The following is a 252,442-nucleotide window of genomic DNA, read 5'->3' on the forward strand; positions in this document are numbered from 1 at the left end:
CCAGAACTAACCAAATCATCAATCTGGGACCTTTTTTCCCGAACATTACCATGTGTGGGTCGGGAGTCACTCTCTACAGCCCCAGAACTACCCAAATCATCAAATTGGGACCTTCTTTCCCGGACATTGCCATTTGTTGGTCGGGAGTTACTTTCTCTATCCCCAGAACTACCCAAATCATCAAATTGGGACCTTCTTTCCCGGACATTACCATTTGTTGTTTGGAAGTTACTTTCTCTCTCCCCACATCTACCATAATTGTCAAAGTGGGGCCCTCTATCTAAATCGTCCAATCTACCCTGGGCATCACTTATACAAGTACTTTCTCCACTACCCCTTAACATACCCGAAATCGGGTTCTGAAGTTTACTCTGAAGTATTTCCCCATGAACACTGCTTAAGTTATTAGGTTCATAATTCATAACCCCAATACTTTCTCTACTATCCCTTAACGTACCCGAAATCGGGTTCTGAATTTTACTTTGAGGTATTTGCTCATGTACACTGCTCTAATTATTAGGTTCATTATTCCTTACCCCATCCATGAAACCAGCATTTGGTACACATTGGTACCCTGGCTGATAACCCATGTAACCTGGGCACATGCCATTTATTCCCAGACCTTGTTGTATTTGTGGGTGCATCATGTATGGATTCATGGGATATGGATACATCCAAGGCGGCATCATAGTCGGAAATGAACCCATTGGATATGGATTGGGTGGTTGAAATGGAAGATGGGATTGGTACGCACATGTTGGTTGCATTGATGGATACACTAGTGGTAATGTACCAACAAGAGGAACTGAATATGCCATGAGTCCCTTGATGCGTTTCCTACAGTTTAATTATTAGAACTTTGTGGCTTTGAACTGTTGTGCCTCCCTTACTTTTTCAATTGCTTCATTCATAGTTCTCTTAATTTAATACAACCCTAAACATCTCCCCTTTTTCACCAAATTAAACCTTATCCTAAAATTCTTAGTTGTATTTAAACCTTTGGCAATTTTCATTTCATCTCGTTACTTTCCAAATTACTTGGAATCTTTATTATAGATACGCTTGTAACCAATAGCACACTTAAATCAGATGCTGTTTTAAAGGTGAAAATCCAATTTCTTGGAATAAATTCTTATTCCCAAAAGCAGATAAAGTACCTTTATTAGTTTTCATTAATAAAGTTCCAAAATATTGGAAATATTAATGATTGCACAAGTTAACACCCTTTTATGATTTATTTTTCTCAAAGAATACAACATAATTCAATTTGACTACTTATATTTATTATCGTTATAAAATCACAATTTCAAAATACCTACGTGTTTCCTAAGAACGTAGGAACAATACACTTCTTCTTGAAAAAAATTCTTTTATGGTTAAACTGGCAATTTATTATATTCATCCATTAGGACTATTACCAAATAATTGGTATAAATAACTAGCACTCTGTAAAACTCTTTCTCCCCAGCTTGCAATATTTGTCTACAGAATACATATACCAAAGTCTTGGTAATTCAATCTTTAATCTATATTTATATCACAAAATTATCAATAATTTAGAATAGCTCTTCCAAACACTTATATAGACAATTATTATATCCGACACTTGTTGTTGTTGTTTTTACACATTAGAATTAAGTGACAATTGTTATATATCCAATAGTTGGATTCTTTGACACAGAGTAGTACACCCTAGTTAATAGGTGACAATTATTATATCAGACTCTTGTTGTCGTTGTTTTGACACAGTAGTATTTAGTGAAAATTATTATATCCAATAGTTGGATTCTTTAACATTGTAGTATTCACCGACAATTATTTCTAATTTGTCAGACATCCAATATCCAACAATTTGGATGTGATGTTTAGTTTAACTTTAACTTACTTCACCGTCAAAAGTCAGCAACTGGCGCCCTCAGGTATAGGAGAGCTGAACATTCCCCAACTTATGGCGATGAACACGCCACTTCCGGTCAATGAAACGTCACTTCCGGTTAACGTCGGAATGTAATATGCATGAAATACGCACTAATTCTACAAGACATGCACAAAAAATATGTCAGTAAACAATTTTTAGTGCAAACAAAATAGATGAAATAGAAATATTCAACGGAAAATCTCCCGGCTAATTTCAAAATTTCAAATTTCAAATTATGATACAAAAAGGCCAATAATTGGTCTATTTCAATTGCATGTTATACACAATTCAATGATTCAATGTAATCTCAGCATTACACTGAACATTTATTGCAATATTACAATTGAAAATAAAACGGAAGCCTGTTCCGATAAATTTCAAAGTGAAAGTGAAAGTATCAGATTCAGAATATTAAATCCTGAAATAACGGACCAAAATATCAAAAGTTGGTCCAAATCAATTGCAATTCATAAATATAACATACATCCAATGTATTCTCAACATGTCATTGAGAAATAATTGCAATATAATGATTTGAAAATCTTGAAACACAAATTTTCAAGATGGCTGCCAACCACAAAATTGAGACTTTTTGGCAACAATTTAAACGCAGGTAAAATGTACCAGTTTAAGTCGCAGCGCCATTATTGTGTTCCCGACATAATAACTAATATCCATACAAACATACCTGATAAAGATGAGCACTAGCGTCGAATCTACGTATAGGATGATGATGGATATAAGATGATCGTCAGAAGTAATAAGTCCGTCAGGTCTCAGTCGTGGTCAGTCAAAGTCTGTCTGTTTCTGGTTCCCCACATCAGCTTCTATTAGACTGGTTATCATAATTGAATAATGTGACTGGTTCCCAGATCACAACAATATGGGTGAATATTTGATTATGTTCCTTTCTGTGTTTAGGAAGAAACCGCAAATAAACATTAAATAATCTATAATTGTGTTAGTTATTATTGAAAGTACATACAATAAGGTTATTCTCATTTGTTAGGCACAACGTGGAATGAAAGGTACTCATGTGGTTTACACAGTTGTCGATGCCCCCAAAATTTTAGATATTAACACCGTTACGGACAATAGCACATAAAACGTTTCAATAAGTCATAATTTTCAAATGAATCAAAATTACTCTTCAACAAACCTATAAATATCATAAGTATCATAACAGTACAACAAGGAAGGACAACAACTAATTGCAGTTGAGATCTTTAAGATTTTTACGTAACGGTGTTAACTTTTGTTTTTCGGAAAAAATAATACAGTTGCACATTCTCTAGAGAACTTATATGACTGATGAGAAAATTGATTACTTGCAGAAATGTTTGTTTGCATACAATCAAACTCAATAGGCTTAAGTTTTGTCCGTTTTTGTCTCTTTGTTAATAAATAAATTCAATGAAATGAGATGTAACGGTGTTGATGTGAGCATAACGGTGTTGTCATCACCTTTCTACCAAGATAAGACCTGGTCATCATCATTGTTATAGTTGTATCGTTAATGCTAGTATAAACAATAAACATATATCTGTATTCATCGTAAAGTTTTGCACGACCGACTAGATATGCCTTTTGGCGAAAATTGTACATGGATGTACCTCCTGGCATAACAAATTGACACTTTTTACTTTGTTTTTTTTAATAAACATAGTTATTAACTTTATTAACACACAAACTCAAACGAAAACTACAGAACAATAAAAAACTTGTTTACATGTTTATAACAGTTTAAGGCTTACAAAATTGCAATACATACATGTTTTCTATAGTACATATATTATGCGCATATAACTTGTGTTAAAACATTTAAATTTAAACAAAACTTGTAAAAATGTCTTAAAGCTTTTGAACAACAAGCAAACATATCATAAAACCACTGAATGATATCTGAATATTTTATAGATTTGTAATATTGTACTTTGCCGTTTACAAATCCAATTTCTTGCAAACCTTGTCCCAGACATTAAGAGGGAGCTGCATGTGACGACTAGTAACACTCTCCATTCCTTCAAACTCTGTCATAACATCATGAAAGTCGTACTTAAATATGTCATCCCTTGCAGGCCAAAATTAACGATAATTGCCAATGCTATTCATGACTTTTACCTCCACCGACTCATGGTCTACATCTTGAACAATAACCGGGTATGGCAAGCCATCATATTCAACAACCACCCATTTTCCAACAGCCTCGACAGAGAATTCTTACTCAGCCGAAGTCCCTAAAGTGTCTGATACGTCATTTGTTGATATATGATCAGCTGATTCTGTCCTAATACATGATGTGCTTGATCCGCCAATAGCGCTATTCGAAGAAATAGCTGATCCTAAAATGACACCTTGTTCGTTGCTATAAGATTTGACCAAAACGACCTTCCTAAAGATCACACATTCGCATAATTTCGATGCATTACAAAAACATGAAAGGTCTCTTACATGCATTCACTTTCGTTACTACAGATGACCTGATGAATAAGCATTGTGCCTTTGACAGGAATTGTTACAACGTTTGAAATTTCTTCGTCAATCTTTGTTATCATATCACTTGTGATATAAAAGAGTTTTACAGCAATGTTGGACTCATTTGTATACTTGAAAAGTTCAGCAGCATCTGAAATATCATTGCCATATGCGACATGTTTGTCCGCTGTACGCTTGATTAGACCACCAACACCATCTGGTGCACCTTTGCCATGGCCTTCCTCTGTGAAATTCCATGTAACTGTCTTAAAACCATACTTTTCAACACATTTTTGTTTCATTAGGTAGAAATTGTTTCTTGACCGATACTGAGTGGTAGGTCCATCAGAAACAAAATTAACTGTGTCAATATCTGGGTAATCAACTTTTATTTCTTGTAAAATTGGATGTAGATGAGCCCATATACTGGCTGGACCATGTCTGGTCTTATCGGAAATGCTGCAAAATGATGTCGGTTGTCTCTCCTTCAAATATAGTACACCTGTGTGTAATGATGCTTGGTTACGCGAAGCCCCAAAATGCATTCCCTGGACTTCGGTACTCATCGAAGTTCGATATGAACAATACATTCCGTGTCAGTTAAAGTGTCTTTTAAATTTTTAAGCTGTTCATGCTGATGTGTTATATTGTACACATGTCGACAGTACTTGCTTTTAAGAACTTCATTCATTTCGTCAACCAGAACTATAAGGTATAGTGGACCTTTTCTTTAATTGTAATTTGAACATTTTGAGTTTTATCTTTAATTATTCTCTGTTCATGTCAATTCTGCCAAAAATACACCCACACTTGTTTTCCATCTTCATATTTATTAGTTTTCTAGCCTTTTATTTTTACAGTGGCAATATTCCCTGTACATACATTCCTCTTTCATTTCGCTACAACACAGACTTTAAAACGCTTCTTTTAAAGTCTTACATTTCAAAACGCCATGCTGTTTCAATCGGGAAAATTTAAACTCAACATTTGCATATATTTTGCAGGTACATGTATCTCGTTTTTCACAAGTAGGGTCGGCAACCCAAAACGGGCTCAATTTGCAAAACATTGCATAAGAGACTTTCATTTCGTCATTTTGTGACAAAAACTGTTTGTGCAACGATTTAATGCTGTTTGTGAGAACTCTCTTTTGTTTCTTTATTTTGTTTTTTTTGTTTTCGTATCCTTCTTTCCTGGCATCATTCTGCTGTTAATATCTTCTTCTAGAAACATTCTAACCCTTTCCTTTACTTTATCACTTACTGAATTTCTGTATTTTCGCCGACGAAAGCGATTTTTATTTTGTTTCATACAGTGATATTGCATTCGTTTTTGTGTTATACCTAACAGTTCATTTGCGGTACCCATGAGGCTATACTTTTTTAGTATTTCTTTGCTTACAACACTTGAAAGCACTCTCTTTTCCTCTGCATTTAGTATTTTCTTGTTCTTCATCTTCCTTCTAATTTGTTCTGCAACAACACAATGCAATAGCAACTGTTTTTTCAGCTTCCCAAGTAACTTGCTCTCTTTAAAGATAACTCTAATATTATATTGTTTATTTTGCTCAGTTATCTTTTCATTCTTCTTATTGAGTCTTTCATATCGTTTTCGGTATTTGTCTGCTTCTCTTGTTTTCTTCATTAACTCTTCTTCTAGCTTCTTTATCTTTTTATAAGCCTTTGCCCGATCTCGTTTAACTTTCTTTCGTCCATGTTTTGCCTCCGGTGTGATTTGCACTTCTTCTACTGAATGAGTAGGACTAGTAGGTGGGGAAATGATCACTGACGCATTTCTAATAAATTCGTCTCTATGGCGTTTGTTTTCTCTCCTTTCTTTGATTCCCTTTCTCCATTGCTTTCGTTTTACTCTTTGGGCTCGTTCATTTGTGTCTCCTATTAATGGCGGCAGTTTGTTCTCCTCCCTTCCCTTCTTCCATCGTAGTTTCTCTTTTTGTAGGTAGTCAGCATGTCTTTCTTGGTCTTGTTTGATTTTATTTCTATACCGTCGCATTCGTTCTTTCGCTGTTAATGCCATTTTTATGTATGTGTTGAAATAACAAATTGATCATATTAGTTAGTAATTGTTCAAATGCACTCCAGGTTCACATTTTGGACAGTGGATACCATTTTCTTGTAGGTCAGCTAGGTGTGTATCATTTAAATCCTCGTCCGGAAAAGTTGGATGGATATAAAGCAAATGGAAATATCGCTCACAATCCTCAAACTTGCACCGAACATGCATCTCACCATTGGGTAGTGTTAATAGATACAGTCCGGCATTTATTATTTGCTGAAGAATGTGAATAAGAGTGATAAAGTTGGGCTTAAGATCACATATGTGGCATTTATAACTTTGGATGTTTGTCTCATAAGTGCTCTCAATATCGCTGTCACCAGAATGACTCATGCTGAATATATCTGAAATAAAATAAAACGAACCACATTTAGACGAACAATATCACTCAAGACTGAACTTTCGAATAAAAGTGTGCATAAACATTTAAATGGTTAAAGAAGTAATAGTATTGAATTGTCAACACCGTTACGAAACAGGCAACACCGTTACAAAATTATCGTAACGGTGTCGAACGTAACGGTGCCGACAATGATACATTGCACCATGAAGAGACAGCATGTTATTGACGCGAAAACATATGACTTAATCGAAATGGAATTATAATCATGTCTTTAAATGTATTTCATGATAACATATGAATATCTTACTAATGTGCAGAGAAAACATATGAACGGTGTAGCCATATAATAAAGATAACTTTAATATTTTACTAACTATTGTGACATTTCTGCAGTTTGATGAAATATCGCTACATCGCAGATGGTAAAGGTCAAAAGGAAGTTTATTGCGCGGCAAAATTCGAATTCACCGGGCTCTTCACTGGTACCGATACAACGGCTAGAGGCCGTAACGGTGTTGACAAATAAAAGTATGGACACTTTTTGAAATAAATATAAATAATTTATTATAGATAATTTAAAGAGCTACAATGTTGTATAACAAAATAAATATAAGCATTGTTTGTTTTTTACATTGACTTTACAATTTAAGGTAGTTATAAGTTGCACATTAGGAATGGTAGGATCTACATCGTTGTTCAGGACATAGCACCGTTACGCAAATTGGAGGGAGGTACACACTTCATACTTTGATAAATTCACGAAGGTGTTTATTTAACACCAAATGAATATTTCTCAGTGTTTGTTTATGAATGTAAGTTGACCTGAATAGGGAAAAAAACAAAAACAAATAAAATGAATAATGTTTTGATGGCCCGGACACGGAAAAGAACGTAATCAAATATTCACCCATATATACTATATAAAAAAACTAGGTATGTTTTTCAATGATTGTTAGGTACCTCCTTGGAATAGTCAGTAAAATGTAATTTTACTGGGGCTTTAAACCAGTTTAAACCCACTCTTATCCCAACAATCCTGAATAAAGTAAAAACGTCAAAGGTAAATCTTATCAAAGTATGCATGAACTGAGGAAACTTGATAATAAAACAAATAATAATAATAATAATAATAATAATAATAATCTAAGTAAACCCAAAGTACATGTACATCAACGATATGGGTTCCCAACTCTATATGCAGACAGAGGAATACAATTTAGAGTACCTAATGCAATAACTTTTCAAACTAAAGACTACCGTTCTCAGTCTCTGTAAAACTTGAAATTATGACAAGTCATAAATATGCATAACAATTGTCCAAGTTAGACAAATAGTTTCACTGTCAGTGTGGTGCATTTTTTAACCTCAGGCATATCATCAAACTAGAGATACTTGAATGAAATTCTGTACACAGTTACATTATGCACATGATCAGCAATGCATCTTACCCTGGCATTAATGTTTCTTGAGTTATGCTGCTCTATTTTACTGAAAAAACACCGGCATTAGCATTATCTTGTTTGTATGTACTTTGTTGTATTTCACCTGTTTAAATGTTTACCATTAAATCAAATAGATATTAAACATTTGCACTTATCAAACATTAAATTATCATCATCATCATCATCATCATCATCATCATCATCATCATCATCATCATCATCATCATCATCATCATCATCATCATCTTTAAAAAAAGAAACACATTTAAACAAAAACACCACATTACATATAGATACACACATAACAAACATTTTTTTCCAATGTGGCCATCTGGAAAAAAACACTTGAACACAAGAATCAAGCTATATGAACCAATCATTAATTAGAAATGAAACACTTATGCACGCATGCCAACACACACACACACACACACACACACAAATGCACATACAAAACCACACGCACACACTCAAGGAATACTCAAGGTTTTGAGCAGTTGTATCCAGGATTGTCCACTGTTAGTTTTTTCTCAGATTTTGTTGAATTTATCTCAAACACTAATCTGCCTTGGATCATCTCATATGTATGTGTAAAATTAAAATAAGTGAGTTATGATTGAATTAATTGTGTCCTTTTCTTTGGTTTGATTGAAGATTTTATATCGTGCAAAATAGGGTTGTGTTTCGGCTGTACATACGCTCTGAATCTGTCAAAGAATGTACTGAGCTTTTTTGCATCTGATTCAGAAATGCCTTTCCACTTACAATGAATGAAATCTTTATGAAAATGCAGAATTGAAACTAGCTAGATCTGTCTATCAATATAAAGTAAGTGTTTGGTAATAATTTATAGAAATTAAAGTCAACGTTGAGAAACAATCAAGTTATAAAATAACTGTATTAATAAAGTATGAATAATTCAGATCAAAATCCATGTCACTATTTCAAGAGTCGGGTTGTTTATTGTTAAACAACAGTTTAAGATACATGAATCTTTTAACAGAAATGTTTTATACAATTGTTGATATACCTGGAATAAAAATATGTCAAATATGTATTTTGGGTTTTTTTACAAAAAATACTGATTTTAAGTTCATGCTACAAATTCCATAAAATTTATAAACCTGATGACATAATGAGTAAAATATATTGAATTATATCATACATATATGTAAAACTGTAAACTCAAATGAAAGGCTTGGTTCACATGGCATAATTACAAAATAAGTTGAGATGAAGAAATCACTAGGGGATTATATGTACCGTATAAATAATTTTGGAAATAACAAGTAACGTTTATTAGTTCATATTTGATCATGCCTTATTTGACTAATTTCTGTTAGATTTATTTACAAAGACCACACGTATACTCAGCATTGGCTAGCCTAACGTCAGATGGCGCATTAATGCGATATTTGTGGTACTATTTGTTGTAGTCGTTGCATTGAACCATATTGTTAAAACACCCTGGAAGAGTTTGCAAAACTAATGCAATAATTTATAAGACTTATCGATTTCATGTTTTCCGAAGACTAATTGTTTTATCTGCCAATGGGAATACGGCATTTTCAAAACATTAGACTTGATGAGATTGCAACTTGTTGGAATCAAATATAAATGGGAAACGTACCATTTTACGAACACAGTAACATGTTATAAAAACAATGGCATATAGTCCACAGCTGATTATATTATTTTGTTTCATTACGTCCGGAATTAATACATTTATTTCATTTTTATTTCTCCCATAAATTTGTGACAATTGAATTTGAAATCCTTCACGCCTAAAATTTCTACACATCTGACTTTGAGTTGTACGCCTTCTTGTATTCTGGTATAGGCATACCAATGGCCATCATAACAGCTAATATATGGTTACAACGAGATGTAGAGGGACAATTATAAGATTCTTTTGGAAATAACATTACAGAGTACTTAGCGGCCATTTGTGTCTCATGTTAGCAAATTACTGCAAGTTTACCCTTGGTAATATCAATAATTTGTGTAGTGGGACATGCGTGTTTTGGAAACTGAACGGTTTCGATAGCATAGCTCCTTATATTTAACAAGTCTATTTAATTTTGAATTGATACCTTCAGCCCCGCCCGTTGTTAGTTATAGCAGAATATGGATTGTAGTTATCATTTTTTTCAAGAACCCATCGGCCAGCCTTTGTGTGTATTGTTTCGTACATGTTTGTCTCGAAGTAATCTACCATTGCTTGACTCCATGTTTTCATTTCTGCATACTTTTATTCCAATTGTTCGATACTATCACAATGTAATAAAGTTCTTATATTATTGTCAAACAACTTTTATCATCATCAAGTTCTGTTATGATTGCTTAACCAAAATTTAAGATCTCTCAAAATGTGATTCCTGGACGGCCCATTTCCCCGGACCTGGGGGGGGGGGGGGGTGGAGGTAGGGGCGTTTTTACAATTGACTGGTGCATAACATCTGCTGATGGTTGCGGTGGTGGGACCGTTCCTTGAACAATGTTACAACGATTCTTAGACCAAAAACAGCAATAGTAGTACATAGCCTTCTTACCGACACTGATGGTACCATGTCCAACACGATATCCAGGTCCATGCAGTCTTTGATTTTGTATCCTGGATAGCAGAGAGTCCCAACATTTACAATGTACTGGTGTAAATACTTAACTTGACTGAGCCCGAACACTAGAGTCATGGTTATTCAAAAAACAACCACAAAACAAACTATATATAAAAACACAAGTGATCAATAAGGAAACACAATACTAAGATTAGATTATCTTTTTTTTACAAAAATTGTTAGCAAATAAAACTTATTTGAAACTAGTTATGTCCGTTTGTAACAAAGTTTGAGAGCACAGTGATCGTAACTTTACTGAAACATTACATTGCAACTGAGTCCTTTCTTGAATAATTGAGTGGTGAAAATTAATTAAATTACAATCAAAGTTGTCAAAAGATAATCTTTATAATAACAACTTTTCTCATTGACGCGATTTTTTTTCAAGGCATTTATCAACTTTCAGTTTACTTACATGAAGAAAAAACAATAATCAAATATAAATTTAATGTTTAATTATTATTCAAATACTATTGGTTTGTAACGAAAACATGCATGCATGCAAATCATAACACGTTAAACAAAACAACAAAAAACTACATTTATTGGGTGTTTTGGTAACTAAATGGTTTTGGGTCTTTCTTGTCATAGCTCCTTATATTCATTCAGTTTTTTTAATTTTGCATGGTTACTATGAGCTCCGTTTTAAGTTATACCAAAATATGGATTGTAATTATCAATTTTTTCAATAAAGTTCTTATGTTATTGTCAAACACATTTTTTATCGTCACCAAAATATGATTCCAGCATATAAAAACATGTGCCGAAGATAAAACAATTTTCAATGCATTGATAATTCCTGTTTGTCTGTCTGTAATACAAACATTTCCTGTATGCAATTTCAGTATTTTAGATTCAATTTTATCTAATGTGTCCATGGCATTCATGAAATTTATGTTAATGTACCTTAAAACAATGGAGAAGGACGTTGCTGCCTCTACGGTGTACGTAGCGTTTGACATTTCTGTTTCTTCTCTAGTCCGGGTCTCGTCTTAGGCCATCTACTCTATAAGCTTGTTGACAATGCTAGACATATCTAGTGACGCCAGTCTCATCGACGTCTCCATGGTCCTGGAGTTGGCTTGCACATTTATATTAGTGCATTGGTCTCACGACTACGAGAACTGTTTGAGGCATTTTGACACTCTCCTGTATGTGTCTTAGCTAATGCTAGTCTCACATACTTTAAGCTGCCAAACCAAACGAGACTCGCATTCAAGAGCCTGCTGATGTTGCGCACTTCTTTATTACACTTGATACATTTATTGTTGCCCATGTTTGACAGAATGACAAGTCAAGTCAGTGAGAATATATACACAGCATGGCGTGTTTACTACATTTCGCGAACCTGTGAGCTGCTCATGCCATATACCAAATGGTGTATCACAGTATTTACGTCCTTTAATTGAACATTTAAAATTGATTAACAAATATGTGAAGAACCGTCGGCAATTATTTGAATTACTAACGGTGTTAATATGATTTCATATTTGGTTTTGCTTATAAATGCAAAAGTTGGTTTAACGTGTTTTTCTTTAAATCTATTTCAAACAAGTAATTTAAATTTAAATCAAAATGGTATGCATCAATTGGTTAATTATGAATACGGTTCAAATTATTCATCTATTTTATAAAGTAACACACAAAATACTTTTTCATTTAATTCCAAGTTTATTTTGTTTTACACTTAATAAAACATTAAAACAATTACCAATAAACCAACATTTTTCAGAACCACAGGAACTTTACACAACTTGAACCTTTCGTGTGTTCAGAACCAGCATGCTAAATTTTGTATTTATATCTACCGTTGTATGGTTTCAAACATTTCCGGACACATTCATCATATTTCGTGTTCGCTTAATTTCCTTTAAATTTCGAAACACAACTCTATCAAAAACATATATAACTATATATATATATATATATCTGGTACGATCTCTCCAGCGGAATGGTACGAAGTCACCTGTACGATATTGAAGTGTTACGAAGCCTCTGTAATTTATTTTAGGATCACACCTAACCTCGGACAAACACGAATAAAGGCACTACATATTATGACACAAATTATCTTATGGCGAACACAAACAAATACATGGATAAAGCTAAAAGAGTATGTTTGCCTATGTTTTGGTCTGACCGAACCAGTGTACTTTCCTATACTGGTCGCTTCTTGTTACCAGATATTATTGGGAAATTGTTGTTTTGTCAGTATTTGGTCAATTACAAGCTATTATATATTGCAGCTTTTTTAAAATCTAAATACCACGAAAATCTGGTTCATGGTGAAAATATAGGTGCGGTCGCACAGGTTTTTTTTTTGGTTTTTTTTTTCAAAGAATAGGTGCGATAAATCCAATGAACGAAACATCAATTTTTGTGTTGCCAGAGTCATGCTACTGTCCAGCTTTCTCAGTCCTCCTGACTGCCTATAACTTATTGTATTCACCAATTCTAAAATGAGTCTTCTTTGCAGGATCTGAGCGTCTTGGTGTAGGTAATGGTCTGTGTCTCTCTTCTACAGTACTGATCTGTCTTCTTCAGTTGTTCTGTAATCTTTTGGTACCTCGTCAAATTCTTTTCCTCCAATAGCTTTAGCAGTTGTCGGTTGGCCTCTGTGTATCTCTACCTGTTAGAACTACAGTAGATAAGACATCTACGGTGTTTTCATAAAGGTATAGGACCTTCCAAGATATCCATGTCATATTCTTTCTAGTGTATCATCTGATAGTTCAGAGTTAAAACTTGATAACATCATTTGCACTTATAAAACTTACCACCTCATCTACGGCATCGCCTCTGTTACTAGATACGCTATCATTTTCATGACTGACATAAGTCTGAGGCTCATAGGCTTCACCATGTCAGTATCCAATGTGGATGCATCACTCATTTCAACTTCTGTTTCCACATCCTTCACTTCATTCAACTCACCATCTTCATGCTTAGGCTCTATCAAGAGTAATTGATTTCTATCCAAGGTTCTTTCCTATTCAGAGCCCTCCGCACTTACTTTTAAAACATTAATATCCCTTCTTGATTGGTCTTTTACAATGTATGTTACTTGTTCAAATCAGTCAGCAACCTTATGCTTTACGTGAAATGCCATCTTTTTCACAACTTTGTCGTATACTTCTATCCTTACAGGCTTAGTTTGTTTGGTTGTTGTATTTCTTCTACTTTTCTTTAGACTTTCTTGTTTGTTGTTCGACAATCTCATGTGTCTTTACAATCCTTACTTGAAGATTTTTCAAGTATTTTTCTACTGTCTTGTTGACTGGCTTTTCTCAAAATTTTGGCCAACATTGTGCAAAGACTTAACGACCAATGCTTGCAAGTTTGGACATGGTCAATAAGAATCTTATAAACTTAGCCTATTCAGAATTTGGAACAATGATTATAGTCATTCACAATATTTAATTAATGTAAAAATAAGAAAGTTTTGAAATGTTACCTTAGTTGTTCCGCCCACAATGTAGAAATATTTATGCAAAAAGCTACAGAAACAAGCTCAGTAGCAAAAAGTTTAAACATAGACCCAGTTTAGTGGCACTGGGTAAACGCAAAAGACATAGAACATAAAATCACAAACAAGAAATATAGAAGAACATGAAGTTGAATCTGGCAGATATTATAATATTCCTTATGAAAATAGAAATGGTAAAACATACAGATTAGAAATTGAAACTGAGTACAATTTTATAATGAGACGTATTACTATTAATGATCTTGGGATCCAGTATCTTCCCAATAAGATTTATATTAATCCGAACATGTACCAATTTTATACCTTACTTAACAGGTTTTGACTGTTTGGTCGTTGAACCATTCACCTGTAATTGTCTTATTTGTATATGTTTGTCCATAACGATTGTTTTGATCAAATAAATTATTTAAATTTGTTGACTGGCTCTTCTCTAGCCTTTTAAACATGCCGTCAATATGTAATCTTGGTTCCTTCGAGAGAGCAGCAGCTCACACGATGACACTCGAGTGGCTTCGTGGGGTGTAGAGGTATACGAGTAGACAAGATTGCTTGCATATTTCGTTCCTCCAGGGTTCCAAGCATTCCGAGCAGAGTACGGTTCAACCGTTCTGGTCCCGAATTGCCACGTGGGTGGCATAGTGTCGTATGGCACTTTTTCATTCCTGCGACTTAGCTCTGATACCAACTCGCTTTCAAAGTTAGCTCTTAAGTCTGAGTGCAATTTTGTCGGCCTTCAATAGTGACCTAAACATTGTATTCTCCCACCTCGGGTAATATAAGTAGATCCAAAAATTTAGCCATGCTTGAAATCCTTATCTTGCTTATGGGCAAAAAAAACAAGCACACGTATGGAACTTCTTTTTATTGTTATCACGTATTAACCTCCCTTATTGAAGACCGTCTTCTGTAGCATCATGGGAACCTTGTCGTGTGGCAATATTTAAAATCCAAATTAATTATTTCTCGCTTCAAATGGTACCAAAAAGATTTTCACGCTGCTTTCAAGAAATAATGCTAAAGTCTCCTCACAACTATTTACATAATCTGATTCACTGCGCGCATATCCATGACAACAACGAATTTTCACATATCTATACGCAAATTACTTGCACTACGCACAAAAGCGTTCCAGTGAAAAAACGTTTTAACTTTATTTTGTTTAACTGAGGTGGGAGAAAAAGCATCTACCATAGCCTCTCGTGTAAGGTAGGTTCATCTTAACCCTCGCGCAGGGGGTTCCGCAAAATACGCTACTCTCGGGTTGTGATGAACCTACATATATCTTACACACTCGGCCATGGAAGATACTCGGCTTGATTTCCCTTCAAAAAAACGTATCCATCTTGTAATATAAGTGTTATACTGGAGTTTTGTCCCTTGTATCCAAATGTTAAGAATGAGGTCTTAAGCTTTTGCAATCAATGAATTTTGTCCAGGTTGTTTCCTCATAATCTTTCCTCGTAATAACATTTTCCCCATTACTGGTTGACAGTACAAACGGTGCTATTTCATGTTGTGTTCATTTTATTTGATATTCGTTGTACGATGTAATGTAAAAATATATGCAAAAAGCTACAAAAACATGCTCAGTAGCAAAAAGTTTTAACATAAACCCGGTTTATTGGCAATGGGCAAACGCCAAAGACATAGAACACAAATTCACAAACAAGAAACATCGAACAGCACAAAACTCTACAAACAGCACAGTGCATAAATACTATATTATATATATATATATAATTGGTATGTTTATCAAGAAATGTTAGGTACCGCCTTGGAATGGTCAGTAAAATGTAAATTTACTGGGGGTTTAAACCAGTTTATGTGCACAAACCTCACTCTTATCCCAACAATTCTTACTAAAGATAAAACGCAAAAGGTAAATCTTATCAAAGTATGCATTAACTTGAGGAAACTTATCAATAAAACAAATAATAATAAAAAACGAAAAGGTAAAACCCAAGCACTTCAATGATTAGAGATCCCAACTCTATCTGCAGACGGAGGGAAACAATTCAGAGCACCTAATGTAAATACTTTTCAAAGATACGATTCAGTCATCGTTAGAAACCAAAAACATCACACACAGTCTGCCTTATAAAATAAAAGGTTTAAAACTGTGTGATCATAGAGTTTCATTATAAAAAGCATCATTGTATTAAAACTGGGAACAAATAAAGAAAAACATTATTAAAAATAAAAGCGACTTGTATATGCTATTCTCTCCTTCCAAATGATTTGTAAACGTAAAATATTTCAAGAAAATTAAGTCACAGCCAAAACACTCGGAGTCAGTCAACACGTGTCCGCCAAAAACGGTTTTAAAGATAACATGAATTAGCAAATTCTTCATAAAAATCAAAGCACTGAAAGTTTAGTTATGAAAGGATGCTATATTCAACCCAATATTTTGTTTCAGGTATTCATCTTCAAAAACAAGAAGGCAAGTGCTCTTCAAAATATTGCCTTTATATCCACGGTTTAAGTAAAATTCAAGTAATTCATTAAGTCTATCTGCCCAACTACCTGTTGGAAACATTTTAATTTTCTTTAAAACATCACCATAAAAATCGGGATGAGCAATAATATCAGCAATGAGCGATTTAAGACTACTATTGTACTTTAATATGAGATTATAATGACCATTAACAAATTTTGAGAAAGTTTTCCTTAATTTAAAATATCGGAAACTCTGTTTAAGAAGTTTTTGCGTCATAAGTTTACTGCGAGAGCTGATTTTTTTTTACATCTGTACATATTCTAGCAAATCGTATTAACTGTGCAATAAAAACACCATATGATGGTGAAATAGGAACATGCAAACCAAAAACTACCGATCACAGTCTCTGTAAAACTGGAAATTATGACAACATTAAATGTAAGTGCGGGGCGACTTTTTACAGCTTCCACACGGCACTCACAAAACTGCTTTGAATGTTTGCCATCGTAATTGTATATTCTTTCTTGTATTGCATTATATGTAATGTGTGTACATGTCATTGTGTATTATGTGTTATTTTGTTAAGGAGACATGATCTATCAGTCACATTATTTAGGCCACTCACAGTGTTTTATATAATGCTCTATGTGTATCATTATTTCCATTGTATGTGTTTAGATTACGATGTTTATGTATAAAATGTATCTTGCAAAAAAACAAGGCTTCAGAACCTTTTTATTGAGGAATTCTATATAACAACCTTGATTATAAAACGATCATACGTGGCACCCAACGTGGAAACAGAAATTAATTGAATTACTAAGGTAACATAAGGCAATAGTTTTCAACTGGGGAACTGACAATGGCATTTGCAATATTATAAAACACAACATTTATTTGTTCACTGATATTCATTTAAACAGAGACATCATCGCATACCACCATCCATGATCGAAGAGATAACCATATCGAAAAAGTAACTGGTGTCAGACCTTTGATGTCTCCATATACATCCAACGGTGTACTTGTTCGCAAAAAGGAGGTGAAGCTTCAACGATGTGTTGACGATATACAAATAAACAGCATCACCATCAAGGACTCCTTCGCTCTTCCTCGAAATAAAGAAACGTATGACAGTCTTCATGGCGCCAAGATTTTCACGAGTCTGGACATGAAATCTGGATACCATCAAGTCGAGGAAAAGCACAAAGAGCGTTCTGCGATTACTGTAGGGATTATACGCTTCTTTGAATACTGAAAATGCAATTTGGATTGACCAATAGCCCCGCTGTCTACCAGAATTATATGCAGGAAATGCTGGAAGATCTAAATGTCAGTATTGGCCCGATTTTTAGCTCACCAGAGCACGAAGTGCTTTAGGTGAACTATTGTGCTCGGTCTTTGTCCGTCCGTCAGTCAGTCAGTCAGTCCGTCCGTCCATATGAGAAGATAATTGACTTGAACTACGCGAGTACGAATCGACGAACAATCTGTTAAGTACATTCATTGCATGTTGACAATACCATAAGTCAACACTCGTTCTATGAAAATGAAAATCTAAGAAGCAATTAAAGACATGGGTAAACCTCTTTCTAAGAAGGATATGAAAAAGAACATCAGAAGAGCGCAGTGAGAAAACTGTCATTGACCAGAGGTTACCCATGGACTTCAAGCACGGGCACCATGCAAAAGCAAGACAGATTAAGATATGAATATTATCTAAGAAGGAACATGAGAACTACGAAGAAATTGAACCGTTAGAGATATCCGAGTTGTTCCGAAAAGAGATTTCGATTGGTATTCATGACTTGTCCGGACATCTAGCGCAAGAGTGCGTCTGATGAGAGCGCGCGGTATTACTGGCTTGATTTGACGTCGGATATTAATATTTATATGAAAAACTACAGAAACAAGCTCAGTAGCCAATAGTTCAAACATTATAAGTATCTATCATGTGTTTCCGGTACGGATCGAAAAATCCGACCCGAGGTCACGTGCGTAAGCCGGTAACGAGACTTGCCGAGTTACCGGCCACGCAGCGTGCCCGAGGGTCGGATTTTTCGATCCGGACCGGAATAAACATCATTGATATTTTTTCATGCATATCTAAATTTATCAATTTGTGCAAAAAAACGTTGAAAACGAACTTTTGAACAATTACACAAAAATAGCGTTTTTATACGAGTTTATCCTTATGTAGAGTGAATCGGACTATTTTGTTAGTGGTTTGCTCTCTACTAGAAAGTCTCGTGCACGAATTTATTGAAGCTCCTGGATTTTGAATGTTCTATAGCTCCTGACCACAGAAAAATATATTTACCACATTAACTATGACATAGTTTTAACATTATGTTCAACGTCAACTAAAACAATTCAAACTTCCAGTTAATACTATAATGAAAATTGCATAGTTTAGCTCTAACACAATATTGACAGATGTGATTCTGAGTAGATTTTTTTTATAAAATAAATTCCTTTTTTTATTTGTTTGTGACGAAAACAATTCATTTAATATTTCTACGATATTGGTGTGAAAACTCTTAGTCAGCATATCGAATTTGGTATGTTTTTGTGAATGAACATGTTTAAAAACCGACTCAAAACGGAACATTACGTTTTCGGAAATGATACACTGGTTATAGTAATGATGGGTCAACGGTATAAGGGTACTTTGGAACAAAAACAGTAGGGAGCATTTAACACTCAGAATCACTGGCCATATATAATGTAGATATAGCGTCGCTTGGGAAAAATGCTATGGTTCTATTTTACATTGCTTTCAATTGCATCAAACAACTTGTCATCTAGTTCCATACGTCTCTTTGTAACCGGTTGTGGCGCTGTGCTTATTACTGTAATGACTTTACCAATATGATACCAGCAAATATCTGGTAAAGGGGCCAGAAATATCTATTTCGCCGTATTCGGTGCATGACTTTTACACGTAGATCAGATTCATCGACATCCAGGACTTTTCCAGGATATGGAATACCGTCGTATAAGACCATGCAAAACTGACCAATCAGCGACTCATCAACATTATCGACTGGCAGTAACAAGGATTCCTAAGCCTGTTATTACAATGTTAAGAAACATTAATGTAACTGCTAGGCAGCAAACCCAATAACTTCTTATAAAGGCTTTGATTATAGTATTATGTTTAGTTATAAACAAGTGTTCATGTTATAATATGCAAAATCATTATGCTGATGAATTTAGTGTAATTATCACATAAAACAATATTTTACCTCTTGCGCATCACGTTTGACCTGAATTGCAACCCTTACCAGGTCAACTAGCTGAGGTGTTCACAAGTAAGGATCACTGAGACAGTTAAGTTTTAACCGTATTAATACTTAAATATTTTTTCCTTTATTTAAGCCCGTGTACAAAAAACAAATACCATTTGCACATTTAGTAATTTCCCTACATAATAGTTGTAGAAGCAGTATCAACACTATTGATATTATGTTAAATCCTGCATATTTTCATTTTTGTTTACCTGCGCATCGGTGAATGACAAAACCCTGGACAGCACTTCTCCTCTCCTTGACCATGACCTGCTCATAATTAAGAAAAAAAACAACACATAATTAATGTTATTCTTAATTTCATTTCATAACTATTCAAAAACATTGGTTACGTGTTCGTGTTCCACCAGTAATATTACTTTTAAAAAATGCATATATTTATAAAGTAAGTAAAATTGCCTGTAAGAAATCTTCAATAATTGCTCAGGATTCAGCGGTATATTTACAGAATATAAAACATATATATATAAAACAATTAACACACGAGCCCGGTAGTTTCCAACTACGTTTTCTAGGCCCATTCCTTCTGTTAAGGAAATGCATGTTCACTATCAATTGTCCCGGAGAATCGTTTGCTTTGGACTCGTAACCGCTTGTTTCTGATGTAGTTGACTTTTGACCTTTTGCTTCAGCTGTGCGCTTTATATAATTCCGATGACGTTGTACGTACCGTCTAGTCTTCTCACGTCTCTCGTGTTTATCCGTTCTTGAGAGATGACTCCCCAGTAGTGTGGTATTTTTTTTGTTTTTCTCTGCTTAGCTTTTGACAAGTACTCGTGATATTTTTCAGGATTAGTCATAATTCGTTTGCTGTATTCTCGCATCTTTTCGGCCGCAGACTTAACCACTCTTGTGACCTGAAAGATATTATAGTTAAACAATAGTCCTTCAAGATGTGCACGTGCATAAAACCTATAATGCGTCGTATTGAAAGGTTCGTTACTTTCTGACTAAACGTTAATTGTAGTTGATAAAAATACAAAGTGCTTGTATTTATTTGTAATATTTTTGCGCAAACAAATTATATAAAACTTGAGTATCATTTTTTATTCTCCATTATCATAATATATACATTTTACGCTAAGGGCAAATAAAAATAGGTGCGTTTCAGGTAACGCTGCCAAAAAAAAAAATAGGGTAGGTAGGTAGGAATATTTTTTATATTATTTTTTTTGATATATTGATTTCAGTAACTGTTGACTCGCACTATCACAAAAATAAAAGTCATCAATTTTCTGGTATATCAGCAGTTTTTAAACATGTTCCATGCTTCAAAGGAAACATGCTTTATTTGTCTGGTTAAATACTTTGACAATGATGGTTGGATTTCAACTAAGTTATGGTACACTACTCTGCTATTTTTAAAGACTTTCCAGAAACGGTTTTACTTTTCTTTATGCACCCTTTTGCTTTCAATCACCCTCTGTAGTATGCTAACCTTCCTGTAACATAATTACATGGAGAGTGGGGCAGCAAATTTACCATATAAGCCATCAGCCAAGGAAACCTTATTGCTGTCAAGAGGACCTTCAGGTTTGAAGAACAAGTAACATGCAGGTTTTATTGCCAAAATTGCACACTTAAGTCTGACATATCAATCCGAAAGTCAGTATCTGACACATTTGTATCTGACAAGAAAGTATAGTTCAAGAATTGAAATATACCTGTCACACAAGCACAAACTACCCGAAATTCACATTAGAGTTCGGACACTCTAAAAATTCGGACACCCATTATTATTTTCAAAAATCATTTATTTAGCGTACCTAATGTTCAGACACCCAAAGGACATCAATTATAACTTTTACAGTTCCTAAGTCTCACAGACAAAGATTATAGATCTTTATCCTTAAAACGTTTTTGCCTGTCTTGATTATCTTACCGTTTAATGCACCAGTCAGTTGTAACCACGCCCCCCCCCCCAGGTCCGGGGAATAGCCGGGACTTTGACTTTCGGTCCAGCCAACCCCGGGTAATGTTTTTGCCTGGCTTGATTACCTTACCGTTTAATGCACCAGTCAGCCAACGGGCCAAGGAACCCCTGCGGGGACGAACTGATGGTTAAACCCCGGTCAAATACCCCGCACCCCAGAGACTATATAAGGCCCAATCTCCGCTAAATTTGGCGCTATGTCAAAACCACCGCAGTCACCCGGACCTGCGGGGCCACCTGAAAAGTAAAAACACGGCCCTTTTTCCGGCTATCCCCGGTACACCCTCGGACCTGGGGGGGGGGGGGCGTGGTTACAATTGACTGGTGCATACCATCACTGTGACAAGTTAATTAGTTACTACCTATCCTAAACGATTTATTGCCTGTTGAAAAGGAATTGTGATATATTTAATGGAGGATTAAAGAAACAACAAGGGCAATCAAGGGATTCAGAAAACACAGACATGACATGTTTGTAAAACGATCCGCCAATAAACTTTGAAACTTGTACCACACTTTTAATATAGACTTTATGAAGCAATAATCGTACAGTAATACTCATTGAAACATCAATAGAACAATAAAAGTCAACACATTCAATGATACAGGTAACTATTTAATGTGATGAATTAAAGTTAGACAAATGCATACTTTAGTTACAATCGAAAACACCACCCAGACACATTAATCCTGCATAACAATTTCCATGCTCTCCATGAGATCCTCGTGGGTATAACTGTGAGTTATGTGACGTCACACAATGTGACTGTTTGATCTGAAGCCGATAGAAGGTGTTTATTCATTTCAATGCATGTATAAAATGGTGTTGAATGGAATTTTAATTAACTTGATGAAGGAGTAACACTTATAGGCGTTATAACTATTGATAACTACGGATAAATTAATAAGTGGTAAAATGCAGACATGAAGAAAAAAGGCAGGTTTAACATACATGTAGATAAAATGTTAAAAATGGTTATTTTCTATGAATTCGGACAGCGAAAAAAAATAAAAAATTTAGGTGTCCGAACTCTAAGGTGAATTACGGGGTAAATACAATCAGAAATCCAACTCTAATATTGTCAACTTTTCGTATTCATTTCGTAACAAATGCTTTTCGTACCCAAATCACTTTTTTTTCAGGGAAAAATAGGTTATGGTCGGCGGGAAAAAATAGGGTCGGTCGGGTAACCTGAAACGGACCTATTTTTTTTATTTGGCCTAATGGATAAGGAGTGAATATATAAATATGCATTTGCAACAACAAGCCGTTTGCTTCACTCCAGTAAACACGTACTTTTTAACAGGAATGAAGTTTATACCTTTGATTAAATGTACACATTAGAATAACTTAATACAACTTTTATCTAATTTTAGATATTTCTGATATGTTAATTCACAGAGTTTATATAAGGTTCGTTACTATTCTTTAACGAACCTTACACGATATATAACCGTACCAGTATATTTAAAGAAAATTAACCACAGTACACTAATAATCAACTGAGCAAGGGTAAAACACTTTCATGGTTCAACAATAAAAACGTATGAAAAGCAAAATGATATATGCTTTTATGACAGTAAAACAGGATATTAATATTTCTTGCACAACCACTCCTATTGTTAATCTAACACATGCACTAGTGTACATCATATAGCCTATGATAATAGTCGTTAATTTAAAGATAGGATACAGGCCAGATATGAATGCAGTTTGTATTTTCTGAATTTTTCAGAATTACCTTGTTAACATGTTGAAAAATAATCAGAAAGGTTCGTTACTAAAATTAACGAACCTTACAATTACTTTTGACGCCTTTGGTACGATTTCACATACTTGAAACATGGTATTATCAATATATCTTAGTTTATAACTGTTTTTGGCTTTTTGCCACATATAACAAATACCGTTATTCGTTAAAATATTTCAATGAAAAATATAACATTCTTAACTCGTGGTGCTTATTTTTTCGTCTTAATTTACTGTCAACACTGAAAAATGTTTCTTGTTATATGTTTATGACGCCAAATACTGCTAGGCGATGACGTCATATGTTCGCGTGAAAAGGCAATACATTATTTACAAAACGAACCTTACAAAGGCTAGTTCTCGGCTGTTATTTGAGCGAAAATTGAGAATGGTATGCTAATGTGTGCTAATTATTGTATCTTATTAGTATGTTTTTATGAAATAAGAAATGTATAAATGTCGTTTTTATATTTATAATAAAAACGATAACGAACCCTACATTCGTAAATAAACTTTTATGAAAATACGTATTCATGAACAAAAAACACGTTCTGACTTCGATTTATCTGGCGACGTGAGTGATTTACCTTTTTCAACTTGATAACTTGAGGATAAGAGTGAGGTTGTGTACGTATACTGGTTTAAAGCTGCACTCTCACAGATTGAACGTTTTGACAACTTTTTATTATTTTGTCTTGGAACGAGCAAATTTTTGCATGGAAACCAGTTATATAAGACTGCTGACAAAAATGAGATCGCAGATTTTTATATTTAAGTTAAAAAATTGATGTTTTATGTATTTTTCTTAAACCGTTAGTAACGGTTTAAGCCATAAAACATTAATTTTCGAACGCAATTATGAAAATATGCGATCTGATTTTTTGTCAGCAATCTTATATCATTGGTTTGCAGGTATTAACGCAAAAAAATGCTTTTTCCGAGACAACAAATAAATAAAGTTGTAAAAATGGTAAATCTGTGGGAGTGCAGCTTTAAAACCCCAGTAAATTTATTTTATTGACCGTTCCAAAGCGGTACCTAACAATCCTTGATAATTACACAAAGTTTTTATATAGTATATATATGCACTGTGCTGTTGTTCCGTGTTTCTTGTCTGTGATGTTTTGTTTTTGTGTTCTATGTCTTTTGCGTTTACCCTGTGCCATTAAAAGGGGTTTTTGTTTGAACTTTTGGCTACTGAGCTTGTTTCTGTAGCTTTTCATATAAATATTGAAATAGCTTTTATACGTTTTGTTTTCACTTGTAATTGCCTATTACAAATGCTAACGTTTGCGACATATTATTATTATTATTATTATTATTATTATTATTATTATTATTATTATTAATCTTTTTCATATCATTTCCGTTACACTACTACCATTACGCTTATACATGTAATCCCCCATAAGTTACGGTGATGAGACAAAATAAACACTAAAAAATCAGTTGTCACAAACTATACATACTTCTCAAGAAACAGATATCATATTGTTGTCTATTTTATTTATTGTATTAGTTTTGTTATAGTTCCATTATTTATTGTAAGTTTTACCCCTAATAGTTTGGGGGACATGGCATGTTTGTCCATATTATTGTCATCAACCAAATGTTATAACCTAAAAACAAAATAGTTAAACATCTGTTTAGGTTATATAAAAATCAAATGAACGTTTCCGTGCCGATAAATGACTCTCAACATACGCTAAAACACGAAATTCAAACAAGCATTGTAAAACCAAACACATTGCTATTGTAATGTGCGACGTCAACAAATCCAACAAATCCCTTCAGAGAAAAGCATGCTCGACCTTGTTCGCTGGTCTTTATATACAGTAAATTCTCAGTCCACACAGAGCCCGTATGGGAAACTCGTGGGTAAGGCAACTCCGATTCGGCAGTTGTCAACATCCCACCGCTGCCACCATTTGTATCGTGCGACGACAACAACGGCCAACAGATCCCTTCAGAGAAAAGCATGCTCGACCCTGAAGGGGTCCGCTGGTCTTTATATACAGTAAATTCTCAATCAACACAGAGCCCGGGCTTTGCAAATTTGCATTTTCAAATTCAAGTTTATGTGAATTTTGCGGGGAACACATCGAAACACAGGAGCGTAAATTCTGGGAATGTACAAAATCTGTGGTCTCGTTTAAAAAAAAAATGATCATACATGTAATTCAAACTCGATTAATTTAAACTTAAAAGCCATCAATTTTAGTCTGTCTGAACAATTGCAACATAAAACGATAATAAACTTTTTGATACTGCTAATCACACGAGATCAACTATTTCTAAATGTTTGGTTTATCACCATCTTCTAGAGTCACAGATTTTCTTTAAATGGAGCCAGTAATACTAGGCTCTATGTTCGCTGATGATCATATCTTTCCCATTTTAAGTAGCAGTTTTACTTATGTAAATCTAGTTTTGATTACTTTTGCTTTTCTGAACCCAAAAGTGACAAGTTTAATATCCTTCCCATTTTAGGTCCAGATTAAGGCACTGCCAAATAACTTGACCTGATATATCAGTTACCACTTCTTTTATAAAGAAAACATGTACAACACTGGTAAACAGGTGGTCAGCCGGATTCAAAAAGTTGACAAATTTGAAACGAGAAAATTTGGAAAATGACGTCATATACCTGGCATTGAGGGTTACGAAGGAATAATAATAAACAAATAAATAGCCAAAACAAAATATGTGTTATGCAGTAACCTTACAAAAGATGCATGTTCTGTTGACAATTTATTAATAAATTTGACAGTTTATTTCTATAGATGTTGATATTAGGGCAGTGGTTCAAGGCCTTTTAAGTGTTTTCTTTAGTGTATATATGACCTAAAAACTGTCATAATAGGAAAAGCCATTGTCGGTGACAATGGAAAATGTGACTTCATCCGCCATATAACCGTGATTATACAATTGTTTCACTTCATTTGTTAATTTACAATTTTTCGAACCAAAATATTAAATTGAGAAACATTGTAAGCTGTGGTATGGTAGGAACATGTTGAATAAATATAGTAGTTTTATAAATATACCTGGCGACATTCAAAAAAGCTACTCTAGCGAAATATTAAGCAACCTCAGTTTAATAGTCATCTTTAATATATTAGTTTTAGCTTAAGACTCCATTTTCATCAAAATCTCAAATATTTGCATGCGAGCAATATTTTGTATATAATTTTTTTTTATTTGTAAATGGCGATATACGTTCGAATTTGTATCAATTATTTGCTGTATCTAGTAGTGAAATAACATTGCGTAAAACGTAAATAATCCTTTGGCATGGCAGATATGAGTGACAAGTGAAAACAAACCTAATACCAACTGGCTTGACCTTCAACCAGCTTCAGCATATTTTAAATATTTACTTGAGGATATTTGACTGGTAAACAAACTTATTTTTATTTTAACCCCTGAACCGAACAAATAAAGAACAGTTTGCAAAAATTGACAGAAGCTTTGATTAAGCTCACTACAATCTATTAACCTAGGAGTCTTGTAACTTCAATATATTGTTTTGTGCCGGACTTTTGAATTCTGCTGGAAAAAAATCAATTTAATGCCTTCCACAGAGCACAGGTTGTTTTGAAGGACCCAATTCAATAGTTGCATGCTTAATACATAGAATCTGTGTAACATGTGAAGGTGCATTTTAAAGGGACTCGCTGATGTTTTTGTAAAATGCACTTTTTTGTATGGCGAATTAAAGTGTGGCAAATCATAAATAGTGTTAAATCTTTTATGCCGTTAATGCGAGCTTAGTGCGGCTGTCGAGGGCGCCAAAATAGGAGGTTGCGGGAGTTGTCGGGTCGGTGAGGAGATTGTTCCCGAAAATGGGAGCTTCACTGACTGAATAATGTAGATGAAGCTTGTTTAAAAATCAAGTCCTTTATTTTTGAAAGCAAACATATATATATATATATATATATATATATATATATATATATATATATATATATATATATATATATATATGAATAAAAACAAAGTACAAAAGATGTTACAAATACTTAAACTAATTTGGGGAAAATAGCATACAACTCGCTTTTAAAAATGCATGTGAAAGGTTTACTGGTAGACAACATTTCATATTACAATTAGTTTAATTTAATAATTGTTTGTTTAATAACTTTAATAAAATGAACTTTATAAATACTTGCAAACAAGTAAGATCTGTACATTTCTAAGTGAGTTCATATTTTTAGACAAATATTTGAATATCACAATTTCCACATAATTCAAACTTCTTATTACATGAAAATAACTTCTAAGTGTTTTAAAAATAAATTCACAAAATATCAAAACTATTATATTTAAAAGTACTTTGATAAAATAAATTGAGTTAAACACAAAAAGTTATATATAAAAATAATGACAACATACCTGAATAATGAAGATGAAGCTTGTTTAAAAATCAAGTCCTTTATGATTTTCAGGACACAGGCTTCATCTTAAATACTAAGTTTTTAACAATATGATACAAATCTCAGATTTGATAAGCATCATTAAATCATTAACTTGTTAGTTCAAAAATTATAAAATTGAAGCTGAGTAGCCTGAGGGATTGTGCTACTGTCTTGAAGAAAAATATATGATAGGTTGACATCAATTAATGTAATTAAAGGAAACCACTTAGCCTTAGGTGGCCAAATTATTAAACTTAAAAACAAGTTAAGAATCTAAAAAGATATTTATTAACTGCCAAAAATAGTATACAGGCTGCTGGCATTAATATGTTTACATGATTTATAGATATATGCAAAGTTTGAAAAGGAGTTTTTAATCATTATAGTTATTCTTAAGCTATATCTTAATAATTAATTCTGAGTTATTAAACAAAATATACATATTACCGAAATAAAATAAATATTTGTAATTTACAATTATCATTTTTACATAAATGTATATTTAATTTATGTAACAATAATGTGGGGCATAATATTAAAACTAAGATACTGACGGTTTGAACCCTTCAGCAAAGGTAATATATGCTCAAATATTGTCCTTGAAGTCCACGATTTTGAAAAGCGTTTTAACGCGATTCAACAAAAGCCTTTTGAAACGGCTTGAAGCTTAAGTTATACTAATGTTTATGTATGAGTCCCTGTGAGCTTGAGTATTTGCAAAAACGTCGGTGCCAAAACATGAGCGAGTCCCTTTGCAACATGTTGCAAAGAATGTTTTTAGATTGGTCCTCAAAACTAAATATAACGTGAACTATTGAAACTAATTGCCATCCAATCACATTTAAGGAGCGTGGAAGGCCCTAAAAGATACGATCGTTTTCCGATAGAATTGAAAATACAAATGGTAACATTTTCAGGTATTGAATGCCCATTTTGAAATATACTCAAGCTTAAAGTAGAATCAATATGTAGCTTATAATACAAGTAGTACCTTTAACAAAAACACAATACTACTACAACAACTCCTTTTACCTCTACTGCTCTTACCTCTAGTACTTCTACCACAACTCCTCATTCTATGTTCTTCTGTTGTTACATCCAACATCACTACTACAGCTCCTTCTACTTCTTTTTCTGCTACTACATCCAACATCACTACTACAGCTCATTCTACTTCTTCTGCTGCTACATCCAGCATTACTACCACAACTCCTTCTACTTCTTCTGCTGCTACATCCAGCATTACTACTACAGCTCATTCTACTTCTTCTTATGCTACTACATCCAACATCACTACTACAGCTCCTTCTACTTCTTCTTCTGCTACTACATCCAACATCACTACTACAGCTCCTTTTACTTCTTCTTCTGCTGCTACATCCAGCATCACTACTACAGCTCCTTCTACTTCTTCTTCTGCTACTACATCCAGCATTACTACTACAGCTCATTCTACGTCTTCTTCTGCTGCTACATCCAGCATTACTACTACAGCTCATTCTACTTCTTCTTCTGCTACATCCAGCATAACTACTACAGCTCATTCTACTTCTTCTGCTGCTACATCCAACATCACTACTACAGCTCATTCTACTTCTTCTTCTGCTACTACATCCAGCATCACTACTACAGCTCCTTCTACTTCTTCTTCTGCTACTACATCCAGCATCACTACTACAGCTCATTCTACGTCTTCTTCTGCTGCTACATCCAGCATTACTACTACAGCTCATTCTACTTCTTCTTATGCTACTACATCCAACATCACTACTACAGCTCCTTCTACTTCTTCTTCTGCTACTACATCCAGCATCACTACTACAGCTCCTTTTACTTCTTCTTCTGCTGCTACATCCAGCATCACTACTACAGCTCCTTCTACTTCTTCTTCTGCTACTACATCCAACATCACTACTACAGCTCCTTCTACTTCTTCTTCTGCTACTACATCCAACATCACTACTACAGCTCCTTCTACTTCTTCTTCTGCTGCTACTACATCCAACATCACTACTACAGCTCCTTCTACGTCTTCTTCTGCTACTACATCCAACATCACTACTACAGCTCATTCTACTTCTTCTTCTGCTACATCCAGCATAACTACTACAGCTCATTCTACGTCTTCTTCTGCTGCTACATCCAACATCACTACTACAGCTCATTCTACTTCTTCTTCTGCTACTACATCCAGCATCACTACTACAGCTCCTTCTACTTCTTCTTCTGCTACTACATCCAGCATCACTACTACAGCTCATTCTACGTCTTCTTCTGCTGCTACATCCAGCATTACTACTACAGCTCATTCTACTTCTTCTTATGCTACTACATCCAACATCACTACTACAGCTCCTTCTACTTCTTCTTCTGCTACTACATCCAGCATCACTACTACAGCTCCTTTTACTTCTTCTTCTGCTGCTACATCCAGCATCACTACTACAGCTCCTTCTACTTCTTCTTCTGCTACTACATCCAACATCACTACTACAGCTCCTTCTACTTCTTCTTCTGCTACTACATCCAACATCACTACTACAGCTCCTTCTACTTCTTCTTCTGCTGCTACTACATCCAACATCACTACTACAGCTCCTTCTACGTCTTCTTCTGCTACTACATCCAACATCACTACTACAGCTCATTCTACTTCTTCTTCTGCTGCTACATCCAGCATCACTACTACAGCTCCTTCTACTTCTTCTGCTGCTACATCCAGCATTACTACCACAACTCCTTCTACTTCTTCTGCTGTTACATCCAGCATTACTACCACAACTCCTTCTACTTCTTCTGCTGCTACATCCAGCATAACTACTACAGCTCCTTCTACGTCTTCTTCTGCTACTTCATCCAACATCACTACTACAGCTCATTCTACTTCTTCTTCTGCTACTACATCCAACATCACTACTACAGCTCCTTCTTCTTCTTCTGCTGCTACATCCAGCATTACTACCACAACTCCTTCTACTTCTTCTGCTACTACATCCAACATCACTACTACAGCTCATTCTACTTCTTCTGCTGCTACTACATCCAACATCACTACTACAGCTCATTCTACTTCTTCTGCTGCTACATCCAGCATTACTACCACAACTCCTTCTACTTCTTCTTCTGCTGCTACATCCAGCATCACTACTACAGCTCATTCTACTTCTTCTTCTGCTACTACATCCAACATCACTACTACAGCTCCTTCTACGTCTTCTTCTGCTGCTACATCCAGCATTACTACTACAGCTCATTCTACTTCTTCTTCTGCTACATCCAGCATTACTACCACAACTCCTTCTACTTCTTCTGCTGCTACATCCAGCATCACTACTACAGCTCATTCTACTTCTTCTTCTGCTACTACATCCAACATCACTACTACAGCTCCTTCTACGTCTTCTTCTGCTACTACATCCAACATCACTACTACAGCTCATTCTACTTCTTCTTCTGCTACTACATCCAACATCACTACTACAGCTCATTCTACTTCTTCTGCTGCTACTACATCCAGCATCACTACTACAGCTCATTCTATATCTTCTTCTGCTACTACATCCAGCATCACTACTACAGCTCATTCTACGTCTTCTTCTGCTGCTACATCCAACATCACTACTACAGCTCATTCTACTTCTTCTTCTGCTATTACATCCAGCATAACTACTACAGCTCATTCTACGTCTTCTTCTGCTGCTACATCCAACATCACTACTACAGCTCATTCTACTTCTTCTTCTGCTGCTACATCCAACATCACTACTACAGCTCATTCTACTTCTTCTGCTGCTACATCCAGCATAACTACTACAGCTCCTTCTACGTCTTCTTCTGCTACTACATCCAACATCACTACTACAGCTCATTCTACTTCTTCTTCTGCTACTACATCCAACATCACTACTACAGCTCCTTCTACGTCTTCTTCTGCTGCTACATCCAACATCACTACTACAGCTCATTCTACTTCTTCTTCTGCTACTACATCCAACATCACTACTACAGCTCATTCTACTTCTTCTGCTGCTACATCCAGCATAACTACTACAGCTCCTTCTACGTCTTCTTCTGCTACTACATCCAACATCACTACTACAGCTCATTCTACTTCTTCTTCTGCTACTACATCCAACATCACTACTACAGCTCCTTCTACTTTTTCTTCTGCTACTACATCCAACATCACTACTACAGCTCATTCTACTTCTTCTGCTGCTACTACATCCAACATCACTACTACAGCTCCTTCTACTTCTTCTTCTGCTACTACATCCAACATCACTACTACAGCTCATTCTACGTCTTCTTCTGCTGCTACATCCAACATCACTACTACAGCTCATTCTACTTCTTCTTCTGCTACTACATCCAACATCACTACTACAGCTCATTCTACTTCTTCTGCTGCTACATCCAGCATAACTACTACAGCTCCTTCTACGTCTTCTTCTGCTACTACATCCAACGTCACTACTACAGCTCATTCTACTTCTTCTTCTGCTACTACATCCAACATCACTACTACAGCTCCTTCTACTTCTTCTGCTGTTACATCCAGCATTACTACCACAACTCCTTCTACTTCTTCTGCTGCTACATCCAGCATAACTACTACAGCTCCTTCTACGTCTTCTTCTGCTACTACATCCAACATCACTACTACAGCTCATTCTACTTCTTCTTCTGCTACTACATCCAACATCACTACTACAGCTCATTCTACTTCTTCTGCTGCTACATCCAGCATAACTACTACAGCTCCTTCTACGTCTTCTTCTGCTACTACATCCAACATCACTACTACAGCTCATTCTACTTCTTCTTCTGCTACTACATCCAACATCACTACTACAGCTCATTCTACTTCTTCTGCTGCTACATCCAGCATTACTACCACAACTCCTTCTACTTCTTCTGCTGCTACATCCAGCATCACTACTACAGCTCATTCTACTTCTTCTTCTGCTACTACATCCAACATCACTACTACAGCTCCTTCTACGTCTTCTTCTGCTGCTACATCCAGCATTACTACTACAGCTCATTCTACTTCTTCTTCTGCTACATCCAGCATTACTACCACAACTCCTTCTACTTCTTCTGCTGCTACATCCAGCATCACTACTACAGCTCATTCTACGTCTTCTTCTGCTACTACATCCAACATCACTACTACAGCTCATTCTACTTCTTCTTCTGCTACTACATCCAACATCACTACTACAGCTCATTCTACTTCTTCTGCTGCTACATCCAGCATCACTACTACAGCTCATTCTACTTCTTCTTCTGCTACTACATCCAACATCACTACTACAGCTCATTCTACTTCTTCTGCTGCTACATCCAGCATAACTACTACAGCTCCTTCTACGTCTTCTTCTGCTGCTACATCCAACATCACTACTACAGCTCATTCTACTTCTTCTTCTGCTACTACATCCAACATCACTACTACAGCTCCTTCTACTTCTTCTGCTGCTACATCCAGCATAACTACTACAGCTCCTTCTACGTCTTCTTCTGCTACTACATCCAACATCACTACTACAGCTCCTTCTACGTCTTCTTCTGCTACTACATCCAACATCACTACTACAGCTCCTTCTACGTCTTCTTCTGCTGCTACATCCAACATCACTACTACAGCTCATTCTACTTCTTCTTCTGCTACTACATCCAACATCACTACTACAGCTCATTCTACTTCTTCTGCTGCTACATCCAACATAACTACTACAGCTCCTTCTACGTCTTCTTCTGCTACTACATCCAACATCACTACTACAGCTCATTCTACTTCTTCTTCTGCTACTACATCCAACATCACTACTACAGCTCCTTCTACTTCTTCTTCTGCTACTACATCCAACATCACTACTACAGCTCATTCTACTTCTTCTGCTGCTACTACATCCAACATCACTACTACAGCTCATTCTACTTCTTCTTCTGCTACTACATCCAACATCACTACTACAGCTCATTCTACTTCTTCTTCTGCTACTACATCCAACATCACTACTACAGCTCCTTCTACGTCTTCTTCTGCTACTACATCCAACATCACTACTACAGCTCCTTCTACTTCTTCTTCTGCTACTACATCCAACATCACTACTACAGCTCATTCTACTTCGTCTGCTGCTACATCCAGCATAACTACTACAGCTCCTTCTACGTCTTCTTCTGCTACTACATCCAACATCACTACTACAGCTCCTTCTACTTCTTCTTCTGCTACTACATCCAACATCACTACTACAGCTCATTCTACTTCTTCTGCTGCTACATCCAGCATAACTACTACAGCTCCTTCTACGTCTTCTTCTGCTACTACATCCAACATAACTACTACAGCTCATTCTACTTCTTCTTCTGCTACTACATCCAACATCACTACTACAGCTCCTTCTACTTCTTCTGCTGTTACATCCAGCATTACTACCACAACTCCTTCTACTTCTTCTGCTGCTACATCCAGCATAACTACTACAGCTCCTTCTACGTCTTCTTCTGCTACTACATCCAACATCACTACTACAGCTCATTCTACTTCTTCTTCTGCTACTACATCCAACATCACTACTACAGCTCATTCTACTTCGTCTGCTGCTACATCCAGCATAACTACTACAGCTCCTTCTACGTCTTCTTCTGCTGCTACATCCAGCATCACTACTACAGCTCCTTCTACTTCTTCTTCTGCTACTACATCCAACATCACTACTACAGCTCCTTCTACTTCTTCTGCTGTTACATCCAGCATTACTACCACAACTCCTTCTACTTCTTCTGCTACTACATCCAACATCACTACTACAGCTCATTCTACTTCTTCTTCTGCTACTACATCCAGCATCACTACTACAGCTCCTTCTACTTCTTCTGCTGTTACATCCAGCATTACTACCACAACTCCTTCTACTTCTTCTGCTACTACATCCAACATCACTACTACAGCTCCTTCTACTTCTTCTGCTGCTACATCCAGCATTACTACCACAACTCCTTCTACTTCTTCTGCTGCTACATCCAACATTACTACCACAACTCCTACTTCTTTTGCTGTTACCTCTAACATTACTACCTCAACTCCTACTTCTTCTGCTGTTACCTCTAACACTTCTACCTCAACTCCTACTTCTTCTGCTGCTACCTCTAACACTACTACATCAACGCCTTCAATGTTCTACTGCTGCTACCTCTAGTACTACAACCACAGCTCTTCAGCTTTTTCTGCTGCTACCTCTTACACTACAACCAATCCTCTTGCAACTTCTTCTCCTCATACCTCTTACACGTCTATGTTCTACTGCTGCTACCTTAAACACTATTACCACAACTTCTACTTCTTCTGCTGCTACCTGTAACATTACTGCCACAATACTTTTTCTGCTGCTACCTCTAACACTTTTACCACAACTCCTTCTACTTCTTCTGCTGCTAACTCCAACACTTATATATATATATATATTGCTGCTGATACCTTTAACACTTCTACCACAACTTCTACGTCTTCTGCTGCTACCTTTGACACTACTACCACAACTCCTTCTTCTGCTGCAACTCCACTACAACAACACCAACAACTAGGGCGCATTTAAATAGTACGCCAATGAACTTGTGTACGCCTTTGACATGTGAAGGTCTTTCGTTAGTTTGCACTTGAAATTTCTGGGGTGTTAGAAATAATTTGTGGGCTACATATTGCTAGAGTATTGAAGAAACAGTTTTAGGATTTGTGTTAATACCTTGTCCAAGTTATTTTGATTAAATATTTCACTATGTTTTATTTCACTTAAATACTACTGAATTGGCTTCAACAGCGGCGGTTCATAAATTTTACGTTGGGGGTCAAAGAGTCTGAGAACTGGAGACATGTCATTTCCAATGAGCCAAACAATTAATACCAAAGTTGAGGGGGGGGGGGGGGTGCGTATTACATCATTAAGAAGAAATGCATAAAAGTATCATTCTTAGACCATTTGTTTTATCTGTTGACCCATTTAACATGTAGAGATGTGGCCCGCGTCCAAACTATTTTTACGCCGACATGAGAGATAAGGCAATTAAAATGTAACCTTATGTAAATGGAAGCCAGGCCATAGGGCGGTCAACTTCGTATAAATGAAAACAAGACCACATCAAACATCAGACATAATAAAGCGGTCGCTTATAAAATAACCCAGTTTCTTGCCACCTTCCATACGTCTCTGCCTGTAATTTTGTCATAATAATGAAATTTAATTTTCGGAAATGCCCTATTCATTTCAAGATCCTTCATGAGATTAACCTACATCTTTTATCGAACATGCCATTCCTTGCTGGAACAAAAAGGACTTTCTGTGTTGAACTAACTGAAAATACACAATATGGTTACTGTGCCGTGCGTTAATATCCGTTTTTCTCAGATACCGGCTCATTTGTTTAACCTGTTGTATTAAGAAGCCATGATATATTATCGTCTTAATATTCTAAATTGCATCTTAAAAGCAAAGCCTATAGTGCATTATAAACTACACTTAGCATGTGTCGGATGTGACCGGGTGACACTGAGTTTGTCTTGTTGGATTCCAGGACTGGTCACATCACTAGAAATAGTTTCTCCCACCCAAGATAGCTAGATCCAAATATTTAGCCATGATGAAAATCCTTATCTTGCCCACGCCACGAGCAAAGATAAAAAGTACCCGTATTGGAAAAAATATTTTGCTTAACTACAGCCTACGCTCGGGTTGGGGTGAACCTATCTAACACTCTCGACCATGGAAGATACTTATATTTGTGCCCACGGGCAAAGATAAAATAGTATCCGTTTGTATAATCAAATATTGAAATACATTTTTACTATATTTTGCTTCACTGAGGTGGGAGAAAAACATCTACAATGGTCGCTCGTCACGGTAAGATAGGTTCATCCCAACCCTCGCGCAGGGTGTTCTTTGGAAACTCGGTACACCTCGTTTCCAAAAGAGGGTGGGGATGAATCTTTCTCCCACCTCAGATAAGTAGATCCAATAATTTAACCATGCTAGATATTCTTATCTTGCCCACGGGCGAAGATAAAATGCCCGTATGGAACTCCTTTTTAATAGTCACCAAATTGTAATTACCTCCCTTGTTGAAGACTGTCGTCAGTAGCACCAAGGAAATCTTGTCTTATTGTAATATTGAGAATGCTGATTAATTATTCCTCGCCTCAAATGTCACCATAAAACAGTTTTACACACCATTCAAGAAATAATGCTTCATTCTCCTTAGAACTATTTAAAAAGACCGATTTGACTATTAACATTAACTGGATCACTGCGCGCGTATCCATGACAACCACGTGCTATCGCATATCCATACGCAATTTTTTTCCCTAAGCACAAATGAGTTCCAGCAAAAAATATATTTTTAATTAATTTTGTTTAACTGAGGTGGGAGAAAAAGCATCTACCATAGCCGCTCGTGTAAGATAGTTTCATCCCGACCCACGCGCCGGGTGTTTTGCGGAAACTCGGTAAACCTCGTTTCCGCAAAACACCCTACGCTCGGGTTGGAATGAACCTATCTTACACTCTCGGCCATGGAAGATACTTATAATCTTACACGAGCGGCCTTGGAAGATACTTATAACCCGTATGCAGGGCTGGTATCTTGCTTCATTGTTGTCGTCTATCAGTGTGTCATTTGAGAGAATGACTGTCACCAGCTGTGAATTACTCATGTTTTCATAACTCATTATAAATAAGTAACGAATATACCTTCATATATTTATCTTCTTAGTCTAGACGCAATTTAACATCTATTGCTGTGTCAGAATCATAACGACGCAAGCTCGCTTTCTGACACATTCATTGTGTTCCGAGGAGTGATTTCCGCGTGTCGACTGAAATTTATGTGCTTTTAGACGACGGTGAAGGCAACATTGTCAGAACACTCGGACAAACATTATTCTGAATCAGTTGTTTCTTTCGTTGAGAACCAAATACTTGTGGCGGATACACTACAAAGTACATGGTCCCTCGCAAAGCGTAAACACAGGCAGTTTATATAATTTGTTTTCTGATATGTGTTTACTCTTGTATAAGAACTAATGGTGTTCATTTTACTCTCAACGGTTTAGTTTTGAAACAAGACATCGAAAACCATTGTAGAATTTTTAAAAAATGTTATTTATTAATAATTATATATTAGCCATGTTATCTATAATTAATAATTGCGGCGTGGTGGTACAATCGTCAATATTTCGACTTTGCGTGGCTTTGTTTGGCACTACAATGTATAATAAAGCATTTGCGCTTATATTCCATGCATGGTTTGCATCGTTATCAGTTGATTGGTGTTTGCGAATTGATTCGTATCATCTAATTTCACATTCACTTGTTTTGCCAATTTCATATATTATGTAAGTGTTCAAGGTCACATTAGAAACCATCGCCGGATACCCCCGATACACCCCTGTGCTATGCTTGGTTTTCTATAAAGTGGTGGTTGCCGACGATGATTAGAAAATGTGACTTTGCATGATCTATATATCTTGGGGGGGGGGGGGCGGCATTTGAGCAGCGGCTAACCATGAATACCACCATATCAATGATAACGAATACAGTAGTAGAAATCAACCGTGATTAAGTAAAAGATATGCCCTTTCTAATCGTGAATGTTTTCGCCCCTGCCACTGAATATAAAATAAGTTTTGAATTAAATTTTACTTTACCTCATTTAAGATTGTGTTGTCGTTATTTGTTGTTTTAGTTGTTGTTGTTTTTCTAGAAAATCTTCCAAGGGTTTGACTATCATGCCTGACAGCTACAATAGCATTGTTGTCGTCATGAAAAGATGACCACTAATTTAAGCATTTAATGACTTCTCCCATTAACATAAGTGAACTAACAATACCTTTGTCATCGTTTTATTTTTAAGTAATCAGGTCAACGGAAATGATCACATATGTTTGACAAACAAGCGTTGGCATCTACATGCAAAACTAATTTTTTATGATCCATTCAAAGAATTAGAAGTCAGTTGAAAAAAGCAATTTTGCATATTGAAAATAGTGTGTAATCTGTTAGCAGAAGCGCATCAGTATGGTAACTACCCGCGTACTTCTTTAGCGATTCAGCCATTAAGATCGGCATAAATTATTGATTTAAAAGTCGGGTGTCATACTGTCATTCCATTGGTTCCAAAATAATTTCAACCATCACCATTACATACAAAACATCCCTGGTATGTAGTTGACAGAGGTTGTGTTTTTTTTAAACAAATTAACGCTTAGCTAAAAGTGGCAAAGGGTGAATCGTGGTATCACGCGATCATTATCTCTCGATAGTATATATATATATTACTTGTCCATTATTGCTACTACATTCAAGAGTTCTGTCTTTGTGTATTTAGAGTGCACGATAACGGCCAAAAATGTAAACGAAAAAGTGATGAGTTTTTTGTTGGTCGTGATTTTAATAAATCACATTTAAGGTTTAGACCTTGAATGGCAATGCCACTTGTCTAACCTGACACCCTAGCTGCATGTCAACGCTTGTCATGATGAGTGGCCTTGTCGCTAAATACTCTAAACCAATCACGATATAAAATACTTTTAAGGGGTCAGGCAAGGGTCATGCGAACACTATAGCCGCATTGCTGCCAGTGAATATAAAATATGTTGTTTCATCAAAAAATTTAAAAATACTGACCAAATTTTTATTTCATAAATATATATTGTACAACAAAGAATGATAAAAGAAAAAAGGTTAATATATGTAAATGTATATATGGCACATGAATCGGAAAGATTATGGGTATCTACAGTGAACGAGCGAAGGGTGTTTTGCGGAAACGAGGTTTACCGAGTTTCCAAAGAACACCTTGCGCGAGAGTTCGACTGAACCTCTCTTAAACGAGCGGCCATGGTAGATGCTTTTTCTCTCACCTCAGTTAAGCAAAATATAGTAAACATGTATTATAATTTGATTTATACATACGGGTACCTTTTTATCTTTAACGGTGGGCAAAATTATAAGTATCTTGGCCGCGCGTGTAATTTAAGGATTTCCAGAATGGCCAAATATTTGGATCAATGAATCTGGGATGAGAGAAACCAATCTAACATAGTGTTTGACAAAGAGTCAGTTGATTGTATTCACACAGTATGTTTAGAAAGTGAGACGCTGATATGACAGAATTATGCAAGTTTAGGCGGATGAGTACGCTAAAGTCAGATGCGTATTGAAGATTGAACATAAGTCAACGTACACTGCATTTGATGCAGGTTAACACAACATTATATTTACATATAATACAATGGGCCGACTGTTCAGAACCTTGTTCAAGTTAACAACGTGATAAACGACATAATTGTCAACTTATATATCAACTATTTGACGATGTGCTCATATATATATATATAAATAAACATGTACAGCTGAAACTGTTGTCTTAAATCTTCAAAGTAGTACAGCGTGTCACAAGTTTATCCATTAAACTTCAAGAGCAGTGGCGATTTAAACGTTAACAACTTTGTTTACTTGAACAAAGCTTTGAACAATCAGCCCAGTATAGACAATATGCCATCGACTAAAACAGCAGAACTAAAGTGCGGCGTATGGAATTCCGAAACGCAAATTATTGTTCAACATAATGTAATACATACATTTATATCACAATAAAGTATATCGTAAACATTGAATTACCTATTATTATTTTTTCGTTTAAAATGACATGCTTAGGGGGAAATGCAAATTCAAGGTGTGTTCCTATCTAGAGACGTATTCCCTAATATTGCACAAACAAGGGGACTTCCACAGTTCATGTTCGACAGCTCATTAAACCATACACATACACAAAAATAAAAAGAACACAAACGCTAACAGGAAGTAAGATCTGAGATATTTTGGGATTGAGATAACGGGTTTATCAGCTGACACATCTGAGCAGAAGTTTTTAGGCAATATTCTGGTCTTCATTGGCGCCATGGCGCGATCCATCGACGTCATGATGGCGTCCCTTGCCCCGGGCCAGCTGCCGGGCCCCTTGATGCGGTACTGGGCGGGCAGGCACGGGCCGAACATGCAGCGGAGAGCGAGTGCCGGGTCCTCCCGGAACAGAGTCGCCATGTTCGGCCGCACTCCTACCTCCGCCGCCAGTTCGTCCATGTACTGGATCCAGAAGCACTAAAAAGACAGGACTGAATATTAGCGCCTTCTCCATGGTTTCAATATGGGTATCCACATAACAAATAACAACTATTTTGCACGTTACAAGTAAAACTGGAATGGCCGAAAATCTCTTAGTGATCAAATGGAGTCTTTAAACAACCGTCTTATATATCTGGGGTATTTGGAAACATAAGTTTCTTCGTTGACTTAAGGTTAAGTTCGGTAATTTGTGGTTACCATACCTGTAGGGTGTGACGCTGTGAGGAGATATAAGTTCCGGCCATCGCCTCGCGCTTGCCTTCGATATCCCGTGTCATGGTTTGCCGGTCTGGCAGCTTTCGCGATCCTGCAAAACAGTTTCAATCGTTGAATGTTATGTACTTCAATAACTTTCCTCTGCTCTTTTTCTGTTCAATCACAATCAACTGATGACATGGTAAACTCTATTTTAGTAGAAGTTTGTACTCCTTACCATTTATAACTTGCGTGAACCAGCGACACTGCATTTCTGAGATGGGCATAACTGCCCCTATCGGTTGGACGAGTCCAATCACAGCCAGTGTCGGGTGGGCGAGATTGGGCGGGTACATGTACTTATAGAGGGAAGTCTTGTTCTTCTCTATTCTTGTAATGGACTCATCGATGATCCCGATTTTATAATCATACCCGGTTGCAAATATAATTGCATCGATTTCCTAAAAAATGTATCAAATGAATGCTGTTATATGCGGGTATTTGTCCGTCACGATTACGGTATGTTTCAATTTGAAAACGATTATGCTTTAAATGAAATTCAAACACTTCATGAACATTTTCGTATGTATAAATGCTTGGGTCAGTATTTACCTCTTCGGTCCCGTCCTGGAAGCGGACGGTGCGCTCCGTAAAGTGATAAACGTTCGGCTTGACGCGCACAGCCCCCGTCATTATGCGATATGGCAGCTCGTCGTTAATAGTCGGGTGCGCCTGTAGAGCGCTGCAAAAACAAGGGCAAAAGTGAGGGTACATCGGAGGTTTGCAGACAAAAAATAAGTGTCTTTAAAGTTAGATAAGTGCGGATTGATTGTATAAGTTTTGTCGAGTAAGATAAGGAAACACTTTTTTTTTATTTTGATACACCTATGCAAGAAATAAAACACCGCATACCCATGGGCGGGTTTTAATCCGTACTGCTCATGGTTGAAGCGGAAGTTTGCCATTTTCTCGACACTCCACTGCAGGACGGACTGCGGAAGGGAGAAGAGGAAGCGGTTATTGGCCATGGCGTCCGCGGGGAGCCCCCAGAAGCCCATGCGACTGATAACCCATGCGCCGCGCCGCGTGGATAGGAACACCTCGTCAGCCACGTGACTTACGTCCACCGCGATGTCAACCGCCGAGTTCCCGATACCTGCAACATGGAACAGCCAACTGAAAAACTCTATCATAGAGTTAATGTGATGAAATTGACAGGAAACGTTTATGCCAACAGTCGTAAAATGTCTACTTGCGCATAACGTAATTGAAAAAAAAAGGTAAAATAATCGTTTATGTTAAGCGAGTTGATAGTTAACAACATTAAAGATGCACTCTTACTCCCAAATGTGTACCAAAATTAAAAAAAAATATTTTAATTTTCCGAAAAGGATGAATATATATCTAAAACAATGGTTCTAATGAAAGGATACCGTGTTTAATTTGAAAATGATGCAAAAACACGGTGTTTCTGCTTTAAGAGACAACAGTTGATCACTGTAAATGTTTTTGGACGCACCAGCCATTTAACATTTGTGTGTTTTTGGCTATTAAATACACGGTTACAATCTTGTTATCAGTTAAAATATTTTCCATAAATGCATTATTAAGTAAGAAGTTAAAGATTAATCAAAATTTATCTTTGTAATACATGTGTATGTATTGATATCAGATGAGTGTCACTACTATTTTCTAGCGGTTGTTTTTGCAGCTTATTTTTAGTGTCCGTTGTTTTGTCGCTAAATGTCGCATTTCATCAGTAAACACAGACTCTGATCAGAATGAGCATCAGTTATTTAAATTTGTGATCGTTCGGTTTAAGAAATATCTGCAACTTCCACCATCATCAACATTAAATGATTTAACGTCGAAGGTATTGCCTCCCCCCCCCCCATGCTGTAGCTGATAATTGATGAAATGGTGAATACGGCCAAATATATGTTTAAGTTCAATTGGGGCGATTGAAAGAAAATAAAACGTCAAAATCGGATTCTTAATTTACTTGATGTTTCTTGTCGCATTCGTGAGATTTTATGTACGTAAAATTAATAAACCGAAAATTTTAAAACGCCTCGATGGCCATTGCATGGCCCCCCACATAAAAAAGCAAACAGCAAGTAGATCTATATTAGACTACTGACACAAGTTTAGCACGAAGCCTTGGTAAAAAATAAACTGACAGAAAAATACTCTATGAAACTTTGTGATGCACTCGTCTGAATCGATCTATGTAAAATAAATGAACAGAAAATTTGAAAAATCCTCCATTGTCATTGGCCCACACAAAAAAAAGCAAACACCAAATGCAAGTGTTGTTTACACAGGTAATTGCCCTATCGAATGACCGACTTATGATATCAGTTATAATTACTTTTATTTTGTTATTATTATAAGTAGATGACCATATTAAAAAGTTTTCATTGTAAGTGTAATCACATTCTGACTTTGAATCGCCAAATGCTATCCTGGCTCTAACTACACAGAAAATACACTAAATAATTATGACAATAAATCACATGTATTTTAAATCAATCTAAACTATCATTCGCTCAAAGGACCAGCATTCTGCTTACCGACAACAAGGACCCGCTTGCCCGCGAACTGCTTGTTGTCCTTGTACCCATGCGAGTGAAGGGAGGTTCCCCGGAACTGGTCGAGACCCGTGAAACTTGGGGTGTGCGGGAACGTGTGGTGTCCCGTGCACACAAGCACGCCCGCGAAACGTGCCGTTTCCGCTTCGCCATGTTTCCGTCTGTAAGTTACGTCCCAACTCCCGTCAACGGCGTATTTGTCTGAAGGAGCTACATTTAAGACGGATGTGTCAAACCAAATGCTTTTAAAAAGTCCGAATTTTTCCGCGTACATCTTAAAATATTTCAGAACATATCTGTGTGGCATAAACATCGGGAAGCTCTCTGGCGGCGGGAAGTCACTGAACGCCATCATTTCTTTGCTGGTGTTTATCACGCAGTTCTTGTAGACGCTGCCCTTGCCCAGCTGTGAACTGTCTGAGAAGTTCCAGAGACCGCCCAAGTCCGACTCTCGCTCGAAGCAGACCGGCTCAAGACCATCTTCAATGCACTGCTTGATAGCCGCCAACCCGCTCCCGCCTGCGCCGATCACTGCGATTCTGGGTCTTGTTCCGGACATACTGTAGTGTGTCTCGCTTTAACTTCTTATAAAAAACTTTAAAGTCACAAAATTATGCACACCGTTTTAATTATTTAAAGTGCGATGAACTTGTCGTTTAAGATTTAGCCACCAGTTTGCGACAACGCTTTCTGGTCGTGGTGATTTATAAAGGGATGCGTGACCAGCGATTTATGGCTGACCGCTCCGGATTGGACAATGAAATAGTAAGCAGGTGCCTAAACATGAGCGAATATGATATAACGGCCCGCCGCGCCCAATAATCGCGCATCCTCATTGGTGTGTGCTGTATAAGCCCATGCCCAGAACAGAGTCACGTGACAACATTTACGGGTACGTAGGATAGATAAATGCGAAAATAATGTTATGTAAAATAGTGTACTTCAGTTGTACTTTTGCTGTCTGATATGCATTTGTCATTAATTAATCCTGAGGTTCGAATTTCAGATAATGTGGTTTTGTAAGTCCTTCTGACCCAGTTACGTCAAGGTCACCTACTGACACACTGCCACCCTTCCGTACTACTAAAAAGGAATACCGTAAAAAATCATAATATATTTGAAAATATAGAAATAATGATCCTTCTTTGTCGTTTTAGACTGCCTACGAAAATACGTGAACTCTGTATATATATATATATATATATGTGAAACAGGCAACTTAGATAATATGCTACTCATTTTTTGCTATGGATCACCTTTAAATATTTTTATTTAAAAATGTACAGCTGTGCTTAAGAAAAATATAAACTGCTTTTTTATTCTTGACCAAAGTAATTACAAGTAATTAATAAACACTTAATTTGTGAGACAAAATAATATTTTTTCCGAATGTATCTATTCAGTGAACTGAGGTCCAAAATGACACCAACATAAATTCAAACATGTTATAGAAGCCATTCAGTTTTTAAAAAAATCGTAAGTCAGGCATAGTCATGAACGAACATAAGATTAAGGAAGTTAAAGTTCCATGACTAACGGTAATTGTGCATTGCCTTTGCTTGATGTAATTAAACTTTAATGCGGCGAGGTTAACAAGGAGCAACCCAATAGTGATGTAGTTTTCCTAATAAGTGCATAACAGTTTCCCTACTTACTTCATTAATTAAAGCTTTGACGATTCTCATGAATACAGTATAGATGGTATTGCTTATAAAGTCATTAAATTGACTCGCTCATGTTTTTGGATCGAAAATAAGTTTTCCTTATAATGCATCTGAAAACACTTATTTATCAGTTTTTATCTAGGATATCGAAATTGCAGAAAAAAATACAGCTATAGCATAAAAACGTATTTTGGTTTTAGTGGGGTTCGAACCAACGTCGGTAAAGTCGAGAAAAAGTAGAAAACAACCAGCTAGTCCACACGGCTGCCGGGGCTTCGACAAGGTGGATACGTTAAGGATGTATTCATAACATCACGTGATAATGTCAATCAACCAATCACGCAACACCTCAGCGTTATTGCGAATGAATATTGTGGACTTTAAAGACAATATTTGATCAAATATCAAAATTTGCTGAAGGGTTCCAGTTTTTTTTTTGGTTTTACGTACACTCCTTATGATTTGCTATACATTATTTCGTATTTGAAAAAATGCATTTTACATACTATGAGCGAGTTTAAGTGTATACATTAACAACTTTGTATAGCATTTTAAACACGTATATTATGAAAAATCGTAAAATTATATATTTTCAAACAATCCCATTTTGGACTGTGCCTAAAATAACATATATTCAATGCACTGTGTTTGTTAGCCTCGCATTTTATTGAAGAGAATTGCTTGATATGCACTTGGGAAATTGTGAGAAAACATTCATTTTGTTATTTAGAAGTTGAGTTTACATGCTTGAACTAATTCAAGAACTGATTACAGAAATGTTAAATTCGTCGATGTTGTTATGCTTTGTACATGTTCACCATGCATTTTACTCATAAAACATTATCGCACTAAGGTCACTGACGCATATATAATAGTGCAAGAATGTAGATATGGTACAAAAAAAACACAAGCTTTTAGTGGATTTTCGGCTTAATTATAGCAACATCAAGACCATAACGAAATGGTTTCAACGAACAAAACACGGTGCAATCTACATGTTTGTATGAAAGTGCATCGGCCCATCTGCGTGACCATGACCCAATTACGGACCGTGGTCACCAGACGGTCGATGTCCGGCCTCAAAACTGGCCAATGTCCAGTCACACCGGCTGACCCCCACCTGCCGTAACTGGGCTGTAAAGTGCATCCGCCAGTCGTATTGAAGTGATACCTCTCTTGAACAATAAATACATTCACACAGGTCGCCTATTTATCATTTGGTCTAAAATCTTAATCTGTCTCTTTTTCTAAAATTTGAAATATGTTTTCGAGTGTTTTTTTTCATATAAAAGATAAAAACACGTCCACTACGACAAACACAAACCAACAGCATATAACGAGGAATCATATAATACATAATATATTATTCATTATTTACGTTTTCTTCGTATTGGTCAAGAAATATAGTTCGATCTGGAATGTGGTCAGTTAGCATGTCCGGAATGTGGTCAGTCTGACATGGCCTACAAGAACTAATGACATTAGTGACAGAATAGTTAATACTGGGTTATATAAGCAACATGAATGTTGGTACATATGTCTAGGGTTACCGTGACATGACATATTGGGCGAATTAACCAATCATATTGCAATATACGCGTGTATGAACTGACAAAAAGTGAGCGCAGCATTTAATGACGACTTGACATATGCCGACAATTGAGCATTAAGAACAAACTGACCTCTGAGTCAAATGAAATTACAAAACAAAGCTTACATAAAATAGTTGCCAACTCGGGCCAGACTTAACGGTGCAAGTCTTTAAAGGTAAACGCAGACAAAAATCCGGTCATCTCAACCCACTTTGAGCACGCATGATAATATAATGTCAACCAGACTGCTAGCCAAGCCTACACTCGGCCAATGCCCGGTGAGCGTCTATGACAAGTATACTAAATGTCAGGTAGGTGTTCTGTTAAATGCACTGGTGATTGTCCGGACAAATAATGCTACAGCTGCATGAACATAAGAACAAAACTTTTCATAGGATGGCGAGTGTGAAGCAGATACGTTCTTGACTTCAGCGCAACATTGCGCGATATTTGGGTCCGATAACAAGATATTGTCGCAATACTCCGTTTTGATACGTTTGAGAACATCGGGGTGCTTTTTCTAGACATAAAAAGAGTAAAAATATTTTTGGTGAATATCAATTGACCAATAAATTTACACAACAAAAGTGGCTATTGATACCAGCGACCCAATATCAAGGTAGGCACGTGTGTACATTTGTACTATTGTTCTGAAACCTGAACCTATGGTCTTATCTGCGCGTTGGCAAGTGCATGTTCTGCGGAAACCCGACACCTCTGACCCAGTGACAATGACAAAGAAAACTTTATTAGGACGGCAGAAAGATGTCTTATTTCTTTTTTTCTAAACGGCATGACCGCGTACAAAGAATGGCAGAGGAGTTTGACTGAGCCTTTTTAAATGTGCGTGAGTTTTGTGTTCAACAAATAATATCCGATTAAAAACCCATCCATAAAGCTACCATACGGATATCTTTACCTGGTGTATATATGGCAGGAACAATTGTCGCTCAACCTGCAAGGTCCTCAAGAAATCGCTCGAAAACGATGCGCAGACGACCCAAATTGGTGCAAGTAAATACCAGATATCAACTCGATTGAGGCCAACACTGACATAAACAGGTGGGGCCAACACTGACATAATCAGGGTGGGGCCAACACTGACATACATAGGGAGGAACCAACACTGACATAAACAAGGAGGGGCCAACACTGACATCAACAGGGAGGGACCAACGCTGACATAAACAGGGAGGGACCGACACTGACATAAACAGGGTGGGGCCTACACTGACATAATCAGGGTGGGGCCAACACCGACATAAACATGGTGGGGCCAACACTGACATGAACAGGGTGGGGCCAACACCGACATAATCAGGGTGGGACCAACGCTGACATAATCAGGGAGGGACCAACGCTTACATAAACAGGAAGGGACCAACGCTTACATAAACAGGGAAGAATCGACACTGACATAAACAAGGTGGGGACAACACTGACATAATCAGGGTGGGGCCAACACTGTCTATATCAGTGTTGGCCCCTCCTGTTTATAGCAGTGTTGACCAAACCCTTATTATGTCGGTGTTGACCAAACTTTGTTATGTCAGTGTTGGCCCCTCACTGCTTATGTCAGTGTTGGCCACAACGTGTTTATGTCATTGTTGGCCCTACTCTGTCTATGTTGGTGTTGACCACACCCTATTTATGTCAGTGTTGGTCCCACCCTGATTATGTCAGTGTTGGACCCAACCTGTAGATTTCAGTGTTGGGCCTTCCCTGTTTATGTCAGTGTTTGTCACTCCCTGTTTATGTTAGTGTTGGTCCCTCGCAGCTTATGCTTGTGATAGTCCCTCCCGGTTTATGTCAGTGTTGGCCACACACTGTAGATGTCAGTGTTGGTCCCTCCATAAACAGGGAGGGACCAACACTGTCATAAACAGGGTGTGGTCAACACTGACATTAACAGAAATGGGCCAACAATGACATAAACAGGTGGGGCCAACTCTGATACAAACAGGGTGGGGCTAACACTGGCAAACAGGTAGGGATCAACACTGACATAAACAGGGTGGGGTCAACACTGACATAAACAAGTGGGGCAAACTCTGATACAAACAGGGTGGGGCCAACACTGACATTAACAGGGTGGGGCCAACACTGACATAAACAAGTGGGGCAAACTCTGATACAAACAGGGTGGGGCCAACACTGACATTAACAGGGTGGGGCCAACACTGACATCAACAGGGTGGGGCCAACACTGACATCAACAGGTGGGGCCAACTCTGATACAAACAGGGTGGGGCTAACACTGGCAAACAGGTAGGGATCAACACTGACATTAACAGGGTGGGGCCAACACTGACATCAACAGGGTGGGGCCAACAATGACATAAACAGGTGGGGCCAACTCTGATACAAACAGGGTGGGGCTAACACTGGCAAACAGGTAGGGATCAACACTGACATAAACAGGGTGTGGTCAACACTGACATAAACAAGTGGGGCAAACTCTGATACAAATAGGGTGGGACCAACACTGACATTAACAGGGTGGGGCCAACACTGACATAAACAGGATGTGGTCAACACTGACATAAACAAGTGGGGCAAACTCTGATACAAACAGGGTGGGGCCAACACTGACATCAACAGGGTGGGGCCAACACTGACATAAACAAGTGGGGCCAACACTGACATTAACAGGGTGGGGCCAACACTGACATAAACAGGATGTGGTCAACACTGACATAAACAAGTGGGGCAAACTCTGATACAAACAGGGTGGGGCCAACACTGACATCAACAGGGTGGGGCCAACACTGACATAAACAAGTGGGGCCAACACTGACATCAACAGGGTGGGGCCAACACTGACATAAACAGGGTGGGGCCAACACTGACATAAACAGGGTGGGGCCAACACTGACATCAACAGGGTGGGGCCAACACTGACATACATAGGGAGGAACCAACACTGACATAAACAAGGAGGGGCCAACACTGACATCAACAGGGAGGGACCAACGCTGACATAAACAGGGAGGGACCGACACCGACATAAACAGGGTGGGGCCTACACTGACATAATCAGGGTGGGGCCAACACCGATACAAACAGGGTGGGGCCAACACTGACATTAACAGGGTGTGGTCAACACTGACATAAACAAGTGGGGCAAACTCTGATACAAACAGGGTGGGGCCAACACTGACATCAACAGGGTGGGGCCAACACTGACATAAACAAGTGGGGCCAACACTGACATCAACAGGGTGGGGCCAACACTGACATCAACAGGGTGGGGCCAACACTGACATAAACAGGGTGGGGCCAACACTGACATCAACAGGGTGGGGGCCAACACTGACATACATAGGGAGGAACCAACACTGACATAAACAAGGAGGGGCCAACACTGACATCAACAGGGAGGGACCAACGCTGACATGAACAGGGAGGGACCGACACCGACATAAACAGGGTGGGGCCTACACTGACATAATCAGGGTGGGGCCAACACCGACATAAACATGGTGGGGCCAACACTGACATGAACAGGGTGGGGCCAACACCGACATAATCAGGGTGGGACCAACGCTGACATAATCAGGGAGGGACCAACGCTTACATAAACAGGAAGGGACCAACGCTGACATAAACAGGGAAGGATCGACACTGACATAAACAAGGTGGGGCCAACACTGACATAATCAGGGTGGGGCCAACACTGTCTATGTTAGTGTTGGCCCCTCCTGTTTATAGCAGTGTTGACCAAACCCTTATTATGTCGGTGTTGACCAAACTTTGTTATGTCAGTGTTGGCCCCTCACTGCTTATGTCAGTGTTGGCCACAACGTGTTTATGTCATTGTTGGCCCTACTCTGTCTATGTTGGTGTTGACCACACCCTATTTATGTCAGTGTTGGTCCCACCCTGATTATGTCAGTGTTGGACCCAACCTGTAGATTTCAGTGTTGGGCCTTCCCTGTTTATGTCAGTGTTTGTCACTCCCTGTTTATGTTAGTGTTGGTCCCTCGCAGCTTATGCTTGTGATAGTCCCTCCCGGTTTATGTCAGTGTTGGCCACACACTGTAGATGTCAGTGTTGGTCCCTCCATAAACAGGGAGGGACCAACACTGTCATAAACAGGGTGTGGTCAACACTGACATTAACAGAGATGGGCCAACAATGACATAAACAGGTGGGGCCAACTCTGATACAAACAGGGTGGGGCTAACACTGGCAAACAGGTAGGGATCAACACTGACATAAACAGGGTGTGGTCAACACTGACATAAACAGGTGGGGCAAACTCTGATACAAACAGGGTGGGGCCAACACTGACATTAACAGGGAAGGACCAACACTGACATAAACAGGATTTGGTCAACACCGACATAAACAGAATGGGGCGAACACTGTCATAACAGGAAAGGACCAACACTGACATAAGAAGGATTTGGTCAACACCGACATAAACAGCGTGGGGCAAACACTGTCATAACAGGGTAGGGCCAACACTGACATAAATAGGGTGTGGCCAACACTTCATAAACAGGATGGGACCAACACTTTCATAAAGAGGTGGGATCAACACTGTCATAAAAAGAGCGGGGCCAACATTGACATACACAGGGTGGGACAACACTGACATACACAGGGTGTGACAACACTGACATATACAGGGTGGGACAACACTGACATTACAGGGTGGGACAACACTGACATACACAGGGTGGGACAATGCTGACATATACAGAGTGGGACACCGCTGACATACACATGGTGGGACAACGCTGACATACACAGGGTGGGGCCAACACTGACATACACAAGGTGGGACAACACTGACATATACAGGGTGGGACAACACTGACATACACAGGGTGGGACAACACTGACATACACAAAGTGGTGCCAACTCTGACATACACAGGGTGGGACAACACTGACATATACAGGGTGGATCAACATTGGCATAAACAGAAAGGGGCTAGCACTGCAATAAACAGGGATGGGCCAATACTGACATAAATAGGGAGGGGCCAACACTGACATAGACCAGGCGGGACAACACTGACATAAACAGGGAGGGGCTTAACATTGGCATAAACAGGGTGAGGTCAACCCTGACATAAACAGGGAGGGGCAAACACTGTTATAAACTGAGTGGGTTAAACACTGACATGTTTTTAACAGAATTTGTATAAGTTTGCTAGCCCATCCTATATACCACTTATGAATCATCTGTGGACAGCTGGCAACAATGCTTTCAACACATTTGGTAAAGGACCACCGGAAAAAAATGAACAGTGCTTTTAACCAAATATTTTTCACACATAAATTACCATAGAGACCATAAAAGAGTAAATATATTGATGATAGGCTAAGTTTTCGACCAAATTTTAGTGTAAAACCTGGCCATTTATATCTGAATAATAAGTTTAAAATAGTGAGGATTTTTTTAGTACATGTACAACTAAATAGGGAAAACTAGCTCCACTCTGTATGGCAGCCATGTGCTTTGGTGATCCATAACAGCTTGAACAATGGGCTCGATCATCATACAGTTGTGAACCAACTTGTTGAGCTAGTATTCCCAGTGTAGCCAAATTTGGTTTATTTTGGATAAATGCTGAAAAGAGACTGGTTAAAGTAAAACTTGTAAAATAGACAAATGAAGGACCATAACTCCAGAATTAATCATGTGTTCCGAGTGTTTTTCGAAAACAATCAAGATATTACACCCATAATCACTGTAGCCAAGTTTGGTTAGGATTGGATAGTTAAAATAACAGACAAAATGAATTTTATTAAATTTTAAAATTCAAGGGCAAGACCTTTGGAGTTAATAAAGCGGGCAGTCTGTTGATCAAACGCAGTCAAAATATTATGCCAATAAACATATAAGCCAAGTATGGTAAATATTTATTGTGCTGTAATGTCTACAGTCTATACACATTTAACATATAAACCATATTTACAAGGACTTCAAGTTTGAATTGACAATAATAAAAAATCTGGAAACCAACAAAAAGGCAATAATCTACAATCATTTTCATATTCCTGCTATCACAATTAACAACAGGTTGTCTGCATGATATAGTCATTTGAACACAGCTGGGAGAGGACCAATAATTGATCATTTCTGTGATGCATGGTTGAAATATTTATACAATGAACACCAACGGACAGCAAAAAATCATAAATTGCCCATATTGGTTCACGGTTAAAACTTAAACCAATCATCAATTCCAATGTAGTTATAACATGGTTACGCTTACCAACGTTATCAAACAAGTAAATAATTTAAGTCCTCTATCTTAAGAGACAAAGAGCGATTTGACTTCATAGTAATATATTTTATCAATTATTTAATAGGAAACACTAAGTTATCTGATTACCACATACAATGTATATAGTTTCATCTTAAATAAAGTCATTTTTTATGAGGGAGAGTAAATTGAAACTTCTAGCCTTGTTTAACAAATGTATATTGCCGTCCTACTGGCCCACTGAAACATTTTATTAATGCCTTTTGAATGATGTTGCTGTACCTGCAATTAACTGTCAACCTTCACTAGAAAATGGATCAGTATACCATCAACGTGCTGGTGTCCTGAAAACCTAGATCTAATGAAATCATGTTCATTGTCATGATTAATTACCCATTGTAAGTTTAGTTTATACAGCCGTCAGAATGAAATACACACCAGATCACAACCATTATGAAATCGTGCATGTGTGATTTACTGTTTATTTGAAGTTTATTTGGAGGTCATTATTAATACATGTAGATAAATTACTATATCACTTTGGTGGTTTCTTGTCATCTGAAATCATGCAAGCTGCTGTGAAATTGGAATTGCTTTTATTTTACACATGGAGGGCTTGGTTCTTTAATGGTGACTTGGTCGTGTCTTCCTCAGCATAGGGACCATTTACTTCACACAATCATTATGTTGGTCTTGTTCTTTCCACCAAACCCTGTTCAGGCCCACACCTATTGTATGGTCAACCAAAGTATTGAGACACGACCCAGAATAAACCAGGAAATCATTTCTATTCTAAAAGAATATTACAACACAATAAAGGTGATTTTCAAAAATATATATCAATGACATAAATATGATATGTAACCATTACAGTGTTTGAAAAGGACTGTTGGCAACATGAAAACTGGTTTTCACTTTTGCAATTGATGAATATTTCACTTGAATTAATACAAGACAACACAATATGATCCAAAAGTGGACAATGTGATAAGTAATTGCACATAACATATTACATACCTTTTATGTAATAGTTCAGGTATTTTGATAATAAATTATCCAAATGTGATTATTGTTCAACTGACACAGGCTATTCGGACATGGGGACAATGTTGGGAAAAACACTCATTAATTCACACATGTAAGAAGCACAACATCACAAATATTTTAAACAAGGAGCTGGTGTGCTATACCTTACCAAGAAAACTACTTCCAACTCTAAGGTACTTGGTGACTCAAAAAATACAATATGACAAAGTGACCTACAGACCCTACAGTTTTATATTTTCAGTCATTGCTGTAATTTATGGCAGTTGATTTTCAAAGTATAGCTAAGTACAAAATACAGCTGTAACAATACTTTGTGCACCAAAAGTACAGGTCTAGTTGTTTATTAACAACAAAAGCAGCTGTAACTGTATTTTCATATACATCTGTAGCTATAAATTAATAGTTGAAGCTATATTTTGGTCTCACTGTTACTGAGCCACTTTTTAAATTGGTTACATTGGTTACAATATTACAATAGAAATCTATTAAATATAGCTTAAGCCACCAGCTGTATACTTGTAGCAAATAATTGTTAGTTGTTGTTTCATTCAAAAGTATAGCTGCAGCTATGAAGAACAGGATTAGCAATACTTTCACTGCAAAAAATACACCTACAGCTGTATATTTACAACAGGCTCCTATTATAGCTATACATATGACTACAGCTGTATATTTACAACAGGCTCCTATTATAGCTATACATACAGCTATAAATAAAACAATAGAAACTGCTGGGAGATATCAGCAGCCAGGTTGGAAAATATGTTTCGAATTGCATGCAAACAACTAGCTAACATATGATCATACAGAAGGTTGAATGATGGATGACCATTGCCAATGTCCAAAAAACAAGTAGCTAACATATGATCATACAGAAGGTTAAATGATGGATGACCATTGCCGATATCACAAAAACAACTAGCTAACATATGATCATACAGGAGGATGAATGACGGATGACCATTGCCAATGTCCAAAAAAACAAGTAGCTAACATATGATCATACAGGAGGCTGAATGACGGATGACCATTGCCGATATCAAAAAAACAAGTAGCTAACATATGATCATACAGGAGGCTGAATGATGGATGACCATTGCTGATATCACAAAAAACAAGTAGCTAACATATGATTATACAGGAGGCTGAATGACGGATGACCATTGCCCATATCACAAAAACAAGTAGCTAACATATGATCATACAGGAGGCTGAATGATGGATGACCATTGCCCATATCACAAAAACAAGTAGCTAACATATGATCATACAGGAGGCTGAATGATGGATGACCATTGCTGATATCACAAAAACAAGTAGCTAACATATGATCATACAGGAGGATGAATGACGGATGACCATTGCCCATATCACAAAAACAAGTAGCTAACATATGATCATACAGGAGGCTGAATGATGGATGACCATTGCTGATATCACAAAAACAAGTAGCTAACATATGATCATACAGGAGGCTGAATGACGGATGACCATTGCCGATATCACAAAAACAACTAGCTAACATATGATCATACAGGAGGCTGAATGACGGATGACCATTGCTGATATCACAAAAACAAGTAGCTAACATATGATCATACAGGAGGCTGAATGACGGATGACCATTGCCGATATCAAAAAAACAAGTAGCTAACATATGATCATACAGGAGGCTGAATGACGGATGACCATTGCCAATATCACAAAAACAAGTAGCTAACATATGATCATACAGGAGGATGAATGACGGATGACCATTGCCAATGTCCAAAAAAACAAGTAGCTAACATATGATCATACAGGAGGCTGAATGACGGATGACCATTGCCGATATCACAAAAACAACTACCTAACATATGATCATACAGGAGGATGAATGACGGATGACCATTGCCAATATCACAAAAACAACTACCTAACATATGATCATACAGGAGGATGAATGACGGATGACCATTGCCAATGTCCAAAAAAACAAGTAGCTAACATATGATCATACAGGAGGCTGAATGACGGATGACCATTGCCAATATCACAAAAACAAGTAGCAGATAATCCAAAAAAACATGCAATTAATTCAAACTGAAAACAGTGTCTTATTTAAGGAACGTACGGGCCCCGATTTCTCGAAAAAAAAAATAAGCTTAACAGGCTTAAGAAGCTTATTTCAATTAGAAATTGAACTTTCATGAAAGGAAAATGGTTTATTGTGATAATTATAAATTTAATTCCTATCTAAAGTATAAAAGTTCTTAAAGAAGTTAATATTACGCAAATTATTGCAAAACAAAAATAATGAGCTAAGCTTAATCCTGTTGTTAAGGAACTTAAGAAGTTTCAAAAAATTGGGCCCTGGTCTCAAAAATGTTGAACAGTATAAAATACAATACTTATCCTTTTTTAAAGACATAAAATGATACAACAAATAATAAATCATAAAAACATTAGATCTGTTATGTAATTTCCATAATAAACTAATGTTTTAACAGTTTTTTTTCATCATTATTGTGGAAATCTATTATATCTACAAATACACATAACAGTATGAACAGAAAAAAATATTTCAAAATGTACTTTAAGTATATTTTCAAATATCATGTATGTATTGATTAATATAATTTTCTTGAAATCTCAGCCAAAAATCTGATTCTATTGATTTTCAATGAATTATTGTCATAAGCCTTTACAGCACTGTAGTCACTGTCTTTATTTATATATTGGAGATATTTGAAAATTTAGTTTCAAGAAAAATGTCTGAATGGAATGGATGTGATTTGTTTTTTGTACACACCATGTGTACTTGGTCCACTGGGCAGATGTACCAAAATACAGCTGTGAACATACTACAGTTGTACTTATCATATTTAATAACTACTAGTGGAATGAAGTAATTGTGCAGCCAAACACAATATGAAAAATAACGGCTTATTTATGGAAATTATTGTGAAAATTGGCCTATGTTTAGTGAGACTTACGCTGTGTATGAAACTGGTACTGATATGTTATAAGAGTTTGGTAAACACACTACAATACATACACCCAGTTTGTTCCCAGATATAGGTCATTGTCAACATAAATATCAGTAAAACCTGGTATTTATATATAAAGTCATGTAAATGTTCATGCACTACATATGGACTTTTAAGATGAAAACAACAATATATTATGCTATGTGGATATACTTTGTACCTTTTAACATTAAATCACAATAACAAATTTTTGGTTTAAATCTACAATTCAGCACCTTTAATAATTCGTGATTATATCACTTAAGAACAAAAAATATTACACCAAAGCATTAAACAACATAAAAGGAATGAGTGAGGAACTAGGCGGGTGAAACAACAAGTTTCAAAGGAGTATCACAGCGTCAAATTGTGTTGTCCACATGAAAATGAGTTGTCAGAATGTGGTCTCAGCCGGCTCGACTGTCATCCCTCATTTCCTAAAATAACATTAAACATAACAACAGGTAATCTAGCATTCCACCACACTGCCAAAATATACACACCGCCATTGACATATTTGTTTTTATCTGAAGCACATAGCTATATCGAAAAATAACTTTCAGTCTACTTTTTGGCAATGTTACTTGAAATAAGTTCAACTCAAAAAGAATTTTAAATGTTTATTTCTGAAGTGGTTATATTGAGGTTATAGGGATATATAGATATCACTAAGTTGATATAGGAGGTGCACTGTGGGACAGCATGAATGGCTAAGGACAAGGTCCACATGTAATTATTCCAACCTTTATGTCTAAAATCTACATAGAAAGCTTTGACTGGAATTAGTCATTATGCCTCTACAAAGTAATTGCAAAAAAATACAGATTTTGATGCTGAACTCTCCAATTTTGTGAGTACAAACCCACAAAATGTAATTTCAATTAGCTGGGACCCTTCTCTGACTACAATTAAGAGTTTTCAAAAGTGACGTTCTTAGGTGAATTAAAAAAAACAACATTTGTGATGCTTATGCTCCTGATGGACAGTGTTTTACCATGACAGAATGATCAGTTCAAGTTATCCCATTGAATTTACCACGTTGTGCTGGCGAACCAAAATGCAGCAAGTGAATAGGAAAAAAAGATGAAAAAGCATTTCAAAGCAAACGCCCACTTGTTACTTGATGCTTATTATGGGCGTGATAACATAGGGATTGCATTATTTTAAAATTACCATTGTGTTCATTGGAAAAGCCCTACAATAAAGGAGATTAAATATTCAGATTTACCAGCATGAATTTTCATCACTGGCTGAAGGAGTCCAATAGTTTTAAGCCTTCCTTTTGCTAAAATGTAATGGGTTGTTTAATGATTTTTATCATTACCGTATGATCAACCTTGATAAGATCTACAGTTCGTAACAACTGAGCATGGAACTCTGTCCACTTTACACAGTGTATGATATAACATAAAAGATAATTTAAGGGAAATAGAATGGAAGTAGCTAAAACAAAATACTGGCCATTAGAATCGGAGAAACATAATCATTTAATCACCAGAACTTATATGTTAGCAAATTACCTCATATGCATCATCACCAACCACTTCTAAATACTTCTTTTCCTTGTATAAAGCCCTTGATTTCAAAACGTACAGCACAACTATGTCACATATTATTGTAGCCTGAAATTAGATTAAAAAATAACAAGATATATTCAAGATCAATGAATTCATGAACTCATGCCATAATTCCTAATCTTGGGTCAAAATGTAAAGCAGAAATCCACAAAATGTAAAGCAGAAATCCACAAAAATAGAGAAAAAAATTACAGCTATAAATGTAGTTTTAAACACCAAAGTTTCATCAAACATACCACAGAGAGTAGCGCAAGACCACTGCCAATGTTCAACACAAGTGGGACAATGCTAAATTTCCCAGCACGTCCTTGCAAAGTTAATATAAACTTTATGCCATATGCTTTAAACAGAGTTCTGGTGTCTGTACCATTCTCATCCTTATAGTATCTTGAAAACCTGGAAATATAAGAGCATTTACATAAACATGTAACATGTTCAAACAATGTGGACTAACATAACATAACATGTATCATTTTCAAAAAATGTATACTAACATAACTTAAACATGTATCATTTTCAAACAATGTATACTAACATAACTTAAACATGAATTTGAAGATATAACAGTTTAAAACAATTTGTTCAACTTAACTTTAACATGTAACGTTTGCAAACAATGTGGACTAACTAAAACAGGTAACATTTAAAAACTATTTATAACATCTTCGAACAACATAGACTAACTAAACTAACATGTAATGTGGACTTACTCAACTTAAACATACAGCGTTTAAAACAATGTGTTCTGGATCAAACATGTAGCGTTTTCAAACAATATAAAAAATGTTCAAACAATGTCCACTCATTACACTCGTACATGGAACATTTGCGAACAATGTCCACTCATTACACTTGTACATGTTACATTTTCAAAAAATGTCCACTCAATACACTCGTACATGGAACATTTGCGAACAATGTCCACTCATCACACTCGTACATGGAACATTTGCGACCAATGTCCACTCATCACACTCGTACATGGAACATTTGCGAACAATGTCCACTCATCACACTCGTACATGGAACATTTGCGAACAATGTCCACTCTTCACACTCGTACATGGAACATTTGCGAACAATGTCCACTCATCACACTCGTACATGGAACATTTGAGAACAATGTCCACTCATCACACTCGTACATGGAACATTTTAGAACAATGTCCACTCATCACACTCGTACATGGAACATTTTAGAACAATGTCCACTCATCACACTCGTACATGGAACATTTGAGAACAATGTCCACTCATCACACTCGTACATGGAACATTTGAGAACAATGTCCACTCATCACACTCGTACATGGAACATTTGAGAACAATGTCCACTCATCACACTCTTACATGGAACATTTGAGAACAATGTCCACTCATCACACTCGTACATGGAACATTTGAGAACAATGTCCACTCATCACACTCGTACATGGAACATTTGAGAACAATGTCCACTCATCACACTCGTACATGGAACATTTGAGAACAATGTCCACTCATCACACTCGTACATGGAACATTTGAGAACAATGTCCACTCATCACACTCGTACATGGAACATTTGAGAACAATGTCCACTCATCACACTCGTACATGGAACATTTGAGAAAAATGTCCACTCATCACACTCGTACATGGAACATTTGAGAACAATGTCCACTCATCACACTCGTACATGGAACATTTGAGAACAATGTCCACTCATCACACTCGTACATGGAACATTTGCATCACACTCATACATGGAACATTTGCGAACAATGTCCACTCATCACCCTCGTACATGGAACATTTGCGAACAATGTCCACTCATCACACACTTACGCGAACAATGTCCACTCATAACACTCGTACATGTTACATTTGCGAACAATGTCCACTCATTACACTCGTACATGGAATATTTGCGAACAATGTCCACTCATTACACTCTTACATGGAACATTTTCGAACAATGTCCACTCATTACACTCGTACATGGAACATTTTCGAACAATGTCCACTCATTACACTCGTACATGGAACATTTTCGAACAATGTCCACTCATAACACTCGTACATGGAACATTTGCGAACAATGTCCACTCATTACACTCGTACATGGAACATTTTCGAACAATGTCCACTCATTACACTCGTACATGGAACATTTTCGAACAATATCCACTCATTACACTTGTACATGGAACATTTGCGAACAATGTCCACTCATAACACTCGTACATGTAAAATTTTCAAACAAAATAAAGTCCACTCATTACACTCGTACATGGAACATTTGCGAACAATGTCAACTCATTACACTCGTACATGTTACATTTGTGAACAATGTCCACTCATTACACTCATACATGGAACATTCAAACAATGTCCACTCATAACACTCGTACATGGAACATGCAAACAATGTCCACTCATTACACTCGTACATGTTACATTTGCGAACAATGTCCACTCATAACACTTGTACATGGAACATTCAAACAATGTCCACTTAACACACTTATGCATCAAAATTTGACAGTGGACATATTTGAAGTAGTATGCAAGTTTATTGTACATAATGCATTGATGACAATATGTGTTACTGTACCTGAAGTTATATCCAGGAGAAAGTACATCATTTTCTTCATCTAGCCTCCTAAAAGAGTACTCTGGTAGGCAATTTTCAGCACCGTGGTCTAAATTACAGTTCCAGGATATCAAGATTTGAATAACTCCTCCCTGTTGAAAACAATACATGCTCAGTAAATTGAAAAGGTTATACATGGAATCAAAAACATTATATTTTTCTTCATCAATAACATATTTACATTTTTATTCATTTAACGTTTAGTAATTTTGTATTGACTGTTGATTATCCTCTTTTACTTTTCAATATATAAATTATTCCATGGGAGCTATAGGGACAAGCCCAGTAGCCAACACAGGTCCTGTTTAGAGGCATAATGTGAAGGACTAACAGACACTTAACAGGAGAACTATATTCTGACTGGAGTAGGCTCTTTACAGAGGAAATAAAGGAATGATTTTCTGACGTAATGATTTATTGTAGGTTTCATACTTTGAAAACAACCCAATCATTATTCACAATAACTACACGACTGAACAAGTCAAAACTGATAAAAGAGAAGTTTGGTTTAAGTTACGTTATTATCTGACTAGTAAATAGGCAAATGTTTTCTTGCACTTAAAAAAAAAATAATTACATTACTTCCAATTCATATCACACTATTGATTGAACATTTCAAAAACAGCATTACCTTACTATGGCCTTATGGGGTAGTTTTCAAGGAATTTTTACTAAAATGTTATGAATCAGCGCTATAAGAAACGGACAATGTTAAATTAAAAAAACAAACAGATATGAACTTGTAACGTAAACAGTTTAAACAAACAAATACATGCAACGTTGCACAAGAACTTTTAAGTTTACCTTTTGAGCAATGTTTACAAATTGAGTACCAGCGTAAGTAGCTATATCTCCAAGAACAAATATAGGGCAGAACTTGTACTTATCATCTTCCAACTTAAACCTGCAGTTTCGTAACTCGTTTTGGTCATCAAATCCAACAATATTTCTCCTGAAAGATTGCATTTTGTATTTTTTGGTGGTTTGGTCTCTAAACATAATTATAGGAGTCATTCTTGCACCTAAAAGAAAACTTGCAATGAAACAATTACATTCCTTGTCCAGAGAGCCCTGAAACTACAGACAGTATTAATTTTTCAAAAGCTTGATGGACACAGTGCAAATAACATGCAGTTTTAGAGCAGAAACTTTGTATCATCTTTATTTGTACATTGTCCCCTAAGATACACTCAGTCAGCCATGGAGGGCAAATACCCGCTATGAACCTAATAAATAAGATTTCCTTATTTCCCCTGTAAAGCCTCATGTATCCTAAATGTGTTGGTACCTTTACAGCAATAGCATTGAAAGATTCAATATCTGCTCCAGAGACAATTGTTTTCAGCTGAAATATTGGGCACTGGGTATCAGTGTTGGGATCATATCTGCAGTTGGCCAGAGCACTCACGTCCCGGTTACTGGGTATATTTCTCCTGTAGTTGCCAATTCTTATTACAATGTTACACAATATGGGCATCATTCTTTGACATGAGCAACATTGGAACTGTATACAACAAACCAATAAAATGGGCATTCTAACAATTAAGCACTGGCATCTTTAAATGTTAGTTGGAATAAAGCAGCCATATTCTTTTCAACAACTACATGCACATGCACAAACATATCTTAGCAAACAAGAGATGTTTGTCAAACATTATGCCCCCCCTGAGCGCCATGTTGTCAGGATTATATGGACAATTGAATGAAATATGCATGGACCAAAATGACAGCTGATTTGTTGCCGTTAAGGCAGTTTTAAGATTATGACCATTAAAGTGTGAGGATAAAGTGTGTTATGACCATGACCTTTGATTCTATGAACTCAAAATCCAGAGTCATCAGCTGGTCACCAGAAACCTAAATGTCAAGTTTGAGGGCCATGGGTGCAGGCATTGTCAAGTTATCACTCAGACAACCTTTTATCATTCAAGGTCACTGTGACCTTGACATTTGGCCCAATGACCCGTAAAATCAATAGGGACCATCTTCTGGCCAGGCCCAACATCCAAGTCAAGTTTGAGGGCCATGGGTGCAGGCATTGTCGAGTTATCACTCGGATAACTTTTTACTATTCCAGGTCACTGTGACCTTGACCTTTGGCCCAATGACCCCTAAAATCAATAGGGACCATCTTCTGGCCAGGCCCAACCTCCAAGTCAAGTTTGAGGGACATGGGTGCAGGCATTGTCGAGTTATCACTCTGACAACCTTTTACCATTCCAGGACACTGTGACCTTGACCTTTAGCCCAATGACCCCCAAAAACCATAGGGGTTATCTCCTGGTCAGGCCAATTCTCCAAGTCAAGTTTGAGGGCCATGGGTGCAGGCATTGTCCAGTTATCACTCGGACAACCTTTTACCATTCAAGGTACATGTGACCTTGGCCTTTGGTCCAATGACCCCCAAAAACAATAGGGGTCATCTACTGGTCAGGCCCAACCTCCAAGTCAAGTTTGAGGGCCATGGGTGCAGGCATTGTCAAGTTATCACTTGGACAACCTTTTACCATTCAAGTTCACTGTGACCTTGACCTTTGGCCTGATGACCCCCCCAAAACATAAGGGGTCATGTACTGGTCAGGTCCAATCTCCAAGTCAAGTTTGAGGGCCATGGGTGCAGGCATTGTCAAGTTATCACACAGAAAACCTCTAACCATTCAAGGTGACTGTGACCTTGACCTTTGGCCAGATGACCCCAAAAAACAATAGGGGTCATGTACTGGTCAGGCCCAATCTCCAAGTCAAGTTTGAGGGCCATGAGTGCAGGCATTGTTGAGTTATCACTCGGACAAGCTTTAAAATTATTTTACCATTAAAGGTCACTGTGACCTTGACCTGATGACCCCCAAAATCAATAGGGGTCATCTACTGGTCTGGCCCAACCTTCATGTGAAGTTTGATGACCATACGTCCAGGAATTGTTGAGTTATCACTCGGACAAGCTTTGGTCTACCGACGGACGGACGGACCGACCGACCGACATGCCTGTGCAAAGCAATATACCCCTCTTCTTCGAAGGGGGGCATAAAAATCAAAACAGCTTTACGCAATCAATTAATTTAACAAAATATTACAGAAAATGGTAAAGTTTTACCTTTTTACACCAAACTTGGGAAATTCTATATTGTTTTTGATGAAGACTGTGAACTTTTCAGCTATAGCAAGAGCAGGTGGATTTGGCCTGTAAACAGAAAACATCATATTCATAGCATGACCTCTAGAGATGGGTGTATATCAAACAATGGGTCATATCATTGTATCACCCTTCTAGAGATAGAGACCTTGGAGTTGTAGTGTTATGCAAGTTATAAAATGGAAAATAATTTGAACCTATAACATCACAGTGATGATATGATGCATAGCGGATTCTTTCCGTCCACATTTTTCATTTATTGGTTCTATCCGGCAACGTTCAGTACATCTCAGCAATTTCTCGCATGTTTACTGTTATCTTTTTGAGTATAGGAAAATATCTCTATTTTTAAGAATGACCATATTATAATTGAATTTAAATCTATTTGTATTGAAGGGATGTCGTTTTACAATCGTGTCAAATTTACCAAAAAAGTGAAGAAATTTCACTTGAAAAACGTAGGCGATGAGCAGAAACAGTGCTTTCAGGACTTAAGTTATTTAGCATCTATGCTCCAAAAATAACACCTTGTTGCAACAATCAAAAACTAAACAAAAATATTTGTTTTCAGGCAATTGCAAAGAAGCATAATGTTATTATAGTTTACTTTAAATTGTATATGCAAACAATTCACATGACTTTATAACTCTCATGTAAATTAGGCAATTGGGTTTTTGCTTCATATTTATTTAAACAAGATGATCTAATCGCGTATCTCGAGAGTAACAAGTAATTAGTACATTTTGTTGTTCATGTAATTAAAATGTCTGTGTGTGCCTTAAGCGATAATAATCTCTGCGTTTGCTTGCACCATGGGTCATTATCGCAGCCGATGTTTTAACATATAAGAATTTATTATTTTGCACAAGGCGTGAACAAAATGTTTGTTTTCAGTTAGCAGACCTACCCTTAAAAGTTTGCAGCGACCCTAAAATTGTGTCAGCATCATGCATTTGGTCAGTTTAGCAGTAACAATGAATTATGAGATTCATCATAACAAATAATGTACATCAAAAATTGATTTCATGATGTCAATTTTGTTATTTTTTCTTTCTGGACTTCGAAGACGAACATACATTGGATAACTTAAAATGATATAAGACATCATTTATATTTTTACGCGATTCATGTCATTAATCTTGGATAGAATCAGGTGCGAGTGACAAAATATATCCGGTGTCCAAAGTTCTATACAACTACTCATAAAAGATAGAATCCGGATCTTCGCTGAACCGACAAGCGAGTACTTTATTTGCACTTTTTATCACAAAGAGTATATACGAAAGCAGTAAATTAAATAAAACCTACTTCGATACCTTCTTTGAAAAGATAAACGTAATTATCAGGATGTAAATAGCTGACAGTAGGAAAATATTAAGGTTTCCTTCGCTTGATATTTGCTGTCAGAATTATGATCGCTGTGTTATTTTCATTCGTTTAGATAAATACAAAGATAGGGGCCCTATCATATGGGGCTTTCATTTTTGTGTTTGTTTGTCGATAGTTAATGAAGTTATTCTTTAGGTATCAAATCACAAACATTATTTTCAACGATTTATATTTCGGCATTCCACTTTTTAATGTAAACATAAGGTATAGAATCCGTATCGATGCCAGATAGAACCTGCGAATGAAGAATGTGGATGGAAAGAATCTGCTTTGCATCATCACCGTGAACTTTATTAATTTGAGTATAAACATAATTATCTTACAATTGTTTTCTTCCGTCTTCTGTAGGACACCATGCAACCACCTCACACACCTTGGTGTTGTTGTAACGATCTGATTCTACACATGCACCAGTCATATAACCTGAGGATACATCAACAATTACACTTCAAAATCAATACATGTATGTTCAATTTGAGATACCAACTTTTATTCCAATTTGTTTAAGTCATTCTTGTATATTGTGGTACAAATAAACAAATCCACAATGTGACTACAAGTGCGCTGTTTTACAAGAAATATTACGAATGCAAAGTATTTTGATAGCCTTTTTTATGTTAATATTCATTTGAACTTTAATACAGTAAAAAAAAAAACAAGAGGCCCAAAATGGCCTATGCTCTACTGGCATGGCTTTTGTGGTCATATCAATCCAGAGCATGTATGTATGGGTAAAAGACAAGAGCCATATAGTTTATGTTTTGTGTTTGGGTTACCTGAAAACGCAGCACGTTCAACATCTGAGCCCAGAAAGTATTGTAAGCAGATTAGTTGCATGAACTATTTTAATATGTGCCAAGTAAAAGTCATCTGACAAAAAAAAATGCTTTCAAAACTGTATTCATTGTAAAAATTTCTGTAGTTTTAAAAGTTAAAAAAAAGCTGGTCAAAAGGCCAAAGTCAAGGGCTTGAACAAACATTCACAATCAATTATGCTGAGATGGATGCACGAACACACAAAAAGATTTTCAAACCTTTCCAGATTTATGTTTACCAAACCTGTGAACCCTGGGTGTGGCCAGTAATGACACCTGGTGCATAACTTAAACATTCACAACCAATTTTGTTAAGATGAATGTGCAAACTACAGAACTTAAAGCTAAAAAATGGCCTTTGGGCTTTCAACAAAAACAAGGCAGAGTAATTCACAAAATCAACTGCAGAAGCAAAAAGCAAATTGTCTCTCAAAATCCTAGACTTGCAAATTGTCTCCCTTAACTCTAGACTTGAATTTACATGTACATGTAAACTTGGCTAAAATTAGAATTCGCTCATGCAGACCTGGCTAAAAATAGAAAGCATTTCTTTAAAACTTTCATGGTCCATAATCTAGGCATTCATGGGTGGATCTTGCTGGTTTTCGAAAGGAACCAAGCTCTAATGGATATCTAGATACTGTACAAGTTTCATCGAGAAACAATAAAAACTGAAGACTGTATCGTGTTCACAACCAATTGTATACACAATAGCATTTTTTTATACTATCAAGGGCCATAATCTAGGCATGCATGGGTGGATCTGGCTGGTTTTCGAAAGGAACCCAGCTGTAATGGATATCTAGATACTGTACAAGTTTCATCGAGATACAATCAAAACTGAAGACTAGTAGTAGTAGTAGGTTTATTCGGTAAAAAGACATGCACATTACATGGCACGTTATAATGCAGACAAATTATAACATATCATTATCAATGCATAGACAATAGAAACCATGAAATGCACACACAATACCAAGGATGACACAAAAAAGAGAACAAGAGTGACACTCACAAAATACGCCCATCAATAATTTCTTGGATTCTAAACAACTTACTGTCACATTGGCCCTTTGAGAAGCAAGCTTTTCAAGAAGAATTTTGACCAATTCAAGGGCCATAATCCTGAAGAGCCTGGCTGGTTATAGAATTTTCATGACGTTTGGTGGAAATTGGATGAGAAATGTTCAAGTTAGAGAGCGGACAAAGCTAAAATGGCCAATTTTGACAAATTCAGGGGGCCATAACTCTGGAGTGCCTAAAGCGATTTGGCTGGTTATCGAACTTGACCTAGATATTTCACCAACAAACACTTTCATGAAGTTTGGTGGAAATTGGATGAGAAATGTTCAAGTTAGAGAGCGGACAACATTGTGGAGCCGACCGCCCGCCCGCCGCCCGCCCGCCATAGGTGTTCCCATAATACGGCCATCGTACCATGGGCGTATAAAATGATTTTCACTTATTTCCATAGTGGTCCTTGAAAAATTGGTGGCAGTAACCATAGAATAGTCATGTAGTTTAGCAAAATTGTTAAGTACAAGGATAAGAAATCTAGACAAGTTATAATCTTATATCACAGAGAATTAATTGCATAAATTATATCACAGAACTCATTAACATTATTACTCTGCATTCATAGCCTATTACACTGCATTCATGGCCTATGTATTGTAACAGAAGACTTGAGATCATAATGTATGGAATAAAAAAATGCCATTCAAAATGGCAATACTGTAAAGCAATATTAATATCACAATGAGATCTGATAAGATATAAGGTAATACGTGTGAATAAGAACCCTACATGCTAATAAAAATGAAATTATTATGATAGCTAAAAATAAAAATTTATTCTATTAATATCACAATGAGATATGATAAGATATAAAGAAATTTGTATGAATAAGAACCCTACATGCTAATAAAAATGAAATTATTATGATAGCTAAATATAAAAATTTAAAATGATCTTTAAGACTGTAATAGGTACTGTTTGATGGCAGACTTGAAATGGTTAGGTTTTGAAATATTCCTTATATTCTGAGGAAGACTATTCCACAAATTTATGCCATTATTTGTGAATGTCTTTGCCCCAAAACTGCCAACCTTAGGCTTGGAGAAACGACAAGTGTTAACAAAGGTAAAACTATCCACCTTGTACAGCAACCGTGCACATCACTTAGCGGTTTAAAATGTTCACCAAGATACTCAGGGGCAAGGCCATTCTTTATCTTATGGACATGACAAAGCATAATTTGCTCTACCCTTTTTGACACGGGTAGCCAACCTAAACTTAGAAATTGCTCTTGACCAACATGAGACATGTTATCCATCTTTAAAACAAACCTGATCATCTTATTTTGGGTAGTCTGGAGTTTATTTTTAAGTGACTGGGTAAGACCTGGATACCAAAAGGAACAAGCATAGTCATAGTGGCACTGTATAAGGGACATAACCAAGAGTTTTCTAGTGTGCATATTTAAGAATTTACTTTTTCTGTATAAGAACTTCAACCTGGAGTTTGCCTTACTAATAACTGACTTGGCTATGGACTCACCAGCCAGACTCTGATCTATTTTAGCACCAAGGTACTTGACAAAACTTGATGGAGTAATTGCCCCCCCCCCCCCCCCCCCCCCCATTACAAGACACATTAAGCTGGGGATTAGACTTAAGTTTGGGCTTTGAACCAAACAATACTGATTCTGTCTTGCCAAGGTGTAGGGACAGTTTGTTGTCCACTAGCCACTCAGGTTCCAGGTCACTTGAAAGAATGGATTGAATATCTGATATGCTTTTACCAGCTACTAAGATGCCCGTATCATCAGCATAGAGTAATATTTTATTGTTAACCACAGCGGCCATATCATTAACATAAATTAGAAATAGAAGAGGGCCAAGGATGGAACCCTGAGGGACACCACATGTGACAGTGGCCTCGGAGGACAATGTGCCAGATACGTCGACAATCTGATGGCGATCTGAGAGATAGGATTGAAACCATCTAACAGCGTCAGCATGGAGACCTATAGCCTCAAGTTTCATAAGTAAAATACCATGATTGACCGTATCGAAGGCCTTCTGAAGGTCAAGTAGAACCATTCCAACCATTTTACCTTCATCCATCTTAAAACGAATGTAATCAGATAAATGGGTAAGACATGTGTCTGTGGAGAAGCCACGCCTAAAACCGGATTGGTAGCTGTAGAGAAGTTGTTTATCATTTAAATAACCTTCTACCTGATCATATATGACCCTTTCAAATATCTTTGAAACAATACTTAAAACTGAAACAGGCCTGTAGTTCCCAACCTCAGTCTTGTCACTTTTCTTATAAAGGGGAATAACCCTGGCAGACTTGAGGTCATCAGGTACAGACCCCTGGATAATGGACAAGTTCACAACATGAGTGAGGGGACAGGATATGATAGAAGCACTATCCCTAACAAACCTAGCAGGAATGCCATCTAAACCTGTAGCCTTATTTGCACTCAGTTTATCTAAATGTTTTAAAACTTTATTTTCAGACACAATAGCAAATAAGAAGCTATTATGATTAACACCTTTATCAATATAATATTTGCTAACAAAACTTTTACCATACTTATTCAAGCTTATTGGACGTTTTTCAACAAGTTTAGAAGCAACTGTAGTATAAAATAAGTTAAACTTTTCAGCAACTGTAAGCTTATTAAAAGAAATATGTCCATCAATTTTAAGACCTATGCTACTTGATGAAGAGTTACATTTCTTAGTAGGAGAAGACTGTATCGTGTTCACAAGCAATTGTTTACCGACGCACGAACGCACGACCGCACGGATGCACATACTACGTACACATTACCATCGCATAAGCTCTTCTGGCCTTTGGCCAGTAGAGCTAAAAATCTAATCAGATTGTACAGCTATGAAACTCCCAGTTTTGGACATACATGTATTCTCAAAGCCCATCTTTTCATTAGGCTACTCTGTATTGGAATTGTGTAACTTCATTCTTATTAATATGCTCATTCAGTCACGTGGTGTTGAGATTTCAAGCTGATAGGACAGTGTGATTGTAAAACAACAACTACATGTACACTCCTGATTGCCCAACTGAAATGATCTACAACAGATGCCTTGCTTTCAAACATTTCAACTTGGGCAATTGGTCCTTATATCATGCATATGAACTTAACACAGATTTCTTAAGCGACACAGATGTGTTCAACTACTGAATCTAATACTGTTTATAGAATTAAGAACACATTCACATGGGAATGGATCACTACATAGCAGTAACTTTTTATATCATGAATGAAATAAGGCAGATCCTACCATCTCCAGTGAGAAGGGGTTCCCCAGGCAAACAGATACTGGCATCGAGTGTGCAGTTTGCCCCGGCCACCTTACCATCCTGAATCAAAGTTTGAAACGCATCAAAACATGATGAATGCAATGAGTTCAGTAATTAATCTTTCATATAAAATGTCTTGTTATGATTGTTTACACCTTTGTCATGTAATTCTATACCAGGTGTTTGTTATATAATAATGTGATTGTGCCTAAATAAACTATTTCAAAACAAGAGGAGTTTGCCCTATCACCATGCTACACAGACCAGTCAACACAACTAGGTAACAAGACCAGGCAACCCAGACCAAGTAACAAGACCAGGCAACACAGACCAAGTAACAAGACCAGGCAACACAGACCAAGTAACAAGACCAGGCAACACAGACAAGGAAACACACACCAGGCAATACAGACCAGGCAACACACACAAGGCAACACACACCAGGTAACAAGACCAGGCAACACAGACCAGGTAACACAGCCCAGGCAACACACACCAAGTAACAAGACACAACCCAGGCAACACAGCCAAAGCAAAACAGACTAGGTAACACAGGCCAGGTTATAAGTCCAGGCAACACAGCCCAGGCAACACAGACCAGGCAACACAGAGCAGGTAACACATACCAGGCAACAAAGACCAGGTAACAAAACAATGAAACACAGACCAGGTGACACATACCAGGTAACACAGACCAGGTGACACAGACCAAGCAACACAGACCTGGTAACACAGACTAAGTAACAAGACCAGGTAACAAAACCAGGCAACACAACCCAGGCAACACTGACCAAGTAACAAGACCAGGTAACACAGACCAGGCAACACAGCCCAGGCAACACTGACCAAGTAACAAGACCAGGTAACACAGACCAAGTTACACAGACCAAGTTACACTGACCAGGTAACACAGACAAAGTAACAAGATCAGGTAACACAGACCAGGCAACACAGACCAAGTAACAAAGACCAGGTAGCACAGACCAGGTAACACAGACCAGGCAACACAGACCAGGCAACACTGACCAAGTTATAAGACCAGGTAACAAAACCAGGCAAAACAGACCAGGCAACACTAACCAAGTAACAAGATCAGGTAACAAATCCAGGCAACACAGCCCAGGCAACACAGACAGACCATGCAACACAGACCATGCAACACAGACAGACCATGCAACACAGACAGACCATACAACACAGACAGACCATGCAACACAGACAGACCATACAACACAGACAGACCATGCAACACAGACAGACCATACAACACAGACAGACCATGCAACACAGACAGACCATACAACACAGACAGACCATACAACACCGACAGACCATACAATACAGACAGACCATGCAACACAGACAGACCATACAATACAGACAGACCATACAACACAGACAGACCATACAACACAGACAGACCATACAACACAGACAGACCATGCAACACAGACAGACCATGCAACACAGACAGACCATGCAACACAGACCAGGCAATACAGACCATGCAACACAGACAGACCATGCAACAAAGACAGACCATGCAACACAGACCAGGCAATACAGACCAGGCAACACATACAGACCATGCAACACAGGAAACTGTACCTCGTCACACACTCCCATTTGCTGTCCATCTGTTACTATGAGATTGGTTGTCACAAAAAACGCCAGGTTTTCCTGAAATGAACAAACACATACTTTCAATAACCAGCCCTGAAGACATAGTGTTGATGTCACATTGTCTAGAATTACACTGATTTTGAAGAAGCTTGCAAATAACGAGCAGCAGAACGAAATACTTGAACTGACTTTAAACTTAAAACAGTGACACCCTGGTATGGGTAATATTAGTGCCAAACTCAAATAAATGGCACAACAGACAGTGACAAGACTAAATTTGATGCAAGATATCTTGCACCAAATTTACTAATTATATATTCTTTGTCATAAATTAAATGAGGGTAAATATAAATTTCAATAAATTTCTAATTAGTGACTGAAATAAGCAGGGAGGACATGAATTGATATATATAACATATTAAACCAAGAGGGACTATGTTGTTAGAAACACGTTAAAGGTTAAATAAAACATGTATCCCCCACCAATTGCAGCTAATTAGTCATTTCGCAGTAAATGTCTGCGGGACAAGCTAAGAAGATATGTGGAAAATATTCCAAACATAAAATGATGATATCTAGGTGCGTAACTCATCAATTTTGAGTTTATAAAGGTCATTCCTTGCCCTTATATTGCTGCATTATGTCTTAAAGTGCATAATCGCCTGAAATGATTTGGTTATTTCAGTAATCCTAGCATTGCAGTAAACCACAGAATTGTACCCTGTATTTCTTATTGTTAACGTTTCCGACAGGTATGCTGGTACATATTTTTTCAAGCGCAGTGTTTTCCCTTGACAAAGGGAATTAACCACTGCATCTGACCAGCAACCAGTCTAAATGAAAAGGCAGTGAATCAGTTTGTAGATTATCATTTTAGCTGTCTGGCTAACATTTCTTTATTTACTAAAACTTGTAATATATAGATTTTGTAACTACACATATTCACAAAATTCAACATGGTTCCTTTACAACAAAGATGAAGAAGAGCTGAAAAAATTGGTAAAAGGAAAGTCATCACTTTGTTTACAATTTTAAAATTATTAGCCATTGACCTTTGTTCATTGAAAATTTTCTAAACATGTATTCCTATAGATGCTGCTTTTGGGCCGCGTCTGATAAAAGATATACTTGTGCAAAGTTAAGTTGCATAAAGAATTAATTTCAAAACAATATGTAAAGTACCAACTGACCTGGGGAGGAACAACATAATCATTCACGTCCCAAATGCGGCTACTGTTGCTAGAGGAAACATTCTTCGTTTCTGCCACTCCTTTAAGCTTAGTTGTTATTGCTCCCTGTACATTGTCAAACTCCTGATATCCCTTTTGAAATATTATGGCATACCTTCAAATGAATAAATAAAGTTCTTTATAGCAAATACTAATATGTGAATTATATATTGAAAATTGATTGTATATATATGAAATAATTATGTTATCCACTGTATTATTATTATAATTGTTGTTGCAATAGATTATGCCAATATACAGTATCTCCAGTGTTTTAAATATGAACTAAGTACTTGCAATGCTCCCTGGCATGACAGCAGGCCTTTTTCTGACCATTTTGGGAAAAAGATCCTAAACATTTTGGGGAAATAAAAATTATGTGTGCGAAATATGACATTTTCAGAAAAAATAATCACTTCACATAAAAAAATTGAGAAATTGTACAGTTATATCAACAAGCTGTTCTGTCTCATGCAAATGAGGATTTTATTAAAGTATTGGTTTCTTTTCTCTTTCAAAAGAACTGAAATGGCTGAATTATCAATCCGTTAGAGTGTAACTATCTATTGCAATAAATCATGACAGTTAATATTGCATACTAATCTCTGAATGTGATGAAAGACAACGAATTCTGAATTCAATAAACCCCAAAACCTTCATCACTTGAATGAATAATCACAGGTAATAAATTTGATTGGGATTTTTTTTTTCAGATTGGGAAAAATATCATATATTTCCTAGGGGAATGGGTCTGATAGTCAGACCCGTGGGTACTATAGAAAAAGGCCTGGACAGGAACATTTATGAGAAGAGAATACTGCCCATTTAAGAGATTCTGTATTCTGTGTACCACCCTCTAACGCAAAGATCAAAATAAGGTGAATCTCGCAAGTGTAAAACATCTGGGTCTACTTATATGCTTACATATTCTGGCTTTTGGGTTATAATCTTACTTATTATAATATGAACATATCAAGCATTCAGATTTGTTTAAAAAATCTTAATTTCAATGTCAGACAACATGTAAACTGATCCTAAGTACTCAGAATGCTCTTTAAATTGCGGATTTATATGTTTCTGGTTATTTGTTGAATTCCTGGGGCCTGGAGTTAACCAATTTGACCTAATAGGTGTCTGTGACATTCTAAATTCATCGTTTAGCCTTAAATTGCCTTTACTCACCCATCACAGCAACAGTTGAAGTTTAATCAGACAGTGACATAGGGGTTCCTGACATAGCACTACACTGTTACAGGATCCATTAATCAAATAATTTATGTAGTCACTAAAAGATATATAATAAATAAAAAAAATGGTACCCAATGATATATCCAATGATACAAAGCTGTAAAAATCTGTTGATGAAACCGACTTTTTTACTTTTTATATGGACTATTCTTGGCGTGTCATACTCGAAGAAAACACCTATCACTTTCCCTATGAATGCCACCATTTTGAACAATCACATGACTTTTCCGGGCCGGCTAGTCTTTTATACCCAACCCTTATCGTACACGTACTGTGCGGTACGGAATCGATACGGAGAAAATAATAGTGTTATCCGCAAAAACATATTTTTTACTTTTCATTCGAGGTACATGTAAATAATTATTTTATATCTAAAATGATATTTTAAGCAACAGAATTCTAAATCACACGAAAATAACCTGTTTTTAAAATGCGAAAATAATGTTGTGAAAAGCTAAAGCTGGCCTCTGGAAACGAAAGTGGATTTTTTTACTTAGATTTTCTGCCAAAATCTTGTGAGTTGCACATCCATGGTGTTAATTGAAATTGGATCTTTCTAGGATTTTGGATCTTTCTAGGATTTTTATTTTTATGGAAATAAATGTTTATATTTGTAGTCTACAAAATAAATTCATCATTTGTTTATTTGTATATTCTCATTATATTCATATTGTTATTGTGAACCTTAGCCACAATAATGCGCGTTTAGGGAACGTTTTTTAACATTTGGATATTTATTGTGTTCCCTATAACGAAGAGTCGCCAACACAAAAATTATCAAAGACTCTGAAGCGGCTGTTTATATGGACTATGTGAACCTATACTGTTATGAGTGCCCAAATTGAGTCAAATAACATATATTTCTCGTTCTGATGTTGTCCCTGCAAAGGTGGAATTTTGACCTTTATATTATTTTTTTCCTCCATTAATGAATCCACAGATCAACGATAAAAAGAATCAGTTATACCTTTCATGTTTGCGATGATGTTGTTTTGTGACCGTGCCCCATCGCCAACTACTATACAAGTTACAGCACTGCAGGATCTCTGGAGTCACAAACAGATGGAATGAGTCCTGGCTATGTAAACGCCAATAGAGAGTGCACCGCTTTGCAGACATACACAGCCTAGGCAACATCTTTTTTTTTTAATTTGAATTGTAAATATGCCTTATATGATATAAGGCTTTTACCGCTTTGATGGCGTCACTTGCCAGTGATGGTCTTATGCCCTAGGAAATTACATAGTGGAAGTAGAAGTGGGAAATAAGTAAGCAGGGGTTTTCTTAAGCGGACGCCCGCTTGCCCCCGCCGGGTTAAAATCGCCGCGGGCAAGTGATTTTTCAAAGCAGGTAGCCCGCCGGGCAAGTGAGCTTTCATTGTGAACGCTTTCTGGTAGTTTTCTTTTTATTTTTCTTTGGGTTAAAATATATTTCCTAACGAGTGAAAGATAAACTTATTTTGATTGTTATTGGAGTTTAGAAAGCCAATCAAACGAATTGTAACATATAGCGTTCGTCGGACATGGCAAGATGGCGGACGGAGATAAACAGGCCGAAACTGAACAATAGCTCAGATGAAAATAACAATGATGAAAACAACAATGATGCTAATAACAATGAGTCAGAGAAGAAAAGTAAATCAGTTGGTGGTGACTCTCCAATACCATGTTATACATGCCAAGGCAGGCAAACTGATGATAATAGTACTGAAGAAATAGTGATGGATGATGATGTATTACAGCAGTGACTGTGACTTTTATGAAGAAGAATCAACAGTGTGAAGAAAACTATTTGAAAAAAGAATTCAGTATGAAGACGGCCTAATATTAGCAAAAAAGGCATAATAATGAATTCCTCATGCTTTTAAACAGTGAGGCTATGGTGTAACTGTTGTTGGATGATGCTCGTTTGAAAATAAAATGTAGCAGTTAAAATCTTAATTTATTTTTTGTGTTTATTAATAAATATCATTGCCTTTAATACAGATTGACTAAAATGGTATACATAATTTTATAAACATTATCAAAGTTCGGGCAACCCAATTTCACAGGGGGCAAGTAGATGTTCAAATTGACTTGCCCCCGGGGCAAGTGAAAGTCAAATCGTTAGGAAAACCCCTGAGTAAGCCCTAGACAGCTTATCATTCCCCTCATTGTCTTGTAGGTTATGGTGGCCATGTCCCATTATTCACTATTATCAACATACTACTGTATATCGCTTAATAAATTTCAGAAGTATCAAAATGTTTAGATCTTTATTTGTCCAATCTTGTTTTGTTTTTTAATCTTTTACACTATATGCACATACAACTTTACTTATTCACTTGTAAAGTTATTCCAGTTGTTAACAACAGTTAAACAGTGGTGAACAGTTGTCGCATTTTATAAGTACTACATAGTGAATGTCATATTCATACTATATTGTGATAATTATATTTAACTTTCTCAACTTATAACTTTATGTTACTAAATTATGTAAAGTGACTGTGATACAACTAAGGCAATATTTATTTTAATGCAGAAAGACTAACTTTATATGTTTGTGCAATTTTGATTACAGCTATATTATTACTTAAATATGCAATGCCTCCCTATGCCAAGCCACCAAAACAAAGGACCACAATGGAAATAAGAGTTTTCTCTTTTTTGTGCCATCCTTGGTTCGGTGTGCCTGTCATGGCTATTGAAAATATCATGTATGTATAATGTTATTTACTATACATGTTGTTTATTTTAAATGTCCATGTATTTGCATTCCTTACTGAAATAAATCTATCTATCTATAACTACTCTGTGAGAAAATTTGTTATGTTTCATTGGTGATAACCATTTTGTGACCTACTCTTTGAAAACTAAAAATAAATGATATTTTCCAGCATACAAACAATGTACAGTATTAAACCTTTGAATTTTTTAAAATTTATTTACTAACACTTTGTTCTCAAGAGTGTTCTCAAGATCTGACAGAGATGTTTGTCCCTATTTTTCATATGAAAATGATACAGTTCTTTCTGCCAGAATGCTAAGAAACTTTCTCTTAAACTCTATAAATGTCTTCTTTATTCTAAAACTTCTATCCATAGCATAAGTTGTAAATTCTAGAACATTCCAGACAAATCTTGACAAAAACCTTAATTTTGACCATAACAAAACCTTAATGTTGACCATAACTCTTTCTTAGAATTGTCCGAGAAATGTGTACATGTGAATAAAAGCACATAGCTCTAGCTTAAGTAATTGTTGAGTTATGCTCCTCCTGCAACTGAAGAAAAAAGACATTCATTGACATTTACTCAACGGTACTCTTGTTTATGGGCTGCAGTGATTCTTATTGATGGCAAGAATTCCCTATTATTGTTACCTGCTTGAAGCTTTAAATATATTTTCTTTACACTTCAGTTATACAACATGGCAAATAATGAAGATAGAAATCCAAGAAGGACCATTTGGAATCTGCGAAGTAACATCAACAACATTCCTTCAAATATTGTTCGAAATCAGAATGTTCAACACCAAGTTGGACAGGTAGCTAAACTTGAATACATCAAAGTTGACAAGGAGTTAGATAAACTTTAAACAGTACTGTAAATAGACTTCTGAATTATAAATGTTGCATGCAAAGTTAAGAAAATGATTAGTAAGTCTCCAAGAAATTAAAAAATAATTAATTGGATAACATTTATGCGATGTATCTGTATTTGCCAGGTTGTGAGAGGGGTGATACCAGGAGTTAACCCACAGCCAGAGTACCACAGAAACCCATACCTGCAGCACCTGTACACCCAACATGATGTGGACGGGGGCAGACCCCAGGGCACAGACCAGCTTGATATGCTGGAAACCCAGCTGCAGGAGGTTATAGGTCAGCACACAAATACTCCAGGTACTTATTTATAAAAGATTGTGTTTAAACAACTACTAAAACTTGAACAGAGACTTACGAAAGCCTGGACCCAGGAACTTCATACTTGGTATGCAGATTGGTTATGACCAGTAGATGACCCCTAATCATTTTGAGATCAGTAGGTCAAAGGTCAAGGTGGCAGTAACCTTCTGGTGAAAAATTAGTATGTTGGCGATGAGCTTAATCTAAAAAATGGTTTCTGTTCAATAATTAAAGAACCAGGAACGTCATACTTAGTATGCTAGTTGGACATGAGTAGTAGATAACCCCTTTTAATTTTGAGGTCAGTAGGTCAAAGGTCAATGTCACAGTGAACTTCAGATGAAAAATGATTTGTTGGTCTGACTTGTCTGTATGTCACACTTCGTTTCCGCTTAAGATCGCTTGGACCGAGGATCTCCATACTTGGTATGTAGGGTGGTCATGACCAGTAAATGACCCCAATTTTGGTTCATCTCCAGTCGAAAAGTAAAAATTTCATGTCCATCATTGATTATTTGTCAGCTACAACATTGGGGGGAGACAAGTTTTAGTAATTGATTTGCACTATTATAGATGTAGGTAATCTCTTCAACTATTTCAGTTTTAATCAGAAATGAGTGTAACATAGTGTTCATATGAAAATATAATTTTTGTTAGGACATTGTTTAATATGAGCAGCTGATGAGGAGGCTGGGCCACACGGACACACACACAGCCAACAGGTGGTGCCACAGGATTGGAGCGTGCTCCTTGGCTCCTTCACATTCATCATCCTCCTCGCTCTCAGACTCCTAGCAGACCATGTCCTAGGTATGTATGTGCTGTGTGTGATATTACACTGCTAAAAACAGTGGTATAGGAAATTGAATCATAAGTTTTCATTTTAACCAGCTTACAGAGTATTTCTGTTCCCGTATTAACAATGCTATTTCTAAATACATGCCTTAATAAAAATTACAGAAGAACCTATTTACCATGCATTTAAGTGCCACTTTGACATGCACCACATAAGATGTTTGTCTTTAAACAACTCTTGAATTATCGCAAAGTCTCGTTGTATTCTGTAATGTTTGGAATAACGCAATACAAATGTTTCCATGACTTGAGCACATTCTTATTTCTTCTTATCTTTTATAATATTCTTAAAGCACTTCTTGATATTTGGTATGGACATCATGTGAAAAACTACAACTTGTATTGCAGGTATTTTGGTGTTCTTAGGCTTGTCGCTGGTTTTCCATTATGCCAATACAAGGATGATCGAAATAGTTCATATTACTTCACTTAGGGTAGGTATTGTTACTGCTGATGATGATGATGTTAACCCCAAGGGGTCATTACAAAAATGTTCCAATTTTGAGCCAGTGATAAAAATGAACCCGAAGTTGAGAAACAAATAAATGTCTTGGTATTTGTAATGTTAATAGGGATTTAAGATTATTGAAGTTCTGACTAAAATCCTTTATTGTAACATCACCCATCTCTTGTTTAGTTGATTTCTTTTTCATCCATGAACCAGAATCTTGCAGCTCAAACAACACAGTTCTTTTTGCTTAACCTTATTAATAAACTAAAATAAACTAACGCAATTTTAATTTTAGTAGTATGGGTGTAGAACTGTAAATTCATGTAAATTCAGGACAAGCAACATTCTAGAGGGGTTTACATGTCCGGCCTGTGGCTTGTTGTGTTTTTGACGTTCCAAATAGCTGTTATATACCTGTTCTTTTCCGAACAAGAGCTGCATAGAGTGTGAGTTCTTTTATAAAAATGAGAGTTTGTGAGTCTTGTTGTGATATTCTGTTGTCTTTAACTGTCTTCTACACAATTTGAGGATATATAAATAGCCTGTTATTTAACTAATGAAGTCTGAAACCTATAATTTTTATAACTATGCTTAAAAGAGCATGACATGAACATGCCATGGTGTTGTTGCAGGCTGTATTACAGGCTACCAGCCACATGGAAGGGAGATGTGTTTGACCTGTTCTGGGTGGCTGTGATCTCAGACTACACTGTACGTTTTGGTGCCATCATTCTGAAGGCCCTAGTTGCAGTCACCCCGACACTCTGCCTTCCACAGAAGAGAAAAGTAGGTGTGAAAAGGACTAGGTGAGAAAGGAAATGTGTTCGATGGAAAGATGAAACAAATTTTACCTGTTGATAAAACAAAAAATAATTTGGTATGTGCAATACATATGATTCTGACAGTTCAAGCTATAATCATCACTCTAAATTTTTGCACAATTTTCCTTTCGATAATAGTTTTTCATCATTTTAATGTTAAAATTGTATTGCAGGGAAAGTACTACATGATGATAGAGATGTTAACACAGCTGTACAGAACAACTTTACCGGTGCTTCCTTGGGTCCATTTTCTGTATGACCAACCAGTGTCAGGAAAACTTATATTTTTCGCCATTCTAGCAACTGCTTATGTTATAGTAAAAGTAAGTAAAATTCCAAAAGGTTTTCCTTGTACAGTCGAAACTCGTTATGTCGACTTTGTCGGGACCTAGGGAAAAAGTCGAGATAACAAACATTTGACACATCCAAATTACAAAAAAGTATCACCAATCCAAACACATTTGAGTTTGATATATGTCCGACTTCTGCAATTGAACGGTCTTGTTACAGTCGTGGAAACAGCAAACCTATTATTTAAAAGAACTCTTGTCTCACCAGTTACGTATTGAAACTGGGGGTTATGGAAATAACAGAATTGATCATCATGAACGTTATTGCACCATATGTAATAATGGTGACATTGAAGATGAGTTTCATTTTGTTTGTGTTTGTGATGTATATGTTGATTAACGGAGAATGTATTTGAGAAGATAATATGTTGTTAGGCCTAGTATGATGAAATTTATTGATCTTATGCAAGATACGAATTATTCCGAGCAGCTTAATTTGTGCAAATTTATTTCTAAAGCATTTGAACGTCATCATAACTTTGTAAATATTGTTTCATGATCTTTATTAAAGGTTTACATTTTGGCTTTTTTGCATACCATAATGTATCTTTAAAAGCTTTCATCATGAAAATTATTATATAAATTTTTACTAATTAGTTGTTAGTCCATCCTCACTGTGTAAGTGAAATGTTAGTGTAATGTAAAAGTATCTAATGTTTAAGTTTTATGTTCAAATATTGATTATCAGTTCTTTTCTCATGTATGAGATTTTAAACCTATCATGTTATCGTTGTATATATGTTTAATTGAATGTATTATATCTATCATGTAATGAGGAGCACTTTATGTTCAAGTTACTTAATAAATAAGTTGAATCTTGAATCTAGAATCCTAAATTGTGCGTTTCAATGTATAGCTTGATCAATAAAATACTCTTTAATCAAAAACATAAACAAATATCTTTAATTATTCACACTCATCAATTAACTTGCAATTATGACAGTTTGTTATTTTGACAAGCACGGAAAATTAGCGACATGCCACAAACCTTGGTGACAATTTTCGACCCTACAAATCGTTTTACAGTTCGACATAGGGAAAATGTGTGAAATTCGACCAATGGGACTGAAAAAGGAGGTCAACATAGCGAAAAAATCGCGATAGAAAAATCGACACAAGCAGATTTATTTTATATATAATTAGAAGGAATAAATTCGGGATCAGAGAAAATAGTCGACATAACCGGATAGTCGAGATATACGACGTCGACATAGCGAGTTTGGACTGTATTACCATTTAATTTCAAATCATATCATCCATTAGTATTAATGTTGAGTTTACATTTTAAGGACTCATCAGTATTAGGAATTTTATATATTTTATTTATAACGGGATGATGTTTTTGTAAATTTCAGATTTGGAATTTATGCCGAAACTTAGTAATATTAAAAAAGGCTTTCTTCACATTCTTAACAGATGTGGTAAGTGGTGAAATATTCTTGCAATGCATTTTGTTTTATTTTTTACCTAAATGAGAAATGTAAAGACATCTTTTTTAATAGTATTTGCTCCTTTTTTTGGCAATATGATATTGTGACTTGTAAAACTGTAGATTTCAGATATGAAAATTATAATTTCATTTTTAATATTATATAAATACAGTTTCCATTTCATTATTAAACAATTATAAAAAAAATAATTTCTGAAATAAAGATTGATCAATGATATGTAAATAGTCATGGCTCCCCTGCTTATTCAGCTGATAGAAATTTAATATACATAATTTCAATGTCAAGGCACATGTTATGAAATCTAATATTGTATTGCAGAAGTATGGCGTTGAGCCAAGTGTTGAGGAGGTGAAATCTCGCGGGGAAAACTGCCCAATCTGTCAGGACGACTACCAGGATCCCATCATGCTCCATTGTAAGGTAGGTGTGGGCGGGGATAACTGCCCAATTTGTCAGAACAACTACCATTGCCCTGTATGCTCCATTGTAAGGTAGGTGTGGGCGGGGATAACTGCCCAACCTGTCAGAACGTTTACCATTGCCCTGTCATGATCCAGTGTAAGGTAAGGGGGCGGCCGGGGATAACTGCCCAACCTGTCAGAACAACTACCATTGCCCTGTATGCTCCATTGTAAGGTAGGTGTGGCCGGGATAACTGCCCAACCTGTCAGAACAACTACCATTGCCCTGTATGCTCCATTGTAAGGTAGGTGTGGCCGGGATAACTGCCCAACCTGTCAGAACAACTACCATTGCCCTGTATGCTCCATTGTAAGGTAGGTGTGGCCGGGATAACTGCCCAACCTGTCAGAACAACTACCATTGCCCTGTATGCTCCATTGTAAGGTAGGTGTGGCCGGGATAACTGCCCAACCTGTCAGAACAACTACCATTGCCCTGTATGCTCCATTGTAAGGTAGGTGTGGCGGGGATAACTGCCCAACCTGTCAGAACAACTACCATTGCCCTGTATGCTCCATTGTAAGGTAGGTGTGGCCGGGATAACTGCCCAACCTGTCAGAACAACTACCATTGCCCTGTATGCTCCATTGTAAGGTAGGTGTGGCCGGGATAACTGCCCAACCTGTCAGAACAACTACCATTGCCCTGTATGCTCCATTGTAAGGTAGGTGTGGCCGGGATAACTGCCCAACCTGTCAGAACAACTACCATTGCCCTGTATGCTCCATTGTAAGGTAGGTGTGGGCGGGGATAACTGCCCAACCTGTCAGAACAACTACCATTGCCCTGTATGCTCCATTGTAAGGTAGGTGTGGCCGGGATAACTGCCCAACCTGTCAGAACAACTACCATTGCCCTGTATGCTCCATTGTAAGGTAGGTGTGGCCGGGATAACTGCCCAACCTGTCAGAACAACTACCATTGCCCTGTATGCTCCATTGTAAGGTAGGTGTGGCCGGGATAACTGCCCAACCTGTCAGAACAACTACCATTGCCCTGTATGCTCCATTGTAAGGTAGGTGTGGCCGGGATAACTGCCCAACCTGTCAGAACAACTACCATTGCCCTGTATGCTCCATTGTAAGGTAGGTGTGGCCGGGATAACTGCCCAACCTGTCAGAACAACTACCATTGCCCTGTATGCTCCATTGTAAGGTAGGTGTGGCGGGGATAACTGCCCAACCTGTCAGAACAACTACCATTGCCCTGTATGCTCCATTGTAAGGTAGGTGTGGCCGGGATAACTGCCCAACCTGTCAGAACAACTACCATTGCCCTGTATGCTCCATTGTAAGGTAGGTGTGGGCGGGGATAACTGCCCAATCTGTCAGAACAACTACCTTTGCCCTGTATGCTCCATTGTAAGGTAGGTGTGGCCGGGATAACTGCCCAATCTGTGAGGACAACTACCATTACTCTGTAAGCTCCAGTGTAAGGTAAGTGAAGTGGGGATAACTGCTCAATCTGTCAGACCAACTACCATTACCCTATCATGCTCCAGTGTATGGTAAGGGATAACTGCCCAACCTGTCAGAACAACTACCATTGCCCTGTATGCTCCATTGTAAGGTAGGTGTGGGCGGGGATAACTGCCCAATCTGTCAGGACAACTACCATTACCCTGTCATGCTCCAATGTAAGGTAGATGTGGGCGGAGATAACTGCCTAATCTGTCAGGACAACTACCATTACCCTGTCATGCTCCAATGTAAGTTAGATGTGGGCGGGGATAACTGCCTAATCTGTCAGGACAACTACCATTACCCTGTCATGCTCTAGTGTGAGGTAAGGGGGCGGCCGGGGATGACTGCCCAATCTGTCAGGACAATGACCATTACCCTGTCATGCTCCATTGTAAAGTGGATGTGGGCGGGGATAACTGCCCAATCTGTCAGGACAACAGTTACTACCATTACCCTGTCATGCTCAAGTGTAAGGCAAGGGGGCGGGCCGGGATAACTGCCCAATTTGTCAGACTAACTACCATTACCCTGTCACGCTCCAGTGTAAGGTAAGGGGGCGGGCAGGGATAATAGCCCAATCTGTCAGGACAACTACCATTGCCCTGTAAGCTCCAGTGTAAGGTAAGGGGGCGGGCAGGGATAACAGCCCAATCTGTCAGGACGACTTCCAGAATCCCATCATGCTCCAGTGTCAGGTAGATGTGGGCGGGGATAACTGCCAAATCTGTCAGGACAACTACAATTACCCTGTCATGCTCCAGTGTAAGGTAAGGGGGCGGCCGGGGATAACTGCCCAACCTGTCCGAACAACTACCATTACCCTGTCATGCTACAAGGTATGTGTGGGCTGGGATAACTGCCAAATCTGTCAGGACGACTTCCAGAATCCAATCATGCTCCAGTGTAAGGTAGGTGCGGGTAAGGATAACAGCTCCATCTGTGAGAACAACTACCATTACCCTGTCATGCTCCAGTATAAGGTAAGGGGGTGGGCAGGGATAACAGCCAAATCTGTCAGGACAACTACCATTACCCTGTCATGCTCCAGTATAAGGTAAGTGAAGTGGGGAGAACTGCTCAATCTGTGAGGACGACTTCCATTACCCTGTCATGCTCCAGTGTAAGGTAAGTTCTGAGGGGATAACTGCTCAATCTTTGAGGATAACTACCATTTCCCTGTCATGCTCCAGTGTAAGGTAAGTGAAGTGGGGATAACTGCTCAATCTGTGAGGACAACTACCATTACCCTGTCATGCTCCTGTGCAAGGTAAGGGAAAAGGCAGGGATAACTGCCCAATCTGTCAGCACGACTTTCATTACAATGTTATGCACCAGTGTAAGGTAAATGCAGTGAGAATAACCAGTCTGTCAGGACGACTACCATTGCCCTGTCATGCTAAAGTATAAGGTAGGTGTGGGCGGGGATAACTGCACCATCTGTCAGCACGACTTTCATTACCATGTCTGTCAGGACGACTACCATTACCCTGTCATGCTCCAGTATAAGGTATGTGTGGGCTGGGATAACTACCCTATCTGTCAGGAAGACTTCCATAACCCTGTCATGCTCCAGTGTACGGTAGATGCGGGCTGGGATAACTACCCTATCTGTCAGGACGACTACCAGTTCCTTTTAATACTCCAGTGTAAGGTAAGTGTACCAGTGTTAGATAGTTGTGGACAGGGATGACTGTCCTATCCGTCATGATGACTACCAAAACCCCATCATGCACAGATAGATGTGGGCCAGTATAACTGCCCCATTTGTCAGGATGACTACCAGAACCCCATCATGCTCAGATAGATGTGGGCCGGTATAACTGCCCCATTTGTCAGGATGACTACCAGAACCCAATCATGCTCAGGTGTAAGGTACGTGTGAGTGGGGATAACTGCCCAATCTGTAGGGCCGACCACTAGAACCCCATCATGCTCCAGTGTATGGTAGATGTGGGCGGGTATAACTGCTCAATTTGTCAGGATGACTACCAGAACCCCATCGTGCTCAGGTGTAAGGTATGTGTGAGTGGGGATAACCGCCCAATCTGTCAGGCTGACCTCTAGAACCCCACCATGCTCCAGTGTATGGTAGATGTGGGCGGGTATAACTGCTCCATTTGTCAGGATGACTACCAGAGCCCCACCATGCTCCAGTGTATGGTAGATGTGGGTGGGTATAACTGCCCCATTTGTCAGGATGACTACCAGAGCCCCACCATGCTCCAGTGTAAGGTAGATGTGGTCAGGTATAACTGCTCCATTTGTCAGGATGACTACCAGAGCCCCACCATGCTCCAGTGTATGGTAGATGTGGGTGGGTATAACTGCCCCATTTGTCAGGATGACTACCAGAACACCATCATGCTCAGGTGTAAGGTACGTGTGGGTAGGGATAACTGCCCAATATATCAGAATGATTACCAAAACCCTGACAGACTCCAGTGTAAGGTAGGTGGAGTCATTACATCAATTTTAGAACATCTGTTTTAATATGTGATCTTGATATACCAGATCATTTTACAACATGATTATGGGATCACCCATAGCAGTTGACCATGCAGTAAGGATAAGCATAATATCTTATACTGTTAGAAAGTGGGTCAAAAGATCATAGTCAAGGTCATCCCAATTGAATTTTGCTTGCAAAACTGTACCCATCATCTTAATTCCAATGCTGAAGATTAAAAAATAAGAATGTAGGTTAAAAGGTCATCCACGGAAAGACTGGTGTTTGCTTGCATTTTTCTTTTTGACAAACATGGTCATAATTTTGTTTATGTAGCTTCCAAAAATAGAAAGAGGGTTAAAAGGTCACTGTCTCATCCAATGACACTAATGAAATTATTTTTGTAAACTGTAGATGGCCTAAATTGCATTGCTGTAGCTTCAAAAATAAGAAAGAAAGAAGTTCGCATTAATGTCTTTCAAGGAAAGACTAATTTATTATACAGTATGATACAATACGGTATTGTATTGTATTGTACTATTTTATTGGCAACAGTACACCTGGCCCAAATTTTCATGATTTGGCTTTCTTTGATTATATGTTATACAATTGACCCTCTAGGCATAGTTTGAAGGAAATTGGAAGGTACCGCATACCAAAACAATCAGATTGGGCCACTATTGGGTATAATTCTATAGAATTTAGTAGAGACTACACACCAAATATCAAACCTCAATCCCCCGGTTTCGGACAAGATTTTTTTTTTTTTATGCCCCCACAAAGTGGCGGCATATAGGGTTGCCCTTGTCCGTACGTACGTACGTACGTACGTACGTACGTACGTCCCGAAGATTGTTTCCGATCTAATTCTTGAAAACCGTTTGTCCAATCCTCACCAAACTTTAAACACATGTTTGTGACCATAATATCTTGATCAAGTTCGATAGTCATGGAAATCGCTTTAGTCATTTAGGAGTTACGGCCCTTTTTTGCCAAAAATTCCCGAAGATTGTTTCCGATCTAATTCTTGAAAACCGTTTGTCCAATCCTCACCAAACTTTAAACACATGTTTGTGACCATAATATCTTGATCAAGTTCGATAGTCATGGAAACCGCTTTAGTCATTTAGGAGTTACGGCCCTTTTTTGCCAAAAATACTTCAAAAATATATGTTTCCAATCTAATTCTTGAAAAGTATGTGTCCAATCCTCACCAAACTTTACATACATGATTGTGACCATAATATCTTGATCAAGTTCGATAGCCATGGAAATCGCTTTTGTCATTTAGGAGTTACGGCCCTTTATTTGCAAAAAAAGACTTGAAAAATACGTCCCGAAGATTGTTTCCGATCTAATTCTTGAAAACTGTTTGTCCAATCCTCACCAAACTTTTAACACATGTTTGTGACCATAATATCTTGATCAAGTTCGATAGCCATGGAAATCGCTTTAATCATTTAGGAGTTAGGGCCCTCAGATTATCCTGAATAATCATTATGGCTTATTTTTTTGTCTGTTATGATTATATGTACAGCAAATATTGACACCAGGAGTATAATTTCAATATATTTTTAGTGAACCATATGTAATACTACAAACCAATTAGTAATGATGATCAATTATAATTGATAATTGATCAGAAAGGTCAACAATGGCATCTATCAATGAATGATCTTGTCCTAATTGATTATTGAAAATTTTCAAAAGCCCATTTCACTTTTTTTAAATAAGCATTATTTAATCCTTTTGTAACTGATCTTGCTCCAACACATCTAAATTACTTCTAATGTGGATGTATTTTAAATAGTGCTGTAGAGTATACATCTATATGCTGCATCTCAAGATACAGACAGTGCTGCTCTAATTCAAGGAGGACAAAGCAAAGTGGTAGTATAATACCGGTAAGGCAAATTTTCGCCACAAGTTAAATAAGCTTGATATTAATTCATGGTTCTGTTTCAACTTGTAAATGAGTTTCTGTATGAATTGTTTCAGCACATATTCTGTGAGAACTGTGTGTCTATCTGGTTTGACCGTGAGAAGACATGCCCGATGTGCCGCGCGGAGATACAGCACGAGAGCCCCGTGTGGCAGGATGGCTCAACCAGTGCTCACTTACAGTGGTACTGAACCACCCATCTCCAGCTTGTCTGTGTTATCTATATGTGTAGGGTATTATTACACTTAACGGGGACTTCAAATTATCATTGGGGAGAGGAGCTGTGGAGGTCTTTAGTATTTGTATAGAATTTGTATTTTTGGTTTACATGTATTTGTTTATGTTTCACTTAGAGTTGTGTTATATAATAAGAAAGTGTATGAAATGTTGTTGATTATTAAACTTTGATGTTGACAATGTTCAATATTACAATACAAGCATTATCTCACTTCTTTAGGGGCCCCATAATCAAAGTCACATAATCTTGAGAAAAACCATTAGTATACAGTGCAAGAAAATACATTCTACAACTTCAGAAAAACTTTCATTTATTTACAAATCGCTCAAATGTATCGATCCATTCAAGGAATTCAAGTTCTTTCTCATCATATAATATTGGCATGTGGTATAGCTGGTCTGTTTTCAGGTATAGTCATACTTGGTATTGTATAACTATCCAATGTTTCAGTGTTTGCTGGTGTGCGACTTTACAAAGCCAACCTAGACTATTAATTCAATACCATTATGTTCCATATATATGTAACACTATACCATTGTGTTATACATACAAAACACAATACCATTATGTTTCATACATACGAAACATGATACCATTATGTTTCATACATACGAAACACTATACCATTATGTTCCATACATCGTCCGTCCGTCCGGCTCTGTAACTTTCCCTTGTATGGACAGATTTTAAAATAACTTGCCACATGTGTTCCACATACCAAGGCGACGTCTGGCATGCAAGACTCGTGTCCCTACCTCAAAGGTCAAGGTCACACTTAGTCTTTATTCACAATGGAGTGCTGCATATAAGGACATAGAGTATAGGTTGTCGTGTCCGGGCTGTAACTTTCTCTTGTATGGACAGATTTTAAAATAACTTGCCACATGTGTACCACATACCAAGACGACGTGTCGCGTGCAAGACCCGTGTCCCTACCTCAAAGGTCAAGGTCACACTAAGTGTTTATTCACAATGGGGTGCTGCATATAAGGACATAGAGTATAGGTTGTCGTGTCCGGGCTGTAACTTTCTCTTGTATGGACAGATTTTAAAATAACTTGCCAAATGTGTTCCACATACCAAGACGACGTGTCGCGTGCAAAACCTGTGTCCCTACCTCAAAGGTCAAGGTCACACTTAGTGTTTATTCACAATGGAGTGCTGCATATAAGGACATAGAGTATAGGTTGTCGTGTCCGGGCTGTAACTTTCTCTTGTATGGACAGATTTTAAAATTACTTGCCACATGTGTTCCACATACCAAGACGAAGTGTCGCGTGCAAGACCTGTGTCCCTACCTCAAAGGTCAAGGTCACACTTAGTGTTTATTTACAATGGAGTGCTGCATATAAGGACATAAAAGTATAGGTTGTCGTGTCCGGGCTGTAACTTTCCCTTGTATTGACAGATTTTAAAATAACTTGCCACATGTGTTCCACATACCAAGACGACGTGTCGCGTGCAAGACCCGTGTCCCTACCTCAAAGGTCAAGGTCACACTTAGTGTTTATTCACAATGGAGTGCTGCATATAAGGACATAGAGTATAGGTTGTCGTGTCCGGGCTGTAACTTTCTCTTGTATGGACAGATTTTAAAATAACTGGCCACATGTGTTCCACATACCAAGACGACGTGTCGCGTGCAAGACCCGTGTCCCTGCCTCAAAGGTCAAGGTCACACATAGTGTTTATTCACAATGGAGTGCTGCATATAAGGACATAGAGTATATGTTGTCGTGTCCGGGCTGTAACTTTTCCTTGTATGGACAGATTTTAAAATAACTTGCCACATGTGTTCCACATACCAAGATGATGTGTCGCATGCAAGACCCGTGTCCCTACCTCAAAGGTCAAGGTCACACTTAGTGTTTATTCACAATGGAGTGCTGCATACAAGGACATAAAGTATAGGTTGTCGTGTCCAGGCTGTAACTTTCTCTTGTATGGACAGATTTTAAAATAACTTGCTACATGTGTTCCACATACCAAGACGACGTGTTGTGTGCAAGACCCATGTCCCTACCTCTAAGGTGAAAGATACACTAAATGTTTATTCAAGGGAATTCTGAATATAAGGACATAACAGTGTATGTTGTCAAGTATGGGTGGTATTTTTTTATGTTCAGAGGCAATTTAAAATAACTTGCCATATGTATTTGACACGTAAAGGCAAGATCAACTTTTCATGTACTGACCTTGTTCATAGGTCAATGTCACATTCAGGGGCATTCGTCACATACTGTGACAGCTCTTGTTATTTCTTTAATTTTATGGTTTATGAAAAGTAAATTATGCCATTTCAATAAAGCACAATCAAATATATAAATGTGCAAGGCTTTTAATAAAAATTGAAAATTAATAATCGTAAAAACGCAATTTTTAGAGGAACTTCTTGATGTCAACGCTGCTTGGCCGGTAACACGGCAAGCCTCATTACCAGCTTATGCGCATGCCCTCAGGTTGGATTTTTTTTATCTGTACCAGACACATGATGGATACTTATATTGTGCCCAATTATGTGAGTGTACCCAGTGGTTTGTAAAGTAATGAAATGGCCATCAAAGTTCTACAAGTAACATAATCTTGCCTTGTCCTTGATTGGTTTATAGAACATGAATATTTAGGCCCAAAAAGAGGTAATATTGTTTTCATTTATATTAATGATTTTATAGTGGATATACAAGTTTGTATAAATTTCAGTGTTGCTTGATTTCATACTGAACCATTTATAAAAAATATGTTTTCTGTTTTAGGAAACTAGTAATGCATTTACATTTTAAACTGTGGAACAGTCAATGCGGTGATATGATATATGTTCATGTATGTGGCTCTGTTTATATGATTTGTTAATTCTTAGACTATGGAATAATATGAGACATTGTTTGTTGATAAAGGCTTTACAGTGAATTTGTCCTAGTTTCTTGCCCGTTGACTATTTTTTTGTCTCTCGCAAAGCATTAAGCTACAGGGATCTCTTGTTCCCATGAAAGAAATAGGGATCTCTTGTTCCCATGGAAGATACAAGGATCTCTTGTTCCCATGGAAGATTCAGGGATCTCTTGTTCCCATGGAAGATACAGGGATCTCTTGTTCCCATGGAAGATACAGAGATCTCTTGTTCCCATGGAAGATACAGGGATATCTTCTCTCCATGGAAAATACAGGAATCTCTTCTTCCCTAGAAGGTTGCGGCATCTGACTTTCATTTTGATCAACAGCTTGTGAAAGGCCAGAAGAGCTTGTGCGCTGGCCTGTTGTACGTCGTCCGTACATCTGTAAACAATTGGTTGTTAACACAATACAGTCTTCAGTTTTGATTGTATCTTGATGAAACTTGTACAGTAGTAAGATATCCATGAGAGGTTGGTTCCTTTCGAAAACCAGTAAGAGTTTGAAGGGGTTAGTTGATTTTTAGCTCTATTGGCCAAAGGTTATTTTTAGCTATATTGGCCAAAGGCCAGAAGAGTTCATTTAATGGTGTAGGGTCTGTCATTCTTGCGACTGTCTGAGCATCATTGCTTGTTAATGTTTGTTCAAATTAGGCCCCTGGGTTCATTACTGGCCACGCCCCGGGTTCACAAGTTTGGTATACTTATATAGGGAAATGTTTGAAAATATTTTGTCTGAAACCCCTAGACCCAGACCCTTGATATTTGTATTAAGGCATCAGTTAGTGGTCCTCTATCAAGATTATTCAAATTGTGCATCTGTGGTCAAAACTGGCCCTGCCCAGGGGTCACAAGTTTCCTAGAGTTTTATATAAAAACAAACTTTCAAATTCTTCTTGTTTCAAACTACAAGGCTCATACCCTTGATAATTGGTGTGGAGCATCACATGATGGCCCTCTACCAAGGCAGTTGAAATTATGCCCCTGGGGCAAAAGCTTGCCCCAACCTTTTTGACCTACTTTCTTATTTTTAAAGCTACAGCAATGAAATTTGGACAATGTGAACAGTTTTGAAAACAAATACTTATATTGTGCTTGAAAACAAATACTTATATTGTGCTTGGTTGACCATGAATGTGACCTTTTGACCTACCTCTTATTTTTGACGCTACAGCAATTAAATTTGGACCATGTGTACAGTTCTGAAAACAAATATTTATTTTGGAGTTTGATGACCTTGTTTCTGACCTCTTGAACTACTTTTTGAAGCTACAGCAATACCATTTGGATCATGTTGCAAACAAGTATCAATGTTATCATAGATAACCTTGACTGTGACCTCTTGACCTATTTTCTTATTCTTTGAAGGTACAGCAATGAAATTAAGACCATGTAGTATAGTTCTGCAAACAAGTATCAATGTTATACAAGTATCCACGCAGTGAGTAGGGTATTCGCCACTCCTGCATTCAGGCAGTGAGTGGGGGATATTTGCCAGTCCCACTTCCTGACAGTGCGTGGGGGTATTAATCACCCCCGTGTCTAAGCAGTGAGTGGGGATATTTGCCACTCCCACGTCCAGGCAGTGAAAGGGGGTATTCTCCACTCCCTTGTCCAGGCAGTGAGTGGGGGTATTCGCCACTCCCACGTCCAGGCAGTGAGTGGGGGTATTCGCCACTCCCACGTCCAGGCAGTGAGTAGGGGTATTCGCCACTCCCACGTCCAGGCAGTGAGTAGGGGTATTCGCCACTCCCACGTCCAGGCAGTGAGTGGGGGTATTCGCCACTCCCGCATCCAGGCAGAGAGAGGTGGTATTCATCACTCCCTTGTCCAGGCAGTAAGTGGGGGTATTCATCACTGTGTCCAGGCAGGGAGAGGAGGTATTCATCACACCTTTGTACAGGCAGTGACCTGGGTATTTATCATTCCTGTGACACTGATAGCTCAAGTATCGTAACTAACATAATTGTGGTCAGATTTTGGGCCTTTGCAAACATTAATATTAAAATTCATCAAATAGGTACTTACTACTATTACCTTAAAAATGTGCCGAGAGGAAAATGGTGACTGGGTTATACTGCACCAGGTGGAATAACGAGAAATGCATTTTGCAGTATGTTTTACTTGCAGATTTATGGTGCATATAGAACAAAAACATGAACATTTAAATTTTGATGACTGACTAACAGGCCAACATTTATCATCAGTAGAGCTTTAAAAGAGAATAAAATGCAAGTAAAGAACACAGTGGAATTTTATTATACTGTCAAAATTGTATATAATAAAAGTAGCAAACATTTCATTTCTTGATTTCACCAATATCATCAATGTCATCTTCGTTGATCTAGAAAGAAAATACAGTTATAACACAATTTTCATCAAAAAGTAAACATTATAAAACACCACTTTAACATTATAACTAGAAGCGCTGCAATGCGACGAAACCAGGTTTTTGTTATGGGCAATCAGAAATTATAGCCAATTAATTTGTTGTATGAGCAAGTTCAATCTGCAGGTTCATATAAGCTATATTCACACTAAGATTCATCACTATCCATCAATTCTAACTAAGTTGTTGGGCAGAAAAACATTTTTCTATTTTTAGGAACAGTGACCTTGACCCCACCTCCCAAGCTAACTCTTCACATAAGCTACCTTCGCTCTAAGTTTCATCAATATCTACCAATGCTAACTAAAGTTATTGGGCAGAAACCATTTTTCTATTTTTAGTAACAGTGACCTTGACCCTACCCCCCCTCAAAAGAAATTCCAAGCTTGCTCTTCACATAAGCTACTAGTACCTACACACAAAATTTCGTCAATATCTATCAATCCTAACTAAAGTTATTGGGCAGAAACCATTTTTCTATTTTTAGTAACAGTGACCTTGACCTTAGCTCCACCCCCCTCAAAAGCAATCCCAAGCTTGCTCTGTACATAAGCTACCTACAAACCAAGTTTTATCAATACCTATCAATGCTAACTAAAGTTATTGGGCGGACACCATTTTTAAATTTTTAGTAACTGTGACCTTGACCTTAGCCCCACCCCCCTCAAAAGCAATCCCAAGCTAGCTCTTTACATAAGCTACCCATACACCAAGTTTAATCAATATCTATCAATGCTATCAAAAGTTATTTGGCAAAAAACATTTTTCTATTTCAAGTAACAGTGACAATGACCGTAGCCCCTCCCCACTCAAAAGCAATCCCAAGCTAGCAATCTTCACATGCTACCTACATACCAAGTTTCATCAATATCTGTCAATCCTAACTAAAGTTATTGGGCGGAAACCATTTTTCTATTTTTAGTTATAGTGACCTTGACCTTAGCCCCTCCCCACTCAAAAGCAATTCAAAGCTAGCCCTTCACATAAGCTACCTACACACTAAGTTTCATCAATATCTATCAATGCTAACTTATGTTATTGGGCAGAAACCATTTTTCTATTTTTAGTAACAGGCGACCTTGACCTTAGCCCCACCCCCCCCCCTCAAAAGCAATCCCAAGCTAGCTCTGTAAATAAGCTACCTACACACCAAGTTTCATCAATATCGGTCAATGCTAACTAAAGTTATTGGGCAGAAACCATTTTTTCTATTTTAAGTAACAGTGACCTTGACCATTTTTCTATTTTAAGTAATAGTGACCTTGACCTTAGCCCCTCCCCACTCAAAAGCAATCCCAAGCTAGCTCTTCACATAAGCAACTTACACACCAAGTTTCGTCAATATCTATCAATCCTAACTAAAGTTATTGGGCAGAAACCATTTTTCTATTTTTAGTAACAGGCAACCTTGACCTTAGCCCCACCCCCCTCAAAAGCAATCCCAAGCTAGCTCTTCACATAAGCTACCTATACACCAAGTTTCATCAATATCTGTCAATGCTTACTAAAGTTATTGGGCAGAAACCATTTTTCTATTTTAAGTAACAGTGACCTTGACCATTTTTTTATTTTAAGTAATAGTGACCTTGACCTTAGCCCCTCCCCACTCAAAAGCAATCCCAAGCTAGCTCTTCACATAAGTAACTTACACACCAAGTTTTGTCAATATTTATCAATGCTAACTCAAGTTATTGAGCAGAAACCATTTTTCTATTTTTAGTAACAGTGACCTTGACCTTAGCCCCACCCGCCTCAAAAGCAATCCCAAGCTAGCTCTTCCTATAAGCTACCTACACACCAAGTTTCATCAATATCTATCAATGCTAACAAAAGTTATTGAACAGAAACCAATGTTTGACGCCCGCCCGCCCAACGACAACCTCATTCTAATAACCCGGTTTTCGTTGGAAAACCTGGTTAATAAAATGTGATAACATGAACACCTAGCTTATTACAGTTTATAACATGACAGTGCTGATTGAAATAACCGTTTACCGAACAGTGACTGTTACAATCTGAGACTGAAATAACCATTTACCGAACAGTGACTGTTACAATCTGAGACTGCAATAACCATTTACCGAACAGTGACTGTTACAATCTGAGACTGATATAACCATTTACCGAACAGCGACTGTTGCAATCTGAGACTGAAATAACCATTTACCGAACAGTGACTATGTTACAATCTGAGACTGAAATAACCATTTACCGAACAGTGACTATGTTACAATCTGAGACTGAAATAACCATTTACCGAACAGTGACTATGTTACAATCTGAGACTGAAATAACCATTTACCGAACAGTGACTATGTTACAATCTGAGACTGAAATAACCGTTGACCGAACAGTGACTATGTTACAATCTAAGACTGGTACGTACAATTTTCCACTTTTCTGGAAGGATGTCAAAGAGGTCAAACTTCACGTCCCCTTGTATGACGATCTCATCTTCCCCCTGGATCGTTGATCCACAGGCAAACTTGTTTGCGAAGAATTTGCTCGCCTCCTTCAAGTCTATTTCTGTAAATTACAAGAGTTAACAGATATGTGAGTCAAACAAATGTGTAAAGAATATAAATTTTCACCATAATAAAAATAGATTTACTGATACATGTAATAATTACTGTGCCATTAACCTGTTACCTTTTATTTGTGTCAATTTTTATTTCAAAAGGAGGGTTGAGTTACATGAGAACAAGTTATTATCTAAAAATTTGAAACAAATTTGATACTTCTAAGTTAAGTTGTCACTAATGGCAACTAGGAGACTTGGACTGATGTTATAAGTACCAATAAAAGTGTTATAGTCTTAGTTTTAGAGTTCCATGACATAAAGACGAAAACTATAGGACTTTAACGCTCTTCAAGTTAAATGAAATTAAATTTAAACTTGATTTATTTTTCAACAATTGTGTAGAAAGTTATATGAACTTATGCCTAGAAACTCTCACTAGCATGATGTTGCGAGATAGTGTGGTCTTGTGTTGTGGGGAAAACCGGAGAAGACCCACTAATACGGCATGGTGACCAGCAACCAAACTCACATGCCCTCACCTTATACTTACCATATGAGGCCAGACCCATAACAATGGTCACAGTTTTCTTTTTGCCCCTTTTTGCTGTGCCCAGTTTGATACCGAGGGGCTCAGCCTTCTTCCTGGCCTTGACAGTGCCCTTACCACCTCGGGTCTGCCGCTTCTTCTTCTCTCCATCATCCACATCACCGCCGCTCTCACCCTCACCTGCCATATAAAGGGAATTCTTAGACAGTTGACATTATAAGTCTTGACATTTTTATTCAGAAAGAACCAAACTATCGTGAAAAACACAGGTTTTTGTATGAAAGGCACACTGAGAAAAACCATTCAATACCTAGCTTAATATACCCAGCGGAACAGTTCAGTATACACATGCATAAATAAGGATATCATTACAGCAGGAATTTGACTACCCCATTTAAAACATGTTTTATTTTTTTTATTACTGGTAGCTTGTAAATACAACAGACAAGCCATGGTTTCCGGTCCCCAGTCCTCTTCTATTTGTTCTTATTTCTAATTGTTAGTTATCTATTGCCATTAACAACATAATTATAATACTAAATATATAATACTAACAATGTCATAGCCCTATGAGTTAAAACATTCATGTTATGAAATCAAAGATGTTCATTATTACTGATTTGTACCTTTTTGCTGTAAAGATTGATAGAAATGATACCTCTCAGGACCATCAGCTTTTCAAACTGATCAGGAAGGTGCATTTCCAGCCATTTCTTGCACTTCTCATAGTTAGGGTAGAACTCACAATACTGAAATAAGTCAACTTTGTCTTATAATTTAATATTTTAACATGTGGCAAGCAGTTTTTCCAACAATTACAAAAAAGTAATATAATAATATTGCTAAATCAAATGTTGAGCCAGGCACAACTTCAACAAAAGGCAATTATTTGTTATATTTTCACAAATTTCTTTTAAAAATTTTTTTTACCTCAATCGGCATACTGCACTCTGAAAATAAAAAAAATAAAACATTACAGAGCTACATGAGTATTACTGTTTTCACACACAATGTAACAAGAAACAATTATCAATTATCAAATTGTCAATAGCTTAGCATGATGAGGCCAAAGTTATATATTTTCTCAGCATGGAATGTACCTTAAATATGCTTCAACCAGATTGCTTCACATGAACACAATTAAAATGTATTGTATCATCATTATAAAGATGTGTATGGACAGAAGGATTTTACCAAACAAATGTAAATATCTTGAAAAGTTTCTGTGTTATGACAAATAAAATATATGTATATATTTAGGTATAAAAAGGCACCAGTAGCACTATTTCCTTTACTTTTTATAATGTAAATAATCACTCTAAATCAGTCTGCAAAATCAATTCTAGAAAATGTCATTTAACAAGAGCTGTCGTAAAACAGCCCGCTCGACTAAGCCACTTTGTCTTAGATATGAATACAAAAATGATGTAAGCGGTGCCTGTCAAAAGCAATAAAAAAATCAAATTAAAGGTAAACAAGAACCGCGATGTGACAAAACCAGGTTTTTAATGTTTGGCAGTAAAGATTCCGTTTCAACTGCTTTCTTCTATTTTTTGTAACAGTGACCTAGGGGCCCCAAACACAATCCCATGGAAGTCCTACATAAACTCTTCCTACATATCAAGTTTGGTCACAGTATGTCAACAATAACTTAGGTTATTTAGTACCAAACAGTAATCTATTTATAGTAACAGTGACCTTTACCCTAGAGGGACAAAAGGCAATTCAATGAAATTGTCTCCATAAACTTGACTATATACCAAGTTAGGTCACACTATGTCAACCCTTACTTAAGTTATTCAGTACTAACCATTTTTCTATTTTCAGCAACAGTGACCTTGACCTTGATCATAACTCTCAGGGCCCAAAACACAATCTCATCAAAGATCTTTATAAACTCTTCATATATACCAAGTTTGGTCAACATATGTCAACCCTAACTTAAGCTATTCAATACCAACCATTTTTCTATTAATAGTAACTTTGACCTTGACCTTGATCCTAGGGGCCTCAATCCCATGAAAGATCTCCATTAACTCATCCTATATACCAAGTTTGGTCACTATATGTCAAACCTAGCTAAAATTATTCAATACATAAGGTGACTTTAACACTACCCTTCGGAACAATGATGCAAGTCATTCATATAACTTGTTTTCCCTTTGTGAAAATCTGGTTAAGAGTATAAAAATGTGCCTGTCAAAAGAAATAAAACAAGAGCTGTCACAGTATGTGACGAATGCCCCCGAATGTGACATTGACCTACGAACAAGGTCAGTACATGAAAAGTTGATCTTGCCTTTATGTGTCAAATACATATGGCAAGTTATTTTAAATTTCCTCTGAACATAAAAAAATACCACCCATACTTGACAACCTACACTGTTATGTCCTTATATTCAGAATTCCCTTGTGAATAAACACTTAGTGTATCTTTCACCTTAGAGGTAGGGACATGGGTCTTGCACAGGACACGTCGTCTTTGTATGCGGAACACATGTAGCAAGTTATTTTAAAATCTGTCCTTACAAGGGAAAGTTACAGCCCAGACACGACAACCTATACCCTTTGTCCTTGTATGCAGCACTCCATTGTGAATAAACACTAAGTGTGACCTTGACCTTTGAGGTAGGGACACGGGTCTTGCACGCGACACGTCGTCTTGGTATGTGGAACACATGTGGCAAGTTATTTTAAAATCTGTCCATACAAGGGAAAGTTACAGCCCGGACACGACAACCTATACTCTATGTCCTTATATGCAGCACTCCATTGTGAATAAACACTATGTGTGACCTTGACCTTTGAGGTAGGGACACGGGTCTTGCACGCGACACGTCGTCTTGTTATGTGGAACACATTTGGCAAGTTATTTTAAAATCTGTCCATACAAGGGCAAGTTACAGCCCGGACACGACAACCTTTACTCTATGTCCTTATATGCAGCACTCCATTATGAATAAACACTAAGTGTGACCTTGACCTTTGAGGTAGGGACACGGGTCTTGCACGCGACACGTCGTCTTGGTATGTGGAACACATGTGGCAAGTTATTTTAAAATCTGACCATTCAAGAGAAAGTTACAGCCCGGACACAACAACCTATGCTCTATGTCCTTATATGCAGCATTCCATTGCGAATAAACACTAAGTGTGACCTTGACCTTTAAGGTAGGGACACGGTTCTTGCACGCGACACGTCGTCTTGGTATGTGGAACACATGTGGCAAATTATTTTAAAATCTGTCCATACAAGGGAAAGTTACAGCCCGGACACGACAACCTATACTCTATGCTTATATGCAGCACTCTATGGTGAATAAACACTAAGTGTGACCTTGACCTTTAAGGTAGGGACAAGATTCTTGCACGCGACACGTCGTCTTGGTATGTGGTACACATGTGGCAAGTTATTTTAAAATCTGTCAATACAAGAGAAAGTTACAGCCCGGACACGACAACCTATACTCTATGTCCTTATATGCAGCACTCCATTGTGAATAAACACTAAGTGTGACCTTGACCTTTGAGGTAGGGACACGAGTCTTGCACGCCACACGTCGTCTTGGTATATGGAACACATGTGGCAAGTTATTTTAAAATCTGTCCATACAAGGGAAAGTTACAGAGCCGGACGGACGGACGGACGGTGCGATTTTAATATGCCCACCTTCGGGGGCATAAAAAAAAAAAAAAAAAGTCAACCAAGGGCCATAATTTGTATTTAGGGTTGAAATGGAGTTGTTTTTTTTTATTAAAATCCCAACTTGTCCTAAAATTTGAACCTGCCCTTAAACTCCTAAGTTCCTTAGTCAATCAGGGGCCATCATTGTATAACGGATATTATAGAGTTCTCTGACCTCATTGTATGATGGTTCTGAACAACTGTGTGAAAGTTAAGAAAATTGAATGAAGGATATTGGAGTTAAAAGTGAAAATCCAAACTTGCTCTAAAACTTTAACCTGACGCGGGGGGCGAGTGGTATAGCCCTCCTTATTCTTCGAATAGTCGAGCTAAAAACAAAAATTATGTAGTTTTCTCCTATCAATAACATGAATATGCCTAGGAGCTAATAAGTGTATACACTGAAGCTGTTGTACCTCCACAGTACTTGACCTTCACGGGATACTTGACACCAGCTACAGGGCCTGTGTACTCCAGAAACTGACGGTCAACAGCCGCTAGAGGAGCTGTAGCTTCTGCCATGATTCCTGCAACAAACGATCAGAAAATAACATTGGGATCTTTTGTGCATTAACATTATCATCATGCTCAGTGAGTGTTGCAATGCGAAAATATATAAAAGAAATTGACATGTAATTGGAAACACCATTCATGATTCATAAAGACTGGATCAATGTCTTGTAACAGTGGTTTTTAAGAAATGAAAACCACGCTATTCCCATATATAAACAAAGAACTAGCCACAATGATGGTCAATTTTTTTTAACCATAGACATTTTTAAGTTTCCCTGGCACCTTTCAAGTATAACTCTTGTGTCATTTTTTTATTATTTAATTATCATTTATGCTTAATCCATTTTAGATTCACAAACAGTCATTAAGTATTTTCCATTACACATTTAACAAGAGCTGTCACAGAGACAGCGCGCTCGACTATTCCGCCGCTTTTCAGTGTAAGGATTGAAAAGTTTTGGCGAAACATGCATGGATCACTGTTTGTTAGATTAGATTTCAATGCAATATATGATGTGCGGAGATATTAACATAAATATGGTTACATGCAATATTTTAACCAGAATTGTAATGTAAGTAATAATAAAGGGCCATTATTTGCAAAAAAACAGTTATCTAACTTGGTTATTCAATTAGGTTGGGTGGTTGAATACCATTGTATAAAGTCTCAATGCAATACATCAAGTAGTTGCTGAGATATTATCCTATGTGTGCTTACATGCAAGACCTTAACCAGAATTTCTAAGTCGCATAATAAAGGGGAAAAAATTATATAACATGAAAGATAGAGTTATCTTACTTGATTAAATAAGAAGGTTAAATGGTTGGGAGCCTGTGTGTAAAGTTTCAATGCAATACATGATGTATTCGCTGAGGTATTGACTTAAAAGTGGTTACATGCAAAACCTTAACCAGAATTTCTATTTCGAATAAAAAAGGGGCCATTCTTTTTAATTTAATGCAAACTAGAGTTATCTTACTTGATTATTTAAGTAGATTGGATGGTTGAGTACCATTTTATAAAGTCTCAATGCAATACATCAAGTAGTTGCTGAGATATTAACCTATGTGTGCTTACATGCAAAACCTTAACCAGAATTTGTAAGTCAAATAATAAAGGCCCATAATTTGCATTATATTCAAAAAAGTGTGACCTTATTTCATTAATTTAGTAGGTTATATAGTTGGGAATACATATCTAAAGTTTCAATGCAATACATGACATATTTGCTGAGATATTGACTTAAATGTGGTTACATGCAAAACCTTAACCAGAATTTCTAAGTCGAATAATAAAGGGCAATTATTTTGCATTAAATGCAAACTAGAGTTATCTTACTTGATTAATTTAGTAGGTTGGATGGTTGAGTACCATTGTATAAAGTCTCAATGCAATAACTCAAGTAGTTGCTGAGATATTAACCAATGTGTGCTTGCACGCAAAACCTTAACCAGAATTTTTAAGTCAAATAATAAAGGGCAATTATTTGCATTGAATGCTTACTAGAGTTATCTAACTTGGGTAATTAAGTAGGTTGGATGGTTTAGTACCATTGTATCAGGTCTCAATGCAATACCTCAAGCAATTGCTGAGATATTAACCTATGTGTACTTGCACGCAAAACCTTAACCAGAATTTCTAAGTCAAATAATAAAGGCCTTTTTTCTACATTTAATGCAAAGTAGAGTTATCTAACTTGGTTAATTAAGTAGGTTGGTTTGTTGAGTACCATTGTATAAAGTCTCAATGCAATACCTCAAGTAGATGCTGAGATATTAACTTGCACGCAAAACCTGAACCAAGGGGTGACGCCGACGCTTGGGTGAGTAGTATAGCTCTCCTTATTCTTTGAATAATCGAGCTAAAAACATGATTGTATCAACCTGAAGTCAATAATACAGTTTGAAATTGGACTCACATTTAATGCAAAATGCGGTGAAAAATAGTGAAATTTTAGTGCTGCAAGTGACTATTGCCCAAGCCGAGAATGAACTGTAATCTCTTGAACTCAGTAGTAGAACACTAAGTCTTGTCCAATTAACAGATACATTTCATAAATTTAGCTTTAAAAGGTGATGGTACATTTAATGTCAAGATAAATCAATAAAATAGTGCGAGTGTGCTTCGCCATATTCATTTTTCGTCATATATCCACTAGCCCAACACCCGAGTCTAAATATTTTGGTCTTGGGCTAGCAAAAATTCCTTGACAGTAACCTGATCGGTCGGGTGCTTTGACATTAAAAGTATTGACTAAACAATTGATACACAAAAATCTAAAAGTTTTGTCCGAAAAATTACTTTTGAAATACATGTCCATTATTTAACATCTACGAACAAAACAGTAACGTTATTACAGTTTGTACACATCATCAAGATAACTAAAACGCTATCCCAGGGAGTAGTCTAAAATTATAGACGTGTTATACGGGATTCTTCCAATCCCTAACGTCTAAACAGGTTTGTGCAAAAACCGGGGGTGTTTTGAAAAATATTGAAATTGTATTAAGTGATGTATTTTATGGTTTAAATTGATCATAAAGGTTTATATTCATATTTTTTATGTAAGTGAAAAGTTATTTTGCACAAAACAAGCATTTAATGCATTAAAACACATTATTTACCTTTCCAATAAAACGAAAGTTGACTGACACAGACAACAATTATGCCAAGTGGAACAACTCGACCCAATTGTAATAACTCGACCACCTCCCACAAGCTTCGAGATAGACCTAGTAAATACAATCGTAACAACTCGGCCATGGCCAAAATGTTCGGACTGTTTAAGAATTGTGCCCTGAAGCCTTGCAGGTGCCCTTCATGTATATATCGATATGTTTTGACAGCAAGAAATGAAAAAAACACGTCAAACTCATAATTATTCGTAGGATATGACATTTTTATGTATGGAACTGATATGAAATAACATAATCTGGTAATATTTCTTGTTTTTATGATATTTTCTAGATGTTAAACGCTTTAACCCAGAATCCCGATCGAAATAACTACTCACTTTTGATACTAAACAATTTGTACTTGAACAATTTGCCATATCAAAAAACGAAAAAAAATCCGTGTAGTCCAAATAATTGTATGTTTACGGATTTTTGTTTTGTTTTTTGATATGGCAAATCCTTTTAAACCCTTCTCAAAACGAAAACATTTCAACCCTAAGACTTTCAAACACTATTTCAGAGAAAATTCAACCCTTAACTGTTTTGACTTTTTAACCCCTTTATCAAAGACTTTTCAGCCCCTATTTGAAAAATTTTAATAGCCATATTGAAGACTTTTCAACCCCTATATACAAGACTTATCAAATCTATTATTTAATCTGCAAATACTATTAATAATATACTCCTCGATACAGAGACTATGCAAGGAACTTAATGAATGATTTGAGAACACCAATGATGTCAAAAAATACTTAAATATTCTTTACCGAGCATATCCGATTATTTTTATCCGAAATACCTTCCAAATTTAATTAGATAGATATACGTAGTTCATGGTATATTGGGGGTTTATCTTGTATATAATTCTAGTTGTGTCACGTATAAAGCAATAACTTTGGGGAAAATATGTAAAATTAATCTAAAATTAACATCTTACCCTGAAATTAAATCATCAATGTTTAACACGAAAACGCACCGGTAATGAAGGCTACATTCAACTATACAAAACGGGATCTGGTCATTTCGTAACCTTACATACATATGATTGTCGTTGTTGTTGTTTTTCGTTCGTGTGTGAGTTCAATGTTCATTATTGTGATCTGATAAATAAGAAACACAAATGTGCTCTAACTATTTAGTATGAACAACGCTCAGCGATGTAAACCAACAGACTGACCGAGAATACTCAGTGTGCAAGAAGATAAATATATAAAGTATAGTCTATTTCTAGAAGCTGCAACAATCCTCACCGCGTATGTCCAAACCGAACAAGTGATGTTGTATCTTTTCCATGTGTCCGCTTGCGCATCCGATCTTTGTGTCCGCTCAAATCGCTTAGTACATAAGTGGAAAATATAGAGAAACATGCAGCGGGAATACATATTATGTTCTATTGTTTCCGGTGTAATGGTCAATTAACCTGGTTTCACTATGTATAGAAATAATAACAACACGTGTTTGAATTGATATATGGGCATTTATCTCAGAATGCCGTATTTTAGTTATTTTTCCATACTGGACAGCTCATAAACCGCCAAAAGGATCGACCGCCATCTTATGAACAAATAAATTTATTGAACTAAAATGCAGGAAAAAACTTTGTCATACAGCGAAACATACGAAGACTGAACCCTTTGAATTGATTTTTGTTCAATTTTAACGTTTGATTAAGGCCTGCTTATGAAACATTTTCCGGTATCTGTGAAAGTAAAAACAATTGCGACTGTTAAAATAAAAGAACTTTCATGATACTTTGACATCACGTTCGTGGATGCATGATCAAAACAATGTAGAATATGATAGTTATATGCTTTATCATTGGTGGTTAAAAATAGCTATATATACAGGTTTAGGGAATTTTCCACACACAACGATGCGCTTTGAACTTTGAATCCGTGTCTGAACCCTCTGAGAAACGCAATGTTTATAATTCTTCGGCCGAATAAACTCCCCCCGAGGGCCTTAAATTTAAAAAGTTGTTGCCAATTGTGCTAAAATTTCTTCTGAAGCTCTGAACATTTAAGTAAGCTGAAAGAAAATATTGAGGAAGTGAATGACTTAATTTGACTATCTAAATACTCCTGAGTATAATATGGAACTCAACAAGTTATCTAAAGATATTACACAAAATGTTTTTTTTTGTCTCTCGATCTTTCATTATAGGTGTTGTAGTCAAAAGTTTTAGAAAGGTAGATTTAATAATATTGAAGGTGGTAACAGATTCTGTCACCTGTGTCCTACACATGCTTTAGGTGACGAATTCCATTATATATTTGAATGTTCACATTTTTGTATTGCTAGAAATAAGTATATGTCCCTCGTTTTTCCAAGGCCGAATAACATACATTTACAGCAACTTTTTCAAAACAATGACACTACTATCCTTCTTATATTGTCTATTTTTGTGAGAATTATAATGCAAGTTCTACTATAATCCCGCCTTCCCTTTCCATTGAAGTACGGTAAAATATAATTTCATAATGTAGATATAATGTTTCCTCAATTAACATATCATGACAATGTATTTGTGAATACATGTGTTCAAGTTTTGCTGCTACTTGTATGTTCATCATGCAAATTTATGTTTTTGCATTCTGTATTTTGTTTGTAAAACTGATGCCCACATGGGCCTAGTTTTTGAATAAAAACTGAAAACTGTGTGCGCTTTTTACATTTTGTTGTTGTTGTTGTTGTTGAGTTTATAAAGTTCTGCCCGCGCTCTATAATGGCTGCATTATGGCTTGACCCCGTCACATCCCCAAGTGTGACTTAAACATAATTTTGAAGACAAAGGTTTTTTTTATCCCCATTGGTTGATGGGATATTAGCCAAAGGAGTACTTTTGTACCCAAAATGCCACGAAACCTGCGATGAATGACATCTTTCACATTTTGGTTTAAGTTAGCCTTTTTAGGTAATAGGCGCAAGCTTTGCGGCACGCGTTCATTTGTCACGTGATAAGAAAAGAAAAATGGCAGACCAACGTAAGCTGTGTTCAAAATCTTAAAACTAAATCTAGTTGTTCTTTTATCGTATCTCTTACAGATAAAATACAATATAGTAAATCCACTGATGCCTCTTAATATTTTTCAGCAATAAGTAACGTAACTTGAGCTGCATTTCGCGGTCACATAACAATCGCCTGTGGCCGTCCTCGTGTGTTTTCTTCAAAATCATCCTTTCGCTGTTAAATGTAACCTTCTTACATGTCCCGAGTCTCATAGTGTTGCCTTTGAAAGGCTAAGTGAAGTTACTTATATTGAAATCTATCTTATATTGTCTCCAAATAGAAATAGAGTATTTAGTAGTTCTATTGTTGTCTTTAGCTACAATAATGAGCAATTCGGGATACATTTTTATTATTTTGACATGTCTTATGTATCCCTGTAATGCTACAACTCTCTACCATTTAACACTGGGCGAAAAAATATATAGTAATATTATGCATTGATGTTGAATAATAATGACAAAATTGTTCAGTATATACCCTTTTATTTTCACATAAATATATTCTGGGGCATGAATACCGTTTTATACATGAACACAACCTGTCTGTTTTACAGATATCGGAATATTTGATAATCAATCCACACATGTGTTTTATGATATCTGAACATCTTTTTTTTTTTGCATAATGACATAAATAAATATGTGTTTAATAGTAAGCAAAACTATTTTCGTAGAAATTTGAAAATATCACTGAGATTATTACAAAATTTTGGCCATGAGGATTCTCTTTGCAAGGACCATTTTCTACTTTTTGCTTGGATGGTGGACGTCTCGAGTCTGCCTTAGTTAAATAAAGCGTCAAAAGGCTCGTTGATGGCCATTTAGGTGGACTATTGTTATCTTATGCCTCTGTTGTGTTCGCAAATCCTTTCAGCTCTACCCAGTATGTACAGTTCTGGAATAGTGTCTGTATGGGAGTTTTATTTTGAATTCTTATTTAATGTGTCCAAAAGGTCTCCTTTGTTTTGAATCTGATCTATTTTTATTAAATTTTTTAAATGTGGATTCCTTTGAAAGGTCACAGGCATTCCGTCCAAATTGCCAGATTTTCTCATTTGGCAGTTTTTGTTTTCGACTGATTATCTGCCCCATTCATAGTCCCTAAATATTTACTTTACACACAAATTAGACTTGGTGTTGAATCATAAGAGATACATCTATATGGAATCACATGAGCCCCCTGTTTTATTGGGTTGTAAGTAGGTTAAAGGCTGCCTTATAAGAATATGTATGTTTTTATTTGTCTGTATTCTCTTCAACTTTAATAGGGTAAACAACTTTTTGTGGAGAAATATACAGGAAATTGTAATGGTAGTTGTACCCTGACACTGCAAAACCTGACAGACCTCAAAAACACTACACCATCAAAACCAAATAAATGATAGACATTATACCATCTATAAGATGTTGAAGTCATTAAATAGCAAGAACATTTATATTTTCAGAATATGCTGCACAATATCAGACAGGAGGACAGACTGGGTATGGGTTTTTCATTTATCAGGATTATTTATTGTACCATGATAAATAACATCAGGGCTATTTTAGGGTTAGCGAAGAAAGCCCCTGATCAATTTTTGAAATTTTCAGTGGCTTTGCTTTAAAATTGAGAAGAGAAAGTGTTGGCAACAAGTGTTATTATGCTTTACAAGTATAACGACAATGTCAATTTAGCAAGAGCATGCCAAAAAGCCTCGGTCTGAATACACATGTTTACTGTCTTGAGGGCTTGAATTGTCTACAGTGCCAGTAGATGCTAACAAATGCCCTATTTTAGTAAAAATTGGCAGGCGCATTCAATTTGAGAAAGAATAACCCTACTGTCATTGCCCTAAAAATTGATGAATTTTCAGGTATAATTATGCGGGTGCATATGGCTCATCCCAGGATACCTCCGCTTATAGTCAGCAACCAGGAGCAGCTGCTTACTCCACACAACAGGTAAGCAACAAAAAAAGCATTTATGAATAATTTAGAAAAACATGTTACATTTACTGAAGAACAACAGAAAACTTTGTTGTTGTTTTGTATTTAAATTGCATTTTTCTCTGCATTGTTAACATTCATGTTATTCTCTATTGAGATATGAGTCTCAATTGTTGTAAGCAAGAATAAACAGTTGCAAGTGATAAATGTCTAGTGAGAATTGTTTCTTGAATAGTCAACTTTGCATGTTTCAGGGAGGCAGTGGACAACAGGGAACTGGCTCAGGAAGTTATGGGAGTCAGGGAGTAGCCAGCTATGGCTCGTACGACCAGTCCTACCAACAGACGCAGCCGGGCCAGACATCACAGGCCTCCCAGCAATATGGACAACAGTCAGGTGATCTATCAACATCTTTATGACAGATGTGTAACAACACTTGTGTGTGTTTCCAAAGATTCTAGCTCTTATTCTATTTTGGATGCTGTTTTCATGGGGTGGCTCTTTCTTAATTTTCAGGACAAGGAAACCAGGCATATGGATCCTATGGTCAGCAACAATCGGGCCAACAAGGCTATGGTCAGCTTCAGGGCCAGGGTAGGTGTCAGTGTCATGTATAATTTCTCAGGCAATAGATGTGATGCAGTGCAAGTGGTAGAAGGTTCATTTGGCATGCTGTTAACTTTATATTTGTAAAATCAGTACTTACATGTAACTGTAAGTATTTGGATGCTTTAAGGTGTGTTGCTGTTGACCTGCTGGAATCTTTGAGCATTTGTAAATGTTTAAAATTCAATGTACATTGGTTAGGCCTAAAAAAAAAATACATTTGGTTCGGGTTACCCGACCCTACCTACGGAATAGGCGCCGACCCTAACGTTTTTATAGTCAGTTTGAAAAAAAAAATGAAAAACTAAAAAAAAAAAAAATATATATATATATATATATATATTTTTTTTTACTTATTTTTTTTGCTTTTCAATATGTAGTTTAAAACCTTAAATGCTTATACAGAAGATAACTTTAACACCATTCTCCAATGATGAAAATGACATTCTTATATAAAGCCTAATAAAAAAAAAAAAAAAAAAGCCTACCTACCCTACCTATTTTTGAAAAGGATGTAACCCTAACCAAACATATTTTTTTTAGGCCTTAGGGTTAATCTCAGGCAGATTCTTATTTCAGATACATATCATAAATACTACAGAGTTGACAGTATCAGATTTAAACAGACAGTATTAAGTGTTAAATTTACAGCATTACTCAACAGAATGGTGCCCTGGTGTGGTCAGACAACTGATTAATCCAGCTATATGAAGTGTATGTAACTGTGTTACGTACCAGGGATGAGAATCTTTTGAAGATTTCATGGCTGTCTGGACGATTTTTGAGATTATGTAAATTTGAAGCAAAGATATTCTAGGGAAATGGGGTACACTCATCAAAACTTATTATGGTAATGACAGTCAAAATTCCCTTGACATGGTGACTTTAAATCCCAAAGATGCTATTAAGATGAAAGAATGCGACAAAAGTGTGAAAAATTAACTTAGACATTGAGACTCTCAATTTGAGAGAATTAAGTAATTTCAACTTCACCAAACTTGTCAATTAAATTGTGTTTATTATACAAAGGCCTTCAGTCGATACACAATCATAAACATTCCAGTGCTTCAAAAAAATATCAGGGCGCTAAGGTAGAAAAGAGCAAATTGTATTGCACCGTAAAGAATAATTTCTCTTGAATTTGACAAAACATTTTTGAAATTGTGTTGATGTTTCAACAGCCAAATATGTTTAATTTGTATGTTATTTGATTTTTAGCTCGACTATTTGAAGAATATGGAGAGCTATACTACTCATCCAAGCGTCAGCGTCGGCGTCACACCTTGGTTAAGGTTTTGCATGCAAGCACACATAGGTTAATATCTCAGCAACTACTTGAGGTATTGCATTGTGACTTGATACAATGGTACTCAACCATCCAACCTACTTAATTAACCAAGTTAGATAACTCTAGGTTGCATTTAATGAAAAAAATAGGCCTTTATTATTGGACTTAGAAATTCTGGTTAAGGTTTTGCATGTAAGCACACATAGGTTAATATCTTAGCAACTACTTCAGGTATTGCATTGAGACTTGATACAATGGTACTCAACCATCCAACCTACTTAATTAACCAAGTTAGATAACTTTACTTTGCATTTAATGCAAATACTAGGCCTTTATTATTCGACTTAGAAATTCTGTTTAAGGTTTTGCGTGCAAGCACACATAGGTTAATATCTCAGCAACTACTTGAGGTATTGCATTGAGACTTGATACAATGGTACTCAACCATCCAACCTACTTAATTGAACAAGTTAGATAATTCTAATTTGCATTTTATTCAAATAATAGGCCTTTATTATTCGACTTAGAAATTCTGGTTAAATAAAATATATCATGTATTGCATTGAAACTTGAGATATGTTTTCCCAACTATATAACCTACTAAATTAATGATGTAAGGTAACACTTTTTTTGAATATAATGCAAATTATGGGCCTTTATTATTTGACTTAGAAATTCTGGTTAAGGTTTTGCATGTAAGCACACATAGGTTAATATCTTTCATCATCTTTAGCACATAGCAAAATGAAAATTAAAATAAGCAATAAGCACATATAAGTACTAGGAGGATGAAATAAAATTGAATTATAAGAACGAACAGTCAACCCCTTATTATCTTAGCCTTGTAATCTTACATTTTTTTTGAAGTAAATTACAATTTATCGCAATGTAAAGTTAAATCGTAAAGTTCCAAAAACCGAGCGTCCGAAAATTGGTGCAGTCCGAAAAATAGCCAAAAGTACCATTCTCGCTGTCTCTAAGTCCAGGAAAATTGTTTCCCCAAGAATCGACCCAGCGTCGTTTTCGTTTCTTTTCATAGCTGGTCTTTTTCACGGATGACATAGCCTGTTTTTTGTAACCTAGACGGAATTACTCGAGCTCTATCGGAAAATATTCGGCAGTCTTTGCCATCGTAGTTTTGAATGAAAATGTCAGAGGCGCTCAGTTTGACCCGATTTTTCGAGTCAACAACCAATGAGTGAATTAGTTTCGGTTTAATAAATACTCTCCAAGAAAGAGAGTACGGACTACTATGTTTTTAGCAGAAAAGTCGCCAATATGACAAAAAAAAATTACTGCCCAATCGGGCAGCTAGATTCTAAAAACTACTGCCCGCCTGCAAAAATTACTTGCCCCGGGCAATCTGGCAGTGGTTAATGTCGATCCCTGTGTTCCTTTTGATCTCATTAGGGCAAAAGAGGGCAGGATGCCCCATTTTAAAACTGCCTAGCTAAAACCCTAACAAATAAGTTTCAAACACTATTGTTGTTGAAGTTGGAGGCCCACAAAAAATGGTTAAAAAGATGTTTTGAGTATATTTAACCAAAATAATTCTGGTGAAAAACCTGAATCTTTGCATAATGTCAATGTTGCAAAACAAATATAAAATTTGGATACATTATTCCTCTAAAAAAATGTCTTTTGTAATGTATTTTAGTATGTAAATATTTAGTGATAGTTTTCTATTTTATTTACATCTTGATCTTCATATTTGTTGAGCCTTCAATCTATTTTTGTGCATAAGAAAACCAATCTAACATTTTGTCTTTCCCCAATGTACATAAAGCTGTCTCTATATTTTATGATCCCTATAAATAAAAGCAATTGCTATCCTAATATACAAGCAAATTGTAACATGATTAAGGGTATCCAGGATTTGGCGTATGAAGAAAACATGTTCTGTCTTTTAACAGTGTTTTAATGGAATAAATATATTTTGTCAAAGAGTGACTTTAAGGTAAGTGTTTGGCTTAACAACTAGTACTGATGCTTAATAACAACTAGCACTGATATGTTTGAATGTAATTTAGGCTCTTAAAAGGCTTCAAAACCAAGTTCTTCAGAGTGAAAAGCCTGCTAGGACACCCATCAAGGCACTGCCCTGGAACCGCCCAGCTGCATTAGCATAAATTTGAAGGTTTTTTTGCTTACAGCCATACTTACTTATGATGTTCTTTCAGGTGGATATGGCGGTCAGAGTGGAGGGTCAGGGGCCCAGAGCGGTTACGGCCAGAGTGGGGCTGGAGGGTATGGCCAGAGCAGCTACGATGGACAGAGTGGGGGCTATGGGGGCCAGGCTGCTGGTGGTGGTGGTGGTGCTGGTGGTGGAGGAGGAAGTGGAGGCGGCGGCGGATATGGGAGCCAGAGAGGAGGAGGTGGCTATGGTGGCGGGGGCGGCAGTGGTGGTGGTGGTGGTGGCTATGGAGGAGGCCGAGGTTAGTGAAGTCTTTCTTTGAATAATCATCACCTATACCATCTAGTAAAGGTCTCATTCAATAGTTCTACATTAAATCAAGTTTTGCCTTGATTAAGTTGAATAATTTGTTGTGGATTGGTGTGCATAATCAATGAATATTTTAAATCATATTTGAAATGTTACAGATAATAAAGATTAATTTAGTCTTGAGTGTCTGCTCATTGGATGTTTGGTCACTGTCGACCAGACTTTGGTAGAATGTTGATCAATTTTGAACTCCCCATTACAAGTGAAGAGGAGTCTTTAAGAAGCTTTGACTAACACATGCAGTTTTTCATGTTCAAACAGGTGGTCAAGATGGTGGTGGTGGTGGTGGCCGTGGAGGCGATGGGGGTGGATACGGAGGGTGAGATTTTATAGTTTCTCTGATCTCATAAAGATATACAATAACTAAGCTTCTATGGTGAACAAAATTGGTGGAATTTAATCCTTGTACATGGTTGTGAAATCATTGGTTCAAAATTTATCACAAAGTTAGTTTCCCATTACAAATGTATCACAAAATGTACTGCAAGGTTGAGAATTTTGGTAACAAGAATGTGCATCACAATTTGGTACAACTGAGTTTATGTTTGATTTACATGTATGTACAAATGTAATGCCAAATTTCTGGTCTTTCTTTATTCTAGCAGGTATATGACTTGGCGACATTAACAAGGTTGCTAATACAAGGGGTATTAAATAAAAATAATGTGTTACTAAGTTAACAAAAACTATTGACTCACTGGACTTAGGCTTAAACATAATAATCTTTACCGAGATAGTGTGTGGTTGTTGTTGTTGTTAATGTTGTTGCAAGGTATGAAAAGGTGAACAGTACTTGTGTACAAGTAAAAATGGTGTTCTTAAGATAGAAATTCATACGGTTGCGCACATCGTTCAAGGTTTTTGTATTATATTCAACAGCTTCTGGCAGATTGCCCACTGTAAACAAGGATGAAAGTTGGTAAAATATGATCATTATAAATACAAAATAGAAATTATCAAAGTTGAGTGTACAAGAACTTGAAATGAGTACAGAATAAGACAGTGTATTCATAGTGTACAATGGTAAAAAAACAAACTATTTGTACAAGATGAACAGCCTTACCCATGTTCTGGTCTTGTCATCCACTCATAAAGTAACAACATTCTTAAACTTCCAGACAAACATTTGTATTTTGCATGTACTTGTATGAAAGTGTTCATTGTGACAAAATAATATATGGTTGATCATGACTTTAGGTTGATCAATGCCCCAGTTAGAAAAAGAATTGTTTAAGGGCTTTAAAAACTTAAGAGCTGTAACCAACATGTTACAGTGTTTTTTTTGCATTTAGAAGTCAACATTTCCATTCTTCAAGTGTTCAAATATTTCTTGATTACATGGGATTATCATTTCAATATGTCGAGCACAGCTAAGGTTCCACCAAGCTTAGAAATAGTTTCATCAGAATCTGCTTGAATGACCTTTGTCATTTTGCTGAAATAATTGACATTTATTAACAGAATAAAGTGAGAGAAAAAATCAACAAAACTTGAATTCCCTTTGTGACCAGCACCGGATGTAAAATTCCAGTAAACTTGTAAAAACTGGTTTTCGGTAGCACTCATTACAGCAACAAAGAGTTCCTAGGATAAGTCTAATTTCACTTCTTTCACCGATAAATCCTCCGGGTTGCTTTTGCTTCACCGTCAGCCATTTTCATCTTCGTCACAATGACATCAGTTGTTTTCATCAGGCAATCATGCAATAATCAATAACAGCCCCCACGAGTGGAAAAGAGAAGCTATTTTGGCGAGAAGAATAATATAATAATATAATGAAATGTAGTATAGTTACATATATATGTATTATTAGTGGGTAATTTATGTTAAACCTGTCACAAAAGGTGAAGGAGACAAGAACACAATTTGTAAAACACTTAAATGAAAGGGTTTTAAATTCTAGATAATACTTCTATGGTTGAGGGTTAAGGAACCAATGTGTACACTACTGCTGCCACAAAAGCAGATCACTTAAAATGGTTTGGTTGAAAGACAACTTGAAATGGGCAATTGAGTTCTATTTTTAACCCTTTTGGCACCAAATGTATAAGTAAGAGTACTTGCCATACTATTTTTGGCCGTCACATGATTTCAATTATGGCGCCAAAATGGTTAAATGTTTAAAAAAATGTACATACAGGCGAGGACAATCCATTTGGTTGGGCTGTGGCCAATGGCCATCAAAATTTTGTGGCTACGCACTAAGGGTTGAAGTGAAATCCTTCAAGCTTATTGAACTGCTGTAAATTGAACAACATTACCCTGGCTCAACCGCAGTAGAGTTACTTTCATGGTGCAGTGCCATTCTAACCTATATCATCAATATGATTTACTTGTGAAAACAGGTAATAGTCCACTAAACAGGAGCACAATAACAGCAACAAATTAGTTGTGTCCATTTCAGTATGCCTGTTCCTCTTTTAGTATCAGTGTGAGTGAGACAAATATTTTATTATATTATTTTCAGCGGCTTATGGAATTGTCAGTGAAATCGAAATATTTATCATTGCTTCAGACCATATAAAACATCATTGATTTTTCATCATACACTTTTCCTGCTCTCATGTCCAAACCACATGGCTTGGACACAATTTGGTGAAAAATGTCAAATGTCGGCCAATAACACAGCTGGTTGGCAGGATCAATTATTACTGAAGGTCGGCCCATAACACAGCTGGTTGGCAGGATCAATTATCACTGAATGTTGGCTCATTACAAAGCTGGTTGACAGGATCTATTATCACTGAATGTTGGCCAATAACTCAGATGTTTGGCAGGATCAATTATCACTGAATGTTGACTCATTACAAAGCTGGTTGGCAGAATCAAATATCACTGAATGTTAGCCAATAACACAGCTGGTAGGCAGGATCAATTATCAACGAATGTCGGACAATCACCGAATGATTTTCATTGCAAAGCTGGTTGGCAGGATCAATTATCACCGAATGACGGCCAGTTACACAGCTGGTTGACAGAATCAATTATCTCTGAATGTCGGCCAATTACACAGCTGGTTGGCAGAATCAATTATCTCTGAATGTAGGCCAATAACACAGCTGGTTGGCAGGGTCAATTATCAACGAATTTCAGCCAATCACAGAAAGTTTTTCATTGCAAAGCTGGTTGGCAGCATCAATTATCACCGAATGTCGACCAATTACACAGCTGGTTGGCAGAATCAATTATCACTGAATGTAGGCCAATAACACAGCTGGTTGGCAGGATCAATTATCAACAAATGTCGGCCAATAAGACAGCTGGTTAGCAGGATCAATTATCACTGAATGTCGGCCAATAACACGCATGGTTGGCAGGATCAATTTACACTAAATGTTTGCCCATCACTAGGGGTTAAGAAATTGTCCAAGTCCAAGACAAGTGTGAAAAGTGATCCTGTGTTTGTAACTCTTTTTGGCTAAAAAAACCTAACATATTAATATTATCATTCAACAAAAATAATATTGAAAGGAAAAAAAAAGTGAAATAAAATGAGTAACAGCTCAACAAACAAAAGGTTTTAAATAAGGTAAAAGCAGTAATATGTTAATGTGACACATTGAGTGGTTTATGTCCAGTGAGTCTGTAGGTAGGGTACCGGACCGGTTGGTCTCTAAATACTAGGCAAGTGTTTTATTTTGTGGTGAAACCCACACTGGTGTTAACTTGTGGCTCTGGTCTTCAGGCAGTTTAAACTTTTTTTCCTTTTTTTCTTTTCTTTTTGCTTAAACATGAGACAATTAGAACTTGTTTTACATAGGAGTCCATTTCAATACTAACTTAACAAATTTAAAGTCTGAGTCATTAGCATGGAGTTAGCCTTTGAACATAAATTCAAAGTCATTCAAATGAGAAAATATATTCAAGGCAACACTCAACAATTTTTGATTTAATGTTTTTTTTAGAAACTGACAAGAAAGATAATTGTTGATTGATGCAAAATCCATTACAGTCTACCTTTACCAGTACAAGAACTAGGTGATTGACTCCCAAGCTAACAAAAAATCTGAAATTAAGCCTAAATTAAGGAGACTCCCATTGTGTTGAATGTGTCAGTTGGATTTGTTTTAACAAATTGAAACTTATCAGCAATCTAAGTTACTGACAATAAATACATTTATTATGGTTGTGAAACTCCACATAGCATCCAAAATATTATGTTCATGTTAACGATAACAGTAACTGGTGAATAACATTGTAGAATTACTAGTGGTAGGTTTAGACACATTAAGGCAAGATTTTACAATATTGTTGGTAAAGGGTTTACCTGATAGTACCAGAGCCACGTTGGGTAAAATAGTTGAACCATTGGTTTAGATGCTTTCATAACAATGGAAGCAAAGGGTTGAAAATTGTGGTATGAAAACTAGGTATAATTGACTTGAAGGAAGGGTTAAGCAACATGTTAGAAGTCCGATGTGAGATGAGCATCTTCTGGTGATGAAATGAATTGTTCTAACCCGGGGGATGATTCTGTGTACTCACATGAAACGCAGCCCCCTCCCACCCTGGCCTTAACTAGCGCTTAATTTGTCCTCTGCCATATTAAACTATGACATACTATTGATTTTAACTGTATAAATACAGTATTGCTGCCTCAGAACTAATGACAGATTTTGGCAATAAACATCAATGATCATCAAACTTCGCAAATTTAGAGAAACAAGACTGTTACATAATTATCTTGAGGTATTGCTTACATTTTTATGCCTTGACAAAATTCACTATCATATTGTAATACATCTATAATTGTAGACATTTTTCCTGATTTGATACAATAAGAGGGTGATTCCTAGTATTTGCAAGGAAACTGATGTAAGTGTTCGGTATTGAGTTATGTATGAAGGCCGGGTGGGAGTGTGGGCTGGAATCTCATGTCTGCTGTACATTCCAGTGGTGCTCGCGGAGGATTCAACAAATTCGGTGGTGGTAAGTCCCCTGATACCAGGGCGTAATTTGTACTGAATTTCTTTGTCCTGCTAAACGAACAGTTGTTACTTAATACTACTGAAGGTGTTCTATAATCAAAACTCAAAAATCTGTGTTTGTTTGTGCAAAGGTATTAAGGTATAGGAATACACTGAATATTGACCATTTATGTGGTTTTAAAAATGAGTATGGAAATGCATAATGCAGATTATTGTGAGGTTGTGTGTTATCCTTGCAATGGGTATCTTGGGTAAAAAGTAATCCTGTTTATCATAAGGCTAAAAGGTACAGATACTTCATTGCTGAACAAGCCCTTAGATATGGTATAAATCAAATGCTCTGTCACGAATTCTGACATCGTGGTAAGGAAATAAGCTTAAAGAGAAGAAAAAAGTTGTAAAATACAGTAATATGTGTAATTCATCGTTGCCCATAGTATGCAAATACTTAAAAAAAAAATAAAAAAATATTGACCATGTGTTTTTAGTTGATGTAGATGGTCTTAAAGGTTGCAAATAGTGAATGACAACTTTCTCTTAGTGAAAAACATTTTAGCAGATTACTCGAAGTGATTGATGATGGTATTGAAGGTATCATAGCTGAGATAAATTACACAAGAACATGCTCGCTATACAAAATAGTAGAAATTTAAACAGCTAATGCATTGAAATGTGTTATGTCTTTTAAAGACAAATCTAGGAATACGTTTCTCTATTTACCAAGATGTATGATATTAAGATGGTATAATTATCAAGTACTGTGTATATTTTATGGACAGTCTAATAATGTTACAACAAAATAAGTTGTCTTGATAAGTTTCTCTTAAAATACAATCTTGATGTAACTTTATTATTGTCTTCAGAATGCTCTTCTTTTCAAATTTGTGCATTAGAGTTTGTTATATTTTCATTACTTTGGGCTTGAAATTCTGTGGTGTGCCTTTAAATATTCATGTACATGCCAAAATACTTAGATTCTAATCTTCAACTTATGGGGATTATTGAATACGGCCTCAGGTCCATTGATCAACATAAAAAAAGTTCAAAATAACCAAGTGTAAAAGTAAGATGCATTCTGGTGACATGATGGAATGGTTTTTGTGGCATTAACATGTTGTGTGGTGTTGCAGGCGGTGGAGGGGGCGGTGGAGGTGGGGGTTGGGGCGGTGACAGGGAGCTACAGGAGACCCCAGACACGGTCTTTGTATCCGGCCTCTCACAGGACATTGTTGAGGAAGACCTCATAGCACTCTTTGGCAGTATTGGAATCATCAAGGTAAACAATATTGCTTGTTCAACTCCAAAACTTGCAGATTATTGACGATTTAAGTTATGAATAAGGCAATAATAGCAATTAGTTGTTGGCAGTGGAAACATCCGTTTTCTGTTACAAGTCTACAAAAGTCATGTCTACTATACAAGCTGCATTGCAGGACAGGACCACTCTTTGCTTTTTAGATTTTAGTTATATTACAAGAAAACTTCATAGTTAAATACATATGAACCGCATCACGCAATATTGGGCCTTCAGACATATATTTGCTATTATAATGTTTTATGGTTTTTTAATTAAATGATATTTCAGGAAGAAATTCTGAAAAATGCATATTGATATCACAAGATACGTGTTAATAAGTGAGACCATGTATGGCGCATTGTGAATTCTAAATTTGACTTCATTCATATGATGTCGTATGTAACAAAAGCACATTATTCAAATGACATGCAAAATTAATGTATCAATAGTACAACTAGCTTATAATTCCTTAACACAGAATCTTTATGGAACATAAAATCAGATAAAAATAATGAATCATTTTTGTATTTTTAATACCGGTACATTTGACCTTTACACAGACTATTAATGCAGTCAAAATATTTCGGTACAAAATCCATGATTGCTTTGGAAACATGAGTAAACAAATGGTCATAAATTGTCGAGAAAATGATGCACCAATGACAAGAAATTGGTTTGCGTAAGAAAATAATTATTTTTGACATTTTTTATTGATGATATTTCATTGCGGCTCAAAACAACAGTACTATGCAATGTTTAAATGAAAAAAAAGCCCCTTTCAGTGGCCACATACAATTTTACAACAGGTATTTTTGTAATACATGATTGTAAAGAGATGGATGGAAGATTTAGTGTAGCATAAACATTGCAGATTGACAAGAAGACCAATAAACCCAAGCTGTGGATCTACAAGGACAAGAACACCGGGCTGCCGAAGGGTGAGGCCACCGTCACCTACGACGACCCTGAGACTGCAAAGGCTGCAATCAACTGGTTCAATGGTAGGCATGGCTTAAAGCTTTTCACCTTAGTTTGTAAAAATATGTTGGTCAATTTGACAATATACTGTGTATAGTTCATAAGATTCCAAACTTTCTTTAAAAGCAACGATTTAATACTCAAGCAGTCTTTATGATTAGACTTTGAAGATGAACACTTCCAATTTCTTGTATTAGTGCTTATAAAACAAATTCTAACGTTATTTCCTAGACATGACATTTAACCATACCTGTGTCCAGGTACCATTTGGGTGTATCATCACTTCTGTAACAGCTCTAACTGGTACTTTCTGGTTTCAGGTACTAAAAACTGTTGTTCTACTATACTTAGTTCATTTTCAGATAAAGATTTCCAAGGGAACATAATCAAGGTACAGATTGCCCAGCGAAAGGTTAACACCCAGTTTAGTGGAGGTCGGGGCGGGGGTCGTGGAGCACCCAGGGGTGGCGGCGGTGGTGGCGGTGGACGTGGAGGTAAACCATTCATTGCATATACTGCAGCTATGGCATACATTATTTGATGCAGGAATAGTAACTACAAAGCGGTATATGTTTTTGGCACAAGAAATGAACTTATCCTTGACAAATTGAAATGGCAAAACAATTTCTTTTGTGTGAATGTTTCATAATTCAATATAAATATCTAATGCTCTAGAATTAAAGTGAGGTTTGCAACTGCAGTGATTGAACTGTCTGTTTTTTTCTACCCAGGTGGTGGTGGTGGTGATAGAGGTGCAGCCAGACAGGGAGATTGGATGTGCCCCAACGAGACATGCGGAAACAACAACTTTGGCTGGAGGAACGCCTGCAACCTCTGTAACACATCCAAACCTGGTAGTGACGGCGGAGATGATAGTGGAGATTTTGGTACGTCTATTTTGTCAGTATCCATATATAATATTTTATGAAAAAAATGTCAAATTCAGTGGTATAAAACAAAACCTTTATTCTTCATCAAGAATTAGATTTGACAAATAATTTGCCAAGCACTCTAGGTAGAGACTATCACTTATACTACATTGAAGTTGGAAATTATCATGGTTGACAGAGTAAGCATTATTTGGTCCCCGTGTGCACAGGTGGAGGTTACGGCGGTCGAGGAGGTAGAGGTGGGTTTGGAGGTCGAGGTGGCGGCGGACGTGGTGGAGGCGGTGGATACGGTGGAGACAGAGATAGGGGTGAGACTCTCCACACTCGACTATACTGTAGGAGTGTTAATACAGGAACATAGGAAAAGCTCATGTTGTATCATTCAATACAATCGTTGTACTGAACTTGCTGATCTGAGATTTTTTTGGGTCACAATTTGTGAAGTTATTGACTTATCTTGCCTGTCAAAACTTAGTATAACATGTATCATTTGCACTCAAATAGAATCCAAAGTCTGCAGTTTGATAGTGTTTATGACCATATTTGTGGTATTTCAGGTGGCCGGGGTGGTCGTGGAGGTGGAGGTGGTGGCCGCGGTGGAGGCGGTTACGGTGGTGGTGGTGGTGGTGGCCGTGGTGGTGGCGGATACGGTGGTGGCCGCGGTGGTGACAGGTAGATGCAAAATTATTTGTTAAAACATTTGTTATATATTTAAAATTTTAAGTCTTAACATTCAAGTTTATGATTTGTTATTCAATGATTCTTCGACAGATTTTGTTCAAGACCATTTTAGTGGATGCATATTAACATGAATTTTGTGTTGCAGGGGAGGTCGTGATGATAGACGATCAAGGCCATACTAGGCATAAATACAGTCATATTTCCACCCATCACAGTCAACATGGCTGCTCTACGAGCTCTCCACTCCTGCTCAAAGTGCCGACATCAGACAGTTTTAAACAGAAACCACTGTGCTTTTACTTAAACATAAACTTGGGTCATGATAGCCTAACAATCACTTTTACAGCAATGGACATATGTGTTATTTTTATTAAAACATGAACAATTTGTAAGCGATATATTTGTCATACAGAAAAGGTGTCAAGTCCTGATTAAGGATAGACTAAGTTAGCTTGTGTGTAGTATTCATTGGTTTTGCCAATGGAAATATCTGTCTGATATTTTGTAGCATTGTCTTTAAACATCATCCTTGTGTTTTGTCTCTCATTTGTTTCCATTTTAAATCATGTTTTCATGTAACATCCTCTTGTATACATTTTAGATGTTGTAAATATTTGGCGAATAAATCTTGTCAATTACTTGAGAATTTTACTACTTATCTGAATCAAGGCATGTCAACACTGCTGCACAAATATGCCTTAGTGATAGGCTCAAGTATATCATAGACATTCTTAAGATAATGTCTTGCTTAATTTTATAAATAAAATAATACCTAAAAAGCTTCGAACCAGAACTAGGTGCTTGCCCTTTCATGTTATTGTTTTTTGGCGATACTATAATGTTTTACTGCCCTTATGAGATGTGGTGTAAAGAATTAATTTTTCCCAATTATAACTGTACCGTCTGTTCATTCGTCTGTCTGGTTTTTAATGTCAAAGCTATAGCTTTGTCATGCGTGGAGCGATTTTGAAATTACTTGGCACGTGTTTAATACATAAAGACGATGTGTTGCATGAAGACCTACCTCCCTACCTAAAAAGTTAAAGGTCACACGAAAAGGTTTATCATTATAGAAAGCTGATTGTATGCATATACATTAAAGTTGGTCATGTCACGGCTGTAACTTTGTCATGCACAGAGAGACTTTAAAATAAATTGGCATACCCAATATGTATTCGGTATATAAAGATGTGTTATGTGCATGACCCATGCCTACCTCAAAGTTCAAGGTCACACTAGTCATGCTGCATTTATGCACAGGGTGTAGTTTGTTGTGCCATGGCTGAAACTTTGTCATGCAGTGAGGGATTTTAAAATAAATTGGCACATGTGTTTGGTACATAAAGACTAAGTGTTATGTGCAAGACCCAATACCCTACCTCAAAGGTCACACCTGGAGTTAAATCTTTATGGAAATTCTGAATGTTGCGTATATGCACACAATAGTATGTTTAGTGGTGTGCAGGCTGTAACTGTCGTGCAGAAAGGGATTTTAGAATTAATTGGCTCATGTGTTCAGTACTTAAAGATGATGTTTCAAGTGCAAGACCCACGTCCCTATATCGTATATTGGGCAACTGTGTTCAGGTATAATGGCTTTCTTGAATGTAGGTATTTTAGTAATAGCATAATAGCAGTATGATAGTGTTTATAATAGCTCTTGTTAATTAATATAATCTATCAACTTAGATAATAACCCATTATGTTTGATGAAGTTTTGGATCAACACAATGTATGTTTTAAGTGTTTATTTCCAAAATTTTAATACAAGCTTGTCTGTATTTCGGACACAAGGCCTTTTAGTTTCACTATTGATTGGTCTATAATCATTATAAACAGCTCCAGTCCGATACGGTGCATACTTATGCATTAATGAATATGATAAAAAGCAACGGATTTTTAACCATTTGGTTTAGAAATAACATCCTGATCGGTTGGCCTGTGTATCGATGAATAAGATGTAAGCAGTGTGAAGGGTGGCCAATGCAAGACACTGATTCCCTAGACAATACTGAATCCTATTTATTTCAAGAAGTCACTACATTTGATTTTAAGCAACCACTGTAACATCTACCTCAGGTAAGACTTTTTTGTTGAATAGAGTACTCTGTTGAAATGATTTTATTGGTAAATATTCTTAGCTTAAAAGGGAAATCTGGTGGTAAAGATTAATTACCAAACACCTTAGCTGGATCTTTGTTAAGGGGAGGTTAAAAAGTTTTGATTACTTGGTGTGAGCAACAGTGTGGCAGTGATAGTCTTACAAAGCATCATGTTCTGTACAACTATTCAGCAAATTGATGATGGGACTCTTGCTGGAACATGGGCCATGGAGTCCTAGAGAAGTCGCGGCTTGCAGATAGACGCTTTGTGTACAGTATCTGTAAATTGTTTTAATCTAACTGGGGTTGCTGAGCTGAAAGCTTTGTAGTGCTCCAAATTGCCAAATGTTTTGGGGTCATGTGTATATAGCTGAAATATTGCTTCAACCTCAACGAATTGTGTGAAGAACTGAAATTAAAGTCACCGACACAATTACACCTTTTAACACCAAGAGCATAGATCCAGCAACACACTTATGACAAATAGGTTATGAAGGTCAAGGTTGTAACTTTGTTCTGCAAAATGGAGTTTAGAATTAACTTGTAGCGTATCAATTCATAATCTTTACTAGCAATGGAACATTGTACAGTCACATGCAAATGAAATCAATCCAATGTAACCAAACGATGCAATACGACAGAACCAGGTTTTCATTGATTGACGGAAGAACTTCAGCCTTAACTGTGAGGTTCAGATTCAACTGTTTTTCTATTTAAGTGACATTGACCATGACAGTAGGGACTCCAAATTCAATTACATGAAAGGTTGCCAAAATGATCCCTGTCTTGGATGTTCTTGACCATGCATTATAGGACTTGCCATTAAGGTTCACTATGATGAGGCAGCGTGCCAGGCTTTAGGTCTCAAAGGTCCAAGGTAAGAGGTCAAAGGTTGAAATGATCCTTGTCTGGGCTGTTTCTTGACTGCATTATATAATTTCAAAAAAACTTGCCATGAAGGTTCAACATGATGAGGCGGCGTGTCATGCACAAGACCCGGGTCTGCACCTCAAAGATCAAGGCCATGCTTGGAGGTCAAATGGTGAAATGATCCTTGTATGGGCTGTATCTTAATCATACATTATAGGATTTCAAAAAAAACTTTGCATGAAGGTTCACCATGCTGAGGTGTAGAATCGCGGGTACATGTATTGTTCAATGCCTAAAAGAGCATAATGTCTGGGTCAAAGACTCATGTCGCCATTTTGCGTCTAGTCTATCTTAAGTAACAGGGACCTTGACCCTAGTGGCCCTGAGTACAATTCCCTAAAAGATCTCCATAAACTCTTCGTATATACCAAGTTTGGTCACAATATATCAATCCTAACTTCTATTTTTAGTAGCAGTGACCTTGACCCGAAGGCACCAAACGTTAGCCCATGTAAGTTCTCCATAATCTCTCACTTAATTTATTTCGTACCATGAGTTTGATGAATATTGATGTTCCTCATTCTAAAAACCAGGTTCACATTGTGAAAACCCTGGTTTATAACCTTTGATTTCTACACCCCCACTTCCAAAAATAGCCTGTATTTCGCAACATATTTTGACCTAGCCTCATGGAAACCCCCCCAGATATATGACAATTTTCAATACAAGAAATTGTGCACCTTGGAATTTATTAAACTCCCCCTAGTGAAGTGGGTATATAGGAATCAATCTTTTTGTTGTGGCCGTCCTGTTTTTGGCTGGTTCATATCTTTCTCATTCATGGTTTGAAAATATTTGGCAGAAGTGACCACCATAGCATGAGGATGCATCGGGCACAAGACCCGTGTCACTTCCTTCAAGGTCAAGATCACAGCAACCTTTCAAACCTTGTTGGTTTTGCTATATAAGCCTAACTGATAATAGTTCTTGTACCATCCACATCTTTCTCATTCATTGATGGATTTTAGATTAATTTGGCAGAAGTGACCAACATAGCATGATAATGTGTCAGGCACATCCCCCATTTCCCTTTGTTCAAGGTCAGATCACCAACAGTATTTGTTCAAGACTATTCATTCTTTGACAGAATATTGTTGATGATGGGAACTCGTGCCACTGGGGATTTGTTAAATTTCTTGTACCAAAAGTTAGACGATAGTTATAGATGTCGACTTAGTAAAAGATGGTCCTTAGCATCTCAAATCAAGAACTAGTAGATCACCAAGAGTATCTGTCCTAGGCTATTTAAACTTTGTCAGTATATTGTTTCACATGTGGCCTTGTGCATCTTTGTTATATTTGAGAAACTATGGCTTCATAATTATTGCTGTCAAATTGTTTGAAAGATTTGTCAAAATTATTTTCTGTTTCATGCCTCAAAAACTTTGATACAGCACTGAAAAAATGTTTAGCTTTATTACATCAAGCACCATGTATATATAAACATAAATACAAATATTCCTGTGACTAGCAAATTATAGTTCTAAAACCAAACCAGATCAGTCTGAGTATATGAGGTACAATTGTCAATGCTATTAAAAGTATATTTTAATATGTTTTAGGAATTGACTGTTAAAATTTGAATGGGTTGACTTCAGAAAACTTCACTACAAAAGCAAGTTATCTTATTACACAAAAACCAACATGGAACAGAATCAATTACGTGCATTTACCAATCCAAATTCAAGATGATTATTTATAGAGCGCACCTTGTGGAAAAATGTGTAATACATGTACCTATGTACAAACAATAAAGACAATCCCATGTGAGTATAATCTTGATGTTTGTAAAGAGCTTATACTAACGAAATCATTGTATAAAGATTGCTATAAACATGAACAATATAAACATCTACATATGTTCTCATATGCTAAGAGGTTTCAGTTGATGATTTAAAACCACTTTGCTGATTGTTACTAACTAAAGGTGTCAGGGTGAATAATTTTTCATATAGGAAATTGGTACATTGCAGAAGGTGGAAAGGAGATTCTTTTCATAGGCACTAAATTTGGCTGTAAAAATACTGCAAAAGTCTTAAATAAGTTTTACATATTAAAAACAGATTGTAAAATGTATGGACATAATGCAGTACAGCTAACACTCAGAAACTATACAACCCTCTACACTCAGCATTAACAAATATATATTTTAACAAATTTGTGAAGCAAAGGAATGTGTTTTTGAAGTCTTTTTTTCCTTATCTTCATGCAGACACCTCCATAGAACTGTTTCTGAAAAATAAAAATAAATGCAATTGAAATCAACCGAGGATCAAAATCATGTGCATTAATAGAGATAAAATTCATTTAATTACGACACCTGGTTCAAACTTGAATGTGATAAATACCACAGCACACCAAAATGTCGGAAATACTGCCCGAATGCAATCTTGAAACATGACTAACAGATTAGTCAGACAGACAGACTCATCCTTATCTTATGAATGCAACTTCTGCCATATTGTATTGAAATCCAACCATGATTGAAAAAGATATTGACCACACACAAACTATCATTAGTAAGGCTTTTTCAGGAAAACTCAATTTACTCAGTGGTTTAGGGTAAGGTTGCTTGAACCTTGATCTTAAAAGGAAGGGACACCAGTCTTGTGTGTGACCTCATCCTATTGTGGAGGCTTCTTGGAAATTTTTTTTAAAACCAAACCATGAATGAGAAAGAAATGGACCGGCCAAGAAACATACTAAGTTCAGATGGATGCTGTGACCTTGGCCTTAAAAGTAGGGACATGGGTTGTGTGGGCAACATGTCCTCATACTTTAATGGTCACTCTTGCCAAATGATATTAAAATCCAACATTAAATGACAAAAGATATGAACCTGAAACATAATATAATCAGTAAGGCTTATACAGCAAAATATACTTAGTTCAGAAGGTTGGTGTGACCTTCACCTCAAAAGGTAGGGACAACAGGTTGAAGGGCAACACATCCTCATACTTTGGTGGTCACTTCTGCCATATTATTTGAAAATCCCACCATCAATGAGAAAGATCTGGACTGGACACAAATAATTATCAATAAGGCTTACATAGCAAAACAAATGTTCAGAAGTTCATATAGGTTGCTGTGACATTGACTTTGAAGGCAGGGACATTGGTCTTCAGCGTGACACGTCCCCATACTATGGTGATCACTTCTGCCAAATAATTTTAAAATCCAACCATGAAGGAGAAAGATATGGACCGGACAAAAACTAGACAGATGGACAAAAACGGGAAGGAATGATGTGGACTATGGATGATAAACAATATAGTGCCCACTTCACTGTCAAGTAGGGTTATAAAAATCAGGTCCCAGTTTTAACAAGAGGGCCAAATGGCCCTGAATCGCTCACCTGTCATATATTGCACATTCTTCACTATAACACATATAGAGAAAACCCATCAGCCCCGGGGTGTGGCCAATTTTGACCCCAGGGCCATAATTTGAACAAACTTTGTAGAGGTCCACTAGACGATGAATCATGCCAAATATCTAAGCTCTAAGCCACGTAAGTTCAGAGGATATGATTTTTGAAGTTTTCACTATAAACATATAGAGAAAACCCATGACCCCCAAGGGGGCGGGGCCAATTTTGACCCCAAGGCCATAATTTGAACAATCTTTGTAGAGGTCCACTAGACGATGATCATGCCAAATATCTAAGCTCTAGTCCAAGTAAGTTCAGAGGAGAAGATTTTTGAAGTTTTAACTATAAACATATAGAGAATACCCTAACCCCGCAGGGCGGGGCCAATTTTGACCCCAAGGCCATAATTTGAACAATCTTTGTAGAGGTCCACTAGACGATGAATCATGCCAAATATCTAAGCTCTAAGCAACGTAAGCTCAGAGATTTTTTATTTTTTTTACTATAAACATATAGAGAAAACCCATGACCCCCCAGGGCGGGGCCAATTTTGACCCCAAGGCCATAATTTGAACAACATTTGTAGAGGTCCACTAGACGATGAATCATGCCAAATATCTAAGCTCTAGTCCAAGTTCAGAGGAGAAGATTTTTGAAGTTTTAACTATAAACATATAGAGAATACCCATGACCCCCCGGGGCGGGCCAATTTTGACCCCAGGGCCATAATTTGAACAAACTTTGTAGAGGTCCACTAGACGATGAATCATGCCAAATATCTTAGCTCTAGGCCAAGTAAGTTCAGAGGAGAAGATTTTTTAAGTTTTCACTATAAACATATAGAGAAAACCCATGACCCCCCGGGGCGGGGCCAATTTTGACCCAAGGGCCATAATTTGAACAATCTTGGTAGAGGACCATTTGGTGATCCTACCTACCATATATCAACGGCCTAAGCCTTGTGGTTTGGGAGAAGAAGTTTTTCCTTTAGGTTGCCATGGCAACCAGAGTTCTGCATGGAATTGAATTCTTTGAACAACTTTGATAGAAGACCACCCAAGGAACATTCCTATGAAGTTTTATTAATATTGGCACAGCGGTTAAGGAGGAGATGTCTTTTAAGTAAATTGTTGATGGACGACGCACGACGGACGCCGGACAAAAGGCGATCACAAAAGCTCACCTTGTCACAAAGTGACAGGTGAGCTAAAAATGCTGAATCTATACAGAATAATTCAAGATTAAATGGAAGGGATGTACAAATCTTAGTGGACAGCGAGAGTTTCGCTCTTATATGAAACTTCAATTCAATTAAATGTATCCAAATATATGACATAAAATTAAATTTAAATAACAACCATGAACTAAAGCCATAAATCTTATGTCTGGTTTAGAAAAGTATGAGGGGTTATTGCATTAGACTAGTGAACCAATGTGCTCCAAAGTGTAATTCATTTGAGTATCATACACTCCAGGCGCAAACTTCATACTCAAAGTGCCATTGTGAATATTACCAATTTTCCTTGACAATGTCTGGAACATAGTCTGGTTTCACAGCTTCAGTCAGCTCTCTTGCATACATGTCAAGCCGCTGAGTCATCTGAAAAACACAGATATACACTTTTTCATCACAATTCAGTGCCAGTACTTATAATTGTAAAGCAACAGATTTAATTAAGAAGTTGTAATAGGCAGAAACTAAAGAACGAATATATGACTGTTCCATCTGTGATTAACTTCTCATAACCTTAACTTATGACAATGGAAACAAGAGCTGTCACAGTATGTGATGAATGCCCCCGAATGTGACATTGACCTATGAACAAGGTCAGTACATGAAAAGTTGATCTTGCCTTTATTGTCAAATAAATATGGCAAGTTATTTTAAATTGCCACTGAGCCTTAAAAAAATACCACCCATACTTGACAACCTACACTCCTATGTCCTTATATTCAGCATTCCATTGTGAATAAACACTAAGTGTATCTTTCACCTTAGAGGTAGGGACATGGGTCTTGCACGCGACACGTCATCTTGGTATGTCAAACACATGTGGCAAGTTATTTTAAAATCTGTCCATACAAGAAAAAGTTACAGCCCGGACACAACAACCTATACTCTATGTCCTTTTATGCAGCATTCCATTGTGAATAAACACCTAAGTGTGACCTTGACCTTAGAGTTAGGGACACGGGTCTTGCACACGACACATCATCATGGTATGTCAAACACATGACAAAAGTACTTTTAAAATCTGTCCATACAAGAGAAAGTAACAGCCCGGACACGACAACCTATACTCTGTTTCCTTATATGCAGCATTCCATTGTGAACAAACATTAAGTGTGACCTTGTACTTAGAGGTAGGGACACGGGTCTTGCAAGCAACACATCGTCTTGGTATGTCCAACACATGTGGCAAGTCATTTTAAAATCTGTCCATACATAGGAAAGTTGCAGCCCGGACACGACAACCTATACTCTATGTCCTTATATGTAGCGTTCCATTGTGAATAGACACCTTAGTGTGACCTTGAACTTAGAGGTAGGGACACAGGTCTTGCACGCAACATGTTGTATTGGTATGTCCAACACATGTGGCAAGTCATTTTAAAATCTGTCCATACAAAGGAAAGTTGCAGCCCGGACACGACAACCTATACTCTATGTCCTTATATGCAGCATTCCATTGTGAATAGACACCTAAGTGTGACCTTGACCTTAGAGGTAGGGACACAGGTCTTGCACCTGACACGCTGTCTTGATATGTAGGTTAACATGTGGCAAGTTATTTTAAAATCCATCCATACAAGAGAAAGTTACAGCCCGGACACAACAACCTATACTCTATGTCCTTATATGCAGCATTCAATTGTTAATAAACACGAAGTGTGACCTTGACCTTAAAGGTAGGGACATGGGTCTTGCACGCGACACATCGTCTTGGTATGTCAAACACATGTGGCAAGTTAGGCCTAAAAAAAAAAATGTCCATTTCGGGTTACCCGACCCTACCTATAAAAATGCGCCGACCCTAACTATTTTTTTCCGTTTCTGAGCCAAAAAAATATTCGTTAGCGAATAGAGAGTTACGAAGAGCGGATAAATGTAGATTTTAATCGGAATTATTGTTTATATGATAAAACAAAGTCAGGCAATGACAGTTATGTAGGAAAGACTGCCATGTGCAAGAAAACACTCTGCACTTCAACAGATTTTGAAAAAAAAAAATCCCTACCTAGAAATTTTGGGAAGGTTACCCTAAACAATTTTCTTTTTTTGGCCTTATTTTAAAATCTGTCCATACAAGAGAAAGTTACAGCCTGGACACAACAACCTATACTCTATGTTCTTATATAATATTATGCAGCTTTCCATTGTGAATAAACAACTAAGTGTGAGCCTGACCTTAGAGATAGGGAAATGGGTCTTGCACGCGACACGTCGTCTTGGTATGTCAAACACATGTGGCAAGTTATTTTAAAATCTGTCCATAAAAGAAAAAGTGACAGACCGGACACGACAACCTATACTCTATGTCCTTATATGCAGCATTCCATTGTGAATAGACACCGAAGTGTGACCTTGACCTTAGAGACAGGGACACGGGTCTGGCACACGACACGTTTTCTTGGTATGTCGAACACATGTGGCAAGTTATTTTAAAATCTGTCCTTACAAGGGAAAGTCACGGCCCGAATACGACAACCTATATTCTGTGTCCTTCTATGCAGCATTCCTTTGTGAATAAACACGGAGTGTGACCTTGACCTTAGTGGTAGGGACACGGGTCATGCACGTGACACGTTGTCTTGGTATGTCAAATACATGTGGCAAGTTAATTTAAAATCTGTCCATACAAGAGAAAGTTACAGCCTGGACATGAGTTTTTGAACCAGACACACGGACGGACGGACTGACGGACGGACAGTGCGATTTTAATATGCCCACTTCCGACGGCATAAAAATGATGATTGAGTATTGATAATAATAGGATCAAAATTGATATATCTTAACGCTATATGAACTGAAGTCTTGACCTGCTCAACACCAGTACTGTAGTTCTAGACAGCTCAACAACTGTATGAATTACTTACCTGTTGACCCCACCAGTACTGTAGTCCTAGACAGCTCACCAACTGTATAAATTGCATAACTATTGACCACCTAAACCGTAGTTCTAACAAGCTCACCAACTGTATGGTTTGCCTACCTGTTGACCACCACCAGTACTGTATTCCTAACAAGCTCACCAACTGTATGAATTGCTTACCTGTTGACCACCACCAGTACTGTAGTACCAACCAGCTATCTAACTGTATGACTTGTTTACCTGTTCACCACCTGTACTGAAGTTTTTACCTGTTCGCAGCCTGTACTGAAGTTTTTACCTGCACACCACCTTATTCTGTCCTTATATGTACACCACAGTCATGTTCTTACCTGCACACCACCTGTCCTTATCTGCACACCACCTGTCCATAACTGCACACCACCTGTCCTTATCTGCACACAACCTGTACTTACCTGCACACCACCTGTTCTTACCTGCACACCACCTGTCCTTATCTGCACACCACCTGTCCTTACCTGCACACAAACTGTCCTTATCTGCACACAACCTGTCCTTATCTGCACACCACCTGTCCTTACCTGCACACCACCTGTCCTTATCTGCACACCACCTGTCCTTAACTACACACAAACTGTCCTTATCTGCACACCACCTGTCCTTATCTGCACACCACCTGTCCTTACCTGCACACCACCTGTCCTTACCTGCACACCACCTGTCCTTACCTGCACACCAACTGTCCTTCTCTGCAAACCACCTGTCCTTACCTGCACACCACCTGTCCTTACCTGCACACCACCTGTCCTTACCTGCAAACCACCTGTCCTTACCTGCACACCACCTGTCCTTACCTGCAAACCACCTGTTCTTACCTGCACACCACCTGTCCTTACCTGCAAACCACCTGTCCTTACCTGCAAACCACCTGTCCTTACCTGCACACCACCTGTCCTTACCTGCACACCACCTGTCCTTACCTGCACACCAACTGTCCTTATCTGCAAACCACCTGTCCTTATCTGCACACCACCTGTCCTTACCTGCACACCACCTGTCCTTACCTGCACACCACCTGTCCTTACCTGCACACCACCTGTCCTTACCTGCACACCACCTGTCCTTACCTGCACACCACCTGTCCTTACCTGCAAACCACCTGTCCTTATCTGCACACCACCTGTCCTTATCTGCACACCACCTGTCCTTACCTGCACACCACCTGTCCTTATCTGCAAACCAACTGTCCTTATCTGCACACAACCTGTCCTTACCTGCACACCACCTGTTCTTACCTGCACACCAACTGTCCTTATCTGCACACCAACTGTCCTTATCTGCACACAACCTGTCCTTTCCTTCACACCACCTGTTCTTACCTGCACACCAACTGTCCTTATCTGCACACCAACTGTCCTTACAAGCACACAACCTGTCCTTTCCTTCACACCACCTGTTCTTACCTGCACACCAACTGTCCTTATCTGCACACCACCTGTCCTTACCTGCACACCACCTGTTCTTTCCTTCACACCACCTGTTCTTACCTGCACACCAACTGTCCTTATCTGCACACCACCTGTCCTTACCTGCACACCACCTGTCCTTTCCTTCACACCACCTGTTCTTACCTGCACACCAACTGTCTTTATCTGCACACCACCTGTCCTTACCTGCACACCACCTGTCCTTACCTGCAAACCACCTGTCATTATCTGCACACCACCTGTCCTTTCCTTCACACCACCTGTCCTTACCTGCACACCACCTGTCCTTACCTGCACACCACCTGTCCTTACCTGCACACCACCTGTCCTTACCTGCACACCACCTGTCCTTACCTGCACACCACCTGTCCTTACCTGCAAACCACCTGTCCTTACCTGCACACCACCTGTCCTTACCTGCAAACCACCTGTCCTTACCTGCACACCACCTGTCCTTACCTGCACACCACCTGTACTTACCTGCACACCACCTGTCCTTACCTGCACACCACCTGTCCTTACCTGCACACCACCTGTCCTTACCTGCACACCACCTGTCCTTACCTGCACACCACCTGTCCTTACCTGCACACCACCTGTCCTTACCTGCACACCACCTGTCCTTACCTGCACACCACCTGTCCTTACCTGCAAACCACCTGTCCTTACCTGCACACCACCTGTCCTTACCTGCACACCACCTGTCCTTACCTGCAAACCACCTGTCCTTACCTGCACACCACCTGTACTTACCTGCACACCACCTGTCCTTACCTGCACACCACCTGTCCTTACCTGCAAACCACCTGTCATTATCTGCACACCACCTGTCCTTACCTGCACACCACCTGTCCTTACCTGCACACCACCTGTCATTATCTGCACACCAACTGTCCTTATCTGCACAACACCTGTTCTTACCTGCACATCACCTGTTTTTACCTGCACACTGCCTGTTCTTTTAGTAATGATTTGCTGACAGCCCAACAGAAGTAAAGTATCTAGGTACTTACCACCTGAAGAACTTGTACCAAAGCGCACACTTAAACAAAACATGTACTGAATGGCTTTCCTTCACAAATTGTTTTCTTAATTAAGTGCTTACTGTACTTACCCGGAAGCCCCAGCGATCCTTTATTTGGCGACAAAGGTTGAGGTCCATCTCTGCCACAATCAGGCCATCCCGGGTTCTAGACAAACCCTGAAACATATACACATGAAGTGATACACTACCATCACTGTCACCTTCGTTTTGCAATGAAATGGAGTGTGAAATGGAGAACATGTGTATTAAAATTTATTTAAATCTGTCCAAATCTTTCACAAGTAATTGGCTGGACACCTTATTATGGCAAATTCCAAATACTGAAATAGAAAAGGGGCCTTAACTCCATAAAAAAAGTTGTTTGTTATCTAAGTCGAACTTTACCTGTATTTTATGTTGTTAAACCTGTGTAATCAAAATTATTTAGAAGATCTATCTTTTAGTCAATTTTTAGCTCTACCAAAGGCCAGAAGATCTTATGTGATGGTAATGTGTATGTCATATGTACGTCCGTGCGTGCATCTGTAAACAATTGCTTGTGAACACGATACAGTCTTCAGTTTTGATTGTATCTTGATGAAACTTGAACAGTATTTAGATATCAAATTAGAGCTTGGTTCCTTTCGAAAACCAGCCAGATCCGCCCATGCATGCCTAGATTATGGGCCTTGAAAGTTTAAAAAAAATGCTATTTTTAGCTAAGTCTATTTTTAGCCAAGTCTACATGAGTGAAGTCTATTTTTAGCCAAGTTTACATGTACATGAGCGAAGTCTATTTTTAGCCAAGTTTACATGTAAAGTCAAGTCTAGGATTAAAGGGAGACAACTAGCTTTTTGGTTCTGCAGTTGTTTTTTATGAATTACTCTCCCTTGTTCTTGTTGAAAGGCCAAAGGCCATTTTTAGACTATCTGCGCATGCGTGCAGGTAGCCTTAAGACCGCGAATTCCGAAGAACTACTTCTATTCATGTCGTTTTAACCCATTTTTTTGTCTCCATGTGCTCTATGTTTAGCAGAATGACGACAAAATCATAAAAATAGATAAGTTGTATTGCGTTCCGAGTATGAGTTCTTGCTTGTTCGGCTACTAGTATTTCTGCGCTGTATTTCTGTATCCCGGCGTTTTATTTTTAGCAGGACATAACTATTTTTAGATTGTTATATTAACAAGATTAATGGGTCAAAATAATGGAGGCTCTGGTAGGCAGTTAACATACTGATATCCACTCTGAGTTTAGCCCAAGATGTATTACCGACTGCAAGTGTCCCATCGTCTGCATGGTTTGTTGTTATAACCTGGTGTGACCCTAAAGTACGCTTATTTGTAATGGTGAATTTTTTATATTACCGTTTTATGAGATAAGAATCAAAAATCATTGTCTGAAAGTCAAAATAGTTGTATCTCAAGTTTCGCGTTGCTAATGCTTCAAATACTATGATTTGCCTGCTATACAATTACAAAATACTATTCATTCTATGATTTTTAGGCGTATACTTTTCTATTAAGATGTTTTCATTTTTTTTGCGTAGTAGCTTCGTTCCGGTGTATTCTTGCCATTGTTTTGTACATAAGGCTTTCAATTTATTCTAACACACATGCCCTGATACGACATTGAGTCATTCATACGTTTGATGAAGCAAAGTAGTTCGGATTTAACCTGTAAAACATCTGAAGTATGCGAAGCCTTCATAACATCACTAGTATTATTTCTACACAGATATTTACGTAACACATAAATAACATATATTTATCAATAAAACTTGAAAAAGCACAATCATATTCCCATTCTTTAAACAGACAATTTCCGATAATCTAAAAATAGTTTCAACATCATAAACTGACAGATTTTCTAAAAATAGTTTCTACATACATTAACTGACCACATGTTTGTCCTCACCGCAGGAAAACGACCCATCTGATAAGCTCTGCATTTTGATAGGAATTATTTTTAAAGTTGCTCGTAAAAATAAAATCATTTTCCTTAAACAATTAAAACGTGTATGTTCATAAAACTTGCCTTACATATGATATCTAATCAAAGCACCGAAAACCCTTTAAAAGCGATTGAAAGGGGCATGCATTGTAACTTTAAATACATGGGGATACGTCGACCGAAGTGATACGCTGTGCATTTTGAATGGAATTATTGCTGAAGTTGTATGTAAAAAAATGATTTTCCTTAAACAAAACATGTATGTTCATAAAAGGAAATGATATTTTTCAATCGTATGATATTTAATCAAAGCAACTAAAAAACTTTAGAAACGATTGAAAGGGGTGTGCATTGTAACATTAAATACATGCGGAAGGGTTATTACGACGATTGATGTGACATTTACATAAACAAAATGACACAAGACGCCATATAATAGATACAGATATGTTTGTTTCCTCGCCCAGTGTGGTCACAAGTGCTCTTGACCCTCGGCACATTTTCACTTTTATCTATGTGCCCTTCACCCATTCCCATAGTTCAAATAAAATTTGCAACTCTCACATATTTGCCCGCAGATAGTCTTTCAGCGCTTCGCGCTTTGATTAGCTCTATTGGCCAAAGTGTCTGTCTTTGCGCATCCATCTTAACACAATTGGTTGTGAATGTTTGTTCAAATTATGCCCCTGGGGTCATTACTGGCCATGCCCCAGGGTTCACAGGTTTGGTATACTTAAATTGGGAAATGTTTGAAAATCTTTTTGTGTGTTCGCGCATCCATCTAAACACAACTGCTTGTGAATGTTTGTTCAAATTATGCCCCTGGGGTCATGACTGGCCATCCCACAGGTTTGGTATACTAAAATTGGGAATGTTTAAAGATATTTTTGTCTGAACCAGCTATGCAGACCCTTGCTATTTTAAATAAGGCATAATTTAGTGGTCTGCTACCATAGTTGTTCAAATTATGCCCCTGGGGTCAAAACTGGCACTGCCCCAGGGGTCACAAGTTTCCTAGAGACATATTTAAGAAATATTTTCAAAATCTTCTTGTTTCAAGCCACAAGGCTCATACCTTTGATATTTGTTGTGGAGCATCATATGATGACCGTCTAACAAAACAGTTGAAATTATGCCCCACGGCCAAAGCTGGCCCAACCCCTTTTAATCTACTTTTTTATTTTTAAAGCTACAGCAATGAAATTTTGACATGAGTACAGTTATGCAAACAAGCATCAATGTTGTCCTCGGATGACCTTGACTTTGACCTTTTGATCCAACTTTTTTATTTTTAAAGCTACAGAATTGAAATTTTGACCACGAGTACAGTTTGAAAGCAAATATTTTTTTCGTCAGATGACCTTTACTTGGCACATATTAAAATAGTTCATGCAACTAATCTGCTTACACTTTCTGTCCTCAGATGTTGAACGTGCAACATTTTCAGCTAACCCAAACACAAAACATGAACTATATGTTTGTTACCTATTACCCATACATACATGCTCTGGATTGAAAATGACCACAAGAGCAATTTAGTCAAATTAAGAAAAATTAAGCAGTGAAAAGTAAATGCAGTGTACACCCACTTAGCGATTGATATTTATTCCTGAATTTATGTTTAAAGTTCTTGTCATTTTGTGCATTTGACACTTTTATGACAAACAAATCAACCAGCAAGCTATCCTATATACACCAGTTAACTTGATGATAATGAGACAATCTATACAGTTACACCTTCATTATAAATGACCCATATGTTGGTCATTCAACCTTTAAGAGCGGTCAGTAAAACATTGATCAATAATAAAGTTAAACATCAAATGATTTTTGTTTGCCTTTACAATTATAACACTGATTTCCCCTATGCTGAACCAGATAGAGGACAACCACAATATAGCAATGGACTATCCTATACTTCCCTCCCTCTGATAATGGTAGCTCCTAGTCTGGCCTGGATGTTGGTTTCTATCAGTTCTGTATGGCTGTACTTGTGTTGTGACTGATGCACTTCACAAGTTTATTTGCCCTCCTAGAGGACATATGTTACACAAAGCCAAACAAAGTTAAACATTGAAGTGGCCATTTAATACTCTCAATTTATCACACTTAAAAAGTATACTGAATCATTCATAAAAATAATGTAAATAAACAAGTTACAGTACCCATTTAAAATAGTACATTAATTATGTAAATGTGTCTATCAAACTGTTAATTCTTTGTAAATCATTGCTTAAAATGTATGAAGTATTTCATTTTAATTACCACTGCTAAGTGTAACTGAACCTGAGCATACATGTACAGTTAAATGTTTTATATTCAATTGTGCACTAACGGCACTACGCACCCAAGATGATTTGAAATGCAGAAATATATTGAATATATGTTATAACCTTCCTTAGTTTCCCTCTTTAGTTGCTAAATGTAATCAGATTATAAATGCAATCCTGCACTGCACAATCATGTTTATTGATCAACAACTTGAACCAGACTTCCCCCCTGAGTAAGCTATAAACCTAGTTGTTGAATGTGGAGAGCACAGTTTCTAGCCTTGCTAGGAAGGAAAGCCACACTTATTCACCTATAATCATATATACTGACTTGCAGTCATACCAAAATACATCTATTCTGAACTGAGCTTGTCCTGAGTGTATTTGAAATGTATAAAGCAGCACTGTCTCACTCTGGAGCTAGCTTTTATAGCGGCGCTGTAGAGTCAGCCTGCAGAGCCAGGGGTATGGGTTCAATCCTCAACATAGCAATTTGTTACATTTGCAACTCAATGTGGGTAGATCCACTAATATCTTCTCTTCTTGTTTAACATATTGTCATCTGTGTTTCATGTTGTTCAGAATGCATGGTAATGATGGACAGATCCAGATAAAACCATAGTACAATTGAAGTTTTTTTTTCATTCTTAATTTTGAATACACGGTACAGTAGTGACAGTTTGAGAATTTCCAGGAATAAATTAAAAAATCAATTGATTTTGTGTTTAATTTTGTTGTTATGCCTAAATAAAAATTAATAGTTTCAAGTGGTTGAAGTTTATGGGTTTTTAAAAAAATAAATAATTCTGTTTGATGACCATAACTGATTGTCACCACCGTTGGTCACCCATCAACAATTACGTGATTAGAATATTATTCGATCATTGCACCATCCCTAATTTTCACATATGTTAATGTTTCTGTATCAGCACATATCATAATTGGACACAACAGATTTTCACATATGAATTAAATTTGTTCTTAAACTGAAATATGTCTTAAAAGACTTGTTTTTCCTTGAAATCATGTATTTATTTTATTTATTTCATGTTATTATAGAAGTATTTGTGTGATAACATGCTTCGTGATTATATTGCTACTAGTATCTGTATACTGTTAATTGAAACAAATGCTAGTTGACTGCAGTAATTGTATAAAACTTGGATTCTTGTTGGCAGGTTATCTTTAAATAACAACATTGATTAATGGCAATTATTGAGTGAGCATTGACCAATCCATAAAGTTTTTGGCTAACTTTGACCAAACCAAAGAGTTTACCAGTATTATATAACTGGCTGCAGAATAACATTGGACTTGTCCTGAAAGTGGGTAAGGCTGGGGAGGGAATGTCCAATATTGGGGATAGGCTGGAGTGGAAATAGGACCAGCTGCTCCCCCTGTCTCTAAACAGGCACATTGGAGTGATGGTGTTAGTCATGGTACAGTTGACTGGCTGAGAGCAACAACATAATTATTGGCTTGGGTTCACAGGGAAAATATTTGATTTTAACAGATACATTTAAAGAAGATGGATAATCCATTGAGCGTTGAATGTGCATAGAAAAAAACATGTATAAAAAAATAACAATACTTAAAAAATATTGCATATTAGACCACACCTAAGGAAACCGTTTGTCGTATTTACTACACCTATTTTTATTTTTTATAAGCAACCACTCTAATTTTTTTACCAAAATATTAATATATCTGCATATCTGTTCACTCTTAAATATCCCAAACTCCTACTTATACAAGCTATATTGCATAAAGTAACAATATGTCTCTGACTATAATTGAGTACTTTGATGAGGGTCTTACCATTATAATATACAAAGCAGGGATAATAATGTCAGCATTGTTTCACATCTTCATTCAATACATCTGTACAACAGAAAAACAACAGTTTCACTTCATACTGCTTCTGTTTTTGAACTGAATTATTTTGTCTGCTCTCTCCAATTTTGTCAGTCCAAAATCCTATGAACAAAAAATGAAATTTGTGCGGCCTTATGTTAATTTGAAATTAAATGTATATGGTAGCTATGCTTGCAAATATCATATACACTTGGTGGTTAGGTGTGTCAAATAATCCTTGCGCATTTATAAATTTGACATTTTAAAGGGAATGTTTTAATTACAGTGAGAAATATGTCAGACATATATATATTCATTTTTTGTAAAAAATAACAAGGGGTAAGAACTCAAATTCGGACTTAATTTGTTTATGGTGAGCTAGGTAGAACCTCATCGTATAACAAACATGCTGTAAATGTTGTAAGACAATGTGGAGATTGTTCTCAACTTGTAAAGGTAAACAAGGTGATAACAACATTATTGTTAACTTTTGAACATGAAATATACGATAATGAACTCACAAATTTAAATATAAACAACAGTTGTCTCAAATCTTGTTGGAAATACTAGAATCACAAGTGTATCCATTAAACTTCCACAGCAGTATAAATTTGAAAGCTAACAAATTTGTCTGCCTGAAAATATTGAATATTGAAACTATTTAAATTTGTTCGGAGACAGACATGGAGCCACTTAAAACATATTTAAAGAAGGACTTCTAGGATTTTTTTTAATTTAGTAAAAACTGGTAAAACATCCCACATTTGATAGTTTAATAGTTTAGAACCCTGCTGATTAGTGAATGAAGAATACCTCTGTCGGATCGAATTAAAGCTTATTAAGCTGGGTCGACAATATTTTTCAAGTATAGTGAATGTTTTTTTTTTATCATTTTTTTACATACAGTAAAAAATGGATCCAGTAGGGAAAACAATTTATTGTGTTAATATGGTGAGCATTTTTGTAAAATTAAACCATTTTAAAATTTCATTCAACAGTGAATTGACCACTAACATTGACCTTGAACCAACTTGTCTATCACAGGAGTAATGAGACTACACCCTACACTCAAACTTGACACAAGATGATATTTGCCAAGCCCGCTTGAGGTGAGCTCAAAATACTTGCCACAATGGTGATTCGTTGTGTGTGCATTCATCCCTGGATTAGTTTTAGTGTTAGTTAGTCCATCCATCTGATTCTGGCTTGTCCGGGCTTTAACTTGGCCATGCATATAGAGTTTTTATTATAACTTGGCATTAATGTTTGCCACCCACCACTTGGCTTGATATATTAGTCAACCCTGTCTCTACGTGGACAGGGATTTTGGGGACCAAGTGCGCATGGATCACTTATGTTCAAAACATACTTAAAAGAATGCCGTTAACTGTGCAAAAAACTGAACAAGCAAAATGAACCCTGCTGACGACATGTTCCACTAGGCTATCTCTATGTTCACTTCATTGTAATAACAACAACAAAGGACCATAACTGTGTCTGAGCAAAGCTTGTCGATGGCATGTAAGAGCTCAATATAAATCACTCATTTGAAGTTTCATCCAGATCCAGCCAGGGGTTTTGATGATGAAGCGTGCTGGCTAACAGTGATTAAAGAACCTTGAGAAATGCATGAATTTCAAAGACCTTTACCTTTATGAGGCTTAAATTTTGCTGAACAATTTTGTGAGGTTTCATAGAATAAATTGAATAAAGAACAGCCAAGTAATGGTTATGAAGAGCAGCACTACTTTGCTTTCATAGCAAATGTTGATATTAGCGCAACATTATTTCACTTATGGTCATATTTTTATTTTTTTTATAACAAGTAAACTTAAGTATGATCTTAGTCTCTACATCTTAATTTTCTAAGATAGCATTCTGTGACGGAGACTAGAAAACACAAATCATCATGTTTGTATTAAAAACTATTTCATTGTCAGAAATTAAGTGAACTGTTGTCATTTTTTTTAAATCTGAGTGTACTGTGTTTATGATAACTTAACATAATCAACGAAACATCTCAACAATAAAGGCTTAAAAAGAGTCTTAAAAATGATAGGTCACTACAAAATATACCCCAATATGGAAATGAAAGAAGTGTTTTAAACCCCTCAACATACAGTTATAACAATATGTCTGCATACATGCATGTAATGTAGACATTCCTAAAAATATTTGTTTCAAACATTAAAGAAGGAGATGGTGAAAACGTATACACTGAGGAGTAAACAGAATTTAACAGATTACTAAATTTGATATATCATATTTTAATATAAATGTTAAAAGTAATCACTAATTATTTCCGCAAATATGACCTTTTAACCTTGACACTGAGCAGGACAAGTTTGCATGTGTGCCTATGTTACAACTCTGGAATATTTACAGTGCTGAACATTTGTTCGAAACGATAGTAAAGGCCTTGCCTCTTGACAATGAACAAGAGAATGAACTCCTAATATGGTCGCAGAGATCAAGAGCAGAGTTAGAACAAGACTCTGACTGACCTTGGACCAATCTGAACGGAACAAGAGATGATGGGCACACATTAAGTAAGACAGACAGACTGCCAGGGGAACTTGGTTAACCAGGGTTGGGCAGACACAACTGATAGCATTTACCATACCGGCGTTCTGCTTCCATCTGGCGCTGCCACATAGCTAGAACCTAGAAACATAAGATTTTATTTTAGTTTGATTCATTGTACAACCTTACATGTGAAACTATGTACATGTATAACAAAACAATATTCTCAAACAGTATACTAACTTACTCTGAACATTTTCATCTAATGTTGCTAGTTCATCATTTTAATCGTAATCTTATTTTTTACTCACCATAGAAGTGTCCGAAGTCTTTATGGGCTGAAAATAAAGAGAATTAAGATGAAATGCTCCAAAATAATGTTACTACAATATTAAGAACAATTCTACAAAATAAAGTCATGCTAAAATAAGTCTTTACTAGAAACCTGTTTCAAGGGCTCAGAGCAATTGTTAGAAAGGTGGCGATTAATTGTTAGAAAGGTGGCGATTAATAACTACGGTAATAATGTAGAAATCAATTTAAGAAATGATCAATGCATCAAGAAATACGAGAAAATGAAAGACATAACATGTATGGCAACAAGACTGTCTTGGACTGAAGGAAATACATGTATCATTCTTTATTGATAACTTCACTGGAATTGTGAGGTGAGGTGCAGCTCATGTTCACTATTTGAATCCTCTCCAAACTTTATATCAGTTTAATTGTCCAAACATTACCGTTAAAGATGAAACAGGATAGATACCAATATGATGACAAGAAGCAGCTGGCCGATGTGTGAATCACAGCCTAATGACAAGATATAGCTGGCCAATGTGTGGATCACATCTAAATGACAAGACATGTCCGTTCTATGTGTGGACCACAGCTAAATGACAAGACATATCCAGCCTATGTGTTGATCACAGCTAAATGACAAGACATATCCAGCCTATGTGTTGATCATAGCTAAATGACAAGACATATCCAGCCAATGTGTTGATCACAGCTAAATGACAAGACATATATGGTCTATGTGTGGATCACAGCTAAATGACAAGACATACACGGCCTATGTGTGGATCACAGCTAAATGACAAGATATATCCAGCCTATGCGTTGATCACAGCTAAATGACAAGACATATATGGTCTATGTGTGGATCACAGCTTAATGACAAGACATACACGGCCTATGTGTGGATCACAGCTAAATGACAAGACATAGCCGGTGTATGTGTGGACCACAGCTAAATGACAAGACATATATGGTCTATGTGTGGATCACAGCTAAATGACAAGACATATCCAGCCTATGTGTGAATCACAGTTAAATGACAAGACATATACGGTCTATGTGTGGACCACAGGTAAATGACAAGACATATCCAGCCTATGTGTGGACCACAGCTAAATGACAAGACATATCCAGCCAATGTGTTGATCACAGCTAAATGACAAGACATATATGGTCTATGTGTGGATCACAGCTAAATGACAAGACATACACGGCCTATGTGTGGATCACAGCTAAATGACAAGATATATCCAGCCTATGCGTTGATCACAGCTAAATGACAAGACATATATGGTCTATGTGTGGATCACAGCTTAATGACAAGACATACACGGCCTATGTGTGGATCACAGCTAAATGACAAGACATAGCCGGTGTATGTGTGGACCACAGCTAAATGACAAGACATATATGGTCTATGTGTGGATCACAGCTAAATGACAAGACATATCCAGCCTATGTGTGAATCACAGTTAAATGACAAGACATATACGGTCTATGTGTGGATCACAGCTAAATGACAAGACATAGCCACTCTATGTGTGAGTAATAACTCAATGACAATACGTAGCTGGTTCATGTGTGGATCACAGCTAAATGACAAGACATAGCTAGTCTAAGTGTAAATAACAACTCAATGACAATACGTAGCTGGATCATGTGTGGATCACAGCTAAATGATTCGATGTAGATGGTCAATATGTAAATAACAACTCAATGACAATACGTAGCTGGTTCAAGTGTGGATCACAGCTAAATGACAAGACATAGCTAGTCTAAGTGTAAATAACAACTCAACAACAATATGTAGTTGGTTCATGTGTGGATCACAGCTAGATGACAAGACATAGCCACTCTATGTGTGAATAATAACTCAATGACAATACGTAGCTGGTTCATGTGTGGATCACAGCTAAATGACAAGACATAGCCACTCTATGTGTGAATAATAACTCAATGACAATACGTAGCTGGTTCATGTGTGGATCACAGCTAAATGACAAGACATAGCCAGTCTAAGTGTGAATAACAACTCAACAACAATAGGTAGTTGGTTCATGTGTAGATCACAGCTAAACATGATGTAAATACCAACAACATGTACAAATGTATTGTATCCTACCTGGTTTGCCATCAGCAGATGTGAACTCATTTTTAAACACCTCCTGAAGTTATAACATACACATGCATGACTATAATGTGAAATATAATTCATTAAATATACAAATTGTGTCTTAACTGAAATTTATTATCTTGTACATGTCTGAGAGTTACAATGCTTGTTTCAAATACTCTGAGCTCAGTTGGTAAAGCAGGTTTTCCTGGTTTGAAAAATTTAAACACAGTGATATTTGTTTTTATTTATTGTCCAAAGAAAGCCAATACATGAATCCCTTAAATACCTAGTAAACCATCTCTTATGACATACCGTTCCAACTCTGTTAATAGCACATGTGTAGTAGCTGTTGGCTATGGCCGCATTTCTTGCCTCGATTGGCCACATGGGTTCACTATACAACAGGAATTAGAGTGTATCATTTCTCATTTCTAACCAAGCACAAAGCACAAATCAGATATTGTGGGGTAAAAAATACAAAGTCTATTCAAAATCAGTCCTTAAATAAAACCATTTTATATTGATACAAAATTGTGCAATCAAAAATATTCAAAAGGGAGACTGCATGAAAGAAAGTGAGTAATTCTTGGAACATGCAATTTCAAGACCATGTATTGTGCAGTGAGTACCTTAGTGCTCCCACAGTTGCGGATGGGTTGAAGACAATTTCAGCCCCATTAACACCATACATCATCCAGTTGGGAGGATGGTGGCGACCATAGCAGATGTTAATCCCTATCCTTCCTGAAATATCACAGTCAAGAAGCTTAATATGGAGAAAACTGCGCTACAACTGGTGATGATAATTGTAATACTGTATTCACTATCACAACATAATAAACATTCCTAAAAACAGAAACTCTTTAACCCAGGATGTAAAATGGCACCAAATCTTGAAATGCGAATCCTGAAGACTAGCAAAAAAACTTTCAATAATGCCTTTAACAAACAAACTTCATTACGTGAGCTGAGTGCTTTGGAGTTTTATCTACATTTTTGTGAAGTATGAGGTATGCATACCATTAAATAGCTCTTTTTGAGCTCTTTATATCTGGGTTGTTCGCAATCGTGTATAGTGCTTAAATTTTGAGTAATATGCAGTGCATTTTCTTCTGTCTCCAAAATGTCAATTTTATTAAGTGCTTCTTTTCTTTCGTGCAATTTAACCAATGATGTATTAACATTTTAAAGTGCAATCCAGTGACATAAAAAGCAATTATTTCTGAAAAAAGACACGTATTTAATTTCTTTTTTTCCTTTTTTACAGTTTAAATAAAGCAAAAAAACCATTTACATTATTTAATAGAAAGAGAATAAATAGAGGATAATTGTTTGTTTCAGCGTAAGATTGCAATTTATTCCATCGAGTGAGCAAAAAAAGCTTCATTGCACGAGTAGGATAGCCACATGTGAAATATTTACTATTGATATTCACAAGGTGAAATAAATTGCATTTTTACACTAAAACCAAACTTTTTTCTTTAAATAATATGCCAAATCCTGAAAGATATAAAAATTATATCTAATTGTTTGCCCATGAAACATCATTTCTGAAATTACATCAATGAAATTGTGTCCCAGCCCTGTGCGAGTTGAAGTTTGATATGAACTTGAGAATGGGCAAAAAAATCAAAATTATGAAAAATATCAAATTAATATTTTCACACTTAAAAACAGTCAAATATCAATTTCATTTCACTGATAAATCTCTATAAACCACCGAAAAGCATATAATAAAAGTATATCATACAAAAAAAATTCTCCACCTAAAAAAATCAAAGAACTGACTTTTACTGTTGATAAAAATGAAGTGTTAATAATTCAATATAAAACAAAGATAACATTGTTCTCTAAAGTTTTTGAAGATACCCGATTTCTTTTTCATTTGGAGATGACAAATACCAAAATTCAAATATCTTCTAGTAATGATATTCAGTCAATAGGGCTTTAAGAATGTCCTAGATTTAATCTGTTTCTGTATCTTTCAAGTTCTGTAGGCTTTGATTACTACAAAAACACTTTTTGAAGAACCAATATTTTCAAAGTAGATTTCTGAAAAATGCAAAAAAGGAGTGAGAATAGAGCTCTAAGGCAACAATTAGCTTTATCAAAAGAAAAATAAAGTAAATTTTTGATACACTAATTACACTATTTAACATATTCTTTTATGAACAAAAAAATACAGAACCAGATGTTGACCTAGAGAACAAGAAGGGCAATCTTACCAAACTGTGTCTGGAAGACTCTGTGGCCCGTGTCACCCTCCATATAGTATGTCGACTGGAAATACAGGCAGTAACAATGTTAGCACTGATGCATTAAGTGTTACTTTGAAGTCTATATTAGGCTGCATTGACCAGTAAAACTGCCAAGAGTGACCTTGACCTTTGAGCAATGTAGCGCGCAAAAGAAAACTTCCTGACCTCTACACTGTGCATTCTAGGACAGGCAGATAGGTACATATTCATACTTATTACTATAGTCAATTGATGAAGCTCAATAGAATCTAATGCAATCATTTTCTTAGTCAAAATTCTCTTCATAAAATCATGATAAGATTACTAAGTGAGATGATGCCAGCTATTGCTGTATCTTGAAGTGTTGTAGTCATGTATTAACAAGAGGTATACCTCGTTAAAGTCACCGACTCTAGGAATGTGATTCTTCCTGGACTTCCCGAGATATGCTCCCGTGTTTGATATCACCACTGAAACAGTGAACCATCAAGTTGATCTTCAACAGAACAACATAATTTTTATATAAACAATTCAGAATGAAATACTTCATTTCAACTCAATAAGTCTTTCATAAAGGTAAATGATGAAATATCCAGAAACACAAATACATTCTACAAAATGTCTTGATGATTAAGTCTCCATTCACTCAGCTAGACAGAGCATCTACCTGCTGTGTTGGCCAAGACATCACCATGGTTCTCATCACGTTCCAGGATCGGAGATATGATCACCATGTTATACTTTTTGGCAAGCTGTTGGTCAGAAATATCAAACTTTAACCAAGATACTAACTAATTATTCTTCATGTCCTACAGGTGTTTTTGTCAGAATGGCTCTTATTTTACAATTATTGAACAATCTTAATACTTCAAACAGTAACTATTCAAGTGACATTACTTAAATTTCACTAAACAGATAGTGCAAGGATACACAAACATATCAAATTCAAAACTATTGTACACATAGATTGCCTAAAGCAGAGTACAATCTCATTTCCAACCCTAAGCGGGATAATTACATTCTATGATTCTTGCTCACCTCCTGCAGCAGTCTGGTGGTCGGGCCGTCCTCTGCAGACTCCGCAAACTGACACCAAGGGTGCTTCTCCCGTGTACAGAAGGCAAATGGCATTGCTAAACATCAACCACCCAGTTAATATGGTATCATATGCAATATTGAAATTATTATCAAGAACATTTTTACACAGAGCTAAACAGAATTGTGTACCATATTTACATATTTTGACGTTTATCAAAAAAAAAAGGTACCATAGACTTTTTGTCATATTATGGCCAACTTACTCCAGGCCTCCTGCATACACATGACATTTACTCCACATTTTGCTCCAGTAGAAATGATATCTGAGATTCTCTTGTGGAGAGATTCAATCTGCAAAGGAATATATATGCTACAACACTAAATCAGTATCATTACATGCAAGTTTTAATGTTCACAGTTTCTTAGTACATTAACACAGCGGTTAATATAACAGATACGTGCATGGGATTACAAATCAATGATTGCCTTCATATTTAGCTTACAATGATCACATTTTCCAGGGCTTTTTTGTCTGTTATATAACAGTTATTTTGCTATTATCCAAATGCTGAAAAGTTATATTGAATGCAAATATTCCCAATAAAACCTTTCAAAAATAATTGATAAAATTTGTCAAAACAAGATGATAATACAACATATTAATTGTTTTTGCAACTTAAAGATTATTGTACAATTTGAGTCTATTACCCCAAAGAATAATATCTACACTCAAAAAATCCCAATTTGACAGATATTGGTCATGTTTATAAAATAATAGAACAAAAACAGAAGCACAATGACAGCCCTACATCACTCACCGGAGTACACTGCCATTTTCGCTGAATCAGACATACTAGTATGTGCCAATAAATTGTTATAAGATTCTTCAAAACCTTTGACAAACATTCTTACCAAGTTTCACCAGGATCCTCTATTGCATAAAAAGTTTTTTTTAACATTTGTCCTTGTGACCTACCTGTACTGTTTAAAAGTTTTTATCGGATGACCCACATTCAAAATTACACAATAGTTTATCAACACAATAATTCTGACCAGAATTTGATGTTACAGATGAAAAAAACAGCCTCATTTTACTGTGAAAAAGGTCTACAGTGTACCGTAAATACACTTATTTTTGACGATGGATGCTGCCCGGCAACCTAGCATCAACAATAGCTCACCCTTAGCACTTTGTGCACAGGTAAAGTATGGGTGTACCTGCTGCGCTATGGGGGCGTCCGTCGGCAGAACTATTTTGTTCTGGATGAGGCCAACACGAACCACCCTCGGGGGCCTTGTCTCCTCTTCCAGGGCATCAAACTGATAGCCAACAAGCTCAAAGTCGCCAGAGTCAGCTTCAGCTAGGGCATCCCCTGCTAAATCCAGCTGCCTGAAAGTATGGGGGTTAAATCTAGTCTTGAACAAAATCTTGTAAAAAGAAATGTAATAAATTTCCTTTTTATTTCAGATTCATAATTACATGTTCAACTCAGAACTGGGAGCATTAGCAGTATCAATATTTTTTTAAACAAATTTGGGCCAAAATTCCATCTCCTAAACAAATAAAACATTTCAAAAAAGTAGAAATAATCATATAAATGCAGTCCTATTCTCTGAAAATTCTTCAAGTCCATGACCTTTTTTTTGTTTAAAATATACTATGGTAAATTATCAGTGATTTTTTTTGGTGCAATTTACTGCCTTCTAAAGGCTGTTTCCCCTAGCATAAAAGTGTTCATTTTTCCCAAATATTGATTATGTTTTCCCAAATAATGTCAGATCCTGTGAATGAATAAAGTTAAGCAATGAATTTATTAACAAATAAACAAAATCTTGACAAGAATAGCTCTTTTACAGCATATGCATAAAAAAGTAAAAACATGTATAATTGCTATTATTTTTGCTATTTAAGCATGATTTTGTATTTTTCCCAATAAAAATCCCAATTTGAAAGGAACAGGCGGTGAAAATGATTTTAAAAAAATCACTGATTACAGGCATTTTATCACTATTATCAAAACAGCTCTGGCCCCATTCACAAAAAGGCGAAAAACACTGAATGTAAATTAGAGAAAAAAATATGTCAAGAATATATTTAACTTCATACAGCTGTGTGTGCTTAAGAATAATGAGTTGCTTTACAAAAATGTACAGTATTATACATGGAAGATTTATGTATACATGTTTGAACTGTTTCTGTTATCAGTAAGGCTTTTCAAATACTAAAAGCATAATAAACACTGTGGAAGATTTACTCTTGATAAAAGTGTACAGAATAGAACAGTTGGTTTATAGGTCAATCACTCAAAGTAAAAGAAAATCTCTTCTTAAATAGGTGAACAGAAATTATCATTCAACATTGCATACATTTGAGCAAATAAGAATTTTGTCCACCATGTTTTATGATCTTGGATGTTTTGTACACCCTTTCAAAATGATGCGTGAGGTTTCGTCCACCTAGTCAAAAAGGACATGGGAGGTTTGTCCTCCAGCGGAGTGAGATATGATGGGTTCTGAGATCTGGGACCAATATTTACAGGGATAAGAAACAAGTGCAAATAATCAACAGACAGTACTTTCAAGAATGTCTTTACTGGTGTGTTCCTTGCAAAGATATCAATTTAATTAAATTTGATGAATATATTAAAAAAATAATATAACAGAAACATGACCAAACACTAACACCAAGTCTATGCAGCCAATTAGACATTGAAAAAACGGCACATAAAAACTAATATGCTTGAGTTTTATTAAAAAGATACTTTTATATACATGTAGATATATAAAAAATATATTTAAAAGTATTTTTTAAGAAAACTTGAGGATATTTATTGAATTTACTATCACTATCTAAAGTATATCAAAGTACTGAAAGGCCATATTTTAGTGTCTAAGCAATGTAACAAATGCCTGTGCATTGTATGGTATGGTATGGTACGGTACGGTACGGTCCGGTCTGGTCATGTCAGCTCGAGTCGGGGTCGTCATCAAGGATAACCCGTAAAAGTGCAAGCACTTATTTCCAACTGGGCCCTTGGTTTTTGCTGAAGGGACAGCACGCAGAAAAAAGAGTGGTGGGATAAAAGGAAATCTGGGTGCGATACCCTAGGTCTTTTTCAAATACACAGGGTCCATCTTTCCTGGGCTAAACCAGAACTGATTTCACCACTTTTCCAAGCACTACCCTTTCAATGCCAAGCGCCAGGCAAGGGGGCTTACTTGTGCCAACTTTTGATGTCATTCGGTATGACGCAGCCAGGGATCAAACCCATGACCTCCCGCTCTGTAGGCAGAGGCCTTAACCAATAAGCCATGGAGACGGTTAAATAATAGGCATGTGTTGAATATCAATTATACATACATGTATACAAGTAGATGTATGTTATGAACTTATATCAACAGTGTTTTTCGACAATGCAGTTTATGCCCTGTATATTGGTTCACAATTTAATACCCACCAATTTGTGCTAACTGTTATGCACCAGTCAATTGTAACCACACCCCCCCCTCACCCCCCGGGGAATAGTGGGGACTTTAACTTTCAGTTCAGCCAAGCCCGGGTGGGAAAAACTGCTGGTAAAATCCCCGCCAAATGCCCCTGCACCCCAGGGACCCTAGGTTAAGCCCATTCCCCGCTTTTTTGGCGCGAAGACTGAAACCACTGCATTCACCCGGCACTGCGGGGCCACCTTTAGAGTAAAAACACGGCCCATTTCCCTGGCTATCCCCGGTATTTCCCCGGACCTTGGGAGGGGGGAGCGTGGCCACAATTGACTGGTGCATCACTGGGTACGTTTAAAATTTAAGAAACATGCGTTCGTATTTGGCTTTTCCATATATACATGTGTGTACATGAAGTGCTTATTAAAATAATGTACATGCATCAGTCTTATCACACTGTAAATACTCGCACTACACTCACTGATTACAACTGTGACGAGTGCCAAATACAGAACCAAATATGATACTGGTACATGATTGTGTAAATGAGATATAGAGCTTCTACGGTTACTTAAACCTAAAAAGACATGACAACTCTACTGCCACTTACTTCAACTCTTTTCCATAGAGAATCCGTCTGACTTCCGCTAGTTCATTCTCTGGAAGATGTTTTTCAAGCGATTTTTCGACGCTCTGAAATTCGGCCGACATGATGTTCAATATGAAGATGGATGAGTCTACCTTTAAAGGCTACGAGGGTTGGTAGGGTGTTTAAAACAATAAAAAGAAATCATTTATAGTAATAAATTTGTGTGTTCACCATAAAATATACAAAATAACTTAAAATTAAAATTCAACAGTCGACAGAAAATTCTGAATATTTTACTTTTCTTTCCATTTCTGCTGTTTCTTAGTTGACTCTGCCTTTCAATAATGGATCCGGCCAGTTATGGCGGCTGCTTCAAAAACACGGAAGTGATGCTGAATGACGATTGTCAAGACCCAAAGGGTATCTAGATTGTCCATTTATTTTGTCTGAACAATCAAGTCACATAGATTTTGCACATACACATATTCAGTACCATGGTACCAGTACAGTAGGCGATTAGTTCTCAGACACTTTTAAGAGGTTCTTTCATCGTTTTGAAATTCGGAATATTCACCTATTGTTTATATATCATTATATGATTGTGACCTTATATAAAAAGGATATTTAACTTCAGCTATTCTTCTCTTGATTTTATGTAAAATTAAGCGTTAAGAATAATTTAACATGATTTTCTTTGCCACTTGTACCAGTTAAAGAAGGGGTCAAATTCTAGTTTGACAGGAGTAGTTTTGCGGGTGCCTCAAAAAATAGTCAGTATTAGCTCGAGTCACTTGAGAGTTGTCGCCTAATAATATAGGCCGTGGTTACAATTGACTGCTGCATAAATGTACACATATTATTAAATAAAAAAACAACAATGTTTTATTAACGCTTTAGATCTGCCTGATGACATATAATATTATGAGCATGTTCTCAAATCTCATTTAAGGCTCAAATTATCATAAAGTGAATGTAATCTTCATGTTCTGAAACATTACTTCCATGACAGCACTTCACTTTAGTGCTGTAAAATTCTTAAAAAAGGGTGCAAATAATGCTGTATTTGAATGTTTTCTATTGTCATAAACATGTACATGTACCTAAAGTTGTCTCAAAAAAAATTCCTGATGTTAACGTTACAGAAGATATAAACTGTCAAAACAGGACAATAGTGAACTAGAAAAAATGATTAAGACATGATCATATCCACAAGTATACAAATGGCTTTCACTCAAGTTCCTCCATTCATAAAGTAATTTCAGTTAAGAAACTAGTTGCACACACATCTTCTGATTGTGCCATTTACTCATAGTGAAAGAAATTGTGATAACGATGGAATCATTAAGAAAAACAATTTTACTTTCAAACAAAAGTACACTTAGATTGAATGCATTCCTCTTTGGAGGAAATCAAGATGAAGTTCATATCAAGATAACTTAAGGCTAGTACATAAGGCATTATCCTGTTATTAGCCAGGTTTTCAACAAAAACAGGTCATAGGAATGGTGTAAGTTGTTGGGCTGACAGGGTGGCATCAAACTAGGGGTTTCCAGCAAGTAACTTAAGTTTCATTCATCATAAGGACACCATACTTGGTGTATAGTTAGAACAGGTTGACAGCTGGCTTGGGATTGCTTTTGGGTCTACTCCATCAAAATGTCATGGTCACCATACTAAAACTAGAAAAAAAAATCCAGAGAACAAATACAGTTTCTTTCATCACATGGATACCAACCTCTGTGTATAAAAAGAACAAGTGGAGTGCATGCTTGGGACTGCTTTTGATTCTGTTCTGTCAAAGGTCAAGCTTACAACTACGGGTACTAAATATAGATATTGTGTTTGGTCAAGGTCACTGTTACTAAAAACAGAAAAATGGTTGGTACTGAAAAAGTTTAGTTAGAGTTGACATATTGTGACCAAACTTGGTATATAGGAAGAGTTTATTGGGACCTTTCATGAGATTGCATTTGGAGCCCATAGGGCCAAGGTCAAGGCCACTGTTACTTAAAAAGAAAATTGGTCAAAGCTGAATAACATAGGGTTACTAGTTAGGGTTGAAATATGGTGACCAAACTTGGTATGTAGGAAGACATTATTTTCTTCAGTCAATCATGAAAACCTGGTTTCGTTACTTTGTGGTGTTTCTTTTTTGTTATTTGAAACATGTTTGCATACTTAATTCACAGCACAGGTGGCAGTTATGTTGACCTAACCACCTTAATGACAAGGGCTTCTCTCTCCCCCTTCCCTTATTGGTTTGGAACAAATTCCAAATAATAGCCATATGTAATCTCATACATAAATGTTTTTGTTTTTTATTTGGAATTTGAGAAAGTTCAAGATCGTTGCGCATGTATAAGTTGTTGTTGATGTCACATTGCAGGAGCTGTTGTGGAGGCCGTGGTGGATGAGCTCCTCGAGGAGGTCGGTAGAACATACAAGGACAATGGGAAAAGTAATGTAGATCAAAAGATGATTCTTAGTTGTCACACTATATATTTTAAACTCAATAAATGTTAGAGAAAATTGAAAACCATCTGTTGAAAGTCAATACTAAGTAAATGTTTTCGTAAAACTCAAAATAAAATGAATGGTTTGATCAGATTTCATTTTAAACATATATATATATATATATAGTTTATAATGTCGGAAAACCACACTATTTTTATTGAAAAGTACAATAATGATTTTTGTAGGCATTTCATGTGTATGTGTAAAAATTCTTGTGAGCATTTGATGTGCATGTGTAATGAATCTTGTGAGTGTTTGATGTGCATGTGTAATGAAACTTGTGAGCATTTGATGTGCATGTGTAATGAATCTTGTGAGCATTTGATGTGCATGTGTAATGAATCTTGTGAGCATTTGATGTGCATGTGTAATGAGTCTTGTGAGCATTTGATGTGGATGTGTACTGAATCTTGTGAGCATTTGATGTGTATGTGTAATGAATCTTGTGCATATGATGTGCATGTGTAATGAGTCTTGTGAGCATTTGATGTGCATGTGTAATGAATCTTGTGAGCATTTGATGTGCATGTGTACTGAATCTTGTGAGCATTTGATGTGTATGTGTAATGAGTCTTGTGAGCATTTGATGTGCATGTGTACTGAATCTTGTGAGCATTTGATGTGCATGTGTAATGAGTCTTGTGAGCATTTGATGTGCATGTTTACTGAATCTTGTGAGCATTTGATGTGCATGTGTAATGAATCTTGGGAGCATTTGATGTGCATGTATTATGAGTCTTGTGAGCATTTGATGTGCATGTGTACTGAATCTTGTGAGCATTTGATGTGCATGTGTACTGAATCTTGTGAGTGTTTGATGTGCATGTGTAATAAATCTTGTGAGCATTTGATGTGTATGTGTAATGAATCTTGTAAGTGTTTGATGTGTATGTCTAAAAATATTGTGAGCATTTCATGTGCATGTGTAATGAATCTTGTGAGCATTTGATGTGCATGTGTACTGAATCTTGTGAGCATTTGATGTGTATGTGTAATGAATCTTGTGAGCATTTGATGTGTATGTGTAATGAATCTTGTGAGTGTTTGATGTGCATGTGTAATGAATCTTGTGAGCATTTGATGTGCATGTGTAATGAATCTTGTGAGCATTTGATGTGTATGTGTAATGAATCTTGTGAGCATTTGATGTGTATGTGTACTGAATCTTGTGAGCATTTGATGTGCATGTGTAATGAATCTTGTGAGTGTTTGATGTGTTTGTGTAATGAATCTTGTGAGCATTTGATGTGTATGTGTAATGAATCTTGTGAGCATTTGATGTGTATGTGTAATGAATCTTGTGAGCGTTTGATGTGCATGTGTAATGAATCTTGTGAGCATTTGATGTGCATATGTAATGAATCTTGTGAGTGTTTGATGTGTATGTGTACTGAATCTTGTGAGCTTTTGATGTGCATGTTTAATGAATCTTGTGAGCATTTGATGTGTATGTGTACTGAATCTTGTGAGAATTTGATGTGCATGTGTACTGAATCTTGTGAGCATTTGATGTGTATGTGTACTAAATCTTGTGAGCATTTGATGTGTATGTGTACTGAATCTTGTGAGCATTTGATGTGCATGTGTAATGAATCTTGCGAGCATTTGATGTGTATGTGTACTGAATCTTGTGAGCATTTGATGTGCATGTGTAATGAGTATTGTGAGCATTTGATGTGCATGTGTAATGAATCTTGGGAGCATTTGATGTGTATGTGTAATGAATCTTGCGAGTGTTTGATGTGTATGTGTAATGAATCTTGTGAGCATTTGATGTGTATGTGTAATGAATCTTGTGAGCGTTTGATGTGCATGTGTAATGAATCTTGTGAGCATTTGATGTGCATATGTAATGAATCTTGTGAGTGTTTGATGTGTATGTGTACTGAATCTTGTGAGCATTTGATGTGCATGTGTAATGAATCTTGCGAGCATTTGATCTGCATGTGTACTGAATCTTGTGAGCATTCGATGTGCATGTGTAATGAATCTTGTGAGTGTTTTATGTGTATGTGTAATGAATCTTGTGAGTGTTTTATGTGTATGTGTAATGAATCTTGTGATCATTTGATGTGTATGTGTTATGAGTCTTGGGAGTGTTTGATGTGCATGTGTAATGAATCTTGTGAGTGTTTGATGTGTATGTGTAATGCATCTTGTGAGCATTTGATGTGCATGTGTAAAATGAGTCTTGTGAGCATTTGATGTGCATGTGTAATGAGTCTTGTGAGCGTTTGATGAGGATGTGTAATGAGTGTTGTGAGCATTTGATGTGCATGTGTAATAAGTCTTGTGAGCATTTGATGTGCATGTGTAAGATGAGTCTTCTGAGCATTTGATGTGCATGTGTAATGAGTCTTGTGAGCATTTGATGTGCATGTGTAAAATGAGTCTTCTGAGCATTTGATGTGCATGTGTAATGAGTCTTGTGAGCATTTGATGTGCATGTGTAATGAATCTTGTGAGTGTTTGATGTGTATGTGTAATGCATCTTGTGAGCATTTGATGTGTATGTGTAATGAGTCTTGGGAGTGTTTGATGTGTATGTGTAATGAATCTTGTGAGCGTTTGATGTGCATGTGTAATAAATCTTGTGAACATTTGATGTGCATGTGTAATGAATCTTGTGAGCGTTTGAAGTGTTTTTGTAATGGGGAGCAGTTGATGTGCATGTGTAATGAGTCTTGTGAGCATTTGATGTGTATGTGTAATGAATCTTTTGAGCGTTTGAAGTGTTTTTGTAATGGGGAGCAGTTGATGTGCATGTTTAATAAGTCTTGTGAGCATTTGATGTGCATGTGTAATGAGTCTTGTGAGCATTTGATGTGCATGTGTTATGAGTCTTGTTAGCATTTGATGTGTATGTGTAATGAATCTTGTGAGCGTTTTAAGTGTTTTTGTAATGGGGAGCAGTTGATGTGCATGTGTAATGAGTCTTGTGAGCATTTGATGTGCATGTGTAATGAGTCTTGTGAGCATTTGATGTGCATGTGTTATGAGTCTTGTTAGCATTTGATGTGTATGTGTAATGAATCTTGTGAGCGTTTGATGTGTTTGTGTAATGGGGAGCAGTTGATGTGCATGTGTAATGAGTCTTGTGAGCATTTGATGTGCATGTGTAATGAGTCTTGTGAGCATTTGATGTGCATGTGTTATGAGTCTTGTTAGCATTTGATGTGTATGTGTAATGAATCTTGTGAGCATTTGATGTGTTTGTGAAATGGGGAGCAGTTGATGTGCATTTGTAATGAGTCTTGTGAGCATTTGATGTGCATGTGTTATGAGTATTGTGAGCATTTGATGTGCATGTGTAATGAGTCTTGTGAACATTTGATGTGCATGTGTTATGAGTCTTGTGAGCATTTGATTTGTATGTGTAATGAATCTTGTGAGCGTTTGATGTGTTTGTGTAATGGGGAGCAGTTGATGTGCATGTGTAATGAGTCTTGTGAGCATTTGATGTGCATGTGTAATGAGTCTTGTGAACATTTGATGTGCATGTGTAATGAGTCTTGTGAGCATTTGATGTGCATGTGTAATGAGCCTTGTGAGCAGTTGATGTGCATGTGTAATGAGTCTTCTAAGCATTTGATGTGCATGTGTAATGAGTCTTCTAAGCATTTGATGTGCATGTGTAATGAGTCTTGTGAGCATTTGATGTGAATGTGTAATGAGCCTTGTGAGCAGTTGATGTGCATGTGTAATGAGTCTTCTAAGCATTTGATGTGCATGTGTAATGAGTCTTGTGAGCATTTGATGTGCATGTGTAATGAGCCTTGTGAGCAGTTGATGTGCATGTGTAATGAGTCTTTTAAGCATTTGATGTGCATGTGTAATGAGTCTTGTGAGCATTTGATGTGCATGTGTAATGAGTCTTGTGAGCATTTGATGTGCATGTGTAAAATGAGTCTTCTGAGCATTTGATGTGCATGTGTAAAATGAGTATTCTGAGCATTTGATGTGCATGTGTAATGAGTCTTGTGAGCATTTGATGTGCATGTGTAATGAGTCTTGTGAGCATTTGATGTGCATGTGTAAAATGAGTCTTCTGAGCATTTGATGTGCATGTGTAAAATGAGTCTTGTGAGCATTTGATGTGCATGTGTAAAATGAGTCTTCTGAGCATTTGATGTGCATGTGTAAAATGAGTCTTGTGAGCATTTGATGTGCATGTGTAAAATGAGTCTTGAGAGCATTTGATGTGCATGTGTAATGAGTCTTGTGAGCATTTGATGTGCATGTGTAAAATGAGTCTTGTGAGCATTTGATGTGCATGTGTAATGAGTCTTGTGAGCGTTTGATGAGGATGTGTTATGAGTGTTGTGAGCATTTGATGTGCATGTGTAATAAGTCTTGTGAGCATTTGATGTGCATGTGTAAGATGAGTCTTCTGAGCATTTGATGTGCATGTGTAAAATGAGTCTTGTGAGCATTTGATGTGCATGTGTAATGAGTCTTGTGAGCGTTTGATGAGGATGTGTAATGAGTGTTGTGAGCATTTGATGTGCATGTGTAATAAGTCTTGTGAGCATTTGATGTGCATGTGTAAGATGAGTCTTCTGAGCATTTGATGTGCATGTGTAATGAGTCTTGTGAGCATTTGATGTGCATGTGTAAAATGAGTCTTCTGAGCATTTGATGTGCATGTGTAATGAGTCTTGTGAGCATTTGATGTGCATGTAAAATGAGTCTTGTGAGCATTTGATGTGCATGTGTAATGAGTCTTGTGAGCATTTGATGTGCATGTAAAATGAGTCTTCTGAGCATTTGATGTGCATGTGTAAAATGAGTCTTGTGAGCATTTGATGTGCATGTGTAATGAGTCTTGTGAGCATTTGATGTGCATGTGTAAAATGAGTCTTCTGAGCATTTGATGTGCATGTGTAAAATGAGCATTTGATGTGCATGTGTAAAATGAGTCTTCTGAGCATTTGATGTGCATGTGTAAAATGAGTCTTGTGAGCATTTGATGTGCATGTGTAAAATGAGTCTTGAGAGCATTTGATGTGCATGTGTAATGAGTCTTGTGAGCATTTGATGTGCATGTGTAAAATGAGTCTTGTGAGCATTTGATGTGCATGTGTAATGAGTCTTGTGAGCGTTTGATGAGGATGTGTAATGAGTGTTGTGAGCATTTGATGTGCATGTGTAATAAGTCTTGTGAGCATTTGATGTGCATGTGTAAGATGAGTCTTCTGAGCATTTGATGTGCATGTGTAATGAGTCTTGTGAGCATTTGATGTGCATGTGTAAAATGAGTCTTCTGAGCATTTGATGTGCATGTGTAATGAGTCTTGTGAGCATTTGATGTGCATGTAAAATGAGTCTTGTGAGCATTTGATGTGCATGTGTAATGAGTCTTGTGAGCATTTGATGTGCATGTAAAATGAGTCTTCTGAGCATTTGATGTGCATGTGTAAAATGAGTCTTGTGAGCATTTGATGTGCATGTGTTATGAGGCTTGTGAGCGTTTCATGTGTATATATGTATACAGATGTTTGTGTGACAACTGACATTTAGTTCTATTTGTTTCTTTTCAGTTCCAGATGAAGTTCTATCAGCGTAAGTAATATAGAATTTTTACAAAAAACACACCATTATTTCGTATAAAGATACAAGTCAAATAAAACTATTTTGAAATTCATTCACAAGCATGAAAGTTTGATAAAAACAAAATAAATTTTAAAAATTAAAACAAACAACAAAGAAAATTAGAAATAAAAATGTTTAGCTTGAATCCCTGGATGGCGAGATGAATATGTGACCACCCAACCACTGAGTTATTTAAAATTCAATATGTAATGACTAATGGGTGTTTTGTAACAAGATAAACACAATTCATGATTTCATCAGAATATCTCCACATTGCAGCAAAATGTGTCAACATTCAAATGTTAATGCTTATGTTTATTTTACTGGTTAAACGAACATACTTCAGAACACTTCTTCTTATCAGGTAGAAGGTGTCTGGTAATAAGAAGTGTTCAATAGCTCTAATGCAAACAGTTACTATGTTTGTTTCTGAATTATATTCTCTTGCAATGTACAGTCAACATGGCTCAACTCATAGCACATATCCGGCGATGACATTTGTATGAAATGTTGTTGATAGCCCACATATAAAGCAAACAGTGCTGTTGTTAAGAAGTTGTTTCCCATCTGCAGGTTGAACAATGTGTTCCAGTCAAGCCTGCTACCAGCCCTGGAGCTGGTGGACAGTCATAACGTCACCAAAGTTACCTGCCCCGCTGGCCGAGCCCTCTACCAGGTTGGGTACACATGTCTGGTTCAACTTAAATTTTGTAGTTGTAGTTTTATCATTTTGTGAGTTAATGTCAAAGCTGTCATAATTATAAAGATTTATCTTTCAACTGCAAAATTTATTTATATGTGTGCCTTAAACGTAATGCATTTTGCATGAGAGGTGTGAGCTGCAACAATGATTATGGTGTCAGCTTCACCTTGTAATAACAATAAAAGTATTATTTGTAATAATAACATCTTTATCTTCAGATGGTTACACATCAAGACATATAACAATACAACTTAAGGCATATTCAATGCAAAACACATATTATAACTGTTCATAAATCTACATGTATACTAAAGTTAGTGAAAAACAACATACCAGTATTTTTTATAAAAGATCCCTTTTTAGCTCACCTGAACACAAAGTGCTCAAGGTGAGCTATTGTGATCGATCTATGTCCAGCTTCTGTCGTCCATCGTCCGGCATCAACAATTGGTTATAATCATCATCTTCTCCTAAACCGCTAGGACAATTTTAATGAAACTTCAAAGTTCAAAGGAGTGATCCTTGGTTGGTGCTTTTTCAAAATTGTTCAAAGAAATGAATTCCATTCAGAACTCTGGTTGCCATGGCAACCTACAGGAAAAACTACAAAAAAAAATTGGCAAATACTATGAGTCCTAGTGCTTAAATATTTGGTGTGTAACATTGTCTATTGGTTATCTACCATGTTTATTCAAATTATGACCTTGGAGAAAAATTGGCCTCACCCCGTGGGTTAAAATGTTCATTATAAATACATTTTGTTAAAATCTGATAGTTATGTAAAGTTTACTCTTGAAGCAAGGGCAGCAAGTTTTGCTATATGGTCTCCCTTTTTGTTGGAGATTGCACTACTTTCTATTTTAGTAACAAGGGAATAGATTTTAAATTTTATTAAGTCTTCAAAATATTTTTAAGGTAATTATTGTACATGTAGATTATTGTAAACTTCATGTAGATTATTCTAAGCTACAATCTTATCTTTTGTGTGGATAGTGAATAAGCCTTATATAAAGAATATTTTGATTGTACACATGTGAAGAAGGGTGATGTTGTCCTAGATGGAAGAAGAGATTATAAGTATCTTCCATGGCCGAGAGTGTAAGATAGGTTCAAGGGATGAATCTTTCTTACACGAGCGGCTATGGTAGATGCTTTTTCTCCCACTTCAGTTAAACAAAATTAAGTAAAAATGTATTTTTTTGCCGGAACTCTTTTGTGGTTAGTGAAAATAATTGCGTACGGATATGCAATAATTCGTGGTTGTCATGGATATTCGCGCAGTGATTCAGAGTATGTAAATGGTCTGATCGGTCTTTAAATAGTTCTAAGAAGAGTGAAGCATTATTTCTTGAAAGGTGCGTGAAAACTGTTTTCTGGTGACATTTGAAGCGAGAAATAATTAACTCGCGTTCTAAATATTGCCACCAGACAAGGTTTCCATGATGCGCTACAGACGACAGTCTTCAACAAGGGAGGTAATTACAATGTGGTGACCATTTAAAGAAGATCCATACGGGCATTTTGTCTTCGCCCGTGGGCAAGATAAGAATTTCTAGCATGGTTAAATTAATGGATCTACTTATCTGAGGTGGCAGAAAATATTAGTCGAAGGTGCTAAATATGTACCGATATTTGATTTTTAGAGCTTAAGGCAGTTTATTGATTTTATTGGATGGTGCACTGTTTGTTGTTTGTGTGTCTATACTAAAAGTTCTTTCAGTGTGCAAGCAATTTTACATAGTTTTGTCAGCCTGCAGGCAATTGAACGAAGTCCTGTCAGTGTGCAGGCAATTGAACAAAGTCCTGTCAGTGTGTAGGCAACTGAAAAAAGTCCTGTCAGTGTGCAGGTATCTGTACATTCAGTTGATTAGTAGTAAAACTGGCACAGTTCACATATCCTGTCTGTATGATCTTCAGGTAATTGGCAGTTCAGGCACACCATACACATGCTTTCTGAGCAGCCGCTACTGTTCCTGCCCCTCTTACCAGTTTTCCTGCCTCAAGAAGGGGGACCACCTCATGGTACGTATTTAATGACCAAACCTGAACGCAACTAGTTTAACAGAGAAATACTGTTAATGGCTTCTTGAAATTCTTCGTAATTTGTGACAACTGTATTTAATATTGAAATACAGACCAGCATACTCCTGGTACATATTTAACTACCCAGGAAGTATGGGATTAATCTCTTTAGATGTGCCTAACTATAGATATTAAGTACATGTTAAGTATGTTACATGTGTTTCAGTGCAAGCATGTGCTGGCTGTGAGACTGTGTGAGGCAATGGGTGGTGTACGGGAACTGGATGTCACCAATCAGGAGATCACCAACATGCTCAAACAGCTCGAATGAACACTGGGATAGCTGCAATGTGAACGCTAGGAGAGTTGATGCTGCGGTGCAAATTATTATATGGAAATCATATAGTCATATCAATACAATAGCTGCTTTTGAACAAACCTTAAGTTCACCTAAGGTTAAGTTTGCTTGATCAAGCATGTCAGTATGTTGGTACATTGAGCAAGTACTGAAAAAAGAACTTACATTACCAAAATTACAATGTATTAAAAGTATGTGTTGTGGTTTGATGTGACTTACTGACAAACAATTCCAAGTTGGTACACAAACCTATATAAACACTTTTATATGATTTTTAAGACTCTCTCCTTTTACACTGAACGATTTGTGGTGTGCATTGGGTATAAAACTGTTACTGAGAACTTGCGAAATTGATAAGAAAATGAATTTGGTTGCTTATAATTGATTGCGATATTTAAAAATTGTTGATTGGCATTTTTTTTATAAAGTGTGATGATAATATTCATCCTGTTTTTTCATTCTGGTGCGAAAAATCTGACCCGATGGCAAGTGCAGAAAATGGTTACGATGTATGCCGAGTAACCAGCCACGCAGCATGCCCAAGGGTCGGTTTTATCAATCTAGAAATTATTACCCAAACCGAAAACTCATGATGGTTTTTTTGTCTTGCAAACCATAATTTTCAATTGGTGTGAAAATTTACATAGAAAACACATTTTTGTGCATTTCAGAAAACAGCACGTATGATTTTGTTCACTGATGTCATTATGCATGATGCATAATAATTGTAGTTAGATTGGTTGGTGCTTTTTCAAAATTGTTCAAAGAAATGAATTCCATTCAGAACTCTGGTTGCCATGGCAACCTACAGGAAAAACTACAAAAAAAAATTGGCAAATACTATGAGTCCTAGTGCTTAAATATTTGGTGTGTAACATTGTCTATTGGTTATCTACCATGTTTATTCAAATTATGACCTTGGAGAAAAATTGGCCTCACCCCGTGGGTTAAAATGTTCATTATAAATACATTTTGTTAAAATCTGATAGTTATGTAAAGTTTACTCTTGAAGCAAGGGCAGCAAGTTTTGCTATATGGTCTCCCTTTTTGTTGGAGATTGCACTACTTTCTATTTTAGTAACAAGGGAATAGATTTTAAATTTTATTAAGTCTTCAAAATATTTTTAAGGTAATTATTGTACATGTAGATTATTGTAAACTTCATGTAGATTATTCTAAGCTACAATCTTATCTTTTGTGTGGATAGTGTTATAAGCCTTATATAAAGAATATTTTGATTGTACACATGTGAAGAAGGGTGATGTTGTCCTAGATGGAAGAAGAGATTATAAGTATCTTCCATGGCCGAGAGTGTAAGATAGGTTCAAGGGATGAATCTTTCTTACACGAGCGGCTATGGTAGATGCTTTTTCTCCCACTTCAGTTAAACAAAAACAAGTAAAAATGTATTTTTTTGCCGGAACTCTTTTGTGGTTAGTGAAAATAATTGCGTACGGATATGCAATAATTCGTGGTTGTCATGGATATTCGCGCAGTGATTCAGAGTATGTAAATGGTCTGATCGGTCTTTAAATAGTTCTAAGAAGAGTGAAGCATTATTTCTTGAAAGGTGCGTGAAAACTGTTTTCTGGTGACATTTGAAGCGAGAAATAATTAACTCGCGTTCTAAATATTGCCACCAGACAAGGTTTCCATGATGCGCTACAGACGACAGTCTTCAACAAGGGAGGTAATTACAATGTGGTGACCATTTAAAGAAGATCCATACGGGCATTTTGTCTTCGCCCGTGGGCAAGATAAGAATTTCTAGCATGGTTAAATTAATGGATCTACTTATCTGAGGTGGCAGAAAATATTAGTCGAAGGTGCTAAATATGTACCGATATTTGATTTTTAGAGCTTAAGGCAGTTTATTGATTTTATTGGATGGTGCACTGTTTGTTGTTTGTGTGTCTATACTAAAAGTTCTTTCAGTGTGCAAGCAATTTTACATAGTTTTGTCAGCCTGCAGGCAATTGAACGAAGTCCTGTCAGTGTGCAGGCAATTGAACAAAGTCCTGTCAGTGTGTAGGCAACTGAAAAAAGTCCTGTCAGTGTGCAGGTATCTGTACATTCAGTTGATTAGTAGTAAAACTGGCACAGTTCACATATCCTGTCTGTATGATCTTCAGGTAATTGGCAGTTCAGGCACACCATACACATGCTTTCTGAGCAGCCGCTACTGTTCCTGCCCCTCTTACCAGTTTTCCTGCCTCAAGAAGGGGGACCACCTCATGGTACGTATTTAATGACCAAACCTGAACGCAACTAGTTTAACAGAGAAATACTGTTAATGGCTTCTTGAAATTCTTCGTAATTTGTGACAACTGTATTTAATATTGAAATACAGACCAGCATACTCCTGGTACATATTTAACTACCCAGGAAGTATGGGATTAATCTCTTTAGATGTGCCTAACTATAGATATTAAGTGCATGTTAAGTATGTTACATGTGTTTCAGTGCAAGCATGTGCTGGCTGTGAGACTGTGTGAGGCAATGGGTGGTGTACGGGAACTGGATGTCACCAATCAGGAGATCACCAACATGCTCAAACAGCTCGAATGAACACTGGGATAGCTGCAATGTGAACGCTAGGAGAGTTGATGCTGCGGTGCAAATTATTATATGGAAATCATATAGTCATATCAATACAATAGCTGCTTTTGAACAAACCTTAAGTTCACCTAAGGTTAAGTTTGCTTGATCAAGCATGTCAGTATGTTGGTACATTGAGCAAGTACTGAAAAAAGAACTCACATTACCAAAATTACAATGTATTAAAAGTATGTGTTGTGGTTTGATGTGACTTACTGACAAACAATTCCAAGTTGGTACACAAACCTATATAAACACTTTTATATGATTTTCAAGACTCTCTCCTTTTACACTGAACGATTTGTGGTGTGTATTGGGTATAAAACTGTTACTGAGAACTTGCGAAATTGATAAGAAAATGAATTTGGTTGCTTATAATTGATTGCGATATTTAAAAATTGTTGATTGGCATGTTTTTTTATAAAGTGTGATGATAATATTCATCCTGTTTTTTTCATTCTGGTGCGAAAAATCTGACCCGATGGCAAGTGCAGAAAATGGTTACGATGTATGCCGAGTAACCAGCCACGCAGCATGCCCAAGGGTCGGTTTTATCAATCTAGAAATTATTACCCAAACCGAAAACTCATGATGGTTTTTTTGTCTTGCAAACCATAATTTTCAATTGGTGTGAAAATTTACATAGAAAACACATTTTTGTGCATTTCAGAAAACAGCACGTATGATTTTGTTCACTGATGTCATTATGCATGATGCATAATAATTGTAGTTAGATGTTGACTTCAAATGCTTTCTCTAAAACAGTGCTGTTTTATAATTACAGTCGAAACTCGTTGGCTCGATATCTCATGGCTCGAACCAAATTAAAAGGACCGATTTTTATTTTTAGTTGTTCATATAAATTTCGATCGGATGGCTCGATATCTTGAGGGTCGATATTTCTCCACGCTCGAAGTGGTTTTCGCGGTCCCAAACAAGAATTTCACACTTTGATTTGGTTTCTTGGGTCGATGTCATTTTCGCGGGTTCAGTTAAGAATCTCACGCCTTGATTTGTTTGATTGGCTTCATTTAGCACAAGGCGCTAATCGATTAAAATTGCTTGACTGATATTATAATTATTGTCGAATTTAAATGGTTTAACAGTTTGAATAAACATGCCATCACTTTGAGTTATGTCTCTAATTGTTATCCATCCCTAGATTACTATGCATTTTGATATAACTTTTAAGCTATGTTTGCGTTACCCACTGTTTACAATTGCTTGTTTTCGCATAAAAGTATTTTAATTATAAATAAAAAATAAAATGATATTTTCTAATAATCGAATAAGTCATATTACGAAATTTAGGGTGCGTAACTATGCCCAATAAATACTCTTCCTTCTCTTGCGGTGATAGCGTAGCCAATAACAAACGAGGTAAATAAGACTTTATGTAACAAATGAAAAAATAACATTCTGTAAGCAATCCCGCTTGGCTCGATATTCTCGAGGCTCGAAGTACTTTGGCCGGTCCCTAGAATATCGAGCCATCGAGTTTCGACTGTATATAACTTGTAAAATGTTTCCTTTTGAGCTCTATGGAAATGTGATACCTTTGTTTTCATAAGATAAAAAAGATCAGAAGTTGTTGCGCTTGACTAATCTGGCATGAGAATTCACTAGAATTGCCTGTTGAGGCGTGCAAGAAATATGTGAATTTAAAATATTCATAATGCATAATCACCTGAATGTGTGCAGGGCATCAAATTTTGTCGCACACCTCGTTTCGCACAATGAAGTTTTGTCGTACGTTCCATTGCCTCGCGATTTTCGGCGTCGTTTTCAAGAGCATTCATGCATCGAAGTAGCCGCTTCGCTGAGTAATTGAAGCAAAATGCTACTTTTTGAACCCTCTTCAACCTATTGCGAACGTTTGGTTCTTCAGACGCATCGCATATGGCTAAGTTCAAATAATGACAGTGTGTATATAATGCTTGGGGGTGAATCTCTCTCTAATTCGGGCCTGCACTCCCCAAAATTTTCACGACATATTGGATGCACCATCGTAGCCTTGGCCTCGAAGCTTGTCCATGTTTACACCGGAATTTCTCAAAAGGAACAGAAAGGCTTGTATATCGATTAGATAATCATAATTACAAATATTTATTTTTTTAGATTTACAGAAATGAACGATGGAATAATTTAAGTAATAACTAGGAGACCTTACCCTGGTTAGGCATCAGCTTTCAATGCATTTTTGGGGTTTTTGAGTTTTCGATTTTTCAAAGCAAGTATGCACACGTGCGTATGCCTAGGAACGGGCTTACTGAGCAGTTTAAGACATTGTTGTTATGTGTATTTTTCTTAATACAGCAGTTTAAATGTGAATGCAGTTGCACTACTTTCATTCCACATAAATCTGACACAGTGAACTATATTGTTGCTTTGTGAATATAAACTGTGTTATTTTTAAGGACATACTATTTATTATGTAACAAATTGTTTACTTAAAATATAGAAGAAAAGTGTTAACGCTATATTAATATTCGGACTGTATTTTCTACACATGCTTTATGAAACTTGGTCTAAATGTTTGTTTGCATGAAATCTAGGTCAGGGTTGATTGGGCATTGGGTCATGTCTGGTCTTAAATTAGTTCACTATGTCAACAGTTCAAAATTGTTTACACCTGAGGCCACCTTGACTATTTAATTTCTAGGAAGCTTGGTCAGAATATATTATGTCTCTATGGAATCTATGTAGCTTAAGGATGCACTCTTACTCCCAAATAAGATTTATCAAAATTAATGAAGTTGTTTTAATATACCAAAAGGGATGAATACATGTTGAAAATGATGGTTCTGAAGGATACCGAATTTAATTTTGAAAGAGAGGTGCAGAAAACAGGCTATTTCTACTTTATGAGACGAATGTAGGACGAAGTGAACCACTTCCCAAGTGAACCAGGACTAAGTGAACCACTTGGTGAGACGAAGTGAACCATCTATATGTTATATAGGGAATATTCTCTTAATGTAATATTATGTTTCAGAGTTTATTTTCCTGAGTATAAATGATTTAATAGGTAATATGAATAAATTGTTAATCAAAGTGTTTATTTATTAGAATTCTGAAGACCATAGTAGATCACAGTGAATCTTTTAGCATTCACCAATCATTGATTATTTTTGCGTATTTAGCTATTAAATACACGGTTACAATTCTGTTTTCAGTAATTAAGATATTCCATAAATTATTATTTAGTATGAAGTTAAATGTTTATCACTCAAAATGTATGTTTGTTATACTTGTGTATGTACTGATTATGAATAATAGTGTCACTTTAATTAGTCGAATAGTCAGGTGAAATCATTTCTTTTGCATTTCTATATCAGATTGACCAGTTCACATACATGTATACGGTGAAAGTAAAATAAGAAGCTCGCTTGATCCGATGTTTAATAATGCTTGTTAACGCTCTTTACAGTTTGACAGAAACTACTTGCAGGAATTGATGGAAACATGTAACATAAATAAATTACAATGTCAAGTTGCAAATGTAACACACAACCAACTCGAGGTCACTTCATTGCACCAGGCCAATACTCGAAAATTATTAAAAGGAATAAATTGAAACTTTGAACATTGCTCACAGAGTTGCAGAGCTATCTCCCCTTCCACTTTTATTTTTTAGAGAGTTAGTAAAAGAATACATTTGAAACTACAGTTTTATACTATCGGCGGTAGCAGGTATTTCAACATTAATAACACTTATTTCTTGAAATACTATGCAATCGGGTATGCAACGCCTCCGTGGCCCAATGGATAAGGCATCGGCCTCCTAAGCTGGGGATTGCGGGTCCGAGTCCCGCCGGAGGTTCGTTTGTCAGATGAGCTATTTTTCTTACATATCACTTGTATTTTCAATTTGACAAAGGGAGGTCAGTATGCGCTTCATCATTAAAATCGTTACGTAAAGTGTCTGTTTATGGGCGATAACTCAACTTTCTGAGGCCAATTGTTTAAAACTGGTACATTCTTTAGTTAGGAGAGAATCGGCCAAAAATATTCAATGATTGGTCAGTTGTTATACAAAATGTAATATTAACCAATGAAAGTGATTATCAGTTCTAGAGTTAATATGCAGACGTTTTTTCAGTTTTATGCAATTGGCTGCAACCGGTATTTTACCAAAAGATTACACTTTTCACGTAACAAATTGAAAACAAATATATAGCGCAAATGTTGCTTTTTAAGATATTTTGGTCGATGCAAAAACTTGATTACTTGCAGAAATATCTATTTTCATCATAAGAACAAATCAATCTAACTTTGATGTACTGTTCTTTAAAAATCAAAGAGCCCTTCAGCAAGGCAAAATATTATGTTTCCGCTGAGGATTGAACTCAGGACCTTCCGCGTGTTAAGCGGATGTGATAACCACTACACCACGGAAACAGCATTCATTCTGGACAGCAAGTTTAAAGCCAAGTACATAAATTGTATCATAGCAAATATATTCCAATCATTAAATACTAAAACGGAGGACACACACCGCCTCCGTAGCCTAATTGATCTACGCCAGGGATTGCGGGTTAGAATCCGCCGGGGGTTCGTTTGTCATTACAACTCTTTTAACTTACATATCTTATGCTTGTTTATATTGACAAAAGGTAGTCGATAGGCGTTTAATCATTGAAAATACCAAGTTCCAAGCGTACGTTTATAGACAATAGTTATTTTCCTGGTGTTGAACCTGGTAACCTTCGCAAATACATTACACTTTTCGAGTAAGGAAATGCAAAATGCGAAAATGCTTTTTCAAAATATTTCGTACATCAAAAACCTTATAAATTACAGAAATATCCATTTTAATGATAAGAACAAACCAAAGTTACATGTATTTATTATCGGAATTGATAATGTAAAATTCGGTTGTGAGGTAGATTTTGTAGGGTACTGTAGTTTATATAAGTTTTACATTTTCCTCGAGGAAATTACAAGTATCGGGTTATGTACTGATTTGGGAAATCATTCGATAAGCAAGTGGGGTACGGAGAGGATCGTGTCATTGTACACTAGTAGCGTGTTTTATTATTGTGAACACTATTTATTTATTTTTTTGGACATTGGAAATTTAGAAATTAAATACTTAATATTGCTATTTAATTTAATAAGCCACTGCTAGGCTATGTTTGGGGGGACGGAAAGGCAGTGTTTTGAGGAAGGAGTCGGAGGCCGGTCGTAGCGACACACCGGAAGGAGGAGCTGGCATGCCACGTGGCCAGGGAGAACAAGCTTTGTTTCATTTTCTCGCCGCGCTGGTCCACCGCCAACGGCCACCGTGACGTCAGCGATTTCCGGCCAAGGCTACTTCTCCAGTCCTGCGTTCTCCAATCGAGCGACATCCATGGTCATGGTTAGGGATAGACAGCAGCTTTTTCGCCCCTACCACCCTTACCAAGCGAGGTCCAACGCCAACACCAACGCCATCTGTTTCGGTTGCGGACGGAAAGGACACTTCCGGCGGGAGTGCGAGCTGGTCGGCGGGTCGTCTGTCAAACGAGAGAGCGGCATCGGAGGGCCTAAACAATGATAAGTACTTTCATGATGATAGTGACTGTTTGGGTGAAATGAGAATGAGATGAGAAAATAAGGTTTTTATCATCGTATTTCGTAGTTATTTTAAAATAACTTACGTAAAGATATTATTTGAAAATGTGTGTTTCTTATACCATTTACATCTGATGTAAATGAGGTTCGTACACTGTGTGCGAAGTATAACATAATATGTTTAGTCCCTTGGACCGTTCCGCTTGTATCAGATACTTGCGAAGTCGTACTCTGAGTGCGAGGATTATTTTATGCATTGCAGAATATAGATCTTTCCGTTCAGGGGGTGCTACGGCGGCTGCTAATGGGGGTGTCCCTGAACGATTGTTCAAAAGGCATGGCAGATGGAAATCTGAAAATGCAAAAGATCGTTATGTCAGGGAATCGGATGACACTAAGAAATTTGTATCTCTTAATCTTGGTTTATAGATTACATGAATTGTTATACAATTTAGGTATATTTCATTCATTGATATATTTTTGACTGTTGTATACGCACCCGTTCTTTTACTGTCTATAAAATACCCCGCTTGTTGGCACACCTATATTGTGTTCCTTTGTTTGTCTTTACTTAAGGTTAAGATAATAAATATTTTATGTTTGGCATAAAATGAAATGAAATAGAAAACATAAATGTATTTATTATCGGAATTGATAATGTAAAATTCGGTTGTGAGGTAGATTTTGTAGGGTACTGTAGTTTATATAAGTTTTACATTTTCCTCGAGGAAATTACAAGTATCGGGTTATGTACTGATTTGGGAAATCATTCGATAAGCAAGTGGGGTACGGAGAGGATCGTGTCATTGTACACTAGTAGCGTGTTTTATTGATTACAAAAAATGATATACAAATAGATGATTGTTTCTGTGTTATTAACGCATATTTATTTTTCAGTTTGGTATTGTTTGTGTTACCAACGTACGAATGGGAGTTTATTCGTGTAGAGGGCTGTGAGTGGCATTGATTCCGGACATTACTACAATGCAGAAGCATTCATCACTGTGTTTAGGAACATTGAGCCATTCACCATGTTATGGCTATTCAGGGAATCAGTGCCTGTGTGAATATTATTGAATTGTCAGAATATACAAAATAAAATACCCCGCTTGTTGGCACACCTATATTGTGTTCCTTTGTTTGTCTTTACTTAAGGTTAAGATAATAAATATTTTATGTTTGGCATAAAATGAAATGAAATAGAAAACATAACCTAATATACTGTACTTTAAAGATCAAAGAAAAGGAGCCCTTCAAAATATTATGTTTCCGCTGAGGATTGAACTCAGGACCTTCCGCGTGTTAAGCGGATGTGATAACCACTACACCACGGAAACAGCACTTATAGTTTACAGTAATATCACAAGCAAGTATGTATCTTTTATTATATTAATAACGTTTCGCAAATTTTTTGAGCGAAATGTTATTGCTATTTCTATTTTTACATACTAAAATGTGTACATCCACCGCCTCCGTGGCCTAATGGATAAGGCATCGGCCTCCTAAGCCGGGGATTGCGGGTTCGAATCCCGCCGGAGGTTCGCTTGTCCGTTCACCTCTTTTACTTCATATGCTTGGTTATATTGACATACGGAAGTCGAAAAGCGTTTCCAAGTTTTCGATTACAGACAATAGTAATCTGCCCGGTATTGAACATGATTACCTTTGGCAAATACATTACACTTTTCGCGTAAGGAATTTAGAACAAATAGCGCAAACGATGCATTCTCAAAATAGTTGGTACATGCCCAAACTTTATTACTAGCGAAAAACAACAACAATTTTATCATAACAAAAAACAACAAATAACTGCGATACTGCTTTTGAAAAATTAAGGGAAAAGATCGCTTCAAAATAATTTGTTTCCGCTGAGGATTGAACTCAGGACCTTTCGCGTGTTAAGCGGATGTGATAACCACCACACCACGGAAACAGCATTCATTATCTACAGAGAGTTCAAAGCCAAGTGCATACGTTGTATTATAGTATAAACATTTACCTCTTCAAATACTATGCAATCGGGTATGTAACGCCTCCGTGGCCCAATGGATAAGGCATCGGCCTCCTAAGCCGGGGATTGCGGGTTCGAGTCCCGCCGGAGGTTCGTTTGTCAGATGAGCTATTGTTCTTACATATCACTTGCATTTTCAATTTGACAAAGGGAGGTCAGTATGCGCTTCATCATTAAAATCGTAACGTAAAGTGTCTGTTTATGGGCGATAACTTAACTTTCTGAGGCCAATTGTTTAAAACTGGTACATTCTTTAGTTAGGAGAGAATCGGCCAAAAATATTCAATGATTGGTCAGTTGTTATACAAAATGTATTATTAACCAATGAAAATGATCATCAGTTCTAAACTTAATATGCAGACGTTTTTTTCAGTTTTATGCAATTGGCTGCAACCGGTATTTTACCAAAAGATTACACTTTTCACGTAACAAATTGAAAACAAATATATAGCGCAAATGTTGCTTTTTAAGATATTTTGGTCGATGCAAAAACTTTATTACTTGCAGAAATATCTATTTTCATCATAAGAACAAATCAATCTAACTTTGATATACTGTTCTTTAAAAATCAAAGAGCCCTTCAGCAAGGCAAAATATTATGTTTCCGCTGAGGATTGAACTCAGGACCTTCCGCGTGTTAAGCGGATGTGATAACCTCTACATCATGGAAACAGCATTCATTCTGGACAGCAAGTTTAAAGCCAAGTACATAAATTGTATCATAGCAAATATATTCCAATCATTAAATACTAAAACGGAGGACACACACCGCCTCCGTAGCCTAATTGATCTAAGCCAGGGATTGCGGGTTAGAATCCGCCGGAGGTTCGTTTGTCATTACAACTCTTTTAACTTACATATCTTATGCTTGTTCATATTGACAAAGGGTAGTCGATAGGCGTTTAATCATTGAAAATACCAAGTTCCAAGCGTACGTTTATAGACAATAGTTATTTTCCTGGTGTTGAACCTGGTAACCTTCACAAATACATTACACTTTTCGAGTAAGGAAATGCAAAATGCGAAAATGCTTTTTTAAAATATTTCGTACATCAAAAACCTTATAAATTACAGAAATATCCATTTTAATGATAAGAACAAACCAAAGTTACCCTAATATACTGTACTTTAAAGATAAAAAAAGGAGCCCTTCAAAATATTATGTTTCCGCTGAGGATTGAACTCAGGACCTTCCGCGTGTTAAGCGGATGTGATAACCACTACACCACGGAAACAGCACTTATAGTTTACAGTAATATCACAAGCAAGTATGTATCTTTTATTATATTAATAACGTTTCGCAAATTTTTTGAGCGAAATGTTATTGCTATTTGTATTTTTACATACTAAAATGTGTACATCCACCGCCTCCGTGGCCTAATGGATAAGGCATCGGCCTCCTAAGCCGGGGATTGCGGGTTCGAATCCCGCCGGAGGTTCGCTTGTCCGTTCACCTCTTTTACTTCATATGCTTGGTTATATTGACATACGGAAGTCGAAAAGCGTTTCCAAGTTTTCGATTACAGACAATAGTAATCTGCCCGGTATTGAACATGATTACCTTGGCAAATACATTACACTTTTCGCGTAAGGAATTTAGAACAAATAGCGCAAACGATGCATTCTCAAAATAGTTGGTACATGCCCAAACTTTATTACTAGCGAAAAACAACAACAATTTTATCATAACAAAAAACAACAAATAACTGCGATACTGCTTTTGAAAAATTAAGGGAAAAGATCGCTTCAAAATAATTTGTTTCCGCTGAGGATTGAACTCAGGACCTTTCGCGTGTTAAGCGGATGTGATAACCACCACACCACGGAAACAGCATTCATTATCTACAGAGAGTTCAAAGCCAAGTGCATACGTTGTATTATAGTATAAACATTTACCTCTTCAAATACTATGCAATCGGGTATGTAACGCCTCCGTGGCCCAATGGATAAGGCATCGGCCTCCTAAGCCGGGGATTGCGGGTTCGAGTCCCGCCGGAGGTTCGTTTGTCAGATGAGCTATTGTTCTTACATATCACTTGCATTTTCAATTTGACAAAGGGAGGTCAGTATGCGCTTCATCATTAAAATCGTAACGTAAAGTGTCTGTTTATGGGCGATAACTTAACTTTCTGAGGCCAATTGTTTAAAACTGGTACATTCTTTAGTTAGGAGAGAATCGGCCAAAAATATTCAATGATTGGTCAGTTGTTATACAAAATGTATTATTAACCAATGAAAATGATCATCAGTTCTAAACTTAATATGCAGACGTTTTTTTCAGTTTTATGCAATTGGCTGCAACCGGTATTTTACCAAAAGATTACACTTTTCACGTAACAAATTGAAAACAAATATATAGCGCAAATGTTGCTTTTTAAGATATTTTGGTCGATGCAAAAACTTTATTACTTGCAGAAATATCTATTTTCATCATAAGAACAAATCAATCTAACTTTGATATACTGTTCTTTAAAAATCAAAGAGCCCTTCAGCAAGGCAAAATATTATGTTTCCGCTGAGGATTGAACTCAGGACCTTCCGCGTGTTAAGCGGATGTGATAACCTCTACATCATGGAAACAGCATTCATTCTGGACAGCAAGTTTAAAGCCAAGTACATAAATTGTATCATAGCAAATATATTCCAATCATTAAATACTAAAACGGAGGACACACACCGCCTCCGTAGCCTAATTGATCTAAGCCAGGGATTGCGGGTTAGAATCCGCCGGAGGTTCGTTTGTCATTACAACTCTTTTAACTTACATATCTTATGCTTGTTCATATTGACAAAGGGTAGTCGATAGGCGTTTAATCATTGAAAATACCAAGTTCCAAGCGTACGTTTATAGACAATAGTTATTTTCCTGGTGTTGAACCTGGTAACCTTCACAAATACATTACACTTTTCGAGTAAGGAAATGCAAAATGCGAAAATGCTTTTTTAAAATATTTCGTACATCAAAAACCTTATAAATTACAGAAATATCCATTTTAATGATAAGAACAAACCAAAGTTACCCTAATATACTGTACTTTAAAGATAAAAAAAGGAGCCCTTCAAAATATTATGTTTCCGCTGAGGATTGAACTCAGGACCTTCCGCGTGTTAAGCGGATGTGATAACCACTACACCACGGAAACAGCACTTATAGTTTACAGTAATATCACAAGCAAGTATGTATCTTTTATTATATTAATAACGTTTCGCAAATTTTTTGAGCGAAATGTTATTGCTATTTGTATTTTTACATACTAAAATGTGTACATCCACCGCCTCCGTGGCCTAATGGATAAGGCATCGGCCTCCTAAGCCGGGGATTGCGGGTTCGAATCCCGCCGGAGGTTCGCTTGTCCGTTCACCTCTTTTACTTCATATGCTTGGTTATATTGACATACGGAAGTCGAAAAGCGTTTCCAAGTTTTCGATTACAGACAATAGTAATCTGCCCGGTATTGAACATGATTACCTTGGCAAATACATTACACTTTTCGCGTAAGGAATTTAGAACAAATAGCGCAAACGATGCATTCTCAAAATAGTTGGTACATGCCCAAACTTTATTACTAGCGAAAAACAACAACAATTTTATCATAACAAAAAACAACAAATAACTGCGATACTGCTTTTGAAAAATTAAGGGAAAAGATCGCTTCAAAATAATTTGTTTCCGCTGAGGATTGAACTCAGGACCTTTCGCGTGTTAAGCGGATGTGATAACCACCACACCACGGAAACAGCATTCATTATCTACAGAGAGTTCAAAGCCAAGTGCATACGTTGTATTATAGTATAAACATTTACTTCTTCAAATACTATGCAATCGGGTATGTAACGCCTCCGTGGCCCAATGGATAAGGCATCGGACTCCTAAGCTGGGGATTGCGGGTTCGAGTCCCGCCGGAGGTTCGTTTGTCAGATGAGCTATTTTTCTTACATATCACTTGCATTTTCAATTTGACAAAGGGAGGTCAGTATGCGCATCATCATTAAAATCGTTACGTAAAGTGTCTGTTTATGGGCGATAACTTAACTTTCTGAGGCCAATTGTTTAAAACTGGTACATTCTTTAGTTAGGAGAGAATCGGCCAAAAATATTCAATGATTGGTCAGTTGTTATACAAATGTATTATTAACCACTACACCACGGAAACAGCATTCATTCTGGACAGCAAGTTTAAAGCCAAGTACATAAATTGTATCATAGCAAATATATTCCAATCATTAAATACTAAAACGGAGGACACACACCGCCTCCGTAGCCTAATTGATCTAAGCCAGGGATTGCGGGTTAGAATCCGCCGGAGGTTCGTTTGTCATTACAACTCTTTTAACTTACATATCTTATGCTTGTTCATATTGACAAAAGGTAGTCGATAGGCGTTTAATCATTGAAAATACCAAGTTCCAAGCGTACGTTTATAGACAATAGTTATTTTCCTGGTGTTGAACCTGGTAACCTTCGCAAATACATTACACTTTTCGAGTAAGGAAATGCAAAATGCGAAAATGCTTTTTCAAAATATTTCGTACATCAAAAACCTTATAAATTACAGAAATATCCATTTTAATGATAAGAACAAACCAAAGTTACCCTAATATACTGTACTTTAAAGATCAAAGAAAAGGAGCCCTTCAAAATATTATGTTTCCGCTGAGGATTGAACTCAGGACCTTCCGCGTGTTAAGCGGATGTGATAACCACTACACCACGGAAACAGCACTTATAGTTTACAGTAATATCACAAGCAAGTATGTATCTTTTATTATATTAATAACGTTTCGCAAATTTTTTGAGCGAAATGTTATTGCTATTTGTATTTTTACATACTAAAATGTGTACATCCACCGCCTCCGTGGCCTAATGGATAAGGCATCGGCCTCCTAAGCCGGGGATTGCGGGTTCGAATCCCGCCGGAGGTTCGCTTGTCCGTTCACCTCTTTTACTTCATATGCTTGGTTATATTGACATACGGAAGTCGAAAAGCGTTTCCAAGTTTTCGATTACAGACAATAGTAATCTGCCCGGTATTGAACATGATTACCTTTGGCAAATACATTACACTTTTCGCGTAAGGAATTTAGAACAAATAGCGCAAACGATGCATTCTCAAAATAGTTGGTACATGCCCAAACTTTATTACTAGCGAAAAACAACAACAATTTTATCATAACAAAAAACAACAAATAACTGCGATACTGCTTTTGAAAAATTAAGGGAAAAGATCGCTTCAAAATAATTTGTTTCCGCTGAGGATTGAACTCAGGACCTTTCGCGTGTTAAGCGGATGTGATAACCACCACACCACGGAAACAGCATTCATTATCTACAGAGAGTTCAAAGCCAAGTGCATACGTTGTATTATAGTATAAACATTTACTTCTTCAAATACTATGCAATCGGGTATGTAACGCCTCCGTGGCCCAATGGATAAGGCATCGGCCTCCTAAGCCCGGGATTGCGGGTTCGAGTCCCGCCGGAGGTTCGTTTGTCAGATGAGCTATTTTTCTTACATATCACTTGCATTTTCAATTTGACAAAGGGAGGTCAGTATGCGCTTCATCATTAAAATCGTTACGTAAAGTGTCTGTTTATGGGCGATAACTTAACTTTCTGAGGCCAATTGTTTAAAACTGGTACATTCTTTAGTTAGGAGAGAATCGGCCAAAAATATTCAATGATTGGTCAGTTGTTATACAAATGTATTATTAACCACTACACCACGGAAACAGCATTCATTCTGGACAGCAAGTTTAAAGCCAAGTACATAAATTGTATCATAGCAAATATATTCCAATCATTAAATACTAAAACGGAGGACACACACCGCCTCCGTAGCCTAATTGATCTAAGCCAGGGATTGCGGGTTAGAATCCGCCGGAGGTTCGTTTGTCATTACAACTCTTTTAACTTACATATCTTATGCTTGTTCATATTGACAAAAGGTAGTCGATAGGCGTTTAATCATTGAAAATACCAAGTTCCAAGCGTACGTTTATAGACAATAGTTATTTTCCTGGTGTTGAACCTGGTAACCTTCGCAAATACATTACACTTTTCGAGTAAGGAAATGCAAAATGCGAAAATGCTTTTTCAAAATATTTCGTACATCAAAAACCTTATAAATTACAGAAATATCCATTTTAATGATAAGAACAAACCAAAGTTACCGTAATATACTGTACTTTAAAGATCAAAGAAAAGGAGCCCTTCAAAATATTATGTTTCCGCTGAGGATTGAACTCAGGACCTTCCGCGTGTTAAGCGGATGTGATAACCACTACACCACGGAAACAGCACTTATAGTTTACAGTAATATCACAAGCAAGTATGTATCTTTTATTATATTAATAACGTTTCGCAAATTTTTTGAGCGAAATGTTATTGCTATTTGTATTTTTACATACTAAAATGTGTACATCCACCGCCTCCGTGGCCTAATGGATAAGGCATCGGCCTCCTAAGCCGGGGATTGCGGGTTCGAATCCCGCCGGAGGTTCGCTTGTCCGTTCACCTCTTTTACTTCATATGCTTGGTTATATTGACATACGGAAGTCGAAAAGCGTTTCCAAGTTTTCGATTACAGACAATAGTAATCTGCCCGGTATTGAACATGATTACCTTTGGCAAATACATTACACTTTTCGCGTAAGGAATTTAGAACAAATAGCGCAAACGATGCATTCTCAAAATAGTTGGTACATGCCCAAACTTTATTACTAGCGAAAAACAACAACAATTTTATCATAACAAAAAACAACAAATAACTGCGATACTGCTTTTGAAAAATTAAGGGAAAAGATCGCTTCAAAATAATTTGTTTCCGCTGAGGATTGAACTCAGGACCTTTCGCGTGTTAAGCGGATGTGATAACCACCACACCACGGAAACAGCATTCATTATCTACAGAGAGTTCAAAGCCAAGTGCATACGTTGTATTATAGTATAAACATTTACTTCTTCAAATACTATGCAATCGGGTATGTAACGCCTCCGTGGCCCAATGGATAAGGCATCGGCCTCCTAAGCCGGGGATTGCGGGTTCGAGTCCCGCCGGAGGTTCGTTTGTCAGATGAGCTATTTTTCTTACATATCACTTGCATTTTTAATTTGACAAAGGGAGGTCAGTATGCGCTTCATCATTAAAATCGTTACGTAAAGTGTCTGTTTATGGGCGATAACTTAACTTTCTGAGGCCAATTGTTTAAAACTGGTACATTCTTTAGTTAGGAGAGAATTGGCCAAAATATTCAATGATTGGTCAGTTGTTATACAAAATGTATTATTAACCAATGAACGTGATCATCAGTTCTAAAGTTAATATGCAGACGTTTTTTCAGTTTTATGCAATTGGCTGCAACCGGTATTTTACCAAAAGATTACACTTTTCACGTAACAAATTGAAAACAAATATATAGCGCAAATGTTGCTTTTTAAGATATTTTGGTCGATGCAAAAACTTTATTACTTGCAGAAATATCTATTTTCATCATAAGAACAAATCAATCTAACTTTGATATACTGTTCTTTAAAAATCAAAGAGCCCTTCAGCAAGGCAAAATATTATGTTTCCGCTGAGGATTGAACTCAGGACCTTCCGCGTGTTAAGCGGATGTGATAACCACTACACCACGGAAACAGCATTCATTCTGGACAGCAAGTTTAAAGCCAAGTAAATAAATTGTATCATAGCAAATATATTCCAATCATTAAATACTAAAACGGAGGACACACACCGCCTCCGTAGCCTAATTGATCTAAGCCAGGGATTGCGGGTTAGAATCCGCCGGAGGTTCGTTTGTCATTACAACTCTTTTAACTTACATATCTTATGCTTGTTCATATTGACAAAAGGTAGTCGATAGGCGTTTAATCATTGAAAATACCAAGTTCCAAGCGTACGTTTATAGACAATAGTTATTTTCCTGGTGTTGAACCTGGTAACCTTCGCAAATACATTACACTTTTCGAGTAAGGAAATGCAAAATGCGAAAATGCTTTTTCAAAATATTTCGTACATCAAAAACCTTATAAATTACAGAAATATCCATTTTAATGATAAGAACAAACCAAAGTTACCCTAATATACTGTACTTTAAAGATCAAAGAAAAGGAGCCCTTCAAAATATTATGTTTCCGCTGAGGATTGAACTCAGGACCTTCCGCGTGTTAAGCGGATGTGATAACCACTACACCACGGAAACAGCACTTATAGTTTACAGTAATATCACAAGCAAGTATGTGTCTTTTATTATATTAATAACGTTTCGCAAATTTTTTGAGCGAAATGTTATTGCTATTTGTATTTTTACATACTAAAATGTGTACATCCACCGCCTCCGTGGCCTAATGGATAAGGCATCGGCCTCCTAAGCCGGGGATTGCGGGTTCGAATCCCGCCGGAGGTTCGCTTGTCCGTTCACCTCTTTTACTTCATATGCTTGGTTATATTGACATACGGAAGTCGAAAAGCGTTTCCAAGTTTTCGATTACAGACAATAGTAATCTGCCCGGTATTGAACATGATTACCTTGGCAAATACATTACACTTTTCGCGTAAGGAATTTAGAACAAATAGCGCAAACGATGCATTCTCAAAATAGTTGGTACATGCCCAAACTTTATTACTAGCGAAAAACAACAACAATTTTATCATAACAAAAAACAACAAATAACTGCGATACTGCTTTTGAAAAATTAAGGGAAAAGATCGCTTCAAAATAATTTGTTTCCGCTGAGGATTGAACTCAGGACCTTTCGCGTGTTAAGCGGATGTGATAACCACCACACCACGGAAACAGCATTCATTATCTACAGAGAGTTCAAAGCCAAGTGCATACGTTGTATTATAGTATAAACATTTACTTCTTCAAATACTATGCAATCGGGTATGTAACGCCTCCGTGGCCCAATGGATAAGGCATCGGACTCCTAAGCCGGGGATTGCGGGTTCGAGTCCCGCTGGAGGTTCGTTTGTCAGATGAGCTATTTTTCTTACATATCACTTGCATTTTCAATTTGACAAAGGGAGGTCAGTATGCGCATCATCATTAAAATCGTTACGTAAAGTGTCTGTTTATGGGCGATAACTTAACTTTCTGAGGCCAATTGTTTAAAACTGGTACATTCTTTAGTTAGGAGAGAATCGGCCAAAAATATTCAATGATTGGTCAGTTGTTATACAAAATGTATTATTAACCAATGAACGTGATCATCAGTTCTAAAGTTAATATGCAGACGTTTTTCCAGTTTTATGCAATTGGCTGCAACCGGTATTTTACCAAAAGATTACACTTTTCACGTAACAAATTGAAAACAAATATATAGCGCAAATGTTGCTTTTTAAGATATTTTGGTCGATGCAAAAACTTTATTACTTGCAGAAATATCTATTTTCATCATAAGAACAAATCAATCTAACTTTGATATACTGTTCTTTAAAAATCAAAGAGCCCTTCAGCAAGGCAAAATATTATGTTTCCGCTGAGGATTGAACTCAGGACCTTTCGCGTGTTAAGCGGATGTGATAACCACTACACCACGGAAACAGCATTCATTCTGGACAGCAAGTTTAAAGCCAAGTACATAAATTGTATCATAGCAAATATATTCCAATCATTAAATACTAAAACGGAGGACACACACCGCCTCCGTAGCCTAATTGATCTAAGCCAGGGATTGCGGGTTAGAATCCGCCGGGGGTTCGTTTGTCATTACAACTCTTTTAACTTACATATCTTATGCTTGTTCATATTGACAAAAGGTAGTCGATAGGCGTTTAATCATTGAAAAAACCAAGTTCCAAGCGTACGTTTATAGACAATAGTTATTTTCCTGGTGTTGAACCTGGTAACCTTCGCAAATACATTACACTTTTCGAGTAAGGAAATGCAAAATGCGAAAATGCTTTTTCAAAATATTTCGTACATCAAAAACCTTATAAATTACAGAAATATCCATTTTAATGATAAGAACAAACCAAAGTTACCCTAATATACTGTACTTTAAAGATCAAAGAAAAGGAGCCCTTCAAAATATTATGTTTCCGCTGAGGATTGAACTCAGGACCTTCCGCGTGTTAAGCGGATGTGATAACCACTACACCACGGAAACAGCATTCATTCTGGACAGCAAGTTTAAAGCCAAGTACATAAATTGTATCATAGCAAATATATTCCAATCATTAAATACTAAAACGGAGGACACACACCGCCTCCGTAGCCTAATTGATCTAAGCCAGGGATTGCGGGTTAGAATCCGCCGGAGGTTCGTTTGTCATTACAACTCTTTTAACTTACATATCTTATGCTTGTTCATATTGACAAAAGGTAGTCGATAGGCGTTTAATCATTGAAAATACCAAGTTCCAAGCGTACGTTTATAGACAATAGTTATTTTCCTGGTGTTGAACCTGGTAACCTTCGCAAATACATTACACTTTTCGAGTAAGGAAATGCAAAATGCGAAAATGCTTTTTCAAAATATTTCGTACATCAAAAACCTTATAAATTACAGAAATATCCATTTTAATGATAAGAACAAACCAAAGTTACCCTAATATACTGTACTTTAAAGATCAAAGAAAAGGAGCCCTTCAAAATATTATGTTTCCGCTGAGGATTGAACTCAGGACCTTCCGCGTGTTAAGCGGATGTGATAACCACTACACCACGGAAACAGCACTTATAGTTTACAGTAATATCACAAGCAAGTATGTATCTTTTATTATATTAATAACGTTTCGCAAATTTTTTGAGCGAAATGTTATTGCTATTTGTATTTTTACATACTAAAATGTGTACATCCACCGCCTCCGTGGCCTAATGGATAAGGCATCGGCCTCCTAAGCCGGGGATTGCGGGTTCGAATCCCGCCGGAGGTTCGCTTGTCCGTTCACCTCTTTTACTTCATATGCTTGGTTATATTGACATACGGAAGTCGAAAAGCGTTTCCAAGTTTTCGATTACAGACAATAGTAATCTGCCCGGTATTGAACATGATTACCTTTGGCAAATACATTACACTTTTCGCGTAAGGAATTTAGAACAAATAGCGCAAACGATGCATTCTCAAAATAGTTGGTACATGCCCAAACTTTATTACTAGCGAAAAACAACAACAATTTTATCATAACAAAAAACAACAAATAACTGCGATACTGCTTTTGAAAAATTAAGGGAAAAGATCGCTTCAAAATAATTTGTTTCCGCTGAGGATTGAACTCAGGACCTTTCGCGTGTTAAGCGGATGTGATAACCACCACACCACGGAAACAGCATTCATTATCTACAGAGAGTTCAAAGCCAAGTGCATACGTTGTATTATAGTATAAACATTTACTTCTTCAAATACTATGCAATCGGGTATGTAACGCCTCCATGGCCCAATGGATAAGGCATCGGCCTCCTAAGCCGGGGATTGCGGGTTCGAGTCCCGCCGGAGGTTCGTTTGTCAGATGAGCTATTTTTCTTACATATCACTTGCATTTTCAATTTGACAAAGGGAGGTCAGTATGCGCTTCATCATTAAAATCGTTACGTAAAGTGTCTGTTTATGGGCGATAACTTAACTTTCTGAGGCCAATTGTTTAAAACTGGTACATTCTTTAGTTAGGAGAGAATTGGCCAAAATATTCAATGATTGGTCAGTTGTTATACAAAATGTATTATTAACCAATGAACGTGATCATCAGTTCTAAAGTTAATATGCAGACGTTTTTCCAGTTTTATGCAATTGGCTGCAACCGGTATTTTACCAAAAGATTACACCTTTCACGTAACAAATTGAAAACAAATATATAGCGCAAATGTTGCTTTTTAAGATATTTTGGTCGATGCAAAAACTTTATTACTTGCAGAAATATCTATTTTCATCATAAGAACAAATCAATCTAACTTTGATATACTGTTCTTTAAAAATCAAAGAGCCCTTCAGCAAGGCAAAATATTATGTTTCCGCTGAGGATTGAACTCAGGACCTTCCGCGTGTTAAGCGGATGTGATAACCACTACACCACGGAAACAGCATTCATTCTGGACAGCAAGTTTAAAGCCAAGTACATAAATTGTATCATAGCAAATATATTCCAATCATTAAATACTAAAACGGAGGACACACACCGCCTCCGTAGCCTAATTGATCTAAGCCAGGGATTGCGGGTTAGAATCCGCCGGAGGTTCGTTTGTCATTACAACTCTTTTAACTTACATATCTTATGCTTGTTCATATTGACAAAAGGTAGTCGATAGGCGTTTAATCATTGAAAATACCAAGTTCCAAGCGTACGTTTATAGACAATAGTTATTTTCCTGGTGTTGAACCTGGTAACCTTCGCAAATACATTACACTTTTCGAGTAAGGAAATGCAAAATGCGAAAATGCTTTTTCAAAATATTTCGTACATCAAAAACCTTATAAATTACAGAAATATCCATTTTAATGATAAGAACAAACCAAAGTTACCCTAATATACTGTACTTTAAAGATCAAAGAAAAGGAGCCCTTCAAAATATTATGTTTCCGCTGAGGATTGAACTCAGGACCTTCCGCGTGTTAAGCGGATGTGATAACCACTACACCACGGAAACAGCATTCATTCTGGACAGCAAGTTTAAAGCCAAGTACATAAATTGTATCATAGCAAATATATTCCAATCATTAAATACTAAAACGGAGGACACACACCGCCTCCGTAGCCTAATTGATCTAAGCCAGGGATTGCGGGTTAGAATCCGCCGGAGGTTCGTTTGTCATTACAACTCTTTTAACTTACATATCTTATGCTTGTTCATATTGACAAAAGGTAGTCGATAGGCGTTTAATCATTGAAAATACCAAGTTCCAAGCGTACGTTTATAGACAATAGTTATTTTCCTGGTGTTGAACCTGGTAACCTTCGCAAATACATTACACTTTTCGAGTAAGGAAATGCAAAATGCGAAAATGCTTTTTCAAAATATTTCGTACATCAAAAACCTTATAAATTACAGAAATATCCATTTTAATGATAAGAACAAACCAAAGTTACCCTAATATACTGTACTTTAAAGATCAAAGAAAAGGAGCCCTTCAAAATATTATGTTTCCGCTGAGGATTGAACTCAGGACCTTCCGCGTGTTAAGCGGATGTGATAACCACTACACCACGGAAACAGCACTTATAGTTTACAGTAATATCACAAGCAAGTATGTATCTTTTATTATATTAATAACGTTTCGCAAATTTTTTGAGCGAAATGTTATTGCTATTTGTATTTTTACATACTAAAATGTGTACATCCACCGCCTCCGTGGCCTAATGGATAAGGCATCGGCCTCCTAAGCCGGGGATTGCGGGTTCGAATCCCGCCGGAGGTTCGCTTGTCCGTTCACCTCTTTTACTTCATATGCTTGGTTATATTGACATACGGAAGTCGATAAGCGTTTAATCAAAGAAAACATCAAGTTCCAAGTTTTCGATTACAGACAATAGTAATCTGCCCGGTATTGAACATGATTACCTTGGCAAATACATTACACTTTTTGCGTATGGAATTTAGAACAAATAGCGCAAACGATGCATTCTCAAAATAGTTGGTACATGCCCAAACTTTATTACTCGCAGAAAACAACAACAATTTTATCATAACAAAAAACAATAAATAACTGCGATACTGCTTTTGAAAAATTAAGGGAAAAGATCGCTTCAAAATAATTTGTTTCCGCTGAGGATTAAACTCGGGATCTTTCGCGTGTTAAGCGGATGTGATAACCACCACACCACGGAAACAGCATTCATTATCTACAGAAAGTTCAAAGCCAAGTGCATTAGTTGTATTATAGCATAAACATTTAATTCTTGAAATACTATGCAATCGGGTATGTAACGCCTCCGTGGCCCAATGGATAAGGCATCGGCCTCCTAAGCCGGGGATTGCGGGTTCGAGTCCCGCCGGAGGTTCTTTTGTCAGATGAGCTATTTTTCTTACATATCACTTGCATTTTCAAATTGACAAAGGGAGGTCAGTATGCGCTTCATCATTAAAATCGTTACGTAAAGTGTCTGTTTATGGGCGATAACTTAACTTTCTGAGGCCAATTGTTTAAAACTGGTACATTCTTTAGTTAGGAGAGAATCGGCCAAAATATTTAATGATTGGTCAGTTGTTATACAAAATGTATTATTAACCAATAAAAGTGATCATCAGTTCTAAAGTTAATATGCAGACGTTTTTTCAGTTTTATGCAATTGGCTGCAACCGGTATTTTACCAAAAGATTACACTTTTCACGTAACAAATTGAAAACAAATATATAGCGCAAATGTTGCTTTTTAAGATATTTTGGTCGATGCAAAAACTTTATTACTTGTAGAAATATCTATTTTCATCATAAGAACAAATCAATCTAACTTTGATATACTGTTCTTTAAAAATCAAAGAGCCCTTCAGCAAGGCAAAATATTATGTTTCCGCTGAGGATTGAACTCATGACCTTCCGCGTGTTCAGCGGATGTGATAACCACTACACCACGGAAACAGCATTCATTCTGGACAGCAAGTTTAAAGCCAAGTACATAAATTGTATCATAGCAAATATATTCCAATCATTAAATACTAAAACGGAGGACACACACCGCCTCCGTAGCCTAATTGATCCAAGCCAGGGATTGCGGGTTAAAATCCGCCGGAGGTTCGTTTGTCATTACAACTCTTTAACTTACATATCTTATGCTTGTTCATATTGACAAAAGGTAGTCGATAGGCGTTTAATCATTGAAAATACCAAGTTCCAAGCGTACGTTTATAGACAATAGTTATTTTCCTGGTGTTGAACCTGGTAACCTTCGCAAATACATTACACTTTTCGAGTAAGGAAATGCAAAATGCGAAAATGCTTTTCCAAAATATTTCGTACATCAAAAACCTTATTAATTACAGAAATATCCATTTTAATGATAAGAACAAACCAAAGTTACCCTAATATACTGTACTTTAAAGATCAAAGAAAAGGAGCCCTTCAAAATATTATGTTTCCGCTGAGGATTGAACTCATGACCTTCCGCGTGTTAAGCGGTTGTGATAACCACTACACCACGGAAACAGCACTTATAGTTTACAGTAATATCACAAGCAAGTATGTATCTTTTATTATATTAATAACATTTCGCAATTTTTTGAGCGAAATGTTATTGCTATTTGTATTTTTAAATACTAAAATGTATACACACACCGCCTCCGTGGCCTAATTGATAAGGCATCGGCCTCCTAAGCCGGGGATTGCGGGTTCGAATCCCGCCGGAGGTTCGCTTGTCCGTTCACCTCTTTTACTTCATATGCTTGGTTATATTGACATACGGAAGTCGATAAGCGTTTAATCAAAGAAAATATCAAGTTCCAAGTTTTCGATTACAGAAAATAGAAATCTGCCCGGTATTGAACATGATTACCTTGGCAAATACATTACACTTTTCGCGTAAGGAATTTAGAACAAATAGCGCAAACGATGCATTCTCAAAATAGTTGGTACATGCCCAAGCTTTATTACTCGCGGAAAACAACAATACTTTTATCATAACAAAATACAATAAATAACTGCGATACTGCTTTTGAAAAATTAAGGGAAAAGATCGCTTCAAAATAATTTGTTTCCGCTGAGGATTGAACTCAGGATCTTTCGCGTGTTAAGCGGATGTGATAACCACCACACCACGGAAACAGCATTCATTATCTACAGAAAGTTCAAAGCCAAGTGCATTGGTTGTATTATAGCATAAACATTTAGTTCTTGAAATACTATGCAATCGGGTATGTAACGCCTCCGTGGCCCAATGGATAAGGCATCGGCCTCCTAAGCCGGGGATTGCGGGTTCGAGTCCCGCCGGAGGTTCTTTTGTCAGATGAGCTATTTTTCTTACATATCACTTGCATTTTCAAATTGACAAAGGGAGGTCAGTATGCGCTTCATCATTAAAATCGTTACGTAAAGTGTCTGTTTATGGGCGATAACTTAACTTTCTGAGGCCAATTGTTTAAAACTGGTACATTCTTTAGTTAGGAGAGACTCGGCCAAAATATTCAAGGATTGGTCAGTTGTTATACAAAATGTATTATTAACCAATGAACGTGATCATCAGTTCTAAAGTTAATATGCAGACGTTTTTTCAGTTTTATGCAGTTGGCTGCAACCGGTATTTTACCAAAAGATTACACTTTTCACGTAACAAATTGAAAACAAATATATAGCGCAAATGTTGCTTTTTAAGATATTTTGGTCGATGCAAAAACTTTATTACTTGCAGAAATATCTATTTTCATCATAAGAACAAATCAATCTAACTTTGATATAATGTTCTTTAAAAATCAAAGAGCCCTTCAGCAAGGCAAAATATTATGTTTCCGCTGAGGATTGAACTCAGGACCTTCCGCGTGTTAAGCGGATGTGATAACCACTACACCACGGAAACAGCATTCATTCTGGACAGCAAGTTTAAAGCCAAGTACATAAATTGTATCATAGCAAATATATTCCAATCATTAAATACTAAAACGGAGGACACACACCGCCTCCGTAGCCTAATTGATCTAAGCCAGGGATTGCGGGTTAGAATCCGCCGGAGGTTCGTTTGTCATTACAACTCTTTAACTTACATATCTTATGCTTGTTCATATTGACAAAAGGTAGTCGATAGGCGTTTAATCATTGAAAATACCAAGTTCCAAGCGTACGTTTATAGACAATAGTTATTTTCCTGGTGTTGAACCTGGTAACCTGCGCAAATACATTACACTTTTCGAGTAAGGAAATGCAAAATGCGAAAATGCTTTTTCAAAATATTTCGTACATCAAAAACCTTATAAATTACAGAAATATCCATTTTAATGATAAGAACAAACCAAAGTTACCCTAATATACTGTACTTTAAAGATCAAAGAAAAGGAGCCCTTCAAAATATTATGTTTCCGCTGAGGATTGAACTCAGGACCTTCCGCGTGTTAAGCGGATGTGATAACCACTACACCACGGAAACAGCACTTATAGTTTACAGTAATATCACAACCAAGTATGTATCTTTTATTATATTAATAACGTTTCGCAAATTTTTTGAGCGAAATGTTATTGCTATTTGTATTTTTAAATACTAAAATGTGTACATCCACCGCCTCCGTGGCCTAATGGATAAGGCATCGGCCTCCTAAGCCGGGGATTGCGGGTTCGAATCCCGCCGGAGGTTCGCTTGTCCGTTCACCTCTTTTACTTCATATGCTTGGTTATATTGACATACGGAAGTCGATAAGCGTTTAATCAAAGAAAATATCAAGTTCCAAGTTTTCGATTACAGACAATAGTAATCTGCCTGGTATTGAACATGATTACCTTGGCAAATACATTACACTTTTCGCGTAAGGAATTTAGAACAAATAGCGCAAACGATGCATTCTCAAAATAGTTGGTACATGCCCAAACTTTATTACTCGCGGAAAACATCAACAATTTTATCATAGCAAAAAACAACAAATAACTGCGATACTGCTTTAGAAAAATTAAGGGAAAAGATCGCTTCAAAAAATTTTGTTTCCGCTGAGGATTGAACTCAGGATCTTTCGCGTGTTAAGCGGATGTGATAACCACCACACCACGGAAACAGCATTCATTATCTACAGAAAGTTCAAAGCCAAGTGCATTAGTTGTATTATAGCATAAACATTTAATTCTTGAAATACTATGCAATCGGGTATGTAACGCCTCCGTGGCCCAATGGATAAGGCCTCCTAAGCCGGGGATTGCGGGTTCGAGTCCCACCGGAGGTTCGTTTGTCAGATGAGCTATTTTTCTTACATATCACTTGCATTTTCAATTTGACAAAGGGAGGTCAGTATGCGCTTCATCATTAAAATCGTTACGTAAAGTGTCTGTTTATGGGCGATAACTTAACTTTCTGAGGCCAATTGTTTAAAACTGGTACATTCTTTAGTTAGGAGAGAATCGGCCAAAATATTCAAGGATTGGTCAGTTGTTATACAAAATGTATTATTAACCAATGAACGTGATCATCAGTTCTAAAGTTAATATGCAGACGTTTTTTCAGTTTTATGCAGTTGGCTGCAACCGGTATTTTACCAAAAGATTACAATTTTCACGTAACAAATTAAAAACAAATATATAGCGCAAATGTTGCTTTTTAAGATATTTTGGTCGATGCAAAAACTTTATTACTTGCAGAAATATCTATTTTCGTCATAAAAACAAATCAATCTAACTTTGATATACTGTTCTTTAAAAATCAAAGAGCCCTTCAGCAAGGCAAAATATTATGTTTCCGCTGAGGATTGAACTCAGGACCTTCCGCGTGTTCAGCGGATGTGATAACCACTACACCACGGAAACATCATTCATTCTGGACAGCAAGTTTAAAGCCAAGTACATAAATTGTATCATACTGTAGCAAATATATTCCAATCATTAAATACTAAAACGGAGGACACACACCGCCTCCGTAGCCTAATTGATCTAAGCCAGGGATTGCGGGTTAGAATCCGCCGGAGGTTCGTTTGTCATTACAACTCTTTAACTTACATATCTTATGCTTGTTCATATTGACAAAAGGTAGTCGATAGGCGTTTAATCATTGAAAATACCAAGTTCCAAGCGTACGTTTATAGACAATAGTTATTTTCCTGGTGTTGAACCTGGTAACCTTCGCAAATACATTACACTTTTCGAGTAAGGAAATGCAAAATGCGAAAATGCTTTTTCAAAATATTTCGTTCATCAAAAACCTTATAAATTACAGAAATATCCATTTTAATGATAAGAACAAACCAAGGTTACCCTAATATACTGTACTTTAAAAAGAAAATGAGCCCTTCAAAATATTATGTTTCCGCTGAGGATTGAACTCAGGACCTTCCGCGTGTTAAGCGGATGTGATAACCACTACACTACGGAAACAGCACTTATTGTGGATAGTTATTTCACACTCAAGTATGAATCTTTTTTTTTATATTTATAACATTTCGCAAATTTATGGAGCGAAATGTTTTTGCTATATGTATTTTTAAATACTAAAATGTATATCCACACCGCCTCCGTGGCCTAATGGATAAGGCATCGGCCTCCTAAGCCGGGGATTGCGGGTTCGAATCCCGCCGGAGGTTCGCTTGTCCGTTCACCTCTTTTACTTCATATGCTTGGTTATATTGACATACGCAAGTCGATAAGCGTTTAATCAATGAAAACATCAAGTTCCAAGTTTTCGATTACAGACAATAGTAATCAGCCCGGTATTGAACATGATTACCTTGGCATAAAAATACACTTTTCGCGTAAGGAATTTAGAACAAATAACGCAAACGATGCGTTCTCAAAATAGTTGGTTCATGGCTAAACTTTATTACTCGTGGAATAAAACACAGCACATTTGCATCATAACAACAAAACAAATTACTTTGCGATAATGCTTTTTTAAAATCAAAGAAAAATATTCAAATATTTTGTTTCCGCTGAGGATGAACACAGAACCTTCCGCTACGCGAAGAGAAGCGCCGCGGACAAACGAATGGAGTGGTAAATATAGCCAACCGAAAGGTTCGTATCGCATTGCTCTAATCACGACTGTACTCCTAGTCGCACCCCTAGGGAAGCTGTTGGGGTACTTTTCATTGATTTTGAAACAGATAATACTGGCTGTACATATATTAACACGGTTAAACAGTGCCACTGTTGATTATCAGCAGTTAGAACCGTTCTATTAGTTCTGAAAAAGGTTCTTACATTTCTAGTCATGCTGATCTTGAAAAGGTCATTTATGGACCAGATGTGAATAAGTTGAAAGTTTACTATACAAATGCTGCCTGTTAATTGAATGAATTAAGATAACTTCATACGCAGTGAACATGTTAAGATACCAAAGTTGTGACGGAAGTTCTTCCCAAAATATGTGATTCGTCTGAATGCACACAAAAATGAATAGATATACATGTTTTATTGGAAGGTGAATGCAAACTCTAGAGGTGTTGTTATATATGTGGCAGATTCGATTTATTTTGACCACTTGCCAGATATTGAATGATCTACCATTTTTAAGATCATCTTGGTAAATTCAGGAAAAATAAATCTGAGAAAGCATTGCTAGGAGCCATATTCAAGAGCCCAAATTCTTCTCTTGAAAACCAAAAGAACTTGCTTGAAGTGTTAAAACAGGAATTTGTTCGATCGCACAAGATTTAATAATAGTGGGAGTTTTTAATTTTCTATGTATTATTGGGAATGTGTGAATGGAGCGACACTTGGTAATTGAGATATTCAGCTCATGTGTGGATGGAGCGACACTTGGTAATTGAGATATTCAGCGCATGTGTGGATGGAGCGACACTTGGCTATTGAGATATCCAGCGCATGCGTGGATGGAGCGACACTTGGCTATTGAGATATCCAGCGCATGTGTGGATGGAGCGACACTTGGCTATTGAGATATCCAGCGCATGTGTGGATAGAACGACACTTGGCTATTGAGATATCCAGCGCATGTGTGGATGGAGCGACACTTGGTAATTGAGATATCCAGCGCATGTGTGAATGGAGCGACACTTGGCAATTGAGATATCCAGCGCATGTGTGGATGGAGCGACACTTGGCAATTGAGATATTCAGCGCATGTGTGGATGGAGCGACACTTGGCTATTGAGATATCCAGCGCATCTGTGGATGGAGCGACACTTGGCTATTGAGATATCCAGCGCATGTGTGGATGGAGCGACACTTGGCTATTGAGATATCCAGCGCATGTGTGGATAGAACGACACTTGGCTATTGAGATATCCAGCGCATGTGTGGATGGAGCGACACTTGGCAATTGAGATATTCAGCGCATGTGTGGATGGAGCGACACTTGGCTATTGAGATATTCAGCGCAGATATTCAGCGCATGTGTGGATGGAGCGACACTTGGCTATTGAGATATCCAGCGCATGTGTGGATGGAGCGACACTTGGTAATTGAGATATTCAGCGCATGTGTGGATGGAGCGACACTTGGTAATTGAGATATTCAGCGCATGTGTGGATGGAGCGACACTTGGCTATTGAGATATCCAACGCATGTGTGGATGGAGCAACACTTGGTAATTGAGATATCCAGCGCATGTGTGGATGGAGAAACACTTGGCTATTGAGATATCCAGCGCATGTGTGGATGGAGCGACACTTGGATATTGAGATATTCAGCGCATGTGTGGATGGAGCGACACTTGGCTATTAAGATATCCAGCGCATGTGTGGATGGAGCGACACATGTGTGGATGGAACGACACTTGGTAATTGAGATATCCAGCGCATGTGTGAATGGAGCGACACTTGGTAATTGAGAGATCCAGCGCATGTGTGGATGGAGCGACACTTGGTCATTGAGATATCCAGCGCATGTGTGGATGGAGCGACACTTGGCTATTGAGATATTCAGCGCATGTGTGGATGTAGCGACACTTGGCTATTGAGATATCCAGCGCATGTGTGGATGGAGCGACACTTGGCTATTGAGATATCCAGCGCATGTGTGGATGGAGCGACACTTGGCTATTGAGATATCCAGCGCATGTGTGGATGGAGCGACACTTGGCTATTGAAATTCAATATAAAAAGTGTAAGGTTTTCTTTATTAGCTGCTACGATCAATTCGACGCAGACTACGTCAAGATTAACTCAAAAAATATATATTCTGTAATCGAAGAAGAAGTCTCAGAAAAAGACTTGTTTTTATCGAATAGCCTCAGTCTTTCGTCACATAATAAAAAAGACCTGTTAACAAAGTAAACAGCCTGATAGGTCTTGTTAAGAGAAATTTGGTATATGGACAACAACACTATTTCTGATGTTGTAGAAATCTCTCATTCGACCAACCTGATGGGTATCTTATATATAACCCATATCACAGATCAGTGAAAACTGTTTAAGACGACCAACAGAATTAGTACCAGGTAGGTAGTGTAAAACTGGTTCATTCTTTGGATAAGACATAGTTGGTCAAAAAGTTCATCGATTGGTCAAAAGTTATCCAAAATTTACTATTAACCAATCAAATTCTTTAATATGGAAAACTAGCCGGAAGTTAACTTACGGAATCTGTTCACATTTTTAAACAATTGGCTGCTGCAGGTATTTAACTTCGTTAACGAAATGAAAAAAAAATATATATCCGCGTGTTAAGCGGATGTCATAACCTCTACCCTGCGGAAACAACACTTATTGCTAACAGAGTGTCCACAACCAAGTACTTTAGATGTATTATAGTCATAAAATTTCACCCATTAAATACTAAAAGAAAGACACAATTGTTTGCCTCCTTGTGCCAATGAATAAGGCATCGGCCTCTTAAAACGGGATTTCGGATGATAATCCAACTCATGTTTCGCTTGTCCTTTCAGCTTTTCTTAGATTTTTTTTTAAATTTAATTAAATGCAAAAAGAAGGTAGGCGCTTAGTCATGGCAAAGTTTTAAATGTACGTGTATAGACAATAGTTACCTTCATGGTACTGTCCAAATGTACGGGTATAGACAATAGTTACATTCATGGTACTGTCCAAATGTACGTGTATAGACAATAGTTACCTTCACGGTACTGTCCAAATGTACGTGTATAGACAAAAGTTACCTTCACGGTACTGTCCAAATGTACGTGTATAGACAATAGTTACCTTCATGGTACTGTCCAAATGTACGGGTATAGACAATAGTTACCTTCATGGTACTGTCCAAATGTACGGGTATAGACAATAGTTACCTTCATGGTACTGTCCAAATGTACGTGTATAGACAATAGTTACCTTCATGGTACTGTCCAAATGTACGGGTATAGACAATAGTTACCTTCATGGTACTGTCCAAATGTACGGGTATAGACAATAGTTACCTTCATGGTACTGTCCAAATGTACGGGTATAGACAATAGTTACCTTCATGGTACTGTCCAAATGTACGGGTATAGACAATAGTTACCTTCATGGTACTGTCCAAATGTACGTGTATAGACAATAGTTACCTTCATGGTACTGTCCAAATGTACGTGTATAGACAATAGTTACCTTCATGGTACTGTCCAAATGTACGTGTATAGACAATAGTTACCTTCATGGTACTGTCCAAATGTACGGGTATAGACAATAGTTACCTTCATGGTACTGTCCAAATGTACGGGTATAGACAATAGTTACCTTCATGGTACTGTCCAAATGTACGGGTATAGACAATAGTTACCTTCATGGTACTGTCCAAATGTACGTGTATAGACAATAGTTACCTTCATGGTACTGTCCAAATGTACGTGTATAGACAATAGTTACCTTCATTGCCATTATAAAACATTTGTAAACAGTCAAATATGAAATTGTCAAATTGGCACAAGAAGCCTTGTAACTAACATTTTCGGTGAAATTACCTTTTCGCATATCTAAATTAGATTCACCCGTTTACATATGATGTGCCAGTAAAATAAGTAAGTCGCTTGTCTAGTGTTCAATAACCCTTCTTTCACGCTATAAATAGACTACATTTTCTATACAAACAATATTTGAAACTTTTGAACCTAGAACTTGGGACTTGGTCAAATGTTCAACAATCCATTTCAACAATTAACGGCTTGACAAACTAATCAAAGATATTAATTGAACTTTTGAACGTTACAATATGTAGATTGGAATTTCAATTTGTGCACAGCGCAAACATGATAGCTTTTGGTCACAGAGTTATCTCCGCTTGTACTTTAAATTTTCTTTACAATAGGCAAAATTTGGAAACTACTGGTAAGAATTAAATGAAACTTTGAACATATATGGTAAAGCACAGCTATACACAGCACAGGAGCAATGTTTGTCTGAAACACAACTCAGAATAACTAAAAAAATAAATACTTTGATCAGTTAATAAGCTGCACACTGAGCAAGAAACTGTATTTTTCTGGGCAATTATTCGTGCATTTGTCTCCCATTTGTTAATAGATGTTTGTCAAATCTGTCCAGGGCATTGCTTAAACTTCAGTTTGCTCATTCCTAATGCTTTCACTCTTACTAAACATATCTTCGAACATGCTCTTGTTCAGTGGAAACATCAATTTTTCGAATGCAACCATTCGAAAACAGCATTTCTTGTCCACTCAGGAATTTGACTCTGCTTAGAAAAGTTTGTATCAATAATGAAAGCTTCAAGTGAGTTAAGTTCCTTAAACATCCGATGAACAGTTATCTAGATATAGAGAAGGGTATTATAGAGTAATGGATATATAGATAATACTGCTAATGTTATTTATCAACTTGCAAAAGCTTATGTATATATAACCATTGTTACTGCAGTAATGTTAAAACAGCTCTTTTATGCACGTATGCACTTCTTCATAGTGTGTTGCAGCGCTTTAACTCTCGGATTATTCCTGTTAACTGTAGTGGCTTACAACGTCAGTATGTGCATGTATCTGTACATGCTAACCATTCTGTACCGTAGATCCAGTCTGCACTACGACAGAGGTAAAGTGAACACCAATGCGGGCACGTAATTATTGGGTGCATTGCTAAACACTCTGGTTTGTCACTTCTATTTTCGGGATAAGAAACTTGTGATCTGTTGATGTGACATCTGGTGACTTGTGCCGTGTTTTTGCTTTCTTCCTTTTCCTGTGTCCACTAGAACCGTGAGTATGTTTGTGTCCGTCAGCGGAAAGCCGACCACTCTCCGACCGTGGCAATATCATTGAACTGTTCTTGCCATCAGTGACGGGTAGAGTCAACATGTCGCCAGGATCTTTCTCCTCGTCGCAGTTATTTATAACGAGCCTGCTCTTGGAATGGCCACTGTAATTAGACTGATTTGATAGTTGCCGGATGAAGAGGATGGCATTGGACGCTCTCCTGAAAGCGTTTCCATACATGCTCGTGCTCTCGAACTGACTTCCGCTCGAAATGCACGTGTCTGTCGGTGACGGTGGCCTCCCGCGCTCCACACTCTCATTAAATTTTTCCCGTAATCTGAAGCGTGAAATCTATATATTAAACTAGATCATCAATTCTTGAAATTAGAAAAACGCATAAGTCAGTACGAGGTACATGAAGTCGTCTCTCCGCAGTTTCTATTTTATAGTATTTTATTATTGGTTATACAATATGCCAATATTATTTAATCTTAAACATGTGTTTTGTAGCAAAATACCTTACCTTTGTGTTTCCTCTGGTAAGGTCTGTGTGTATCCCTCCTTACCGATCAACCAGTACGTCTTCTGCTGACCCTTACCCTGAATAAACATGCCGGGCTAAATCAGCAAGAACGTTAACTGTTACAGGCATTAGCCTTTCTTAGTAAGACTACCTTTGGTACATATAATAAATAACCACACAGGTATACATTTAAAACTTGCCAGTAAGTTCACCAAATTCAAATGAGCTTTACTTTAAGCATTGTAAGACTACACAATGAAATCTTGCTGACCTTGACCTCGATAACCCCGCGTTCCATTAACAGGAAACCTTGATTGAGTTCCCGAAGAGCGGCTGCAAAGTCAGAACTCACGTGAATGTGCAGCGCTGAAACAGAACGGAATGGAATAAAACAATTTTACTCGTGGGTATTTGTTAATAAAAACGTCAAAATCGGTAACTAAATCAATATTAGAACAGGCTCACTAAAAGTCAGAAAACTGCTCCCATATATCGAAGATGCGAAGTCAATCGACCAATTAAAACAAAAAATAGAATCGACTAAGGTTAGTTCAAACTTTTGACATAAAACAAGCCGCAGTAACTTTCATATACTGTCCTTAAAATCAAAATAAAAAGGCGAATATAAAATATAATGTTTCCGCTAGGAATTGAACTCCTTCCGCGTGTTAAGCGGATGTGATAACCACTACACAAGGGAAATAGCATTCATTGTCAACAGTAAGTTCACAGCCAAAATGATTAGGTGCATTATAGTTAATTTTCGCCAATTAAATGCTATAATAATATGCCTCACTCCCTATAAGGGCACCACGCAATATTATATGTCTGAAGAATGAACTCAGTGATAACCACAACACCACGGAAACAGCATGCACTTTTAGGAGTCCGCTGATACCCGCATAAAACAATACCCTCGTGTTGTCGTTCATGCCATTCTAACATGCACAATGCACATTCACTTGGACTTTAGGGAATTAGTAGAGGTGGTGAGTGTCAAAAGTCTAACCTTTGCCAGTAGACTCCATCCTGGATGCCATGTTGATGGTGTCACCGAAAAGGCAGTATCGCGGCATCGTTTGCCCGACCACCCCGGCGGCGCATGGTCCCATGTGCAAGCCAATGCGCAGCTGCAGTCGTGCTTCCGGCAAATGCCGAACTCGGATGCTGGTGATGGCGCTCAGGAGATCCAGCGCCATATTGGCGATCTCGGCCGCGTGTTGGGGACACCGGCGAGGCACGCCACTCGCCACCATGTATGCGTCCCCTATCGTTTCAACCTGAAATATAAAACAAATGCGAATGGATGTACAAAGTGTGAAATTATTACCTCGAGGGAGCCATAAGGTTTTGTGCATGAATTGTGTACTTGGGACCGAGTATATTGCTCGACTCCTCGACTTAATAAGGTTTCGATGCAGCGTAGGTATATTTTATATGAAAATAGAAGGAAAAAAGTTCGGGACCAAGCTCCGACCTCGAGGGAACGCCGGTTCTCGAACGACCGCTTGTTCGAGCGACCGCAGTTTTACTGTATATGAATATTTCCAGAACTTTTTTGTTAAAAAAATATATCCCGGTATGATATTTTAGCTATCATTTGGGTTTTTAAACGTACTGCGATAATTGATTTCATATCATTTGATTGTTAAAAGTATATTTCTCAGCGTATTGTTTATTATCACGTACCTTGTACACGTCGTGCATTTCTATGATTTCATCAAACGTTGTGTAGAGACCATTGAGCAAATCGATCACCTGAAAAAATAGCACGGGGACATATATGTTAGCACATACATACAATTCGTCAAATATGGTTATAATTTATATTATAACCTTCTTTTTAAGCCAATGAAATCGCCTAATGACTTTCAATAAGTACAACGTTAAATCGTTTAGTATTGCATATTTACATCTAAATAGATATGTCGTCATAATTGAGTTCATCGACTGATGAAACTCGTAATTAGCTTAGTCAGTTTATAGAACATGTTAAATACAATCTTATTAAATGAGCAGGGCACCCTCGTTGATGTTAAAAAAACTCAAACTATTACCTGAACTAAAAAAGACCCGCTAACTCGAGAAAAAGACATCGTCAACAAAACCCGCGTGTATTGCATATGGCATATTAAGTGAGAAGCTGACCTGTAGGGGCGTGCTGGCGCCGGAGAGGCTGGTAAAGCCCACGATGTCCGAGAAGAAAACGGACGCCTCCGAGAACGTCTCCGGAACCACGTGCTCGCCACGCTTCAGCTGCTCCGCAACGAGGCTGTATATAGAAGTCTGATAAGAAAGGGGTTCCATAAAGAACATTCATATCTTGAAGCAGTTAAGGAAAACATAGTTCGCTCATACAAAAAAAAAACTAGTTCATGTACCGTCTTCCCCACAGGAAAAGTATTAAATTTATACCACGTTGTCATAGACAACAATTACTGTGTCTATCGCGTGTGAGACCTATATATGTGAAGTGCCGGTGAGGTACGTACGGTGGTAGCATCTGGCAGAGGAGTGTGTCAGTCTTGTGCTTCTCCAGAGCCAGTTCCTCTGTCCGATCCACCACCAGCGCCTCTAGGTTGTTACTGTACGTCTCCAGCATCGCCAACATGTTGTCAAGCATCGTCCTCTTCCTGTAAGTGTTTAGGGGAAATAGTAAAGTATGAAATAGGACTTAACTGCATCTGGCGTAACCCGTAAACTTCCTCAATATTCGGCTTTGTTCCTCTCAAAACGCTTGCACCAGGAAGATATAATGAATATTAATACCAGAAAACGAGACAGAGCGGCGCCAATATTACCCCTTCCCGTTGATCTCCATGAGCGTTTTCAGCACAGTGTGGACATCCGGCCTCGTGTCCGGGTTCTCGTTCCAGCAGGCGCACATCAGGGTGATGAGACGTTCAGCGACATCCACGTCCCCCGCCAGCCGGGGCCGGTACGGTGGGTTCTCATCAGCCTGTACCTTGCTGATTATCTCTGTAACAGGCGTCAGGAGATTGGTAAAAAACTGATTCAGAGTCTTTGCAAAAACGACTCTGATACTGTAAGAAATTAATTGTTGAACGTGAAGCTTATACCTTTATTAGAAACTGCGCCATTAAAGAAGAAGGGAGGGCACCTGAAGATGACTTCCTGCATTATAATGGCGACACTGTATACGTCTCCCCGCTGGCTGCCTTTGGGTGGTCGCCGGCACATCCTCAGCAGCTCCGGGGCCGTCCACAGCAGTCCTTAAATACACAACCTATGCCAAATACTTGTACACATTCAAAGACACTGGTTTACGGTTATCATTCACTGTCTAATCACAAAAAACGTGTCGGTCATTGCGTAACGTGCCGGTTGTATGTTCAATCGGTGTCGTAGAGCTTACTTATAATTTTCCCCAGGCTTCCTTGTCTGGTTAGGGAACCAATGGTCAGAAAGGGAAGTTAGTTGCGTCTGTTTATAAACTTTATATAAAGTGGAGTTCTGATGGTTTAACCAAGGGTTGGCTTCTATCACACACAGCACTCCTAGATTCTCATCAGCAGACGGATTTCAATAATCTCAGGCCAACTGAAGCACCAGATGCAGGTGTCCTGTCATAAAACATTTGCACTGAATCATTGTCAGCGCACAGGTCGAAATGCTCCTAGGCCGACTAGGCCTAGGTACCAGTTAAGGCAGTAGTTTGCCGCCAGCAGAGTAGTATCGGTGTTTGCATCCGCGTCTACGTCGGCGTCCGGTCAAAGTTTTAGGGCTAGTTGGCAGTTTCACTTATAACTCCAATGCTGTGCATTAAATTCACTTCATACTCCACACAGATGCTTTGGGCCACCACACAATTAGGTTCCATAACTCGTTATCATCCTAAATAAAAAGTATGGCCCCTGATTGACTTGGGACTTAAGGGATAATTTTAGGGCACATTGTGTAAGGTTAAAGTTTTAGAGCAAGTTTGGATTTTCACAAATAACAACTATTCCCTTCATTCAATTCATTTCATACATCAAAAATTTGTTGACGGCCATCACACAATTAGGCAACATAACTCCATGTTATCCCCCAAAAAATTATGGTGGACATTTATAGATACCATGATCAATAAAGATAATTTGTTAACTTTTTGAGATTATTGTTGTTGTTGTTTTATTCCGGGTAACCAATTTTCAAATTATTTGTACTGCTGTTAATAGTGGGCTGCTGGTTTCTCTTTCGCTGTTCTGTTTGATGCGCGTAACAGAAGTTTCCGCAATTTCCAATTTTCGAAACAGAATGAGATACAAGGATACCCGGATGGGATACCCTTGCGCTTTTCGAATTCTTTAACGTTCCCGGTGTAAGGACCGCTACGGGGGGGGGGGGGGTCCTGAGTTCCCGGTGTAAGGACCGCTACGGGGGGAGACGTTCCCGGTGTAAGGACCGCTACGGGGGGATGTTCCTGAGTTTTAGCCAGTACTGAATACTCCAAATTTCCCAGTACTCACCCTTATGTCACACGTCAGGCAAAGGCCCTGCTGGTATATTTCGGTAAGGTGTGGTCGGGATTGAACCCGGGACCCCTTCTGCCATCGCTGAGGGCGATCTACCACTGAGCTTTTGGGGCGTTTGTCTGGCTTAATTGAGTTGGTTTTGTTGTTGTTGCTGTTGTTAGAGTTTGTAAAGGTCTGTCTGCGCACATTGGCTACATGTTGACTAAAGTAAACGTCGCGCTAATAAAAGCGGAGGAGTTATGGCATGATTACAAAACATTTCTAACTCTTTAAACCTTCAAATCATTAAGTTAGATATTTTTCTTAAAAGTTTACTATTAAATGGCTAACATTAAATTTGTTTAAGGGGTGTATTTAGTATTAGACAGCGCGTTCATGCTACAATTATAACAACAATATACTGATAAGGACATACATGTACTCTATTTCTCACATAATTAACTTACTTGCATAAACGTCGATATCCTGATCCACGTCAGAGCCGGAAGTACAGACCTCATCCTCTTGTGAGCAACACAGGGCTCCATAGTCCGTCAGTTTCAGAACCCAGCGGCTGTCTATCACGCAGTTGCTCGACTTCAAATTGCCATGAGAACGAACTACGCTCTTGTGCAGGAAATCCATTCCCTACAGAATGAAACTTTAAAGATATTATAAATATAAACTGAAGAGTTATTTTTTGTTAACTTGAAATTATATCTAAAACAATCGGCACTGTATTGCTTGTATGTTTCAAAATAATTTTAAAAAGTCTTACATACCCTGATAAGATCCATCAGAAACGACATTTTAAACATGCTATCCAGCTTAATGTCGTCGTTTTCTAGCACATCCTAAAAGCAATTTTTTTTATTAGTTTAAAACTAAAAATACGTCAATGTTCCAGGGCAATAAGTCAAAATAAAGAACCAACGAGGCGCGGAGACTTCAGTTTTACTGACAACTGCGAAGAACGATACATTTATTACACATACTTTATAAGGTGGCACGCACCTGTAGGCTTCCCTTGGAGCAGTACTTCATTAGCACGTACGACTGCCCCGGCTCCATGCTCGCGCCGATAAAAGGGTTCAGGTTGTCGTGCGTCAACTCACGCAGCTTAACACGAAAACATATTAAATACTTCAAATTCAGATAGATATACAAATACGAGACAGCGAAATTTCTCAGCGTTTATCTTGCATACTTACCGCATTGAAGTCTCTGAGGGTTTCCCGTGTGAGTTGTATGGACCGTCTCCGCAGGGTTTTCAATGCCACGATTGAGCCCTGATAAAAACATTTGGGCATTAAAGGCGCACATTAAAGGTTCATGATTTTTTTATTGTTATTTAATACATAATCATCGATTGACTTATATGATCCAAAAATAAAAGATTTATGTACATATACATACATCACATATTAGGGATATTTTGGCGGGGTTTTTGATAATTTATTTATCTTTAAATATTAAAGGCTTACATTATAATAAATGTAAGTGACACTTTGAGTAAATATTAGATATTTAGCCGAAATATCCACGTCAAATTTATAAATTTTGATTTTACTATTTGTGGTATACCTTGTAGCTGCCGACCGGTGCAAACAGAAGCGTCTTGTCGATACTGCTGGTGGACCCTAGTCCCAGCGTCCCTCTCGTCTCCTACAGAAGGGACAAAAAGCGGTCACTGAGTAAGAAGTTAAAACTAATAAGAAAAAGAAAAGACCTTAGGGTTCTATTGCTACAACTACAATTGTACTTCAGTGTAATGCTCAGGAATGTTAAGAGAAACGTTCGCTACCATGCGGACTAGTTTCGCGCGCGGATTGGCGTTGGTGTCGCGGTCCAGGAGTGGATTGTGGGCGGCATGACGGGTGCGGCGGACACGAATATCGGCTGCGTTCACCTTCCAGCCCGTACTTAGCAGATCTTTTTCCAAGCGAGACTTCCTGTAAACATGCATGAATGCATATAGCTCGTTGAACGTGGTGGTGGAAATATTGATGAAGAATATTAAGAGCTGGCAAGCTGTGTATGACAAGAGAGTCGACACTTCTTTTCACTAACCTGTACACGATGAAGACCACCACTCCGACCACTCCCAGTATGACAACAGCTACACAGGTTCCGATGATGACAGGGGAAGTAGAACTGGTGTTTACTGTCAACATAAAAACGTACGTACTAAATGTGCCTAGTTGGGGGTTGGAAGAATGTTTTCATTTTATCATAAATTGACTTGTGCTCGTGTTAGATCATGCAGGTCCAAGAACTTTGCTTATTTTTTTTTATTTTTTACGATATTGTATAGACTCTCAAGCTTTCAATTCTGCCTCATGCAGCATCACGAGCGTGCAAACGATTAAGTTATTTAGCAAATGACATACCTTCCCGGTCACAGAGTTCCCCCTGCCAGCCGCATTGCGGGGAATCCGGTGGTACGTTCCCACCCGGCCACCGGATCTGGGCAGCTGGATGGTAATTGCCGGCCACGTGACCAACGGTGAAGAAGTCGCCATCTTGGTAGTGTTTTATCACGATGGACCGGGATATTTTACCGCTAGTGGAAACTATTTTTTCACCGAACATTGCTGAAATAAATCAATGATCCTGATCAGTCAGCGTGCAGCAAATGATGATCGATAGTGCATGGCTATTAGAATGGCGAACATGCAAAACTGACGCGTTCACAAGAAACTCTTACTCGTATAATTTCTCTTCAGAAGTGTGAAGTTGAAGGCATGAGACGGCGTCGCTAAGGGGCTACTTGAAGTGATGTTGGCCGTGTGAAGCATGTCGGCAGCCAGCAGCACCGTCTCGTAAAGCGACACGGAGAACTCGTCCGTCTGCAGGACACGGGGAAATATCTTAATAACTTTTTTTATAATAAATGACGTTGCCGTCACGAAATAGGGGGCATTTGCTCATTTCTGTATAAGCCTCATTAAATATATTAACAGTATATGTTATATTATGTTTATACGTTTGTGTTTCTAGTTCATTGTCGCTTTTGCCCTTGCGCTGTGCTTTAGGCATTTTTTTTAAAATTTACGACTACTGTGCTTGTTCATTGTATTATCGTATTTCATTTCACGAGTGTCACCTTTTAACAACTGACGAAGCCACTAAACAAAATATAGTTGTTCTATGACCACGAGTGAAATGAAATACGATATTACGTTGAATCATCAAGTTTTCAGTTTATTTCATGTTTTTTCGGAAATATTTGGTATTTCAATTTATTTTTTCTAAATTAACACTTTTGGAAACACTTTTGCGACCCATTCGTGGGATCCCTTCTCGTGAAGTTCTGATCTGCGATCATGTAAACTGTAGTTCATACGCCAGTTTGTACAGAAATAGTTCTCCAAGATGAGTTTTAAAGTTTATTAATTACTCGTGTTCCAGTGTCAACAGTTTATAAACATTCATCAATAAACTTTTATAAATGGATTTATGATCCAAATAATAACAGTTAATGCACGAATGCTCTCTTTAAATTGTACATGACATGAATATATTGACCAAATTTAGATGTTTATTTCCATCAATATCTTTAAATTATTTAAACATGGGCAACTTGTTTTATATAAAAAAAACTGAAAATTCACTTGATCTAAGGTGAATTAATTTTGGTTGAAGAGGAGATCACTACAACAGATTTCAAAAGAAGTACTCGAAGTTGATGTTTCGTCACTCCCTTGTTTGCAGTGAAAATATCAAACTTGCACTCTTGTTATTTCACTGATTAAACCCCTTATTTCATCGAAAAGCATAACATATATAACAACTGGTAGGGTAATATATTCTTTCATCTTTTTCGATGAAATAGAGTTTTATCAGTGAAATAACAACAGTGAATATATCAATCTGATATTTTCACTGCAAAATAGGGAGTGAAAATATAAACTTTAAAATTTACTTTTGAAAATTCATTGTCGTTACTTCCCTTTCATCACAACAAAACAATTCACCTTGAATCAGAAATTGTTGCCAACGAAAAATAATATGAAATTTAAATAGATGTTACATACCTTTAAATAAAGAAACGGTTTTTCAAATGATTTCCTGAATGTTCGAACATTTGCTTTCATGCCAAACGGATTACAGACGAAAACAATTGCTCGGACATGAATAGATTGCTATATTATCGTTCAATTATATTTTAAATTGTTTGTCAATAACAATGAGATGACTGATCACCCATGTATCATGAAACACACTCTATAACTACGGAAACTGTTATACATCCAATGAATTTCCGCAATTGTTTTCCTTACACGTTTGACAAATTGTCATTCAATAAATGGCGGCGTAGTAAATTGGTTATGCATTCATGCCCTGTTTAATATAAAATTGCTTTCGTTATTTTTGGAACATAGATGCACTAATAAAACTTCATGATTAATGTTCATAAAATTTTCCCACTTAAAAAAGAGCAAATAATAAACTATAAAAAAAGAATATCAGAGAACTTTTTCTCAAAAATCCGGAAGTAGAAAATTGGCAGCTACGTCATCAGCTATATCAGCTCGTGATCATAGAAGAACTATAGTTTCTATGACACTCGTGACACTCGTGAAATAAAATACGATCTTACACTGAAATAAACAAATATCCTCTACATATTCGACGAATCGTCATAATTTTAAAGCGTTGAAAGTGATATAAATTGAATATCACATTTCTGGTAATTCATTACCAAATACATTAAACTGATTTAATTAAGTCTGTGTTGGCTGACCACTCGTGTAACATAATATATGTATTCATTATGCCTTCCGGTGGTTTATAGAGATTCATCAGTAAAGTAAGATTAATAATTTATTGTTTCAAACAGTGAAAATATCAATTTGATATTGTTCATTATTTTGAATTTTGAGCCCGCACTCGGTTCCAAAGATTTTTTTTTATTTTCGTGTAGGATAGCAATATATTTCACCTCGTGAAAACCAAAGGTGAGTATTTCATTCGTGTCTACGCCACTCGTGAACGATTGTTTTGGTGCCCACTCTGTGAAATATATTACGATCTTATACTGAAACAAACAATTATCCGCTATATGTTTCAGCATGTATGTAAAAAAAAAACACACAAAAAAACCCATTCCATTTTAAGTTGTTTACGAAACTAACTTACATCACATTTTACCACAATTATTGTATCATTAGTAGCTTAAAGTAACACTATTATTCAAAATCAATACATACAGATGTATAACAAACATACATTTTGAGTGATGAACCATAAATAGTTACTAAATAATGCGTTTATGGAAAATATCAATTACTGATAACAAGATTGTAACCGTTTATTCAAAAAGTGAAAGCGCAAAAATATTAAGACACGCCAAGTAATCATTGGAGCCATAACATTTTGTTATGTGTTGAAAATGCTCCAACGCGTCTTCCGTTGTAGTACCAATGAGTGGAATATGGATGTAAACAGTGAGTATGGCTTCTTAGTTTTCATTTTTAGAGGTTTATACGATTAAATTTAAAAATTTGGAGAATGTAGTTCCACATAGGAATGGCCATGAGTTGTTCTAAATGTAAAAGTCCTGAATAAAATTTAATATCTGATCGTCTAGAACTTGCATAACTTGCTAGACGTTAGTGTTGACAACGTAAACATCTGGATTTTCGTGAGAATTGTTCTCGTACCTTAGGTTTGAATAGTAATTTAGTAGGAAACGAATTGCCATTCCCATGTGGAACTACATTCTCCAAATTTTTAAATTTAATCGTATTAACCTCTAAAAATGAAAAAATAAGAAATCAAACTCACTGTCTACATCCATATTCCACTCATTGGTACTACAACGGAAGACGCGTTGGAGCATTTTCAACACATAACAAAATGTTATGGCTCCAATGATTACCCGGCGTGTACTATAGTCTCATAATGTTGAAATACCGTTTTTTATGCTAATTTCTTTCAAAGTTAACTCGGTATCCTTCATAAGAACCATTGTTTTTTACATTTATTCATCCTTTTTGGAATATTAAAACAGTATTATTAAGTATGGTTAATCTTATTTGTGACTAAGAGTGCATCTTTAACTGTCCCTGAAAACGGAAAGATTTTATCTCCTCTTTGTTGATAACAAACACCTATATAATTGTGTCTCAAACCTGATTGCTGGGTGTGCCGGGCAGTTCAGGAAGCGAAGCAGCTGCCAAGGCGGCTGTAAAGTTCTTTAAACGGTCGTTATCAACGGCAAACACAGATACTTGCAGGAGGGGCGAGAGCACTCGGGAAACTTCCACTGAAAAAGTTAAATCGACTGGATATTATGATTCCTTTTAATTAATATTCAAATTATTTATTAATTTATGCACTTATAAATATAATGCGTTAACGTGATACTAAAACTTGTAATACATGGATTGCTTTTACCGGCGTCCAAAGCAGTCGTGTGCTCCAGCAGCCCAGTAGCGGGCGAGGCTCCCCACCGGATGTACAGGAAGACGTACTCTTTCGCTGACATCCCTAGTTCGTCCGCCACCACCAGCAGTTGCCACAGGGCCGTCGGTGGAAGGCAAACCAGCACAACTGAAACATTATCGTGGACACAGACTGTATTTGAGTCATTTTTCGTATTGTCCTGTAACACAGAAGCGCTTTCCTTCGAATAAATATGTCCCTTAATTACTTGCAGTATATTTATTTTGTTGTTGATTTTTCTCAGGGATATGTGCGCAAACCCTTAAGCTTATATATTAATATTGTATAACACATTTACCTCTGGCATGGTCCCTGATTTCGGTGAGGGCGTCTGTGAGATGTTTGTGGACAAGCGCCTGGAGGAGTTTGACACGCGTGGTGAGCAAATCCATGTTTGGGAAGACGCTATTTACCATGTCCACTAGTTCGGAGCACGGTTCCTTAGCGGCCGAAATTACAGCTGGCATCACGTAGAAACAGATGATTTTAAACATTTACAAAGATTTACTTATTATTGTAAAAATACACTTAACAACATTTCCAATGGATAGTTTTCAAATTTCAATATATTTGAAGATGAAAATAAAAAATCCATCTCAATGATGAAGATGACACACAGTTTATATATCAGTTCTCAAATTTCAATATATTTGAAAATAAAAATAGAAAATCCATCTTAATGATGAAGATGACACACCGTATATGTATATATATATAGCATACATTACACTTCTATGCGTATTTCCAACAAGTGTAATGAGGTATTACCCTTTATGTACATAACAGGATTTTCGTTCAATTCATAAACATTTTCCTCTTATAAGATTATAAGAAAATACATTCATGTACAAAATAGTCAAATTGTTTGGCCTTTCTATAAACACAGGTGTAGTTGGACAAAAAAATAGCGTCAAAGTATATACATGTTAAATTACCTCCCTTCAATTGAAACTAGAAAAAATAATAAACCCTTAAAATAATATCATCAGTGAATGCCAGCTCAAAAGAAACAACACATTCCATACGTTATCTGTTGACCAACATTGTAATTTTTATTAAATTTGAAGATGCACTCTTACTCGCAAGTATTCAGTACCATCATTAAAACATTTGTTTTAGTTTACCGAAAAGGATGAATACATATCGAAAACAATGGTTTTTGTGAAGGACACCGTGTTAGATTTAAAAGGACGGTGCAGAAACGTGTTATTTCTTCCTCATGAGACAACAGTTGATCACTGTAAATCTTTTAGGACCCACCAGTCATTTGATATTTGTCCGTTTTGATCGATTAAACACAGCCTTACAATCAAAGGTTTATCGCTCAAAATTTCTGTTTGTTATACATGTGAATGTACTGATTTTAGGTACGAGTATCACTTTAAAACACTTTTCCGTTTAAGCTCAAAGGTCATTGCATTTGCATTGCTTGATATGTCGTTAAGTGACTTTATTCAAGTTTGAGCTTGATTCGTTAACTGTTGTAAGACATTATTTTTGATTTGATGTTATCCTATTTATATTCACTGTGAAAGTGAAAAAGAAGAGAAAGAAAACAGTGAAATTTGACCACGTTAAAGTCCATATAAAACTGACCTGCTACAAATGGATTGCGACATAATGCAACATGAAATAGGTAGGTTGAGCGTACCCAGTTTATGCCATTTAAAGTGTCTGAAGGTGGCCACGAGAGCGGCCGTTATCCTGTCAAGTGACATGTACGTGCTGATTGCCGTCGAGTTGTTCTGCGGATATGACGTCTTCTCGGCGAGAGGCAGCCACGTTAATGTTGGAACGGTCGGGTTGAAACGAAACATCAGAGTAGACGTCAGCTCCATGCCTGTCGGAAGGTATTCGGGCAAATTTAAATCAGTTACGTTTTCCTTTGTTTAGAAGAGGTTTAATGGCTTTTATGAACAATTCGTGAATTGAGCACTGCACGGCCATGATCTCAGTGTGTCGTCGTCCATACGTCCTAATATAGAAGGATTTTCAGTAAAAACTTGAATAGAGCTGTCAGAAACTTCATAACTTGATATTTTGGCAAGTTTGTCAAAATAAATAGAGATTTAACATCATACGATTGTTATCAGTCAATTGAGGCATGATCAGTCAGATGAAGATAAATGCGCCACTTAGACAAATCTAATGTAAATTGTTTTTCAAAAGCTGGACAAATGAAGGAATTAGGCGGCGTCCATATATATCAACAATGTGTCCATGGTGTACGTCTGTCAGCTTTATGTGCTTATAAAATGAAGAATGTCGTAACAAGAACTTTTTTGTATCCAGCTGATTTGAAAAAGACGAATTGTCACAAAATATCTAAACAAGATATTGAAATTGGCAGACGTAAATGACAGAGAGCGATCTTTGTCCCGGATGCGAGTTATTTAATGTAAATATTGAGACGTGCAGAAAATAAATACAATGTAATTTATCTTCACCTTCAAATTGTGAATACATGTATATATAAATATCAAAATCAAACACAATTATATTTTCTGCTTAAACCGATTTTTTTTTCATTTCTTAAACTTTAAAGCGGCTGGCAACAATATGTTTGGTTTTCCAAGATTATGTAGTATGTGTATTCAAACAGATATCATAAATAAAGTTTAAAGCAATCGAACGATCAACCATAATTCTAAAACTGAATCGGTGCTTACATTTAGCGCATGCTGGTCCCACAAGCACGTGCACGTTGTCGGTCTTGCCCAAGTCGTAGCCCAGCACGATGGACCTGCTCTCCGAGTACTCACTGTCCTTGTACACCACAGTCACATTCTGTATACAGAGAACATAGTCATGTGTACGCTACACACGGAGAACATAGTCATATGTACGCTACACACGGATAACATAGTCATATGTACGCTACACACGGAAAATATAGTCATATGTACGCTACACACGGAGAACATAGTCATATGTACGCTACAGTGACACAGAGAACATAGTCATATGTACGCTACACGCAGAGAACATAGTCATATGTACGCTACACACAGAGAACATAGTCATATGTACGCTACACACAGAGAACATAGTCATATGTACGCTACCGTGACACGGAGAACATAGTCATATGTACGCTACCGTGACACAGAGAACATAGTCATATGTACGCTACATACGGAGAACATAGTCATATGTACGCTACACACGGAGAACATATTCATATGTACGCTACCGTGACACGGAGAACATAGTCACATGTATGCTACCGTGACACACAACATAGTCATATGTACGCTTCACACGAATAATATAGTCATATTTACGCTACACACAGAGAACATAGTCACGTGTACGCTGCACATAGAGAACATAGTCATATGCACGCTTCACACAGAGAACATAGTCATATGTACGCTTCACACGGAGAACATAGTCATGTGTACGCTACAAACGGAGCACATAGTCATATGTACGCTTCACACGGAGAACAAAGTCATATGTACGCTCCACACAGATACCATAGTCATATGTACGCTACACACGGAGAACATAGTCATGTGAACGCTACAAACGGAGCACATAGTCATATGTACGCTACACACGGAGAACATAGTCATATGTACGCTACACACGGAGCACATAGTAATATTACGCAACACACGGAGAACATAGTCATATGTACGCTACACACAGAGAACATAGTCATATATACGCTACACACGAAGATCATAGTCATATGTACGCTACACAAAGAGAACAAAGTCATATATACCCTACACACGGAAAACATAGTCATATGTACGCTACACACATAGAACAAAGTAATATTACGCTACACACGGAGAACATAGTCATAGGTACACTACACACACATAACATAGTCATATGTATGCTACACACATAGAACATATTCATATGTATGCTACACGGAGAACAAAGTCATATGCACGCTACACACGGAGAACAAAGTCATATAAACGCTACACACGGAGAACAAAGTCATATATACGTTACACACGGAGAACATAGTCATATACTAGTATACGCTACACACGGAGAACATAGTCATTTATACGCTACACACGGAGAACATAGTCATATATGAGCTACACACGGAGAACATAGTCATATATACGCTACACACGGAGAACATAGTCATGTGTATGCTACACACAGAGAACATAGTCATATGTATGGTACACACAGAAAACAAAGTCATATATACGCTACACACAGCTAACATAGTCATATGCATGCTACACACAGAAAACAAAGTCATTTATACGCTACACACGGAGAACAAAGTCATATGTACGCTTCACACAGATAACATAGTCATATGTACGCTACACACAGAAAACATAGTCACATGTAAGCTACACACAGAGAACATATTCATATATACGCTACACACGGAGAACATAGTCATATGCACGCTACACAGAGAACATATTCATATATACGCTACACACAGAGAACAAAGTCATGTGTAGGCTACACACGGAGAATATAGTCATAGGTACGCTACACACAGAGAACATATTTATATATACGCTACACACGGAGCACATAGTCATATGTACGCTTCACACAGAGAATATAGTCATATGCACGCTGCACACGGAGAATATAGTCATATGTACGTTGCACACGGAGTACATAGTAATATGTATGCTACACACAGATAATATAGTCATATGTACGCTACACACGGAAAATATTGTCATATGTACGCTACACACAGATAATATAGTCATATGTACGCTACATACAGAGAACATAGTCAAATGTACGCTTCACACAGTAAATATAATTAGTAATATGTACGCTGCACACAGAGAACATGGTCATATGTACGCTGCACACAGAGAACATGGTCATATTATGTAGTCATATGTACGCTACACAAGGAGAATATAGTCGTATGTACGCTACACACGGAGAACAAAGTCATGTACGCTGCACACAGAAAACATAGTCATATGTACGCTGCACACAGAAAACATAGTCATATGTACGCTACACGCGGAGAACAAAGAGAACAGGAGCTGATTGTCCAATACAGAAGGGCACAGACGGTGTTTGTTTTCCTTCAATCCATACTAGTTCGACTTCCCTGTACTTAACGTAACTTTGACCTTGGACAATTACATAAATAGGCATGGCTACCTTTTTAAGTATTTATAACTATGTCATGTCATATTATCTAAGTCTTATTCGCATTGTTTCCTTTAAGTTTCTGTTGGTGTACATGTGCTGCATGTTTACAACATATTGAAGAACCATTATTATCATGTTTGACATATTAATTTCCTTGAAATAAAAACATTGTGAAAGGCTTACCAGACCATATCTAGCACGTGCCTCCTCCAGAGCGAGAACGACGGCCCCGCCGGAAGTCGAGATATCGGGGAACCCCGGGAACGGGGTCTTGGCCGGCAACAGTAGTCCAATCTTGTAACCACGACACGCGACGTAACATCCAAGTAGCACGGTGACACACACAAATTGAAGACTTTTCATAGTCCAGTCAAACATACGTTAGCTTCTAACAGTTATTACTGTACCAGAATTGTATGAAACATAATATCGTACACTGCCCAAACATTAATGAACCGTAACACTAAACCAGTTAAGCCTTAGTACAACTTAAGGGATGTTGATAAATATGTTTCTGCTGCACATTTTGAATCTGTTTGAGAAGAAACCGAAAATAAACCAAATCCTCAAGCAGTGTGTCACATGTCATATTTTCCACGAACATTTGGAATTAACACTAGAAATATAAATAGTGTTGTCCTTACGTGAAAGCACTTTTAATAAATCCATAGATAACTTTAATACAAGCGTGGATCTTAAAATGTCTTGCTAGTTGTACGGATGTATTCAAGTTAATAATTTGTGATAAAACAAAGATTCGGTACCAGGTGCTAGTCCGTAAGTTTCTACCCAATTACGAACATAAGTGTTGATATCGCCGCCCTATCTGACAGCCATATCGGTCGTGAAGACAACGGGACAAACACAAAATAGATAATTTACTTAGTCACAGATGTGATGGAGTGGACAAATACCTGCACATTGTGCTACAATGCAGTTATACGTCTGTTCATCAGGATTTCTCAGATCGGTGTAAGCTTTTTAGTCATCACGCAATAAAACAAACAAAAATCATCACACCTGTTTTCCGTTCGGAATTGAACAGAATGCCTTCCAATGAAACATTATTTTCAAATGACACACACCGCCTTCATGGCGTAAAAAGTCAACCATGAGTACAAATAAAACTCCTGCGCCGGGGAGTGCGGGTTCGAGTCCAGGCGGGGGTTCTTTCTGCTTTCCGACTTTTCTATACATTATTGTGACCGCAGGTTTAACGTTCTAGGTTAAGTATCAGCATAAAGCTACAGTCACACCTTACCCGTACAAACACGGAACATCCGGGATCAAGAGATATCACAAGTCATACACTGGCGCACAGATGACATAAATTAGTACACAGACGTCATATACTGACACACAGATGACGTATACTGGCACACAGACGACATATACTGACACACAGATGATATATACTGGCACACAGACGACATATACGGGCACACAGATGATATATACTGACACACAGACGACATATACTGACACACAGACGACATATACTGACGCACAGATGATATATACTGACACACAGACGACATATACTGACACACAGATGATATATACTGACACACAGACGACATATACTGACACACAGATGATATATACTGACACACAGACGACATAAACTGGCACACAGACGACATATACTGGCACACAGACGACATATACTGACACACAGACGACATATACTGACACACAGATGATATATACTGGCACACAGACGACATATACTGGCACACAGACGACATATACTGGCACACAGACGACATATACTGGCACACAGATGACATATACTGACACACAGACGACATATACTTTTTTATTCACTTAATATCAACAAAACAATATCAATACAGAACTAACTATAGTAATCATATACTAGATATTTTCAAAAACATGTTGTAGAGTTTATAACGTAACAAACAACAACAAAGTTCTGTTAGATATTGTATTGTAATGCTTTTTTGTTAAAAGAAAGAGGGTGTGCGAAAAAAATAAATAAAAAAAATATAAAAAGAAAAATACTAAGACAAATTGAAAAAAATACGTTTTTGAGAGACATACTGGTATTCAAAATTTGATGTTTTACGATAAAAATGCCCATTTATTTGTATGGACATTACGTTTGTTTTTCATGATAGCTATTTCACGTTCAATTTGAATGCGTATGTGCAAGTATTTTTTCAAAATGAGAAAAGTTTGGAATCACTTGTCGGTATTTTGAACAAAATATGTAATATTTCATGAGTAGAATAATGAAGTTAATACTGCTATATTTACTACTTACATTTATTCCAAATAGAACGTTAACCAGGTTGAGTTCAATAAATATACCTCTTGTTTGGAGATAGGTCTTTATGTTATTCCATAGGTCTTGTATGATATGGCACTCCCAGAATAAGTGATTAATAGTTTCTATATTGCTAGAACACATGTCGCATAAGCTAGTGTTAGATAATTTGCATTTGAGTAAATATTCGTTTGTAGGTATGATTCTGTTTATTAGCTTAAATTGAAAAGCTTGTATACATGTATCAATTGTTGCAATGTATGGCATTGTGTAAATTTCTTTCCAGATTAAAACCTTATTTACAGAGCTTTCCCACTTCTGTTTGTGCTTAAATTCTAAAAAGTTATTTTTGGTATGTGTATTATACAGGAATTTAGATATTTTCTTTCTGGATTTTATTTTTTCAAGGATGGATGTATATGCAGCTGGAATCGTGATATCTGAACACTGAAGATTTGATTTCATATAGTGTGGTATACTGTGGATTAGTTGCTGATAAATTAAATAATCACTTTAGGAATTTGGTATAAAAATTGCAAATTATCAAATGAGTAGTATTTCTTTTCCCTGAAGTCAAATATGTGTTCTAGGTACAATATTCCCTTCTTATGCCATTCTTTATAATATATAGTCTTATTATTGCATTTAATTTCTGAGTTGTTCCATATGATGAATTTTCTGATATCAACTTGTTCTTGTTTTGGTTTAAGTATGTTCCAAGATTTAAGGATGTCATGAATACATTCGTTATGACCACATATACCCTTTATATCGTTTTCATCCAGACTACATTCAAATATAATGTTCCCTCCGTTTTTATCTAATATATAAGAAAAGAATGTTTTCCATTTTCCATGATTTTTTTCATCGATAAATCGTTTTATCCAGATTGCTTTTATGGCATGTAGAAATATTTTTAAATTTGGAAGGTTCAATCCACCATTTTCTCGGGTATGATATAATTGTTCTCGCTTTATTTTATCCGGTTTGTTATCCCATAAGAAGGCAAAAATACATTTTATTATTTCTTCTATTAGTTGACCTGGAGGATTTGGTAGCACAGTAAATGGAAACACTAATTTTGGAAGGGCGAACGTTTTAATTACAGAGACCTTTCCTAGCAAGGTTAATTTCTGTGTTGCCACTGTTTAAGACATTTTTTGGACTCCTGTATTTTAGGTATGATATTATTGTTTGAAAAAGATGAAGTCATTTGAAAATGTAATTCCTAATGTTTTCGCTGATCTGGATGTCCATGTGAATCGACTCCTTTCACTAAAATTTCTTTTATTTTCTTTTAAACTGCCTACTTGGAGAACTAACGTTTTCGAGTAATTAATTTTTAAGCCTGATGTTGCACCATACTCCTGGATTGAATATATAAGTTTTTTATATGATAATTCACTTCCATTATTAAAAAATGTAGCATCGTCGGCAAATAGTGTTTGTTTAATATGAGTGTTTTTTACTTTAATTCCTTCAATTTCAGGACATGAGTCAATATAATTTGAAAGTATTTCGATACATAAAAGAAAAATGAAGGAAGACAACGGATATCCTTGTCGTACACCTCGTTCTATTGCAAAACTGTTAGAAAGGTGACCATTATTTAGAATGATTCCTTTAATATCAGTATAAAACAGCTTTATCCATTTAATAAGTTCATCTCCAAAATTAAAATGATTTAAACATTTAATTATGAAATTGTGATCAATGCTATCAAAAGCTTTTTCAAAATCGACGAAAATGAGTAACCCTGCCTTGTTAGAGTTATTCAGATGTCCAATGACTTCTTGTATTAACCTTATATTTTCACCAATATACCTTCCCTTGATAAATCCAGTTTGATTTGGTGATATTAATGTAGTTTTTATTTTCTTAATTCTGTTTGCAATTGCCTTAGTTGCAATTTTATAATCTATGTTAAGTAGACTAATTAGACGCCAGTTCGAAAGTATTTCGAGGTCCTTACCTAGCTTAGGTATAAGGGAAATTAGACCTTGTTTTTGTAATTCAGTAAGAGATTGGTTTTGGAATGAGAAATTGATTGATTTAACGAAATGTTCCTTTAAGATATCCCAAAATACATTATAAAATTCAACTGTTAACCCATCTGAACCAGGGCTTTTATTTAGTTTCATTTCTTTAAGAGAATCTGTACACTCGGATTCAGTTAGTAAACCTTCACAATTTATTTTCTCTTCATTGCTTACTTTTGTTGAAGGAACACCAAAAAAGTTTATATCACTGTTAGTTTGTGTTTGTTTTTTGTATAAACTTTCATAAAAATTTCGTTGCTCATTTAAGATATCTTTTATGTTTGTAATTATGGTTTGGTTCGATTTGAGCTTAGTAATTGTTTTTTGTTCATAGTGGCGTTTTTCAAGACTTGCAAAATATTTACTGTTTTTTTCATTATATTCTACATGTTGTGCTTTTGACCTTAATATCATTCCATTAACTTTTTCTGTAGTTATTATATCCAATTCTTGTTTAAGAAGACTTATTTCTTCTATCTGATTGTCATTATTACTAAATTGTGTGTTTTCTTGTAGTTAATTGATTCTTTCGATTAAATCGTTTTCTTTTTTTACTTTTTCTTTGTTAAGATTAGTTGAATACTTGATTGAAATGTTTCTTATAGTCCCTTTAATTAGTTCCCATAGTGTATTTGGGTTACAGTTAATGTTTATTTCTATAATTTCCCCTATTGCATTTTTTATCTGATGTTGATATTCAGTGTCATTAATAATGCTGTTGTTGATTTTAAAGTAGCCTGGTCCTCTAATTTGCTCATGTGTGTTAAGATTTAGTATTACTGTTGAATGGTCTGTTTTAAATCCTGGTTTAATACTACTTTTAGGTATTGTATTGCATAAGTAATCAGAAATGAGAAAATAATCTAGACGAGAGAATATGACTGGTTTTGTATTAAAATGCCAAGTATATTGGTGTAAATTTGGATTGTTTTTGCGCCAAATATCAATTTAATTATAATCAGATATTATTTTGTTAAGTGTTGCTTTACATTTTTTATTTGTGTCCGTCCTACCATTCTTTTTGTCAATGGAAGGGTTAAGCACAGTGTTGAAGTCACCTCCAATTATTATATTTTGTTAAATATTGTCAGCGACAAACATTTCTAATCTGTCGAATAGCGTTGTTTTGTCATCATTTGGCCCATAAACATTAACTAAAGTAATATCTTTATTATTAACTTGTATGTTTAAGGTAATTAGCCGACCAGCTACTAACTCATAAGAGTTTAAGCATTTAACATTGGATTCTTTATTTACAAGGAAGGCAACGCCTTCCTTATTAGATTTATTTTCACTAAAATATGAAAAACCCGTCCATTCTCTATTCCAAGATTGACTTGTTGAATGGGTTTCTTGTAAAAAGATTATATCATAATTTTTCGACTCTAGATATTTAAATACATGTAGGCGTTTTTGCTTATTGCCGAGTCCTATAGTGTTTAAAGTACAGAACGTGATACTCATATACTTGCCTTGTACTACAATAAACATTATGTTATGTTATGTTATGTTATGTTATGTTATGTTACTCAGGCGACATATACTGGCACACAGGCGACATATACTGGCACGCAGATGACTGGCACACAGACGACATATACTAGCACACGAATGACATACACTGGCACACAGGCGACATAAACTGGCACACAGACGACATAAACTGGCACACAGACGACATTTACTGGCACACGGGCGACATATACTGGCACACAGGCGACATAAACTGGCACACAGACGACATATACTGGCACACGGACGATATATACTGGCACACGGGCGACATATACTGGCACACAGACGACATAAACCGGCACACAGATGATATTAACTGGCACACAGGCGACATAAAATTGCACACGGGCGACATAAACTGGCACACAGATGACATTAACTGGCACACGGGCGACATAAACTGGCACACATATGGCATAAACTGGCACACAGGCGACATATACTGGCACACAGATGGCATTAACTGGCACACGGGCGACATAAACTGGCACACATATGGCATAAACTGACACACATGTGACATAAACTGTCACACCTATGGCATAAACTGGCACACCGATGACAAAAACTGGCATATGCCGTTAACTGGCACACGGGTGACATAAACTGGTACACTTATGACATAAACTGACACACAGATGACAAAAAATGGCACACAGTCGAAGACACAAACTGGCACACAGATGACACAAACTGCCACACGGGCGACACACTGGCACACAGACGATATAAACTGGCACACATGACATACACTGGCACACAGGCGACATTTAAAAGCACATATGCGACATATACATATACTGGCATACAAATGGCATAAACTGGCACACAGGCGACATATACTGGCACACAGATGACATAAACTGGCACACGGGCGACATAAACTGGCACACAGATGACATACATCGGTACTCAGACTACATATAATAGCACACATGCGACATATCCATATACTGGCATACAGATAACATATACAGGCGACATATACTGGCACACCTATGACATAAACTGGCACACGGGCGACATAAACTGGCACACAGATGACAAATACTGGCACACAGGCGACATATTCTGGCACATAGGCGACATATACTGGCACACAGGCGACATATACTGGCACATAGCAACATATACTTGCACACAGACGACAAATACTGGCACACAGGCGACATATACATATACTGGCACACAGACGACATAAACTGGCAATACATACTTGCACACAGACCACATACAACTGATCACAGTTAAAGTCCATGCGTGTTTTATAACGAAAACGATGCAATTACGGTTTGCACGTGCTGGTGCATGGGGCGCGTCAAACATGGACTGAAAAACGCAACCAATAGGTGGATTTGAATTATGCGTAAAGTATTCATGCTTTTATAATGTGGAGTTTGGCAAAGTCTCATGTATCGTTATGTACATTGTCTGGTGAATTCATAATACATTGACGTTTTATGTGTCCCCTATCCGCAGAAATGAGAAAAATATAATGCAGACAATAACATGTTCAATATTCCGCAAATAGATACTTTTTTATGATATGGAAATCGATATTTTTTTTTAAATAGTTCTATGTGTAAAATTGGTTGTTTATTCAATGACTAAAAACAGAAATAGGAAATATATTCATTCCCTGGTATAATCTCTTTATGGTGTGAGTATATCCGGCGTCGTCGTCAGTCGTCGTCGCTTGCGGCGTCATACTTTCGTAGCCGCTCTTTAAATTAAGTTCTTCTCATCTTTACCAAATAAAGTGAATATGGTAATTGGCATAATATCTTGACCCAGTTTCCATTATTTATTCCAAAGCCATGGCCAATAAAATGTAAAAATTTGACTTAGAACAGTCTGTCCGCTCTCTGAGCATTTACCATCAAATCCTTACCAAATATGGTATCAATGTCTGTAGGAATAATATCACAACTGTTTTTATTGTACAGCGCTTCAGAGTTGTCTTTGAGGTGTTACAGACCGTCAAACGAAATGTGGGAAGTCGTTTATCTACAACTGAAATACAAATTGAGGAACGGCAGAAGTAGTAGTATATTGCCGGTTCTGGGACAAAAATCTGAAAACATATGAAAAAAACATGAAAAACATGAAAATCGCTCGATTCTCCATTGAGGAATCGAAAAAATGACCATCGTTTCGAGGTAACGGTTACATCAATGTATGATTCTACCTAAATTCGCCCCCTTAATTCTAAACGGTCAGGCAAGCGTGCGAGCCCGATAGGAGGTCGCAGAGCTACCTTAAGCCTCAAGCGCCAGTGTCTATAGGCCAGCGTGTGCACCCCATCCTCCTGAATGACCCGCTTGTCATCGTTTGCGCTCAATGCTATCTTGTTTACCTCCTCCGTGAATATTTCATGACCGTGGCTGCGTATTACATTCATTTTTCGTATCTGCTCTTTAAATAGTGTTTTTTAAATACATTAGTGTAGAGCTCCCTTACAAAAGCATTCCTAAGATCGGGATACTTTTAAAGGGGCTGTTTTTACCAAGCAATAACCCTCGCCCATCATAAGTCACACCCTCTTTTTTTAAGTACAAGCCGTCCCCTACCGCTTGAAAATTAGAACCGCTTGCTTGTCCTAAATATAACCCCTTACCATCCGTCTCAACCTGACAAAAACATCCACTCTTTTTAAGGTATAGTCCATTACCCATTAACTTTGACACACCCGTACTTGTGTAAAGCTGGAAGAACTGTTTTGAATAAAATGGGTGCTACTGTAGCTGCTAATCCTGCAAGCATAGGAAGAAAAAAAAACTCTTTAAGATTATGTCTGATTTGAGTCTTACTCATTTTGATTGTTACCCCTTTTCCATTTTGATATGCTTTTGTCAATTTAGTGACTTGAGCTTTTGTTAGTGCAAGAACATCTTCCCCATTAAGGTCGTGATGACTTAATCTTATGGAAACAGCTTCTCCAGATTGAAGAGCTGATTTGAGCTTTTCCTTTTGTCCGTCCGAAATTGACACTTTTACGTTCGTATAATTCATTTTTAATACAACATTATTTTTTTTTAAGTCTCGCCAGGGGCTCGGTAGCGAGGGACGAGCCCTTAATGGAGCTCTGCGACCTCGTAAGCCTCTCGAATATGAAATCGTATAGTCAACTATGTCATCCGTGTTCTCCTCGAAGATTAAGCTGTTTTCCGTCTTGATCAGTTAACACTGTTTCCATACTATTGATTGTGTCCATCGTAATAGGAAGATAGACTAGGTATTTTGGGTTTTCAATGATTTAATATCCGGGTGAGACGTTGGGAAAAAAGCTATATATTATAGGTGACGATGATCCATTTAAAATCGAGCCTGCAGTTATATTTGTGTTGACTAATATGCTGTTGAGAGATAAGATGTTAACCACATTTTCAGACTCGTTGTAGACATCAGTGTAAATTTTACTGTCAAACCCTAAAACAGTTCTGAGAGAGTTTTCTACTGTAAAATCAACCTGGTAGTTGTTTTCCAGCGTGAGTTTGGATTTAAGGGTGTTGGGATTAGCCGATAATCTAATATTGAATTTATAAAGCATCGTCCAAAAAATAATTGGAACTAAGATGAACTTTGGGATGGGTGTTAAACAACTTAAAAAAAGCCCAAATAGTTTGGACTAACCAATTAGCTAACGAACTATACAAGCCAGTCAATACAACGTTTCAAAAAAGAAGAGTCTACGTTAAGAGTGAAGATGAAATTTGGGCCGCTGATTTAGTAGACATGCAGAGCTTTTCCAGGGAAAACAAAAACGTCAAGTACCTACTGACTGTAATTGACGTCTTCTCAAAGTATGGTTGGATGATACCGCTAAAAGATAAGACTGGGAAGTCTGTTGCAGATGCATTGAAACAGATCTTAAAGGAGCGGAAACCGAAGAAAATGTGGGTGGACAAGGGTAAAGAGTTCTATAACAAGGATGTACAAAACCTTGTTGAGGTCTACAGTACGGAAAATGAAGAGAAGTCATCTGTGGTTGAAAGATGGAACAGAACAATGAAGGAGAAAATGTGGAAGTACTTTAGCGCTAATTCTACCAACAAGTACATTGATATATTGAATGATCTTGTAGATCAATATAACGACACAAAGCATTCTTCGATAGAGATGACTCCTGTAGAAGCTAGTATGAAAAAGAATGAGAATCGTGTGTATAAAAAATTAAAAATCTGTATACCAAGCCCCTGGCGAGGCTTACCGAACGTAAACGTTGCGTCAGCGACTCCAAAGCACCGATGCCAACAAGCTCAAAACCAAAATTTGCTGTTGGTGATAGGGTTAGGATTACCAAGAAAAAGAAAACGTTTGAAAAGGGTTACACACCCAGATGGACTGAGGAGGTGTTTACAGTATCAGAGATTCAGTATACCAACCCTATAACATACAAAATTAAAGACTACAACAAAGAAGAAATTCAAGGTACATTTTACGAGCAGGAGCTTCAAAAGACTGACCAAGAGATTTTTAGAATTGAGAGGGTGATACAAAAGAAGGGTAAAATGGCTCTTGTAAAGTGGCTCGGTTATCCAGAGTCTTTTAATTCATGGGTGGAACGAAGTGACCTTTCTGACATAATTTTAACAAAAATATAGTTTTTATAAAATGAACATATCAGTTGACAAGGTCTTACCAAACAAACCATTAAGCAATCTAGAATTGATAGATGCCGTGGAGTTATTAAAAATACCACATTTTAAAGGGGTGTTTATGCGCAATGAGTTGGATGGTCGTCTAAAGCCTCGCCAGGGGCTCGGACAAAAAAGGAGTGTGGTATACTCAACCTGGATGACAACGACAACATAAATGATCAACATGGAACTAGGACTGGTGGTGGTACACATTGGGTTGCGTGGTGGACAGATGAAAAAAACAAGCTCTATTTTGATAGCTATGGTTTACAACCACCTACTGAGTTGATAAAATAATTGATGCAAAGCACCCGAATGCCAATTACATACAACATTCATCAAGTTCAAAAGGCTGGAACAGTTATATGTGGGCATCTATGCTTGTATGTTTTGAAACTATTGTCAGATGGAGACAGCTTGCAAAACCTTATCAACAATCTGATTTAAAAAAAAACTACATTATAAAAATGCCGGTTGATAAATTTGGTAGTAGTAGTAGGGATAGGCCTACAGAAGTCTCTGGAGTTTCAGTTACTTACATAAACAAAAAAATTTAAAGAAGGGATGGGACAAGTACGGCAACCGGTCCTATTAATATGAGCACAAATAAAATTCTGAATTTAGTTGACCCGAGTGCTGATCAAGATGCATCAACTAAAAAGTATGTAGATAATAGTCTTAGTGTTCTTGATGATTCTATCGGTAAAAAAATACTTCAACTTCAAAACATCCTTACTGGAGTAGATACCACCCTTGAAAAATATACGGATGATGCTGATGATATCTTTCAACGTGCTAAAAAATATGCGAATAATCGTGATGAAAAGGTTAAAAGGTATGTAGATACTGAACTTAAAGACGTTAGAAAAGATTATGGGCTACGGATTTAGCTGTTAGAGATGCTGCTAACAAGTATACGGATGCTCTGGATACAGATTCATATACTGAGCTCAGACGGTGCATGGAGGAGTTAAAAAATAGGATCTCTGTCTTGGAGGGCAAGGGTGCAGCTGCACCCCACGAACGATGATGGCAAGGGCTCGTCCCTCGCAAGGGTGCGGCTGCGCCCCACAAGGGTGCGGCTGCGCTCCACAAGCGGGTTAAAAAAATATATCCATACTAAAAATATGGAAATAGAGCAAAAGAACAACAAACTGTATCAATCACTCGATAATGTTGGTGTAAGCCTCGCGTGCTCGGTAGCGAGGGACGAGCCCTTAAGCCTCGCGGGCTCGGTAATAGTTTCTGCACATACACTAGATAAAGGACAAGGATATCGATTACAGAAAATTAGTGAAATTCAAAGACTGCTTGAGGATGAGCGTGATAAGCAACAAGCTCTAAGTAAAAAGTATCACAGCGCAAGCAACATCATACAGATAATTGAAACAGGTCTCATAACCGTGAGTATGGGTCTTGGTACAGGTGGGGTAGGTCTACTTTCAACCGTTATTGCTACTCCTGCGGTAATTGTTATGGAAGCCACTGCTACAGGTATATGATTACTTAGCATCGTTGAAGGTTTTATAAGTAAGAAACTCTCATTAAAAGCAGAAAAGCATTTACAGATTCAAATAATGGCGGAATCAAAACTAAACACGATCGAAGAACACATCTCTAAAGCTATTATATATATGATGAAGAGTTCACCGTGAGCTGAGAAAGTTTAGGGAGATGAAAGAAGGATTGAGACGTAGCAGTAAGACAACCATGGATTCCGAGATGAAAAACACAATATTAGAAGCGGGGACGTCTTTTCGTAAAATGTTTGAAAAGAATCAGAGTGTCAACAATAAAGCGTGATGAAAAACGTGATGAAAAGCGTGATGAAAAGCGTGATGAAAAACCTGATAAAAAACGTGATGAAAAGCGTGATGAAAAGCGTGATGAAAAAAAATCTAGCCCTATAAAAAATGTCGTTTCTAAAAATAACAGACCCGAAGAAGAGGGACTTTATTGTTCAAGAGTATCTAAAAACCAAACGAAACATTCAGCAAAACAATATCACCGAGCGTGTAGATAAACGAAATATGCAAGGTGAACTCTCAAAGTTTTTTAAACCCGTGACATCGACTCAGCGGGAGATGACGGAGGATATTCTTAGTGAGCTTAAACCTATTAAAAAGGGAGTTGAAGAGATTCCAACTGCGAAAGCGAGGAACGAGTCCTTATCATTTCCTCAGTTTCCAAGTATCAAGATGCTGGAGCCTGAAGTCTCTCAAACTCAAGAACCAGCTTTATTGGTCCTATTGCGGAACAGTACTTGAGAAAGTTTGCATCAAAGGATGGTGTTGACAAGACGTATGGGATATATGATAAACATGGAATCTTTTTCATTGGTGATAAACCTATAACGATAGTCGATGACAGTATAGTTATTGGAGATAAAGATTATGATGGAACACCCGGTCTATGGAAAGTATTGATAAGTAAAGTGCCAGATGTTAAGGTTTACACATATCAAGACTATGATACGTATGCTGATAATGTACAACACGAACACATTACACAGAGGAAATAACCCTATTGTTAATCAACCAAAAGCGAGTAAGAGTTGGAAGTGGAAAATTCTCTTGAAAGATATTTGGGAAGATCGATTGCAGCACCAACAGTTTGGGGAAGAGGTGGGAAAACCATCATCCACAGACGTAATACTAGACCGGGTTGAACTACTGTTGGCAAGCATGAAGGCGGGAAATACCGGAGTAAAGGATGAGATAGTATTAATTTTAAATCAGTTGAAGGGTCAAAAAGTAGTAAACAATGATACATTTAAAAAGATTTTTTCACAACTATAAAACAGCATCATGATTATTAAAAATCGCGGATTTAAACGTCGGTATGTTATTGGCGGCTCCGGAATCCTTGATTCTGTTGCGAGTATGCTTTCAAGAGTGTTTTCATCTACAGGAGCAAAAGCTATAGGAGATGTCAGCTTAGGTATTGCTAGAGAAGGTGGTGAGATCAGAATCAGTATCGAGACGCAAGATATATTCACACATCCGAATGAGTCTTATCTCCTTGTCGAAGGTAGACTCACAAAGGCTGATGTTAATGGCACAGCATATGGTAATGGCGATGTCGTTTCTCTAACAAACAATGCAATTATGTATTTAGTAACATCAAATATCAGATCTCTTCGCAAGAGATTGAATCTATCAATTTTCCGGGACAGGGGACTACCATGTTAGGTTTGTTAAAATATCCCGATGACTTTAGCAAACGTCAGGGGTTAAATCAGCTGTGGTTTAAAAACACGGCGGCTGCTCTAGATGACAATATTGAAGACACTCTTAAAAATGGGTTTGGTATTCGACAACTGTACATCATTAAATCTCCAAATCCTAAAGGAACCTTTAGTTTCAGGATACCTCTCAAGCATATCTTCGGATTTTGTGAGGATTACAATAAAATCCTGTATGGGATGAGGCAAACGTTGACCCTCACCAGAAAGGGTAATAATGATGTAATATTCCGCGTAGCAGATGCGGGGGCTAGTAAAGTAACTCTTGATAAGCTTTCATGGCTTATGCCACACGTGCTACCAGCTGATGCTAAAAAGTTTCAGCTATACAAGACGATTCATTCTAAGGTTGGTTACCGAATGAGACAATGTGAAAACATCACCGTCCCTCAGAGCACCAGCTTTACCTGGAGACTGGGTGTCAAGTCTTCACCAGAAAAACCTCGTTGGATTATTGTTTGATTCCAGACTGAAAAAGATGACAATCAGGTGAAGAATCTGGCTATCTTTGACAACGTTAGTGTGAGTAACATGCACGTCACGTTAAATGAAACTAGATACCCCGCTATTGATTACAATATTTCATTTATTAAGCAACAGTTTAGTCGGGTATATGGTGACGCTGCGGTATTCAGATCCAAGTTTTTTTCACATGGATGAGTTGTTGAGTAATCCGAACATCACTCCGAGCGATTACAAGGAGTTATACCCACTCTTTTTGTTTGATGTGAGCAAGCAGAGTGAGAGGCTAAAAACCTCTGTGACAGACATCAAGGTCAAAGCGCAGTTCAATGCAAATGTACCCGCGGATACACAAGCATTTGCTCTAGTCATCTCGGATAAGATGCTATCATTTCAGTCAGACGAAGAGAAGATGAGTGTTATCTATTAAGGGAGCTTGCCTAACCAAAAAAAATCTTGAAAATGACTTAAAGAAAATGTATTTTAGATATAAAATGGCAACCAAACTATCAGTATTAAGACAGATCTTGAAAGACAACAAAATAGAAGGCTACTTTCGCTGTAACAAACCTCAATTGATAGAGCTGTTGGAAAAAAGAGGTCTTCTACCTGAGGAGGTTATGGAGTTGCAGACGCAACTAAAGACAATCAGAAACAACCCGAAGCATGTGACATTAACGGATGTCACATTAGATAATGAGTATAAATTTCCATCCATCTACAAGGCAGCTCGTTTCATCAAAAAGTCACCAAGAACAATAACATTTTGGAATAATAGGGTTTGGAATAAAAAGTACCTAGTTAAAGTTGAGGAGGGGGAGGATAAAGACTTCGTGCCACTTCGTGCCAAATCAGGATAGGTTATTTACATATGATGTAATATATTCATCATATGTAATGCGGAGCACTTCATGCCAATCTTGATGAGTTTATGAAAAAATTGAATTTTATGAAAATGACTTAAAGAAAAAATATATCTCTAATAAAAATGGATATGTTCAAGAGAATCGGTAATACAGCTTTGAATGCTGTATTGGGTGTAACACCTCAGTTTACCAAAACGCAGCAACACGTGTGACGCCTCAGTTTATCAAAAACAAGGCAACACAATTTACTGAATGGCTTAATCATTATGTTGAGCCGCAAACCTTCAGCCAAACATTGGATGAGGTCAAAGAGCATGTGAAAAAGACATACAAGAAAGTGAAACCTTTCGAAGTTAAGGAAAGTAGGTCGGCTTTAAGAAGATTGAGGGAAGAAGCGGTTACATTCCACAAACAGTTTTAGATACTGTAAGACCCGATGTTGTTAGACTTATTTCCGCGAACCGTATGACAATAATTAAAGTAATACTTAACTGTAGGATGGAGAGAACTAGTATACTAACAGGTGATGTTATATCAGAGCCTGCATCATTTCACTCTAATATTGAGGTTAATCTAGAAGGAACAGATGTGAGCGATCTGTATACCACAATGACTGATAGGATTATGGAAGCAATATCAAACTTTCAAAGAGATGGTATAGTAATTGGATGTTCAAAGATATCATCAGCCTGGAGATTCATACAGTCAAGTATGAACCACTGCGAGGTAACTCTTATATTCGACTCCTCCAAAAGCTTGCATCGAAAAAGGCTACCACGAACATGGTATCCCATCGCAAAGCATGCAGAACGTATCGATAAATCACTAAAGGATCATAAAGATCTCTTAGATATGAATGGTATTGAGTATCCGGTTACCCTAAAGGCGATAGATAGGTTTGAAAGACAAAATGCCACCATCTCTGTCAATGTCTACGGCTATGAAAATGGAGACGTCTATCCTCTTAGAGTTAGCAAGCATGAGCATAACACTTGCGTTAACCTTTTACTTATAGATGATGGGGAAAAACAACACTACTGTCTCATTAAGAGCATGAGCAGATTGTTGTCCGCTCAATCGAGTAAAAACGAACATACAAGACATTACTGTCTCCGTTGCCTTAACTCATTCATCTCAGAGGACTTCTTAAGTAAGCATAAAGAGTACCGCGACTCCAATGAAGCTGTAAAGATTGAAATGCCGAAAAAAGGATCAACCTTAAATTTTAAACACTTTTTCAAGTCAATGAGAGTGCCCTTTATTGTGTATGCTGACTTTAAAAGCTTCACACAAAAGTTGGATACTGCCCAACCCTACCCCTACGATTCTTACACCAAACAGTATCAAAAGCATACACCTAGTGGGTTGTGTTACTACATCAAATGCTTTGATGATGAGGTTTACAAACGGATTAACATCATGCAAAATCCTGTCATTTACACGAAGCAAACTGAAGATGAGGATGTATCTCAGATCTTTGTTGACAGCCTGGAACAAAGCATTAAAGACATCTACACAAAATGTGGACGTGCTAAGATGATCATCTCCAAAAAACAGCAAAGAGATTTCGAAAGGAAACAGTATGCTGGATATGTCAAGGAGTTTTTGATAAAAATGATAAGAAGGTAAGAGATCACTGCCATTTTTCTGGTAAGTACAGAGGAGCTGCTCACAACGATTGCAACCTCAAGTACCGAAAACATAAGTTTTCCCCCGTTGTTTTTCACAACCTGAGTGGGTATGACTCCCACCTATTCATTAAGAACTTAGGCAAATCCGAGGGTAATATTAACTGCATCCCTAACAACGAAGAAAAATACATCTCATTCACCAAACATTATGTAATTGACCATTATACTGACAAAAAGGGAGAAGAAAATGAAGTAAACATGAGCTGCGGTTTATTGACAGCTTCAAGTTCATGGCTTCTAGTCTAGATCGGTTACCTTCAAAAAGATCAATTTGTAAACTTGGAAAGTAAATATAAAGGTAAGCAGTTGAGTTTGCTAAAACGTAAGGGTGTTTATCCATATGATTACGTCGATGGTCTTGAAAAGTTGGCTGAAACGCAGTTACCTCCAAAGGAAGAATTCTAGAAGCTGAGTGGAGATGACATTTCGGACGAAGACTATGTACACGCACAACAGGTCTGGAAAGAGTTTGAATGTAAGACAATGAGAGACTATCACAATCTGTATCTCACGTCAGATGTATTGCTTCTGGCAGATGTATTTGAGACCTTCCGTGATGTATGCTTAACAAACTATAACCTAACTCTGCCTGGTATTATACAGCACCAGGTTTAGCATGGGATGCTGCGTTAAAATTGCCTGAGGTTGAGTTAGAATTGTTGACCGATCCAGACATGTTACTCATGATTAAAAAGAGGATTAGAGGAGGCGTTTCAACCATCATGACACGGTATGGAAAGGCCAATAATAAATACATGGGCGATGAGTTTGACCCAAAAAAGGATAGTACGTATCTACAGTATCTAGATGCAAACAATCTGTATGGATGGGCCATGAGCAAGTGGTTTAGAGTGGATGAGGGAAAGCGAACTCGAGGATTGGAAACAGGAGACATGCATCCTCGAAGTAGATTTAGAGTATCCCGAAGACTTACATGATTTGCATAACGACTACCCTCTAGCCCCAGAACGAGTCACCGTAAATAAGGTTGAAAAACTTATCCCTAATCTCAATAACAAAACTAAATACGTAGTGCATTACGAAAATCTTAAGCTCTATGAAAGCTTGGGTTTAAAGTACTTGGCTCAGACAGTACATTGAACTCAACACATCTCTTCGAGCTAAAGCAACCAATGACTTTGAAAAGGACTTTTTAAGCTCATGAACAACTCTGTTTTTGGAAAGACTATGGAAAATATCCGAAACAGGGTTGACATAAGACTAGTCAACAACGAAACAAAGGCCGTAAAATTATCTGCAAAGCCAAACTACAAACATTGTACCATATTTGACGAAAATCTCGTAGCGGTACATATGAAAAAGACCAAGATTAGGTTTGACAAGCCGGTTTACTTGGGGATGTGTATTCTTGACCTGAGCAAAACCTTGATGTATGAATTTCACTACTACTATATCAAACCTAAGTACATTTTGGACGCTTGTGGCACTTCCGGTGCTAAGCTTTTGTTTACTGACACTGACAGTTTAGCATACGAGATTAAAACTGAGGACTTTTATGCAGATATAAATGAAAATGTAGAACAAATGTTTGATACCAGCAACTTCCCAGCTGATCACCCATCTGGTATCAAGTCTGGTGTGAGCAAAAAGCTTGAAGGAATGTTTAAGGATGAATGTGGTGGAAAGATTATGCATGAGTTTGTAGGACTAAGAGCTAAGCTTTACAGTTATAGGATGTATGAAGGTAACGAAGAAAAACGGTGCAAATGTGTTAAGCAGAGTGTGGTCAAAAAGGAGATTAGCTTTGATGACTACAAGACCTGTCTGTTTAGTCGAAAAGAGCAGATACGAAAAATGAATGTAATACGCAGCCACGGTCATGAAATATTCACGGAGGAGGTAAACAAGATAGCATTGAGCGCAAACGATGACAAGCGGGTCATTCAGGAGGATGGGGTGCACACGCTGGCCTATGGACACTGGCGCTTGAGGCTTAAGGGAGCTCTGCGACCTCCTATCGGGCTCGCACGCTTGCCTGACCGTTAAGAATTGGGGGGGGGGGCGAATTTAGGTAGAATCATACATTGATGTAACCGTTACCTTGAAACGATGGTCATTTTTTAGATTCCTCAATGGAGAATCGATCGATTTTCATGTTTTTCATGTTTTTTTATGTGATTTTAGATTTTTGTCCCAGAACCGGCAATATACTACTACTGGCAGAGCATCCAATGAGGATGACAGAGACCGGGTAGGCCATCCACCGTTGCTGATATAGTAACGATTTGCTGTAATAAAAATTCATTACCTGGGGACTTTTTGACCTGCAACCTTCGCTACATAACACAACATTTGAATAACGCTTTGCACACCTAATTTGAATAACGATTCGCCCATAACATTTGAATAACACTTTGCACACCTATTTTGAATAACGATTCGCACACAACATTTGAATAACGTTTCGCCCACCACATTTGAATAACGATTCACACACCACATTTGAATAACGATTCGCACACAACATTTGTATAACAATTCGCACATCACATTTGAATAACGATTCGCCCACCACATTTGAATAACGATTCGCCCACCACATTTGAATAACGATTCACACACCACATTTGAATAACGATTCGCACACCACATTTGTATAACAATTCGCACACATTTGAATAACGATTCACACAACACATTTGAATAACGATTCACACACCACACTTGAATAACGATTCACACACCACATTTGAATAACGATTCACACAAAACATTTGAATAACGATTCGCCCACCATATTTGAATAACGATTCACACACCACATTTGAATAACGATTCGCACACCACATTTGAATAAAGATTCGCCCACCACATTTGAATAACGATTCACACACCACATTTGAATAACGATTCGCACACCACATTTGTATAACAATTCGCACACCACATTTGAATAACGATTCGCACAACACATTTGAACAAGCAAATTCGTTGATTTGAAATCCCCCGCCTGATTAGGCAAAGTTCATGGATTGGAAATGAAAAGTAGGTGGAATATTCCTGTATTAACATGTTATATGGCTGCAGAGAAATGGACCGTTATGAACGTTGGATATAAGTTTGAGTTTGTTTGGAATTATTTGAAATTAAAGTTTTGTATAAAGGGTAACATTTGTAATAGTTTCTATGAATTTGAATGATTTCAAAGTGAAAGTTCAGGTATGTCTGAAGTGATAACAGTAAAAAGTGGAAAATGACATTTTAAGGTACCTGTTAATCATGTTCACTGTGTGTTATTTTCAAGCTCATAGGAGTTTCATGATGGTGATTATTGATTATAACCTATCCTAATCGATTATAATGGAAGTTGATGGAAGTAAATCATCATAAAATACATATATTTATTATCATGTGTTCAGTCGTACATGTATGAACATAATCCGACCAATCACTACCATAAAATGGTTTCGGACAAGATTTTTGTAAGATATGACCTAGTGATCTAATTTTTTTATCACATGTGACCCAGTTTTCTAATTTTTTTATCACATGTGACCCAGTTTTAAACATGTCAAAGAGTTCATCAAGGAAAACATTCCAATCAGGTTTCATGAATATTAGCCCATACATAATGCCTCTAATGTGTGTTCCAAAGATTTGAGCTAGTGACCTAGTGTTTGACCCCATGTGGCCCACTTTTACAAGCGGTCCATATTTCATCAAGGGGTACATCCTGACCAAGTTTAAACATAATCTGACCAATCATTACCATGATATGGCTACTGACAAGATATTTCTAAGATTTGACCTAGTGACCTAATTTTCGATCATATGTGACCCAGTTTTGTAAACGTCCAAGAGTTCATCAAGGAAAACATTTCCATTAAGTATCATAAATATTTGACCATGTATAATGCCTCTAGTTCGTTCGAAGATTTTTCTAAGATTTGGCATAGTGACCTAGTTTTTGACCCCATGTGACCGACTTTTACAAGTGGTCAAGATTTGATCAAGGGGAACATTCTGACCAAGTTTGAACATTTTCTGATCAATGCCTACCAAGATATGGTTCCACAACGGATGGACGGAAGGCTTGACGGAAGGAAGGCCGGACAAAGCCAAAACAATATCCCCCTACTGAAACCTTCGATTCGGCGGGGGTTGATAACGATTCGCCCACCACATTTGAATAACGATGCGCACACCACATTTGTATAACGATTTGCACACCACATTTGTATAACGGTTCGCCAAAGCCGTTAAGTTGCTTAACATAATGCCTTCGTTGGTATAATATTAAAAGTCAAAAGTACAAATCAAACATACAAACGGTATATTATACGAAGGACAAATTATGCACGCGCGAAGGAAACATTATATGACAACACGCAGATTTAGGTACACTGTCTTTCTTATATACCTCAATATTTGCATATTGTACATGAATTTGAGAGAATAATTGTGTTGACTAGGTAACACCCCATACATAACAAACATTATACTGCTCAGGTTTTGTGTTTCAAACCAACCTTTAACGATAATAACCATTTGGTCCACTAGTGGAAATAATCCCCTTCTGATTGAAGGACTTCTTCCGCAGTTATTAGTAAGCCAAACAAATAATTAACAAGAATTCATATCAAGACAATTCTTTCTAATTGAAGTATACTTGGACAAGTGACTTATTTTAAGCTTTAGTTGTATAAGTTGTCGTTTCTTTGAAGAATAAAACAATACCAGTTTATATACAGTATGTATTATGTCAGTATTAATGATAATACAGTAAACAATTCAATGTATTAGACGACAGACATATAGTTTAATTGTTCGTGATTGAATGTTATTACTTTTAAATACATGTATTTTAAATTACTTCCGCAAATGCAAATATGATGATGCATATCATGACCGTAAATATATGATTTTTCATATTTTGTCTTTATATTATCCATGTATTTGTAATATTTTTTTTGAGATTAGCTGAGGTGATTCCTTTGTTATAAATGTGTTGCAAACTTTATACAAGTAGTTATACAACTTTGGACAATCGTTATACAACTATAGCAAATCATTATGTGGTGAATCGTTAGTAATTCGTGGCTAATAAAAAAATAATTCTATGAAATACTCAACTTCTGTCACAATTGTGAACTTATGATGTTATGCTTGTACACTTTAAGCTGTTTTAGAATCAAACAAGATACATGTATTAACAAATTTTATTCATGATTTTCACAAAGCCAGTCAAACCAATGGCAACAATTTAAGTGAAAAAAGGCTGGAAGGGTTTACATGGCACAGTGGCTTTGATTTGTTCAACTTCATAATGAGACAAACAAAAACAAACAAGAGGGCCAAATGGCCCTGAATCGCTCACCTGTCATATATTGCACATTCTTCCATTATATACAAATATTGAAAACCTAAGCCTATGAACACGGGGCGTGGCCAATTTTGACCCCAGGGCTAAAGTTTGAACAATCTTAATAGTGGTCCGATAAACAATGCTTCATACCAAATATCTAAGGCCTTCGCCTTTTGGTTTCGGAGAAGAAGATTTTTTAAGTTTTCATCATATACATATATAAGGAAACCCATGACCGCCCGGGTGGGGCCATTTTTTGACCCCAGGGCCAAAGATTGAACAATATTGGTACAAGTCAACTAGATGATATATCATGCCAAATATCTAAGCTCTTGTCACTACTTGATTTTACGTGTGTATCTATATATGTATATTTGTTATTAATTGTTGTATGTGGCCCATATTGAAAATTGGTATGTGTACTAAATATGTTATCCAGTTTAAATTAAGACGTTACTTGTCTTTGTGAGTTCGGAGAAGATTTTTTAAGTTTTCACTATAACACATATAGAGAAAACCCATCAGCCCCGGGGTGTGGCCAATTTTGACCCCAAGGCCATAATTTGAACAAACTTTGTAGAGTTCCACTAGACGATGAATCATGCCAAATATCTAAGTTCTAAGCAACGTAAGTTCAGAGGAGATGATTTTTGAAGTTTTCACTATAAACATATAGAGAAACCCCATGACCCCCCAAGGGGGCAGGGCCAATTTTGACCCCAAGGCCATAATTTGAACAATCTTTGTAGAGGTCCACTAGACGATGAATCATGCCAAATATCTAAGCTCTAGTCCAAGTAAGTTCAGAGGAGAAGATTTTTGAAGTTTTAACTATAAACATATAGAGAATACCCTAACCCCCCGGGGCGGGGCCAATTTTGACCCCAAGGCCATAATTTGAACAAACTTTGTAGAGGTCCACTAGATGATGAATCATGCCAAATATCTAAGCTCTAAGCAACATAAGTTCAGAGGAGATTTTTGATTTTTTTTACTATAAACATATAGAGAAAACCCATGACCACCCAGGGGCGGGGCCAATTTTGACCCCAGGGCCATAATTTGAACAATCTTTGTAGAGGTCCACTAGACGATGAATCATGACAAATATCTAAGCTCTAGTCCAAGTAAGTTCAGAGGAGAAGATTTTTGAAGTTTTAACTATAAACATATCAAGTATACCCATGACCCCCCGGGGCGGGGCCAATTTTGACCCCAGGGCCATAATTTGAACAAACTTTGTAGAGGTCCACTAGACGATGAATCATGACAAATATCTAAGCTCTAGGCCAAGTAAGTTCAGAGGAGAAGATTTTTTAAGTTTTCACTATAAACATATAGAGAAAACCCATGACCCCCCGGGGCGGGGCCAATTTTGACCCAAGGGCCATAATTTGAACAATCTTGGTAGAGGACCATTTGGTGATCCTACCTACCATATATCAACGGCCTAAGCCTTGTGGTTTGGGAGAAGAAGATTTTTAAAGTTTTTCCTTTTGGTTGCCATGGCAACCAGAGTTCTGCATGGAATTGAATTCTTTGAACAACTTTGATAGAAGACCACCCAAGGAACATCCCTATTAAGTTTTATTAATATTGGCCCAGCGGTTAAGGAGGAGATGTCTTTTAAGTAAATTGTTGACGGACGACGCACGCCGGACAAAAGGCGATCACAAAAGCTCACCTTGTCACAAAGTGACAGGTGAGCTAAAAAGGATATAATTATAATGCTTCATAAAAACCATTCACTGATGTCTTTCATAGAATAGCATGTATGCCTCTGCTGCGAGAACTTCGTCAAATGGAACCACCTTGACAGCATGGTCAGATGTACATAACCACTGTGAACTGTACTTTTCACCACGCTTCTTCACACAACTTCTCCTGTAAGTCACAAAATGTCCGGAAAACACATCCCCCAGATGGACGACCACAGCTGTGAGTATGTATGTGTAGTCCTGTGGCTTGGGACTGTTATGGTTGATGTCAGAGTGCACACTGCCAGCAGGGGCTCTGGGACTAGAGGGCATTGACTGGAGGAAGAGCCCGTGGGATGAGATTCGGGAGTCGTAGTTCAGCGCCCGTAGCAACGTGACATGACCCGATGTAGGTGAGGTGACGGGAGATGATGTGGGTAATGGCACCACAGTGTTACTGTAAGTAAAAACTGAACATTAGTGGTAATGCTGTACTGTTAAGATAAAAACAGTTAATAAATAATGATAAAACTTAATGCATGGTTGTACATATCGAAATATCAAACAACGATGATCATCCACTCTCTCACAAATAAATTAGTGTTTTTTTTCTATCAAAATGTTATTATTATTAACTGATATCATACTGCTAAACATAGGAAACTGGGAACGTTTAACCGAAAGTTGCAAAAAATAGGAAGAAAGAAATTTACAAACCCAAAAAGAGCTTTTCCTCCAAGTAAGCCGTTCCTAGTGGTGGACTCACACTTGGTGTATACATAGTCGTCGAGGTGCAGGGTCTCAGGGAAGACAACATGCTCATACTTCTTCAGCGGGATCCCACTCTCCAGCCACTGTGTGCGCTGCATGTGAATACATAGGCACTGCGGCAACTGGAACAAGGACACATCATTACAAGTATACATAACAGTCCAGCCACTGTGTGCGCTGCATGTGAATACACAGGCACTGCGGCAACTGCAACAAGGACACATCATTACAAGTATACATAACAGTCCAGCCACTGTGTGCGCTGCATGTGAATACACAGGCACTGCGGCAACTGCAACAAGGACACATCATTACAAGTATACATAACAGTCCAGCCACTGTGTGCGCTGCATGTGAATACACAGGCACTGCGGCAACTGCAACAAGGACACATCATTACAAGTATACATAACAGTCCAGCCACTGTGTGCGCTGCATGTGAATACACAGGCACTGCGGCAACTGGAACAAGGACACATCATTACATGTATACATAACAGTTTTACATTAAAACAATTTATTGATGAATAATTTTCAGCCAAATTTTAACAAAACATAGAACTGAAATATTTATTGATCTAAGAAATTAATACTTGGTTTTACTGGAGATACAGTTCTAGTCAAGATGCCCTAGACAGTCAATGCTCTACTGGGATGATGTTTTGGTTATACACTGAACTCACATTCAGAGGTAAGCAATCAGTGAACCATGTTTTTTCCAAAGGGCAAGAACAACTACAATAATTCACAACTCTCTTTAAAAAAATTGTCTACCTAAGAAAATATCATGTCAGTAAAAAACTTCCGGGTACTAAAATCATACACAGCAATACAAGGGCCATATTCCAGTCATGCATGGGTGGATCTGGCTGGATTAAGAAAGGAACCGAGCTCTCATGGATATCTTACTACTTTATAAGTTTGATTAAGACTAAAGAATGTATCACTTTCACAAGCAATTGATTACAGATTCACGGACGACTGACACTGTGCCATATCACATTTGGCCAATAGAGCTAAAAATCACAATTTATATTTTCAGAAAACATGGCCAGTCATTAGTGAAGTTTATTGATAACAAGGTCAATAAAATACCTTTCCAATAGTGAGCCTTTTGAGACAGGAAGATTTAGGGCTCTCATCTAGGTATCCCTGTACATCGGGATGGTCTTTCTGTTTCTGCAACTGAATCTTCTTGCAACCTGGACATTTCACATCCTGTACTATCTCTGATGTTATAAACTTCTGTAGAAGTGCTTCTAGTTTTATTGATTTCTGAAATTTATAAATTGATCATATATAAAAGAAATATACATAGCATATGTATGAAATATACATGTACAGGGGTTTGAATGTTTACAATGTATACCAGATTATTAAGGAAGATATGTAAGAAGACAACTTCTGTAAAGCAAGTCCTCCTCTAGTTGCATATAATCTGTAATTTCTTGTCATCATAACAACATGAACTTGTGCTAATGAGGAAGAGTTGTTTTAATTCAAATAACTTGTTCAACCTGCATTGTAAAATAAGCTATACCCATGCAGATTTCGGGAATGCTAGGGAGAGAGTGCTGTTGATGTCATATCTGACGGGATGTCGGTACTTGCAGTCCACACACTCCATCTGGCTGGCGATAAGCATGCGGAAGGGGCTGTCTTGCTCTCTGCCCTGTAGCAGGCCCCCAGGATGAGCACCCTCTTCGGGCTCTCCCCCTCCCTCAACTTTTCCAGCCTTCTGCTACAATACACAAGTCACAGTTGTGCACAACTACATTAGTGATTAGATTCTGTACTGGGTTTAAAACTTTTACTTTTAGCCAATAGGAACAGAGTAATGAACAATCTAAATTATGTATCATCCCTACCTGTATAGCATTAAGGTCAAATAACGAGGGGGCCGCTGGAAACCGTGTACTCTCCTCATCTAGTGTTGTTGTGAATACATTAAACAACTCATGGGCATCCTGTTGAACACAAGGCAAGTTAACCAGATTAATGTTATATCAGACTTTACAAGTGTTATTTATTGTTGGGTGTATAATACATATAAATACCATAACATACAAACATATCAGCTATTGAGATGAAGTTGGCATTTTAATTAGGGATGCAAACGAATGGCAAAAGTGATATTCGAATATTCGGTAATTCTTTCCAAAATGAACCTTTAAGAACTGTAGTAAACTATTATTATTCACTAAAGTAATAGTGGGGGCCCTGTTACCCTTCCTGGTCGTATTCGGTACACGCGACGGACCCTTATTGTTCCACAAATTAGCCTCTGAATTTCCCATTTACAAAATATATCCCAAGAAAAAGCAATATATCTTTAACAAAAAAACAAACCTCTGCGTTCATTTTTGTAAAAAATGCAAAATAAGATCAGGGAATTGCGTTTGTCCCGGTTAAATGACGATATGCGCCAACGTGGGACTTGCAGCCTCGTTCTGGGATTGATGTTTACGAAAAATATTTATAGAAAACGACACCATGTCTAAACGTCGCTTTTGTCTTAGGTATTGTACAACAATACAGGACATATATCCTTAAACGTTAAACCATACACTTTCAGCTAATTTTTGTACGCAAGAGCGTTATATTGAAAACATGGAAACAGTAACTAGCACATGTCCTTCGTATCATCAAGGCGATTTGAGCAATATCGCCAAGCTTGATTAGCAGTGAAGACAAAACATTGGTATAAAGGCCGATCTCTTAAACCCTTAATTGGCATGGTCATTTAAATGTACCCAAAATAATTGGAATGTGTTTTATGTCACTTGTCTAACAGCCAGTAAATGCAAAATTACGGGGACTGTTTATAGTTCCCGGCGATATATCCGATATGACGCGTGTATAGTGTCATCAAGTTCACACCTATGGCATTAGGGGTCGTTGTATAAACAAGACAGACGAAGATGACAGTTGTAGGCAAAAAGTGTATTAATTTATTATTTCAACAAAAACATCGAATATTCGAATACCTATTTTGACATTCGAATACCAAACGTTCGATCGAATATTCGAATATTCGTTTGCATCCCTAATTTTAATGTATATGTTTTGATAGTTTGATGTCCTTTGAGTACTTGTACTTATCGAACTATATTCTACAAGGTGATACATATTTAATGGAATGAGGAGGTCATAAAAATGCTTGAGTAGAAAATGCATGTGAGCAGGAACAGCAGGCAGACACACACCTGTTGATCATGGGAGATGATCCAGCGGTGTGAACGCAGCGCACCAATGATGTCAGCAGGAGAATGCACGTCATCCACGTCCTCAATCTCATTGTTGATAACTGTAATTCAGAAAGATAAAATCTGTAATGCAGAAGTTTCTATGCATAGTTGCAACATTTACTCAATAAACAATGCCAAAACAATTTTTACTTAAAAGCATGGCCACATACATAATTATTATGCCTGTTAATAAAACAAAGCTATCTGTAAGATACATACATGTTATACCACCATAACTTTTCAATTATTGTTTTATTTGTAACCTTACAAACAAAGGTTCTCTGTACATTCTTTTTCTTTTAATTTCTTGTACCCTTCTGTGGTTATTACGCGCAATGGGTTTGACATAAATGGAAGATAGACAGATATAGGCTCAACATAAATGGAAGATAAGACAGATATAGGCTCAACATAAATGGAAGATAGACAGATATAGGCTCAACATAAATGGAAGATAGACAGATATAGGCTCAACATAAATGGAAGATAGACAGATATAGGCTCAACATAAATGGAAGATAGACAGATATAGGCTCAACATAAATGGAAGATAGACAGATATAGGCTCAACATAAATGGAAGATAGACAGATATAGGCTCAACATAAATGGAAGATAGACAGATATAGGCTCAACATAAATGGAAGATAGACAGATATAGGCTCAACATAAATGGAAGATAGACAGATATAGGCTCAACATAAATGGAAGATAGACAGACATAGGCTCAACATAAATGGAAGATAGACAGATATAGGCTCAACATAAATGGAAGATAGACAGATATAGGCTCAACATAAATGGAAGATAGACAAATATATCAGTTCTTCTACAACCACAAAATGGACTTTAGTATCCATGTTATACCTCTAAGGGAGTGTAGGAGTGGAGGGGCGAGGCATCGCCTCTCAACAGTGCCTCTGTGTTTTTCCATAAAGTCTGTGAGCCAGCTAACAACAGCCGGGGTGGCCGCCCACGACTGCAGGATCACGTTCATGAAGCATGTATTCCCAAGGTTCTCCAGTCCCTTGCATAGCGCTGTCAAATAAGACAAAACAGGTCAGTCTATTCAATTGATGATCCTTCTATAATTTTATAAAAATTACAGACTTAATGATTTAAATGTCAAAGAAGTCGATTCTGTGCTGAGTGGGGAAAAACATGTGTGTAATTATTTGACAAATTACAACTTTGTTGAGTAAAATTACAGTCTAAATAGAATGATATCATTTTTTTGGAAAAGCCATACAGTAAATTAGTAATTAGGTAATATCTTCCACTTCAAGAAGCAACAAGCAATTAGGGTAAATCACTGGGCTAATATGTTTTATATCATTTGGACCAGGGATTCTAAAAGTCTGAACCATCACCCCCACCCCCACCACCCCCAAAAACACAGGCAAAAAATTACGACTCTAATCATTCCGACACATATAATTATTTTCAAAATTAATTTATTTTGCATATCTTATTATTATTATCTTATAACACCCAAAGGTTCATTAATTTTAGTAGTGAATTCAAATATTTCAGCCATGATTTGGAGGTTCTCACACAAGAATTATTGAATATCATTTTTCCGATCATATGGTATTTTGCAACCAGTCTAGACGCAAATGTGGTTAACATAGTAGTTAGTTAACCAGCTAAGCTTAGAGTAAAATGGGATCATAGGGTAAATTGGACTGCATTCATCTGATGGTTGTAATCTTGTCACTTTTATTAGGGTGTGAATGACAAACCATTACAATTACAATTTTTACTGACTTTGCCTTTTGGATAAAAGGATGAACGAATTTCAGACCGATTTTTGAAATATTTTCTGAAATCTGTCTGGCATGGTCAAATTCAGTCCAGACCGGACAATTTTGTCTTCAGAAGCCTAAAAACAGACGCAGTGTATCAATGATTCAATGTTTATTATTAACAAGTCGAGAGAATATGTAATTGGGGTATATACACACATTTACAAATACAACACTGGTAAGGAACTTACAAGGAACAATGCACATAATGATATAAACGAATAACTTCTGAACAAGAAAATTTCTTTCTTGCTTATCTCAATGGACGCCAAGTTCTGACTAGGGGTCATAAATTCAATAATATCTGAAGTTTTTCCAACACCAATGCAAATCAAGTTTATCCCTCATAGTGAGAGAGTAAAGTGTGTCTAACTCGTTGAATGTACTGTATATTATAATTTGTATTATCTGTTCAAATATGTAGAAGGGCCAATCATGGCATATCTATTTATCAATCATTCGCTTTATGGTCCTACATGCTGAAAGGAATTATGGACCATGAACATTACTGACCAGACATAACGGACCATATTTGGGGACATCATGGACCATCTAGAGAAATGTAACGGACCATGAATTATAATTTTATTCTCCTCATTGTCTTCATATTTTAATATATGTATGTATATGAATGCTCATTTTGATATGACATCTGCCAAATGCCTTCCAACTATTTGTGAAAAATTCCTGTGAAATTCCAAAGAGTCAAAGTTCTTTTTAGAACATTGAATACAACAAACGCAAGACATTGTACTAGATCTTTTCAGTTTATATGATGAAAAAGTTGTGAGGATGTAAGATACAACTCCTGCATTCTTATTTAACACTTTAGCACATAGACAAGTGGCCAAGTCTGACAAGTGGCCAGATTACACCTCCCAGTCAATAGGCAACTTACTAATAAGCAGTCCTTATCTGTATATATAGGCATTTTTGGGGGTATTGGAAAAGAGTAAATTTATAAAGCAATATGACCTTTATATCAATATTACTCCCAATAATTGTGGCTAAATCTTTTTTATGTGTTTATGTTTTTTACAGATAATTTAATTATCTAATAAATGGTGTCAATGATGAAATACTAAATTACTTGATTTCATCTGTCAATGCATTTCCAAGATGGACTTGTGCCATTACTTTGAAATCACATAATTTCATTCAATTGAAGGATAATTTTTTTTGGATCGATTTAAATTTTATTACCCCTTTCATAAAAAACATATCTGGATTAAAAAGCCCACCGTTGATTTTAAGACCGGAACCATGCAGAACATGTATGAGCTTCACAGCGAATTTATTCATTGTTTTCTCAGCTTCATTTTATTTCTATTGTTTTAAATCAAAATTTTATCTTAAAATAATTATATTTTTTATTTATTTTAATGCTAAAGTGATCTGACAAATTATATTTGATGATTTATTTATCAATTAATTTGGGGGATTTTCCATTATCAGCCTCAAGGTTTTATGTCACAATGGAATATCACACCTGTGTTTGGCAGTATAAATATTTACCTTCTTATTGAATGAGACAATATTTCCACTGGAAATTTAACACCCAAAATGCTTAGCTGTACTTCTATATTATAAACATCTGAGATATTGTTTACAAATAGTCTAAAATAGTAGACGTGTTATACAGGATTCTTCTAATCCCTAACGTCTAAACAGGTTTGTGCAAAAACAGGGGGGGTTTGAAAAATATTGAAATTGTATTTAGAGAAGTAGTTTATGTTTGAAATAGATAATAAAGGTTTATATTCATACGTTACCATGTCAGTGCAAAGATATTTTGCACAAAACAAGCTTTAAATGCATTAAAACACAGGATTTAACTTTCAAATAAAACAAAACTTGATTGACACAGACAACAATTATGCCAATCGTAACAAATCGGCTTTCTCCGACAAACTTCGAGATAGACCTCGTAAATACAATCATAACAACTAGGCCATCCCCGAGGAGTTCCGATTGTTGTAAAACTGTGAACCGCAGCCTTGCTGGTGCCAGTCATGTACATAAATCGTTATGTTTTGACATTATGAAAGAATAAAACACATCAAACTCATAATTATTTGTTGGATATCTTTTATTTATATTTGGACTATGTTTACAAATAGAAAAATGCAGAACTGAAATATTAAAATGACTCTTTTGAAATGCGGGGAGTACGTTTACATCCAGTAGACGATAGAGGCGATCAAATGCATATACACGGCTAATGGGCAATGTCAGCCAAACTTGTATACATGCGCTAAAGGTTAAAGAGCGATGTTTGTTTGATGCAATATTTGTAAACCTTTCAACCTGGTAATTTTGGTTGCATTTAATAAGTGTTAATTAGTTGTGATCATGGCTCGTAATTATAGGCAGCATGGTACGTTATGAAGTTAAAACAAATTGTAAGTAAAATTATGAATCATGGTCCGTAAATGTCCCAAAATATGGTACGGAATGTCCCCAAATATGGTCCGTTATATATGTCCGTAATGTCCTGATACCGCTGAAAGTTTTCAGTATTCAAACCTTTATTTTTTTTTCTCTGTGACGGTCCCCAAAAGACATAAACTGCTGCAGCTACGGCTGTAGACACACCACAAATTAGAAGCAAATTTTTGTCAAACATTGCCTCATTCTGTCAAAACAATAAAGGTCAAGGACGTCTGAGCTTGATTTTTGACAGAAGAAAGTTGATCCGATCGCGATTCACTAAGAGGATACATACCACCATTTTTCAGCGGTTATGTGATTTTTCAGCGGTTATATGAGATTGGAAAAACATAGATGAGTTTAAAACACACAGAAGACTCCTGTTCAATTTACCGTACAGTTACCATTTCCGGTTCTGTTTCTTCTTTCAATAAAACTTAAAAGTATAGTGGGAGTTGGGGACTGTACCATGGACGGGCGACGGACGAAGTGAACCATTAGACTTGTAAGTGAACCACTGTAAGACATTTAAAAATCGCCTGTTTCTTCTTAGCAAAAAGCGGTAGACAGTAAAACCTTGAAAGTATTGATATTATGTGCTGCAGCAACTTGAGCTGAAATTTAAAGTTTTGTCCTTGTGTATTACACATATTACGCCGTATGTAATATGATTAGATAAACATAATATAATTCCGTTGGCAATTTTTGTGGGCATGGCCACATGATGGGCAACGGAATTATACCGCAGCGACGTGAGGCGAATTGATTCTAATTAATCAGATGTTTGATGATGATAAATCTTATGCATAACGGTTCATACTGTGTTTCCAAATGACAAAACTGCAGACATACAATTATATGAATTAGTCATTAATTATCTAATTATTTAGATAATGCTTAAGTCAATGTCATTTCACTGCTACATATATAAACATAAATCGCTTTGTTTATTGTGTTCAATCTAGGGGCAGATTCTTGTCATTTTACATTTGCCTGGGATAAAATTCATTGCAAAGTTTCTTTCCCACATTTCCGGTCCAGTCCTCAAAATCTTGCTGACTCAGTTGAATTCATATTCCTATAAAAGAGGCAATACTCGGCGAATAACCTAGGAGTAGAAAATACACAGTCGGGCATGTCGTTCATTTTTAAACGAGAAATATCTGCTAGAGGCCCTCTTTCTTTTCCCTATGGCAAGCCGAATGATCTCCTTCCAGAACAACTGACTTCACATGAATTCGTCCCATAAAAAAGTCACGGTTGTAACAGAAAGCAGCGTTTATTGATCGAAACACCTCTGTCCAAAGTTTCGGGTTGACACAAAAAGCAATATCAGTTTGCCACAGTTATAAACGTCTTTAAGACCACGTCTGTCCAAAATATCAGGGTGTCGCTATAATTAACATATATAGAAAAACCTCAGCCCAAAATACCAGACTGTCACATTATTCAACTTCTATAGAGCCACTTAAACGTCAATATGATCACCGCTGTCCAGAATATCAGGTTGTCGCATACATCAAGGTGTATAAGACCACCTCTGTCCGTGATATTATGTTGCCACGGTAAGCAACGTTTACAGGGCCACCACTGTTCAGAATGTGAGGTTGCCACAATAAGCAACGTCTAAAAGACCACAAGTGTCCACGATATCTGGTAGTCATAACTTAAGCATCGTCTATAGGAACAACTCTTTTCTAGAATAATAGGGCACCCTTTAAGCAACGTATATATGACCACAGTAAACACCACCTACCAGACCACCTGAAGTAATGTCCATAGGATCATCTATGTCCAGAATAACAAATTGCCGCATTAAGAAACGTCTATAGGAACACATGTGACAAGAATATCAGGATGGCACGATACGGAACGTCTATATGTCCAACTGCGTCAAAAATACCAAGTTGTCACGGTAAGCAAGATCTTTGGGACAACCTCTGTCCGGAAAACGACTGTGTCAAAGTAAGCACAATATATAGGACCATCCCTGTCCGGAATACCAGGTTGTCACAGTTCTGGTTATTCGGCAATAGGTTATGTAGTTTGTCTCATATCATCAAGCAATGGTGTATGGCACACTGTACTCTTGTCACGGTTAAATTTCAAAATTCAGGAAATGGGACATCCGAGTCGAAATATAAACATAATTCCAGAATATTGATCATTAAGTAAGTAAAAACTCAAACGCTACATGTAATTAGTGAGATTGGTGTTTGCGGCGTGCAGTTTGCTAACGCGAGAAACGTCAACTGAACTCAGACTTTTGTTAACCCGGTTTGACACGGTGCGGGTTGATACAGGTTAGAATATGGTTCATAACGGGGTTATATTTCAAATTTTATTTAAATTGATCAAAAATGAAGAAGTTATAGAAAACTTAAGAAAAATGTGCGGAATCGACATGAAATCCAATTTTAGACAAGTGATGTCCAGTCAGAACTTATTTATGTATATCAAATATTTTTTACGGCTTTGTTGCACACAGTTTAAAGAAAAGTTATAATTAAATCAATTTATATTAAGGCAACATAAGTGGTATATTACAGCTTAAAATCAAAACAACGACATGATACAAGTGTGTGCATCAGATCTAATTGTTATCATAAAGGAATTTTTACTAAAAAGGATTATATTATACTAGTGTAACGTGTGCGGAGTGTACCGAGCGGCTGTACACTATTTTATCAGATTTATGGCAAAACTCTTAAATAAATTACAAAAGATAAACCATGTAATAATTTTCCTCAAGGTTACTTAACCTTTTGATAGTATCCAAATGATTTTGATTAAGCTCCAAATAAATAATCACAATATAATTATAACAGAAGTTTTGTATAAGTAATTTTCCTTTTGGCTAAATGCTTATGATCGACTTATTTAAAATGAGTTTGAAATTCTTTAAATATACTGCTTTGTCGATGATCTCAGTGAATTAACAGAAAGTTGGGCTTTCTTGAATCAAACACAGAAATGTAACTTTCAAAATTAAAATGCTTATCAATTATTAAATACCAGACAGCCGAGCTTTCTTGATATTGCTTTTGTGAACATATACGTATGTAATGGTATCACATACTTGCTTTATAAATCAATTTACCTTTGTGTCTTGACCATAATTAGATAGTTTGTAAATGACAAAGGCAAACATGCCGACTC

At 37.1% G+C, this 252,442-nt stretch overlaps 9 protein-coding genes, 1 long non-coding RNA gene and 50 other non-coding genes across 65 annotated transcripts; 23 read left to right on the forward strand and 37 right to left on the reverse strand.

The window, feature by feature from the left end:
* Positions 1 to 41,029: 41,029 nt before the first annotated feature.
* LOC128230143 (flavin-containing monooxygenase 5-like) lies at positions 41,030 to 44,746 on the reverse strand. The gene is made up of 6 exons (XM_052942184.1): positions 44,170 to 44,746; positions 42,509 to 42,752; positions 42,209 to 42,338; positions 41,835 to 42,057; positions 41,605 to 41,708; positions 41,030 to 41,377 (listed from the first exon to the last, which is right to left on the reverse strand). The coding sequence occupies exons 1-6, from the start codon at positions 44,744 to 44,746 to the stop codon at positions 41,030 to 41,032; spliced, it is 1,626 nt and encodes a 541-aa protein (XP_052798144.1).
* An 8,562-nt stretch (positions 44,747 to 53,308) lies between these two features.
* Positions 53,309 to 75,940, reverse strand: LOC128231636 (P2X purinoceptor 4-like). Of its 3 annotated transcripts, none has more exons than XM_052944670.1 (12): positions 75,781 to 75,940; positions 74,423 to 74,576; positions 73,218 to 73,289; positions 71,591 to 71,669; positions 66,780 to 66,879; positions 65,029 to 65,115; positions 62,739 to 62,886; positions 61,896 to 62,026; positions 59,536 to 59,695; positions 59,243 to 59,344; positions 58,896 to 58,917; positions 53,309 to 58,159 (listed from the first exon to the last, which is right to left on the reverse strand). In XM_052944670.1, the coding sequence occupies exons 1-12, from the start codon at positions 75,912 to 75,914 to the stop codon at positions 58,146 to 58,148; spliced, it is 1,203 nt and encodes a 400-aa protein (XP_052800630.1). In that variant the 5' UTR covers positions 75,915 to 75,940; the 3' UTR covers positions 53,309 to 58,145. The 3 variants fall into 3 exon arrangements, with proteins under 3 accessions (XP_052800630.1, XP_052800631.1, XP_052800632.1); XM_052944671.1 differs by lacking the exon at positions 62,739 to 62,886 and adding an exon at positions 63,223 to 63,367; XM_052944672.1 differs by lacking the exon at positions 58,896 to 58,917.
* A 62-nt stretch (positions 75,941 to 76,002) lies between these two features.
* Positions 76,003 to 92,980, forward strand: LOC128232952 (RING finger and transmembrane domain-containing protein 2-like). 3 transcript variants are annotated; one of them, XM_052946763.1, is made up of 11 exons: positions 76,003 to 76,055; positions 79,108 to 79,233; positions 79,414 to 79,591; positions 80,273 to 80,404; positions 80,798 to 80,883; positions 81,234 to 81,346; positions 81,533 to 81,686; positions 81,895 to 82,044; positions 83,427 to 83,492; positions 83,841 to 83,942; positions 89,892 to 92,980. In XM_052946763.1, the coding sequence occupies exons 2-11, from the start codon at positions 79,117 to 79,119 to the stop codon at positions 90,024 to 90,026; spliced, it is 1,233 nt and encodes a 410-aa protein (XP_052802723.1). In that variant the 5' UTR covers positions 76,003 to 76,055; positions 79,108 to 79,116; the 3' UTR covers positions 90,027 to 92,980. The 3 variants fall into 3 exon arrangements, with proteins under 3 accessions (XP_052802723.1, XP_052802724.1, XP_052802722.1); XM_052946764.1 differs by lacking the exon at positions 76,003 to 76,055 and adding an exon at positions 76,066 to 76,224 and having other exon boundaries at positions 79,414 to 79,570; XM_052946762.1 differs by lacking the exon at positions 76,003 to 76,055 and adding an exon at positions 76,068 to 76,224.
* Positions 92,981 to 95,197: 2,217 nt separating this feature from the next.
* Positions 95,198 to 106,312, reverse strand: LOC128229808 (density-regulated protein homolog). The gene is made up of 7 exons (XM_052941628.1): positions 106,230 to 106,312; positions 102,520 to 102,630; positions 99,349 to 99,368; positions 99,077 to 99,167; positions 98,422 to 98,598; positions 97,737 to 97,876; positions 95,198 to 95,305 (listed from the first exon to the last, which is right to left on the reverse strand). Exons 2-7 carry the CDS (start codon positions 102,623 to 102,625, stop codon positions 95,261 to 95,263), a joined length of 579 nt encoding a protein of 192 aa, XP_052797588.1. The 5' UTR covers positions 102,626 to 102,630; positions 106,230 to 106,312; the 3' UTR covers positions 95,198 to 95,260.
* Positions 106,313 to 108,226: 1,914 nt separating this feature from the next.
* LOC128231319 (TATA-binding protein-associated factor 2N-like) lies at positions 108,227 to 124,036 on the forward strand. 2 transcript variants are annotated; one of them, XM_052943976.1, is made up of 15 exons: positions 108,227 to 108,276; positions 109,747 to 109,783; positions 110,155 to 110,242; positions 110,482 to 110,623; positions 110,744 to 110,821; positions 114,302 to 114,556; positions 114,886 to 114,943; positions 119,519 to 119,553; positions 120,683 to 120,828; positions 121,721 to 121,850; positions 122,190 to 122,321; positions 122,559 to 122,714; positions 122,927 to 123,025; positions 123,275 to 123,389; positions 123,544 to 124,036. In XM_052943976.1, exons 1-15 carry the CDS (start codon positions 108,264 to 108,266, stop codon positions 123,578 to 123,580), a joined length of 1,521 nt encoding a protein of 506 aa, XP_052799936.1. In that variant the 5' UTR covers positions 108,227 to 108,263; the 3' UTR covers positions 123,581 to 124,036. The 2 variants fall into 2 exon arrangements, with proteins under 2 accessions (XP_052799936.1, XP_052799937.1); XM_052943977.1 differs by lacking the exon at positions 110,744 to 110,821.
* A 3,796-nt stretch (positions 124,037 to 127,832) lies between these two features.
* Positions 127,833 to 154,854, reverse strand: LOC128229856 (beta-ureidopropionase-like). The gene is made up of 15 exons (XM_052941735.1): positions 154,725 to 154,854; positions 151,892 to 152,063; positions 150,937 to 151,024; positions 150,674 to 150,768; positions 150,303 to 150,387; positions 150,029 to 150,105; positions 149,624 to 149,678; positions 148,028 to 148,142; positions 147,711 to 147,792; positions 147,405 to 147,447; positions 145,297 to 145,323; positions 145,086 to 145,126; positions 136,475 to 136,561; positions 131,315 to 131,400; positions 127,833 to 128,662 (listed from the first exon to the last, which is right to left on the reverse strand). Coding segments are annotated over exons 1-15 (1,155 nt in total). The 5' UTR covers positions 154,826 to 154,854; the 3' UTR covers positions 127,833 to 128,661.
* A 207-nt stretch (positions 154,855 to 155,061) lies between these two features.
* LOC128230210 (zinc finger SWIM domain-containing protein 7-like) lies at positions 155,062 to 167,845 on the forward strand. Its single transcript, XM_052942286.1, has 6 exons — positions 155,062 to 155,123; positions 157,090 to 157,161; positions 162,758 to 162,779; positions 163,383 to 163,485; positions 165,430 to 165,534; positions 165,761 to 167,845. The coding sequence occupies exons 1-6, from the start codon at positions 155,093 to 155,095 to the stop codon at positions 165,863 to 165,865; spliced, it is 438 nt and encodes a 145-aa protein (XP_052798246.1). The 5' UTR covers positions 155,062 to 155,092; the 3' UTR covers positions 165,866 to 167,845.
* Positions 167,846 to 167,995: 150 nt separating this feature from the next.
* LOC128230211 (uncharacterized) lies at positions 167,996 to 170,079 on the forward strand. Its single transcript, XR_008260184.1, has 2 exons — positions 167,996 to 168,129; positions 168,356 to 170,079. It is a non-coding gene; the product is annotated as an uncharacterized LOC128230211 (long non-coding RNA).
* Positions 170,080 to 172,818: 2,739 nt separating this feature from the next.
* On the reverse strand, positions 172,819 to 172,891 carry Trnav-aac (transfer RNA valine (anticodon AAC)). The gene has a single exon. It is a non-coding gene; the product is annotated as a tRNA-Val (tRNA).
* Positions 172,892 to 175,310: 2,419 nt separating this feature from the next.
* Positions 175,311 to 175,383, reverse strand: Trnav-aac (transfer RNA valine (anticodon AAC)). Its single transcript has one exon. It is a non-coding gene; the product is annotated as a tRNA-Val (tRNA).
* A 131-nt stretch (positions 175,384 to 175,514) lies between these two features.
* Trnar-ccu (transfer RNA arginine (anticodon CCU)) lies at positions 175,515 to 175,587 on the forward strand. Its single transcript has one exon. It is a non-coding gene; the product is annotated as a tRNA-Arg (tRNA).
* A 319-nt stretch (positions 175,588 to 175,906) lies between these two features.
* Positions 175,907 to 175,979, reverse strand: Trnav-aac (transfer RNA valine (anticodon AAC)). Its single transcript has one exon. It is a non-coding gene; the product is annotated as a tRNA-Val (tRNA).
* A 98-nt stretch (positions 175,980 to 176,077) lies between these two features.
* Trnar-ccu (transfer RNA arginine (anticodon CCU)) lies at positions 176,078 to 176,150 on the forward strand. The gene has a single exon. It is a non-coding gene; the product is annotated as a tRNA-Arg (tRNA).
* Positions 176,151 to 176,656: 506 nt separating this feature from the next.
* On the reverse strand, positions 176,657 to 176,729 carry Trnav-aac (transfer RNA valine (anticodon AAC)). The gene has a single exon. It is a non-coding gene; the product is annotated as a tRNA-Val (tRNA).
* A 490-nt stretch (positions 176,730 to 177,219) lies between these two features.
* On the reverse strand, positions 177,220 to 177,292 carry Trnav-aac (transfer RNA valine (anticodon AAC)). Its single transcript has one exon. It is a non-coding gene; the product is annotated as a tRNA-Val (tRNA).
* A 131-nt stretch (positions 177,293 to 177,423) lies between these two features.
* On the forward strand, positions 177,424 to 177,496 carry Trnar-ccu (transfer RNA arginine (anticodon CCU)). Its single transcript has one exon. It is a non-coding gene; the product is annotated as a tRNA-Arg (tRNA).
* A 318-nt stretch (positions 177,497 to 177,814) lies between these two features.
* Trnav-aac (transfer RNA valine (anticodon AAC)) lies at positions 177,815 to 177,887 on the reverse strand. The gene has a single exon. It is a non-coding gene; the product is annotated as a tRNA-Val (tRNA).
* Positions 177,888 to 177,985: 98 nt separating this feature from the next.
* On the forward strand, positions 177,986 to 178,058 carry Trnar-ccu (transfer RNA arginine (anticodon CCU)). Its single transcript has one exon. It is a non-coding gene; the product is annotated as a tRNA-Arg (tRNA).
* A 506-nt stretch (positions 178,059 to 178,564) lies between these two features.
* On the reverse strand, positions 178,565 to 178,637 carry Trnav-aac (transfer RNA valine (anticodon AAC)). The gene has a single exon. It is a non-coding gene; the product is annotated as a tRNA-Val (tRNA).
* Positions 178,638 to 179,127: 490 nt separating this feature from the next.
* Positions 179,128 to 179,200, reverse strand: Trnav-aac (transfer RNA valine (anticodon AAC)). Its single transcript has one exon. It is a non-coding gene; the product is annotated as a tRNA-Val (tRNA).
* Positions 179,201 to 179,331: 131 nt separating this feature from the next.
* On the forward strand, positions 179,332 to 179,404 carry Trnar-ccu (transfer RNA arginine (anticodon CCU)). The gene has a single exon. It is a non-coding gene; the product is annotated as a tRNA-Arg (tRNA).
* Positions 179,405 to 179,722: 318 nt separating this feature from the next.
* Positions 179,723 to 179,795, reverse strand: Trnav-aac (transfer RNA valine (anticodon AAC)). Its single transcript has one exon. It is a non-coding gene; the product is annotated as a tRNA-Val (tRNA).
* A 908-nt stretch (positions 179,796 to 180,703) lies between these two features.
* Trnav-aac (transfer RNA valine (anticodon AAC)) lies at positions 180,704 to 180,776 on the reverse strand. Its single transcript has one exon. It is a non-coding gene; the product is annotated as a tRNA-Val (tRNA).
* A 131-nt stretch (positions 180,777 to 180,907) lies between these two features.
* Positions 180,908 to 180,980, forward strand: Trnar-ccu (transfer RNA arginine (anticodon CCU)). Its single transcript has one exon. It is a non-coding gene; the product is annotated as a tRNA-Arg (tRNA).
* Positions 180,981 to 181,299: 319 nt separating this feature from the next.
* Positions 181,300 to 181,372, reverse strand: Trnav-aac (transfer RNA valine (anticodon AAC)). The gene has a single exon. It is a non-coding gene; the product is annotated as a tRNA-Val (tRNA).
* A 98-nt stretch (positions 181,373 to 181,470) lies between these two features.
* Trnar-ccu (transfer RNA arginine (anticodon CCU)) lies at positions 181,471 to 181,543 on the forward strand. The gene has a single exon. It is a non-coding gene; the product is annotated as a tRNA-Arg (tRNA).
* Positions 181,544 to 182,280: 737 nt separating this feature from the next.
* Trnav-aac (transfer RNA valine (anticodon AAC)) lies at positions 182,281 to 182,353 on the reverse strand. Its single transcript has one exon. It is a non-coding gene; the product is annotated as a tRNA-Val (tRNA).
* Positions 182,354 to 182,484: 131 nt separating this feature from the next.
* Positions 182,485 to 182,557, forward strand: Trnar-ccu (transfer RNA arginine (anticodon CCU)). Its single transcript has one exon. It is a non-coding gene; the product is annotated as a tRNA-Arg (tRNA).
* A 319-nt stretch (positions 182,558 to 182,876) lies between these two features.
* On the reverse strand, positions 182,877 to 182,949 carry Trnav-aac (transfer RNA valine (anticodon AAC)). Its single transcript has one exon. It is a non-coding gene; the product is annotated as a tRNA-Val (tRNA).
* Positions 182,950 to 183,047: 98 nt separating this feature from the next.
* Trnar-ccu (transfer RNA arginine (anticodon CCU)) lies at positions 183,048 to 183,120 on the forward strand. The gene has a single exon. It is a non-coding gene; the product is annotated as a tRNA-Arg (tRNA).
* Positions 183,121 to 183,624: 504 nt separating this feature from the next.
* On the reverse strand, positions 183,625 to 183,697 carry Trnav-aac (transfer RNA valine (anticodon AAC)). The gene has a single exon. It is a non-coding gene; the product is annotated as a tRNA-Val (tRNA).
* A 492-nt stretch (positions 183,698 to 184,189) lies between these two features.
* Trnav-aac (transfer RNA valine (anticodon AAC)) lies at positions 184,190 to 184,262 on the reverse strand. The gene has a single exon. It is a non-coding gene; the product is annotated as a tRNA-Val (tRNA).
* A 131-nt stretch (positions 184,263 to 184,393) lies between these two features.
* Positions 184,394 to 184,466, forward strand: Trnar-ccu (transfer RNA arginine (anticodon CCU)). Its single transcript has one exon. It is a non-coding gene; the product is annotated as a tRNA-Arg (tRNA).
* A 318-nt stretch (positions 184,467 to 184,784) lies between these two features.
* Positions 184,785 to 184,857, reverse strand: Trnav-aac (transfer RNA valine (anticodon AAC)). The gene has a single exon. It is a non-coding gene; the product is annotated as a tRNA-Val (tRNA).
* A 98-nt stretch (positions 184,858 to 184,955) lies between these two features.
* On the forward strand, positions 184,956 to 185,028 carry Trnar-ccu (transfer RNA arginine (anticodon CCU)). Its single transcript has one exon. It is a non-coding gene; the product is annotated as a tRNA-Arg (tRNA).
* Positions 185,029 to 185,533: 505 nt separating this feature from the next.
* Trnav-aac (transfer RNA valine (anticodon AAC)) lies at positions 185,534 to 185,606 on the reverse strand. Its single transcript has one exon. It is a non-coding gene; the product is annotated as a tRNA-Val (tRNA).
* Positions 185,607 to 186,098: 492 nt separating this feature from the next.
* Trnav-aac (transfer RNA valine (anticodon AAC)) lies at positions 186,099 to 186,171 on the reverse strand. The gene has a single exon. It is a non-coding gene; the product is annotated as a tRNA-Val (tRNA).
* A 492-nt stretch (positions 186,172 to 186,663) lies between these two features.
* Positions 186,664 to 186,736, reverse strand: Trnav-aac (transfer RNA valine (anticodon AAC)). The gene has a single exon. It is a non-coding gene; the product is annotated as a tRNA-Val (tRNA).
* Positions 186,737 to 186,867: 131 nt separating this feature from the next.
* Positions 186,868 to 186,940, forward strand: Trnar-ccu (transfer RNA arginine (anticodon CCU)). The gene has a single exon. It is a non-coding gene; the product is annotated as a tRNA-Arg (tRNA).
* Positions 186,941 to 187,259: 319 nt separating this feature from the next.
* Trnav-aac (transfer RNA valine (anticodon AAC)) lies at positions 187,260 to 187,332 on the reverse strand. The gene has a single exon. It is a non-coding gene; the product is annotated as a tRNA-Val (tRNA).
* Positions 187,333 to 187,430: 98 nt separating this feature from the next.
* Trnar-ccu (transfer RNA arginine (anticodon CCU)) lies at positions 187,431 to 187,503 on the forward strand. The gene has a single exon. It is a non-coding gene; the product is annotated as a tRNA-Arg (tRNA).
* Positions 187,504 to 188,007: 504 nt separating this feature from the next.
* On the reverse strand, positions 188,008 to 188,080 carry Trnav-aac (transfer RNA valine (anticodon AAC)). The gene has a single exon. It is a non-coding gene; the product is annotated as a tRNA-Val (tRNA).
* A 492-nt stretch (positions 188,081 to 188,572) lies between these two features.
* Trnav-aac (transfer RNA valine (anticodon AAC)) lies at positions 188,573 to 188,645 on the reverse strand. The gene has a single exon. It is a non-coding gene; the product is annotated as a tRNA-Val (tRNA).
* A 492-nt stretch (positions 188,646 to 189,137) lies between these two features.
* On the reverse strand, positions 189,138 to 189,210 carry Trnav-aac (transfer RNA valine (anticodon AAC)). Its single transcript has one exon. It is a non-coding gene; the product is annotated as a tRNA-Val (tRNA).
* A 131-nt stretch (positions 189,211 to 189,341) lies between these two features.
* Trnar-ccu (transfer RNA arginine (anticodon CCU)) lies at positions 189,342 to 189,414 on the forward strand. The gene has a single exon. It is a non-coding gene; the product is annotated as a tRNA-Arg (tRNA).
* A 510-nt stretch (positions 189,415 to 189,924) lies between these two features.
* On the forward strand, positions 189,925 to 189,997 carry Trnar-ccu (transfer RNA arginine (anticodon CCU)). The gene has a single exon. It is a non-coding gene; the product is annotated as a tRNA-Arg (tRNA).
* Positions 189,998 to 190,501: 504 nt separating this feature from the next.
* Trnav-aac (transfer RNA valine (anticodon AAC)) lies at positions 190,502 to 190,574 on the reverse strand. Its single transcript has one exon. It is a non-coding gene; the product is annotated as a tRNA-Val (tRNA).
* A 491-nt stretch (positions 190,575 to 191,065) lies between these two features.
* On the reverse strand, positions 191,066 to 191,138 carry Trnav-aac (transfer RNA valine (anticodon AAC)). The gene has a single exon. It is a non-coding gene; the product is annotated as a tRNA-Val (tRNA).
* Positions 191,139 to 191,268: 130 nt separating this feature from the next.
* On the forward strand, positions 191,269 to 191,341 carry Trnar-ccu (transfer RNA arginine (anticodon CCU)). Its single transcript has one exon. It is a non-coding gene; the product is annotated as a tRNA-Arg (tRNA).
* A 339-nt stretch (positions 191,342 to 191,680) lies between these two features.
* On the reverse strand, positions 191,681 to 191,753 carry Trnav-aac (transfer RNA valine (anticodon AAC)). Its single transcript has one exon. It is a non-coding gene; the product is annotated as a tRNA-Val (tRNA).
* A 98-nt stretch (positions 191,754 to 191,851) lies between these two features.
* Trnar-ccu (transfer RNA arginine (anticodon CCU)) lies at positions 191,852 to 191,924 on the forward strand. Its single transcript has one exon. It is a non-coding gene; the product is annotated as a tRNA-Arg (tRNA).
* Positions 191,925 to 192,428: 504 nt separating this feature from the next.
* Trnav-aac (transfer RNA valine (anticodon AAC)) lies at positions 192,429 to 192,501 on the reverse strand. The gene has a single exon. It is a non-coding gene; the product is annotated as a tRNA-Val (tRNA).
* Positions 192,502 to 192,992: 491 nt separating this feature from the next.
* Trnav-aac (transfer RNA valine (anticodon AAC)) lies at positions 192,993 to 193,065 on the reverse strand. The gene has a single exon. It is a non-coding gene; the product is annotated as a tRNA-Val (tRNA).
* Positions 193,066 to 193,196: 131 nt separating this feature from the next.
* Trnar-ccu (transfer RNA arginine (anticodon CCU)) lies at positions 193,197 to 193,269 on the forward strand. Its single transcript has one exon. It is a non-coding gene; the product is annotated as a tRNA-Arg (tRNA).
* Positions 193,270 to 193,608: 339 nt separating this feature from the next.
* Trnav-aac (transfer RNA valine (anticodon AAC)) lies at positions 193,609 to 193,681 on the reverse strand. The gene has a single exon. It is a non-coding gene; the product is annotated as a tRNA-Val (tRNA).
* Positions 193,682 to 194,350: 669 nt separating this feature from the next.
* On the reverse strand, positions 194,351 to 194,423 carry Trnav-aac (transfer RNA valine (anticodon AAC)). Its single transcript has one exon. It is a non-coding gene; the product is annotated as a tRNA-Val (tRNA).
* A 491-nt stretch (positions 194,424 to 194,914) lies between these two features.
* On the reverse strand, positions 194,915 to 194,987 carry Trnav-aac (transfer RNA valine (anticodon AAC)). Its single transcript has one exon. It is a non-coding gene; the product is annotated as a tRNA-Val (tRNA).
* Positions 194,988 to 195,120: 133 nt separating this feature from the next.
* On the forward strand, positions 195,121 to 195,193 carry Trnar-ccu (transfer RNA arginine (anticodon CCU)). Its single transcript has one exon. It is a non-coding gene; the product is annotated as a tRNA-Arg (tRNA).
* A 4,641-nt stretch (positions 195,194 to 199,834) lies between these two features.
* On the reverse strand, positions 199,835 to 213,963 carry LOC128232080 (atrial natriuretic peptide receptor 1-like). The gene is made up of 22 exons (XM_052945428.1): positions 213,791 to 213,963; positions 212,438 to 212,599; positions 212,092 to 212,247; positions 211,827 to 211,960; positions 208,397 to 208,538; positions 208,080 to 208,283; positions 207,760 to 207,853; positions 207,494 to 207,641; positions 207,274 to 207,354; positions 206,901 to 206,978; positions 206,704 to 206,808; positions 206,472 to 206,543; positions 206,157 to 206,337; positions 204,313 to 204,465; positions 204,034 to 204,211; positions 203,725 to 203,865; positions 203,381 to 203,504; positions 202,922 to 202,990; positions 202,242 to 202,512; positions 201,504 to 201,598; positions 201,233 to 201,309; positions 199,835 to 201,046 (listed from the first exon to the last, which is right to left on the reverse strand). Exons 1-22 carry the CDS (start codon positions 213,954 to 213,956, stop codon positions 200,593 to 200,595), a joined length of 3,285 nt encoding a protein of 1,094 aa, XP_052801388.1. The 5' UTR covers positions 213,957 to 213,963; the 3' UTR covers positions 199,835 to 200,592.
* Positions 213,964 to 239,173: 25,210 nt separating this feature from the next.
* On the reverse strand, positions 239,174 to 249,521 carry LOC128233007 (ubiquitin carboxyl-terminal hydrolase 30-like). Its single transcript, XM_052946855.1, has 8 exons — positions 249,380 to 249,521; positions 245,916 to 246,086; positions 245,008 to 245,108; positions 243,670 to 243,768; positions 243,342 to 243,542; positions 242,897 to 243,076; positions 241,748 to 241,923; positions 239,174 to 241,487 (listed from the first exon to the last, which is right to left on the reverse strand). The coding sequence occupies exons 1-8, from the start codon at positions 249,477 to 249,479 to the stop codon at positions 241,079 to 241,081; spliced, it is 1,437 nt and encodes a 478-aa protein (XP_052802815.1). The 5' UTR covers positions 249,480 to 249,521; the 3' UTR covers positions 239,174 to 241,078.
* Between the last annotated feature and the right edge of the window lie 2,921 nt (positions 249,522 to 252,442).

Source organism: Mya arenaria, chromosome 4 (genome assembly GCF_026914265.1).
Source record: "Mya arenaria isolate MELC-2E11 chromosome 4, ASM2691426v1".
Taxonomy (NCBI): domain Eukaryota; kingdom Metazoa; phylum Mollusca; class Bivalvia; order Myida; family Myidae; genus Mya; species Mya arenaria.

Bases quoted from the DNA above. Each gene is read 5' to 3' on its own strand.
- LOC128230210 (XM_052942286.1), top strand. From the start codon at position 155,093: ATGCTGAATGACGATTGTCAAGACCCAAAGG. The intron at 163,486-165,429 runs GTTGGGTACACA...TATGATCTTCAG, and splicing joins CTGGCCGAGCCCTCTACCAG to GTAATTGGCAGTTCAGGCAC. The intron at 165,535-165,760 runs GTACGTATTTAA...CATGTGTTTCAG, and splicing joins AGAAGGGGGACCACCTCATG to TGCAAGCATGTGCTGGCTGT.
- LOC128231319 (XM_052943976.1), top strand. The intron at 120,829-121,720 runs GTAAACAATATT...TAAACATTGCAG, and splicing joins GCAGTATTGGAATCATCAAG to ATTGACAAGAAGACCAATAA. The intron at 122,322-122,558 runs GTAAACCATTCA...TTTTCTACCCAG, and splicing joins TGGTGGCGGTGGACGTGGAG to GTGGTGGTGGTGGTGATAGA.
- LOC128232080 (XM_052945428.1), bottom strand. From the start codon at position 213,956: ATGTTTCGTTTCAACCCGACCGTTCCAACATTAACGTGGCTGCCTCTC. The intron at 207,642-207,759 runs GTTAGTGAAAAG...GCATGTTTACAG, and splicing joins GTGGTCTTCATCGTGTACAG to GAAGTCTCGCTTGGAAAAAG. The intron at 201,310-201,503 runs GTCAGCAAGATT...ATGTTTATTCAG, and splicing joins GCGGGGTTATCGAGGTCAAG to GGTAAGGGTCAGCAGAAGAC.
- LOC128229856 (XM_052941735.1), bottom strand. From the start codon at position 154,825: ATGTCGGCCGAATTTCAGAGCGTCGAAAAATCGCTTGAAAAACATCTT. The intron at 150,388-150,673 runs GTGAGCAAGAAT...TCTGACCAACAG, and splicing joins CCACCAGACTGCTGCAGGAG to CTTGCCAAAAAGTATAACAT. The intron at 147,793-148,027 runs GTACTCACTGCA...CCTGTTGTATAG, and splicing joins GCAACTGTGGGAGCACTAAG to TGAACCCATGTGGCCAATCG.
- LOC128232952 (XM_052946763.1), top strand. From the start codon at position 79,117: ATGGCAAATAATGAAGATAGAAATCCAAGAAGGACCATTTGGAATCTG. The intron at 81,687-81,894 runs GTAGGTGTGAAA...ATTGTATTGCAG, and splicing joins GCCTTCCACAGAAGAGAAAA to GGAAAGTACTACATGATGAT. The intron at 82,045-83,426 runs GTAAGTAAAATT...TGTAAATTTCAG, and splicing joins CTGCTTATGTTATAGTAAAA to ATTTGGAATTTATGCCGAAA.
- LOC128231636 (XM_052944670.1), bottom strand. From the start codon at position 75,914: ATGGTGGCATTCATAGGGAAAGTGATAGGTGTTTTCTTCGAGTATGAC. The intron at 59,345-59,535 runs GTATGTTTGATG...ATCTAATTTCAG, and splicing joins GTCTTGCGCTACTCTCTGTG to GCTACAATAATATGTGACAT. The intron at 58,918-59,242 runs GTAATTTGCTAA...CCTTTATTGTAG, and splicing joins TTGGTGATGATGCATATGAG to GGCTTTTCCAATGAACACAA.
- LOC128233007 (XM_052946855.1), bottom strand. From the start codon at position 249,479: ATGTTTGACAAAAATTTGCTTCTAATTTGTGGTGTGTCTACAGCCGTA. The intron at 243,077-243,341 runs GTATAGCTTATT...TATAAATTTCAG, and splicing joins CATTCCCGAAATCTGCATGG to AAATCAATAAAACTAGAAGC. The intron at 241,924-242,896 runs GTATTTTATTGA...TCCTTGTTCCAG, and splicing joins AAAGGCTCACTATTGGAAAG to TTGCCGCAGTGCCTATGTAT.
- LOC128229808 (XM_052941628.1), bottom strand. From the start codon at position 102,625: ATGGCAGAAGCTACAGCTCCTCTAGCGGCTGTTGACCGTCAGTTTCTG. The intron at 99,168-99,348 runs GTAAAAAAAATT...GACTTATTTCAG, and splicing joins AGTGCAGTATGCCGATTGAG to TATTGTGAGTTCTACCCTAA. The intron at 95,306-97,736 runs GTACGTACCAGT...TTTTCTTTCTAG, and splicing joins TTCCAGAAAAGTGGAAAATT to ATCAACGAAGATGACATTGA.
- LOC128230143 (XM_052942184.1), bottom strand. From the start codon at position 44,746: ATGTCCGGAACAAGACCCAGAATCGCAGTGATCGGCGCAGGCGGGAGC. The intron at 42,058-42,208 runs GTAAATACTGAC...TACATTTTTTAG, and splicing joins TCCAGGACGGGACCGAAGAG to GAAATCGATGCAATTATATT. The intron at 41,709-41,834 runs GTAAGGAGTACA...ACTGTTTTGCAG, and splicing joins GTTCACGCAAGTTATAAATG to GATCGCGAAAGCTGCCAGAC.